The 261,123-nt window shown below is 39.7% G+C and overlaps 14 protein-coding genes and 2 non-coding genes across 20 annotated transcripts in view; 9 read left to right on the forward strand and 7 right to left on the reverse strand.

Annotated features, from left to right (window-relative positions):
- The first annotated feature begins 202 nt into the window (after window positions 1-202).
- LOC134800272 (phosphatidylinositol 4-kinase alpha) lies at window positions 203-69,034 on the forward strand. The gene is made up of 39 exons (XM_063772781.1): window positions 203-413; window positions 1,188-1,398; window positions 4,420-4,635; window positions 6,139-6,635; window positions 8,510-8,623; window positions 8,893-9,070; window positions 10,902-10,955; window positions 12,021-12,121; window positions 13,051-13,201; window positions 15,499-15,694; window positions 15,983-16,093; window positions 16,383-16,556; window positions 34,016-34,226; window positions 36,440-36,551; window positions 41,785-42,058; window positions 43,063-43,164; window positions 44,519-44,720; window positions 45,520-45,657; window positions 45,957-46,061; window positions 46,459-46,650; window positions 47,186-47,393; window positions 48,082-48,282; window positions 49,786-49,918; window positions 50,317-50,391; window positions 50,844-51,070; window positions 52,076-52,203; window positions 53,696-53,842; window positions 54,401-54,582; window positions 56,163-56,292; window positions 56,688-57,155; window positions 58,116-58,236; window positions 62,832-63,022; window positions 63,661-63,727; window positions 64,146-64,267; window positions 64,998-65,186; window positions 65,789-65,911; window positions 66,297-66,420; window positions 66,915-67,074; window positions 67,207-69,034. The coding sequence occupies exons 1-39, from the start codon at window positions 324-326 to the stop codon at window positions 67,430-67,432; spliced, it is 6,651 nt and encodes a 2,216-aa protein (XP_063628851.1). The 5' UTR covers window positions 203-323; the 3' UTR covers window positions 67,433-69,034.
- Window positions 28,148-33,434, reverse strand: LOC134800313 (trypsin 5G1-like). Its single transcript, XM_063772813.1, has 5 exons — window positions 33,371-33,434; window positions 32,483-32,687; window positions 30,617-30,875; window positions 29,233-29,370; window positions 28,148-28,303 (listed from the first exon to the last, which is right to left on the reverse strand). Exons 1-5 carry the CDS (start codon window positions 33,432-33,434, stop codon window positions 28,157-28,159), a joined length of 813 nt encoding a protein of 270 aa, XP_063628883.1. The 3' UTR covers window positions 28,148-28,156.
- Window positions 69,035-69,405: 371 nt separating the features above from the next.
- LOC134799948 (zinc finger HIT domain-containing protein 2) lies at window positions 69,406-71,745 on the reverse strand. The gene is made up of 4 exons (XM_063772377.1): window positions 71,607-71,745; window positions 70,892-71,414; window positions 70,341-70,544; window positions 69,406-69,843 (listed from the first exon to the last, which is right to left on the reverse strand). Exons 1-4 carry the CDS (start codon window positions 71,651-71,653, stop codon window positions 69,511-69,513), a joined length of 1,107 nt encoding a protein of 368 aa, XP_063628447.1. The 5' UTR covers window positions 71,654-71,745; the 3' UTR covers window positions 69,406-69,510.
- Window positions 71,746-77,660: 5,915 nt separating this feature from the next.
- Window positions 77,661-78,281, forward strand: LOC134800358 (uncharacterized). The gene has a single exon (XM_063772858.1). The coding sequence runs from the start codon at window positions 77,661-77,663 to the stop codon at window positions 78,279-78,281; it is 621 nt and encodes a 206-aa protein (XP_063628928.1).
- A 4,246-nt stretch (window positions 78,282-82,527) lies between these two features.
- On the forward strand, window positions 82,528-84,896 carry LOC134799759 (structure-specific endonuclease subunit SLX1 homolog). Its single transcript, XM_063772169.1, has 4 exons — window positions 82,528-82,782; window positions 82,904-82,955; window positions 83,306-83,497; window positions 84,441-84,896. Exons 1-4 carry the CDS (start codon window positions 82,604-82,606, stop codon window positions 84,861-84,863), a joined length of 846 nt encoding a protein of 281 aa, XP_063628239.1. The 5' UTR covers window positions 82,528-82,603; the 3' UTR covers window positions 84,864-84,896.
- A 1,895-nt stretch (window positions 84,897-86,791) lies between these two features.
- Window positions 86,792-90,969, reverse strand: LOC134799760 (phospholipase A2-like). Its single transcript, XM_063772170.1, has 4 exons — window positions 90,743-90,969; window positions 89,058-89,217; window positions 87,950-88,102; window positions 86,792-86,928 (listed from the first exon to the last, which is right to left on the reverse strand). The coding sequence occupies exons 1-4, from the start codon at window positions 90,915-90,917 to the stop codon at window positions 86,844-86,846; spliced, it is 573 nt and encodes a 190-aa protein (XP_063628240.1). The 5' UTR covers window positions 90,918-90,969; the 3' UTR covers window positions 86,792-86,843.
- An 8,511-nt stretch (window positions 90,970-99,480) lies between these two features.
- Window positions 99,481-114,065, forward strand: LOC134799949 (luciferin 4-monooxygenase-like). The gene is made up of 11 exons (XM_063772379.1): window positions 99,481-99,839; window positions 100,511-100,718; window positions 101,569-101,761; window positions 102,890-103,027; window positions 105,021-105,171; window positions 105,582-105,716; window positions 106,052-106,183; window positions 108,894-108,974; window positions 109,392-109,538; window positions 110,219-110,384; window positions 113,892-114,065. The coding sequence occupies exons 1-11, from the start codon at window positions 99,489-99,491 to the stop codon at window positions 114,062-114,064; spliced, it is 1,875 nt and encodes a 624-aa protein (XP_063628449.1). The 5' UTR covers window positions 99,481-99,488; the 3' UTR covers window position 114,065.
- LOC134800314 (retinol dehydrogenase 13-like) lies at window positions 103,416-104,366 on the reverse strand. Its single transcript, XM_063772814.1, has one exon. It carries the CDS (start codon window positions 104,364-104,366, stop codon window positions 103,419-103,421), a length of 948 nt encoding a protein of 315 aa, XP_063628884.1. The 3' UTR covers window positions 103,416-103,418.
- Window positions 114,066-115,494: 1,429 nt separating the features above from the next.
- LOC134799950 (lipase 3-like) lies at window positions 115,495-117,073 on the forward strand. Its single transcript, XM_063772380.1, has one exon. It carries the CDS (start codon window positions 115,577-115,579, stop codon window positions 117,005-117,007), a length of 1,431 nt encoding a protein of 476 aa, XP_063628450.1. The 5' UTR covers window positions 115,495-115,576; the 3' UTR covers window positions 117,008-117,073.
- A 13,190-nt stretch (window positions 117,074-130,263) lies between these two features.
- Window positions 130,264-155,991, forward strand: LOC134800189 (luciferin 4-monooxygenase-like). Its single transcript, XM_063772677.1, has 11 exons — window positions 130,264-130,401; window positions 138,998-139,205; window positions 143,291-143,486; window positions 145,232-145,372; window positions 145,877-146,027; window positions 149,006-149,140; window positions 150,762-150,893; window positions 151,551-151,631; window positions 151,755-151,901; window positions 153,078-153,243; window positions 155,657-155,991. The coding sequence occupies exons 1-11, from the start codon at window positions 130,291-130,293 to the stop codon at window positions 155,782-155,784; spliced, it is 1,596 nt and encodes a 531-aa protein (XP_063628747.1). The 5' UTR covers window positions 130,264-130,290; the 3' UTR covers window positions 155,785-155,991.
- Window positions 155,992-156,534: 543 nt separating this feature from the next.
- On the reverse strand, window positions 156,535-183,362 carry LOC134800316 (uncharacterized). The gene is made up of 10 exons (XM_063772815.1): window positions 182,175-183,362; window positions 176,255-176,462; window positions 175,722-175,915; window positions 171,957-172,124; window positions 171,267-171,401; window positions 170,794-170,925; window positions 169,794-169,874; window positions 158,073-158,219; window positions 157,374-157,539; window positions 156,535-156,947 (listed from the first exon to the last, which is right to left on the reverse strand). Exons 1-10 carry the CDS (start codon window positions 183,360-183,362, stop codon window positions 156,706-156,708), a joined length of 2,661 nt encoding a protein of 886 aa, XP_063628885.1. The 3' UTR covers window positions 156,535-156,705.
- Window positions 183,363-196,136: 12,774 nt separating this feature from the next.
- On the reverse strand, window positions 196,137-196,240 carry LOC134800408 (U6 spliceosomal RNA). The gene has a single exon (XR_010145530.1). It is a non-coding gene; the product is annotated as a U6 spliceosomal RNA (small nuclear RNA).
- Window positions 196,241-209,525: 13,285 nt separating this feature from the next.
- On the forward strand, window positions 209,526-222,676 carry LOC134800285 (serine/threonine-protein phosphatase Pgam5, mitochondrial). The gene is made up of 6 exons (XM_063772796.1): window positions 209,526-209,818; window positions 210,565-210,743; window positions 211,322-211,539; window positions 212,398-212,528; window positions 215,128-215,274; window positions 222,289-222,676. The coding sequence occupies exons 1-6, from the start codon at window positions 209,649-209,651 to the stop codon at window positions 222,332-222,334; spliced, it is 891 nt and encodes a 296-aa protein (XP_063628866.1). The 5' UTR covers window positions 209,526-209,648; the 3' UTR covers window positions 222,335-222,676.
- On the forward strand, window positions 215,744-215,815 carry Trnaa-ggc (transfer RNA alanine (anticodon GGC)). Its single transcript has one exon. It is a non-coding gene; the product is annotated as a tRNA-Ala (tRNA).
- Window positions 222,677-223,492: 816 nt separating the features above from the next.
- Window positions 223,493-244,626, reverse strand: LOC134799761 (neo-calmodulin). Of its 4 annotated transcripts, XM_063772172.1 has the most exons (8): window positions 244,548-244,626; window positions 242,691-242,806; window positions 239,356-239,456; window positions 228,327-228,466; window positions 227,255-227,398; window positions 226,684-226,890; window positions 226,041-226,097; window positions 223,493-225,691 (listed from the first exon to the last, which is right to left on the reverse strand). In XM_063772172.1, the coding sequence occupies exons 2-8, from the start codon at window positions 242,691-242,693 to the stop codon at window positions 225,585-225,587; spliced, it is 759 nt and encodes a 252-aa protein (XP_063628242.1). In that variant the 5' UTR covers window positions 242,694-242,806; window positions 244,548-244,626; the 3' UTR covers window positions 223,493-225,584. The 4 variants fall into 4 exon arrangements, with proteins under 4 accessions (XP_063628242.1, XP_063628241.1, XP_063628244.1 ...); XM_063772171.1 differs by lacking the exons at window positions 239,356-239,456; window positions 242,691-242,806; window positions 244,548-244,626 and adding exons at window positions 239,234-239,325; window positions 241,654-241,742; XM_063772174.1 differs by lacking the exons at window positions 242,691-242,806; window positions 244,548-244,626 and adding an exon at window positions 241,666-241,741.
- Window positions 244,627-255,883: 11,257 nt separating this feature from the next.
- The window catches only part of LOC134800258 (uncharacterized), a 10,278-nt gene continuing 5,038 nt past the window's right edge, over window positions 255,884-261,123 (forward strand). Inside the window, exons 1-3 of one of the 2 annotated variants that reach the window (XM_063772766.1) lie at window positions 255,884-256,015; window positions 257,872-258,027; window positions 259,699-259,860. In XM_063772766.1, coding sequence (XP_063628836.1) covers window positions 255,941-256,015; window positions 257,872-258,027; window positions 259,699-259,860 — 393 coding nt within the window. In that variant the 5' untranslated portion in view covers window positions 255,884-255,940. The remainder of the gene's footprint in view (window positions 256,016-257,871; window positions 258,028-259,698; window positions 259,861-261,123) is intronic. The other variant, XM_063772767.1, reaches the window with a different exon arrangement.

The raw sequence follows: 261,123 nt of genomic DNA on the forward strand, positions 1-261,123 counted from the left end.
GAATGCTCAAGCTTCATGATACTGCAATTAGCAGAAGAACTTAGCTGATTGCAGTATTATGCGCATGTTAAACTGTCGTTTACTTGCTCTATCGTAGATTAAGATCACCGGTTAAAGTCTAGTGAGTATTATATTCTTTGGGTTAAAGGGTTTGCGTATAGGGTTTGGTTCACGTCACTAATTTAAAAATCAATGACAGACTTATTCAGGCAACCCTGCCTCTTACTGTCAATGTCAGCCCAGCCTGTGTTGATGGGCGACATAAAAAAGTGACTAACTTATTATTTAAATAAAAAATGATTAGTACAATAACAACGTAAACAATGTCGATGGACGAAAACGAATTCTTCAAGCAGACCGTGCAACATCTGGCCCGCTGTCTGTCCAACATACAGCCGACACCATGGGAAAAAGTAAGTCTATTCATATCTTGAGTAATAGGATTTTGCGAAATCCCTTTTTAACAAGGACACACATATTGTAATACTGATTTCAATTAATAGCTGTTTAAACTTTGACCAATCCCTGATAGACAGAACTTATTTTAAGAATACTAGGAAAAAGTATGGGTCTGTTTAATATGTACTAATTAAGCACCACCGATGAATTTCCTATTTGTTTGTATTGATCTCATCCAAACCTCATCATTTCCGTTTTGATATGAACATGCAAGTAATTGTAGCCATTATTTTAGCCTCTACAATTCTTAAATCTATTTGTATAATTTATTTTGTAACAGATCAATTATGTTGAGGCCTTGACCTGCCACAGTTCAAACCCTTGACTCATAGGCTGGTTTTTGTACATTTTATGTATGATTAGCTGGGTCCACACAGATGGTGGTGGTGGTGGTGATGGTGGTGGGATTAGTTACATGCTTGATTTTTACACTTTCATTGTTCAGGCTAAAACATCTGGCAAACTGCAAAATTTTTGGAAATATATTGAAATTTCGGAGATTTTTATATTTTATTTATTTATTATTTATTGTATATTGTTTTACATACAATATTCGAGAGTCAATTGAAAACATCACAAAGTTGGCTAAGATTAGGCCCTTTTTCACTTATTTTGACCTTAAAAAAATCTATAGCATACATGCTATGTACAACATAGGACCAATTAGCACTTATATAATCAAAAGCTCATAATTCATTTTCATAATAAAACTTCTTGCCATCTTACAGGTAAATACCCTGTTCATGCTATGCCCGCAAGCCAGCTCAACACTCGTAGTAACGACCCGCAGCATGGAGGCCTGCATAGCCCTAGGGCTGTACTACTTGCAGAGTGGAATGCAGCACCAAGATAAGCTGCATCCGTACTTCCTGAAGGTGCTGAAGTGCCTCACTACCGCTCAGTTTGAGGAGCCGGTGTGCCGGATAAAGAGTGGTGACCGTAAGTAGATTTTTTAAATAAGAACCGTGTGAGGCTCGTGTTACTATACTCTGTATCTTTAGGTATTTAAATAAAAGTAAACAAAATCTACCCTCAAATGGCTCCTTAAGCCAGTTGAGAATAGACGAAAACATTACATGACCAAATAATGTAGGTTAAAGTCACATCGTTCAATGACTCATCCAGGCGATTTAATATTTGGTTGGTTAACCAAAAAATGTTACAACTACCCGAATGTTTACAATTTGTTTACTTTTATTTAAACACCTAAAGATACAGACTTATAGTTATGGTAAAAAGAATTTGAACAGTCTGTAGAGATGTTATGTTCCATATTTATATGGCAGCAACAATGGACCAAGCTGTCTCGGGCACTGTGCAGTGCATAAATATTAATATAGAATGTAATAACTGTATTAAAGGTTTACATTCCTGGCAGCTTTCTGGTGTGGTGGCAATTGTGGTTGGTAGAATATTAGTTTTTTTATTTGCCATAAATATGCAATTTTCCATTAATATGTATAAATAATGTTATGGAAATAAGATTGTTTACACATTATTAATGTTAATTAGTTTAATAAGGCAGCCCACATAGCCCTTGTTCGCGATAAATGGAGGGACATAGTTGTTGGTCACGATCCTCAGTCATGAGGGAACGACAAGAAGAAAGTTAATATAATGAAAGCATAGCACAACTAAACTCAACAATTGTTGAATTTATGTTTTAGGCTGATATGTTTATTGACAATAAAAATGCCATATAAATATATTGAATTATTTATTTCACATCACACATGGTATTTATATGGGACACACTGGCAACTCGACTGCAGATCGGAATGCATTGTGATAATGTGAGGCCGGGGCAGCATCTAAATAGAAAATGTTAAGGTCAGATAAGAAAATAAAAAGGAACACGAGAGGCAGGAATAAGTCTTGGGGGCAAAATAAACTATTGAAACATGACTGAAATATTTCTCTATTTTGTAGTTATTCCGTTCATACTCGTACTAATTACTAACTAATATTAACAAAAAATATGTATTTCTCATCTTACTCATCTTGACCTTATAAAACTATAATTATGCAGTGTTTTTAGGGGTTCCGTACCCAAAGAGTAAAAACGGGACCCTATTACTAAGACTCCGCTGTCCGTCTGTCTGTCACCAGGCTGTAACTCATGAACCGTGATAGCTACAAATACTAAAAACAAAATAAAATAAATATTTAAGTGGGGCTCCCATACAAGAAACGTGATTTTTTGCACTTTTTGTGTATTCCATGAGCTGTGATAAATCGGTCTGTACGACCTCATACTGTACGGCTTTATCAATAAACTGGTGCATAAATAATTAGGTAGGTACTTACTCAGAAAGGTTATTTGGGTACTCTGGAATAAAATAATATAATTAATATTTATAATGATATTGATTATCATTATCAGTTTATGTCGAGAGAGTTATAATTTTGTCATAACCATGGCACAATTGGTACATAGTACCAGAACAAGGTCGTTTTTTTTGTGATAAATGAGTTTTGGTTTTTCACCTTACGATTTATTGTACCTACTAACAGCAACCTATCATCTGTAACCCTTATGTTTTTGGAGTAAAGATTGCGAATGTCCATTTAATAGAGGATAATGGTATTAGCGATCGGATACCGGTATTTTTTGTATGAGTACGAAAACGGTATTATTTCGTTCTATGTTAATTATTTCATTTCTAATTGGGCAATCTAATAATACGAAGTCGTTACCTAAAAACGCAACTGAGTCCTACATTTGGAGTATAAAATAATTTGAAATAAGTATATGTTTATTTCGAAGATTTTGCGAAAAACCGGTTCCGATTCCTGAATGGTATTAATATTAAAAAAAAAATACTTACCATAATAAAGAGCACCAGCCAGATCATAATTGTGTACAACATTATGTTGTTAATTAACTCGAATAGTTAGTCATACCAACGTGTTTCACATCTTTTATACCCCCCGAATTTGAACAGGTGTTCTGTGTTATGACTGTTATGAGGTAACTGGGTTCAGACAACATCAATCTCGTGTTTGTAATTTTGTACTTTGTACCATTGTAATAAAGTCTAATATAGATATATGCATTTGACGTTGATGCTACTACTTCGTTTATGTATGTCCATGGTATGTCCTTTAGCAATAGTATTGTTGTTTTATATTTTATAATTAGCTTTATTAGCCCTCATTGGAATTTACTTTAAATAAATGCACAGATGTTTTAAATCTGCCCAATACCTCACCTAGACCTCACCTTTTACCCACAATCTGCTGCTGTTGCTGAAAAAATATTCTTAGTTTAGAGAAAAAATGTATCACAGACTAATATTTACGTTAATATGATACATTGTTTGTGTTCACTCATGTGTAAAAATATGGGGCTTAGTTCTTAATTCGCCGACATACCTACGAGCTATGGAACATATTTTTGCTCTAAACTGTACCACAGAAACTCATACTCAAAGCGTTCTAGAATAGGCTAGATAACAAATTTTCATTTATGATATCAATCAATTAGGTTTGTTTTTAGGATCAAATATCTATATGGTACCATGTGCATTAAAGCAATACAAAAGTCAGAAATGATAGTCAAAGTCCGACAGTCGTACTTCACTCGCGAAACGCCCCTAACAAAACGATAAGTGAACGTGACGTCAAGGTCACTGAGAGTCCATCTTGAAGTATAAACAAAACAAGAAAATTACTTTTTTGTCGGTGAAATATTGCGTTTATATATATAGTTGCTATACAATCTTTTTTGGATGAAATGTGAGGAATCGAATGGTATCCTTACTTATTTCGTTTTTGGAAGTTAAAAAAAAACTTAAATCTTGAAACTTTCAGGTGCTGTATTTTTGTATTATTTTCATATATTTTTTGAATATCCACAATATTGTGATAAATTGTTCATTTGCTATCTATTTTACTAGATTTTGTTATAAAATTCAACATGTGTCATCATCCCTATAATCTTGAATCTTTTTTTAACAGGTATCCCGATGTCAGAGAAGTTCAGCTTCTGCTTGAACACGCTCCTATCGGACGTAGCCACGAAACAGCCGTCGCTGCGCGAGGAGATCATCACGGCGCAGATCGAGCTGATGGCGAGCCTGACGCAGGTCATCCTGGACTGCCATCAGACCAGGGACTATAGCGGCTCGGTGTCCAAACTGCAGCTGTGCAAGGGGACCATACCTGTGCTTATAGGTTGGTTGTAGTTTAGAGCTTCTCGTGATGGACAGGGTATCATTATTCTAGAGGTTGCAGTAGGTCACAGCGCAGATCGAGCTGATGGCGAGCCTCACGCAGGTCATCCTGGACTGCCATCAGACGAGGGACTATAGCGGCAGTGTGTCCAAACTGCAGCTGTGCAAGGGGACTATACCTGTGCCTATAGGTTGGTTGTACTTTAGAGCTTCTCATGATGGACAGGGTATCATTATTCTAGAGGTCGCAGTAGGTCACGGCGCAGATCGAGCTGATGGCGAGCCTCACGCAGGCCGTCCTGGAGTGTCATCAGACGAGGGACTATAGCGGGTCGGTGTTCAAACTGCAGCTGTGCAAGGGGACTATACCTGTGCTTATAGGTTGGTTGTACTTTAGAGCTTCTCATGATGGACAGGGTATCATTATTCTAGAGGTTGCAGTAGGTCACGGCGCAGATCGAGCTGATGGCGAGCCTCACGCAGGCCGTCCTGGAGTGTCATCAGACGAGGGACTATAGCGGCAGTGTGTCCAAACTGCAGCTGTGCAAGGGGACTATACCTGTGCTTATAGGTTGGTTGTACTTTAGAGCTTCTCATGATGGACAGGGTATCATTATTCTAGGGGTTGCAGTAGGTCACGGCGCAGATCGAGCTGATGGCGAGCCTCACGCAGGTCGTCCTGGACTGCCATCAGACGAGGGACTATAGCGGCAGTGTGTCCAAACTGCAGCTGTGCAAGGGGACTATACCTGTGCTTATAGGTTGGTTGTACTTTAGAGCTTCTCATGATGGACAGGGTATCATTATTCTAGAGGTTGCAGTAGGTCACGGCGCAGATCGAGCTGATGGCGAGCCTCACGCAGGCCGTCCTGGAGTGTCATCAGACGAAGGACTATAGCGGCAGTGTGTCCAAACTGCAGCTGTGCAAGGGGACTATACCTGTGCTTATAGGTTGGTTGTACTTTAGAGCTTCTCATGATGGACAGGGTATCATTATTCTAGAGGTCGCAGTAGGTCACGGCGCAGATCGAGCTGATGGCGAGCCTCACGCAGGCCGTCCTGGAGTGTCATCAGGCGAGGGACTATAGCGGGTCGGTGTTCAAACTGCAGCTGTGCAAGGGGACTATACCAGTGCTTATAGGTTTGTGTGTTTAAAAATGAGTTGAAATGAGTTCACCGCACAGGCTTCCTAAGGATCGCTGTGAAAGTCCTTGTTATCGCGAGCAAGTACTGCAGCCCTCATCCAAACGTCGGTCCAACATGATAGAGGGCTATCCACGCTGGTAACCTTTATAATAGACGAATTGTTAGCTTATGTGCAGAACAAACTGTCTACATAGACGAAGACAGTTTGACGCGATTATGTGTTTGGGCTTTCAAGAGCGAAGAGATTAAACGATCAAAACAGCTGTTATTTGATTTGAATTGAATTGTCATTTCAAGCAATGAAATGAAATTTGAGGAAGCACTGCGAATGATTTTCCTAACAATTATATATTTCTAGGTCTCGCGAGGTCCATGGGCCGCTTTGCCACCATCGATCCCCCTCTCCTCTGCCGCCTGTTCCCCCAACCGCCCAGCCCAGTCAAAAACAAGGAGCCCGAACCCAACTTCGAATACTCTACCCTAGACAAAAAGAGGAGATTCAACCAATTCCGGCCGATCATACCCAGATCTCTATCAGGAAATTTAAATCCAGTAGAACATATCATGGAAAACGGGAACGATACTGTAGATGGCGCTTTAAAAAGGGGATCTCTTAACAGCTACCATTCTGTCCCCTACGACCCCACAACATACTTCTTCCACAAATTCGGGTCTAGTTTCAACCAGTTCCCGTACATGAGGTTCTCCGAGTCCCCAGAGAGGAGAATAAATGTGCAGTTCTATGTGAGATACCTGCAGAACATTCTGTCGTATGCGAAGAAGTTGTTGACCAAGGATTTGCTGGCGTTTTTGGATGAAGAGGCGGATGATATATACGCGGCTGGGCAAATACAGGTATTGCTTTATTTATTCACGCATGTTTCCATGTTTCAGTGTTCTTAATTATTTTATGATGTATCGTAAGCAAGTCTTAAAATGGATGGAATGCTTGTGGCAAGTGGGAAGGCTCGGAACCGGTTTTTACTTCATACAAAAAATACCGGTATCATTACGTTCTTTGGTTTATTATTTCATTTTTAATGGGAAAATCTAATAATACGAAGTTGTTACCTAAACACGTGATTCAATTATACGTAAAGAGCATAAAATAATTAAAAATATTGGGCTATTTCGGGGTTTTCAAAGAAACCGGTTCCGAGCCGTGGCTTGTGGTACAAATACTACTGTTTTATATTAGTATTTAGACAGCGAGTTAGTTTGATAAATTTGGTCTTATATTTGCCTGAAATTATCTTATATGGAATTGTCCATATTATGTACCTACTAGAATTATAAGGAATTGTACATATTATGTACTGCAGTAAAACAAATATAATTCACTGAACACGTATAATTTGAAAACTTTTTAATTAAAAAAATCAATTTCCGGTAACACTCTGTATAAAAAAATATTATTGACAAAATTCACTAAAAACACTATTTTGATAGTTTTAAACTAATTGTCTGCGTTCCGCATAGTTGGTAAACATGAAAGGTAAAAAAAAAGGAATACGGCTGTGAATTTAGCTGGAAAGGAAGAAAATGTATTAATGTGGCGAATATTATGGACGATGATGGTTGACAAGTTGGCGAGTGATACCTAAATATTGAACCGCTTGTTTATACCGCCCGTCCAACGAGGCTTTTTGAATTTTGACGATTTGTAAGAAGAAGAAGAAGAAGTATGCGGATCACAGATATTAACAAATGGCGAAACAAAAATATGGCACAAAAATACAAAACAAATAATTAGGTGGTTATAAAAATTAGAATTGGAAAACTAACGCTAAAATTTTCAAGTATTTCGGTCTTGAAGTAAAGGGGGAAAAAAGGTAAATGAGGCAAATGTGGAGGCACACGCAAGGGTGCCGGCAGCCGGTAGGAAATTTACTTGTACAGCACAGATGGCGCACAAGGTGGTGTCTTCAAGCAGGCCGACGAGGTAAGCCACTCGCTTCCTGGCGAGCGCGTATGGCAGCAGACCGGACGATAACGATGAGGCTTCTTCACTCCACCAGTGCTCAGCGCCGACCTACGCACGGCTTTGGTGGCCAGCAGTTTACGAGGAGCCACTCCTCCCCGGACGCCGACTCACGCACGGCTTAGGTGGCCAGCTGTCTACGAGGAGCCTTTCCTCTCGTCGATTAACGCGCACTTTCGACACTTCGTATTAATTATCAAACTGGTTAAACGTTAAACGTTGAAAATGTAGTTTAATAAAACAGCCCGGATCACCAACGACTTTTTGACACGAAATCCACAAACCATCTGCCAAAAAACAAATTCGAAGTTTTCTCTCTCGAACATTCTATCAAAATTTTGAATTCAAAATAATCGCAAATATGCATTTTATTTTCTTACAAGCGGCCAGTAGCGTTTCGCTACAGTACGTACTAGAATTAATGCCAAGCGGACCCATGAGCCGTGGCAAAAATGCCGGCAAAACGCGAGGCAGATGACGATGAGTAATTACCTGAGCAACAATGATTAATCAAGTATTTCCACAGCCACACTATAAGAGTGAATCTAAGTGTATAATTTTCAAATGTTTAAATGTTCACTTGTGTAACGTATAAAAATGTATCTACTGTACCATCTTCTCGTGAATAAACTTTAATTCATTTCTTCAGAGAAAGTTTACCAAAACTTTATGTTGAAATTTCTACCTTACTCTCTTGAAAGAAGATTATTATTTTACTGTATTTTTTATGTATCTAAATGTTAAACAGGTGTTCCCGTACAAATCGTTCTCCGAGACGCTGAACCTAGTGATGGTGACATTGCTGAGAGAGATACTTCAGCACCAGAAAGATCTACCCGGACCTTTCACCAAAGACGTGCAAGTAAGTGTAATACTGGTATTATGTTTTCGATGTTTTATATATCTTCGTCTAGTAACCACAACACAAGGCTTACGAAGCTTACTGTGGGGCTAGTTTCTAGGCTCGATTTGTCTAAGACTGTCCCATAATATTTATTTAAAATTTTCAATGTTGTAATTTTACTACTATGTACTTAAATAAATATCCTTGGATAAACTGCGTGCAAAGTTTCATGCTGTACGCCGTATATGGACCATATCCAAACTATGTAAAATTTATTATCTGTGCAGGAATTCGTAAAATGCCTGTTCCTAAGCGGGCAAACAGAGCTGCAGTCGCGCCACCACGACGCCTCCGAGAAGGAAGACAGAGAGAGCAACTTCGCCACCGTCAACAAGTTCAAGGTCAACGTCATGGCGAACTCCGCGTGCGTCGATCTACTGGTGTGGGCCATTGGAGATGAGACAGGTATATCATGTGACTCATGCGTTAGAGAGAGACAGCTGCAGTCGCATCACGACCCGTCAGAGAAAGAAGACAGAGAGAGCAACTTCGCCACCGTCAACAAGTTCAAGGTCAACGTCATGGCGAACTCTGCGTGTGTCGATCTACTGGTGTGGGCCATTGGAGATGAGACAGGTATATCCTGTGACTCATGCGTTAGAGAGAGAGAGATACGACGCCTCCGAGAAGGAAGACATAGAGAGCAACTTCACCACCGTCAACAAGTTCAAGGTCAACGTCATGGCGAACTCCGCGTGCGTCGATCTACTGGTGTGGGCCATTGGAGATGAGACAGGTATATCATGTGACTCATGCGTTAGAGAGAGACAGCTGCAGTCGCATCACGACCCGTCAGAGAAAGAAGACAGAGAGAGCAACTTCGCCACCGTCAACAAGTTCAAGGTCAACGTCATGGCGAACTCTGCGTGTGTCGATCTACTGGTGTGGGCCATTGGAGATGAGACAGGTATATCCTGTGACTCATGCGTTAGAGAGAGAGAGATACGACGCCTCCGAGAAGGAAGACATAGAGAGCAACTTCACCACCGTCAACAAGTTCAAGGTCAACGTCATGGCGAACTCCGCGTGCGTCGATCTACTGGTGTGGGCCATTGGAGATGAGACAGGTATATCATGTGACTCATGCGTTAGAGAGAGACAGTTGCAGTCGCATCACGACGCGTCAGAGAGAGCAACTTCGCCACCGTCAACAAGTTCAAGGTCAACGTCATGGCGAACTCCGCGTGCGTCGATCTACTGGTGTGGGCCATTGGAGATGAGACAGGTATATCATGTGACTCATGCGTTAGAGAGAGACAGTTGCAGTCGCATCACGACGCGTCAGAGAGAGCAACTTCGCCACCGTCAACAAGTTCAAGGTCAACGTCATGGCGAACTCCGCGTGCGTCGATCTACTGGTGTGGGCCATTGGAGATGAGACAGGTATATCATGTGACTCATGCGTTAGAGAGAGACAGTTGCAGTCGCATCACGACGCGTCAGAGAGAGCAACTTCGCCACCATCAACAAGTTCAAGGTCAACGTCATGGCGAAATCCGCGTGCGTCAATCTACTCGTGTTGAGACAGGATATTGTAGCGTTTTTTTGAAACGGGCTACTGACGTGACCTGGTCAAAATATCCGTCGTTGTTTTGAGTGAGAGTCCTTGAAATGGAAAACATGAAAATCGATAAATTCGACTAAAAACTACGTGAGAAAGATTACTCGTATTCCAGCTATGTACAACCATAGAGAAATATACTAAGAATAGAGTGCTCACTCCATTCATCAGTTTTGGTACCAAAACGACTACTATTTTCGCAGTCGACATCTAGCTAGCATCGAGTATCGAAATTATTAGTACCGCTACCGCTACTCGATACCAGCATTCTCTAGTGTCGCGACTCACGAAAATTGTATTGAACAACAATGTACAACTAATATTAAAAGCAGAAGTCGTTGAAAATAGAGTTCCGGTTAATCCGGTTATAATATTAGCTGAAAATTGTTGAGCATTAGACTTTTCGGTCGGTGCTACATCTATTGTCAAGTAGCAGTACCGATATTCCACTACTCGATGCTAGATGTCGACTACGAAAATAATAGTCTTTTTGGCACTAAAACGTGAAGTATGGAGTGAGCACTCTATGTATTTTTTTCTCTATGGTACAACAGTATATTTTAGCAAATGAATATAATATATCTTTATCTTTTATGTTATCAGAATCGAAGCTTCTCGAATTGCCTATATTTTGATCATATGTATATTTATGTATATGTCGTTATATATTTCCAGTGGATGAGGAGTGTGGGGTGCCGGCTCTTATAAACGCTCTAACCATATTAATAGGTACATTCGTGGGTTTTAGAGTGACCCCGAGCCCTGACGGACCTAACACCTGCATGAGGAACTTTAACTACTTAATACTACTTTTTTAGCATTAGAAAGAAAGAGTTATTGTACTGGGGCCTTACCATGATGTCCTTATTGCGATTCTGTTTAGGACCTAAACTGAATTGCTAAGAGACGGAGTTATGCGACTTATAGTTTAGGTCAGGCCCCAGATGTAGTGCATAATTATTTTCCATCGTATTTTCACGGAAACGTAAGCGTACATGCTATTTCAGTCGGTCTCGGTACGTTTCCGAGAAAATACGATGGAAAACAATTACGCACTACATCTGTATAGTGTTATGTCTAAGAAAAATTCGTTTGAAAAGATAGAATAGCAGAGCCCAACTGGGGAAGTACCTCCGCCTTACAGAAAACCGCAGCCAAATAACACTAGACCCCATTCATAGTGTTGTGTTCCTACCGGTGATTAAGGTTGCCAGAGCTCAACGAGGGTGCAGAGTGTTAGGGTAACGCGCATGTATAAAAAAATATATTATAACACCACTGGAGTTGCAGGCTTACGGAGACTGCTTACCATCAAGCCGGCCGTATGCTTGTCTGCCATCGCGGGAATATTAAAAATAAGGGTTCCTTTTGTACCTTTGTGGTACGGGACCCTAAAAAGATAAACGCTCTGGCACGGTTTTTTCTTAGACTACATCTTTTCTTAAATCATTAACTTTGGTTTACCGCTTAAAGCGCATAGTATAAAAACTTTACTGACTTCGTGGAATCTTTCTGATGCTAAAACAATGTAGCTGTATTGCTATAAAATGGAGAGACGGTTGAAAGTTTGAAAAATGTGGTAAAATTCGTTCGATTTCAATACCTACTAATAGTTTGTTCCAAAGTCCTATTGTTTATAAAATGCTTAATATTTAGTTGTATAATTTATAAGTGCAATTATTTTATAAAATGGATAAATATATTACTAACATTTGTACATTTTCCAGTTTTGTTCTGATCGATTATATCATAACAATAATAGGTACTCAATTTATCTTTATTTATTTATTTTAGGTGCCGATTCCTTGTGTGGCCGTCTCACTGAGAAGATCAACTCGAATCACAATCATAAATTGATACTGGCGCATATGCCTCTCCTCATGGTCTGTCTTGAAGTAAGTATATTTATTCAATATAAAACCTTTTTCAACTCTGCGCGTTGGTCGGAGGTTATTGATTTGATAACTACTTGTGTACCTGCTCTAGAATAAAATATTTATATATTTCCTATTGTGAATTGAAAAATGACCATTTTAGTTTTTATTAGTTTTTCCTTATATGTCACTTTAAACTGTGTGTTTGCTAGATAAAGAGAAGATATACATATCTGTCACAGGCATTTTAAGTCCTATATAAATTGTGACACGAACCCGCCGTCAAAAACCGCTTCCATACAATCGAACTAATCGAAGTGACGGTCTTATTCATTTTTAATTTACATGAAACTCGGCATGCACTTTTTCGTAACATATATCTAAAAATATGAGCAAAATTAGCTTGAAATATTTTTTTTTTATAACTGCATATGTCTGGTACTGGTACTACATAGTTTTTGTTGCTAAAATTTTTTATACAATGAAAATAAAATTTGCATGTAAAACTAACGATATAAGAATACTCACGTAGAGAATAAGATAATGAGCTATTATGTTCTTCTTCGTTACACTGTTGACAAAGTGGTCGTGGGTATTATGTAGACTTTTGAGCGACTCGTTTAACGACACGTCGCCATTCCTCCCGTAGAGCTGCTTTCCGTGAGAATTCGCTTACTGTGGCCGACACACTGGCTTTGATTTGGTCGGTCCATCTCATTGGCGATCTTCCTCTAGCCCTGTCATCTCCCACTCTTCCATGTACAACTAGACGTTCTATGGATATTCCGTCTCGCCGAGACACGTATCCAAAGAAGTTGAGGATCCGAGTTTTGACCGTATTCTGTTACTAACCATGTATTATGAATCTTCGTTATTTAAAATAAATTATTATTGAATTTAATTTAATTTAATTGAAAACTTCATGTCAGCCCGTGTATTTTTCTTAACAGGGACTTGGTAAACTCGCAACAAAATTCCCCACGATAGCGAACACCTCGATATACTGCCTGAGGGACTTCCTCGTCACCCCCTCGCCGATATTATTCAAACTGCACAAGTTAGAGCTAGAAAAGACGGGAAAGGAACATATGAAAGTTACATGTAAGATTTATTAGTAATTTTATGATGTATTTGTATATCATGCATATATATTTACGCCTGTAAATTTTATTTACGTAAATTGTAACGTAGCTAGTTTTGTTTTACTTTCATTCTATAAACAGTTGCGTCTATATGTATCTAAATGTTTACGTGAGTAAAACTTAAAAGTGTAAATCTGAGTACCTATTTCTTGAACGGTATAAGACTAATCTTATTTCAACGAGCAATTCTTGTATATTTATTTATTTATTTATATATATATTTCTGGGATCTCGGAAACGGCTCTAACGATTTCGATGAAATTTGCTATATGGGGGTTTTCGGGGGCGAAAAATCGATCTAGCTAGGTCTTATCTCTGATAAAAACGCGCATTTTTGAGTTTTTATATGTTTTCCAAGCAAAGCTCGGTCTCCCAGATATTAATTGTTATAGGAGTCATAACACAATGTATCTTCCATTTATTAAGATATAAGTATGTAAAGTCTAAGGGAAGAAAGTGCCTCCGAGTTGACAGCTGAATAAGATGGCGCTGTATGTTGCAACATCTTTTGACAGTTACACATCTGATAGAAATAATGAATCTCAGATTATTGTGAAAATCTTTACAAAATGATTATTGTAAAATTAATAATATTTTAGTCTAGTATCGTTCAAGAAAGGGGCTCTCGAGGACAGAAACCCGCGCGGCGAAGGGACCTTAAAAGGTCTTATTGTAAATCGACTATCCTAGTTTCTACAGTGATTCGCAAAAGTACCCTTAACTCATTAAATTTTACTGGGTGTTTTTCACACTTTACGCCGAAGTGGATTTCTTACCTTAAGTGAAATTCATCTCATTTCAAATATTATCTCGGCTACAGATATGTCGTCGGAAAGTTTCCAAAATGGGGAATATTAGGCAAAGCTCTGCGTAGGTGACACCACTAGCACATACAGTAAACAAACCTCATTGACATCATCAATGACACATCATGCGTCACTAGGTCAATCACATGGCCTACCGTGAAACACGACAGTCGAAAGTTCGGTTTCTGTCTCTCTATCACTCTTGCTTATTCGATCGATAGAAAGGCAGATAAAGAAATTTCGATTTTCGCGTTTCGTGGTAGGCCACCTGTATACAAACCGCCTTGGTGCATCAATGTCATAGTGAAAACTTGTCAAAAAACTGTTTAAGGCCTAGTATGTATAAGTTACTCTATGGTTTACTAAACAAATTGGTGCTGCATTCTGGCGGCAGAACATTGCCGTAATACTCCCTATTGAGAAATTTCGAAATTGGGGAACTTAATTGCCGTTTCTTAAATGGAATCTATCTTTTATTTCTTGTGGAATTTTCCTATAATTTTCGAGAATTCATACTTTTTGTTAATTTTCCCAACTTACAATCTCGGCTATTACTTGCTTGGTAGTCTAAACAGCACAGTACGCTTCTCACCTCATAACATTAAGCACAGTTTTCACAATGAACTGTAATTGTATTTTGTTTTCTTAATGAAACTCTTCTTTCTTATTAAAGCTAACTCTGTAGATTCGAGGCTAGCAGGTATTATTAGTTAATATTAATGTTTAATTTATGTGAAGATATGATCAAACTGATGCTAATCCAGATAACGTGTTTTAAAATCACACGCCAAATCTACTTCCATAATCCTTACAAAATTATTTCCGTAGAACTTACGGGAAATAGGTACTTTAATCAACTGAAAGCAATTCCTGGCATTATACAAAATATATTTAAAACCTAAAGGAACACAAACACCTGTTCCAAAAATATACAAACTAACATTTTTTTCTGCAAAGTTCCGACGCCGATAATTAACATGTTCGAAATTGTATTTAAAATACACAACCAAAATAAATGTCTTGTACACTCTTGTTATTCCACTTAATCCACCACAGAAAACTTATCAAAGGGTTATTGATTGTAATAGCGAAGTAAAGTCTAAGATAACAACGTTCCTAGTTCGACAGCTGGAACAGATTGCTCTGTACAAACAGTAACACTCTTAACTGTGAACCTTATGCCTTTTGTAATAAGGTTTACAAACTGTCAGTTAACGGTGTGGGCGATGGTACTGCGCCATTGTCTGGTCATTGGTCTGGACAACGAGAGTTACCGGATAATGTACAGAGCCGTACAACGGTAAACGCATCGGCTGTCAAATTCGAAGCAAGAATTTGTCTTAGAGTTTTCACGTCTATCAATAAACCTTTGCTATGCGACTGCTGTAACGGTCTACTCTGGATTAGCCTCAGTTTGACCAGTCCTTTTCCTAATCCAATCCAATTTCAGTACAAGGTAAAGAGCTGCAAGGCATGACGGAGAACGGGGTTCCGGTCAAATCTACGCCTTTCGAGAAGCTTCGGGACGCGGCCATAGAGAATCTTTGCGTGGCCTTAGAGGCGGCGCTCACTGTGGACCCCTTCTGTGTGCCTGCGCTTGTGGGTTCCGTTAGTAACAGGCTCTTCACTGCTGAAACTAGTGACAGGTGAGCGAGACACAATCTTCACCTCTCTCACACTAAAATTAGGTCAAATCTAAAAATCTCCATAGTTACGAGCAGTTATAACAGCATATTATGGTTATGTCGATTGCATAATTCGCTATGGAACTGTAACGTGGGGTAATGCATTTAAAGTAAGTGGGCCTAAGTTTACCAGCTTAAAAACGACCTTTTAAATTTAATTTTATGGTACAATTTTGATTCTCTTGGTTGACCTAATGTCGCGATTACATCGTTGGCATATAATTCATAATGTTTTTTTATTATTTACAGTGAATCATCATTGATAAGCACCAACATCGTGATAATGTTGGGCCACGTAGCAGTGGCCTTGAAAGACACGCCGAAGACTACGGACACGGTTCTTCAGTTCTTCCAACAGAGGTATAGAATCAATAATTTCATGTTGACCTTGTTCATACGATTTTGAGAATTGTTCGAGAGAGTCGTGTCATTTTTTTTAAGTTTAAGGGCCACTACTAGCCTCTTCCGAGGGTTGGCGTCTAGTCAACTCTATGCTCGACGCAACATTGGCGCAACTGCGCAGCGACGCCATTTTCCATAGCGCTGACTAGACGTCGTCAAAAGACGCTAGTGTGGGGTGACCCTAAGGCTTTAGGCTAAGGTTCAAATTCCTTGAATGCCAGTCTTTAATGAAATGCTATTTTCCCAGATTATGCCGCGCTCCGTCATCGCTAGACACGCTGATAGTGGACCAGCTGGGCTGCATGGCGCTGGCCAGCCCCGCGGGCCCGGCGCACGACGAGATCATGCGCATGTTCACCGTCATCACCGTGGAGGCTGCCTCCGCCGCCTACCACCACACCGACGACCGCAAGCAGTACAGGTACGAGTCAGGAGGGGGACAGATATAGTCTCCCCGTCTCTAGACACGCTGATAGCGGACCAGCTGGGCTGCATGGCGCTGGCCAGCCCCGCGGGCCCGGCGCACGACCAGATCATGCGCATGTTCACCGTCATCACCGTGGAGGCCGCCTCCGCCGCCTACCACCACACCGACGACCGCAAGCAGTACAGGTACGACTATACAGGAGGGACAGATATAGTCTCCCCGTCTCTAGACACGCTGATAGTGGACCAGCTGGGCTGCATGGCGCTGGCCAGCCCCGCGGGCCCGGCGCACGACGAGATCATGCGCATGTTCACCGTCATCACCGTGGAGGCTGCCTCCGCCGCCTACCACCACACGGACGACCGCAAGCAGTACAGGTACGACTATACAGGAGAGAGACAGATATAGTCTCCCCGTCTCTAGACACGCTGATAGTGGACCAGCAGGGCTGCATGGCGCTGGCCAGCCCCGCGGGCCTGGCGCACGACGACATCATGCGCATGTTCACCGTCATCACCGTGGAGGCCGCCTCCGCCGCCTACCACCACACCGACGACCGCAAGCAGTACAGGTACGACTATACAGGAGGGGGACAGATATAGTCTCCCCGTCTCTAGACACGCTGATAGCGGACCAGCTGGGCTGCATGGCGCTGGCCAGCCCCGCGGGCCCGGCGCACGACGACATCATGCGCATGTTCACCGTCATCACCGTGGAGGCCGCCTCCGCCGCCTACCACCACACCGACGACCGCAAGCAGTACAGGTACGACTATACAGGAGAGTGACAGATATAGTCTCCCCGTCTCTAGACACGCTGATAGTGGACCAGCTGGGCTGCATGGCGCTGGCCAGCCCCGCGGGCCCGGCGCACGACGACATCATGCGCATGTTCACCGTCATCACCGTGGAGGCCGCCTCCGCCGCCTACCACCACACAGACGACCGCAAGCAGTACAGGTACGACTATACAGGAGAGTGACAGATATAGTCTCCCCGTCTCTAGACACGCTGATAGCGGACCAGCTGGGCTGCATGGCGCTGGCCAGCCCCGCGGGCCCGGCGCACGACGACATCATGCGCATGTTCACCGTCATCACCGTGGAGGCCGCCTCCGCCGCCTACCACCACACCGACGACCGCAAGCAGTACAGGTACGACTATACAGGAGAGTGACAGATATAGTCTCCCCGTCTCTAGACACGCTGATAGCGGACCAGCTGGGCTGCATGGCGCTGGCCAGCCACACTGATGACCGCAAGCAGTACTGGTACGCAGGGACAGGAACCGGTTACCTTAACCGGGGTTTTTCATAGGGTTATTTTAGAGGTGTTTATAAAAACCCCTACCATAACGGTAACCGCTTAATAAGGTAACACTTTGATTCGGTAACCGTATCAGATCGAGTTAACCTCTGTTACCGGTAACCGAAATAAAAACCCAGTCTATTCAGTTACCTCATTATGAGGTTTTTGACCAGTTCAAACGATTGTAATCTTTACGCACACTTAAATTCAACTTATTATTGAATAACCGAGGTTGGCATGGGCGGTCTATGAAGCCTCCAGCACAAACAAGTTTTTTTGCCTTTCCTTTGTTTACCTTTATACCTACCTGTGTGGTGTGTTCTTATTATAAATATTATTAATTATTATATTATAACTAAAATAATTAAAATAAATAAATTAAATAAGTTTAATAAATTAAATAAATTAAATAAATTAAATAAATTAAATAAATTAAATAAATTAAATAAATTAAATAAATTAAATAAATTAAATAAATTAAATAAATTAAATAAATTAAATAAATTAAATAAATTAAATAAATTAAATAAATTAAATAAATTAAATAAATTAAATAAATTAAATAAATTAAATAAATTAAATAAATTAAATAAATTAAATAAATTAAATAAATTAAATAAATTAAATAAATTAAATAAATTAAATAAATTAAATAAATTAAATAAATTAAATAAATTAAATAAATTAAATAAATTAAATAAATTAAATAAATTAAATAAATTAAATAAATTAAATAAATTAAATAAATTAAATAAATTAAATAAATTAAATAAATTAAATAAATTAAATAAATTAAATAAATTAAATAAATTAAATAAATTAAATAAATTAAATAAATTAAATTTAATAATTTAATAATTACTCTAAGCTTCTCAAGCGCTGCATAAATCAAGCTCAAAAACTTGCGAACATTAATCATATACATCGATCCAAGAACAGGTGTAAGGCAACATGGGAGGTAATTAAGAACATAACCACTAACAACATAGGTGGGACAAACATCGAGAAACTGGTTGTCGAAGGTAGTCCTATATCAAGTCCTACTGACATTGCAAATACTTTTAATGACTTTTATATAAATTTGACTAACGTAAATAATAATCCTAAACCGAAGCCTGACATCTCACTAATCAATTGTAATAATGCTAATATGTTCTTATCGCCGACAGATGAAAATGAAATTCGTAAATTTATTGACACTCTAAATCCGACTAACTCAGCGGGCTATGACGAAGTCCAAACTAAAATATTAAAAGGGTGTAAACAAAGTATTGCTGCAGTCATAAGCTACCTAGTAAACTTGTCATTCACTTGTGGAGTCTTCCCGGAGCCCTTAAAACTCTCTCTTGTTAAGCCACTTCACAAAAAAGGTAGTAAAGAATGCGTAGAAAACTACCGACCAATTTCGCTGGTACCTATTATCTCGAAAATATTTGAGAAGGCGTTTCACGAACGCCTATTGTCATTTTTAAATAAGTTTAATGTATTGAAATCCGAACAATTTGGATTTCAAAAGGGTAAATCAACATCACTAGCTGCCTTTACGCTGACAAACAAGATTTTAGGTCACTTGAACCAGAGCTTACCAGTAACGACTATTTTCTTCGACATGACTCGAGCTTTCGATTTTGTGTGCCACGAGACACTCCTGGTTAAATGCGAGCTCTACGGTATCAGAGGTGTAGTTAATGAATGGCTCAGAGACTATTTACGCACTAGGAATCAATTTGTGGAAATATCTCAAATCGACTCGGCCAACACGATTGAGGTTTATAGATCTTCCACGAGAGTGAACAAGGTCGGCGTACCGCAGGGGAGTATCCTGGGTCCTCTGCTTTTTTTACTGTACATTAACGACCTACCGAATGCGATAAATTTTGACTGTATACTCTTCGCGGATGACCTATCGGTCGTCATACCATGTAGTGATGACAAAACGTATAATAGTGACATAAACAAAACAATCGCTGATGTAATAAACTGGTTGCATAGGAACAATCTTCAAGTAAATATATCAAAAACCACATTTGTCCAGTTTATAAATAGAAATGGCAAAAAGCAACAACTGACTGTAACTTTCGCAGATCAGGTAATAACGGAATCAAGTCAGACAATGTTTTTAGGCATTTGTTTAGATGACAGATGTTCTTGGGGTGAGCATATTAATAAATTGTGCAGTAAAATTAACACGTTTGCTTATGCGCTTTGGAAATTGGCTAAAATTAGCACCAAGCAGACCGCAATACAGGCCTATCACGGCTATGTTTGCTCACTCCTCAGATACGGCGTTCTCCTCTGGGGAAATTCAACCCATGCAAGACGCGCACTTTTAGCACAAAAACAGTGCATCAGGGCGATCTGTGACGTAGACGTCTTAACATCTTGTAGGCCGCTATTTATAGACCTGAATTTATTGACTGTGCCATGTATCTATATCTATGAAGTTTGTTTATTCGTTAAGGCCCACCCAGAGCTCTTCAAAACTTTCAAAGATATATGCAACTTTCCTACAAGGTACCCAAATCGTCTGGCTGGTCCTGGCCGTAAGACACAATTGTACAGCAATAACGCATACTGTAAGTCCATTGACATATTTAATTGCCTACATGATGACATTAAAGATTTGCCTATCAGTTTATTTAATCGTAAACTTAAGAACTGGCTCATTCAAGAATGTTTTTACTCTGTTGAAGAATATTTTGATTACTTTAGACATCAAACTTGACATTTTATGATATAAGAAATTAGTTATTGAATCTGTATTGTAGTTATGACATTAGTAATTTAATTGTAATTTTGACATTTTAATAATACGCTAGATATAAGTGCACTAGATTGTTAGATTTAAGTACTCTAAGTACGTACCGTTGCATGCTTCTTTTTATATTTAGGTATTTTCTAGAATAGTTTTGCATGCCAGCTTTTGGTGGAATGTGTGTGACCACGATATACTTTTATAACATCTTTTTGTACCACATTTTAAAGCGAAATAAAGATATTTGTATTTGTATTTGTATTTGAAAATAAATTAAATAAATTAAATAAATTAAATACATTAAATAAATTAAATAAATTAAATAAATTAAATAAATTAAATAAATTAAATAAATTAAATAAATTAAATAAATTAAATAAATTAAATAAATTAAATAAATTAAATAAATTAAATAAATTAAATAAATTAAATAAATTAAATAAATTAAATAAATTAAATAAATTAAATAAATTAAATAAATTAAATAAATTAAATAAATTAAATAAATTAAATAAATTAAATAAATTAAATAAATTAAATAAATTAAATAAATTAAATAAATTAAATAAATTAAATAAATTAAATAAATTAAATAAATTAAATAAATTAAATAAATTAAATAAATTAAATAAATTAAATACTTAAATTAAATAAATTTAATAAATAAAGTCAATAAAATCAACAAAATATAAATAAAGTAAATATGTAACCGGGGATGGTCAGAAGGGGTCCTGTGATTTACACAAAATAACTAGAGAAGAGATCACTCACTGAAAATTGTCGTAAGGTCGCGTGCGTTGCATCTCGATAGGCAAACGGAATCGGACTGCCAGCATGGCGCACGCGAGGTGATTGAGTGATTGGTTGAGTGAATGTGATGAATGGTGAGTGTATGAAGATTAGGGGGTTCACAGACGTGTGTATGAGGGTGTGTCTACACGTCTGTGTGGAAGCTAAGGGCTGTGCTACAGGCTCCCCCTTCGGGCCATGGGGACGTCCTCGCCCATGGGCCGACACACAGGTTGCTTCTTGCGTGGTCTTCCTCTTTTTTTCTCACCAGCTGCAGGTGGAGTAGGGGTAGCAGGTGTTCGCTTCGGCGGTCTACCTCTCTTCCTTTGTGGCATGATAGGTTCTGCAGGTTCATCACCACTCTTCTGATGGTATGTAGTCAAGTCTGACACGTGGTATTTACCAACAGTTTCACTATTGTTTGTTAACATATAAGTAGTCGGGCTGACTATCTTCGATATGATGTACGGTCCGTCACGTCGGGGCGCAAATTTGCTAGTTATGCCCTTTGTTTGGTTACTTAGGACGTGTGTTTTCAAAAGGACCTTATCCCCAATGTTATAATTTTCATGGGGTCTACGCTTCTGATCTGCATAGATCTTCCTGCGTTCCTGTTGTTGAAGGTTATGTTCTTGAGCTCGGGCGAGATTATCGCTGAGTCTCAACAGATAGGGTGTTATCTGAGGTATAAAGTTCTCTGCTTGGATAACTGCCCGCAGGTCGTGTCTATTCTCTACCGGTGATCGCATCTCTCTCCCGAAGGCGAGGTAAGCAGGCGATTTCGCGGTGCTTTGGGTGACAGCGCTATTCATGGCGAAGCGTATAGCAGGTAAGGCGCTCGGCCAGTTAGTATGGTTCCCTTCAACTATGATGGCGAGTTGGCTCTTGAGGTCTCTATTTTTCCTCTCTACTGGGTTTGCTTCTGGATGGTAAAGAGGCGTTAAGTTCTGCTCTACTCCTAGGGTGTGCATGACTTTCTGCATGACTTGGGACACAAACTGTACGCCATTGTCAGATATTACTCTCCTGGGAAATCCATATCTGAGAAAAACTTCTTCAACCAGGGTTTTGGCGCAAACTTCTGCTGTTGCTGTAACTAATGGGAAGAGCTCGACCCACTTAGTCGCAGTATCCTCTATAATAAAAATCCATCGTTCATCATTCTTTCCAGTAGGTAAAGGTCCGAATAGGTCTATTGCTAGTACCTCAAATCTCTGAGCTGGTACAGGCGTCTGCAGTAAGCCTGCAGGTTTCAAGTTAGATGGTTTGTAACGCTGGCACTCATTACAATCTCGTATATATTCTGTTATATATCTCTTCATACCAGGGAAATAATACCTTTGGCTCACTCGTTGGTATGTCCTTTCAACTCCGTTATGTCCAGCCGTAGGAGCATCATGTAGTTCCTTTAACATCTCCTTCCTCATGGACTGTGGTATGACAAGCTACGGATCGTCGCTCTCGACGTCAGGGTTAAAGTGGTATAGCACTCCCTGTGACATGTAATAACCGCGCTCAGTCCAGCGTGTAGCCGCTTCTATGTTGTTGTTTTCGAAGTCTTTGGCAATCTTCCAAATTTCTGGATCTTCTGCTTGAGCGTTCCGTAGGTCAGTAGGTGACACGTGTGGCATATCTACTATGACGGTGCACAGGTTACAGGAATCCTTAGTGGTATCATCACACACAGGTCTGCTCAAGGTGTCGGCAACAACATTCTTATTTCCGGGTTGATATTCAATTTTCAAATTGTAGGCCTGTATCTTCAGGGCCCATCGTGCGAGACGTCCTGTAGGTGTCTTTAGAGTCAGGATCCATCTCAGCGGTTGGTGATCAGTGACGAGGGTGACTTCAGAGCCTTCGATATACCCACGGAACTTGTCAAGGGCCCAAATGGCAGCAAGAGCTTCACGCTCTGTGGTCGTTTCTTCTTCTTCTTCTTCTTCATATTCTACGGGTCGCTCGTCATAGCCTTCGCCTTGAAGCAGTACGGCTCCTAAGGCGTATCCACTCGCATCAACTTTTAGAATAAAAGGCAAGGTATAGTCAACCTGCCGTAAAATTGGTGCAGATGTGAGGCGTTTCTTCAACTCTTTGAATGCCTTCACTTGATCTTCTCCCCAGATCCAGCTTTGGTTCTTTTTAAGTAACATTGTTAGTGGTCTTGCTATCTTGGCGAAGTCGGGTATGAATTTCCGGAACCAGGAGCAAGTCTGGGTGAAGGTCTTCAGATGTTTATCATTATGTGGTTCCTTCATCTCACTAATGGCCTTAGTCTTCTCGATGTCAGGTTGGATTCCATCGGCTGACAGGATGTGTCCGAGGTACTTCACTGATTCACAGGTAAAGGTGCTCTTTTCTCTGTTCACTCGCAGCTTGAAAAGTTTGAGTCTCTCAAATACAGCTTCCATGTCTTGGAGGTGCTTCTCAAAACTATCTGAGAGGATCAGTACGTCATCGAGGTAGGCCAGTATTGTTACATTGGGAAGGTTGGAACGAAATCTATCCATTAATCTTTGGAATGTGGATCCAGAGTTTCGCAGTCCCATAGGCATTCGCTTAAAGCGGTACATACCTAGTGGTGTTACAAATGAGGTTTTATCACGATCTTCCATTGCGACTGGTACTTGCCAATATCCAGAGCGAAGGTCTAAGGCAGATATGTATTTGAACTTGCCAGTTCCGTGTAGAATATCATCCACTCTTGGCAATGGGTATCGATCGGGCTTGGTCACTGCATTTAATTTTCTGTAGTCGATGCAAACTCTTATAGTGTTGTCTTTCTTCGGGACTAGTACCACAGGGGCAGACCATGGAGACTCGCACTCTTCGATGATGTCATCTTTCAGCATCTTCTCGAGTTCCACTCGCAGGGCTTCTTTCTTAGGCTCTGGTAATCTGTAAGGTGGCACGGAGATAGGTTGTATATTTTTATTGATCAACTCAATACGATGGACAGCATAAGTGGTTGGTTCTCCCCCTAGATTGAAAGTATCTCGGTGACGGTTAAGGAGTGAGGACAACTTGTCCCGTTGTTCGTTATTGAGTGTAACACCTTCATTATCGCGAAGTGTCTGAGGTATCTCAGTAGGTTTGCATGCGGCTATGGCTACAGGTTCATTTTCGTATTGCAGTTCATACTGAATGTCAGGTTGACCTCTGAAGCTCCAGGTATGGTTGTCAAAATCAGTCTTTAATCCTGATTTGGATATAAAATCCATGCCTAACAAGGTTTCATTATCGGTAGCTTCGGGGAAAATTAATAAATTCATAGGTATAGGTTTTCCTTTTAACGTGACAATAATGATTACAGAGAGTATATCTTCTACTTCAGAACGTCCTTTAGCATACTTAATATTCAAAGTGGAAGGGGTAAATGACTCACCGCAGTTCTTCATTAATTTGTACAGACTTTCACCTGCAACGCTCCTCTTCGCACCCGTGTCAACGACTGCACGACCTTCGCGTCCGCAGACGGTAATAGGAAGAATAGGTCGCGGCCTGTCGGGTTGCTGTCCCAGTAAAAGGTCGTAATCACTTGGTGTAAATGTAAGTGTATGAATGTGTGTGTTTGTCTCGCGTGCGCGCGTATTGACAGGACGTGTGGTAGACTCCGTCGTAGTAGTTGGGTCTTCCGTCGAGAGTGCGCAGAATGCAACACCACCGCTGCTTCCCGAAGTGCCGGCGTCTTGCTTACATCGCGGGCAGTTGGCGCGTACCACGCCTGGATTTCCACATCCGTAACACGAAAACTTTTCACTTTTCGCATTGTCACTGTTATCGGTAGAAGTAACCGTCGTATCAGAGCGTTTCGCGAGCAACCATTTGCAATTATCTTTATTATGTCCGAATAACTTGCAATAATTGCAAAAACGAGTTGATTTTGGTTTCGCGTTGGAATTCGCGTCGTTCGGCACTTTATTTTCACTTGTAGCATTTTGTCGCGTAAAGGTTTTCTGTTTTATTTGCCTATTATCAGAAGATGCGGTTTTGTTTTCAGAATTCCGGTCGTTATTTCCACTATTTCGGTTGACAGTTCGGCTATTGACAGCGTTGACGTTTGACGTATTCACGGAGGTCGTTCCGTTCTCGTTCACTTCGGCCAGTGAATCTTCGGCTGAACGAGTTTTTCGTAACAAATCGTTGAACGACTTCACGTCATCGCGGGGGACTCGCTTCCGTATCCGTCGGTTCAGTAAACCGTAGACAATGTCAATTTGAATATTTTCTTCGAACGAATATGGCAGCTGAGCTATCAATGCACGGATTTTACATATGAAAATCTCTGTCTTCTCGTCGCTTTGTTCTTCGCGGAATATTTCTCGAAATATGAGGAATGGAGCCTTTCGCTTGCCAAATGCATGTTGTAGGTCGGTAATGGCTTCGTTCCACGTTTTGACGGTTTTACGAACGCCATTCCACCATGTTGCCGCGAGTCCGGTGAATAAAAATGACAGTCCGCGTAATGCATTTTCATCGGATATTTTAGCACAATCTTTGTATGTTTGGATGCCATCGACAAAAACCTCTAAGGCGTCTTCGACCGAATCTTCAGCTCCGCTAAAGCTGAGTTTGCAACCGGCGAAGTGTCTGTCGCGTTGATACGTTGTGGCTTGGGTTGCCGTCACTAACTTCTCACACAATTCGTTGTGCGATTGTTGCATTTGTTGCAACAAAATGGTTAGGTACTCTTGTGGCATCGTTAAATTAAAAGATGGTTCCGATGTCGCCAATATCGGGGTCGAAGGTGTAGATTTTGCCTTCGCACCGTTTCCCGTGTTTGAATCGGCGGCGGCCATGTCTTTTTTCGGTGGCATTTTGAACGCGATTCCCGTCTAATTGCTATTTCGTAACACAATCCGAACGCTGGGCGCCACGTGTAACCGGGGATGGTCAGAAGGGGTCCTGTGATTTACACAAAATAACTAGAGAAGAGATCACTCACTGAAAATTGTCGTAAGGTCGCGTGCGTTGCATCTCGATAGGCAAACGGAATCGGACTGCCAGCATGGCGCACGCGAGGTGATTGAGTGATTGGTTGAGTGAATGTGATGAATGGTGAGTGTATGAAGATTAGGGGGTTCACAGACGTGTGTATGAGGGTGTGTCTACACGTCTGTGTGGAAGCTAAGGGCTGTGCTACAAATAAAATAAACAATTTTTTAGTATTTTTTTTAGTTCTGACGGCACTTTCTAAAACTACTTTAATGTAGCAAACCAGTAAGCAACCGATAATAAAGGTTACCATAACTGAATGAAAACCTGTTAAAAACCCTTAACAAAAACCCTATCGCGATGGGGTTTTGAGATTAACTCGGTTAAAGGTTAGGGTTACCGTTTCAATAAGGTTACCATTACAATCAGGTAACAGTATGATAGGGTTACCGAATGATAAGGTAACCGAATCGATTGGGTTACCGAATTGATAGGATTAAGCGTAAAGAGGGGTTTTCCGGTCCTTGCTGGTACGACTATTTAGGATGGAAATATTGTGTGATATTTTTCTAGAAGTTAAGAATGGGTAGTTATCATTAAAAGATACCTGCACCATCGTGAACTTTTTTGTAGACCAATGAAAGAGTCCTGAGAATGAAAGAGAGAACTCCACCATACGTTGTGTTTTTATATTTCAAACGCGTTAGGCAGCGTTTTTGATTAAAGCTCCTAGACAGTGTGATTTTTTCCGACATTATTTATTAGCAAACATCGTCTTATTTCTACCAATTTACACAAAACCTTAACAAGTATACACTTGAACCTTCCTCAAGAATCCCTTCCCAACGGGACGGGGGACTTTATTTTAGAAGATAGTGATTTGATGTTTTCAGCTAGATTTGCGGATGTTAGGTGGCGCACGTGACAGTCGTGCACGTAGCGAATATTTGTGACTAGGTATAATATGTGAAATAAAATTAATACAGCATTTTTATTTATGCCCGTTTAATACTAGAATACAGAATATTTTCATGTTTATTTCACGCCAAACAGTTATTAATTTTAGAAGAAGTTTAAAGTCTAAGAAAAATCGTGTCTCTAGTTTGATAGCTGAAGAAGAGGTCGCTTTACGCCTAGATATAAATTGCATTCATAATGTGTTTATATAATTTTGCAGCATGCTGTATTTTATGTGGTAATTTTGGTTGTCGGTTTTTGAAATAGGTGGTATTACTGCAATGTTCTGCCGCCAGAATGTAGCACGAAGCTAGCTAGTAAACCATAGAGTAACTTACACATACTGTGCCTTAAACTGTTCATTGACAAGTTTTATGCATCAAGGCGGTTTGTTAACAAGGGCCTACCGGGAAACGCGAAAATCGAAATTTAGTTATCTGCCTCTTTATCGCTCGAATATGCAAGAGTGATAGAGAGGTTAGATAACGAAATTTCGATTTTCTTGTTTCACGGTAGACCCCCAGATTGTGATGGATAGTGGTAGTGGCGCTCCCTCCGCAGAGTTTTGCGTAATAATCCCTATTCGGTTATTGCAAAACATGACGCCGTGAAGTGTCATCTATTTCAGCTGTCAAACTCGAAGGCACGATGTTATCTAACGGTACGTCCACAAGCAACTGTGAAGCAACAATGTGCAACAGTAAAGTTACTTAATGTTACCGTGTTGCTCCACAAAAGTTGACTGCGGTGTGGATGCATCTTTAGGGTCTTTAGGGCGCATTCGGTAAAAGATTTTGCCGATTCCGCGTCGAAATATGTGCGGTTAGACTTTAAAAAAATCAATAATTATTTGGTTCACAAGTTCTTCTCAATGGTTGTATTGATCCAGTCCAGGTACTCAGACACCCTGGTGTATACTCCAGGGTAGATGGCGCAAAGTTCGCCGAATGAAACCACGCCGACTTGCACGCCTTTATAGGTCAAAGGACCTCCGCTGTCACCCTATAAAGTTAAATAAAAATGTACGTTAAAGCCAAAAAGGATATTATATTATTGTCACTGATGTGCTGGTGGCATAGCGGTAAGAGCGTGCGACTTTCAATCCGGAGGTCGCGGGCTCAAACTCCGGCTCGTATCAATGAGTTTTTCGGAACTTATGTACGAAATATCATTTGATATTTACCAGTCGCTTTTCGGTGAAGGAAAACATCGTGAGGAAACCGGACTAATCCCAATAAGGCCTAGTCTACCCTCTGGGTTGGAAGGTCAGATGGCAGTCACTTTCGTAAAACTATTGACTAATGCCTTCGCCAATTGGGATTAGTTGCCAAGCGGACCCCAGGCTCCCATGAGCCGTGGCAAAATGCCGGGACAACGCGAGGGAGATGATGATGTCACTGATGTGCTGTGAGAATCCAGCGGAGCGGAGAAGACAACCAATGCTATTGGTCGATTCCCGCACGCCTCTCATCCTCCATCTCAATGAAAAGGCAGCCTAAAGGCACAGAATAAATAGTAGTACTACCCTACAGAAAGGAAACTTCCAACAAAACCGAAGTTTGACAGCGGTTCAGGGTCGAATTATGTTGGCCCTTTCTAATTTATGACACTCTTCCTTTCGGCTTTAGGGTTGTCAAAATTCAAGCCATTATCTTATCTGTGGTCGTGCACGCAAAGGGACGTCAAGTTGTGTCAACCCTAATAATTGTTCGGAGCAATGCTGAGCCAAATGGAGCCGAATTTTCCCGAAGGAAGGAGTTTCGCACCCCTGCTAAAGGCCACGCCACACTAGCGTCTCCAGAGTGTCGGTGGAAAATGGCGTCACAGCGCATTTGCGCCAACGTTGCGTCGAGCAGCAGCGATAGTTGACTAGTCGCCGACGCTTGGGAGACGCTAGTGTAGGGTATCTCTAAGTTGTTGTCTGACTTTACCTGGCAAGAATCGTGGCCTTTTGATCCAGCACACATATGCTTTTCAGTAAGCTCCTCATAGTCTTTCTGACAGCATTCGTTAGACACGATCGGTACTGTAGTCTGGCGCAGCTCATTCTCCATTTCCGTGCTATTATTCTGGTTTAAAAAACAACAGCAGTTTTTTTAGACACTCCAACGGTACGTTAAACAAAGCAAACAAGTAACATATGTCAATACCTACCTAGGTACCTAGTGACTTAAAGATAAAAAAAAGCAAAAATGTTCTCGATTTCTTTTTCGCTCCTAAGGGCTCATTTAGACGGCGCGCGAACTCGCATGCGATTTTATTTACATTGCGGACTGTTGGTTACGTCCAATTGAACCGACCGATCAAAAACCGCAATGTAATGAAACTCGCATGTGAGTTCTCGCTAAATGAACCCTAACTCTTATAATATGTAATTTAATAATCGGAAAAAGTCAAACGAAAGAGTAAAGCTATGATTAATGTAAATCAAACTGTGTAAAACTTTTCTCCAAAATGTCAATATCCAGTGTGGAAAATAGGGACTAGTTTGTATGGAGAAGTTTGTTAGTACAGTACACGTTAATTCAGCTCGCACGCATGTAGGTAATGAACGAAACTTTCATTGTATGAGTGACACCTGTATCGGTATACAGTATGAGTCACCATTTTATTGGTCAATGTGATACACACATACACCCACGGCCAAAAGTATGGAAACAACGTTGTTTTCTTTAATGTCTCATGTATCTATCTTTGTTGTATATTTGTATCCTAAAATTTGCATTGGGCAACCCTAACATATTAAAAATTCCCGATACATATCAAAATATCCTAAAATATTGTCGAAAAGATAAAAAAAAGTTAGGACAAAGTTAAATAATTGCCTTACAAAATGTTGAACTGGCAACTGAGGATAGTCTTTTCAAAAGGCCTTATTTCTCTATGGACACCATACAAAAATAAGGTATCGTCTTGGGTCGTCCCATTCGTTTTTAGACAAGTTCTTAAATTAGTCCTATTCTGCTTTCGTCACTCATTCTACATTCGTCACAATCGTCGGTGACTTTCAATGTAGAATGAGTGACGAAAGCAGAATAGGACTAATTTAAGAACTTGACGAAAAACGAATGGGACAACCCAAGACGATACCAAAAATAAGCCCTTTTGTAAAGACACTCCTCAACTATCATAGCCAGCATTTGAGTAATTTACTATTCAAATGTTCTATTATTAATTTTACCATTTTGTTTTGAAATTGTCAATGAATAATATAAAATCAAACTTTTCCATTCCCATACTTTTGGCCTTGCGTGTAGATATTTTCATTCATTTCATTCGTGCCAGCTCCTGTGAACCTGTAATTATTCAACTTACTCCGATATCACCCCATCCCGTAACGTTGACCAGCGTACCCTGTTCCAATGTGTAATCTTTATCGGGGAGCTTAGCTTTCGCTACCTTGCACCCAAACGGTACTGGTTCCTTGAGCTTCATGAGGCAGATGTCGTTCTCTATGGTGACGTTAAGAAAGCTGAAGTCCTGATGGATGAACTGCTCTTCCACATCAATGAAGACGCCACCGGTGTTTAGACGGTCTGAGCCGATGAGGACTCTTTTTGTAGCGTTTCCTTGCCTACGATTTATAAAAGGTTATTTTAGCCATTTATATATATTTAGATCCTACCGAAGATTCGGTTTCGGTTTCGGCCAGTTTCCGACAAAAAATCATGTTTCGGCCGTAGTTTCGGTTTCGGCCAAAAAATCGTACTATGAAACTAAACATGTGACAAAGATCAAAATTTGGACAACAATATTAATATACTGATTTATGTATATGTAAGTACATAAATTAATTGGTTTATAAGAAAACACAATTCCCCTAATCAAGGCGCCACTGGACGGTCGACACAGTCTTAATGTGTATAACAGGGGCCGGAAACCGGTATTTGGTCCATACAAAAATACCGGTATTATTACGTTCTTTTTCGTTCTTTGGTTTATAATTTCATTTTTAATGGGACAAACTGATAATACAAAGTTGTTACCTAATTATATGGTTCAGTCCTACGTAAAGAACATAAAATAATTCAAAATATTGGGCTAATTCGGGGTTTTTAAAAAATACCGGTTCTTAGCCCTGGGGCCTATTTCTCGTACGTTACAAGTTCACAACTCTACAAGCTTATATTTAAAATTTAATTGTACAAGTGTGTTTTAATTCTGTTTCTCGTAGGAATGATTACTACAAGTGCTACAAGGCGGCTGTCTAAAGTTAGAAAATAGGTTTGTTTACTATGCAAAAAGGAAATGCAATGGCCATTATAAATGTTATCTTAATGTCAATGTCACTGTTATGCATCATAATCGTAATAAGAGGAAAATAAAATGGCTGACTTGTGTTTTCGGAATATACAAGCGTATAATAATACAAGTAGTAATGAAAAGCGTTTCTCAAAATTATCAATTACAAGTGTAAAATCAAACTCAGTTTCGTTAGTCACTCTATGAATGTTTACAAGCTTCAGGGTGGGTCAGTTTTTTTTTTATAATACTGGTGAATTCGTTATAAAATTATTATGTTATTAGTCATTTACTGGTTCTTTCCCAATTATAATAATTTCATAGGAATGAGTTTACTGTTTTTTTTCGAGAATAAAAGCTAAATTTAAATAATATTACTGATTTTAACGAAGTGCATTCAAAACTTACACGTTTTAGATCTTAAAAATGCATTATCGTCATTTATTTATTAATCGATTTTTACCAAAAACGCATATTAGCAGTTTATAGAGACTCCTCATTATTTCGTGATAAGTCACAAGCTACAAGTATAAAGTACAGCTTTTGAGAAACGAAATTACTATTTTAGTATATAATATCTACTAGTGTTTGTCAACTTGTGAAACAACAACACTTGTGAAAACTCTTTTATCCCCGCTCTTGTAACAATTATACATTTACGTGAAACGGAAACTTGTAAAAAATATTGAAATACAAGCGTTACCATAGATACACACTTGTATTACAAGACTTGTAACGTACGAGAAATAGGCCCCTGGTGTATAAATAGTGGAGTGGCCAAGTTGAAGAATAGCAACTTTCGTAGGACTAAAAAGGTTTATACCGACAAGTGGTATTGTTGGAATCAGCATGGTCTACTGATTATCAAAATGCATGTTGTCGCTCCACAAAGCGGTGGAATGAGTTTTTATGAAATAAAATAAAATAAAAAATGCTTACGGTATCAAGTCGATAAAGTCAGGGCAATGAGCGGCAGTCAGCACGAAGCGCTCATGGATGATGGAACCACCGCAGAACGCCTCGTATTCTCCACCTTCAGGCTTGTAGTACAACGCCACCATGAACGGGACGTCTTCAACGGACACCTTGTGACCGCCAATGATCTCCAGGTTGTGGTTGGTGCAGTTCTCAACTTCATGGAGAGCTGGAAGTTTGGAATTTATAGCAAAAAACCGTTTTAGCAAAATCTTTCTCGCGCAAAGATTGGCCATAGCAATCCAGCGCGGGAACGCTGCCTGCGTGATGGGCACCAAGGGCGCAAAATTTTGATAGGTATTTTTAATTTTTTAGCTTAGTTATCTTAATTGTAGTTAATGTTAGTTTTATATTCATTTTATAACACTTATTATACAATAAATGAGTTCCTGTCGTTTTACAAAAAATAATGTGGGTTCAGATACTCAAAGTGAGTGAGTTATTATAAAATATAATGAAATTACCATAGGAGTGTCTACATAATATGTATAAGTAGATTTCACTAAAACGTGTTATCTTATTTTATGCCGCAGTAAAAAAAAATGTACAATACAATATAATACAAATACTCCTTTTGCACACCTCATTACAGAAAACAGTACAAATAATACAGGAAGAAGGGGTTGAACAACAGGCGGTCTTATCGCTAAAAAGCGATCTCTTCCAGACAAACTTTAGGTAGCGGAAATTAAATGTCAACGTATTTTTGGACTATCCTGTATGTACATAATGTACATATTCGATGTTCCCGGTAGGCCCTCTAGTTACAATGGGACTGTAAAATTCGACACCCTTTAAAACAAAGATAGTATTTTCCGAAAATCGGTCATGATCGCATATATTACTAGTTACCTGAGCCAGATACGACTTGAAGTAGCGCCGCAATAGCCAAAAAACACATTAGCTGTAGGCCCATGGTGAATGAGCGTACGAGTCGAAATTGTTTTTATTAATGTTAGAACATTTGAACTTAATTAGCACATTTATTAATTCAATTAACGATATCTAATCGTTATCAACGCAAAATAAAAACAGAAATAACGAGAATTGCAAATTAATTATACTAACACAAACTTATTTATTAATAACAAGCCTCTACCCGTGATTTCGTCTGGTTTGAAATCAGGACCATGTAGAATGAAGGGTTCTTAACAATATTTTTCTTCACCGAAAACTGATTGGTAAAAAGTAACATTTACAAACAAAATTCAGAAATTCTACTTCAGATAAAGCTAAGAAGTCGATATTTGGATGACAAACTAGCTCTCTTTGTTTAATGTTATTGGTACGGTCGAAAGTATTAATTTGTGACCCATTTCGTACCTTGTCACAGTGACAATCAATATGAAAATCTCTAGAGACCTCATACTATTGTCACTGTGACAAATTAAAACTTTCGACTGTACCAGCTGAGGTCGATTGGAACCGGCAAGCTAGGCTGCCAACACTTTTTAACTATACATATATGAGTAATTTTGAGTAACCATTTTTCCGCAGACACGTCTCCGGCGCCGTTCTCAACGCTCTAGCGAACATCGCGGCGAACGTTCGCGGCACGAGCGCCCGTCTCGAACTACTTACTCGTCTACTCGAACTGTTCGTGCAGCTGGGATTGGGCGGCGAGCGCGCTACGGACCGATCGCCTGCACCCGTGCTCAAGAGCTCAGGCAGCGCGGGGAACCTTGGTGTGCTCATACCCGTCATAGCGGTCAGTAATTTTAACCTTGTGTACAGTAGTTAGAATCCATATTTAAGTGGCACGGCCGAACTGCTCGTGCAGCTAGGATTGGGCGGCGAGCGCGCTACGGACCGATCGCCTGCACCCGTGCTTAAGAGCTCAGGCAGCGCGGGGAACCTTGGTGTGCGCATAGCTGTTATAGCTCAGGCAGCACGGGGAACCTTGGTGTGCGCATAGCTGTCATAGCGGTCAGTATGAATTTGAACCTTATGTACAGTAGTTACAACACATATTTAAGTGGCAGGGCCGAACGCGCTACGGACCGATCGCCTGCACCTTTGCTTAAGAGTTCTGGCAGCGCCGGGAATCTTTGGTGTTCATACCTGTCATAGCGGTCAGTGGCAATTTGAACCTTGTGTCTACAGCAGTTACATTCTATATCCAAGTGGAACAGATTTTTATGAATAAGTACTTACTGCCATAGACAGTAGACAAGATGGCGCCGGTCGCTGCTGCAAAGGCTGCGTTCAGCTTATGATTCTTCTTCTTCCTCGTTCCCTCAATGCTGAGGATCGCGACCACGTGCAACATGTCCCCACTGGTTGCGGTCATAAGCCAAGTGAACTGCACGGTGCAGCTTATGATAGGGCCGTGTCGTACGGCTGCGTTCGTGGTCCACAAATGGTCTCGCCGGAAGATCAGCGCTGACTTTTGGGTCAGTATTATGCTGAGGCGAGCCCATTTCGTGGTAAACTTTAACGCTTACCAATTTTATTACTATTTGGAGTTTTTAGTTATACTCTTGTACAGTCAGCAGCAGAAGTTGCTAAGCGGGCGAGGTGTTCAAAATTACCTTGACACGCACTTATTCTTTTAACAATAAAGTCACGTCAAGATCATTTTAAACACCTCTCCCGCTTAGCAACTTCTGCTGCTGACTGTATGTAATTTTAGTTTTAAGTTTATCACGAATAAAATACTTGATTCTGATTCTGATACTAGGTTTATCATGAAGCCTCATTGAAAGTCAGCTGCTGCTATCAACGGAGCGACAGCCTACGTGGACGGGTCCTCATAATATATCTATAACCAAAGACATATGTAACTTCGTATAAGACGAATAAAGTCTAAGGAAAAAACGTGCCTCGGAATTCAAGTAAAAGTCATTCTCGAATAGATGCCGCACACACCTTTAGCCTATCCTCGGCTAGATGGCATGACGACACCGTTTCATATTTAACAATTTTAACACATAGATATCAGTGAATGAACATCAAAATGATATAAAAATAATAAAATTATTTATCCATATATATACATTTTTTGATAACTTTATACGTTTTCATTTTGAGTTTTAGTCGTGTGTCGATAGATGGCAGTAAATTTACAGTGACTACAAAATTTACAATGACAGGACCCCTCTATACTATCTATTCTTTTTGGTATAACTAATTTACGAGTTACCGTCCGAGAATAATTGACTACTAATAGATAGATAAGGTGATTTGTACCTGGCTCGTAATGCACGCCCAGCAAAATACAAGACGTCTAAAAAAAGCAAAAGCTGAAGAATTAATCATGATACTTAAATCCGGAAGCCAAGTCAATACGCATCATCTCGCCACTGTGTAGCTGACCAAGAAAAACCTGCAACGATTTTGAGTGCACACGCAGTGCAAGTGTTATTTATACGTCATAATTAGAAGTTTGAAGTTTAAAATAACACTTGCACTGCGTGAACCGTGATAGCTAGGCATTTGAAATTTTCACAGATGATGTATTTCTGTTGCCGCTATAACAACAAATACTAAAAAGTACGGAACCCTCGGTGGGCGAGTCCGACTCGCACTTTTCCGGTTTTTAATATCCGACCGGATACCGGATAGCGACCTACTATCCGGCCAGATACCGGATAGTGACCTACTACCGGCCGGATACCGGATAGTAACTTTGCTTGATTTCGGAGTAAACAAATTGGATTTAAAAAACAGTCACGGTAATAATCGTACTCGTTTATTATTTTAAAACAATTTACATAAACATTCCACTTCCACGCGCACTCATTTCGAAGTTTTCGAACCTAGAAATTAGTCCACGCGAACGTTCACTACGAAAAAGGTCAAAACCTGCACAGTTCCCACGGCCGAATATTCGGCGGCCGGATACCGAATATTCGGCCAATGGCCATGCCGGTATCCGGTATCCGGCCAAACAACTATCCGTTGCATCTCTATTTTTCACAGGTATTAGTGAAGAGACTGCCCCCGATAAAGAACCCGAAGCCCCGGCTACACAAGCTCTTCCGCGACTACTGGCTCTACTGCGTAGTCATGGGGTTCACCGCGGCAGAATCACGTAAATATTGCCTTTGATTGTTAATACGATTCGCTAACTCTTTGACTATTCACTTTTGGTTGGCGGCGTTTCAAATTTTTGCCATGAAAATAACGTTTTCACCTCAGCAGCTCGAACAAGGGTACTTTGCTTCTTAAAAACAGTGAGCAAAATGCGATTTTGCTCACTGAGTCATTTTGTCTCACTCAGTGAGCAAAATGACATTCAAGTGACCTTTATAGTCAAATGTCATTTCAACATGCGGGGTCTAATACAAGTTCGATATACTTGGGTTCTATTATCTCTGTCCCTCTAGGTATGTTCTCACTGCTTAGGGTGAAAAATTTTGTGTACTACACGAGATCAAAGTTATTTACATCTCGTGCGCTTTTGAATCCCTTACTACGCTAAAGATTCTAAATTAGATTCACGAGCGTAGCGAGTGAATCTATTATAAAATCTTTCGCTTGCACGGGACTCAAAATAAGCACTCGAAGAAATATCAAACTTTGATCTCTTGTTGTACAAATAACTATTGCTTTGATTACCTTTGATTCTCATAAGGACAGTTATTCTTTTTGCGAATCATAAAATTTGATGTTCCGAACGTCTCGGCCACGACATTGAGCGACTTGCGACGGCGGCAGCGATAACCATAGGTTGGGATGGAGCGACACATAGCCAATCGAGTAATGTCGTGGCGGAGCCGTTACCGGCACAGAATTGGTAGGACAAACTTTATTTCAAGCCTGACAAGATTTTATTTCTTTTATAGATCAGTTGTTTTATGATTCCGCAGTAAGTCTTTAGGTACAACCGCCTTTGTAACCCCCGACCCAAAAAGAGGGGTGTGAAATGTATACATTTGACGCCAATTTCTGTCTGTGGCATTGTAGCTCTTAAACGGACCGATATCGATGCAGTTTTTTAACGTAAAAGCGAGTTTCCTTGCGGTGGTTCTTAGCTATGTTTATATATCTGGTACCTAATTATAATCTTGTAACATTCAGTTCTAATACACAGTATAAGTATATCATCCTAAAGTAAGGCATAGGCGAAGAATTTCGTACATTTACAGGCAATTTCCTATGTCTAAGTGTAAGGCCTGAGTGGATGCTCGGAGCGGAGCGTTCGGCGGGGCGTGCAGCGTGGCGTCGGGCTCACAAGTGATTTGAGCAGCGTGCACTAAGGCCGCTCCTATACGTTTGCATTTGTTTAACATGCACGCCGCACGCCCCGCCCCGCTGCACGCCCAACTCGAGCGTCCACTCAGGCCTTTCATTAGTGCGCGCGCATAATTATCTCACAATGGCATTGACCGCCACCATCATCGGCGGGATAGCAATATAGTTACCTATGCTCGTGCGATAGAGATATTAAATTGCAGTTCAATGTACGAAATTCTTCGTCGTCTTTACTGACTACCTGTGTGGCCTAGTGGGTAGTGACCCGGCCTGTGAAGCCGATGATCCTGGGTTCGAATCCCGGGAAGGGCATTTATTTGTGTGATGAACACTAAATATTCGTTCCTGAGTCATGGGTGTTTTCTATGTATATGAGTATGTATTTATCTATATAAGTATGTATATCGTCGCCTAGCAGCCATAGTGAATACAAGCTTTGCTTAGTTTGGGGCTAGGCTAGGTTGATCTGTGTAAGATGTCCCCTGATATTTATTTATTTGCTTTAGGAAACATACAATAACAATGGCAAAAACTTGAAACGTTGTCGATCTGTCTTATTCTTGAACTGTATCTGACCTTACTAGACATTAACGTGTTCTCTTCTTCTGGCGACGCTGTAGCCATGCGTAAGCGTGAGTACACCGGCTTGTAGACCGTTATGTGTGTTTGGTTTTGATGGTTTTGCGTACTGACTGATTGTGACGAAAACGGACTGTCTGCGACGGAACGAGGAACATTTGTCTTGTGTTGTGAGTTACGCGAAGGCCATAAAACACACTAGTCTGGTTAAGAGGAGGATGACGCAAAATTGAATCAGAATCATCGCATTTATTCGTGGTAAACTATAACATACACAAGTACATATAGAACAACAAAGAAATTGAAACTTGAAATAAATCTGGGGGCACGGCAGTGCCCCCGCCAAGTCGAGCGCGAAGCAAACACTGCCGTACCATCCTTTACTGGAACCATTTCGCCGCATTTTCAGGCCCCTATTTGAGAACCTCTGGATAAGACCAGAACGCAGAAACTTTGGTCATCCAGTAAGCTATAATCACATACTTAAAATCCAAAATTTCAAGTCTGTAGGTCATTTAGTTCCGAAGTTAAGCGAAAGCAAAGTTTCGCATTTATGACACTCACTCAGTCATGATCATCAGAATAGAACTAGTACTTCCCATAAACTCAAAGAGCTGAAATTTGGTACAGAGTTAGGGTTTAATGGCCACATAAAGGGAAAACCTAAAAATATTGCAATATCAGTCACGTTTTAAAGATCTAAGAACTGCATAAGTATGTTTGTAATCCCATATAAATATATGATATTACAAAGTTACTGTTGCAGTTCCTACAAATGGTAAAGTAAAGGTACACTACGATGTACGATGTGAGTATGAATGAAGATATGTTTAGTTATGATATGTGTATACATAGTATGGGTATGAGTACCCGAAAAGAAGGACTGCCTACAAAAAGAGATGAGATCCCATCAAAAACATTACATGTAAAAAGGTGCAAGTCTCGCAACGCTTTTACTACAAAAAAGTTTTGAGATGTAATGTGAAACCAAGTCGGTTATTTTAATCAGTGCCAGGGGGTGTTAAAACCGTATCAATAAGATATCTTTAATTTGTAATACATATAATGACTTGGCAATCGCACGTAATGCTTTACTCGTACCGTACTCGTAAATATGTGTAATGCTCAAACTGCAATTAGCGCTTGCGTTATGTTCAATTAGAATTATTTTTAATAGGTGACGATGATCCTTTTGTCATTATGCAGCCGTGCGATGGCCAAGTCATTATACGTATTACAAATTAAAGATATCTTATTGATACGGTTTTAACACCCCCTGGCAATGATTAAAATAACCGACTTAGTTTCACATTACATCTCAAAACTTTTTTGTAGTAAAAGCGTTGCGAGACTTGCACCTTTTTACATGTAATGTTTTTGATGGGATAAATAGTTTACCACGAAATGGTCCCGAAAGTCAGCGCTGATAGCGCTGTAGTTTTATATTCAATTTTTACAAGTTTGAATCAGAGGCAAATGCCATGAAAAAATGAACACGGAAACTAGATTATATTTGCAAGGGCAGAGTCTAGTCAAAACCTTACTACATTAAAGTTAGCAAGGATGTTGTTTCGAGTTTTTAAAACTTGGCGGAGGCTTAACTCACGACACTACATTGGTTGGTTTTTATACACATAAGCCATAAGCCGACGCTATTGAAAGTCTGTTTTGTAGCAATAAGTCTGCAGAAATATTGTTAATATGGTGTTATAGTTATTGATTTATATCTAGAAGGCTAGTTACATACTTATATGGCAGATCCAGTCCTTTTAGCACGTCTCACCGAGCAAATCGAGTGACAATGTGAAAAATACAAGATGTCTCTCGGCTTGCCACTTGACACGTTAACATTATAGCTGCACTGGCAAGGTCGCCATGTGAGATTTGTTTTAAGTTATACAGCATGTTCTAATAGCGTTATAATGTTATAAATGGCACGTATTTAACCGGTCAACTAATTAATCGAATTTGGGTAGTTTAAAAAAATAGAAATGGCTACTAAAATTAATAGTTTGGCAACTAAAACGGAGCCTTAAAATATATCAATATGAGTTGTATTTTAATGCCGTTACAGCTTTTGATTATTTTTAGGCAGGTACCAAGTATTTATTTGGCAACTGAATTAATATATTAGAGACCATTTATGAAGCACATTAAAAAAAAAAACGGCTAATTAAAAAATGAAGTTCTTTTAAAATATTTTGTTTGGTCATTACACGGTCAACCTAACACGCTCCTCCTCGCTTCGCTCGTCGTGGCACCTATCTGTTGACTCTAGCAGAACACGGTGGTAACTATTGAAATTAGTAATTAAAATTTTAAAGATCTAATGGTATAAAGGCCATTAGGCGTTTCATGATTAGAAATTTCGACTATAAGTATACTGACCATTGCGTATTGGTAAATTAATTTGAGGTGTTTTGTGTAAAAAGTGACCAATATTCATTAAATTTAACTGCTTTCGTGTTAAAATACTACCTAGCTGAAACGATATGCTCAGTTATAATTAGTTGATTACTTAGGTGTGAACAACTAGATGACAACTAAATTTTATGATTGCTTTACAATATTAGTTGCCAATTTATTATTTTAGACGCCAACTTTAAGTTCCCTATAATTTTTTTAGGTGGCTTGATTTTGCTGCCAGTTTTTTTAATAATATGATGCTTATATTTGAAGCTAAAATATTTTTTCTGGTGCTAAAATATTAATGCACAGCCAAATTATATTATTATATGCCCAATGAAAGTTCCTGTTAAATATTTTAGTTGCCCGGTTAATAATAAGCCGTTATAAATATGCGTTACCTTTACTGCACAATGTTGCATTTAAAATTATAACTATGGCATCACATTTCATAAAAGGTTGTATATTAACAATAAATAATGTTAACCGTTACAGCGATATTACGTAGTGTGCGTATTATTTCAGAGTGTGCTTTTTAGGTCGATCATAGTGCAATGTTAGACTTTTATTTCTAAAAATTCGTAGCTTGTACCCTTTTTTGCGGGTGATATAAAGTTATATCGCAGATGACGTCGTGATATAACCGAGTTATTTTCTTTTTCATGAATGTCCCATACCCATTTCATCCAAATTAATAATAGTCAAAATTTCAGTCACCATTACATAGTTTTGTAAAAATACTTGTAGAATGCTTATCGAGTGTTGAAGTTTTACTTTTTGAAGACCCCTTGAAATGAAATAATATCCTATAATTAAATCGTGGACTTTCCTTTCGACAATATCATTAAAGACTGATATACACATATACTTAACGAAAAAATTACAAGCATCCAATAGTGTTTATTCAATAGCTATTATTAGGCGTACGTATTTTTGGTATAGGTATAGTAAAAAGAATACTAAAATAATATAAAATAAACAACAATTTATACATAATGTGGATCGCACTTTTTCAGAAAACACAGCTGTGAATAATCACTGTCAAACTCTAAAAAAAAAACAATAAAACAATACAATTTTCTCAGGGTTGTGGCCGCAAGAATGGTACGCCGGCGTAAAAGAGATAGCAGTAAAATCTCCCTACTTGGTCTCGCAAACTTCACTCCGTTCCGACCTGCGCGAACTTCAGTACACTTCAGCTGTCAGAAACGATTCCGTGTCAGTGACGGAGCTTCAGGAGTTGAAGACGCAGATCTTGAACCTTTTGGATCATCCTCAAGATGTATCGGTGATAGTTGGGAAGCTTACTTTCGCGCCGTGCATGTATTTGCTCAGTGTGTACTGGCTTGAAACTTTGAGGTAAGTCAGGTGTAGAATCTACTGGTGAGTTGTATCGATGTGGTTCAGGGGTTTAAGGCGCAGATCGTCAACATTTTGGACCATCCGCAAGATGTATCGGTGATAGGCGAGAAACTGACATTCGCGCCGTGCATGTATCTGCTCCAGTACTCAGTGTGTACTGGTTTGAAACTTTGAGGCGAGTCAAGGGTAGTATCTACTGGTCATAAATAGTTTGTATATGTGAATTAGCTTCTAGAGTTGAAGACGCAGATATTGAACCTTTTGGAGAATCCGCAAGAATCGCAAGATGTATCGGTGATTGTTGGCAAACTTACGTTTGCGCCGTGCTTGTATCTGCTCAGTGTGTATTGGCTGGACACTTTGAGGTAAGTCAGGGGTAAAATCACTAATGTGGTCCAGGGGTTATAGACGCAGATACTTAACTTAAGGTTTTGACCATCCGTAAGATGTGTCTGTGATGGTTGACATGCTACGCGCCGTTACGTCCTGCTTAGGTTTTGTTGGTTGGAGTTAATGTAAGTTAGAAATAGCTTCTGCTACTAGTTACAAATGCCTTCATGACTTGTATCGATTATTGAACGCCAGGAGTTAAAGATACATTATTGTCAACTTTCTCGATTTCGGGTGTATTGTGTTGCATCAGTGTTTATTTTCTGAGACGTTGTAGTAACTGTCGATTGAAAGTAACGTAAAACCTCGTTAACTTAGGAAAATATAAAATGGAATCTGATTATTATTTTGAAACATATGTCATTGCATTATCTAAAAAGAGAATCAAACATTTTTGACCATTCCATCCATTGACAGTTTTAACCATATTATTTATATATAGTTATCCATGCCGTAATCGGCAACGGCGAGAGCGTGAGCTCTGATATGGCTGGCAAAGCCGAACTTACTTTTAAAAACTCTATCGCAGGTGGGGCAGTAAAGTTGACCAGAATTATTGTTAGTATAATTGTAAGTATAATTTAACCATATTATTAATGTATCACTTGTAGGGTCACCAACTCTCCGGAACCCAGTCTACAGCCGATCATAGAGTACCTGAGCGACACAGCCCTACAGAAGGACAAGAGTATGATGTGGCAATGCGTCGCCAGGTATGTTACCACAGCATCTAAATATATTCATGAGATTCGAACAATTTGGTCACACATTCTTTACATTGTCTTGTTTTTTATCCCCAAAAAATGTGACGGAGTGGAGCTTTTTAACAAGCTTTTATTAGGTCGACCTGTACGAGTATGTAATGGAATCTAAGGTAACTAATTTAACCATCTTCCAAGGATCGTAGCGTCATGAAAATTGGCAGCTGTATGTAGTTCTGATGACAATACGATAATATGGTACTGTCGAACTGATCTGATGATGGAGACAGGAGGTGGCCATGGGAACTCTGTGATGAAACAACGCAACCTAATTGTGTTAGGGGTTTTTTGAATTGTCTCGATGAGTATTAGTTGTCTGTCGTAAGAAAAGTACAGTTTAGATTTTAATTTTTCTCAAGATAATTATAATCTACAGCTAGGAAGACATGCAATAGCACTCAACGGTTTTTATTTATTTGATAAAAAAGAAAAATAGAAGCGTGACAGAGTCGTCAAGACAACATAAAGATAGTTTATTATTCAAGTAGGCATATTACAATGCCCTTATGAGTGTCAGATAAAGCTACACCGGATCCAATCCTACACCTCTGCCTCGAGAAGATTTAAATCCGCCCTCAATTGGAGGAGGGTATCCCAATATAGGACCGGCAACAAACTCGGCGGGACACATCTTTTCAAAACATTATACAGTCAGAAACAAGACAACGAAAATAATGTTGACCCAATTATTTCTTCTTCATTATTAATAATGCTTAACGCGACTGTCGAAGAGCGGGAAACGTCTTATTTCCAGCCTATCTACTCGTAATCATTAAATATGAGCAAATTACGGCGGGGGTCTTGTGTTCTAGCATGTTTAAGGAGATCCCAATGACTTTCGATCTCAATCCCTTAAAATTCTAATGCTTTTTTGTAGCTTATCATTAACAGCAACGGCTTTAAGCAATATAGTATCCCATATTTACTTCAAATTCCATTGTCTTCGAGATATTTGGCATCAAAGTTGATCAATTTTAGACCAAAAAAAGAAGTAAGCGATACACGGCCGTCGGCACGGCTGTTAGTGCTTGAGAAAGGAGACCTAGGCTCTCCGAAACATGTCGCGCGAGTGACTAAAACAAGTGAGTCTAAGACAAGTCTTTAGACAATGTTTAAAAAAAATCATAAATAAATAAGTCTTCATTTCTTTTAAAATCCGGTAAACAAAAATGGAGATAAAAGATTGAAGAACCGATAGCCGTTTGCATTATAATTCTATCTGTAGTGCAAAAGTAGGAGATACGACTTGTCAAAAATCGATGAAGACCTCGGGTAGCCCCTTAATCTATCAAATCATATTTCACAGTGTCGGCGACAAAGTATTCCTCAAATTCCTGGACGTGATGTCAGAGAAGGTGAAGGATGAGTCTCGAGAGCGCGAGCTCGAGAGTCACGCTCAGTTCCTATTGGTCAATTTCAACCACATACATAAGCAGATACGGCGAGTGGCCGACAAGTGGCTGGCTGGACTAGTGGATCGGTTTCCTCATCTGCTGTGGAACTGTAGGGTAAGCCAATCTGGCCACTACTTAATAGTTAAGTTTACGTTTCTTGCAGGTCTATGATAAGCACTGAGCGAGGAATTAAGTGTTTTAATCTCTTTTTATTTTAACTTTGACTTGTGTATGGACCAGTTGCGTTTTACACCTATATCTGAAGTTCCGAGATAATTACCTGTCATTTTGAAATAAATAAATAAATAAAGAAATATTATAGGACATTTTTACACTAATTGACTAAGCCCCACGGTAAGCTCAAGAAGGCTTGTGTTGTGGGTACTCAGACAACGATATATATAATATAAATATGAAATTCTTAGTTAATGGTGCTTTTGATTATCATTATCACTTTAAGAGGCCTCTCGGCAGATGTCGGTTTAAATCGCAATCGAAACAGAAACGTGAGCTACGAAAAGTTCCTATTGGTTAACTTCAACCACATAGATAATACGCCGATACGGCGAGTTGCCGACAAGTGGCTAGCTGGACTGTAGGGTACTATTAGGGTACGTTCAAAATGCTTCATTGAGAAGTAGATAAGCTAACATTTTAGCAGGTCCACGATAAGCAGTACATGTGGAATTCGTTTTTAGCATGTCTTTTCATTAGTTCCATCATAGCCCTATTACGTAATTTCGAGAAAAATGCCCGCCATTTTGTAATTCTTAGTGGTCAGATTGATTCGTATCAAAACTAAAATAAAATATTACGGCGTATTTTGAGAACGTGTAGTGGTTTTCCTTAGGAATATTCTCCAAGAGTCTCTTGCCCAAAATTGTGCAGCTGTTTATTTAAAATCTTTGTCCAGGTCCTCTGGTCCATGTTGGACATCCTGCAAGTCCTGAGCTACAGCTTGGAGTTAGACCCCAATGAGGAGACGCCTCTGCTCAAAGTGCCCGGCACTGACTTCACTCTTCAACTACAGGATACCTTGGAAGGTAGAGAGGTGAGTCCATATGACGTATTAGTATAACCTGTCTCTTGTGAGTTTCATGTTGGACATCCTGTATAATCCTGCATAGCTTCAGCTTGGAGCTACACCCCAACCAGGACAGACTTGTTGTTGTTGTTGTTGAAAAATGTGTCGTTAACCAGGTGAGTGTTTCGGCAATTAACATTTTTTTCTTGTTACCCAAAATCCCGTGCTTTCCTGATACAGGCAATCGAGCTTAAAAACAGTTGCTAAGTATACCCCTAATACCTGTCCGCTTGCAATTTTAAACTAAACAAATGCTTCATTTTCAGGGGATAGTGAAAGATTTCGCCGATCGCTGTCACGGGATAGTTCAGGAGGCCATGAAATGGGCGCCGCAGTCCACACGCTCGCATCTGCAGGAGTACCTGAATCAGGTTAATTGCCGGTTGATTCCGATATTATGGGTCTACCTATATTGAACGGTTTTGAGTACAATGTTTGATTGAAAACTGATTGATATTTCAGTAAACAACTACTACCTTTTACTAGGAAACTATCACGTCACTAACCACTTGAGTTACTTTCTATACTAATAAACTAAACTCTTAACTAACCTTAACGCTATTTCGGGCTGTTTAAAGTTAAAGTTACACATTTACGTCACTCGAAAAACCGGCCATGCCTCTAGTTTGTAAGCTTATCTAAGACGGCAGATTCTCAACTATTTATGTCGCAAAAAAATATAAATCCTACCCTAGTTCACGCTTAGCTGTTTATCAAATAATCTCTATACGAATTCCCGCTCACAATATTAATGTACTGTTATTCCAGGTCCCCAACTCAACGCTCTGGCACCACGTAGGGCTGGCGCTCGCGACTGGGGCACTTCTAGGCGCGGCGGGACTCAACCGCGCATCGGCCCCTCTATCCCGTGCCGCTCTAGAGAAGCGTCCCTCCTGTGTTACGCAGGATTCAGCGGCATTGCTAGCTGTAGTGTCACAGAGGAGTCGATACGCCGGTGAAGTAAGTACATCTTTACATGGCGACCCTGCTTTCATTGGCACCACGTAGTACTAGCCCTAGCGACCGGAGTGTTCATCTCGACCGCCCATCGGCCCCTCTATCCCATGCCGCTCTAGAGAACCGTCCCCCCTGTGTGACGTAAAATTCAACTGCATTTCTCGCTGTAGTGTCAAAAGAGGAGTCGATATGCCGGTGAAGTAAGTACATCTTTACATGGCGACCCTGCCAAGCTTTAGTATCAAGTACTTTCCCTAGCGACAGAAAGAAGAGGGGCTTATCGCGCATCGGTCCATCTATCCCATGCCGCTTTAGAAAAGAGACCTCCTTGCGTGACGCAAGACTCAGCTGCATTATTCGCTGTAGCATCACAAAGAAGTCAATATGCCGGTGAAGTACAATTCTTACATGGCGACCCTGCCTTGATACTTTAGTCGTACGTAGGATAGGGCTGAACCAGGCATCAGCCCTACTATCCCGTGCGTTAGAAAAGAGACCACCTTGCGTGACGCTCTCACACTAATGTTTTTATCACCAGGTGGCCGGCGCAGTGGCAGCGGAAGGCGGCGGCGAAGCTGCCTTATGGCGCGTGGGCGCTCGCCTCCATACCGCACTAAAAGACGCCTGTACCAGCGAGAGCGAGACGGCGCATCGTGCGGCATTGTGGCGTGCTACAGCGCTGCTAGTACATGCGCGACATCACGCCACGCAGGATGGGACGGCACGCGCGCTGTTACATTCAGTGGGTGAGTAAATTCTATAGTTTCTTAATAATAACTTTAGTAAGGCATCAGTAGCAAATGATAGGTTGCAGGCTGACATTCTTTGCGCAGCTCGCACGTGTTCGTAAACTCACGTGTTCGTAGGAATTAATTGACTTTTAGTTACCCAATTTATATGTCTGGTAGGACGTTAATTCTTAAGTTTATGGGCTCGAGCGTGACTTGTAAAAGCAAGTTTTGTTTCAAATCTCCAGCAACAAGACAAAGTAAAGCTTACAGATGTACCTAGTGCATAATTGTTTTCCATCGTATTTTCTCGGAAACGTTCGTATTTGTCATGTTACTTCAGTAAACCTCAGTGCTTTTTGTGTCGAGACTGACTGAAATAGCAAGATACATTGGTACGTTTCCTTGAAAATACGATGGAAAATAATTATGCACTACATCTGTAGGATGACTTCAGCCGATATTTTTCAAGCACCTTCACTGTTAATTGACAGCCTGACCGAAACTCTCCTTTTATAATCTCCTCGTAAAGTAATACGGCAATAAATGTGTATCAAAAATGTGGCTTTCCATCACAGAAGGATCCTTATGCTTCAAGTGCAATAAGGACGTTTCCATCTGAAATCCTTATTGCAGATGATGCTTAAAGACCCTTCTCTGATAGAAAGCCACAAATATTTGACAGACCATCATGTCTGTATTGCAGCATGGTCCCAAGTGGACATATTCACCGAAGACGCTGTGACCTCCGCCGTGGAGTGCTGGCAGTGGCTGACCACGGCGCGGCCGGAGCTGGAGCTGAGACTACTGCAGGAAATGTTCGCCGCGTGGCAGTGCACCGTCGACCGCCGAATGGGACTGTTCTCACCGCAAACTGAGGAGACCAGCCCGCTAGCCGCCTATGAGGGTATGTTGTATATTGTAGACTACTGACATTAACAGTGGAGTGGCAGTGGCTGACCAAGGCGCGGCCGGAGCTGGAGCTGAGACTACTGCAGCAAATGTTCGCCGCGTGGCAGTGCACCGTCGACCGCCGCATGGGGCTGTTCTCACCGCAAACTGAGGAGACGAGTTCGCTAGCCGCCTATGAGGGTATGTTCTATACTGTAGAGTGTAGACTACTGACATTAACAGTGGAGTGGCAGTGGGTGACCACGGCGCGGCCGGAGCTGGAGCTGTTCTCTCCGCAAACTGAGGGGACCAGCCAGCTAGCCGCCTATGAGGGTATGTTCTATGTTGTAGACTACTGACATTAACAGTGGAGTGGCAGTGGGTGACCACGGTGCGGCCGGAGCTGGAGTTGTTCTCTCCGCAAACTGAGGAGACCAGCCCGCTAGCCGACTATAAGGGTATGTTCTATTATAGACTACTGACATTCACCGAAGTTCTGTAGTGGAGTGGCACTGGCTGACCATGGCCATGGGGCTGTTCTCGCCACAAACTGAGGAGACCTCAGCCCACTAGCCGCTTATGAGGGTATGTTCTATTATAGAGTACTGACATTCATCGAAGTTCAGTAATGGAGTGGCAGTGGCTAACCTAATTACAGCCATGGGGCTATTCTCCCACCAGGAGACCAGCCCGCTAGCCGCCTGAGGGTATGTTCTATACTGTAGACTACTGACATTCACCGACGTTCTGTAGTGGAGTGGCAATGGCTAACCACAGCCATAGGGCTGTTCTCTCCACAAACTGAGGAGACCACAGCCCACTAGCCGCTTATGAGGGTATGTTCTATTATAGACTACTGACACTCACCGAAGTTCAGTAGTGGAGTGGCAATGGCTAACCACAGCCATGGGGCTGTTCTCCCACCAGGAGATCAGCTCGCTAGCCGCTTATCGGGGTATGTTCTTCGTCATATTAACGTCTACCCGCGATTGCCAAAGTGACAACTTTGGACGAAGCCTAAGGAAATTATAACGAAGGAATCTAACTTCGCGGGGCTACAATTCTGCAGACTGCTTGCGTGTAATTTCTGCCTTTTCCATTTGACGCAATAAGTACGAAGTCTTCGGTCTTGCCGTTAGTCAAATACTTTGTAAACATCTTTTAAAGCCTATTTGAGGTCATCCATCAATTACACCCTCCCCCCTTGAGGGGGAGGGGGATCTAAAAAATCTAAATTTTGTTGAGTCACACTTTTTAATAGGAAAGAGATAGGTATTTAATACCGTCCCGTCACACTTGGCATGACCACCCCTCTCCCTGTTGCTGTGACGTAATTTTTTTTGTTAGGAAAACTTACAGCTAGAGTAACAAGATATGAAGATATGTAGATGAACCCTTTACAGAATAATTACCTATTGTTTTTTTAGTTACGGCCTGGGACATCCAAAGCGGACGCCAATATCTTTCTTTGGAGCTTATTGTGCGAAATGTCATTTGGTATTTTTTTGGTGTTTTTCAGGGTCCAAACTAGAACCTCGACCACCGTTCGTGGCACCGCACGCAGTATGGGTGCGGTACTTCTGCGAGCTGGCTGAGACGGCCAAGTACAATAGTCACGAGAAGGTCGAGATGCTGGCCAGCATGCTCCATAGGTTAGTACGATTCAGCAGGAGCGTGGTTAGCCACTCAAGGACATAGGTCCTAAAATTAGCAACTTTAAGAGCCGTGTCATCTTACGCTCAAAAATGACATTTGGCTTTTTAATACCTCAGAATACAGATGTGCAACTTCCCAAAAAGATTCTCGGATATTTTGAAAACTTCCTTTAAGTATATCTTGTGAAGTTTTTCAAAATATCCCAAAACTTTTCTAAGATTTTGAAAACTTTCCGATTGAAAAATTTGCACATCTGTACATAAGAGAAATCCTTCTTTTGGTATCTCGAGATTTAACGTATGTACACGTACATACATAATAATTATTTAAGTAAAGATTTTTACTGTTTCTATTTTTTTTGTCTCTAAAAATAAAGTTATAATACTCTTTTCAGATCTTTACCATTGGCCGTTGGAGATGTTCGGGACAATATAAACAGGCACGTGGAAGCCGTTGGTGTCAGATTCAAGTAAGTTGCATTTTGAATCTTAACGCTCAGTTTTAGAGTCTTAATTTGAACTTCGTTATCTAATATCTTGTTCGATAGTGTCTCTGTCTTTTTGCGAAAAAAAAAGAAGGAGTAATCTTTACGTGACAGTTTCATCTGACCTCTAAGAATGAGTGTCAAAGGGATAGTAAAATAATTAAACTAGGAAGTAATTTGTAACCCCCTTATTCATAAAACTTTACGGGCCTGATTTAGTTAAATTATGTTTTATCCCTTTCTTACAAATACATAAGTCAAAATGACAGATAAGGACTAACGATTATTAGCTAATCGAGGTTTATAGCGCGTTTATGAATAAGGGGGTAAGCCTATTGCTTTACTTAAGTAGTCAATTTGTAAGAAGTCATTGTATATCTAAATTATCTAACTAAATGATTGAAAGAAAACTAACTCTAAACTTCTTTTATTTACAGACTATTATCCTGCGGCCTATCTCTCCTACAAGGCGACATTCTACCCCGTTCTCTCGCCCGTAACATTCTCAGAGAGCGCGTATACAGTGCTTGCTTAGATTACTTCTGTCGAGGCCTGCAGTGTCCCAGCAAAACGTCCTGTGCTTTAAGAGAGGACATCATATCGCTCATCAAGTTCTGGCAGTTGATGCATTCCGATAAGAAGTATTTGAAAAGCAGTGATATTGGTAAGTATTTCTCTCTTTATAGAGGACATTTAACCCCGATTTCTAGCTTGGAATATCCCCAGAGAGCGCGTATACCTGCAGTGCTTGCTTAGATTACTTCTGTCGCAAGTTCTGGCAGCTGATGCATTCCGATAAGAAGTATTTGAAAAGCAGTGATATTGGTCAGTATTTCTCACATTTTAACCTGACTTCTAGCTTGGAACATCCTCAGAGAGCGCGTATACAGTGCTTGCTTAGATTACTTCTGTCGCGGGCTGCAGTGTCCCAGCAAAACGTCCTGTGCCTTAAGAGAAGACATCACATCGCTCATCAAGTTCTGGCAGTTAATGCATTCCGATAAGAAGTATTTGAAAAGCAGTGATATTGGTAAGTAAATATTTTGTTAGGGGTAATTTTACCCCGATTTCTAGCTTGGAATATCCCCAGAGAGTGCGTATACAGCGCGTATTTAGATCACTTATGTCGAGAGCAGTTACAGATTCGAGAGTCATCTTGTAGCCTAAATTGGAAACTTCAACTTGGCTTCGCAACATCACAATTAACAAGTGCGCCCTCTTTTGTTTCTTGTATGTATAGTTCATGTAGTGCATAATTATTTTCCGTCGTATTTTCTCGGAAGCGTTCGTATTTGTCATGCTGCTTCAATCAACCTCAGTACATTTTGTACCGAGACTGACTGAAATAGCAAGACACGTTCGTTTCCGTGAAAATACGACGGAAAGTAATTATGCACATCTGTACGCGTGTAATTCCTTAACCTTTTGAACGCTAAACGGCGCATCCATTTGCCGTGCCAGTGACGCCACGGGGGTAAAATTTAGTTTTGTGAATAAATAATGCCAACCTAAAAATGGGGTGTTTTTCAGTAGATTTTCATCAAAAGACGATTGACGTCAAATGCCGTCTTTGACGTCGTTGTCACGATTTTGCGTTGACGTCAATTGCCGTCTGTGGCGTTCAAAAGGTTAATTAATAAATAATTATTCATACTTGACATCGTTTCAGGTGATTTCGACCAACTGGGCCCCAGCAGTCAACAGAGTATCTACACGTCGAACTCCCCTACTGACGCGCGCTCGTCGGTCAACAGTAGCGACATGGGCAACCGGCAGACCACCGGCTGGATCAACACGGTAAACTGATTCTTAATACCCCGTGTTAAGGTACATTATTACGTGGTTCGTGCAAAATTCTTATACGTCGAGTTCTCAAATTAAATGAAGGTAAAGTGAGTTGAACCTTACTGCACTGTGTTAAAAGTTTTTTTTTTATTATTTGTTACGCAATGTTGGTGGCCTAGCCAAGGTGACAATCGCTTGCGCATTGCCATCGAATCGCTTTGTGTCTCTATCACTCTTCCATATTTGTGTGACAGTGACAGTTGCGTTCCGTTCGCTACGTAGCGTTAGCGATTGGCATGTTGTATACGGGGCCTGTTTTTTGTTTATTGGGTTTCTAAAGTGCACGGATTTTTTTTTTGTGTCACGCACACTGTCAAAATTGCTAATAACATATTATTTTCACATCTTCAAATACACGACTAGCAACTTAACTAGAAAATTAGGTATTTAATATGAACTATTCGAGCAAACTTTGACTTATTTTTCAATAAGTTCGCAGTTAACCACTAAAGCTCGGTTTTCCTAGGATAGCGGTGCCGTCATATAGTGGCCGTCTCCATACAAAATAATACGGCTAAATATGGATGTCGTAGTATTTTGTATGGAGACGGCCGCTATATGACGGCACCGCTATTCTAGGTAACCAGAGCTTAAGCCAAATACTCTATTATAGTGTATGTTTTCATTTCTAAACTGTTTCTTTTTTATAACTGAATATAGAGTCAAACGACAGCCAGTATGAACTACTTGACGGTGAGTTATATTCGATTTGCGTATTGACCAGGCTTGAACAGATAACGCATATTCACTGATGCTTTATATGTATTTGAATATGTAGTATTTTCATATAAGCATTATGTATTTGTGCGCCAGATAAATCGAGTATGCGTGAATTATTTCCCTATTTTCTACATTAACTCGAACAAAATAAATATTCTTATTATGCCATATTATAATATAAGCTTTATAATGATTGCGGCAAAGTCAATACATCAGTCATTTTTAAGCTTAAGTTAAGCAAGATGAAAGTAAGCTGTGCTAAAATTAGAACTTATAATATGCTAATCCCATAAACATTTTGACAGAAATTACGCTTTAGAAACAGTTTTTTAATACCTGGTAAATGTCATTCGGTAATGGTGTTATAATTAAAATTGCTTCATACCAGCATTTTAACTCTTAAGAAACAATAGACAATATAAACATTTCACACATCTTGTAGCATTTTTCGCTTGTCACCAGGAGAAAGTTCCACTTTCTAGTCAAATGAAGATCACCTTAAGTTCTTGTTATTTTCACATATTTTGTTAGTAAATCAATTTACTATACAAATGCTAAATTCCAAGTTTTATCTAACTGAATAACATCATTTCTTTTCTAATTTATCTTAGCAATAACCAATTAACCATATCACTCAAAATATCCTTAAAATTAAACCTTCATAACTCTACACACCATTGCAAAATGGATCCAAACATCTATGAAACAAAGTCGAATATCCCAGGTACCGATGTCAACGACGACGCTCAGCAGCGGAGCCGGCAGTATCGCCGGCAAGCGGTCGAATAGAAGCGTGAAGCCACCGGCCAAGTCTCAGGACACATTCGTGAAGGATTACGTTAGGAAGAGGAACCTTATTCTGGAGCTTATGGTGAGTTGGGACGAAAGTGGCCTATGTACTTTTATTATGTCAAGCGGTCGAATAGAAGCGTGAAGCTACCGGCCAAGTCTCAGGATACATTCGTGAAGGATTACGTTAGGAAGAGGAACCTTATTCTGGAGCTTATGGTGAGTTGGGACGAAAGTGGCCTATGTACTTTTATTATGTCAAGCGCTCGAATAGAAGCGTGAAGCCACCGGCCAAGTCTCAGGACACATTCGTGAAGGATTACATTAGGAAGAGGAACCTTATTCTGGACCTTATGGTGAGTTGGGACGAAAGTTGCCTATGTACTTTTATTATGTCAAGCGGTCGAATACAAGCGTGAAGCCACCGGCCAAATCTCAGGATACATTCGTGAACGATTATGTTGTGAATGGGTAATTAATTAATACTGCATCGTGAAAAACGCAAGACCTTTTATTATGCAAAACATAAACTAAAACTGACACAGTGACTGGAGTTTCTCTATCTCTATGAATACGTTTACTTTATAACCTATCATCCTGAGTTAATGAATAACAATGCCATGTAATTTTGATTCAACAGGCCGTAGAGATAGAGTTCCTAGTGACGTGGCACAACCCGCACGGGCGGCCGGAGCAGGCCATCCCCGGCGAGGACAACATCGCCACGTGGCGCTCCAAGCCGAACACCGAGCGCACGTGGCGCGACTACGCCAAGCTGGCGTGGGACATCAGCCCCACGCTGGCCGTGTTCCTGCCGGAGAGGTAAGAGACACAGGCCATCCCCGGCGAGGACAACATCGCCACGTGGCGCTCCAAGCCGAACACCGAGCGCACGTGGCGCGACTACGCCAAGCTGGCGTGGGACATCAGCCCCACGCTGGCCGTGTTCCTGCCGGAGAGGTAAGAGACACAGGCCATCCCCGGCGAGGACAAAATCGCCACGTGGCGCTCCAAGCCGAACACCGAGCGCACGTGGCGCGACTACGCCAAGCTGGCGTGGGACATCAGCCCCACGCTGGCCGTGTTCCTGCCAGAGAGGTAAGAGACACAGGCCATCCCCGGCGAGGACAACATCGCCACGTGGCGCTCCAAGCCGAACACCGAGCGCACGTGGCGCGACTACGCCAAGCTGGCGTGGGACATCAGCCCCACGCTGGCCGTGTTCCTGCCGGAGAGGTAAGAGACACAGGCCATCCCCGACGAGGACAACATCGCCACGTGGCGCTCCAAGCCGAACACCGAGCGCACGTGGCGCGACTACGCCAAGCTGGCGTGGGACATCAGCCCCACGCTGGCCGTGTTCCTGCCGGAGAGGTAAGAGACACAGGCCATCCCCGGCGAGGACAACATCGCCACGTGGCGCTCCAAGCCGAACACCGAGCGCACGTGGCGCGACTACGCCAAGCTGGCGTGGGACATCAGCCCCACGCTGGCCGTGTTCCTGCCGGAGAGGTAAGAGACACAGGCCATCCCCGGCGAGGACAACATCGCCACGTGGCGCTCCAAGCCGAACACCGAGCGCACGTGGCGCGACTACGCCAAGCTGAATATTTATACAGAAATTTTGAGCTTAAATTTATACAGAAATTTTGAAATTCTATAAAACACAGGTAGGAATTAGGATCAAAATTTATAGTGACATTCAAATTAATTTAAATAATGTATAAAATAGCGGACGTGGAAGAGAACAATCTCACACCTGTGGATGCCGAAGACCGGGCAAAGTGGAGAAGATGGAGCAGGAAAGCGAACCCTGGCGCTAGGCCGGGAAAACGCTAGGCTGAAGAAGAAGAATGAATAAAATAATAATATTTAAGAAATAGGCTAAATAACTACAAGACCTAACTACAAAATTATTTACAATTCACAAAGATCTTGGAACACTTTTAGGCCATGAACCTATATTTGGCGAACCTAAGTTTCGTGTAAGGTGCAGGGGGACAATTTCAACTCCGGGGTAAAGATAAAGAGGTAAATATAGTTTATTATTCAAGTAGGCATATTACAATGCGCTTATGAACTTCAAATAAAGCTACACCGGCTCCAACCGTACACCTGTGCCTCGAGAAGATTTAAATCCCCCCTCAATTGGAGGACTCAAATTCTTACAAAAGCAAAAGAAAATAAAATAAATAAAATGAATGAAAATATATGCTTATTATATAAATCTGACTGATTGTTTTGAAATACATATATCAAATATTTGATGTGCTTTCTTACCTGGGCTGTGTCACCTATAAATTTACACATAATACAATGATTTTAATTGCTACTTAACCCGCAGTCGATATTGCCCCCCTGCACCTTACATATTTTTTTAAATTAATAATTATTAATTTTAGGTTCAATAACGAGGGTATTATCGCCGAAATGCGTCGCAAAGTGCAGGCCCAGCCGACCGCTGTGTGCCACATCCCCCAAGCCCTCAAATATCTGGTCACAACGGAGACTCTACTCAACGACGCGCATGAGGTATGTACCACCTTTTGAGAGGTTATCTATAGTGGGAATTGTCTTAGGATGTAGCCTATATTTACTATTTAGTAAGTTTGCCTGTAAATATTATTGGCCTGTATCTGTTTTTTTCCTAATAAAGAAAATAAAAAATAAATATAATTAACGCATTCACTGCCAGGGGCGTGGCCTAGGAACAAACTTGTATGACGGTGGACGCACATGTGCGTCGGGGGCAGTGAATGTGTTAACCGATTTCTTTACCCAGAAGGAGAAGGTTCTGTATTCGATTGTGGCTATTTTTTATGTATGTTCACCGATTACTCCGAGACCCGTGATTGAGTAATTATTTTTTTTATTACCAAGGCTCGGAAAAACGCTTCTAGCTAATTGCTACTTGTTATATTTGACAGTTAGTCCACATGGTGACATGGGCCCGCGTGACGCCGGTGGAAGCGCTGTCGTACTTCAGCCGGCAGTACCCGCCGCACCCGCTGTCCGCGCAGGCCGCCGTGTCCGCCCTCACGTCCTACCCGTCCTCCGCCGTGCTGCTGTACATCCCGCAGCTGGTGCAGGCGCTGCGCCACGACACGGTACGTGTCGAGACATGTCACAGCCGGCAGTACCCGCCGCACCCGCTGTCCGCGCAGGCCGCCGTGTCCGCCCTTACGTCCTACCCGTCCTCCGCCGTGCTGCTGTACATCCCGCAGCTGGTGCAGGCGCTGCGCCACGACACGGTACGTGTCGAGACATGTCACAGCCGGCAGTACCCGCCGCACCCGCTGTCCGCGCAGGCCGCCGTGTCCGCCCTTACGTCCTACCCGTCCTCCGCCGTGCTGCTGTACATCCCGCAGCTGGTGCAGGCGCTGCGCCACGACACGGTACGTGTCGAGACATGTCACAGCCGGCAGTACCCGCCGCACCCGCTGTCCGCGCAGGCCGCCGTGTCCGCCTTCACGTCCTACCCGTCCTCCGCCGTGCTGCTGTACATCCCGCAGCTGGTGCAGGCGCTGCGCCACGACACGGTACGTGTCGAGACATGTCACAGCCGGCAGTACCCGCCGCACCCGCTGTCCGCGCAGGCCGCCGTGTCCGCCTTCACGTCCTACCCGTCCTCCGCCGTGCTGCTGTACTTCCCGCAGCTGGTGCAGGCGCTGCGCCACGACACGGTACGTGTCGAGACATGTCACAGCCGCCCAGTACAGCTTCATCTTATGTCACGTGCTCAGGGCACTCAATGTCCGACCTATCACGTCCAGGACTAGTACCGGTGTCTTGTGAAAATAGCGAAATCAAAAGGTTAATCTTGTCAGCAGCAGTGGCGGAGCGTGAACCAATCTAGCCGTGGGCGAGAACCAAATCTGCGAGGCCCTTCTCAATGTGTTTTCCCAAGGTAATAAAAAGATTGGCTTTGGCCCCCTAAGTGCGAGGCCGTGGGCGAAGGGGGCCCCCTAAGGGCGATTCGCCCACGCCTAGCTACGCCACTGGTCAGCAGATCGCTCTGCTATTAAAATTTTACAAAAAAAAATCGCGACGGGTGAAGTTCAAACTAGTGGTTCAGTGTAATTAAGCCCACTGACATTACCGACTCACCGAAACTTCAAACTACTACTCATATGTTAACTGGAAGAGATCCCTCAAAGGGATAAGTTCGCCTTTGTACTTCTTACTAATTGTTTATCATTTTTAATATGTATTTTTGTACAATAAAGAGTTTACTACTACTAAGACTACTACTTACCCAGCGCCGCGAGAATCTCAGCGAAGACATTTTTACCATCTTTCCTTTTTTTCAAATATGTCAAAAGATAAAACCAAATAACATACATTGATAATTGCAGATGGGCTACGTGTCTGAGCTGATAAAGTCCCTCGCGCGCAAGTCGCAGGTGGTGGCCCATCAGCTCATATGGAACATGCATACCAACATGTACACCGATGAAGAAATGCATAACAAAGACCGTAAGTTAACCATCAACTTATACACGATGATTTTTAATCGGTGATCAGGAACCAATTATTCTAATTCAGTCATCGATGGCGATCACATTTAACTATGAAACCAACAGCGAAATCGCGAAAAAAAAATTAACTCTCTCATAGAAAATATCAACATCGGACCAGCCCTAATGTATGAAACAGGCAATTTTTTTTTGTGAATTCGAGGTTGGTCCTATAGTTAAATGTGATCGCCATCGATGACTGAATTAGAAAAATAGGTTCCTGATCACCGATTACATTTCTTGGTGTATATGTGTCGCTTAACTTCAAACTCGGGTAAATCCCTTCGACCCTCTCATCTTTCTTTCTTAATCAATTAAAATCAAAATCGCATAATCTGACAGATGGATTTTCCCGAGCTTGAAGTTAAGCGACTCATATTACTTCGTAATGGACCCACTGATTACCAGTGCGCCAGACGATATTGGCCTGTCAGTTAAAAGCAAAATTTGACAGCTCCGAACAACTGACAGGCTGATAAGTATCGTCCGGTGAACTGGTAATTTGTGGGCCCCTTAACGAGCACTACGAATGGGGCTAGTACATTGGTGTCATGCACAAATGCGAGCCAATCGCCAACTAGTTGCGTTAGACTGCACAACTCATCGACCAATCGCGTTGTGTCATTCGTGCGTACAACTAGATTTGACACCAAACGAGCATGTTCGTTCGGAATTATATGAACGGGCCTCACTTTACTCTTGGATTTTTTTAAGTTAACTTGACGTTTCCACTGTTCGAGTGGAAACATTAAGTCTTCTTCTTCTTTCCATCCTGTTACCCCCTGCTGGGGTGTAGGGCTCGAATCTTTTTCTTCCACTGACTCCGGTCCTGGGCAGCTTGGGTAGCCTCCTCCCACCCCATCCCCAATACACCCAGCTCTTGCTCCACAGAACGGCGCCAAGTAGATTTAGGGCGACCATGTTTCCGTTTGCCGGGCATCTTCCAGGTCAGGGCCACTTTGGATAGGTGGGTGTCAGGTTTCCTGAGGATATGCCCAACCCAATGCCATTTCCGCGTCTGGATCTCCTTGTGTACGGGTGCTTGTCCGGTTATTCTCCATAAGTGAGCGTTTGTGATCCAGTTAGGCCAAAAGATACGTAGGATTTGCCTTAAGCATTTGTTCACAAACACTTGGAGTTTTGTCATTAGGTCTTTGCGGACAAACCAGGTTTCGCACCCGTACAGTAGCACGGCCTTTACATTCGAGTTGAAGATCCTCACTTTAGTTCTTCTCGTTAGGATAGAGGAGTTCCACACAGGTTTAAGCTGGCTGAATGCAGCTCTGGCTTTGTTTATTCGAGTTTCAATGTCAGCTTCCGTTCCTCCACTCTGGTCGACAATACTGCCCAAATAGCAAAAGCTCGCCACTTGTTCGATCTGGTTTCCCTTAATCAGCAGCGGAGTTGAATCGGTGGTATTCTGGCGCATTTCCTTTGTTTTCTTGTAGTTAATGCGCAATCCTTCCTTTTCAGCCTCCTCTGCTAGATCTTCCGCCTTGTCTTGGAGTTGCTCACGCGTGGTTGCTATAAGACAGAGGTCATCTGCAAAGTCGATATCCTCGAGGTCTTTTTCAGATGTCCAAGGCAAGCCTCTTCGACCTTTGCTGGTAACCCTGCACATCACGTCGTCGAGCACCATCAAAAATAGCAGTGGGGAGAGCAAACAACCCTGTTTGACGCCTGCTGTGACATCTATACTCTCAGTGAGTTTACCCTTGTGGAGCACTCTACACGACGATCCATGGTAGAGTGCTTTGATAATGTTGATCAGCTTATCTGGCACACCGTTAAGCTTCAGAACCCTCCATATGCTTGCCCATTTTACCCTATCGAATGCTTTTTCAAAGTCCACGAATAGGGTAAAAACCTCACACTGCATCTCCTGACATTGTTCTAGGACCATTCGCAAGAGGTTGATCTGGTCCGCACATGAACGCCCCGGCCTAAATCCTGCCTGTTCTTCTCTGAGCTTGCTGTCAATCACTTTTGCCATCCTCGAGAGTAAGATCTTGCACAGCACTTTAGAGCAAATGGGTAGCAGATTTATACCCCTCCAGTTAGAGCATTGGGATAGGTCTCCTTTTTTGGGTAGTTTTATAATAATGCCTTCCTTCCATGATGTTGGTACCTGCTCTTGTTCCCAAATGCGCGTCAGTAGTGGCTCGAGAATTTCGCCGGTGAGATTTACATCCACTTTCAGAGCTTCCGCCGTGATCCCATCGTTACCGGGTGCCTTGCCAGATTTTAACGTAGTAACTGCTTTGATGATCTCGCTTATGCTCGGAGGGTCTTCATCAATATCGGGCAGAGTCTGGCTATGTACGACTGTAGTCTCCAAAGAAGTCGGGGCCCTAAACACCTCAGCGAAATGCTCTCGCCATGTACAAAGTTGCTGCTCCAGAGTTACCTGTAACTTTCCGGCTGCGTCCTTCAGTGGTTTGTCAGCGATAGGCTTATTGCAGAGAGTCCTTGCAGACTTATACAACTCCCCCATATTTCCTGAGTACGCAGCCAGCTCCGCCTTTTGTGCTATCGCTTCCGTCCAAGTACGTTTGTCTTTTTTGAGGTTGCGCTTGATTTTTGACTCGCATAAGTAGTATTCGTACGCTAGCTCTTCCTTAATTTCTATGGACTGCGCGGAGTTAATTCGTTGTTTCTTTTCGTGCCTTGTCTGGATCATATCCCAAGTGGTTCCTGAGATCCACTGCTTCTTTGGCTTTCGCTCGTATCCGAGCACAACCTCGCAACTTTTCCGAAAAGCGTCTCTAACGGAGTTCCAATGTTCTTCCAGGGCAACCTGAGTTTCACTTATATTCTCGCCACGCGCGCGGAGTTCGTTTTGAAAACGTAACCTTGTGGGGGATTTTTGGAGCTCCTCGATATTGAACCTGCGATTTGCTGACTTAAAGCTCTGCTGGATGCTTGCCACTTTAAGTTTGATTTTGGCGACAACTAGGTGGTGATCACTGTTTATGTCAGCCCCTCGTTTATTTCGGACATCTAGAAGAGATCTTCTCCACTTTCGGCTTATCATAACATGATCGATTTGGTTCTCCGTGCGACGATTAGGTGAGACCCATGTCACTTTGTGGCATTTCTTGTGTGGGAATATAGATCCTCCTACTATTAAGTCATTTTGGCAACAAAGATCTATGAGCCTATCAACGTTTTCAGTTCGGTGTCCCTCCGCGTGCTTGCCTATCCACGGTTCAATATTCGAGTTGCTCTTTCCCATTTGGGCATTGAAGTCTCCCATACATATAACAATATCTTGGCGCTTTGTTTTCTGTAGTGTGGCCTGAAGTTGGCTGTAGAACTTGTCCTTCGTTCTTGCGTCCGCTGCATTTGTTGGCGCGTAACACTGTATAACCGTGATGTTTCTTACTTTTGAGTGAAAACGAGCTGTTATAATGCGGTCCGAAACAGGATGCCATTCTAACAAGCTATTCTTTGCTTTGTCGGTCATTAGGAATCCTACGCCATATTCGTGTTTCTCAGTGACATCTTTGCCGGAATAGACAAATGTCATCCCATCCACCAGCTGCTCCCCAAACCCCTTCCATCTGGTCTCTGAAATGCCTAGAATCTCAAGCTTATAGTTACGCATGACTTTGGTAAGTTGGTGTAGGCGACTTTCTTCTTTCAAGGTTCTTACATTCCAGCAACCAATCATTGTCCATTGTTTCATGCCGAAGGTTGTTAGAGTTTTATCAGTCCGGTTTCTTTTGATTCGAGTTTCAGTAATAAAAATGGATTCGGGCATACAGGTTATTAGCCCATAGTGCCCTAGGCTGATGGCAGGGCTGCTGCCTCAAAGCGTACCGCCACGCTTGATTTGTACCAGAGTTTGCTCTCCTCTCATTCGTTTATTGGTTATTTAGACCAAAAGGCCGATGAATGCCTCCTCCAGTGAATTGGGTGTATGGTTATACCGCCACGGCTCGGTCGCCAGAGCCTCGTTTGTTATCCAGCAGGGAGCACCACGGAAGCAGATTTGCCTCCGCCGCCATCCGGCGCGTGCAGGTGAGGTTGACATTAGGGCAAGCTAGATGTTGATGCTGTTCTCCCCTTACTCCCCATTAAGTGAAAAAGTGAAAGGAAACATTAAGTGAGTAAGTTTTAAGGCGAAAACTTAAAATTACATATTATAATGTTTCTGTTATCTTTAAATACCTACAGTATGCGTCATGGCGCAAAGAACGGACGCATAACCTTTTATATTTGAGGAAACGGAATGTTTTTGGTACAAATTATATATACATTGAGCATTTTTAGTAATTTTAGTTGCTCATTTATTACATACCTTCTTCTTCTTCCTAGCCTTATCCCATTTACTTGGGGTGGGCTCTCCTTATATGGCGTCGCCAAGAGCGTCTGTCCTGGGTCGTCTCTGTTGGTATTCTTTTTTCTTTAAGGTTCTTTTTTACAAGACCTATCCATGTTGTCTTGGGCCTCCCGCGACCCCTAGGCTTCTTACTCATCTCTAGCACCTTTCTCGTCATGTGGTCTGTCTGTCATTTATTACATACCTAACCTCATTATTTCTCGGTACAGCTGTTCTTTACGACACACTGGAAGCGTTGACAAAGAACATAGTGGACACACTCTCGGGGCCAGCCAAAGCGTTCTACGAACGAGAATTCGACTTCTTCGGGCAGATCACGAACATCTCCGGAATCATCAGACCGTACCCGAAGGGGGCAGAGAGAAAGCGGGCGTGCCTTGAGGCCTTGAAGAATATTAAGGTATTTGTTAATTTTTTTTTCAACCCTATCCCTTTCGTACAAGATCTAAAGTTGGACAACATAGTCGACTCAACCTTGCCAACCTTGGGCGCCCAAAAGAGCGATAGTTCGACTTCTTTACACAATATTAATATTGCTACCGCTACTACTACTATCGCTCTTTTGGTATTTTCATTGTATATTAAACCCTATCTCGCTATGTATATCATCTAAATTATTTGATAGACTTAACTACAGTAAATATTAAAAACATAAGTAGATGGATTATTTGAGAGGTGATATGAAAAAGGAGGGAGTTAATGAAATGACGGGCGTTAGAGAGGTGAGGAGATAATTGAAAATGGTATAACGCAGGAGTCTCCCACCTTTTTGATCCGCCGGCCACGGTTAAGCCTATGCTTTCTTTTCGCGAACAGTAGTTTGCTGATCTCCTTTAGGGCAATCAAATTAATAAAATAAAGATGCCGCATTGGTTTTGTATATCGTCGGGTGACAAGTCACTCAGTACCACATCAAGTTCATAGCCATAGTGAACCATATTAGTACTAAAAGAAGGTCGATTTTTGTTTAATTTTTTTTAGTAATTAGTGTATTTTGCTTGTCACCTGACGATATATTGATGAATGTCTTTTGTGCAGGTCCAACCGGGATGTTACTTGCCGTCCAATCCAGACTCGATGGTACTAGACATCGACTATAAGAGCGGTAAGTTTGCTGATAAAGCTAAGATTATATAACTTTAAATTAAATTTAATATGATTTCCCTAATTTAAAGTTTTACACGAGAATAATATGTAAAATATTAAATAAGAAAGTTCCAGTCGTACCCCAAAAATCGATGCCATACGTTAACATAGCCTTTTTTTCTTGAGTTGCACGGGTATTTGTATTTTTGATGGTCACTGCATTCTTTCTATGAAATGTAGGTAGATACTAACATAGCTAACTAGATAAGTATACACTAATCATAAATATGAGTCTGACATAGTTACTTGAAATAAATGATATATATTTTAATTAAATTTCACGTTGGAATATAGGCTTATTAACTAGGTCTAAGCTGAAGAATTATTCGACATAACGAAATATCTATTTATATGGTTATCAATGTGAACGTTTTTAGGCACACCGATGCAGAGCGCTGCAAAGGCGCCATACCTCGCACGGTTCCGTGTCCGCAAGTACGGTATTGCCGAGATGGAGGCGGTCGCCATGGCCGTCGCGGCCGGCGAGGACCCACCTGCTGTAAGTTAATTTAGAACTAGCTTTTACAAGCTTTTAAAGCTTTTTAGCTTTTTTTTAGGTGTATGTGAAGTCCCCAATCCGCATTGGGCTAGCGTGGGGACTATAGCCCAAGCCCTCTCGCGCATGAGAGGAGGCCTGTGCCCAGCAGTGGGACGTAGATAGGCTGAAATTATTATTATTTTTATTTTTAGCTTTTACACATGACTACGTCAGCGTGGAATAATGATTTCCGTGATAAAATCTATCTTGTGTCCTTCCCTGGGACTTATACCAAATTTCATCTGAATCCATTAAGCGGTTGAAGCGTAAAGAGGTAACAGATAGATAGAGTTACTTTCTCATTAGTAGAGATAGACAACATTTTTATAAAGACCGTGTACAGTGGACGTTGTTCCGCTGAAGTGACATCAAGTGAAGAAAAACAAGAAGAAAAAGAAAATACGTCGCACTGCTGGGCACAGGCCTCCTCTAATGTATGAGAGGGCTTGGGCTATAGTTCCCGCGCTGAGCGAATGCGGGTTGGGGACTACACATATCTACACCGTTTATTTCAATAAATAATTAAATAAAAGGCCAGAGCCCCATGGAAAAGTTACCTTATCCCACTGATTTAATTCAATACTTATTAAAAGTTAAAAATCTCTGGGGTTTTGACATCTCAAAGGGTCTGTGACTCGATGGGTTAAGAAAAATATCTCTCACATTGATTACTTTTATATTTCTGATACAGGAGGATGGCAAAGACCGCTTCACCTCCATGGTGGCGGAAACGTGGCAGGCGGCCATCTTCAAAGTCGGTGATGACGTGAGACAGGACATGTTGGCGCTGCAAGTGATCTCGCTGTTCAAGAACGTGTTCCAACAAGTTGGGCTCGATCTGTATCTGTTCCCGTACAAGGTGGTGGCTACGGCGCCAGGGGTAAGTTACAGTTATTCATGTATGCCATTTTATGGTCGGTACACATATAGCTGGTCAAACCAATTTGTCAGTCAGTAAGAACCAGGAAAACTATACTCATCCTTTTATTTTGGGTGCTAGTACTAGTGTAAGACAAAGATAGGATGATTCTCTCTATCTATGATTGAAATGAAACAGTCATTTGACAAACTATACCTACAATAATATGTTACACAATGAGGGCCGCAAAAATATGTGACGCGCTCTTACTGCGGTACAAATAAGATCGTGTCAGATATTTTTGCTATTTGGGTTCATGTTTAAAGAGCTCCCTCGGTTTCTCTACGTTTCCATCATCAGATCATGACTGAAAGGGATCAACCTTGAAACAAAATAGTTATTTACGTTACAAGTGCGGAAAAGAGGAAATTCGAAACGAGTGGCGATAAATTAAAACACGACCGAAGGGAATTTCGAATTTCCTCTTTTCCACACTTGTATCGTAAATAACTAATTTTCTAATCAGTCCAGACGTCATCGATAAATTAGGGAACACACTTATTAAGATCACGACAAATCAAATATTGCTTAGATTAAAAATGATAAGGCCATCGTATTTTCAGTGTGGTGTGATAGAGTGCGTGCCCAACGCAAAGTCAAGAGATCAACTCGGCAGGCAGACGGACATCGGGATGTACGAGTACTTTATTAAGAAGTATGGCGACGAGACCACGAGAGAATTCCAGGTACCAACGCGATGCTATTCATTAAATTAAGCTGGTTACAATATGTTGTCTCTATCTAACAATGTTAGTGTGACAGATAAAGACAGACGAATTATGACTCAAATAGAATATTGTTGATGAGCGTTTGTAATTATCAATCAAGATTTTATTGGTTGTTGTTGCATAAAAAATATTATAATCAACCTTTTTCACAATATAGCCATACGATAAAAACATATTTACATATTGTGTACCACGAAATGGGCTCGCCTGGGATCTTCCGGCGAGTCCATTCGTGATTCTCGTTTCGTCATTAACTCTTATTCTCGTTTGAACATTCATGCCATTGAAATACAGTCCAAATTTAAAACTTACCTGACAATACCTTGTATCTGTTTGTGTTTAGGCGGCCAGGAGGTGTTTCGTGACGTCAATGGCGGCGTACAGCGTCATCGGCTTCCTGCTGCAGATCAAGGATCGTCACAACGGCAACATCATGCTGGATACAGACGGACATATCATACATATAGGTCAGTGCAGTACCCGGTGATAAACATTGCATTTTGGTCTGATTTTAATTACGTACTTAGTGGTCAACATAAAATAAAGTTTTATTACATTAAACAAAATGATATAAATAATGATGTTATGTTGACTGATGTTGATTATTATTTTATTATATCGGGTGGGCTCTAAATTCTATTCAGGAACAATGACTTAACACCCACACAGATCTTTTAGACTCTGAGAAATTGACACTTAAACAAGTAAACCAATATTAGATATACATCTTGGTGGTTGAATCACAACAGCCCACTAGAGAAACATCGACTAATACCGCCGTGATCCGGGTGGCCCAGTGGTTAAAGCGTCTGCCGCGCATGCATAAGACGCTGGTTCGATCCCAGCCCTGGGCACTGGACGCCTTGGTCTCGTCTTTCGTATATGATATGACATCTATTTCAGTATAAATGTTCACGGGTAATATGATGACGTCTTGATGACATAATGATTTTGTTGTCAGATTTCGGGTTCATGTTTGAGTCATCGCCGGGCGGCAACTTGGGCTTCGAGCCCGACATCAAGCTGACGGACGAGATGGTGATGGTGATGGGCGGCAAGATGGAGGCGCCGCCGTTCCGCTGGTTCTGCGAGCTGTGCGTGCAGGCCTTCCTCGCCGTGCGGTAAGAGTATACTTCGCTCAGGCTTGGAGCCCGACATCACGACGGACGAGATGGTGATAGTGATGGGGGTGAGAGCTATATGTATATGATAATGTGCATTTAATCTAAAGCAAAAATTTAACTCTTTCACAGACCATACCAAGAAGCCATAATATCCATGGTGTCCCTCATGCTGGACACCGGGCTGCCCTGCTTCCGCGGGCAGACCATCCGCCTCCTCCGCTCCCGCTTCGCGCCCAATTCTACGGAGAAGGAGGCGGCTGCCTTTATGCTGTCTGTAATAAGGAACTCCTTCCTCAACTTCAGGACTAGGACGTATGATATGATACAGTATTATCAGAACCAGATCCCGTATTAATATGTAGAGGTTAGGGAAAAATTGAGACCGAAGGCCAGAGGACACCGGATATGTGCGCTAAAATGAAGCCACAATATCCATGGTATTGTGACACTCATGTGTCACTGGCAAGACAGAGACAAGACGCATCCTTATCACGGAAATACATCCTGGTGAAGCAAAAAATATCCTGGTCACGGCACCAAATTGTAACACGTAAATGACAGGATTGCTTGTTGGACACCGGCCTGCCCTGCTTCGGCGGGCAGACTATCTTCCTCTTCCAGTCCCGCTTCGCCCAACTCAGAGAAGGAGGCACTCGGAGGCAGCTGCCTTCATGCTGTCTGTAATAAATAACTACTAATTCGGAATTTGATTACAGTTAGATATTCGCACTGTGTCGTTTCTTTAGTAAAACAATGTCGTGCTTGGACTTAACATATAACTTGACATTCAAAATTAAACCTTGGAGTTCTAGATATAAAGTGGCACTCAGGTCCGAGAAATTGCGGAACTAAAATCTTGATAGCATAATGTTGGAGCTAAAATCATTGAAATCAAGGTGATGGTGAATTAGAGGTTACTTCTACTTAAGAATGAAATTCTTATAATGATATTATTATGGTGATCAGTGTTACTACAACATTGCAGAAATACCGAATTCAAGACGAAGAAGAATTATATAAATATATAATTATGAAGATGTTTTGGTAGATATGATATTTTTAATTCCTCGTAGTTCCTTTCCAGTGTATGTATAATTGATTATTTTCAACTGCTTAACCATCCTTGTAAAGGAAGACAATTATTTAGAGGTGTGACTGTTCATTATCTGTCTCTCTATCGGAGCATCGAGAGGCAGACCCACTGTATCTAACCCCTTAAGTTGCCTTAAACGCCAGGCCGACGACTCACACCTGCCAGCATTGTATTCTGAGAGATTTCTAGATTAGCTAAATTATTTATTTTCTTATAAGATTTAACCATTTTGAACTATTGTTTCTGACGTGTCGGTGAATCAGATATTAGAGTAGGAAATTAGTATTGTTCTCCTATTACAGGTTATTTGCAATGGGAACTCTCAATATGACAAACCATTTTGATACCTTTGTCAAAGTCTACCTGTCGTACTATCTGCATGTACATTGTATACCGTTCTTATACCTTTTTTTCTATATCTGCTAAATGAATAATTTATTAAGTAGATATGTGTTTAGGCTGCGTTTCGACCCAGAGATGTGCGTGATGCGTAGTGAGGGATGTGTTTGTTGAGAACCAATAGAATCACTTCATTTGTTTTTTGCTCGCTCAGTGTGCAGTGATTCTATTGGTTCTTAAAAACACATCCCTCGCTACGCATCCTCACACGCTGCGTGGAAACGCATAGAAAGGGTAAAGTATTAAAATGTATTTTGCTATTTGTAACAGTACGATAATTGATTTATTTCTGTATTAATAAATATAAATGTATAATAGGGGCTGTGCTATTGTTTTGAAATGAAATATATAAGTAATTCTATGTGGTTTAATGTTACTCTATTAATAGTCTGTTATTAATGTAATATTTTGTGGACATTCCTGTAATCACAATTATCTTGTTGGAATAAAGTGTGGTAAAGGTGACATGCGTTTTTCTTTTATACCATGATGGCAAATATAGTTGGTCAAACCAATTTGTCAGTCAGTAAGAACCAGGAAAACTATACTCATCCTTTTCTTTTGGGTGCTAGTACTAGTGTAAGACAAAGATAGTATGATTCTCTCTGTCTATGATTGAAATGAGACAGTCCTTTGACAAACTATAGACTTATAATTTGCCTTGAGGTAAGCACATGAGTGTTGGTGTTCATTTACATGTACCCAATAATATTTGTTGCAATTGTTTATTTATTCTTATAAACGTAACATCCATTATTTACATTATGTACAACTCTTTAATCTTTAACCTTTTCGCCGCCATTGACTTGAAATAAAGTCAGTACATGGCGTGCCCCACACGTCACTAATGTACGGGTTGTCTACGTGCAATTTTTGACATGGCGTTGATCACATAATTACTTCATTGACTATTGACTTGGCGGCGAAAAGGTTAAAAGTTTTCATTCAAAGTCCATGCTATGACTTTCAAGGAAGGACAAGTAATATTCAACTTTCTTCATACATTTCTTCAATTTGTTACCATCCAAGGGAGGTAAGTGCTCTGTCCCGTGCTCTGGAAACTTCCTAGAAAATGTTTTATCTTTACTTTGTTTCTTCTCATTAGCAGGCTGCGCTTTTGATATAGATTTGGCTTTATGTAGCACCCTGTAGAGGTCTGAGAGAGCTGATTTGCAGTAGTAAAGTTTGTGGTCTATGCTGGGTCCTTGGAGGATTAAATAGGTGTCATGCTTCATGACATCCAGACTCGGTCCGTCTGTTTCTATGAGTTCACTCTGTAACAATTTAATAAAAATGTCTTAAAACATCTGTCTAGTGACACTTCATCTGATGGCAAAAGGTTTTGATTTAAGCACTCCAAGTGCCAGCAAAGCTTTTAGCTTTTAGGAAAGATTTTAATAGTGACACTAGGTTCACACGGCGGCGACTATACGTTTGGATATTTTCTCGCATACGGGTTTACCGTTTACGAGACGACCGTTCACATAGTGCGAGGTCCATTCGGTTTTTTCACGTATGTGACGTCACAACTGCCCGCCCGTGCGCGTATCTTATACGAGAAACCCGTGTGAACCAGGGATGTTGCGGATGCAGATTTTTTGATATCCGCGTATGCGGATATTTAAAGGCTCACATCCGCGGATGCGGATATTTAAAGGCTGACCAAAAACAACTCTATTTTCTATGTTATAGGTTCAAATTTCACTGGCAAATTTTAAATACTTGTACGGGTGAGCCTTAGGAGGATAATAATACAAAATTTAATATGTACCTGTAGGCATTTCTGCACAACTGTCTCAACGGCTATGGCAGGGTCATCAAAATTGGCATTTGAGTCCAAATTAGCACAAACATTGAGGAAATGTGTTGCCCATTCCAGGGGCTCCACGTCTCCATTGAAGTATCGCATTACAAATACGTAGGATGCTATGACATTTGTTATATTAAACTTTATTGCTGGGGAGGGTTGGACAGTCTGTAACAAAAATTAAAGTCAAGTTTTAATAATAAGGTTTTTAACTTAAACATCAGATGAGCGAACATTATATACTCAACAGATAACTGAGTAAAAGCACACATCAAGAAACCTGAAATAAAATAGCAATAGATTGCACGTGCACTTGAAGGACCAAACATCCACTAGGGTGTCCTTGTCCTACATAGTGGGGTTTAGTTGTGGGCGCTGACTCAACTGGTTTTGGCTGAAAGAGCTGGCAGAAGCTTGTCAAAGTTGTAAAAAGTGTAAAACTTTTCTGCAAGCCCTGTGCCCCTAACGAGGATAACAGACAATACCTATCAACCCAGATCTATTGTATTACTTACAGACAAAGAATCTAAAGCTGGAACCGTCTTTAACTCTGGACACTTTTTCAATGCTTCATTTTCCTCTTTAGTTATTTCCTCTACCTTCTTCTCTTTCTTTCTAAACATCCACCACGGCTCCCACTGCGGCATAATAGTCCCCACATCACCCTTATTTAACAGAGCCTCAAATTCATTCCTCTCATCCTCCGTCAACGCTCCCCACAGCTGATCAGCATCATTTAAATGTAATCCTTTAATTCTTTCATGAAGATCTTCAACTTCTTCATCGTCCGAGTCCATGTTTTCTAGCATCTCCTCGATATCCTCAGTGTCTATGTCATGCTCATGCATTCGCTTTAATATATCAATCATTTTGCGCTTAGATTCGTCATCAACGTGATTTGATGCAAGTTCCTCTGTCACACAGTTGCGGTAGAAGTTTTCGGAGCATTCTTGGTGTTTTTCAGATCTGTAGCAATCTAAGGAGCAGTATAAAACTTCGCAGCGGGGGCAGCAGTATTTACTAGGGTTTTCATTGCACCTAAAAGAAATTGAAAACGTAAGAGAAGTTGTGATTTATATTTTTTAAGCATCTGATTTAAAAAAACAAAATCAATACATATAAAAAACAAATATTTGTTTTAAAAGCGCGTTTAATTTTAGACATTGTATTACTTATATTAATAATAGAAGATTACAGGAACAAGAAGGAAGGAACGATGTTTATACTTACACCCCACAGATTTTGCCGCTCTGTGTATTGGATGATTCGTCAGACATTGTAGTATTACTTTATGACTAACTAGAAAATGTAACCTAATAGTTTTATAACTTATAACAGTTATAACACAATGTTTCTGCCGGTAAGTAAACACAAAGGGCAAGGATAAGAAAGGAAATAAGAGAAATGTCAGTTGTCAAGTAAAACGTCAAAGTTATCAGCTGTTCTTTCGTTATCTTCGGATTAAACAACTGTACCGATATTCGAAACCTAAGAATAATATTGAGAGTGGCAACACCGTTTGTAGGTAGCATTGTCCTTTTCTAGCATATACGTCTCTCTCTCTCTCACACACTCCCACCGATAGATATAATAATATACAGTAGGGCTACCGCCAATACCGAAAATCGTCAATTGCGGGCATTTTTCTCTGTCACTCTAATTACGCCTTCATTGGAGTAAAAGAGTAAGATCCCCGCAATTTGCGAATTTCGGTTTTCGCGGTAGCCCCTCAGAGATACCTTCCAAGCTGCGATCATATATAACCATGGATACCGCCTTTAGGAACATTACCGTTCAAATTCTCGGGCCAAATTAGCACACATACACAATTACGCCTACATTCAAATAAGACGACGCGTTTACAGAGCCTGTAATCAAAGCTCGTAAACAAAATAAGAGTCATCTTTATTACACTAATGGTACATAGCTAAGTGTAGATGAAATGCATATAATGTCAATAACTACCAATCAGCGACATTAATCCGCTAATAACCTTCTTGCTGTACGTACTGGCCGCTGAGAGTTCGCGGTTCATATTTGATTAGAATATGACTTGGACAGGGATAGGTTTATGCCATACAGTGAAGAACCAGTCAAATAATTCACGTATAATAATTTAATGCAGATTAAAAGATAACTAGTTAAAATGTTGTTATGACATGACAGACTAACTCAACATAAGTAAATATATCATTGTTGTATAAATGCATTCCGCTATAATAAGTATTTTGTATATTTTATTATCAATCTGCATGGCAGTGCGAAGTCACGTTCAGGTATAGTCTGTCCGTTTTTCTAAGATCAAGTACGCCATAGTAAATGTATGGCGAAATTGATCTTAGAAATCGGACTGGCTATACAGTCTGCAAAATTTACATGGGTACACGAATCGGGTCAAAAATATTTGAACAGGCGGAGTCACAATAAATCCCCACTTTCAGTTCAGAATATTTTATATGTATATAGCCGGTCAAGCAAGTTTGTCAGTAGAAAAAGGTGCAAAATTAAAATGTTGTATAAGACCACAGCCTTTCGCGCGCTTACATTTCTAAATTTGCCGCTCTTATAATATTTTAAACTTTCGCGTTTTGAACACATATTAACTCACACGACTTATACGAAACGAAACTGATTTACGTCGGTAAATCAAGGTAATTGAATATAATTCGCGTTAGACCAGTCTATAATGTGAGTTAATATGTTTGCCGCTCTTTTCTACTGACGGAAATGGCTTGAGAGAGAACCTACATATATGTGACAGTAGAGGTAAAATAATCCTTGTCCCTAAATATTTTTTAAGTCTGTTAATTATTTCTTTAAATTTATTTTGAATGATTCTATTTTCAAATGATATATTTTTTCAATTAAATTTGTTACGCCTCATTGCCTCTTAGAAAATTATTAAATGAATATGTCTTTATTCGTGTTACTTATCAAGATTCCAGCTTTCGTTTCGATAGTTTTATTTAACTACATAAAGTAACTAAGTTTGGGTCAAACAGATCACTGTGTTATGGCTTTCCTGTAGACATACACAAGAGTTAAGAGCTATAAAGGTTAATTTTCTTATTTAACCCTTATCCATGTGAAAAGGTCCTCCTTTATAGCCTTTTTATAAATAAAAAAAATAAATATAAAATTAACCTTTATAGCCCTTAACTCTTGTGTATGTCTACAGGAAAGACATAACACACTGATCTGTTTGACCCGTTTATGACAATTGTCATAAACTTAGCAAGAAAAATATCTGTTTTTTTCCGATATAATCCGAACAGGCGGAGTCACAATAAATCCCCACTTTCAGTTCAGAATATTTTATATGTATATAGCCGGTCAAGCAAGTTTGTCAGTAGAAAAAGGTGCAAAATTAAAATGTTGTATAAGACCACAGCCTTTCGCGCGCTTACATTTCTAAATTTGCCGCTCTTATAATATTTTAAACTTTCGCGTTTTGAACACATATTAACTCACACGACTTATACGAAACGAAACTGATTTACGTCGGTAAATCAAGGTAATTGAATATAATTCGCGTTAGACCAGTCTATAATGTGAGTTAATATGTTTGCCGCTCTTTTCTACTGACGGAAATGGCTTGAGAGAGAACCTACATATATGTGACAGTAGAGGGTGGATTCAAATGATCAACATTTTCAGATAATGTGTGTATTTGTTAAATTAATTCAGTGAAAGTGTAGCGGACTGGCCTTTTTGGCCACACGTCTACGGTTCAACGAGTTTTAAGCTGAAGCATGACATTCAGAAACAATCGCTGATTTTTCCGTGTCATTTGAATGTTGATGTATTTATTAATTAATTATAGGAGATTTATTTTAACTGAAGTTTAATTCGACTCCGCCGGTAGGTCTCCTATATTGGTGACCCCGATTGAAACAGTCTCGCATAATAAATTTACAAGCAATCAAAAAAAATGACGGATGAAATCAAGACCGCTACCGAAGCCCCTTGTATGGTATGTAAAGTCACTGTACGCACTCCGCCGTTTTGGCCAGAGGAACCCGCATTATGGTTTTCGCAAATGGAAGCCCAGTTCGCCATCGCCGGCATATCAAGTGACACGACCAAATTTAACCACGTTATTGGCCAGTTGGAGCATAAGTACGCCGTAGAGGTAAAAGATATTATTAGCAACCCACCAGCTGACAATAAATATGAAAAGATAAAATCGCAGCTCATATCGAGGATCTCCGTGTCTAAAGAACAAAAGTTTCTACAGTTGATGAAACACGAAGAGCTAGGTGACAGAAAGCCGTCACGATTCCTACGACACTTACGCGCGTTGGCAGGTGAAGGCATTCCGGAAGATTTCCTGAAAACCGTATGGATAAGCCGTTTACCCGGCAACCTGCAGGCGCTTATTACGTCCCAAGCCAAAGCTACGTTAGAAGAGTTAGCTGAATCGGCGGACAAGGTATATGACGTCGCTCCTCAGACTCTGCAGGTTCATGCATTAGGCACTACCACTCATGGCACGGAGATATCCGAAATTGCAAGACAAATGACTGAACTCACAAGGGAAGTTGCTGCCTTAAAGGCTGGAAATCCACCGCACACATCTAGATCCAGTTTCCGTGGCAGTCGAGCGCCGTTTAGGTCTAGCAACCGTCAAGATCGTTCCGCATCGAGACCAAGAGATCAATCCATATGCTTTTACCACAACCGATTCGGCGATAGAGCTACCCGCTGTACTAGGCCTTGCGGTTACCCAGGAGCGGAAAACTTCAGCGGCAGCCGAAATTAGCGCCCAACGTCTGCCATATAAACCCGGGCCGCCTTTTTGTATTGGACCATACCTCTAAAGCACCTTTCCTAGTAGATACAGGATCAGACTTGTGCGTATATCCGCGCACATTAATTAGAGGAGCTCGTGCAAAATCTAATTATGAACTTTTTGCTGCTAACAGTTCAATAATACACACATACGGCTCGATACAATTGCAACTGGACCTGGGGCTCCGTCGGATTTACAACTGGAATTTTGTGGTCGCCGACGTATCGAAGCCGATCATTGGCGTTGATTTTCTATCGTTCTACAGTATAGTAGTCGATTGCAGAAACCAGCGATTGATAGATAACTCAACAACATTGAGCATCACGGCCCCACCTCAGCCGTCAGCAAAATCCATCGCATCAGTGAAAGTAATGTCAGGGGAGTCGAACTACCATAACATTTTGTGTCAGTACCCTGACATTACACGCCCAGCCGGCATGCATAACACTCCCAAGCATAATACCATACATCATATTCGCACTACGCCTGGACCGCCGGTTACAAACAGGCCGCGACGCCTTCCACCAGATCGCCTAAAAATAGCTCAAAAAGAATTTGATGCCATGCTCGAAGTTGGCACAGCTTGCAGATCCGAGAGCTCTTGGTCGTCTCCGTTGCACCTCGTTCCTAAAAAGGATGCCGGCTGGCGCCCATGCGGTGACTATAGAGCCCTTAATGCACGTACCATCCCAGACAAGTACCCAATACGACACATTCAGGATTTTACACAGCAGCTGACAGGAAGCAAAATATTTTCAAAAGTTGACCTCGTCAAAGCGTACAACCAGATTCCTGTAAATCCTGATGATATTCCAAAGACAGCCATTATAACCCCCTTTGGGCTGTTCCATTTTCCGTACATGACGTTTGGCCTCCGAAATGCTGCACAAACGTTCCAGCGATTTATGGATGAAGTGCTCCGAGGCTTTGATTTTTGCTACGGGTATTTGGATGATATCTTAATCTTCTCCTCCAACACAGAAGAGCACGAACAACATCTCCACACGTTATTCCAGCGTCTGCAAGATTACGGTGTCCTCATTAATGTAGCAAAATGTGAATTTGGAAAGGCGGAAATTACTTTCCTTGGACATAAGGTTTCAGCCCAAGGGATAGAACCCCTTGACACCAAAGTACAAGTGATTTTGGATTATCCCGCACCTAAAAACGTCCGAGAACTCCGCAGATTTCTTGGCATGTTTAATTTTTATCGAAGATTCGTGCCAAGTGCTTCAGAACTGCAAGCACCCTTAAATATTGTGCTGACTGGCCCAAAGAAGAAACCTACGCAGGCCATCGAGATGACGCAGGAAATGATGAAAGCGTTCGAGGCATGCAAAAAAGGACTTTCTCGAGCTGCTACCCTAGCTCATCCTCGAACAGATGTTGAGTTGGCCATCCATACTGACGCCTCAGATACCGCTATTGGCGCTGTACTACAACAACGAGTAACACCTGGAGCTTGGGAACCTCTAGCATTCTTTTCTCGTCGTCTGAAACCCTCGCAAAAGAAATATAGTCCATATGATAGAGAACTGCTGGCCATATATGACGCTATCAGGCATTTCCGTCACATGGTTGAAGCCAGGCCATTCACTATTTACACGGACCACAAACCCCTTACTTATGCTTTTTCCTCAACAAGAGACAAATGCTCTCCTAGGCAATTCCGCTATTTGGATTTTATTTCCCAATTCAGCACAGACATACAATACGTGGCAGGGAAACTAAATGTAGTGGCAGACTGCCTGTCCAGAGTTGAAGAAATTGGTGGATATACGATTGATTACAAAGCGCTGGAAAATTCTCAAGACGGAGATAGAGAATTGAATCAACTATTACAACACGGCACAGGGCTGAACCTAAAGAAGTTGAGAATCCCTGACTCCGATATCGAAGTGTACTGTGATGTCTCAACAGCATACCCGAGACCATATATAACGGAAACTTTCCGGCGAAAAGTATTTGACGCAGTACACAGGCTGAGCCACCCAGGCGTTAAAGGAACCATCCGCCTGGTAACGCAAAGATTTGTTTGGCTTGGCATCAGGAAAGATTGCCGATTGTGGGCTAAAGAATGCGCAGATTGCCAAAAGAACAAAGTTTCACGTCACACTTTATCTCCCATCTCATCATTCTCCACTCCATCTCATCGTTTTTCACACGTCCACATGGACATAGTAGGGCCATTACCTTTTTCTTGTGGTTACAGGTACTGCCTCACGGTCATCGATCGCTTTACGCGTTGGCCTGAAGCATATCCATTGGCCGACATCACTGCAGAGACCTGTGCACTAGCCTTTATATCAGGCTGGGTCGCCCGCTTTGGCTGTCCTGCAAAAATCACCACGGACAGAGGCAGACAGTTTGAATGTGAGCTTTTCCGAAGTTTGGCGACAATCCTTGGTTCCGAGCATCGACCAACAACTTCTTATCATCCGGCTTGCAATGGTATGGTCGAACGCCTCCATCGACAGTTAAAAGCAGCCATAATGTGCCATACCAACACGCACTGGGTAGAAGCTTTGCCTTTGGTGCTCCTCGGAATCCGCAGTGCTTGGAAAGAAGACATCCAGTCTTCAGCGGCAGAGCTCGTATATGGCGAGCCATTGCGCCTACCTGGTGACTTCTTCAAGCCTTCAGAAACTACTGCAGTCGACTACTGCAATTTTGTGGCCAGGCTACGCAACCATATAGCTAAAATCATCCCAGTTCCTGGCACTCGTCACTCTCAGAGGCCGTTCTATATCCCGAAGGACCTCAGCTCTGCAGATTATGTTTTCCTACGACATGGACCTGTCAAAGGATCACTGGAATCCCCGTACACTGGCCCATATAAGGTTTTGCAGAGAGGAAGCAAAACATTTAAAATAGAGAGAGCTGGGAAAGCAGACACTGTCAGTATTGACAGGCTCAAGCCAGCGTATATGTCCAAAGACGATTGGGGAAATCTCAGCCACAGCAGCGCTACGCCTGACACGCCATTAGTTCCGCAAGTGCCTGGATCTGATCCCAATAATCTGCCGCTAGAGCAGGAACAAACTGCAGAAAAAAGAACTCGTAGCGGCCGAACCGTACACTTTCCGCCCCATCTTTTTGACTATCGACCGTAGCAACGGTCTCGGCGGGGGAGTAGTGTAGCGGACTGGCCTTTTTGGCCACACGTCTACGGTTCAACGAGTTTTAAGCTGAAGCATGACATTCAGAAACAATCGCTGATTTTTCCGTGTCATTTGAATGTTGATGTATTTATTAATTAATTATAGGAGATTTATTTTAACTGAAGTTTAATTCGACTCCGCCGGTAGGTCTCCTATAAAAGCATGATAGGAAAAATGTATCTACATATAGGAGACCGGGTATGATTATCTCACGGGTTATATCTCATGAATAGAACATATTCTAGATATCTTGCCAGGCATCCACTCAATTTCATGTCTCTCTAATTGGACAGCTTTTTTCCATAGTTCTCTGCAAATAGCATCTTGTGGGAATCTGAATGGAAAGTAATGTAAAATGACAATACCAAATTTGATTATTAATTTGAAATAACTAGGTAGTTTTTTTATAGCTCCATCTCATGAAATAAAAAAGGAAAATACAAATCTGTAAGAAGGAATTTATTACTACATTTATAATTATATAGAAAATACCTAAACCAAACACAATTTAATAAAATAGTCTACTTCATTTAGCATAACACCATCCCTATTATCCTCGCAATTTAAAAAGTCGTATGTTGTTATGAAAGTCGTATGCAGTTGTTACGTTTTAGCTTAGCACGGTAGTATTGAAAACAAATCGTCATGTTTTTTCCAAATTCTACTGAAGTTATCTGTTTACTACAAGTGAAAAGTGATTCCACTGTCCTTGGTATGAACTAAAATAACTTCTGCACCACTTCACGACACATGAATATATTTTTAATTACAAAAAAACGTTGTTTTTATAAATCAATTTAGCCATTTGTCACTGACTGTCATCTCGGTGGTACTGAGATTGCCAATCGAGCAGTTTGTAAGTACCGCCTATCGCGGGGTAGTTTGCGTTGGGTCATAATTGAGCGGACAGAATACTTCCATGTATAGCACTTCGCTGCTTCCAAGCGAGCTGTCAGTGGGACCACTTTTGTTTAGTGTACGATTAACAATGTGGCCCGCCTTGCTGTAGCCATGTCGATAAAGTCATATCGATAAACTATCGACATTTCTTGCAATTTTAATTTTACTTCAAAGGTTTAACGATACCTAAAATGAACAAAACCGCTTTTATTCTTTGTTGTGGTTATCAGATCACAATTTTATCGTCACGCCCCAGCAGGGAACCAAGGGAAAGTTCAGATATTTAATTAAAATTCATAAATACCTACTAAAATATGTGTTCCGCAATAATTGAATTATTTTATTATATTCTAATATATTCATTATCCATTAGCATTTCAATTATGTTTATGTTAAACGAAGATATTGAAGCTTCAATTAATCGCTTTTGCGTTCCGCTTTGTAGCGTTTATCCATATATAACATGATTAAAATCGACTTTTGACATCCCTAAAAGAGCACACATATACGTTTTTACGCACACATACATAATCTGGGTCTACCTAAAAAGGGGACACCTGGATTATAAGTCCATCTTGTCAACAGTATGGTTGTCCTTTTTTGACAAACGGCATTTTTAAAAGAGCAAGGAGAGAGAAATAAAATTAATGATACTAGTTGCTGCGCCGTGAAAGAGAACAGACAGCAGTGTTGCCAGATGGTCACAAAAGTCACATTTTTCGTGACTTTTCGCCTTCTCGTGTGACCTGTGCGTGACTTACGATCTTGAGGCAATTTTTGTGACTTTTTAAGCTAGACGAATTTTGGACCCATGGTTAAAATGCTAGGGGAACTAAAGTGGAAAACACAACTTTTTTTCTTTCAGATCGATTATTTCCGAAAATATTAAGTTGATCAAAAATAGTCCTTAAAGACCCTTATTCATTTTAAAAGACATATCCAAGACACCCACACTATAGGGTAAAAGCGAAAAAAAAAATCATCCCCACTTAATGTAGGGGAGTCACCCTAAAAAAATATTTTTTCTAGTTTATATTTTATGACTTTGTCAGTGTAGCAAATTTATATATTCATGCCAAATTTAATAATAGAAAGTAGAAAAAAATATTTTTTTATGGTGGCTGCCCTACATTAAAGTGGGGATGAATTTTTTTTTGCTTCCACCCTATAGTGTGGGATGTCGTTAGATAGGTCTTTTAAAACGAATACACTTCAAGAACCATTTTTTGATCAACTTAATATTTTCGGAAATAATCGATCTGAAAGAAAAAAAGTTGTGTTTTCCCCTTTAGTTCCCCTAACTTTTGAACCATGGGTCCAAAAAATATGAAAAAAATCATAAAAACATAGCTTAGTAAAGACTTTCAAGGAAAAATATAGCGAACCTAATCGGTATAGCTGTTTTTGAGTTTTTGCGAATAGTCTATTTTGACAGACGGGTAACTACGGAACCCTACACTGAACATGGCCCGACATGCTCTAAACCGGTTTTTTTTATATTTTATCAGCAGGCCCCAATTTCACCACGGTGACAGGTGCGACAATTGTAAAACATCACTGTTGCTGACGTCACATGCATCCATGGGCTACGGTTACCGCTTACCATCGGGCGGGCCGTATTTCTGTTTGCCACCATCATTGTATTATTTAAAAAAACTTTATTATATCGGAAAAACAGATATTTCTCTTGCTAAGTTTATGACAATTGTCACAAGAAACACTACAATTGTCACGAAATTCCGACATATAACTCATTTCCTGTCAAGATTCACCAACAATTCTACAAATATGTCGACTAGAAAAAATAATTCTTGTTTCACAACATAATTGTAAGACATACAATTGTAGCAAAATGCCTGTCATGTTTGTAAGTATTTCTATAGAAAATATTTTATAAAATTGTAATATGTCACCTGTCGCTTGACAATTGTCGCTCGACATATGTCACTGACAATTGTAGCCGTGGTGAAATTGGGGCCTGGTCACTTAACTTGCTTACTCCAAACTAAAATTTTTATTTATGATGAACATTTACGAAAAAAACCGGGCAAGTGCGAGTCGGACTCGCGCACGAAGGATTCCGTACCATAATGCAAAAAAAAAAACGAAAAAAAAAGCAAAAAAAAAACGGTCACCCATCCAAGTACTGACCACTTTGCTTAACTTTGGTCAAAAATCACGTTTGTTGTATGGGAGCCCCATTTAAATCTTTATTTTATTCTGTTTTTAGTATTTGTTGTTATAGCGGCAACAGAAATACATCATCTGTGAAAATTTCAACTGTCTAGCTATCACGGTTCGTGAGATACAGCCTGGTGACAGACGGACGGACGGACGGACGGACGGGCAGCGAAGTCTTAGTAATAGGGTTCCGTACCCAAAGGGTAAAACGGGACCCTATTACTTAAACCGTCTATTTTTTAACTCTAATTTAACTTTAACAACCTGAAGCTCCTAAAGTATTGATCGTAGAGTAAAATTAAACATAACCAAATTTGTAGGAAATTGTATGATAAAACTTTTGTCCGAAGTAATAGGCTACCTCGCACAACGTATCAGCATTGCGATACAGCGAGGAAATGCCGCCAGCATCCTTGGAACAATGCCTCAAGGGCCTATTTTAGATTTAAGCTAGTTATTAATTTAGTTTAGTAGTACCGAAGTAATTATAATGCTATTTGTACATATATTCGAGATATGAGCAAAAATAAGAAAAAAGGTACCTTTAACCCTCCCTGCACCCTCAGCACACCCCCTACCCTCGAGGACTTTTAGTATGATTATTTAGACACCACAAGGTATATACCAATTTTCAAAACTACTCGAATTATTTCCGCAGATTTTTCTAATTTGCTTGGGTTATTTCTTAATTTTTTAACTTTCTCATTGACCCCCCAAAAGTAGCCCCCATGCTTAAAATTCATTTGTTTACATGACTTACATGTCCGTCTTTGGGTCACTAATTCCACCAATTTGTACCAAATTTCAACTTAATTGGTCCAGTAGTTTCCGTGAAAATAGGCTGTGACAGACGGACAGACAGACAGACAGACGCACGAGTGATCCTATAAATAAGGGTTCCGTTTTTTCTTTTTGAGGAAAAATCATAAAAGGTTAGTAGATTTTTTGTGAAATATATTATTTTCTGAATTTCTTCTAACAAAATCGATTTACCTACCCATACAATACAATAATATAAAAATGTGACTTGAGCAGCAAAAACGTGACTTTTAGGGAAACGAAACGTAACTAATGACTCCAGAGCCCTGGCAACACTGACAGACAGCGTTGGGGCCTTGGTCGGACCGGAGTTGACCGGCCGCCAAAATTATTATAATGGGAATAGTTTGTGTGTAGTTCTTTTTAATAATGAAATGATGGAGCCTGAACTCGTTGAAGATTTCTTTGGAGTTTATTTACTGTACAACATTAACCCCAAATACAAGGGTCGTACATACATTGGCTACACCAGAGACCCAAATAGAAGAATAATGCAACATAACAGGGGAACGTGGGCTGGTGGTGCGCACAGGACCAGTAATAGAGGTCCATGGTAAAATATACCATTGTTTACTTTGTTCATTTGTTTACAACTTTACATAAATTAGCATGCATTACATGTATATAAAGGTGGTTTCTTATCAGTGACTCTGATTCTATTTTATTTGTTTAAGGAAAATGGTAATGATTGTACACGGTTTCCCAAACAACATATCTGCTTTGAGGGTAAGTAAATTTCGCTAAAGAGTACAAATTGGCTCTAGAATTTTTTATCCAATTTTAACCAGAGAGGTATAGCCTGTAGACATCTATTAAAGTGGACTGGATAGAGAACCTTCAAATTCAGTATTAATTTATTTCTTGCTTCCATGGTCCATTTTTAGGTAGTATTTACATATTTCTTATGGTAGGTATCACATGGACCCTGAATAGGCAAATACAAATAATTTAATTTAATTAAGTTACAATTACTTAACATAATATATTCCTTTGACTCTAGCAGAGCTCCAGCTCTTGTCTTACTGACTACACTGTAACTATGACATTTAGTCGTACAATAAATCTTCTCTTCATAGTTTGAATGGGCCTGGCAGAACCCAACGAAGACAACAAGACTGCAGCACTTGTCCCTAAAGAGAGTGCCCAGAAAGGAGACAGAGTTCCGCTTCCAGCTCCGAGTTGTCAGTGAAATGCTTAGGGTTGGGCCTTGGTGTCGACTGCCGCTCACCATCAGGTGGCTAGAGAAAGACTTTTATGAGGAATTTCCAGTAAGTATTAAAACTTGCCATAATAAATAATTAATATCATATTTGGGATTATTTAAAGTTGAAAGCTATACTTTTTTTGTATTTAAGATTTTGTATGTTATTTCTACTCAGAATAGCAAGCTCTTTCGATCCTTATCATCATCTTCCCATTAAAGTGAAGTCCCAGAATTAAAGTGTCCCAAAATTTCCATACAATTTTCGTTCTACAACATTTGTTCACAGCTGCTCGATCAGATGGTGGGACCAGCGCCACAACAGTGTATATACTAACATTGATCATAAGTTGGGCATACATCGGCATCTACAGGGCCGTGACAGCGGTACATACATACACTAATACATTTTTATATTGTGTGTGTTTTTTTAAACTGTCTTTCATAGATAAATTAAATAAATATTATACAGTAAGCTCAATAAGGCTTGTGTTGTAGGTACAAGACTACGCGACGATAAATTAAAATTGGATTAACCTTTTCGACGCCGTGTCAAATATAAAAGCTGTCATGCGGACGCCACGTTACCGAAGTGTCAAAACTGAAATTGAATTTTATGCATATGCACGTAGGTCTATGTTGCTCTGTGGTCTGTGACCGATTAGAGTAGACCAAGAATAGTCTGCAGCGGATTTGATAGCCCTCGCGGTACAAGTGTTATTTTAAATGTCAAACTTCTATGAAATTATGACGTATAAATGACACTTGCACTGCGTGAGCTATCAAATCCGCTGCAGACTTTTTATGAACCGACTCTCCGACCGAATCAGTCTTTGGCGTTGAACCTGCGGTGCGGATATATCGGTCATTGGCGTCCAAAAGGTTAAAAAGTATAACAACATTCCATTACTGCCTTAACAAGTTTAAAAAAATCAAGTAATTTTTAAATAAAAATGCCCATTTACTTTAAATACAGTACCTATTGTACTCAAATTTAATTATTTTTTTAGGCTGAAAGAGAACCTCCAACTCACATGAAAATATGCCATGGACCTGTCAAAAGTAAGAACCTCAAGAAACCCAAGGAGACCCATGCAACCCACACAGAATGCCTGATTTGCTCCGGCTACATTACCAGTCCGGACTCTAAACTATCCTGCTTAAACCCTCATTGTGACCTCATATCTCACATAACATGTCTCGCCCAGTTATTCTTAGAACCGTCTGAATTTGTCCCCGTACAAGGACAGTGTCCTTTCTGTGGTACAATGCTTAAATGGGGTGATTTAATAAGGAAAATGAGAGGTTGTGGTCAGGGTACGCTGAGCCAGGAAGATGATAATGGCAGCAATGATGATGATGATGTTTTGTCACAAGACAGAGCGTTTGTTGATAATAATTCCATTTGGTTACAAGACTGTGATGAGTTATGACGGAAAATATATATATGTGTAACATTGCGTTTTTTTTTTAATAATCGTTTCAAGTTTCAACCACTGGGAGCCTAGCCAAGCTGACAATCGTTTTCAGAGAAACGAAACGAAACGCTAATGTCTATCGTACTAATATGAAAGAGTGATAAGAGTGTCCTATATACATATTACACAACGAGACAATAGCGTTTCCTTTCGTTAACTGCAAACGATTGTTATTCGTGATTGTCATCTTGGCTAGGCCCCCTGTTTTCTACCTGTGATTCGAGATGGTAATTATTTCGGTTTTATTCTAGTTCTGTCACTAGATGGCGCGGAAGGGTCCATATTGGGTTGCATACAAGTTTAAGTCATACCTTTGATGCGCATAACAACTTTGTTCATAATCATCATTGCGCATACAAATGAAAAGTCATATTATATTGTGTCATACATTTCTAGCCATAATATTTGATGACATACTCAGCAGTTGTGATATATTTTTTGTGCATATAGGTTTTGATTATAATGAATCAAATGTCATACCAGCTAAAAGATATTTATCGATACTTATAATGTTTTCACGTATAACGTGTTGTAGCATAATAATTTTCAACCATAATGGTTTACATAAATAATTTAAGAAACTAATTTTAGCCTCTCAACAACTTGAAAATACCATTTCACTAATCTCCGTCCAAACACTTAATTCGACGGAGCCCCGCTCACGCGGGGCTCCTATTCCTGCGTAGTTTGCCCTTCGGGCATCTAAAGAAACCTAACGAACCTAACCTACCTACTATGATTAGTTTCTTTTATAAAACCGTTTCAGGAGAAACGGTCTTACTGGAGGGGGCTCCTCTTCTTCGATCTCCTCTTTTATACGGTCTTTGTGTGGTTATGAATATGACTAAAGTAATAGTTGCTTCATAGGTTGCTCACAACCATATACGGGGTGTGGCCTGTAATACGAGCAAAAAATTAAACTGTAGGCTGTACTCATACTGACCAACATTTGTTCAGCTCCTTTTAAAAATAACTTCTGGTTTGATTTTTAATACACTTTAAAGTTTATTCTAAGACGCAATGTATTGCGAATTTTGTTATGTTTAAGGCGTGACAAGCAACGTCAATCACAATTTAATGATATGGCGTGGCGATGGCGTCCATTGAAGATAATATTTATTTTGTATGAAAAATAGGGAGTGTAAATACTTCATAATTTTTAAAAGTTGTAGAACTAAAGTGCCACCGTTTGAGGAGTACAATCTATGTTTTAATTATTTGCTCGTGTTACAGGCCACACCCGGTATATTTATTATTCATGCTTTGTAACATTTATGAAAAAAACATATTATGACCACTAAATATATGACTTAATTTTTTATGTCTATATTAATACTATGCACTGCAATACTTCGAACGAAAAACAATTATGGATTTCAAGCAGATAACTTAAAATTTTATGCGAATTAAATTAATGACTATAAAAATTATGACATAACTCATTTATGACAAAACCCCAGTTATGCCGTGGAATAATTCTGACTAAAGATTTTTATGTCTTACAATTTTATGCATAGAGTGTTATGACAGTTGAAAATATGACAAAAGTTGTTATGCGACCAGGGGAGTCCCGGCGCGGAATTCAATAATTGTACAGATAGTAAATTTTTGTTAGGTACACATTTTTACTATTCTCTTTTTATATTTCAACAAACATAATGAATGAATGAGTAGGTTATTATGATACTACCAAATACTACCTATTTAAAAACATGACAATATTTTGAAAATGTGGCAAAACCTGTGGGCAAAACGTTGCAAAAACTTTTCTATGGAAACTAAGCATATAGTACTTAGGTATGAAATAAAACGTCTTTATTACTCTAACATTATTTACATCATGCAATAATATTTATTTCAGAATAATACTTACTTATGGAAACCTAGGTACTATACTTATCGACTAAAATAAATATTAATTATAATACGATTAGATTAATAATTTGGTACATCAAACCACTGGTACCGCTGCTTACCGTCCGTGTTATATTTGGGCTCCAGGCATTTGCTGTTCAACCATCTATCAAAAAAAAAGATTTTTATGAAATAAGAAAAGACATGTAAATAATGAAACAAAAGAAGTATAAAATATTCATTGAATTGATACATTCGGGGCCAGTTGCACCAACCACATTTGACAGACTGATCAACGTCAGCCGGCGCGCCCCGGCGCTTTACCACAGAATAACTAATAGTACTACCATACAGAAAATTCACTTCTTCACAAAAGTCAGATTTAGGTATAAAATTATACCTATACTCGCCGCCTGCAACAAAATTGAAACTTATAACCGCGCACGAACGGTGAATCTTATTTGCGCGAGCGCCACGTGACACGACTATCGTGCGGTCGAGCGGCAGCCCACTGCCATACACCTGCCGGCCCGAGCAGCGCGCCGGCCAAATCATGGTATAATAATATACTCCGCCTGGTACTCCATTCCCGTCTTTTCTAGGTCACCTAACTGACACAAGCCTACGTCATCATGCGACAGCGCTATATGATAATATGCGATAGCGCTATATATAGCGGCCATATTATTGTGACGTAGGCCTGTGTCACTCTGGGAATAGAAGACCATGTTTTATTAGACCATGGGCAAAATGTACCTAAACTCCGTAGTGACACCCCCCTGGCTTTACTATGAAACTTTCCATACATAAAAATTTAGCGAACTCTTTAACGATACGAACAGTTTGGTGCAACCGACCCATAGTCTGTCAAGCCATTTCCGTCAGTAGAAAATAGCGGCAAATTTAAAAAAGAAATAGGCGTGAAGGGTAATCGTCCCATACAAAAAGTGGTTTGACCGGCTATAATAAGGAATATTATCGTTTCTAAGGTTTCGAATAGGTGGTCAAACTGTCACCCTTCTATTTTTAAATTGACTACAGGCGTAAATCGTATGTGATTTTTGATACATTGCATGCGGTCTTAAAATGATTAATTGAATTCGTTAAACCTACTTAGCCAGCAATGTATCTACAATCGAATGCTAATTGTTGCAGAGTCTGCAGAGCCCTGTAACTGTGATACTGACCCTCCTTTCTTGTTGCACCCGACCACAGGGTAGTCCTCCCGGAAGCACTTGGTGTCTAGTGCGTTGAAGTAGACTGTCCCGATCTGTTTGGCGATTTTGCTCTTGGCGGCGCGCAGGCACAGGCGGAACTTCTCGTCGCATTCGCAGATCAATCTAATATTCAAAATTCGTTTATTTTTAACCAGTTTTTTTCCAAGGTGTCGAAACTTCCTTTTAAGTTTGACACTTGTGTTTGGAGGTAGGAGGAGAATATATATAGTCTCCGAGTATATAGTAGAAAACATAGTCTAATAAAACATGGTCTTCTCTTCCCAGAGTGACACAAGCCTACGTCACAATAACATTGCCACTTTATATAGCGCTATCGCATGTTATCATATAGCGCTGTCGCATGATGACGTAGGCTTGTGTCAGTCACGTGACCACTAAAAGACGGGAAGAGAGTACCAGGCGGAGTATATTATTATACCATGGTAGAAAATAAAGATGTGAGCTATAATTATAAGTTCTACGCGTTTGTAGCAATCGAATGTTTGAGGTAGGTACAGAAATGTACTCTACCCTTTCAAAATGATATCTGGCACCTAAAAAAGGGCTGCCATCGGGCATACATTTACATACCGCGTGTAGAAGGCATTGTTAGTGAGATTGTGCCTGGTCTGGCCGGCTGTTATGGTGTCGGGGCAATGGTCGTGGTCGCGGCAGGACGGCTACCGTGAAAATCGAAAATCGTCAATTGCGGGCATTTTTCTCTGTCACTCTAATTACGCCTTCATTGGAGTAAAAGAGAAAATTCCCCGCATTTTGCGAATTTCTGTTTTCGCGGTAGCCCCTCAGCACCATGTCGGTCTAGGGCCGTCGGGCATACATACCGCGTGTAGAAGGCATTGTTAGTGAGATTGTGCCTGGTCTGGCCCGCTGTTATGGTGTCGGGGCAGTGGTCGTGGTCGCGGCCGCACTTGTCGATCTAGGGCCGTCGGGCATACATACCGCGTGTAGAAGGCATTGTTAGTGAGATTGTGCCTGGTCTGGCCCGCTGTTATGGTGGCGGGGCAGTGGTCGTGGTCGCGGCAGCACATTGTCGGTCTAGGGCTTCGGGCATACATACCGCGTGTAGAAGGCATTGTTAGTGAGATTGTGCCTGGTCTGGCCCGCTGTTATGGTGTCGGGGCAGTGGTCGTGGTCGCGGCAGCACATGTCGGTCTCCCGGGCGGGGCCGAGATCATCGTAGCCGTCCGCTATGTCGCCGGCGCCGCACCATTTTGTACCTTAAATAGTAAAACGGAAGGGCTAATTAATAATATAAACCTAATGTTATTTTAAAACGTACCTACTCATCGTTTGCTTTTTTTAGTTTTTTTTGTTAAAAATAACTAAAACTGCTAACAATTCACAGAAAATGATATCCGCGATCCCGGGCACACACGGCCGTCCGCTCAGTGCTCATCGAGCTGCGTTCGAAGAAGGATCTGGTCTTAACTCGCTATATTTTCCAGCATATGAACTTGTATTATTTCCAATAGATTTGTAAAAATCTATGAAGGAACTGCGGCGTTGGTTCTTGGGCAGATTATCGTTGAAGGCAATGCGCTTTTTTCATCAGATCGACGTGAATGCACAATGGGGCCCTATTCCACTCAGCAAAGTGAATAAAGGTGACATAGCCCCGCCCCACGTGACTGCCGCCATACGTTCGGCGGAGACAGATGGGGAATGATTCGTAGGAATGCACCTCCCATCTTGTGCCCGGCGGGGACATGGTAATAGAGCAAATTTATAATAAAAGTAGTAGACTGCGCAGCAGTTCCTATCGCCGCAAAAGAGTGAGAATGGTTGGATATGGTAGCCATATCACCGACCGTCCGTTTCTCGAATCAAATCGGGCCCTTGATGACACTGTGACGCATCGTTAATTGTTTTAATTAGGTTAAGGTCTGATACCAGAAGTTGTCTATAAAATAGATTAGTTATGACTTCTGTGATCACGCGACACCAAGCGACACGCAATCGCAAGTCTGAATAAAAACCGACCAAGAGCAAGTCGGGCCATGCTCAGTGTAGGGTTCCGTAGTTACCCGTCCATCAAAATCGCGCACCGAGGAAAAGCAGTTGAGGAATTAATGAGCATTTTTTAAAAACTTATGTTATATTAAAAAAACTTAGTGTCGCGAAGATACGCCCTTTTGCTTGTATGGCTTTTTGTATCGTATTAAGGTGTTTTTTTCTTTTGGCGCAATATAAATATTTAAATAAATAATATAGCTGCGAAACTATCTCAAAAACTAGATTAATATTTAACATACTAACTTCTGCCCGCGACTTCATCTGCTTGTCATAACATAATGATGATTCATAAAAACTACCCTTTGTTCTTCCCCGGGCCTCAATCTCCATATCAAATTTCAACAAAATTGGTTCAACGCTTTAAGCGTAAAGAGGCAACAGACAGACACTCGTACCAATGACTTCTTCGGAGCTTATAAAAATAATATTAATAATTTAACAATTTTTTATCGATTAAGCACCATCAGGAAACTGGACTTATCCCAACAAGGCGTAGTTTCCCCTCAGGATTGGAAGGTCACATGACAGTCACTTTCGTATCAAAATGTGCCTATGCAGTTCTTGGAAAAAGTGGCCGAGCGGACGTTATCCCATCAGGTTCCCATATTGAGACAAGGCAAAAAGCCAAATAGATGAAGACAAAGAGAATATCTTTGATGGTTATAATATTGTCTTTGATGATGATGATGATAGTAAATAAAATGGGTTATTTCTCAAAAATTAACAAACCTGGATAAATCAGACTGAATCTGAGTTCAGACTCGTCCATTTTCATTTCGTTGCTGTCGTCAATCAGACCTCTTTCTCTTAAACTCTGTAAGTCCACATCATTTATAACCCAACTAGTACTCAATTCAAACATAATTACTACTACAAGACACGAAATCTTAGCCATTGCAAACATTTCAGCTAAGCCAACTGCTAACGTTCAGAGAAGTGAGAAGAATGAGCGGTAAGTGCAATTGTCTTTATTTATAGCAACTGAAAAGCCTGAAGTGAATTAAAATACAAGGAAGTCTTCGCAGCCTTAGTATCTGTAGCCTCCTGTGGGGCATTATCTACTCTCGACAAAACTGTTAGTAAAGCGAGCTCGACAAGTCCTTGTATAACATGACCTCAACTACAGCAACAATTAAACGTAATCGGAGATCTATTTGAAATTGGTTTGTGTGCGATTAACTCGCCCGCGAGTGGCAATAGAACACCTTATCGGCACGGGTAGGTAAATTCCGTCTGAAAACCTTAATGTTCGACATTGAGAACTTGGCCGAAACTTCCTTTACGAAACCATTTACATAAGGAGATTTACATAAAAATGTATTGTTATAGGTATTAACTAGGCCTAGGTTCCTCTTGAAAATGTTGATGGATTGGTGGCCGCTTTCGGATGAAAGAAGCGCCTGAAGTCCGTTGGCTTCGTTGGGTGGATGACGTTCCAAAAATCGCGGGGCACTTTTGGATGAGACTAGCCCAGGACCGGGATACGGGGCGTACAGGGCCGTCTTAAGCTATGCTGAGGCCCTTGGGCACATAAGAATTTGGGGCTCTTTTGGAAAGTAAATAAAGCGAATTAAACTAACATTTTTCTACTATGATCTTCTATTTTATTATGGATAATTACCGTTACTGTCTGTCCTTCGGGGCCCCCTAAGGATGGGGGCCCTGGGCACGGGCCCCGTGTGCCCTTATGGTAAAGACGGTACTGGTGGCGTACATGAAGAGAGGCCTATGCTCAGCAGTGAGCGACTGAAGGTTTGAATGATGATGATGATGAGGGTCCTCTTATTTAGTCCACATGACGGCCTCCTAGCCTAATAGTCGGTAGTCACCTCACCTTGCCTACGAAGGAGGAGGTCCCGGGTTCGAATCGTGGCACGGCATTTATTTGTGTTTATCACTATTACTTAGAGTAATTCGTCAATTACCTACTGGCCACTATTTAGTAACTGGCCTCTTTTTAGTAGGTAACTGGCCACCTTATACTAAAAATGAATTATATCCACCTATAAATATAATTCATTTTAGTATAAGGTGGCCCTTCAATAGGGGGGCCAGTTATTGACCTTAATACTAAAATGAATTCTGTATATATATAGGGAAATATCATTTATTTTTAGTTTAGGGTGGCCAGTAATTGACGATTCACCCTACTTGTTCCTGAGTTAAGGATGATTTCTATGTACATATATAGTATTTATATGAAAACTTCTGTAAGTTTCGTCACATCGCGGTAAGTAGTATATTTGACTTGAATTGTACCTAATCTTGCCCAAAAATAATCATAATACTTAATTCTAAAACATTTCTTTCAGAGAGAGCCCAGACAATTTTGTCAGTAAATCTTAAAAACTAAATTATTAATTTATGTTACTATCACCACAACTAAAAAATTTAAAATGCCGTATTGTGATTGTTTAAATTGTGTTAAGTATACACAAAGAAATACACTATATGTAAATAACATCTCTTTACGTGAAATCGTGCATGAAATCCATCACTAAAGGGCATTATTCTAGTACAGTGAAACCTGGTTAATTGGCACCTGGATAAATGGAAAACCTCAATAATTGCAACCAAAGGTCCGGTCCCGGTCCCTTGAGACCAAAAGCCCTCTATAATTGAAATTTTGGAACCTCTATAATTGCAATTTAGATTTTAGTGCTTTTCGTAATTTTGCCTCTGTAATTGACCACATCGCAACTAAGACCTCTATAATTGACACTGTGCTAAAAAAATCCGTTATTTTTGCTCTTCTTTTTACCTCTATTATTGAAACGAGTCTTACTTATTACCTCTGTAATTGAAATAATGTAGTTGTAGACAGCAGAAACAACATTTTAATAGCAATGATCATTTTATTTATATCTGCACCCAGAATTCAATTTATTTATTGGGTATCTATCACAGCCTGTAGTAGGTGAAATAGTTTTGATTGAATCAAAAACAAAGTATAATGCTTTTTACATTCTAATAAAACTTTCTTCTTTCTTCAAGGGAATTTTTTAAAACCCAAATGATAAGAAAATAAAGTAGTAATTATTAATTAATGTAGTGTAAAAGTGCAAGTATAGACAGAAGCAATATTTAGACCAGAAACCCAGAACGTAAGCGTGTAAATCTACTTTTAATGGTTATTTGCACCTCCATAAAAGAAATTTGTCAGAACGAAACCTCTATTAATGAAAACCTCTATAATTGACACAACGATTTTTTGAACCTCGTTAATTGACACGACCTGCTTAAATGAAAAACCTGGTTAATTGACAAAAAATGGCCGGTCCCTTGAGATTGCAATTATCCAGGTTCCACTGTATCTGCATAAGTACATCCACTGTCTCCAATCAATACCTACTAAGTATCATGTTATTGTTGTTATATCTAGTTCAAAGGTATGCAAACTAGTTTCCTATACCTAGTAGTCAAGTACCCGCCATCTATGTATTACCTATCCGAACTAGACAGCACGACCATGTTTTATTAAATTGGGAAAAAGGAAAAAAGGGATTACTATTAGGATCAACTGGAACGTTTTTGTCATTTTTGATAAACTCTCATTTTCATCTCATTTGTTTGGTAAGAAGTGTTAATGATTTATTTTATTTTATTTATTTATAGATATAGTACCTACATGTAATAAATAATAACAAAAAAATTATAAACTAAAATTAAAAACTACATAAAGCTACAACTAACTACAACATAAACTAAAATTACCTATAAATAAAAAATTAGATTAATGACTAGTATATTGTTATATAAACACATACTTACTTTTGAAATAGGTAAGTATAATACCTATATCATTTTTTAGTCAGTAATAAAAGACGAAATTCGAACATCAAATGCAATAAAATATTTGGCGGTTGTCGGGGCTAACCCGCATGCAACGTCGGAGAGTAAAATTTATTGCTAACCATCAGTTGATTTTATTTTGTACCTATATGTATACATCCCTATACTCGTGACCCTGCCTGTGAAGCCGATGGCCCTGGGTTCGAATCCCGGTAAAGGGCATTTATTTGTGTGATGAACACAAAATTTTGTGCCTGAGTACCTAATGGGTACGTGTTTCCTATGTATATAAGTAAGTATGTACCTAACTACCTATATCGTCGCCAGTAAATGAACACCCCTATTGACGTGGCACACACTAATATGTTAATGTAAGTGAAAGAGAGACAGAAAGAGTTTCGTTGTCGTAGGCGCAAACGATTGGCATCTTGGCTAGGCCCCCAGGAAATATACAGTTTAAATAGGACCTTTTTTCTAAGTTACTATATTTTTGAATTCTACTATATTTCTCCCCGGCAATTATGTAATACCTAGACTATACCAATGTCAATCTAGAAACAGCCGTATTGTAAAGTCGTAGGTTATTTTGTAAACATAACAATTAATATCTGGGAGACCGAGCAAACATATAAAAACTCAAAAATGCGCGTTTCCCAGAGAAAAGAGTGATAAGACCTAGCTACAGCTAGATCAATTTATCGCCCCCGAAAACCCCCATAAAGCAAATTTCATCGAAATCGTTAGAGCCGTTTCCGTATCCTATATATAAATAAACAAGAATTGCTCTTTTAAAGGTATTAGATAATGTTTAGATATGATTAGTCAACAGTGAAATCCGTCTAAATATGAAAGGTACCTACCTACCTTAAATACATATTTACACGGAAAACGGAAAGTAACTGATATAATATGCTTCCTAAAGTTGATAGAATCAACTGAATTCCTACATGCGTAAACAAGTAAACATGCCTGATAAATTTGTTTATAGATTAAAATGTTTCAGACTTTGTTTTGATGACTTGAGTGTATATTTCATTTGATAGCGTGACGCGTTTGCGAAGTCTCATTTTGTATGGGATTTTGAACAGCGCGCCAAGCGCATCATTAAGTAATGAAATACTTATAAATAGTGATAATAGGGTATTTTCCTACTAGTCAAATCAGTTACTTTTTAAGAACTGTCAAAACGATTTGCTAATATCGAATTTATATGAAACATTACATCGTGACGTCACGGTCAACTCACCTACTTTTTATATTTCTATCCGATTTATTAAATAGAACTTGTGTTTAAAAATAACTCCTATCTGTGTTTTTCTAATAATTATCTGGTGCTTTATTTCATGCATGGTGTAAAATAATTTATTTTTCTCAAACATGCAATGAAATATTGATGTTATGTTCCTTATAATAGGCTGCGAAGTATGACGTTTCAGAGGGCCTACTGCGAACCACGTTCGACGTGTTGCCTCCCTGTCGCACTTACGTACAAATTTACAAGTGCGACAGAGGGGCAACACGTCGAACGTGGTTCGCGGTAGGCCCTCAGGTGCGGCTAGGACAAAAGATCGTTAATGGAATTTCATACACATCTTGCAGGCCTAGGCCGGCAAAGTCCTCTTTTTTAATTTTCATTTCACAGATATTTGTGACACATCATCGTGGCATTCATCCATTAAAAAAAACTAGAGGCAGTATTTGCTTTATAGTTCGTAATGACACTCATATGACCAAAGAATATAATACTCACTACTCTGCCACTACGCCTATAAAAAAAAAAACAAAAAACAATGTTTGCTATAATTTGCAGTTTTATTTGTATAAAATCAACATGAACTTAATAAATAATACATTCTATAATTTTATAATTTTAAATTATTTTGGGATGTAACATGTGTTGATACGCTGGCCCCATCCCACGTCCTGGGCTCTGCCAGGAGGCCGGGGACGGCAGCAGACGACGCCCAAATTACCAAGTGTCGCAAATACGCATTCTTGAAACCGAATTATGTATTTGCGGCACTTGCAATTGAAACTCTCGGTCCCTGGTCGTCAGACACCAAAAAACTAGTAAAAGAAATTTCTACCAAACTAGTCTGGGTGTCTGGCGACCTACGAGCTGCCCCTTTTCTTGCTCAAAAACTCAGCCTCACTGTGCAGAGGGGGAACGCGGCCGGCGTCCTGGGAACAATGCCACAGGCTAATTTAGGGCTAGATCTATGATTTATATATTTTGTATCTGTTTCTTAATATAAAATGAAAATATAATTAATAAGAATTATAAATTTAACTACACAAATAAAAACATTTAAAATATTTCATCTAAACGTTAGCGGTAAAAAGGTCTACTCAAACACGCGTAGTTATATTTTTTAAATTGTTATGGAGGTAAAGTTGAAAAATATTCATTCTGTTTTATTGGATTTATGGTGCGTTGTAAATTTTTTGACTTTAATATTAGTTCCGACGAAATAATGAAATTAATATTAATTGTAATCGTAGGCGTTGGAATTGGCAGCGTATAAAGCAGAATTGATTTTAATAACTTGCTGCCTCTGCCGCCAAGTCAAAGACGAAGTAATATGTGTATATGGTTGCTTATGGCAATTTTATTATTTGAGAAACTAAGAAAAATGGCTTACAGTTTATTAGAAACAGTTTTGTGGCATATTTTAAATGAATGTAACTACAAATTCGTCAACACTGTGGAAATTATACTTATTTACTCCGTGCATAAAGTAACGATGTATGTGAAACATATATGATATCAACATGAAAGACTATGTAAACTTATGTGACGAAAACGACAGTCAGACGGATACAAGGCGAAAAAATCAAAGATACATGAAAATATACGGGTAGTAAAAATACACGACTCGTGTAAAACATACGCGTGATAATGATATAGGTACGTGTTGGTTATATTTTGGGTGTACTTTACTTTTAGTTTTTTCTATAAATAAAACTTGGGTTTCGTGGATTTTTTATTTTATTTATTTCATTGCATGTTTGAGAAAAGCACTATACATACCTCGGCGGGAAATGGGGTTGCCCGCGGTCAGACCTATCCGACCTCGCTTCGCTCGGCCGTCTATATGTCTTCGGGCGGCAACCCCTTTCGTCCCGGCCTCTGTAGTAATGTACTATTATATACAGTATAATACCCTATTATGCCTATTATTATTTTCGAGTCAGTCGAGTCTTGCCGGCGGCGGTGATTTTTCCCATTTTGTGGTATCGCTCGCAGACGTATCTGCTTGATAAATAGTTATTTACGATACAAGTGCAAAAAATAGGAAATTCGCAACGAGTGGCGAATCTTAAAACACGACTGAATGGAGTGTTTTAAATCGACACGAGATGCGAAATTTTTAATTATTTGACATAATTACGTATTGTTAAGGACAATACGTAACTATGTCAAAAAATCGCCCTAGGGCGGTAAAGTAGCACCATATGTACCTACTGTAAAATTAGTTTAGGTACTGGCTTACCTAAGAATTAATAATGCTAAAAACGAAGTAATTGTAAATGTAGAGTGAGCGTGACTCACCTATCTGGGATTCACCGGCATGGCTTTGCGAATTCGTTCGATAACCAATCCCTACTTCAACAGCTGCTGCGATTAGAGTGAGTGATTAGAGACTGGATAGGTTGTAGGTAGTCTTTCTTGATAACAAAACTCTCCACTTTCATCATCATGGCCGCTTCATAATTTTGACATAATATTATTGGATGGGCGGGCTAGTATAGCCACCAAAAGTGGATGCCGCAAAATAAGCGCGGGCTTGGCAGGCCCAGACGGAGATGGCAGGACGACTTAGACACCTTCATCTTCATCAGTAGGTACCTAACAGGCCGGAAAAACCATAACAACGGGAGAGGACATCAAGGGGAGGGGACTTCGCCCAGCAGTGGAACACTATAACGGGCTAAGAAAAAAAATGCTAAAGTCTACGATCGCAAAGACAGAAGATTCAGGGTCACCTGTACCTTAATATATTATGCAATGATCCCGAGATTATTAAGAACGTCTAAATGTACTTTAATATTCAATTATAAATTCAGTCTTTTTATTTGTAGTTTCCAAGTTTTACACCACAAGTGTTAAATTTCACATTGCTATTACGTATCCGCAGGCGCTACCATGCGACATCCTATCGATTTAAAAAAATGTTTAATGCTAAGTAAGGTACTTACAACTTTTTTTATTATGCCTTAAGCCAGTATTTAGTACCTACCTTAACTATCTTAAACGTTTAAATCTAGATAATTATATCTTTAAAAAGGCCAAGAGCCGTGTCAAAGGACCTTAAAAACCGGGAAAGTGCGACTTCGTTTAACTCGCTCACCGAGGGTTTCGTACACACTTAAAATAATCTCATGTAACTAAAAGTAATTTTACAATACCATGTTGACTAATTTTCACTTCAAGTCTATTTATAAATTTATCTAGGGCCTAATGAATCATGAATATGAGGACTAAGGGCCCGATTCGGATTTTGAAATAGACATCTATTAGATATATTTTAGACATCACCAAGATACGATAACGATATGTTTAAGATCTAACCTGTCAAATATGACATTTGCGCGATTCTGGAGACACTCTTGAACGATTTCCTCAGGATATGACTTAGAGATCCAATTCACATCTAATAGATATCTTACGCTATATAACGTAAAAGTGACATTGGTTGCCCGAATTGCGCTGCAAAAGAGAACTAGTTGATATCTAAGCTATAACGTATCTAGAATGGATCTAGTACGTGTCGTCTCTTGTGAATATCTTGAAGTTCGAATACGGCAGTAAATCATTTACATGTTGCGTGTCAATTATCTTTTCTAGATGTTATCTTTGAAGAGCATTGGTAAAGATTTCCTTTCCTTAACAAGGGATGACGTTTATCGATCAATTGAATGAAGTTTAGAAGGTCTATGGCATCAGCGGTGGCGTGGCGGTTAACGGCGCGGCCACAACTTTGCGCGACCGGCGACGGCAGCGGCGGCAACGATAGGTGAGAACGAGTCCGATCGCTGTGTCTCGCCCCATCCTATGGTTGCCGCCGCCGCCGTCGCCAGTCGCGTAATGTCGTGGCCGAGCCGCAAGAGTCCCCGTCAAGCGGTTACGCTCTCATTTTAAAACGACCAACGTTAGATTGCTCTGAAACTTTGTACTTACAATAGGATAAGGTATATCTAGGTCTGCAATTAGTTTATGTAGCTTGAGATACTATAGTTAAAAAAATACAGGCTATTTAAGTTTTTCATAAAAAAACTTGTTTTTGCTCTATTTCGTTTAGAAGGTCTATGGCATTAGCGGTGGCCGTTAAGGGTCGGTTGCACTAAACCGTCTGTCACCGTAAAAGCGTTCGCTAAATTTTATTTAATGGGAAGTTTCATAGAACTCTGCTGCGTGACGTTGAACAGTCTGTTAAAACTATGGTTAGTGCAACTGGCCCTAAGAGTCCCCGGCAAGCTCGGTTACGCTCTCATTTTAACTACAAACGTAGAAATATTATTTTAACTAAAATCGGTGCAACGTCAATAAACGGACTCTTACAACATAAGTAGCTTCAACTTTTAATTTGTACCACGCTGATTTTATGCACTCAATAAAAGCTATAATAGTCACCAATTTATCTATTTTCACCTAGTGTTTTCGTAACGTCTGGTGTGCAATATGCATTTCAAAGGGAACACGGTTAACGGCGACGGGAGCGATGGAGGCTATTATCTCAAAGGGAACACGGTTAACGGCGACGGGAGCGATGGTGGCTATCATCTCAGAGGGAACACGGTTAACGGCGACGGGAGCGATGGTGGCTATCATCTCAGAGGGAACACGGTTAACGGCGACGGGAGCGATGGTGGCTATCATCTCAGAGGGAACACGGTTAACGGCGACGGGAGCGATGGTGGCTATCATCTCAGAGGGAACACGGTTAACGGCGACGGGAGCGATGGTGGCTATCATCTTGGACACTTCTTTATGGACTACATGAACAAGTTTCCTGAAGATTGTGTGTGGCAGGTCAGTTCACTTCTTACCAATCGTCTCATTAAGGTAAACTGTTAGCCTAAAGGATGACTCTCGCTAGACCGGGCCGTTCGTCCGTCCGTCTGTCTGTATGTCACAATATTTATCTCGGGAACGCGTGGAGGTATCGAGTTGAAATTAAAATCATATGCTCAGATCTACAGTCCCTGAAATCTGTAAAAAAAATCAAACTTCTAAGTTGACGTAAAAAAAAATACTGTCGTTTATGCCGCCAAAAACGATTTCGATATATTTCGACACTTTCAAGGGAATCAAAATTTAGAGGGTACTTCCTGTTGACCTAGAATTATGAAATTTGGTAATATATCAATCGTCTTATACTACAAATACCTACAGGGAAAAATCTCAAAACTATAAATGTGTAAAATAAACAACGGGTTGCACTCCGGGAGTGCCGGCAGAAGTGAAAACTCAATGACATTGTAACAGTCTTTCGATCAGGTCACGTCTCCGTCTTAAGTCTTACGAATCTTACGGTCACGTGACCTGTCGTGAGTTTAACATTTTTTCCCTATCACAAAAAGTGCACAGTGCCGCTAAAGAAGTTTTCACTTCAAAAATTGTACGGAATCCCCGGTGAGCGAGTCTGACTCGCAATTGGCTGTTTTGTTTAAATTAAAACTTCTCTAATCTAAACACCTTAGATCGATGCAGCAACAGGGGAATCCGAGACGAAGTCGTCAGTAAAGTCCCGTTCCATACGGCTCGCTATAAGTCTCCGGAACGCGGGGCTGCGACCAGGCGACGTGGCCGTGGTCTCCGGCCGGAACCATCTGGACGTTCACATTCCTTTCTATGCTGCTTATATGAATGGGCTGCCCTTGGCTGGAATCGATCCCATTTATAAATATGGTAAGTACTTTCAGTGGCGGATTTGCAGTCTTTGCCGCCCTAGATCCCAGGCCCTGTAGCCGCCCCTATCTCAGCGCCCTTCATATTGACTACATTTTAAGTTATTTCTTGTTATCATCAACAATTTTTTTGTCACAATTTGCCGCCTCTAATATCTTGCCGCCCTACGCCCGGGCCTCTGGGTCTTAAGCCTCCTCCACACTCGTGCGCGAATCGCGGCGCGAAGCCGCGAACGCGAGTGTGGAGTCGATTTTCGCAGACAGCGAAATCGACTCCACACTCGCGTTTGCGGCTTCGCCCGCGATTCACGCACATAGTCTGGAGGGGGCTTTAGGGCAAATCCGCCACTGTACTTACCGTTTTACAAAATTCCCGACCTACATTGAAAATCGAAAAATCGTATTATCCAAACAGCTACAATACGATTTTTTAATACCTAATATCTCTCTCTATCTATCTCTCTGCTTTGCCTAAAGGTTGACTGGTAGAGAATGCCTCATGGCATTAAGTCCGCCTTTTGTACTGTAAGGTTCTCTTTTGTGCAATAAAGGTTAAATAAATTACGTTACGTTAATTAGGTATTACCTATATAAAATACAAATTTAGAAACAGTCATGTCAACACGAAATGTTTAGGTATAGGTAACGAAAATGTCAATGTTGAAAATTTTATAATTAGTACATTACGATACAAGTGCGAATTACCTTTTCGCACGTGTATTGTACAACGTTTTACAGTACATATGGCCCTTTAAATTTTCGACATAGGCACGCGTATTGTCCTAATTATCTCACTAGGGCTACTAAATGTTATTGCATGTTTAATTTCCAATTTCGTTTTTATTTTACAGATGAAATTAAATTTCATTTCGAGACGACCAAACCGAAAATTGTATTCTGTGAGGCGGATAACTTCGGCGATATGAAGAGAGCTGTGGCAGACCTCGGCCTGGATACGAAATTAGTGACATTTGGGGATGGAGAGCACTCGTTAGCAAAGTTCTTAAAAATGTATGATGATCACACGCCCGAACACGCGTTCAAGTAAGATACCTATATTATATTACAATATAAATCATTTATTTACATACAATATAGTCAATATATATACAGTGGTACTACTAAACGAAATTAATAACTAGCTTAAATCTAAAATAGGCCCCTGAGGCATTGTACCAACGATGCTCGCGGCATTTCCTTGCTGTATCGCAATGCTGATACGTTGTGCAAGGTAGCCGCCAGCTCTTCGGTCACCAGACTTACGTCAACCAGACGCTTCGCGATTTCTGCGAACAACTTATGCGCGCTGGGACCCCATGGACCTAGAGTTTCAACTCCAAATGGTACAAAATGGTACTCTCTACCGAGGCTCTCATATTTGTTACGTTTTAGAATTTCGGCGATTTCCGCCGCCCCGCCCGCTTTTACAGTAGTCCGTTGGAGGTGGGACGGTGCCAGTGTGTCTACGCAGGTAGCATCCCACACCAGCATCCGTCCCAAGCTCCAAGGAACTAAGGACACCCATCGGGCCTCTTGCCATCATCTCTCATTACAATATTAAAATACGTGTAAAGGTTAAATATCACTACATCTTATAAAACAAAGTCTCCCCCCGCATCTGTCTGTTTGTATGTTTGCAATAAATAAAGTCAAAAACGACTGAACCGATTTTTATGCAGCTTTCAGCAATCAATTGAGTGATTATCTTGAGGAAGGTTTAGGTGTATAATTTGTTAAAATTTTGTGTAACCCGTGCGAAGCCGGGGCGGGTCGCTAGTTTACCATAATAAGTAACTTATAATGCTGCCTTATATTCCTTGGTTGGTTTTAATACGTTTGAAACGATCACTTCCTTCTAACGGCCGGCCATTCGGCCTAATCGGCATCTAGCCTAATCGGCAGTGACCCTGCCTACGAAGCAGGAGGTCCCGGGTTCAAGTCCTAGTAATGGCATTTATTTGTCTGTTCATCACAGATAATAAGATTGTTCCTGAGTTATGGATGTTTTCTACGTAAGACAGTATTTATCTATGTACATCTATTATACGATAATTAATAATATTGTCGTCTAGTACCCACAACACAAACCTTATTTAGCTTAGTGTGGGGCTAGGTCGATGTGTGTAAGACTGTCCCATAATAAGTATTTTATAATATCTTTTTATGTTTTAGAGTGGCGACCTTCGATACAAACAAGGTGTTTGCGTGGCTCGTGAGCACGAGCGGCACCACGGGGCTGCCCAAGGTCGCAGCCTTTCACCACCCCACCATCATCAAGATACTTCAACTATACGTGCTACTCAAAGAAAAGTGAGTCACAAACCCCCTTATTCATAAAACTTTACGGGCCTGATTTAGTTAAATTATGTTTTATCCCTCTCTTACAAATACATAACTCAAAATGACAGATAAATACAAACGATTCATATTAGCCAATTCTGGCCAGTAACGCGTTTATGAATAAGTAACGCCATCGCCATAAGTGTATATCGATACGTATTAATTTGACGACCGGTCTGTCCTAGTTGGTATAGTGACTTTGCCAAGCTTTAAAGCCCTAAATAGTTTGATGGACTTCAACATTAGGTCGTGTAACTTAGTACCTATGGCTCTATTCTCTTTCTTTCTACTTACATAAACCAGGAAAACATCTTTATACCTTTGGCACCCTTTGGACAAAAAAAAAAACTTTATTATTGTCTCACGCGGCAGTGTCTTTGAATTGTACTAATCTCTCCGATTCTTCCCAAAGTCTTCGGGCCAAATTAACATCTTGCGCTTGTTTGCTGGGTGACACTTCTGCACAGTCTTTGAAATATCGTCCACTAGTAGTTACCAGCTCCGGCGCCACGGCAAGGTAGATCGTCGTCTGCGCTCCTTCCCACGGACTCTTCCAAAACGCCTTCAGGTAAAATAGGAAGTTTGATGCCAGCCAGTTATCACTTCCGAACCCCGTTGCGACAATTCCAGGATGTAGACTGTTAACTGTAACACCCGTTCCTTTTAACCACCGTTCTAATTCTACTGTCGTTAATATGTTGCACAGCTTTGAAATGCAGTAGACTTTCAGTTCATTGTAAGTCTCTACGGTTTCCTTTTCTCCATTGAGATTATCGAAGTCGATAACGCCTCCAACGTGTGCGAGAGAAGATACGTTTATAATGCGACTGGGAGCTGAAGTTTTTAATAGCGGAAGCAGTAAATTGGTCAGTAGAAAAGGTCCAAAGTGATTGTTCTGCATTTTAAGGAGCAATCCGTCTTCACTGTATTGGAAATCGGCTGCGTAGCAGCCCGCGTTGTTTACGAGAACGTCGAGGCGTTTTTCGGTTTTGATGATGGCGTCTGCGAAGTGTCTGACTGAGTTTAAGGAGGCGAGGTCGAGGTGTCGGTAGTGTATGTTTGGGTTGTCAGTAGCAGCGACAATCCGGTCCCTGGCGGCAACGCCACGCGCCTCGCTCCTGCACGCCAGAATCACCTTCGCGCCCCTCTCCGCCAAATCCTTTGCAGTCTCGTATCCGATGCCAGCATTTCCTCCAGTCACAATAATCGTTTTTCCAACCAAATGTCTGCTGTTCTTGCATATTCCGCAACTTAATCTACAGTACACCCATATAACAAATATGATAAGCACTATCGTTATTAAAAACATTGTATTGTGTTTGAAAACTGATTAGCAAGACATGTGTGGCGCAATGGAACCGGAATTAAATGGCTTGTTGTCATTTCCCCCTCCCAACCACTTTATATCTATTATTAATTACGAACTCGCCGACATAGGCTTTTAGTCTGATGAGAATACTAATTAAGTACAAGTACCTGTGTGGGACCTCCATTTTAACCGACTTGAAAGAGGAAGGCTTCAATTGATTGGTAATATCTTTTTATTTATGTACTTATCTATATAAGATAAGAGACAATAAAGAGTTTTTCTTTTGATTACATGATTATACTTCACAGTTGTTCCCATTTTGATAAGGTGAGGATCATGGATACTCGGAGAAAGCAAAGGAACTCTTATACCTACTGGATGAGATCCAATGTAGCGGATGAAACAACGCGCCAAAAGTATCTACTACCCTCGAATACTTTTCCAAATAGGTAGAGATACATCTCGACAGTTCGCGTTCAAAAGCATCTGCAACAGTTTAAATTGTACTACGAGTATATATAGATAATTAGATATACTTACTTTGTTAAGCTATCACTATCAGTGAATGGAAGATACTTTTGACGCAGTCTGATACGCTACTTCTGATGCTGACTGTACTAATGCCTTGTCTGAAAAGTTGTTTTTATCTTCTAGAGAAGTTCAACCAGCTCTGAACTTGTCGAGCGTGCAGTGGATATCCTCGTACCTGGCGTCGCTGGCCATGATCACCGCCAACCACATCAAGGTGCAGTCCTCGGCGCCCCACACCATCGAGCACGCTATTGAAATCATTAACAAATATCGGGTAAGACTTTTGTTAAAATGCGCGTCCACGTCGTTAATTAAAATAAAATAGGTACCAAAGTAAAAAAATACCAACTGCCATAATATGTGTTTGTGTCATTATGAATTGAAAATAAACTTATTGTCCGTAAGTTATTGAACAGCGTTTAGTAGAAACTACCTGATGTTAAGCTGCAAAAATAATCAAACCTCCAAATTACATACAATACATACATACATACATATTAGGTACATACCTACTTAGGTAATAAGTAGGTACCTACTTACTTATTTTAGCAGTATAATTATTATCGCGCGCAGCTTATAAACATGTTTAAACTTATTCCCATCTGTACCTGGTGGGGACAAATGGATATACAAGTTACAATTCTCCGTTTCGTATGTAAAAATACTAAGTTCCTATATTTTCAGCCAGCCAAAAGCACAGGGAGCCCGCTATTATTCACAGGCATCGCCCGGCACCCGAAACCCTGTGACATGACCTGCTTCAAGACCATTGTCCTCACTGGCTCCTCTATCAACACAGAGATATTGCAACTACTCAGAGTAAGTCATCTCTTGAAATTTCATACATCATATAAATAGAACAAGGGTGTCGCTAGCCGATGGACAAGTTCATATTGTCGAAGGTATCCCATAGAAAATGGACCAGCCAAAATGTATGAAACAGACAAATTTTTTTTCACGATTTCGGGGTGGGTCCCATAGTTTAAGTTGCTCAGTGTATAATCATTAATCCCACAACCTTCCTGGCAACGGGAATGCAGTTATTTTTTAGCCAACCTGTATATATGCGATATTTAATCTCCCTGCCGACCCTGCCTGAATTTTGCTTGTCAAATATTTGGTTTTGATTTGCAGTATTTTTCAAATATTTTCAGTCGAAAATGCGGCCCAAAGCGGAGATATGGAACCTGTTCGCACAAACGGAGTGTGTGGGACCTATTTTCCTGCCTTGCCCAAACGGTCCCGCTGGAAATGTGGGGAAAGAAATTGACCTAGTGCATGTTCAGGTATATTTTATTAAAATTTACAGGTAATTAGCTTAGGTACTTAATAATTTCAATAATTTATTGAACGATAAAAACTAAGTGTATTGTAGGATAATGTAAACATTTTCATATTTTATCATAATGATTATTATCAATGAAATGGTTGATAAAGTGTTTTAGAGTAGACCTATCTTAGAGTTTGCGATTATATTGCTGATATACCTATCTAGTGTGAAATTTTAAAACGTAATAAATATAAGAGCCTCGGCAGAGAGTACCATTTTGTACTTTTTGGAGTTGAAACTCTAGGTCCATGGGGTCCCAGCGCACACTAGGGGTTCGCAGAAATCGCGAAGCGTCTGGTTGACGCAACTGGTGACCGAAGAGCTGGCGGCTACCTCGCACAACGCATCAGCATTGCGATGCAGCGAGGAAATGCCGCCAGTATCCTTGGTACAATGCCTCAGGGGCCTATTTTAGATTTAAGCTAGTTATTAATTTCGTTTAGTAGTAGTACCACTGTATATATCTTGTATGTAAATAAATGATTTTTATATAAAATAAAACAAATAAATATTAATTAGGTATACACAATAGGTATCTCACACATACCGATCTAGTCCCACAGTAAGCTCAATAAGGTTTGTGTTGTAGGAACTAGACGACTATAGAATAAGTAATATGTAGATTTACATAAATACTTATAGGTACTATAAGTAGAAGACATCCACAACATAGGAACAAATATTTGTGATAAACACACAAATAAATGCCTACCAGCGGGCTCAGCACGGTTCCATTTTTATCGACTATCACTATGCGCGTCCCTTTCGCACTTACATACTTGTTAGAACGTGACAGGCATGGTGACAAGGGATAAAAACGCGACCGTGCTAAGCCGCCAGGATTCAAACCCAGCAGGGTCACCACATAATCATAATTACCTATTAACTATTGTAACCGGCTAGCTAGAGCGGTAAATGAAAACTAGGTTCTTTATAGTAAATAATATAATATGAAAATATGTACAATAAAATAAACTAATTTCTGTCAGTACTTGAATCTAAACCAATAAAATATCGTCACTGGCCTTAACGTTCTTGAATCCCATTCTTTGTCGAACCGTACGATCAACTTAGGCCGCGGGTGCGGGAATCAGCTTTGGCAACGCAGGCTCAGCGAGGTCCGTGGGTAAAGAAAAGCTTCAGCAGCAAACGTCCAAATAATAAGCAGCAACAGTAATAAGTAGCTCTTCAATTTAAAGGTAGAAGGAAGGGCTGGAACAATCGTACGTTCTTAGACTTGTAGTCGAAACCTAACCCAAGCCTTATTCCGTTACGAGAACCAGTGACGTACATTTCGTACAAATAAGACTTGGATTAGGTTTAATTTCAACATAAACCTAAACTTAGTGCTATATATACAATTATACAAACTTTACCTGCATTAGTGGCAGCCCTAATATTAAACTTTATCACTAATTATAACCATACAGTCGCATTAAAATAATAATTACAGAATTGTGCTATATCCGACAACATTTCCAAAGGAAAAATTTACGAAGAAAAAACAAAAGACGGCGAAACCCTTAGTTTTTTATTTCCAACCGGCCAGTGCGCGCGGTGGCTGTACATGTAAGTTTGCCATGTTACACTATGACTAGATTCTTATAACCTATCATGCAATATGCAAAAATAATACAGTCATGATCTTTAAATACTACATTATACTATAAAATATGTGGCATATAATCTAAAAATTCTTTCAGGGAGTAAAAAGCATTTTGTACCAAAAAGACCAACAAATATTTCTTAAATAAAGGCATTTCGGATTCTCTTATTAATTTAGGTAGCTTATTATACAATTTGGGTGCCATGCCATAAACACTTTTTGCACGCAAGGCTGTTTTTGATTGCTGATATGAAATTTTATGTCCTTGCCGCGCACTATTATTAGCAGGAAATTGATTAATATTTAATTTAACATACATAGCAATTTCAAAAATATACAAACATGGCACAGTTAATATTTTCAAATTTATAAAATATGGCTTGCATGAGTCAGGTATCTTTAGCCCACAAGCAGAACGCAGACACTTCTTTTGAGCCAGAAACACCAATTCTCGATCAGTTGAGTTACCCCAGAACATGATACCATAACGCAATGTAGCTGTTACATATGCGTGATAGGCAGTAAGTACCTCAGTCCGACTTACAACTTTATTTAAATTATACAATGCATATGAAAAACTATTTAACTTCTTACATATAATGTCAATCTGGGTTTTCCACGTCAGTTTGTTATCTAAATTTAATCCTAAAAATTTCGTATTATCAGTTTCCTCAATTATATAATTATTATATGTCACAGTTATATTATTAATCATGTTATTCGTTCTTTGGTAAAAACTCACACATGCACTTTTTGGTGGCACATGCACTGACTCACTACTGACTAGGCTAGGAGGTCGTTAAAGTGTAGAATTATTTATAAATCTTATAATATCCTCGCCCAACGGATCGGCATAGCCATCCAAAGGGGGAACGCAGCCAGCCTTATGGGAACCCTAACTTTGTCAACCCACAGGGATCGGACCTGAGTAAATCGGATCTAGCCTAATATCCCTTCAAGTGGCGCCAGCGAAAACGCGAAATATCTTTCGTATAGGTATACTTAGGTACTTCCTATTAAAACGTAATGATAAAACCGGAGTCAACATTTTCATTTGCAGTTGGTGGATACAAAAACTGGGGAAGTCATTGCGGAGCCTAACAAGATTGGGGAGCTTTGGTCTAAGGGCCCGAGGTTCGCTGTAAGTACTTACTTATTATCAACGAATAAAAATTGTACTTACATACAAACTTGTAATATAGGTAAACTGAAATAAAACAACAACTTTGGGATCTAATCAAATTATTTTATTAAATATTTTGATTTGTGTTTTTTGAGTATCCGGCCTTCACCACTGGAGGGCTTCGTCACTTTTTCTTTAATATATGACATCTACATATTTCAGTTTATGAAATAAAACTAATTAAAATATTTTCTGTAAATAATTTAATCTTATCTGTTCTAATACGTACTTCTTATCTAATAACTTGTAATATACTTACTTATTATTATTTGGTAAGTTACTAATTCCACTGCGCTCGGTTCAGTGCTCTGGCAAAGTTAAATTCGTTTTAAAGAGTATAAAGAAGACCATTTAATTTCAACTCGTGTCGTGTAGGAATACTACAATAACCCGGAAGCAACTGCACTGGCGATCACACCTGACGGCTGGTATAAGACCGGAGACCTACTATACAGAGATGAAGATGGCTACTACTTCTACGTGGATCGTATGTCTAGTGGCTTCAAAGTTAGACGTTACTTTGTAAGTAGGTATTATCGTCAACCTATTAACCAGCAACGTAATATCCGATATAGACGAATATACCCCTGACGGCTGGTACAAGACCGGAGACCTGCTGTACAGAGACGAATATGGTTACCACTTCTACGTCGATCGTATGTCTAGAGGCTTCAAAGTTAGACGTTACTTTGTAAGTATTATCGTCAACCTATTAACCAGCCCCCTACCCCTGACGGCTGGTACAAGACCGTAAGTATTATAAATTCCTCAACCTATTAATAGGCCAATCAAATTAGAATTCTGTCGAAGAATTAATTCCCAGCATGCTGGAAATCGTTTTATTACTTTTATTTGGTCCTATACTTATGCGTGTAATCCAAATTCACGCAATTTCAGGAGCATACCTACATCCCGCCTGATGGTAAATGATCACCGGTAACATTCCATTTCTGACCGCATTTCTGCACTACTAGTACGAACGAGTCGGTGTTATTGTCAATTTCCATACTAAAATGAATGGTAGTGCTGCTGTTGTTGGAAATTAACTGTCACCTATAGGCGGGTGCCTCTGCCTGCAATTCCAGGGGCGTTACGTGCGCGTTGCGGACCCTATAATAATGCCCGTACCTATTTACAAAAACATACACAACACCGAGTAGATAGTGAGGTAAGCATGCATCTCAAATTATCATATTCTTCAGGTGATGCCCATGGAGGTGGAAACAGTGATCAAAACGCACCCCGACGTGGTGGAGGCGTGCGTGGTCGGCGTCCCGCACCCCGAGGAAGGCAACCGCGCCGTCGCCGTCGTGCAGCGCCGACTCGGCGCCGCCGTCTCCGAGCAAAACATCAAGGACCTCGTTGCCAGTTAGTAACTAGTAGTACGCCCCGAACTGAGAACTCGCAGTTAACCAAAAATTATTATAGAGCGATTGACTTTGTTGCACCTACTTAGGTATCGTATAGTGCGACATAAAATAGTAGAAAATAAATGAGAGCACCACTTTCTACGTAACTGTCACATTTTGGACGTAAAATGCTTACACATGGTAACAATTTAGTATGGACATTTTTGAGTTCCCTTTTATTCAATTTCTACTATTTCATGTCGCACTATAGCCTGCAATGGATCAAAAATCGCCTGGATTTATTGCAAGGTCTGTGGAGCCCTTGACTGATAGATTTAATCAAAGAGTAGCAGTATGTATAATATATAGGACAAAGAGAGCCCTCTCGTGGAACTTTGCATCCATTTTGAAGTGCCATTCTGTAATTCTTAGCCAGAAATATCAACGTCAATATCAGGGGGGGGGGGGGGGGGAGAGGCGTAAATAGCGTCTAAGTATGTTGCGAACGTAAAAAACTTTGACTTTGAAGAAAGGCTTCAGGATATTTATTAATACACGAAAACAGATTAGATACTTTTAACTTGACTGTTGACGTAAATAAATTACCTATCATACACGGCTGGAATAACACACAATTGACCACGAAACACAATTACACGCAGCAGGTTGTGAATCTACCCGCCATAATTTTTCTAAATGTTTTGGTAATAAAGTTCTCAGCAACTGTGATGGCCTTAGAGCAGTGTTTTTCAAACTTTATGGTGTCACGGCCCTTTATGATCACTAAATTTTTTTCGCGACCCCCCAAACCCCGTTTCTACGTTTTTCTATCTATGTAAAATGAGTCTGCAGACTGCACATGTGCGGAAAGAGAAGAGTCGTGAAATGTATGGGATCCCATACATTCTACGGCTCTTCTCTTTCCGCACAGACTCTAACAAATTTGGAACCACAGACCAGTGTTTGAAACGCTCCTTTCTATCATACACTCAGTTAGGCCCTGGTCTCCTATAAACGCCATCGGCCGCTTACAGCGTCTGCGTCACGATGCTTACTATAGAGATGTACTGTTGTGGTCTGTTTTAGACGTCGACGTCAGCGTCTTTTTTGTTCAAAAACGTTGACGCTGACGCCAGACGCCGCGTACAGCATAAAATAGGAGACCAGGGCCTTACATATGCGTTTTAGGACGCACTCTACATAATATATTTATTTTTATAGGATGGTATTTTTTTTATCACGGGAGCAAAAATCCGTATATAAACGACAGACATATTATTAAGTAAATTAAGATAAAGTTCCTTCAGTTAAAGTTAAGTTAATTCCCAGCAAGCTGGAAATCTTTTTAATACCTACCTTCATTTGGTCCTAAATGTGAATAATCTGAGTTTGCTCCATCCCAGGACGTGTGGATAAATTTTAGAAGCCTTGGGAGATACATTTTACCTTGGATTGACAAAACCACTCAATGTAGAAGGAACCCACCGTCAAAATTAATGTCACTACCAGCAAGGTTGTTGTAGATCAGACACTGGTAAAAAAAATCGGATTATAACACGATTTTACCAAAAAAGAACAAATTCAAAGTGGCGGCCATTTTTTATAATGTTTGATTACTAATTCATATTAAGGTACTTTTCGGATCCTCAGATAACAATTTTTAGCATGATTAGAGCAAATTATCTGTCGGACGTACCGTTTTTGAACTACAAGCAAAAAACTGAAAAAGAGCAAACATTTTTCCACAATTCCTGGAATAGAGCAAACTCGAATTACAATAATTTAGAACCAAATGAAGGTATTAAGATGATTTTCAGCTTGCTGGGAATTAATCTCTGCAAAATAATCTAATTTGACTGGCCTAACAGATCATAACTTATTTAACTGTTTAATAAATACAGTTAACCTATCTAATAATGATTTGTTTTATTGATGTGTACCTACGTTAACGACCATAAAATTTTAAAGGTTTGGATTATTTGTAAGTTAAATAAAATGAAAACTGCTTTCCATAAGTTTCTTTCCGAGCTTCGCGACCCCCTTGGACAAGTGCCGCGACCCACAGTTTGAAAAACACTGCCTTAGAGGATATAACCAAACGGAGACGCCATGTCTGTGATATTCAGTACAAAAGTCTGCCGATTTTAGCGGGGGAGGGGCACGTCAAATGTATGCGTAACGTCAAAATAGCCATGTCAGATAAACGTCAGTCCATACAATGTGCTTGACCATTGGCCGCCTATTTTCGACAGAGGGGAACGCCCGTTAATGGCTACTCCGTTTGGTTATATCCTCTAAGCCTTAGAGGATATAACCAAACGGAGTAGCCATTACCTTAGAGTCTAAGGTGATGGCGTATGAAAACTTTGTTTCTTTTAACATTGTAAAACTGAAAGTATTTTTATTTATCTGAATTATGTCGTAGTACAGACAATAAATGGGGTGTTTTAATAACAAAACTTCCGTGAGTGACCCGTATTAATATATTTAATAAATGGGGTGTTATAATATTTTGAGTTTTATTTGACAAAGTTGTTTTTTGTGACAATCGCCTCCATGATGGCAACGATGTCCATAAATAATCTGTTCTAACAGATGTTTTTTTGTTTGATCCATGCCTTAGATACAAGACTTTTAAGACGTTCTGACGAATTAAGTTAAGCCATATTAAAAAAAAGTTTAGCGTTAAGTAATATAGATGTCGCTATTTTTTCGAATAAAGTGCTTTATATATTATACGACTGTCCCTCCCCTAGATTTAAGTCATCATAGAAATCATAGAGATTAAAACAAACTGTATCTGTGCTAAGCCGAAATATTTCCTGTCAAATGTCAAATACCTAAATTATGTTTATATTATTTTATTTTTATCTCGCTAATTATTTCAAAAAGGTAAATTTAAAAACGATATTATAAAAGTGCAAACCGAGCACTTTCATTTGATACTAAATTCGACCATGTTTTTTGCAAATAAAATGACCAGAATAGCTAGGGCTCTCACAAACAGCTTTTTGGCCTTCTAAGCTCTTCTACCTCAATAATCCCTTAATCGAGCCTGCTCATAATTTAATCACTAAAATATAATGCCCTCAACTACACGTTTACCCAATTTCATTTAAATTAGAACAAATTTACTTAAGTTCTTGAGTATCAAACTATCTTCTGACAGTTCAGCTTAAAAACATCGAAATGCCGGGACGTGCCGCTAGCCAGCCGCGTGATCCAAGTCGAATGTAAGAACTTCGCTTCGCTTCGCTTCGCTTCGCTCGCTCGTTCGATTAAGTTACTGATAAGCACACTTGCAAACATACCTTTAAACATCTCACTCTGTCCACATGATAATCGGAAAATTCCATGCAAATTAGACAAAATTATATGAAAATTCAAATTATACGCATTTCTTGAAAATATAGGAATACTTATATTAAAATTATACGCAATTCTGTAGCAACCACGCCAAGTGGACGGAAACAGGCACTGGACGGTAAACTGACGCATTGACCCTATCTTTATTTTTCTTTTCCAGCTAATCTCTCCGTCAACAAACATCTACACGGTGGAGTAATTTTCGTGGACAGCTTCCCTAGAACAGTCTCCGGCAAAATAATCCGACCAAAAGTTCGTGACATGGTCATACGAGTTCAAAGTGAATTTATCTGTGATGTTCCACGTGTCCCGAACCACCAAATGAAAAACTAAATATAAGAGCCTCGGTAGAGAGTACCATTTTGTACCATTTGGTGTTGAAACTCTAGGTCCATGGGGTCCCAGCGCGCATAAGTTGTTCGCAGAAATCGCGAAGCGTCTGGTTGACGTAACTGGTGACCGAAGAGCTGGCGGCTACCTCGCACAACGTATCAGCATTGCGACACAGCGAGGAAATGCCGCCAGCATCCTTGGTACAATGCCTCAAGGGCCTATTTTAGATTTAAGCTAGTTATTAATTTCGTTTAGTAGTACCACTGTATATATTTTGTATGTGAATAAATGTTTTAATTATTTAATAAAAGTTTTAAAATTATGGACTAATGGAAATAAAAATTACATCTTAATTTATATCTTAATGTTTGTAAGTAAATCTTTTTATAAACAAAAGGCATTTTAAAAGAAAATAAATCACAATATTTAAACGGAAAAGCTTATCGATTTAATATTATGTTATCGCTAGGCTAACGTAGGTGTAGTGTAGGTAGGTACGTATATCTTTTTTAAGTAGATGCTGAGCTTGATTAATGAATAGTGTTAGAGAATGTTTGAGAAGAATGAATGTGTTAATTAGTACATGCTAACTGTGTTTATGATGTTATGGTCACACTATAGTGTGAGCTGTTGTAAATGTAATTCAAATAAATAAATAAATGCCTGTTCAGCCGGCACTAATGTCATAAATTAAATGTCTTTTACTGGGACTGACTCTACCCCAAAGGCAAATATCGTGGTCTCCAAACCAATAGATCACCGCTTTTCCCTATTCTGCGCCTCTTCACCTACTTAAATAAAATCTCTTAGTTCGATAAAAATATCTTCCGACAGATCTCTAATATTGTTTCCCAATTCGTTAGTCATAATTAATCTGTTTGGTTCAGAAACACTTAACTTTTCAGAATTGCCATAAAACAAACCTAACCTAACCTATCTACAGGATAACCTTACGAAAATCCTGAAAAGATAACGGTTTCAGTTTTAGGACTAATGATAATATTATGACAAACAATATATTATGACTTACAACTTCATGTCAAACAAAGAGATTCCAGTCACAGTTGCATGCCAAAAAAAACCAACAATGAACATATTAAGCTCAACTCGTAGTGACGTCAGAGCGACCAATTTCTAACAAATAAACAAGTTAACCAACTAGTTTAACAGGCTCATACCATGACGTAAATCACATGAGGAGGAACGTGAGGAGTAAGCAAAGTAAGCATAAGGCACCTCGGCACATTGCAGGCCAATTATAGAAGGGCAATGGGATCACTAACTGCCGTATAAAGTATAATGTCAAACAGTCAACGAAGATAATGTAGAGTTATAATCAACGTTGAGGTTGATATTACGAGTAGTAGTTAGATGTCCTCTAAGTTAAAGTCAGCCGGCTTTTTAATATTATGCATTAAAATAGAATAATTTCGGTGTGTACAAACAAGCCCGACATTCGAGAGCCATCAGTCTATTATTGACCTTTGCCGCGAAGCGTTCGCTGTTCCCAGTATGGCCGCTATAATATTTTTATTTCTATTGATGTTCACGTTCAGCTCCAGTCAATCTGGCTATATACAGAGTTCGGAGCTAGTGCATCCGCGTGCGGCCCGCGCCGTTCCGAATGCAACTGCCGTTGCAAGTGCTCGCACATATACGGCTCCAAACCGAGCCACAGGCTTTGTCGATTTCGTGAATTTGTTCACCGATGTGCCGATTTCTATAGCGCGGTCCATCAGCAGCGGAGGTAGCGGTATCAACGGCCTCCCAGTCTCCTTCAATGACAACAATCTCGGAGCTTTGGGTGAAAATTTTGTCTCCGATTTCAAGTTCGGCTTGCGAAATAACGAAGATTGCGACCTCCGGTGTGATCAGCTCATTGCTAAATATGGATTTCCTGTGGAGACTCACGAAGTTGTAACTGAGGATGGGTATATCTTGAAGATGTTCAGAATACCTAGCGACGGCCCGCCTGTTTTAGTACAGCATGGCCTGAGTGGCAGCGCAGACGATTACGTAGTGGCTGGCTCGGAAAGCGGAATAGCGTATTTACTAGCAAGGGATGGATATGATGTGTGGTTAGCTAACTCACGTGGCTGCAAACATTCCCGCCGGCATATCACAATGAAACCTTCCCGTGGTAAATTTTGGGATTTCTCGTGGCATGAAGTAGGTTACTACGACCTTCCGGCTATGATCGACTACGCTCTGAATGTTACCGGTCGCGACAAGCTGAAATATATTGGGCACTCTCAAGGAACAACAGCTTTCTTCGTGTTGGGATCAGAGCGGCCAGAATACATGGATAAAATAGCCTTGGCAGTGGCGATGTCGCCAGCCGCTTTTAATTCTCACATGAGATCTCCGTTCATACGGCTGTTAGCGCCTACATCTGGATTGTTGTATGCGGCGTCAAGAGCTTTCGGTATTCACGAGTTGGGGCCGGATAACAACTTGGTGAGGCTCGCGCGGTGGCTGGCGTGCGGCACGGGGCCGCTGGCCGAGTTCTTCTGTTCCAACATTATTTTCCTCGTAGCGGGGTTCAACATCGAGCAGCTGAACGTCACGAACCTTCCTGTAATATTCAGTCACATGCCTTCGGGAGCTGCAGCGAAACAGTTAGTTCATTACGCGCAAGAAATCATTTCGAAAAAGTTTAGGCAGTTCGATTACGGGGCGGAAGAGAACATGAAGCGATATGGGAGCAGAGAACCTCCTGAGTACGACCTGGGGAAAGTGACGGCGCCAGTGTCGTTGGTGTACAGCGACGCCGACTGGCTGGTGGACCCGCGCGACGTGGCCAAGACGGAGAGGCTGTTGCCAAACGTCGTCGACTCGTACAAGGTGCCTAGTAAAAACTTTAATCATATGGATTTTATTATAGCGAAGGATGTGAAAAATTTAATTTATAAGAAGCTGAGTAAAATATTGTCTCGTTATTAAGATTCGGTAGGTAGCGGGTTCTTTTTCAAAATATGGTGGCTAGGTAGTTAAAATATTCGACTGTAAGTAGGTAAATTATTCAAGAACATTATAATTCCATTCAGGGATAAGTTCGCCTTTGTTGTATTTAATTGACTCTGTAACTGTGTTTCTCGTGTTTTTATTTCTATGTACAATTAAGTAAATACATACATACATAATTTGTTACAACAAAGTGCATTCGTGTTAATTAATTGCTTTTGAGTTTAATTATATTTTTAGACAATGTTACGTCGGTAAAACTTTAATTTAAATAAACCAGAATTGTATTTACTCAAAAGTCTAATTCATATATAAGAATGTCATAGACTGCATAATGATAATGATGATGATGATGGTACCTACTCCTGACCGATACTTACATGGTCGTATTTTAAAATCAGCATTAATACAAAGCTTTAACAATTGTATTACGTCTTAAAAAATAATAGTTTTAATAAAATTAAACAATTTTTAAAACGAATCAATGTGTAAGTATCTATTTTAATTTGATGTTTATGTTTCAACGTGTCCTGTTATAAATAGGTATTAACTCGATGACCATGAACAAGTCCGTGATGGCGAGATTATAAAAGTACCTCGGTATACAAAACCGGAAAATACAGTCAAACTCATTTATTAATTTATATAATAAGTGTTATAAAATGAATATAAAACTAAAATTAGCTACAATTAAGATAACAAAAAAATTCAAAATACCTATCAAGCTTTTGCGCCCTTGGTAGGGTGCCCATCACGCAGGCGGCGTTCCCGCGCTGGATTGCTATGGCCAATCTTTGCGCGAGAAAGCTGTCTGAGCGAGGGCCACCCACAGGGCACAGCCTGCCTTAGGCGTTTTCTGAGCGCCTTGTGGAGCCCCCGAGCCCTCCTACCCCACAGACCTTAGTGTCTCGACGAAAATACATGTTACTTCATAAAATATATGTAGGTATTGTATGTAAATAAAAATATTCTTGTTTTTTCTTTATTGCTTTATTGATACTTACAAACTTTTTTTTTTTTTTTTTTTTTAATTATATTTTCATTTTATATTAAGAAACAGATACAAAATATATAAATCATAGATCTAGCCCTAAATTAGCCTGTGGCATTGTTCCCAGGACGCCGGCCGCGTTCCCCCTCTGCACAGTGAGGCTGAGTTTTTGAGCAAGAAAAGGGGCAGCTCGTAGGTCGCCAGACACCCAGACTAGTTTGGTAGAAATTTCTTTTACTAGTTTTTTGGTGTCTGACGACCAGGGACCGAGAGTTTCAATTGCAAGTGCCGCAAATACATAATTCGGTTTCAAGAATGCGTATTTGCGACACTTGGTAATTTGGGCGTCGTCTGCTGCCGTCCCCGGCCTCCTGGCAGAGCCCAGGACGTGGGATGGGGCCAGCGTATCAACACATGTTACATCCCACGCCAGGGGCCGTCCCAGGAACCAGGGTACGAGCGAGCAGCCGTCGGGCCTTTTGCCATCCGCCGCAGATAAACCGACTGGCTCCAGGGTTGCTGGTATGGAGGCGGTACCGAGTGCTCTGCGGATTATGTCGTTTAGAGCCGTGTGTCTATAAAATCGGCCGGCGCTTGATTGGCAGTGGAGTCCGTGGTGCCCATAAGCGTCAACATGGTTTCCACAGCGGGAGCAAGCGTGTGGCTCGCAGGCTTTCAAACCTAGCCTGAGGCATACGGCTACGCGCAGTGACGCCGGGTCTAAAAGGGAACCAATGTTCCGCGAAGGCAGGGCGCGTAGCCAATGCCCTGACTCGGGTTCCGATACTGCCAGCAGTCTAGCACGGTCGCGGGGATTCGAGTTATTGTCCAAAAGGGATTTGTGGGTTGTTTTTATTTTTATCAGGTCCCAGGCTGCTTGGCTGGCTTTTTCGGTAGGTGGGCTCTCGCCGGGATTTCCAGCACTCCAAGTTGACTCTGCATCTGCCAAGCTCGCCACTACCACACCCGTGGGATTGGTGACATTAAGAATGCCACGGATGAGATGAGCGACGCTGTGGACAGACGAGAGAAAAGCGGGGAGAGCCAGATCGCCGGTAGAGCGGATACCCAGGCCACCATAATTAATAGGCAAAGTAGCCTGGGACCAGCTTTGAGGGCTGAAAGAGACATTTAGAATTTTACAAACCGAATTTTTTAATATATTGTCAATGGATGACGTGAGATTCGAGAATTTCCAAACGGGGCTGCAACGTAAAACGTATAAGAATTTTGGAGAAAATAAACACAGTCGTAAGATGTAAATAGCCATATGGGCGTTAATTTTGTATAATAAATCTGAACAGTTGTGAAAGTTATCTAATTTTGAATTTATTGCTAAAGGGATGGCGTCTTCGAAAATAGGGGCACCGAGTAATACGAGGGAATCTCGTGTAACAAAGGTGAAATTGGGGGCGACAGAGTTGAGACTTAGAGTCAAAGCAGCCCGGGCACTAGCTGAAAGCTTGTCTGAGATAAAAACCTCACACTTGTTGAAGTTAAGTGTGAGGCCAATCTCAGCGAACTGCCTTGAGATTATATTTAGGTCGTTTAATACAGAAGAAGCCGTCCCTGCAAGTGTCCCGTCATCCAAATACCATACATTTAGTTTTGATTTTAGCTGAGTGATGATTGGGTGAATTGCGAGGCTAAAGATGACGGGCCCGAGCGGATCTCCCTGCTGGCACCCGACACATGAGGCAATTTCTTTTTCCCCAAACATTAATTTAGACGGATTACCGTAGCATTGTTTTAGGTATTCAAAAATTTCCGGAATTTCCTTTTGAATTTCGTCTAAAAGAGTGCTTCGGTCGATAGAATTAAATGCGTTTCTAACATCAACTTTTACCATAATTTCGAAATTTGAGTTTTCCAGGAATGTTCGTGTGGCGTGCACTGCGGCCTCACAACCGCCTCTGACGCCAAAACCAAGTTGTTTGGGCTTGAATTTGTCTGTAAGGCGGTCGTGAAACTCGCGGCAACACAATTTGGAGGCTAGTCGCCGTAGTGTGCTTCCCACCGCTATCGGACGAATGCCACCGTCTTTTTTTTTTAAGGCTATCAGGTTAGCTCCGTATAAAATGGGAGTGATGTCGCTACAGATTTTACCTGAAAGCATTAAATTTAGTAACGCGGTCAGCTCTTTGAGGAGGGTTTCTCCGGCATCTCCCATTAGCGGGCTAGTCAGGTCCTTGAGGTGCTGCGGGGTTATGCCGTCAAGGCCACCGGCCGAACCATTGGGAAAAGAGCTGATCGCATGTAAAGTTGCACGTTCCGTAACTTGCAGTGGTTGCGGAGAGATTTGAGGCTGCACGGGAAGTTGTACTGGTGTAGTTGAAATCGGATGCTTTTCTTTAAGAGAGGAGAACACTTCGTCGGAACGTGCGGCCAAGGTGTCACTAGAAAATAGAAGTTTTGTGGCGCCTCTTATGTTACCGTCAGAAACCTTATTTTCTATTGTCTTAATTTTATAGTTTATGTGAGTATTGCAAATATTTAAGATTGAAGATTGTGCGGGATCTACGGGAAAGTCAGGGTGGAGTATATTTTCTTTGATAATAGCTGATAAAGTGCGATTGGATTGGTCTTTAGGGATATGAATATTTTTGTAAGTAAATGTAAGTAAGGCTTCCCATGCGGGTACATTATTATTAGACACAACCTTGGCCACGCATTCCGAGAGGCTCCGCGCTACAGCAACCCTAGCGCCTTTAGGTATACGTTTAGCTATTTTAGTTTGAGCTTTTAGTACTGCTAGCCGAGAACATAAATCTGCAGAGGGAGCCGCAGTGTTGGGAACAGTGGCCCCAGAACTGTCGACATGAGAGGAGTCGGTCGGGGGTAGGTCTATCCGAGGAACATGTTTCTTGGATAGATGGATCTTGAGTCCGTGGGCACCCTTGTAGGGTTTTTGGTCTTGACATATAGGGCATTCCGTGAGCTGGGTGGAGGCAGAATACATTACCACAAGACGATAAACATCACAAAATTATAAGCACGTAAGTAGAAAATATAAGTAAATGACATTTTGACACCGATATGTCGGCTGAATTAATATTATCCTTTGTTTATAGGTATCAGTCACTGAGATGTCACTTTTCAGGAATAATTTTCTGGCGAACCGATTTGGTGTTATTACTTGTAGCAGAAAGACACCAAAAACATGGCAAGACTTCTTTCACTCGCTGTTTTTCCGGTGCAGATGGTATTTACAACAGTACAATTCGTAATAAATTTGAATTCATAATATTATATTTTGCTTGTACCTACAGTTGACAGGACGTTTTTTTTTTTTTTTTTTTTTTTTTTTTTTTTTTTTTTTTTTTTTTTTTTTACTTACAAACTACTTAATAATGAAACGGTGGGTAATTAATGGGAATAACTTTTTTTAATATAGGAGGCTAACGATCAGACGAATCGCCTAATGGTAAGCAATCACCGTCGCCCATGGACACCCGCAGCACCAGATGGGTAGCAAGACTAGCAAGTGCGTTGCCGGCATTTAAGATAGAAGTATATACTTACGCTTTTGTTAAAACTATTACCGCATAATATGGCGAATATGATATTCAACTCGATTGACAGCTATTAAAGTTCAATTAAAACAAATATTTTTAGGGTTCCGTACCTCAAAAGGGAAAAAACGGAACCCTTATAGTGGCTTAATAGGATCACTCGTGCGTCTGTCTGTCTGTCCGTCTGTCACAGCCTATTTTCTTGGAAACTACTGGACCAATTAAGTTGAAATTTGGTACACATATGTAAATTAGTGACCCAAAGACGGACATGTAACGTAAACAAATTAATTTTAAAAATGGAGGTTTTGGGGGGTAAATGAGAAAGTTAAAAAATAAAGTTATTCAAACTATATCGTGTTATATAACAAATAAAAGAGCTCATCTTGGGAATTTCAAATATATTTTTTTTATAATTTTAAAATGCATCTTTAGAAGTTATTTAAGAAAATAGCCAAAAAATGACCATTCCCTCCCCCCCCCCCCCCCTTTATCTCCGAAACTACTAGGTCTAAAATTTTGAAAAAAATACACAAAATTGTTCTTTACCTATAGATGACAGGAAAACCTATTAGAAATGTGCAGTCAAGCGTGAGTCGGACTTAATGTACGGAACCCTTGGTACGCGAGTCCGACTCGCACTTGGCCGGTTTTTTTATTACATGCATTAAGGGGTTAAAACTCAGAAGATTTTGCTGTGTTGGAGAAGAAATCTATATATACATATAATAAAGCTGAAGACGGTCGAAAGTCTGTACATGGAAGATATTTGAAAAAAAGTTGGCTGGGGATACTTAGAATCGATAACAGAACACGTTCCAAAAGTTTTTAGATTTTTTGTCTGTTTGTCTGTTAATCTGTTTATCTGTTTGTCTGTTTATTTGAACGCGCATCACGTGAAAACGGCTGAACGGATTTTGATGAAAACTTTACTAATCTATCGAGAAAATCCCCGGCCAGGTTATAGGCTATAAAAATTCAACCCCTAAAAGGAGGGGTAGCCACAACACTCGATTGACTTAAGTTTGCTCCTGAATCTTATGGCGCTAATTAGGAAGGAGGGGCAAACTTTTTTCAAATATGTGCTACCACTATTGAGTACCCTGGTAAACTAACAGATGGCGCTGAATTTAATATGTTGTGACATGAATAAGCCACCGAGGAAAGATTTTGCCAAATTAACTCTAAGTTAAGAAGACACGGATATCAAAAAAATAATTGAATAATTATGTTGATTTAATAAATTAATAATACATATATCGAAAAATGTTCGCGCTCGCTTCGCTCGCGTTTTCAATAACTTTCTAAGATATGGCGACTGCAGCAGCATTACTCTGTTACAACGTTACTGCTGTAGCACTGTCAATTTTCATGACAAAATGATGTGACTGATTTCCATACTAAAAGTAAAAATGTACAACTCTGTCTATCAAATTGCGTTTTTATATCGAAAAATTTTCGCGCTCGCTTCGCTCGCGTTTTCAATAACTTTCTAAGATATGGCGACTGCAGCAGCATTACTCTGTTGCAACGTTACTGCTGCAGCACTGTCAATTTTTCTGACAAAATGATGTGACTGATTTCCATACTAAAAGTAAAAATGTACAACTCTGTCTATCAAATTGCGTTTTTATATCGAAAAATTTTCGCGCTCGCTTCGCTCGCGTTTTCAATAACTTTCTAAGATATGGCGACTGCAGCAGCATTACTCTGTTGCAACGTTACTGCTGCAGCACTGTCAATTTTCGTGTTAAAATGATGTGACTGATTTCCATATTAAAAGTAAAAATGTACAACTGTCTATCAAATTGCGTTTTTATATCGAAAAATTTTCGCGCTCGCTTCGCTCGCGTTTTCAATAACTTTCTAAGATATGGCGACTGCAGCAGCATTACTCTGTTGCAACGTTGCTGCTGCAGCACTGTCAATTTTCGTGATAAAATGATGTGACTGATTTCCATACTAAAAGTAAAAATGTACAACTGTCTATCAAATTGCCTATTTATATCGAAAAAATTTCGCGCTCGCTTCGCTCGCGTTTTCAATCTACTTCTAAGCTATGGCGACTGCAGCAGCATTACTCTGTTACAACGTTACTGCTGTAGCACTGTCAATTTTCATGACAAAATGATGTGACTGATTTCCATACTAAAAGTAAAAATGTACAACTCTGTCTATCAAATTGCGTTTTTATATCGAAAAATTTTCGCGCTCGTTTCGCTCGCGTTTTCAATAACTTTCTAATATATGGCGACTGCAGCAGCATTACTCTGTTGCAACGTTACCGCTGTAGCACTGTCAATTTTTGTGACAAAATGATGTGACTGATTTCCATACTAAAAGTAAAAATGTACAACTCTGTCTATCAAATTGCGTTTTTATATCGAAAAATTTTGGCGCTCGCTTCGCTCGCGTTTTCAATAACTTTCTAAGATATGGCGACTGCAGCAGCATTACTCTGTTGCAACGTTGCTGCTGCAGCACTGTCAATTTTCGTGATAAAATGATGTGACTGATTTCCATACTAAAAGTAAAAATGTACAACTGTTTATAAAATTGCGTTTTTATATCGAAAAATTTTCGCGCTCGCTTCGCTCGCGTTTTCAATTACATTCTAAGATATGATAAAGGTGGCATTCGGGTGGCGACTGCATCAGCATTAGGTACTCTGTTGCAACGTTACTGTCGCGGCACTGTCAATTGTCGTGATAAAATGATGTGATTAATTTCCATTCTCAGCTGTAATGCGGCAATGATCGTCACTCAATTAACCAAAAAAATTCAATGTAAATCTTGATGACCCTAGGGAGAGGGGGCACCATGGTCTAGAAATGCTTAGGGCATCAAAATATCTTAATCCAGCAGTGGTCGTTTGCGGAGTCAAACGATTTGGGACTCGCATTTTATACGCATTACCATGCATTCCCGAAAAACATCGAATCATTCCCGAAAGTCTCGCAACGCATTGAGGTTACAAGGGGCACGTGATCTTCCTCAGGAGTCTGAAAAAGACCACGGTGAGTGGCGGTCTAGCCAGGCAGGCCGCTTAGCTTTCGCTCGCGCGCGTATACCTTAAGGGGCCCAATGATTAACAGTCCGCCGGACGGTATCGGCCTGTCAGTTAGAACAAAATTTTGACAGTTCCGAACAACTGACAGGCTGATACCGTCCGGCGGACTGTTAATCAGTGGGCCCCTTTACGGCTTAGGTACTGTATCGTCCGATATACACCTACTACTCTGTCGTTTAAGTCATGTGTAAAATTTGAATAAAAAACTATTGACTTTGGAGTGTAGTTTTATTTAGTGGTACCTAATTGTAAAATATTTTATCTGGACTACAGTCCTCTAGCATATCCATCTGTCAACTTTACTTCAAGTTCCGCCTCCAGGGGAGAGGGAGAGAAATTAGGATTAGAAATTAGCCGCTTACTGACACAGACCGAATTCCACGCGGGCGGAGCCGCGGGCACAGCTAGTTTTGAATAAATGTACCTACTTATAGGTATTTTTCATATAGGTATTCATAATATTAATACTAGAAATAAACATAAGCTCGCAGTGACTCGGCTACATAAAATAAAAAAATCATTCATGGGTAATTGTGTAAGATTTTATAATAAACTTCCAAACCATATTACTGAATTATCTATAAATAAATTTAAGAATTATGTAAAGCGTAAACTCATTTCTAAACCTTATTATACCACACAAGACTACATGAATGATAATACAACGTGGGATTAATTGTTATTCGAAATGATTATTTATTTATTAGGTATATTTGATTATTGATGAGGAAATGGATATTCCGATGTATATATATAGGTACTTCTTTTGTTATGTTATTCTTGACATTTAGATTTTATTCTAGAAATTCTAGACTAGTATTTTTTATACATTTTTTTATGTTTGACGATCCTTTTGTGAAATTCTTAGTGTTAAATTTGATCTGTATATAATAATCCAATGTTATTATTTAATAATATTAACATCAATAAATTGCTCTGATAATTAGATTAAGATTAATTACGATTCATAAGATCTTGTTGCTAGGCCTACATGAATAAAGTATATTTTGAGATTTTTGAGTTGAGTTGAGTTTTGTCGAAAATGTTCGGCAAGGAACCTTGGCAGGTTTAAAGGTTACTTAGGGCTCTCAATTTTATCTTGAAATCTACATCAGTGAAGCTGCTAGGCCGAGTTTCCAAGATATAAATGAAAAACCGAAAAATGTGACCTTCTTATCCCCTCTCCCCCCGGCATAGGGGATCTGTTCATCTCCTAACTAGTCCAAACAAAGTTACGGGGTCAAAAATTGTGTTCCTAGCATTTCCCTCTATACCTATCCCTTTATACTTATTGGTTGGCCTATTATCTTTATACAGAGTTACATATATCTTTGATATAGGTACCTAATCCTAATCGTTCTAAGCTTATCAAGTTATCATTATCAACGCAACGCTGTTTACTGAGGTGAGGTATTTATTAGAACCACTTAGAACGTTGGACTTTGTCCCGTACATACATTAAAGTGTAATGACCCATTCTTCACTTCTAACGTATACTTATATCTATGACCGATTTTCATTGTTTTTGATTAGTTATAGGGCAAAATCGAAGCGGAAAGTACACGGCTCCGAAGAAAAGTTAAAATGATGTAGGTAACTAAACTTAATAGGTATGTAATAGGCCTACTTATACTCTGTATCTTTAGATATTTAAATAAAAGTAAATAAAATCTAATGGCTCCTTAAGCCAGTTGAGGGTAGATGCAAACATTACATGATTAAATCCGTACACGGCGGGAAGAAGTTGATAACTCGAGATATTTTATTGAAGAAATTTGAACTTGAACATAAAGTTCAAATTTCTTCAATATTTTCTCGCCATTTATCAACTTCTTCCCGCCGTGTACGGAAATAATGTAGGTTACAGTCAGGTCGTTCAGATCCAGGCGCTTTTGTATTTTGTTGGTTACCTAACCAATATGTTATATCGGGTAATTTTAACCAAATGTTATAATTTCCCGAAAATGTACAAATTGTTCGTTTACTTTTATTTAAATACCTTTAGATACAGACAGGTACAGTGTACAGTCGGCAGCAAATATATCGGAGCGGCCAAGGCTCTCACAAATATCTGAAGCAAGGCGTTATAAGTGCCTGTTCACACATTTTTGACAACCTTGGCCGCTCCGATATATCTGATGGCGACTGTTCTAGTCGCGGTAACTGTTAGGTACTAGGTAGTGTCCGTCTATGCTAACTTTGCACCAATTTCAATATAACAAAGTAGGGAAGTATAAACGTCATATTTTCATAGTAATTAGTAGAGATGCAACGGATAGTGGTTTGGCCGGATACCGGATAACGGATATTCGGCCTGTCCATCGGCCGAATATTCGGTATCCGGCCGCCGAATATTCTGCCAGCGGAACTATACCTACATTTCCGTTTTTCAGGTGCACATTGTGCAGGTTTGACCTGTTTTCTAGTGAACAGACAGACAGACACATTTCTAGGTTCGAAATGAGTGCGCGTGCAAGTCAGTGGAATGTTTAAATTGTTTTAAAATAATAAACAAGTACGATTATGACCGTGACTGTTTCTTAAATCCAATTTGTATACTCCAAAATCAAGCAATGTTACTATCCAGTATCCGGCCGGATAGTAGGTCTTTATCCGGTATCCGGCCGGATATTAAATTAATGGCCGGATAGGCTGGATACCGGATAGTAACCGAATATCCGGTGCGTCTCTAGTAATTAGACGTAAGAGATGACATTGCCACACTTTGTAATTATAAATGCCATGAAGATTAGCTTTGGTAAGCCTCTAAATACTTCATCAACACCAATCATCACTAAACTTCCGTTAAGGCACAGGGTGAACACGGGATTTCAAAATTCATTAAGATTTCCTTTTTCCTTTTTTTCCTCCAAGAGTTTTTGCAAGTAAATACCTCCCATTTACTTGCAAAAACGTGTATAATATCAAATACAACTTTTTAAAGAGCTTTCAAAAGGGCTTATCGACTTCACTGGTGACCGAAGAGCTGGCAGCTTACTCGCTCAACGTATTAGCTTCCCAATACAGCGGGGAAATGCTGCCAGCGTCCTCGGCACCATGCCAAACGGGCCCAATTTCTTGGACGTATTTTAATTTAATTTTATTTTATTTAGTAGTAGTTTTTAGTAGTGATGTACCGACTATTGATTTGGCCGACTAGCCGACTAATCGGCGCTCGAATGGCCGATTAGTCGGCCGACTAGTCGGCTAGTCGGCCAGATCATTAGTTTCGTATAATTTCAGGTGAAAAACAATAGTTTTGCTCCTTTGGTTGCGCTATTCATCATATTAGCTTGGCTAAAAGGTGTTCTCTACAGGTTCAAAGACCTATCACAAGAATCCTCGTGCAATTTCTGTCCTTCTTTTATTTTGCGATCCTGAGCAGACCGTGAGTACAACTTGTACTCACGGTCTGCTCAGGATTTTTCTGCTCACTTTTCCAATATTTCTAAGGCTCTATTTCCCGTACGTAGTCGCCAGTTAAGAACCTATCCCCTGTAGTCAGCGTCTTTACGAAGCAACGTGCCCTGTTTCTAAATCTCTAAATTTTGCAATAACATTAACAGTTACCAATGGCTCCACCATTAAAAAAAAAAAAAAAACTGAATAATAATAAAATCACTATAGAACTTAGTCATGAAATTACACGAGAATCAGTTGGGATCGACCTGTAGAGGAAAACACCAGCCCACCAACATACGGTAACGATCAAACGGTCATTATATGAACAAAAGTCTTCGTCTGCACCCTGAATAGCTATTTTGGTAAAATATACATAAAGCATATGGCAAATATTGACTGTTGATTTCTTTTTTTTCTGTTTTCTTTCACTAATAAAGTGCCGACTAATCGGCCATTTTTGCCGACTAGTCGCCGACTAATCACCGACTACAAATGTGGCCGGATAGTCGGCTTTCCCGACTAGTCGGCGACTAGTCGGTACATCCCTAGTTTTTAGTTTTAATTTAGTTTTATTTTATAGATAGGTTAGTAGTTTATTTTTCTTTTTAATGTGTGTATCTACCTTATAATTAAATAAAATTATATCAAATGAGATTCCTATATGTCCCAAGCAATCCATTTCTACAAGCCGGGGTTTAATCCACGACCACCAGCTTAGAAGCCGCCAGCTAAATAAAGATTGTCCAGTTTTAATTAGTGTCCGACCGAAGATTCGGATTCGGCTTGGGCCAGTTTCGTCCAAAAAATCATGAGTCAGCCAAGAATCGGCCAACCATTCGGCCTCGACGAAAAAGCTAGGTACTTCGTTCTATGAAACTATGAAACTACACTATGTGACAAAGACCAAAGTTGTGGACAACAATATTAATACCGTAAAATGGGGTGAGTAGCGATTACGAGGGCAGTTGGGTGAATGGGGTGAGGAGAGATGACAGAGGGGTGAGTTGGTTTTTACAGGCTACTGCTACGTAAATTATATATTATAATAACAAATCATCAAGCTATTATAATGTTCATAATCCCAAAGTGCCGATCCAACAATTTTCAAAAATCCCCTTAGTGGGAAACAGCTGGGATTTCCTACTATTTCGTGTTTATCTCTAAAGTTATGAAATGGAACTACACAAAATCATGTAAAAACTAAAATTCAAACGACTGGAACATTTATTATGTATAAAAATCAGTTTGCCACATATAAAAATAAAGTTTTATAGGGACTTGAATGTCAGTTTTGTCCCTACTCACCCCATTTTACGGTACTTATAGTGATTTTTGTATAAAGAAATTCATCGGTTTATTAGAAAATACCCCTAATTAGGGCGCCACTGAAGTCGACGCAGTCTTTATATGTGTATAAAAGCTATTTTATGATATTTTTTCAAAGATTTTAACAAGTCTACAAAAGTTTCAGTTATGGTTTGCTGGTAAGCTGAATTTTCGGTTTCGGTTTCGGCCAAAAAACATGTTTCGGTCGGACACTAGTTTTAATTTAAAAGATTATTAATGGAAACGCTCCACCCATTCACATATGTCGCAATCGCATAAGTATATACGTTGACTACCTCCCCTAGACTTCGCATTATAAAACGCCTCGCGGTCACTATAGGGTGCTATAGGCCAATCAAATTAGGTCCAAAAAAGCGTTTTAAGGAATTAGTTCCCAGCAAGCTGGAAATCGTTTTAATACCCTCATTTGGTCCTAAATTTATTTATTTAAACTTTATTGCACAGTAAAAAATAAACAGTGACAAAAGACGGACTTAATGCTACACGGCATTCCCTACCAGTCAACCTTTAGGCCAAACAGAGAAGCATAGTGGGCATAGTGGCGTAAAATTGTTGCTATACATGCGTGTAATCCGAGTTTGCACAATCCCAGGAGAGAGGAGATTGGGAGATATTTTTTCCTTGGATTGCCCACTCGGAGACCATTCGATGTAGAAGGAACCCACCATCAATGGATATAACTTTACCGGACACCAATTCTCATCATGATTAGAGCAAATTTTCTCTTCTGAAAAAGTAAGCAATTCTGACTTGCGCTGTATTTTTAAGCTAAGCTACGATTTGCTCCATCTACAAATACAAGGTGATCTAATTATCTAAGCGCGAGCATTAACCTATCAAAACAGAGCACACTCGTAATTCAGCGTACGATCTCGCGTCGACGTGACGTGTATGTAACGGTCACATCCGAGCATTCTATACGAGTGTATAATAAAAAATCATGAGTGAAACGTCGAAAAAAGTACCAGCGAACAGTCAGAATAACGAGAATTATCACTTGGGACATCTTTTTAGAGACTGCATGCTTAAGGATCCAGATGCTATCTGTCAGGTTAGTGAAAAAAAAACTCCCGCCACCGCTAACTAAAAATAGTACCGTAACTATTATTTAATAGTTTTTTTTTCCATTGTCTATCAATTCAATGAATACAAAACGAAACTAGTTTTTAAATATAAGAATTGCAAGAATCTCCAGTAGGAGAAGACGACTAACAATCCGCACTAGATTGTGAAAATGCCGTTATACGGCTCAAGTCGAACAATGCTTATAAGATGTCACATACATAATATACATTGATATTATACAGTGGAACCTCGCTAACTCGAACCTCGAAAAGACGAAATCATCGTTAACATGAAATAAAGATAAAGATAAAGATAAAAAATAGTTTATTCAAGTAGGCATATTACAATGCGCTTATGAACGTCAAATAAACCTTTACCGGCTCCAACCGTACACCTCTGCCCAGCCTCTGCCCCGAGAAGATTTAAATCCCCCCTCAATTGGAGGAGGGTATCCCAATATGGGACCGGCAACAAACTCGGCGGGACACATCTTTTCAAAACATTATTACATCTTATAATTAACATGCATTACGAGTAATTAAGAAAACTACAATTTAAATTACTATAATTATTATTATTTAAAATGCCATTCCCTTCCCTTCAAAGCCCAAAACCTCATAACTCGAAATATTTAACCTCATTAGGACGAAGTAATCAACGATATTCCTTTCACGGCTATCTTAGTACAAATTTAACATCCATAACTCGAAAACTGAAATTTGACCTACTTTATAACTCGAAAAATAGCCGTATTCATATATCACCTCTATATCTCGAAACCACTTGTCCAAACAAGGTCTGTCTTGGCAAACCTCTGGAAAAAGAAGACCCGGTCGTCCACGTACCACCTGGAGGCGCACAGTCAACAAAGAGGTGGCATCCGCTGGCCTCGACTGGAAGAAACTCGAAGAGACAGCGCAGGATCGACAACAGTGGAGAACCCTTCTGAGAGCCCTATGTCCCTGATGAGGGATAACAGGATACCATCATCATCATCATATCTCGAAATTATTTATCAAAAACCCTCTGTATGTAACTCGAAGAAAATAATAAGACCGCACTTTATGCGTAGGTATGTATATTTACCTCCCTAATACGAATTTTTCATTAATTTTACCTCTGTAACTCAAAACCTCTTTAAGATGAATAATAACCTATAAGAACCTCTCTAAGTCCATACCCTCTGTAAGACGAAAACTCGTTAACACGAACTTTTTGGCGTTTCCCTTCAGATTCGTGCTATCGAGGTTCCTCTGTAATAGGGTAATTCGTCAATTACTGGCCACTGTTTAGTATAAGATGGCCAGTTATTAACCGGTGGCCAGTAATTGACGATTTACCCTATCCTGTTTTCTTATTTGAGTCTCACAAGGACTGAAAAAATGTATCCCGCCTGTAAGGATGCAGCGTAAAAATTAGCTTTAACTTCCCTTAACTTTGCGATGTCTACAGGAAAGACATGGACGAGTTTTGAAGCATACTATTCTAATAGGGTAGATATTTCTTAAGAGGTCGAAATGGATTTATCCGAGTTTGAAGTCAAGCGACACAATTGGCTACTTTCCTACTAGTCAAATCAGCTTCTTTTTTAACCGACTTCAATTTCATAGAAGGAGGAGGTTCTGTATTCGGTTGTGGCTATTTTTTTTTTTTTTTTTTCTATGTACGTTCACCGATTACTCCGACATCCGTAGTCCGATTTGAGTAATTCTTTTTTTGTTTGAAAGGAGCTACCTCCGAGTTGGTCCCATTTTAATTTGGTTCTGTTCTGATGATGGGATCCATGAGGAATTGAGGGAACTCCTCAATTTTTAAAGGCACATGCATGGTGTTTTGGGCGTTTTCTTAAGCAATTCGAGCATTTTCTCCCGAAAACCACTAATTTGATGAAGTAGACCTGATGATGATGATTATTTTGATGATAATGATGATGATTTCTTTAAATGTAAGTATGTTCACCGATTACTCCGGCACCTGTGATCCGATTTGAGTAATTCTTTTTTTGTTTGGAAGAAGTTACCTCCAAGGTGTTTCCGTATTATTTTTGGTTCTGGTCTGATGATGGAATCCATGAGGAATTGAGGGAACTCCTCAATTTTTAAAGGCACGTGTTAAGTGATTTCGGGGTTTTCTAAAGTAACTCGAGCATTTGCTTCCGAAAACCACCAATTTGATGTACTGCAACTGTAGCCTTACCACGAGTTTGACATTGACATATTCGCTAACGTCTTATGCATCTAAATGTAACTTTTTATGCATCTCGCTCACACTAAGGTTAGTACGAGCGAGATGCATAGGAAGTAAGTTACACACATGCTAGCGAATATATCAATGTCAAACTCGTGGTAAGCTGGTAAGGCTACTGATCGGGGGTTAGGGTTAGGAGTTAAGGGGTCAGAGATTAACGGGTTGGGGAATGGTGGTTGAAGGGTTGCTGGTTCAGGATCGAGGGGTTCCTGGATCAGGGGTTGATGTGCTGTGAGGTTGAGTGATCGGGGGGCTGAGGGATTGGGTCAGTGGCGGGGCGGGCGGATGGATTTAGTTGACAGGAATTATAATTTCCCAGACGGACTCGAGAAAATTCCTGGTTCAGGGTCGAGGGGTTCCTGGATCAGGGGTTGATGCGCTGTGAGGTTGAGTGATCGGGGCGTTGAGGGATTGGGCCAGTGGCGGGGCGGAGGATGGATTTAGTGTAGTAGTGACAGGAATTATAATTTCCCAGACGGACTCGAGAAAATTCCTGATTACATACATATTTATTAAAGTAATAGGTACACGAATTTAGTGTTAAACATGATCTTGTTTTTCATTCATGCGTCGCGCTCTTAACAATGCGTTAAAACTAAAAATGGAAAAATAAAAACTTTTTACAAAAAAAAGCAAACCGACTTCAAAAAGGATGAAATAAAATATTATCCTTTTTGAAGTCTATGCGTTACCAACTGATATGTTTGAAGTCGGTGCCAAGCCAAGTAGTAACAATACCAGTCAAAATAATCAGCTTTATGGCTATAAATCCCATTAGAACTGCACTAATAACTATTACAAATGTGTAAGTAATTTTGTCTGCCTCTTTGTCGCCTTTTCAAGACTAAACAACTGAACCGCTCTAGGTGAAATTTGGCAAGAAGGTAAATTTCTTAAATTGTTTTATATTTTGAAATGTAGTCCTCTGGATAAGGGACGGGAAATTACTCAGTCCCAATGTCACACTTGCGTGCTATAGACTGTTCGAGCATTAGTAAGAAATGCTCTTTAAAAAATACGACGCATAAAAATGCATTGAATTTCCACTAATGTGCCGACAAACATGGTACAGACTGCGCCAAGAAGGTTTGATCGTGTGTTCTGAGGTGTGTTCTTAAGCCTCCTCCACACTCGTGCGCGAATCGCGGCGCAAAGCCGCGAACGCGAGTGTGGAGTCCTGAACGCAGACCTGCGAAATCGACTCCACACTCGCGTTCGCGGCTTCGCCCGCGATTCACGCGCATAGTCTGGAGGGGGCTTTAGATACAATCGACGTCAAAGATATATTTACACTTTTGCACCTTACTCCTTTGTAATAAGGCGAAAAGTGTAAACATATTTTTAACGTCGACTGTACCTACAGAAAGTACGTTCATTGTCGTCGTGTAAGGCAATCCAACGTAGGTACATCCTTATCGAATCGCACCAAAATCATGGTAGGTATGCTTCAAAATTTGGCTTGGCACCGACTTCAAACATATCAGTTGGTAACGCATAGACTTCAAAAAGGATAATATTTTATTTCATCCTTTTTGAAGTCGGTTTGCTTTTTTTTGTAAAAAGTTTTTATTAGAACTGTCAAAACGATTTGCTAATATGGAATTTATATGAAAACGTGTATAGTGACGTCACGGTCAACTCACCTACTTTTTATATTAAATTTCATATTATGTATATGCATATATATGCCTACGTAAATTCAGACGTTCTTAGTGTTTGTCATATTTTTTTTTGTGTAAAGCGTAGGTAGTTTTCCATTGTATGGAAATATTTAAATAAGGCTTTTAAAGAGTTAGTATTGGGTTGCATTTGACTTGTAATAGCACCCTGTCCCAGTATTGAACATAACATACAATAAAGCTATGTTACCGTGTGAATTGTTCTTCTGTACTATCTTTAATGCAGCTGGCACACGTACCGAGTAGAGTGGCGAGACAGTAACACGGAGTATGGAAATTTTACTCGACCGAGTAACAATTTCATACTTCGTTTTACTGTCTCGCCACTCTACTCGGTACGTGCGATCCTGGCATAAGTGTTTGACTCAGACGTTGTTCTCAACTTAAGAGCCCATCAACGTGCACACTAGCGCCACTGCTAAATAATCGTGATTATTTAAATTTAACGACAGGTATTTAAAAAAAAGGGGGCCGCTACATTACATCCGATAAGTATATTAAATGGAAATTGTGGTTAAAATCACTGCTATCTATGTTTATCTAATAATTATCTGGTGTTTTATTTCGTGCGAAATGTGAAATTATTTATTTTAAGTAGAGGAAAGTACCCAATTGGACTATAATATAAGATTATTCCTATTCAAACAGCAATTAATATAAAACTTCAATATAGAATCCGCGCGCTTTCTCAGAATTGTACGAATTGTATTTTGCATATATATAGTACAGCGTTAAAATTAGACTGTGGAAGTAACATTCGTAATATTGGTGCTATTATAGGTACCTATACCAAATAGTGAATAGAATCAGGCGTTACTTTGCGGAAATCCATACTAATTAAAACCAAAATATTATTTTGCTAATCCGCGAAAAGATAACGTGCTAGTCAATCAGTGCTAACCCGTTATACTTACTTGCGTATTTTTACATGCAATTAATATTTCCACCCTCCCACCGCAAAAATAAATACGCAAATAAATATAACAAACCACCACCAAAAGAATAAACCTCGACACGTGTTTCGCCTCTCTACGAGGCATCCTCAGGAGTTGTTGACGGTCTGACGCCCGGCAACGGAATGACCTGTCTTTTTTTTTTTTTTTTTTTTTTTAACATAGAAATCTGAGTCGGCCAGAAAAATCCGGCCCTATTTCTCATTACCCTAAAGTAAATGGAATGACCTGTCTAGAATGGTCGGCCATATTTATACCTTGACCACTCCCCCTACCGTGCAAGTGTGAGTGAGATGGAAAAATTCGTAATAACGGCGATGACGCAACATTCAATTGTTCGTTAAGAATCATGCCCCTATTGTTGTACCTAATTATTTCCAGTTGTTCCAGAACACCCAAACGCAATCCCTTTTCGCAAACATGTAAAATATCAAAAGAATGATTCTCAGATAAAGTGTGACCTGTATCTAATAAGTGCTTTGCAAAATTGGACTTCTCTGGATGGTTATGTCTATATGACGCAACATGCTCTTTATACCTAGTAGTGAAACTACGGCCCGTTTGCCCCACATACACTTTATTGCAATCGTCACAGGTAAGCTTATAAACTCCAGACTTTTTCCCATTCTCGATCTTATCTTTGCCATTGCAAAGCTTTGAGTGCAAAGTATTATTTGTCTTAAAGGCCACAGGAATGTCGTTAGACTTCAAAATTTTGTAAATTGCATCAGACAACTTGCCAACATAAGTTATGCTCGCTTTATATTTTTTAATCGGTTCAGAGGATCGTGCCGCATACAACATAGTGTTGACCATACTATTCCGCTTTTTCCTGATGATACCATCCACAACAGACTTATCGTAACCATTCGAAACTGCTAAGTGATAAATATTATTTAATTCAATCTGATAGTGTTCATCAGAAAGAGGCACAGTCAACATTCTATGCACATAACAATGAAAAGCAGATAACTTATGCTGCCACGGATGCGTGGAAGAAGCCGGGATAACTGTATCGGTGTGTGTAGGCTTACGGTAAATTTTGAACTGATGCCTGTTGTTTACTTTAGTGATTGTTAAATCTAGAAAATTCAATGAGTTGTCTTGCTCTAGTTCCTTTTTAAACTTAATTTTTGGATGCTTACCATTAATTTCAGCAATAAATGCATCCAGCAGGCCCATACTACCCGTCCAACAAATAATCAAATCATCCACGTATCTAAAATAGTATAATATATTATTGTTGCCCACAATATGCTGGTTCTCAAAATGGTCCATAAAAATATCAGCCATTAAAGGACTTAGTGGTGAACCCATAGCCAAACCATCACTTTGCAAATAATACTGTCCCCCAAATCTGAAATAATTTTGTTTCATACAAATCGCTGTTAGATCTATCAATTCATCTACTTCCCCTGGATGTAAACGTTGCCTTTCAAAAAGACCCTTAATAATCTCCAAAGTCTCTCCATATGGCACATTTGTAAACAAACTGTCTACATCCAATGAAAGAAGAACAGCATTATCTGGTATGTTAATGTCCTGGATCTTTTCTATTAACTGCAAGCTATTTTTCAAGCAATATTTCGGCTGGAACTGGGCTCCATTCGGCTTCCATTATAAGAGACAAGTCCTTTTGAAAGGCAACGTTTACATCCAGGGGAAGTAGATGAATTGATAGATCTAACAGCGATTTGTATGAAACAAAATTATTTCAGATTTGGGGGATGCATTTATTGCTGAAATTAATGGTAAGCATCCAAAAATTAAGTTTTAAAAGGAACTAGAGCAAGACAACTCATTGAATTTTCTAGATTTAACAATCACTAAAGTAAACAACAGGCATCAGTTCAAAATTTACCGTAAGCCTACACATACCGATACAGTTATCCCGGCTTCTTCCACGCATCCGTGGCAGCATAAGTTGGCTGCTTTTCATTGTTATGTGCATAGAATGTTGACTGTGCCTCTTTCTGATGAACACTATCAGATTGAATTAAATAATATTTATCACTTAGCATTTTCGAATGGTTACGATAAGTCTGTTGTGGATGGTATCATCAGAAAAAAGCGGAATAGTATGGTCAACACTATGTTGTATGCGGCACGATCCTCTGAACCGATTAAAAAATATAAAGCGAGCATAACTTATGTTGGCAAGTTGTCTGATGCAATTTACAAAATTTTGAAGTCTAACGACATTCCTGTGGCCTTTAAGACAAATAATACTTTGCACTCAAAGCTTTGCAATGGCAAAGATAAGATCGAGAATGGGAAAAAGTCTGGAGTTTATAAGCTTACCTGTGACGATTGCAATAAAGTGTATGTGGGGCAAACGGGCCGTAGTTTCACTACTAGGTATAAAGAGCATGTTGCGTCATATAGACATAACCATCCAGAGAAGTCCAATTTTGCAAAGCACTTATTAGATACAGGTCACACTTTATCTGAGAATCGTTCTTTTGATATTTTACATGTTTGCGAAAAGGGATTGCGTTTGGGTGTTCTGGAACAACTGGAAATAATTAGGTACAACAATAGGGGCATGATTCTTAACGAACAATTGAATGTTGCGTCATCGCCGTTATTACGAATTTTTCCATCTCACTCACACTTGCACGGTAGGGGGAGTGGTCAAGGTATAAATATGGCCGACCATTCTAGACAGGTCATTCCGTTGCCGGGCGTCAGACCGTCAACAACTCCTGAGGATGCCTTGTAGAGAGGCGAAACACGTGTCGAGGTTTATTCTTTTGGTGGTGGTTTGTTATATTTATTTGCGTATTTATTTTTGCGGTGGGAGGGTGGAAATATTAATTGCATGTAAAAATACGCAAGTAAGTATAACGGGTTAGCACTGATTGACTAGCACGTTATCTTTTCGCGGATTAGCAAAATAATATTTTGGTTTTAATTAAGTACCTATACCATCCTATACTTAAAATGTAGCCATGAGAATGATCAATGTAGTTACCTATGTCCATCAGTAGATGATTATCCGCATCCTGTGTGACTGGCGCTTTTATAAGTGCTGTGGATGTGACATGTGTCTAGACACATCCTTCTATTGAGCGACCAAAAACGGTCGGGGTTACACCATAAATCGTCTGTAATAAACGCGAAGGCCAATGATGATGATGATGATGATGATGATGATGATGATGATGATGGATGTGACAGGCGTGTATGTACATATATAGAGAGAGATAGAGTCCGTCTAAGCTAACTTTGCAACGATTTGAACAGAACAAAGTGTGAGAGTGTCATTATAAAGGTAGTTTGTTCATAGAAATTTTACATTAATGATTACATCGATTACATTCCAAATGACATGCAGAGTTAAATAGCTTGATCCGTATATCGTGGGTTAGGTTAGAACTGCGACCTTTACAAAAACCAACTGCTACACTAGAAAAGTGGGTTAGGTTAGAACTGCGACCTTTACAGAAACCAAATGCTACTAGAAAAGTGGGTTAGGTTAGGTTTAGGCATGAAAATTATTTAATACAAAATACAATATTTAGATGAATACAATAGGTAAGTATAATTAAAAGCGTCAACACACTGTCGAATCGAATGCCGACCCTGGTGCGGTTCGAAAAGAAATGAAAATCGGGCTTCACTGCGGTAAAAAGGGCAGTAATCCTACGCTTCACTCTAAGTGGTGTTAGATCGAAATGATAAAAACAATCCCAATTTACAGATAGACGCAGCAACAGGCGAAGAGGAAACCAGACGGTCGGTTCTCACTCGCGCCACGACCCTGGCCAAATGTCTGCGGACCCTGGGCCTGAAGCCGGGCGACGTGCTCGCGCTGGGCGGGGACAACCATCTGGACCTCCACATGCCGTTCTACTCCGCCCTTATGAACGGGTATCCTATCAGTGGTGTTGACCCCTTTTTCAAATTTGGTAAGACTGCGGAAGTGACTGGCATTGCTACTGCGTTGCGACTCTTCGGAGAAACACTTTTTCTCGTCCGCTCTTTTGCTGACTATTGCATAAAAAAAACATCAAATCTCTCTAAACTGCCTTTACGTAAGATCTATAGGTATCCCCCCGCACGCCTTAAAAAAACCGGACAAGTGCGAGTCGGACTCGCCCACCGAGGGTTCCGTACTTTTTGCGGCAACAGAAATACATCATCTGTAAAAAATTCAACTGTCTAGCTATCACGGTTCGTGAGATACAGCCTGGTGACAGACGGACGGACGGACGGACAGCGGAGTCTTAGTAATAGGGTCCCGTTTTACCCTTTGGGTACGGAACCCTAAAAACGGGCTCGAAAGACCCGTGAGTTTTAAAACGGAGATACAAATCATACGGTAGACTAGTCTGACTATTGCATACGCCAATAGGGTATTTGACTGTATTTAAAATAAATTATTTTGCTCCATGCATGAAATAAAGCACCAGAAGATTAATAGAGAAACGTAGACAGCAGTTATTTTTAGACACAATTTCTATTTTAAAACCCGTATAAAACTATAATGAGTAGGTAATTTGATCGTGACGTCACATGCTAGTGTTTCATATAAATTCCGTAGTAGCAAAATCGTTTAGACAGTTCGAAAAAAGAAACTGATTTGACTAGTAGTCAGAAAATACCCTATTCTGGGGATTAGTTGCCAAGCGGACCCCAGGCTCCCATGCGCCTTGGCAAAATGCCGGGATAACGCGAGGAAGATGATGAGACTAGTCTGACTATTGTAGGAATGCGACTTCGAATCTAGACACTGTAAATTATTTTACAGTAGGTCCTATTTTCCCGCGCTAGTGCGTAAAATAGCACTTTTCGTGCGATGTCAAAAGTTTAAAGGGCCATATGTATTGTAAAACGTACGATACACGTGCGAATAGGTAATTCGCAATTCGTGTCGATTTAAAACACTCGCTTCGGTCGTGTTTTAATTTATCGCCACTCGTTTCGAATTTCCTCTTTTCCGCACTTGTATCGTAAATAACTATTTTAATACAGTTGCTCAAAAAGTGCTACTTTACGTAGCTGTTTAGCGTGCGGAAAGTTGGTTTTCGCGAATTTGTGCTTTTCACTTTTCCATTTTTTTTTAATTTATACTTGTTCCAATTCATATTATTGATGAGTGTTAATATTAGTTTCCTTTAAACGTCGTAATCAACATAAAAACCTACTGTTAATGTAAGAATACGAAAACTATATATCTCGGTACTCGTGAAGTAATGACATACTTTCCGCACTAGCATCCAATCACTGTAATCAATTTTCATCTAAGATGCAATTAATACAATACAATGTTTATTATTTCGTGATAAGTATAAGCTATACTTTACAAGAGCGGACTTGCGATAATTGAGGCCCGTTATTTGATGTCGCTTTAGTAAATATAGGGTAGATAAACTAGATAATATAGTTATAAAGTAATTAAATACTAAGTCAGTTCAAAGACCTGTGTGTTAAGATGTATTTACTTACAGTTATACTAAATATGTAAATGCAACCAATCAAGAACTGTACGGTTACCATCAGTTTGTCAGTGACATAAACGCCGTCGAGAACGTAATTTACTTTCTATACGTCCCGTTTGCACTAATATGCGAGTGCGAACGAGATGTATAGAAAGTAAATTACGTTCTCGACGGCGTTTATGTCACTGACAAACTGATGGTAACCGTACAGTTCACTCTGCGTACCTAAGGACGGTACTAACCATAACCTAACAAATCGAATACTCGAATAGTATGGTAGTTTATGAAGTTTTCGTTGTATGTAGGTCGTTAGATATAATTTGATTACCTATATAAATATTTATTTTAGTAATGCAATCCTATAAAATCAATGATATTATTTTACTAGATACTTAATAAACATGCTGTTATTGACTTCTTTATCAGTGTTTAATTTAATCATGATTAATGTAACTTGTTTTTTGCGGTTATTATTGAATTTATATTATCATTTCCTATAGGAATTCTATATGTTATTATTATGTAAATAACCTACGCCTAGTTATTGCTAGTACCTAACCTACCAGTCTTGTTGTTTGTACAAAAGATACCTATATTTAGACAAAATCGTGGCCCCGAGTTTGATTGCCGGTTTGGCGACAATCGGCTCGATTCAGAAAATGAATTAGATTTCTACTAGACTTCAACAAGTTACGATACGGATAATTTAAAGATATTTGTAAGATAGATATGTCAAATTTGACGTTTCCGCGATTCTGGAGGTCCTCTTGAACGATTTCGACAAGTTATGACTTAGATATCCAAGTCACATCTAGTCGATATCTAATGTAGATCTAGTTGATCTCTAAATCGTCTCAAGATCTTGTGATTATCTCGAAATCCGAATAGGCTTGAATGACTGGTATAAAGGATTACCTACTCACGTTAGACCGGGCCGGAGTTTCCGGCGCTTACTTTTCTATGACATAACAGGCGATCACGGGATACTTTCCATAGAAAAACGATGCGCCGGAAGCTCCGGCCCGGACACGGCGCGGTCGCGGTCTCGTGAGTCATCCTTAATGCGGCGCCATATTACGCCATAACCATAGTCTAATAAAACATGGTCTTCCATTCCCAGAGTGACACGGGCCTACGTCACAACAACATGGCCGCTATATATAGCGCTATCGCATATTATCATATAGCGCTGTCGCATGATGACGTAGGCCCGTGTCAGTTAGGTGACCTAGAAAAGACGGGAATGGAGTACCAGGCGGAGTATATTATTATACCATGGCCATAACTGCATTGTGTTAACGTCAACTTTAATAGATAGATAGATAGATAGATAAATCATTTATTTGACAGCTGCAATGACACACAATATAAATGTACACACATCATAACAGAAAAAAAACAATAATTAGCGTAATGAAATTCTATTCTATGACGTGATTGTCAAATTCGCACGATTTTCTTTTCATATAGACATTACACCGTGCTCTGCTGCGACAAATAACTATTTATTAGCACTTATTTAACGGTCTTAAGGGGCCCACTGATTACCAGATCGCCGGACGATATTAGCCTGTCAGTTGTTCGGAACTGTTTGCGATTAACTGACAGGCTGATATCGTCCAGCGAACTGGTAATCTATGGGCCCCTTTAGTGCCAACATCTGACGGTCAAATGTTAAAGCTATACCTATAAAACATACCTTATAAGCAGAGATGTGACTTATTTGAAATACTTGTATTTAAAATGCAAATACAAAATGCAAAATACCTATTTTGTATTTTGTATTTAAATACCTTTTGAGGAAAACTATTTTGTATTTTATTTGAAATAGTTTTTGGGACCTATTTTCTATTTTCAAAATACAAAATACTTTATAGTAGGTAATGTAGGTAGGAGTTTACAATCTCTTCTGATCCTGGCAACTCTCTCATTCTTTTAACAGGGAACTGTTGAATCTGTTTTGTAACGTCGCACATGAATACAAGCGTAGCGAGTGGTTAAAAAAGTGGAATCTTGAGTGTTGCGAGGGTTTCAAGGCACGAGAGGAGAACAAACTTTTCTGCCCTGGTGAAACACAAACGAGACGTTTTCATCACACTAACGAGAGGCATTATACTAGCTGTAAAACATTACAAATCTAAATTAATGCTTTTAAAAATTGGCCGTTAAAAACATCATCCATCCATCCTACCGGGTAATATGAGCAAACAACTAGAAATTTACACTTTAGATAGAGGACTGATTGACACACTGTTTTCAAAGAATAAAGAGTATTTTCAACTCTGAAATTCCGAGAAATACTTTTTAATTCAGACTAGGTATTCGCTATTCAGAGTACATTTTATCGCAAATTATTTGTATTTAAAAAAAGTATTTTGAAAATACCTATTTCGTATTTTGTATTTTAAATACAAATTCAAAAACTATTTTGTATTTTGCATTTGAAATAGTATATCATGGAAGTATTTGTATTTTGTATTTAAATACTTTTTATAAAGTATTTTTCACATCTCTGCTTATAAGTTATACCTAATCTTCACAACGCTTTCCAGACGAAATCAAACAGCTGTTCAAGCAAATTGAGCCAAAGAGCGCCTTTTGCCAGCAGTCTTCATACCAGGACTACAGAAGAGCTGTGGAGGAGCTGGGCTTGGACACGAGGATAGTCACGTTTGATGGCAGCGGGAACACGATGACCAAATTGATACAACAGTATCATGACAGCGACCAATCTATAGATGATTTTCAGTAAGTGCAATTGTTTAAAGATAGACAGGCGGCCTAGCCAAGGTGACAATAGCTTGCCCTTCGCCATCGAATCGCTTTGTGGCTCTCTATAACTCTTCCATAAAGGCAAAGATCGCCTTTTGCCAGCAGTCTTCATACCAGGACTACAGAAGAGCAGTGGAAGAGTTGGGCTTGACCACGAGGATAGTCACGTTTGATGGCAGCGGGAACACGATGACCGAATTGATAGAACAGTATCATGCCAGCGACCAATCTATAGACGATTTTCAGTAAGTGCCATTGTATAAAAATAGAGGTCGCGGGTTCAAAGACTTGCATTTCATTTTTGGTCACACTTTTGAAGATTGACAGTTGTTCTAGTCTATATTAATTCTATGGGTAGGGTGCAAAGGGTGACAGGATACCTGTATATAATTTGTAACCTCTAAACGCCAAATCTCGCAAAATTGTATTGAGTTGACACTTGTCAGCGTACCCATCGAGTTGGAAAAATACTAAAGGGGCCCACTGATTAACAGTCCACCGAACGGTATCGGCCCGTCAGTTGTTCGGAACTGTCAAAATTTTGTTCTAACTGACAGGCCGATACCGTCCGGCGGACTGTTAATCAGTGGGCCCCTTTAGAGCTATAAAACTTCTCCTCGCTCTAAAGGTTCCGTCACACAGCCACGTTTTCCGGGCGGGGCGTAAGCGCGGCGTGAGCGTTTTATATGAAAAAGCGGCGCGCCCCGCTCACGCGCCGCCCGCAAAACGCGCCTGTGTGACGGAGCCTTAATAGGTATTTAGCAACGAAAGCTGCCAGAAACTACTTACTTGAATGTTTACTTATCCCAAGTTCCATATCATTTTAAAATGAGAGGCAAACTTCGCTTGTACATAGCGACGACCAGCGACGACTATTATTATAGGTTCGTGTGACGCTTAACTAATAATTCATAAACCTTTATTCATCATAATAATTCATAAACCTTGATTCATAATAATAATGATAAGCATTATGATAGCAACGACGTAAAGGCCTAAAATGGTCAAAAGGTTGCTGTTACTACCTACGTCTTGACAAAAAACAAATTAACACATTTCAGACTGTTCACAGTTCACCTTCTAAAATGATAAGCATAATGCTTATCATTATTATGATAGCAACGACGTAAAGGCCTAAAATGGTCAGAAGGTTGCTGGTACTACCTACGTCTTGACAAATAACAAATTAACGTAATTTCAGACTGTTCACAGTTCACCTTCTAAAATGATAAGCATAATGCTTATCATTATTACGATAACAACAACGTAAAGGCTTAAAATGGTCAGAAGGTTGCTGTTACTACCTACGTCTTGACAAATAACAAATTAACAATTTCAGACTGTTCACAGTTCACCTTCTAAAACAGAACTTGGATTTAAATGAAAAACATGCAACTGAGCATGACTCGACACTTATCGTACCTATCATTTGTGATTGCGTCACTATCCCAAACATACCGTGTATGCTAATGAACTATTATAAATAAAGTTTATGTAACAAATTTCAATTTAATTGGTCCGATCTCCAATAGTTTCGAGGCAAATAGGCTATGACATACGGACAGACGGACAGATAGACGCATAAGTGATCCGTTAAGGGTTCCGTTTTTTTTCTTTTTGAGGTATGGATCCCTAAAAATGTCGTTAATGGTGGCGATGCTACACTTTGTCGCTGCCAAGTCGCTGCAGGCTAAACTATACCGAACTCATGTTATTTTTAGGGTAGCCGACTTCGACACGGATAAAGTGTTTGCGTTTGTAGTGGCCACTAGTGGGTCCACTGGGTACCCGAAAGTTGCAGCCATAAAGCATCACCCCATCATCAAGGTCATCAAAATGTATGAAGCGGTGCACACTTCAAAGTAAGATCCCAAACAAATTGTGTGCAGACTTATAGCATAGAGAATTTAGTATATCTAGACAATTTTGTAGTCACAGTAAATTTACTGCCATCTTTCGACACATGATTAAAACTTTTAGAACGCCATTTGACTTTGATCCTTCTTCTTTCACTGATATGTGTTAAATTTGTTAAATACCTATCAAAAAGTGTCGCCATCTACTCGAGTGTAGGCCAAAGGTATGGCGCCATCGCTCGAAAAGATGAGAAGAGGAAGATGAGAGAATCAAAGAGATTCGCTGTGACTACAAAATTTACTTTGACAATAGAGATCTCTATTTAAATTCTCTTCGCTTATATAGTTCGTGAAATGACTGTCTCATTTCAATCATAGACAGAGAGCATCATACTATCTTTGTCTTACACTAGTACTAGCACCCAAAAGAAAAGGATGAGTATAGACTTTTTGTTCTTATTTACTGACAAATTTGGTTAGACCCACTATAGTGATGATGTTGATTTTCAGAACTTTAAAGCCTGCTCTGAATTTGTCAGCCATTCAGTGGGTGTCAGCCTACTTCAATGCGATTTGCATGCCCGCACAGAACCAGATCAAGGTCCAGACCTCGGCGCCTGCTACTGCAGAACATGTTATTGACATTATCAATAAATATAGGGTAAGTCATGGGGAAGGCCGGTAAAAAGTAGACTCTCTAGTAAGTACTTACAACTTCTCTAGTGGGATTATGCGATGTTTATGCCATTATTGTTTCCACCTAGTCGCGATTCTACACAATATGAATTCCACGCAGCTGAAGTTTATCACGAGCGTTATTCTTCACAGTCATTATTTCAGCACAATCTTGACTCTACCTAGTAGCGATTCTACACAATATTTATTCCACACATCTGCAGTTTATCACATGCGTTATTCTTCACAGTCATTATTTCAACACAATCTTGACTCTACCTAGTAGCGATTCTACACAATATTTATTCCACACATCTGAAGTTTATCACATGCGTTATTCTTCACACAAATATATTACTATACAATCGTCGCAACTCTTATTAATGTTCGACATCGGTCACATTTCTGGTAAAAAGGCACCTTATATGAGTATTTTTTTTTAATAATAAGGTATTAATACTAACTACTAAGAAACAGTTTTCATATCAGAAATAAACTTCACTGGCCGCAGTGGCCTCTTGTCAAAGCCATTGTCTTGTTTGACGTTATCGCAATTGTTCACGGATCAAAATAAATTAATTTCTACTGCTTAAAGTTACTAAAACCGGAAAAATGGAGGAAAATGAAATAGTGTTCATAAAAAGCGAAAAAGGAAAGGATCTTTGCATCATTTTATATGGTAATGTTTTTGATGGGATTTAGTTTACTCCATGCTACTCCATCTAACATTAATACGGTGGTGCCACCCTTCCAGAAAGTTAGTCGTTTTATTTAATTGGTTATGACAACTAAACATCTCGGGTCTTATTATGTTCATCCACTCTCGGTTGTAGTATTTTATGAAGTCAGTAAACACGTCAGTATTAGGCATGCGGTCAGTAATCACACGCAAACCATCAGGAATTTCCGCTGGCGGAAATAACGCTAATTTACATAGCTGCCTTGTAATGCCTTCACCAATTGGATGGTTAGTGACTGCAAGCTCTTCAGATTTTTTCCAAATACTCTGCTGGTAATGAAAATAACATCCAGTTATGGCCACATTTTTAAAAACTTGTTTTAAGGCATTTATGGCCGCCAGCTCAAAATCACTTTTAAATTGTACGATAGGTACTTAGTGACAGTTTTTCCTTGAGTGTTGAAAATAACAGCTCGTATGTATTCTGCTATTTGTTGGGTAACAATGCATAAACTACGGGTACTATTGTGGTATCCTCATCTGCATATTTTTTTAAGTCCGCGTGCAGCGTATATAGTTGGAAGAACGGCGAAGGTGTGACCTTGAAAGTCCCATCGCCTAAAAAACTCGTAGTCTTTTGTGTGGTCTCTCTAGCTAGAGGTGTAGCAAATATATAGATATTGTATTTGTCGCTTATCAGCAAATCCTCACAAATAATTGGGGGTAACGTGATGTCATCGATATTTCCGAAACAACTTTTTTCGACCATCAATGCCTCATATCGCCGCTTGTACAATGCGTCTTTTAGAGTTTTGAATTCGGGAATCTTTTTAGATTCGCTGAGAGAGGCTTCGTCTTTTAAAGCCTCAAACTCCTTTTCAAATATGCGTTGAATAGATTTCATGGTCTTCACAACTTTTTCCCTACAGTTATGTAGGCAAATATCTACTTTATTTTGGAATTGATTGGGTTTACACATATGTGCACTATTTCTCAGAACACCTTTCTTCTCCTTATCAATGGTTATTGAAGCACTGCACGATAACGAATTTACACACCGCCAGTTAGTACCATTCTTACGGTTACCCCTAAAATAATATTTGTAATCACTTTTTAATAGAACGTCCTTTCCTTTTTCACTTTTTATGAACACTATTTCATTTTCCTCCATTTTTCCGGTTTTAGTAACTTTAAGCAGTAGAAATTAATTTATTTTGATCCGTGAACAATTGCGATAACGTGAAACAAGACAATGGCTTTGACAAGAGGCCACTGCGGCCAGTGAAGTTTATTTCTGATATGAAAACTGTTTCTTAGTAGTTAGTATTAATACCTTATTATTAAAAAAAAATACTCATATAAGGTGCCTTTTTACCAGAAATGTGACCGATGTCGAACATTAATAAGAGTTGCGACGATTGTATAGTAATATATTTGTGTGAAGAATAACGCATGTGATAAACTTCAGATGTGTGGAATAAATATTGTGTAGAATTGCTACTAGGTAGAGTCAAGATTGTGTTGAAATAATGACTGTGAAGAATAACGCATGTGATAAACTGCAGATGTGTGGAATAAATATTGTGTAGAATCGCTACTAGGTAGAGTCAAGATTGTGCTGAAATAATGACGGTGAAGAATAACGCTCGTGATAAACTTCAGCTGCGTGGAATTCATATTGTGTAGAATCGCGACTAGGTGGAAACAATAATGGCATAAACATCGCATAATCCCTCTAGTGTTGCAAACATGTTGCAAATGTCCATGGGCGACGGTGATAGCTTACCATCAGGCGATTTGTCTGCTCGTTTGCCTCTTATATCATAAAAAAGAGAAACAATATATATTTTTTTGTCCCTCTTAGCACAAAGTACCTACCGTAAACTCAGATTAACTATTATAGTCCTATTTAAAGATACAATTCCTTATGGTCCAGGTTTTAACCTTGGTTATTAAACGAGCCTTTTTGATTTAGTACTCGTTACATTTATTTTGGAGCTTAGATATTGTACTAATGCTTTTTCTACATTTGATACTCAACATAATTTGAAAAATATTAATACATATTACTGGAACTTGAATTTGGATAATAGTTTGTAAGTTGTGGACTAAAGTTACCTAAGTTTACGGCAGGGATGTTGCGAGTATTCGCATCCGCATCTGCAACCGCGGATGTGAGCCTTTAAATATTCGCATCCGCTTCCGCGGATGTCAAAAAATCTGCATCCGCAACATCCCTGGGTTACGGTAACGGATGTTTATCGTAATTTTTTTCGTGGTTCCAGCCAATAGTGTTGATGAGCACGCCCTCGATCCTGCACCGCATCCTGCAGTACGAGAAACCCTGTGACCTGACCTGCTTTGACACCATCGTCCTCGGTGGAGCTTGTGTTCAGAAAGACCTCCTCGTCGATCTAAAGGTATTTAGGTTTTTACCTCTATTGGTCAATACAATGCAACTATTTACTTATACTTATTATAACGTGCTAGTCAGTAAATAGTAATCCATTAAGAATGACTCACGTTAGAACGGCCCGGGTCCGGGTCGAGGCTTCCGATTCCGAAGCCTCGTTTTCTATGATGGGTGATCGGTGATCACTTGATGCTTTCTATTTTATATGAAAACTGAAGTGTCCGACGCCACGGCCCAGACCCGGACTGTACTACCTACATGCGTATTTTCCGTATACACAGTTAATGTTCCCACCCTCTCGCCTCGAAAATTAATAATAACAAACCACCATCAAATGTACAAAACTTGACACGTGGTTTGAAAGCTGAAATTAATATAGGCCGGTAGCTTGAACATGTCATGCTCGCTTAAAAATCTTTGCTTACGGTGGCGTCGTTGATCGGGTCGCCACTTTCCCGAATGAAGGTTAAGGGGCGATGGCTGAGATACGCGCCATACTCGTGAACGGGTGCTGTTTGTGGAAACTGTACGTCTACCATCAGTTTTGACATTGATATATACGCTCACGTCTACGTAACTTACTTTCTATGCATCTCGCTCGTACTCGCATATTAGTGCAAACGAGATGTACAGAAAGTAAATTACGTAGACGGGAGCGTTATGTCAATGTCAAAACTGGTGGTAGACGTACTGGTCTGTTTAAGCTAACACGAGCTATTATACTTAGTAACTTTAATTTTGAGTTAAATTACAGTGAGACGCCACATTCTGCTCTCGTACGAGTATGTTTCTTTTCTCTTAATGAATGTGTTAATTATACAGGATTTTGACTCTTGGAGACCCTATACATCTCTAAGGATAATTTGATAAACTATATAATCTTATAGTTCTGACACCTAGAGACATTTACACCTCTAAATATTATAGATTTTACTTGTGTTTTTGTATCTGTATTATTTTTAGGGTTCCGTACCCAAAGGGTAAAACGGGACCCTATTACTAAGACTTCGCTGTCCGTCCGTCCGTCCGTCCGTCCGTCCGTCCGTCCGTCCGTCTGTCACCAGGCTGTATCTCACGAACCGTGATAGCTAGACAGTTGAAATTTTCACAGATGATGTATTTCTGTTGCCGCTATAACAACAAATACTAAAAACAGAATAAAATAAAGATTTAAATGGGGCTCCCATACAACAAACGTGATTTTTGACCAAAGTTAAGCAACGTCGGGAGTGGTCAGTACTTGGATGGGTGACCGTTTTTTTTGCTTTTTTTTTTTGTTTTTTTTTTGCATTATGGTACGGAACCCTTCGTGCGCGAGTCCGACTCGCACTTGCCCGGTTTTTTTAAATTATTATTATAGTTTTTGTTTATGTAATTCGACGTTAAGAGACCATATACATCTCTATGTAATTGTAATACGTTAGTTTGAATTGGTAGTTGCAGTTACTTGTATTTTATAAAATTGTTGATGTATTGTTATTAGTTTTCCTTGTATGTAAATTCAATGTTGACGTGTAAAAGTGCCCTTGTGGCCTATTTGCTGAATAAATGTTGAAGTTGAAGTTGAAGTTGAAAATGTTGATGGTCTGGCGCCTAGGGGGTAGCTAATAGCAGCTACTGATTTGCAGGCAGCACTTCGACCAGATGCGGTAGTGACAGAGGCATACGGGCAGACAGAGTGCACGGGCCCCGTGCTGCGGCCGGCGCCCGAGGGTCCGCTTGGGAACTGCGGCGTCGAAACACCCCATAATAAAGTCAAGGTAATACAATAACTATAGAGGATATTGTTGTCTCACGCATTTGTTGTCACAGCGGCTTGAAAAAACTAGGTACTTACTTAATAAACAACAAAATGAACGACGTGAGTGAAGCTTATGCTTAAAGATACCTACCTGTTACATTTTAGAATATATTAGGTGGTTACATTTTAGAATATATGCTACCTATTATACTTACCTTCTCTTTGGAATATACTGATCACCAGTGGCGTAGCTAGGCGTGGGTGAAGTGGGCCGTCGCCCACGGCCTCGCGCCCCAAGGGGGGCCTCGCGCGAGGCCCCTTCGGGTACAGTGACAGAAAAGGGCCTAGCAGATGCGACTTCGTCCACAGCTAGATTAGTTCACGCTACGCCACTGCTGGTCACAAAAACAAATAATTTACGCAAGCGCACATTAAGTCTGAATTAAATACTTCCAATGACATCCTTCCGAATTTCGTCACCTAAGTAAAAAAACCGTTCACATTCCAACAGACAATCTTGTAAAATAGGTACCCTCTAGACCTGTGGCGTGACCTCAACTCTGGTGCCGATACCTATAGGTATAGGTAATAAAATAACAATAAGTCTAATAATTAAATCACCACGGTAATGGCACCCGTGAATGGCAATTTTAATTTTCTTCATGTTTATTCCCAGCTAGTAGATCCGGTTACGGGAGAAACAATAACGGAACCCAACGTTCCCGGAGAGCTCTGGACCAAAGGACCCCGGTTCACTGTACGTAGAAACATTTATGAGATAATTTTCTTTAATTTGCTTCCATCATTTTTACCACATGCTTGTACTCGTACCTATGTTTATCATAAAGGCGATGTTCTCTAATTTTTTGTGATTCTCCAGGAGTATTATAAGAACCCGGAAGAGACAGCAAAGGCGATAACGCCCGACGGCTGGTACAAGACGGGCGACCTACTGCGGAGAGACGAGAACGGATTCTTCTTCTTCGTGGAGAGATTGAAGATGCTCGTCAAGTTCCGCTCTTACCATGTAAGATTCAAAGTTAAGGTGATCTTATTACTAGTGAAGTGACCGACCGACGTTTCGATACAGCAGGTTTCGGCATCAAAATCATGTTTCTGCAGATGGTTCTAAAAATTGCCGCGCCGAAACTTACAACATCGTATTTAACGGTGAGAATTTATACCACCTGCATGAGTTATAGGTTTAACCCTTTACCAGGCGAAGAGATATATTCCTCCCACATATTATATCGGTTACCGTAGTCAGGTTTTAACTCCAAATCTACTACGAAACATTATATCAATCACTGAATCCCTTCGCCTGATCAAGAATATAATAAGACAAAATCGAGTATGACAGTTAATTACTTAGACAGGCGATGGGATAACCGTAACCGACATTTTTATTTCTGGTTTAAAGGAACATCTCCGACTTTCGTAAATACATTTTTTACAAGGCGCTCAATACGGTTGTAACAATATATACAGTACGTATAGACAGGCGATGGGATAACTGTAACCGACATTTTTATTTCTGGTTTAAAGGAACATCTCCGACTTTCGTAAATACATTTTTTACAAGGCGCTCAATACGGTTGTAACAATATATACAGTACACGCTAGTTCTTAGGGGCCTGGTAAAGGGTTAACATTTTTCGTATGTCTAGAAAGCTCACTGACATTGTATTCAACGATTTTAAACCATCTATAAAAGTCTCGGTTTGGCCCGAAACTAAGGTAAAACCGAACCTTCGGTATCGGCATTAAAACCGGTCCATTGTCACCCCGAAAGATAACCTTCCTGGCTTTCCGACTTACTGATTTGGCTACTCTTGTTAGTTGGAAATACCTACATAATTATTTAGCTGTAAAAGCCATGCATGCAGCCAAAGATAATTTAGACTAGAGGAAAATTGTCAAAAAAAATACTTGTCGCTCGAAAAAATGGCACCATTCATTTGGCTTATCCTCGAGTAGATGGCGATACTTTTTGACATTTAACAAACTTAACACATATCAGTGAAAAAAATAAGGATCAAAGTCAAATGGCGTTCTAAAAGTTTTAATCATGTGTGTCGAAAGATGGCAGTTAATGTACTGACTACCTACATTATTCCTCTATTTCAAATTCTCTTTGATGCAGCTATTACTCATGCAAGTCATGCAATGTTTTTTCTCCGAAACCAAAAAAAAATTGACACAGGTCGTCCCTATGGAATTAGAAGAGGTGATACAGAAACATGATGGCGTCCTGGAGGCGTGTGTGACCAGCTTGGAACACCCCGTGGACGGGGAGTGGCCGGTGGCGGTGGTCGTGAGGAAACCCGGGGCTACAGTCACTGCTCAGGAGATTCAGGACCTGGTAGCAAGTGAGTATATCCACGGACACAGAGCAGGGGCGTATTTTAAAATTTGGCGCCCGGGCCAATACGTTTCGCCGCCCCAGAAGTCAAGAAAGAAAAATAAAATGCAAAGTTTGTGCCCCGGGCCATGGCTCGGATGGCCCTGTAAATACGCCCCTGATTCAGAGGCCCTAGCCAAAATGACAATCGTTGAGAGAGAACGCGAATAGAAACTAGAGCTAGAGATGAATTTATGTGCCGTTGAATATAAAGATAGTTTATTATTCAAGTAGGCATATCACAATGCGCTTATGAACATCAAATAAAGCTACACCAGCTCTAACTAACCCTACACCTCTGCCTCGAGAGATCTAAGTTCTCGAGGAGAACTTTTTTAAACTATTGATTATGGTGCTGAGGTTTATGTACCTACAGTGCATAATTATTTTCCATCGATGGAAAATAATAATTATGCACTGTAGGTACATCGTATTTTCACGGAAACGTAATATGAACGTGTCATGCTATTTTAGTCAGTCGGTACAAAAAGTACTGAGGTTGACTGAAGTAGCATGACAAATATACGAACGTTTCCGAGAAAATACGATGGAAAACAAATATGCACTAAAAGTGTCATGTCATTCTATGGAACTTGCTAACTATATATGTAAACAAACCGCCATATTGAAATGAGGAGGCACTAGCGGAAGGTGCTGGGGGTAGGATACGGCGTTGCGTGAAGAAGAGATTTCCTTTGGCAGGATGGATTTAAGAAGTAGAGCCACCGAGATTTTTGATGTCAATTTTTAGGGGGGGGAGGGGCTCTCAACTTGATCTTGATATCTGTCATTTAAGCTACTAGGGCAAGTTTGGTATCGTTTTCGTATAAATCGGAGATGCCGAATTCATTTATGATATCATAATGCCACCATTCCGAAGTAAAAACACATAAAATATGAAAAAAATACTTTTTTTTTAATTCCTCTTCATGCCTAAACCGCTTACCCAATTTTGTTAAAATTTGGTACAGTGATAGTTTCAGTCCCAGGGAATAACATAGCATACTTTTAATCTCAAAATCATCCCTTAAGGGTGTGAAAAGGGAGGTGGAAATTTGTATGGGGATCCAATAACCGCTGAACCGATTTAAATAAAATTTGGTATAGAGATATTTTGAGTCCCGGGGAAGAACATAGGATACTTTTTATTCAAAAAAATATCTCTCAAAAGTGAAAAGGAAGGTGTAAGATTGTATGGGAAATCAATAACGGCTGAACCGATTTAGATGAAATCTATGTCTACATCTTTGATTTCGTTGAAAATGATACTAAACTTGACATAAAACCTATACTTAAAAAAATATTAACCTCAGACGTCACCGATCCTTAAAACCCCCCCCACCCGCCACCTGCATCAAAAATCTGGGTGGCTCCACTTCTTAAATACATTTTACAGGAACACAAAAATTGATTCTACCAAAGGAAATCTCTTATTCAGTGAACGCCGTATTTGACCTTTTTATGGCTTGAGCACACTCCACTACACACTGAAAGGTTAGGACAGATGTCGCCCCACATTCGCCCCAGCAATCCGTCATTGTTTACGATTTGTGACAAGTGTAGGTATAGTTGCGAATTTTTTACTAATACTTGCGATTTATCAAGAAAAATGTATTCATTTATAACTGTACGGGAACTGCAAACCGAGCTTCGAAGGAGAATTGCTACAATTGGTAGAAAAAAGGCTGATTTGATACTACAAAGATAATCACTTAATATATTTGAGGTTATCTTGTGTATTTTACCGTTTATTCAAATTTTCGAAGGCTCACGTGCAGTTTTTCCTTTTATATTACAAGTGTTCGATCGAAAACTAAGCTTTGGTGTATACTTGGATCACCTGGATGTACAAGAAGGCGTTTCATATACGCCCGCCCTACGACACATCAGATAGGTACACATAGTCGTGATGCATCTGGAGTACATCATGTGTGACCAAGCCATGCCCTAAATGATGTAGGTACTATTCATTAAAACTTAGCTTATCTGTGTATTTACTCATTCCAAAATATTTACTTCCCTAAAATGATGCCTATAAAATCGGTCTTTGGCATTTGCCTTAGTTTTTGATACCTAAAGCTTTTTCTCACCGATTTATGCATATCGGGTCCTTGGGAAAAAAGAAAGATCCTATATTTCCACAATTTGTCGCAAAATATTGGAGTATTTTGGAGAAAAAGAAGAATGTTTACAATTTATTTGAAAAAATGTATGTAATTTGACAGTGACAGTGGACTTATAATGAAGGTGCCGCCTGGCGGGATAAAATGTCAGTTTTCCTCCTCATTGTCTCTGAATGGTGAATTTACTAGTGACTTTTGTTTACATAGTTAGCAAGTTCCATAGAATGACACTTTACATCTATACTTTCTCTGTAACAGGTAAACTGTCGGAGCACAAGCAACTGCGCGGCGGCGTGGTATTCGTGGACGAGCTGCCGATGACGTCCAACGGTAAGGTCGCCAAGGCCAAAGTGAAACAACTGGCCAGGGAGGCCCAACAGATATGAATTTACTTAAAAGACGGTCTTCACATTGGACGCGGTTTCGCACGCCGCTGCGGTGGGCAAGCTGGACATCTCTATATTCTCTTAATACAAATAACCAGCTACCCTGGTATTAGGGCATTTCTATTTAAAGTTGTACCCCCAACTTGCATTTTAGATTTTGGAATTTTTATGTTATTTCCACTCAGAATCCCTCCAGCTCTTTCGATTCTAATACAAGAAAAAAAATTTTTTTGTCCGTTTTGTTACGGTAGAAGGTGGTATTGAAAACCGTAACCAAACGCACCAAATTTTAAGGGACACGTTTTTTTTCAGTAAAAATGGAAAAAGCTCGTGATTCTGAGTAGAAATAATATAAAAATTCCCAATTCTAACACAAAACATTTTGGTACATCTTTAAATAAAAATGCCCATTTAATAAACTCCGGGGTAGCGACCACAATTATCTCCTTTTGATTTTGACGCGATCCCAAAATCAAAAGGAGATAATTGTGATCACTACCCCGGAGTTTAGGGTCGCTGGTTATCTGGGTTGGATCAACAAGAAGGTCGAAGAAACTTTGTAATCGCGCTATGTACCTATTACCTGAAAATGTTACATTTACCATTTTCAATATCACAACAATCTTAAGTGAGAAATAAATAATGCATAAATGTTTCCAGTATCTACTTGATTTTACTTGATTTTCCTTTCCTTTTCCTAAAATATTCCACGCAAAGTATGTTTACTATTACTCCCTTTAATGGTAGGATGCAAACGAGCAGACGGATTGCCTGCCGGTAAGCGATTACTGCCGCCCATGGACACTCGCAACACCAGAGGGGTTGTAAGTGCGTTGCCGGCCTTTAAGATAGGAGTACGCTCTTTACTTGAACATTTGAGGGTCGTATCGGTCCGGAATTTCGCAGGCGACAGTTCGTGCATTATCCCTGTAGACCGCTAATGTTTCTTCCCGATAAAACGTATTGCGAGCTGATTTGTTGTTGAAAGGTACTTATCAATTTCTTTGTGTTGCCGACGCTGGGTAACTCTAAATCAGGCATGCTTTGCCCATTTAAGACCATATCGAGAATTCTATTTCTCTTCAATTTGCCGGTGACTGTTCTCGGGAAATTGTCGACGAAAATGACTCCACCGTGCAGATGCTTGCTGTCTGAGAGTTTACCTGGTAATAACAATGACTATATTAGTTTCTGTTTACTCGTGTAGCTTAAGCAGGCCACTGACGAGCCTTCCAAATGGATGCCGTTACAATGGATTCATCCAAATGGACGGCATCCTGATATTAAACATTGTACGTTTTTGACATTCACGGACCGATTTTGGATTGCAGCCACGCTATTTGAACTGTTGGAAGGCTCGTCAGTGGCCACCTTTACAGTTCTCTGTTCGTAGACGATTTTCGCTACATACGGTTTTCCCATGTCGTTGGCTAAGGCCGTAAGCTAACTCAACGAATTTAACGAACAGCAATTGTTTAGGTTAGGTTTAGGTTGACAATAAAATAGAGTTCTCAATGGGACAAACTTGATCCAACATTTTTTGGAACCGATTCAATAAAAAATCTCAACAAAATGGTTTTAACACTAACTGGCAACGAGGTCCTTGATGTTTTGCTCGGTGACGGCGGCGCCGATGCGGCGCTGCACGACGGCGACGGCGCGTTTGCCGTCGTCGGGGTGCGGGACGCCGACCACGCACGCTTCCACCACGTCGGGGTGCGTTTTGATCACTGTTTCCACCTCCATGGGCATTACCTGAATAATTCATTTTAATTAAGGATTGTTGACGTTGGGGTCAAAGCCGCCAGGTTAAAGTAGGACTGGGCAGGCCATGTACGACGTGTGCACCCACAGAGGTGGGCTAACCTAGCCACGGAGTGGGTGCCACAACGTAAACGCCGAAATGGTTGGCCTAAGAGGAGATTACGGGAAGACCTGGACGCATTTCTCAGCAACTAGACGGATGCTGCAGTTAATTGGGAAGACTGGAAGTCTAGGGAGGAGGCCATTGCTCAGCAGTGGGACACTTGATACGCTTCGTTAAAAAAAAATGGGAACTTAACGTTAATTCCTATAAGGTTCGTACATATCCGGACATAGGGTAGTTTGCATCCCGGAAATCATCCTTTAAGAGGATCTCTTCTCTTTTTCTCTCTATCTCTCTCTCTCAGCGTTTATCCGGTTGGAGCCCAGGGTCCGCTTTCGTTGTCCCGCTTTTCACCTCCACCTCGCATGGTCTTTGGTCTTTAGTAAGATCAAAATAGAAAACTAAATACGCATTTACTTACAAAGTAACCTCTAACTTTGAAGGCGCTAGACATACGATCCACGTAGAAGTAGTAACCATCTTCATCTCTGTACAGCAGGTCTCCGGTCTTGTACCAGCCGTCAGCTGTAAACGCCTCACAAGTTGACTCAGGGTTATTGTAGTACTCCTACAAAAATCATGAAAAGATGAGTTCCATAGACATCACTAATAATTGCATGCAATTTTCGATACATTGCCGGCAAGGAGGGCCTAGCTAAGATTAGGGTTACCAGATGTCAGGAATTTTCGTGACTTGTCAGGAATTTTGGCCGTTTGTCAGGAATTAGGGAATGCAATAACCGGCCAAACTTCATAACCGGTTTTGGTTACGGTTATGCCCGAAAACTAACCGAATATCGGTTATAATCGGTAACGGTTACTTTCGACAAAAAATGATAAATTTACAATGCATATAAAATTTACAATAAAATAAAGGTACAGTATTAGGGAATGTGAGTATGTCTTCGTTTTTTAATAAAACACACAAAATTCAGTAAAGTAAAATATGACCTTGGACGTGATACAATTGTCAATAAAAATATTTCATAAAGAAGGGAAGTAAATTTCGTATATTTTCATTATTAAACTACACGAATGACAAAACTTAGAGTCACAGGCGTCACAGCCACAAAAAAGGCAGGATTTCGTTGTCATTAGATGATAAAAACATAGAATCTAAGTCATAAATAAATAACCGAAAATAACCGTAACCGGTTATTCCAGTTTCCAATATTCGGTTATGAAATTTTGTCAAAATATTCGGTTATAACCGAATATTTCGGTTACGGTTATAACCGATTTGCATTCCCTATCAGGAATGCGGCCGGAATATGAAAATGTCAGGAATTTAAGTGAATTAACAGACTTTTCTATTATGTACCTAAAAAGGTACCACATATATCTACATCTGACCCTAGAGCCCCCCCATCCCCCTGTAATGATAAAGAAAACATACCACCAATAATAGCCAGTGAAATCAAAAAAGCATTGTATCAGATGAAAGCGGATAAATCTCCTGGCGAGGATGGCATTACATCAGATCTTCTTCGCGCAGGTGGTGACCCTGTTATCAGTATCCTAGTAAAACTGTTTAATCAGGTTTTACGAGGTTCTCGCACCCCAGAATCCTGGAAAACCGCTATAGTCACCATCTTACATAAAAAAGGAGACATTTCAAAGTTAAGTAATTATCGCCCCATAAGCCTCCTTTCCCACACGTACAAGCTATTTGCAAAAGTGCTGTGCAATCGTCTAACTCGTATACTCGACGAATACCAACCTCCCGAGCAGGCTGGTTTCCGGAGTGGATTTTCTACTACTGACCATATCCATGCAGTCAAGCAGCTGATGGAGAAAATTTCCGAATACAACCGGCCCCTGTGCATGGCCTTCGTAGATTACGAAAAGGCCTTCGACAGTGACGAACATTGGGCCGTGTTTGACTCTCTCCATCGCTGCTCGGTTGACACTCGCTATGTGGATGTGCTCCGGGAGCTATATAGCTCGGCAACAATGCAAGTTCGGCTTCACAAACTCAGTAACCCAATATCCATCCAAAGGGGAGTGCGTCAAGGGGATACCATTTCACCCAAGCTTTTTACGGCGGTACTGGAAGACGTCATAAAAACGCTTGCATGGGACAAAACTGGTGTCAATATCCATGGTGTCTTCTTGTCGCACCTGAGATTTGCCGACGACATTGTTTTGTTTGCCGAGACCCTGGAAGATCTCCAAAGCATGATTGAAAGCCTATACCATGCTTCTTTGAAAATAGGTCTTAAGATGAATATGTCCAAGACTAAGGTTATGACGAACATCTCTAGTAAATCGATTCCAACCATTATGGTAGGGAACGAAAGACTGGAGGTGGTCGAGCAATACTTGTATCTTGGACATATTCTATCATTTGACAAAACACACCAGCAGAAGGAGAATCCAGCTCGGTTGGGCGGCATTCAATAAATTAGCGGACATCCTGAAACCTGCTTGTTAGGCATTGTGGGATGTTTCCCACAATGCCTGAAGACTCGCCTCTTTAACCAATGTGTCCTGCCCACCATGACCTACTCGTATGGTGCCGAGACATGGACGCTCACTAAGGGGGCTGTGCATAAAATCCGCGTAGCACAGAGAGCCATGGAACGTGCCATGCTCGGTATCAAGCTTCAAGATCGAGTAAGGAATGTCGTGATCCGTCGCCGCACCAAGGTGCACGACGTGGGTTTCGTCATTACCAAACTAAAATGGAATTGGGCGGGACATGTTGCTAGGCAGAGTGATGGCAGGTGGACTAAAATGTTAACAGAATGGTGGCCGCTTTCAAATGAAAGAAGCGCCTGGCGTCCGTTGGCTCGTTGGGTGGACGACATCCGGAAAATTGCGGGTCACTTCTGGATGAGATTAGCTCAGGACCGGGACAAGTGGCGTACTAGAAGAGAGGCCTATGCTCAGCAGTGGGCGATAAAGGGCTGATATGATGATGATGATGACGAAAAAGGTACATTATTCAAATTTACTTACATAAATCCAAAACAAATCAAATTTAAACAATGTATCAAGCATACGACAGGAAATTACAAATTTGGATCTGGTAACCCTAGCTAAGATGCCAATCGTTTGCGCCGTAGCGAATGAAACGGGTAATCTCTATTCTCTATCACTCTTCCATATTAATGCGACAGAGACATAAGCGTTCCGTTCGCTACGGCGTAAACGATTGTCTTCTTGGTTAGCCTAGGCCCCCTGAGGCACAGATTATATCGTCGGGTGACAAGCAAAAGTCACTAAGTACTATCAAAAAATTAAAGTAACAATGCACTTTATTACACTTGTAACACGGTTTATTGTCCAATCATTTCAATGGTGTTAGTTAGTGACTTTTGCTTGTCACACCCGACGGTATTACCTAAAGGGGCCCACTGATTACCAGTTCGCCAGACGAAATCAGCCTGTCAGTTAAACGCACAATTTGACAGCTCCGAACAACTGACAGGCTGATATCGTCCGGCGAACTGGTAATCTGTGGGCCCCTTATAGTCCTGTAGCGCTGGCTATATTTTGAGCCCTAACTTAAAGTAATATTAAAGTCAATTATTTTTTCGCTTACGAATACTGTTTTAAGATGTTAATCTTACATTTTGTTTTGTGTCACAGATATTATTTGCTTCTTAAGTAATTTAATAATTTGTGGTAATTATTTTTAATTTGAATTATTTTGGAGAAAAGAATATTCGAGAGAAAACATGTAATTGTGTCGCATTTAGGATAGTTTTTTTAATGTGAAAACATAGTTTGTGTCAATTACGTCCATTGCAATCGGATACTATGTCATACTATTCAAAATGACTCAAAAAATAATTAAAGTTAAAAAAAATTGCTGACGTGGCATTTAATCGTGTCAATATGTACATTACATGTTTTTGTGTCTTATGAAGGCATAGCTTCATAAGATTTGTGATAATTTTGTTCTAACACGCTATTACCATAACAAAAGAATATTAAAGTTACTAGAGTTCACATCTTATTAATATAAAAGGCGGGATTTATAAGAAATATGAATTTGTGTCAGTTTCATCCATTGCATAAACAGATAATATAAAAATAATGTTTGCGTTCATACGACGCTAGCGGGCGGCTATTAACGGGCAACGCGGGCCGTGCAGGGGGGGCGGGCGCGGCGGGCACGACGCGACCTTGGCGTGGCGGCGGCGGGTAAGGGCCTCTCTCTAAAAACTACACGTTGCGTACGCAACGCATGTTTACTTCGCCTGCGCGCCAAATTAACGCAACTTATGCAAAGTTATACTACTACAAAGATAACTTATAGATATTGTACAATGTCACCATTTACCAAAAGAACTGTAAGTAAGTACATCTTATTGCGAGAATTAAGGTCTGTTTATATCTATACACATTGAGAATGTGAAATTCCTCTTTGACGTTCGTTACGTAATGTTGATTAACAAATATGCGACAGATCCATCCTGAGGGCCTACCGCGAACATCGCAATTCGCAAATTGCGGACATCTTTCTTTGTCACTTTTATTACGTTTAATTGGAGTAAAAGAGAAAGAGTCCGCAATTTGCAAACTTCAGTGTTCACGGTCACGCATCATATATTTGTGACAGTGACAGGGAAAAGGTACCACTTTAGTAAAATTTGGTTATTAATACCGTGACTTGACTAATAAATTTTAATATAAAGATAAAATTTTTTTTTTCATTATAAATAGCATAAACCAGTCTTTCCATACTTAACATAAATTATGCACATAATTTTTTTAATGTTTTTTTTTGCTCTTATAATTTTTTTTATAATAGGTATTATTAATTGTGTAATTAATAATACCTATTTTAAAAAAATTCTACGAACAAAAAAAATTGAGGTTATTTAATGCCTGTTTATTCTGATGTTTTGAATATATTTACCTTAAATCATAATTACCAACACTTTTGATAGTTCAAGCTTCTTGGATTGAGTTCAATTGGCGTAAAGGACATTTTGGCGAAAATGAGTTATATCCACTACCGTAGGCTCAAAGGGCTTAACTGACAAAACGCGATTTTTCAGGAGAGCCAAAAAACAGTTTTGTTTTGAGAAAAAAAAATCAGACCTTTTTTGTTTGTTGGAATTAACTGATGCCTGTATGTGGCTTATTCCTAACTTTTTGAGGTCTTTTAAACTGATTTCTTGAACTTATAATACAATACTTATTTACGAAAACAGCATGTCCGTTACGCCAAAAAACACGACTGTTTTAAGAAGGGCGTCCCTTACGCCTCTTCTTTATTGTTTATCTTATTAGAAAAAGGGCGTAATGTTCTAAAAATTAAACTGTTTTAGTACCATTTGGCGTAAATCCAACAATTTCGTTGCAATATTGGCAACTTGCATTTAGGGAACACTATACTTCTAAGGGCACAAACTCCCCCCTTAAAACTAGGATCACATAGTCTGGAAAGAGTTAGTAAATACAAATACCTCGGCTGCTGGCTTAATGAAACGTGGGATCCTGAGTAGGAAGTTAAAACTAGAATTGGTATTGCCAAGAGCGCCTTTCAAAATATGAAGAAACTGTTGACCAATAGGAAGATTAATTTAAACTTAAGGTGGCGAATGGTGAAATGCTATATTCTTCCAATCCTCATGTATGGCTCCGAAAGCTGGACGCTAAGGAAAAATTTGATCAGTAAATTACAGGCTTTTGAAATGTGGATCTATCGTAGAATGCTTAAGATAAAATGGACCGACAAAGTTAGTAACGAAAGAGTCATGTTATTAATGAAGAAAAAGGTGGAAGTCGTAACAACTATTAAAGAAAGGAAAGCTACATATTTCGGACATATATATAGAAACTCAAAATATGATTTATTAAAACTAATTATTGAAGGGAAGATTGAAGGCAAACGAGGACGTGGGAGAAGGAGAATATCATGGGCACGGAACATAAGAGACTGGTTGGACGTGGGCAGTACAGAGAAACTAATTAGCATGACTTCAGATAGAATGGCATATAGACATAAGGTCGCCAACCTCCGGGATGGAGAAGGCACTTAAAGAAGAAGAAGAAGATACTTCTAAGTACTATAATTTACATTTTTTTTCCGAAAAATTATAGAAATGTATTCACTGTTAAGTTTTTCCCCATTTTTGTTATTTTGGATACTTAAACGTGGAACAGGTCGTTTTCTTAGCCACAAAAACAATGTTTTTTTTTATTTGTTTATATTACTTCAACAGAATCACTGCTGTCCTACCATTTATGTATATTGATATACAACAATTTGTAACAAATTAATTTTACTATAGAAAGTATTATGCAAAATCTGTTTGTAATGTTAATTGGATTATAAATTTTACTTTTACATACTAAAATATTAGGTCATTACCTATGAAATTGGCGTTTTGTTCGGAGAATTTCAACGAAACACGAATTTCCATACAATTAATTTTGCGGATATTTTTTTGATGGCTAATTCAAACCAAACAAAATTTTTCCAGTAATTTTTGACACCTTTAAGGTATGTTTTCAATATCTCCATTTCTTGAAAATTGGTACCATTAGAAAAATATAAGTAATTTTAATACTCGAACCGACAGCACATGAAAAGACCTATTTTCAAGGCTTAATTCTGAACACTTAACAATAAAAAATAACAATTAATTGTATGTAAAATCGTTGTTTATTGAGTGCACTGTAGTTTTATTGTAATTGTGTATGTACTTTTGTAAAAAAAAAAAACTAGGATCAGACTTATATCTATGAACAAAAACGCCAATTTCATAGGTAAGGACCTAATACTATTAGGTATAATAGTAGTTTTGAAATTTCGTATGTCTATTCAGTAAATCTTAATGAATATCGACTACCGTAGGCTCAAAGGGCTTAACAGACAAAACGCGATTTTTCAGGAGAGCCAAAAAACAGTTTTGCTTTGAGAAAAAAAATTATAACTTTTTTGTTTGTTTGAATACACTGATGCCTGTATGTGGCTTATTCTTAACTTTTTGAGCTCTTTTAATCTGATTGCTTGAAAATATAATACACTGCTTATTTACGAAAATAGCAAGTCCGTTACGCCAAAAAACACGACTGTTTTTAAGAAGGGCGTCCCTTACGCCTCTTTTTTATGGTTTATCTTATTAGAAAAAGGGCGTAATGTACAAAACATTAACTGTTTTAGTACCATTTGCCGTAAATCCAACAATTTCGTTGCAATATTGGCAACTTGCATTTAAGGAACAGTAGTACTTCTAAGTACTATAATTTACAATAATTTTTTCAATAACTTATAGAGATGTATTCACTGTTAAGTTTTTCCCACATTTTATGTTATTTTGGATACTTAAACTTGGAAAAGGTCGTTTTTTTAAGCCACCAAAACCAATGTTTCTTTTTTTATTTGTTTATATTTCTTGAACAGAATCACTGCTGTCCTATCATCTATATCTATTTATGTACTTATATCAAAACAATTTATAACGATTACTTTTACTACAGAAAGTATGTATGCGTTATATCTGTTTGTCATATCTTAATTTGATAGTAAAATTTAAGTTTACACACTATAATACTAATAGGTACAATAGTAGTTTTGATATTTTGTATGCCTGTTCAGTAAAACTTAATGAATATGCGATTATTTATAACATAACATCAGAGTAGGGAGCAAAAAAGGCATATGGCTAGGCCAACTTCGTACTTCTATGGATTTAAATCCAAACGTTATAGACAATAACTTTCATGTTCCTATAAATTAGGGTTTAATTTAAACGAAAATGTATTAATATTACGTATAATCATAATTGGAAATGGGCCAGTCACATACAAAACCGCAAGTTATCAGTCTAACCTTAATTCATTGCCATAATTATCACTTGAATATAATCATGTATTATTATTTTCTTAAAACTGATGAAAAAGGTACCAACTAGTTCAGTATAAATTGTCAAGTTTTAGTAACCCTATATAATAAAGCATTAATGAGCACATGAGCAGGTAATGCAAGTACCTACTTAATAAAAAAATTGACAAAGAAAGTACTAGGTCATCCCAATTAAACACAAAAAAGCAACAATTATAAACTCGAAATTGTACATAGTATGTTGGCGTATCTCTTACATTGTATTCTCTAACATTCGTATAAATATCCACTAGTTGTGGGCGTAACATACATTAAGCACTCAAAAATCTACTGCAAATAGGCGTAACTGACAAAAAATCAGCACATATTTAATAAAATATCCGATACAAAAGGGCGTATCGTACAAAAAGTTGGGAGTTACGCCCAAATGTCTCACATAATTTTTTTTAATTGGCAGATATGGCAAAATGCGTTGGAAAATTGTGTTCAAGCATTGATTTTGCAAAGGGCTTAACGGACATTTTTTTCAAGTTATCGAGACGTTAAATATACCATTCGATAGAGAAAAAAAAACTGAGCATAACTGCATTCATAACTCATTTTCGCCATTTTGTCCCTTACGCCCTTTGAGCCTACGGTAGTCGAATGATCGCATATTTATGACATTATATTAGAGTAGAAAAAGGCATATGGCCAGGCTTACGTACATCTATGGATTGAAATGCAAACGTTATACCTAGACAGTAACTTTCATAAGGTTAATCCTGTAAATTAGGGTTTAAACAAAAAAGTATTAATATTACGTCTTAATCAATATTACCAATGACCCAGTCACAAACAAAACTAATAGTTATCAGTCTAACCTTAATTAAACGCCATAATTATCATTTGAATATAGTCATGTTTTATTATTTTCATAAAACTGATGAAAAAGTACCCACTAGTTCAGTTTAAATTGTCAAAATTTAGTAACCCTATAAATTAAGCAATGAGCACATGAGCAGGTAATGCAAGTACCTACTTAATAAAAAAATTGACAAGGAAAGTATAACTAGGTCATCCCACTTCAACACAAAAAAGCAAGAATTATAAACCCGAAACTATACATAGTACGGGGGCGTATTTCTTACATTGAATTATCTAACACTCGTATAAATATCCATTAGTTGTGGGCGTAACGTACATTTAGCACTCAAAAAGCTACTGCAAAGAGGCGTAACGGACAAAAAATTACAACATATTTAATAAAATTTCCAATGCAAAAGGGCGTATCGTACACAAAGTTGGGAGTTACGCCAAAATGTCTCACAACATATTTTTGAATTGGCAGATACGGCCAAATGCGTTGGAAAATTGTGTTTAAGCATTGATTTTTCATAGGGCGTAACGGACATTTGTTCAAGTTATCGAGACGTTAAATATACTATTCGATAGAGAAAAAAATACTGAGTATAACTGCATTTTCGCAATTTTGTCCCTTACGCCCTTTGAGCCTACGGTAGTCGTTATACAGGTTGATTCAGGAGACGTGAGCAGGACTTACACTGCGCATTTCGTAAATTATAAGCAACTGTTTCGTATCAGTATTAGTGAGGTTAACGTTAAATTTGTTGTGCGTGTTGAAAAAAAAAGTTATTAATTTATTTACGACATGCATGGTCACCTTACAATTAGAATACTAAACTACCGATATTCTGTGTCAAATTGAATGTCATCAATGTCATCACGGTCTGTTTACTTTTGAAAACTCGTATCTCACTCAAGTTTGACAGTTTACTTTCTTCGTAATCAAAATGCTGTCATTACGGTTCAAAGAGGTTTTATGTTTATTAATTAGGTATTGTAGTGACCATGATAGTAGAGAAATAAATTTGCCCTCACCAAAAAGTTAAAAAATAGGAAAAAGTGTGGTTGTTTCACCTAAATACGACGGTGTTCGATCAATTATCAGATACTGAGTGTGCAGGATTAGTCCTGCTCACGTCTCATGAATTCTGTATAGTGAACATTTCGATACATTATTGGCTACAATAGTTCTGTCAGTGATGATAGATCGATCCCAATAGAGCGTGGCACGACCATTTTCGAGAACTGGCGCAGCTGAGAACTTCGCGGTCCACAACGCCGTATGGCCAAGGCAAGCTGCTGGTGAATAATTCTGGCTACGAGATTATGTCCGTGCAAGTACTCGCCGTTAGCAAGATGAAAACAACCGGAGATAATATGCCTGTGTTTTCTTTATTATTATACTATATTATCAGAAAAATATTAATTATAACTCTAATCGGGATATACCTGGCATAATCAACTACCGTTTGATACATTTTTAAGCTTCGTAACAGTAAATTATGCTGAGAAAAGTTAACATGTGTACCGTGACTGGTAACTAATACACCCCGAATTTGGTATAAAATAGTCTGATAACGTCACTTACGACCCCCTAATAAACAAGATTCACTAAATTATCAATAATTTCATGGCCGTAAAGGACATTCATAGTGTTTTTGACCAATTTTAAAGGACATTAACTTCTTTCGTATTTAATTTATTTATAATAATATCTATAGCAACCGCTAATTCAGGTTAAAGAGACTAACATTTTGAGTACTTTTCCAATACACATCAAAAACATACCTCGATAAACACCAAAAATATATTATAAACATTAAAAAAATGCAGTTTTTCGCGTCTCCTGAAACGCAGCATTTTGTCCTTTGCCGCCAATTGAACCAAAAGGTATCGTAATAATATATATCACTAAAATTAATAAAATCAGTCTTTATATTGTGTATCAACTAGGTACATATTATAGTTGCACATGCAAGTGCAAATATTTTCATTGCATTCAATTCATGCCATGTTGTGGGGGGCGTGGCTAACGACAATCGCAAGCCAAAATTTTTTCTCATAATTATACCAACCCGGTGGAGCCCGTAATATCACCAAAATAATTAAAACAATTATATTCTGCTCCTCAAACGAGCATATTTTTTTTTTCAATAACTTTTAAAATTTATGAAGTCTTGTATTCAATGTAATTGACGTTGCTTGCCACGCTTTATACATCACAAAATGAGCAATACATGGCGTCTTAAAATAATCTTAAAAAGTATACTAAATATCGAATAAATGTTATTTTTAAAAGTCGCTAATGTGACATTCTCATTCAAAAGGTAGGGACCACTTTGTCGTTTACCATAAAGACCAAATTTTATTGTATCTTTATACAAATAACCTGTCAGAGAGTCCTTATGGCAAGGATAAAGTGGTACCTTTTGATTGCGAACGTCACGAATGTTGGTCAGTATGAGGAGCCTACATTTTATTTTTAAATATACTTACAACATACCTACTCCCACACTATGAAAAGACTTAATGTAATTATGCCTCCGAATGAAATAAATACACTGTAATGGCTCCTCTACACGATGGGCCAACGTCGGCCACTCCAAGGGACGCATTTATGCGTTAGAGGGAGCAAGTGATATTGCTATCTCATTGAGTGGCCGGCGTTGGCCCATCGTGTAGAGGAGCCATAATGTTCATGTAACAAGCACCCTACCCGCGTAGGTAGCCTTTCCCGCGTACGCCGTTCATGCAAAGTTTTATTTTGCCAAATAGTAAAAAACCGTTGTTGAAAATGACCCAAATTATGAATGTTGTCTCGATGTGGCATTATAATAATGTAGACGTAAACTTAATAACATGATTTTTTTTTGTGGCAGATACATGATGTTTATAAGAAAAAAAAATATTAAAAATAAAAGCGGTGGATGAATTTGACACACATTTGTTTGAATAACATATTATAATATCCTGTGAAGTACAACACTTCACTTACCGACTATAATTTTATTTTAGGCATTTTAGGTTCACTATTAGGTATTTATTAAATGTCATTATACCCGTGGATGAAAATGACACAAAATGCGTGTGTACGTCGGAAGCCACTTTGCTTTTACAGGGAAACAAAGAATTTCATCTAGAATATTTTTTTTACCGAATGCTGTTTGAAAAAAGAAATACCTAAATTTCTACCTAAGCAAGTACCTAGGATGACACAAATTATTATTATTAGATTTAGTGTGTGGTCTGGAAACTATATGTAAAAAATAAGCAACATTAATAATCTTATAACTTCAAAAGTTATTGCTACCGGACTATTAATACTGCCGTGCTAAAAACATATGCAGTAATCGCAGTTGAAAAGTCATGCAATTGTTTATCTTGTTCTCTTTGAATAAGTTCTTTATTTTAAACGATGATTTTCATGCAAGTACTGCACATACAATAAGCAGAGGGCAGAATAGTTGTTAATAAAACGTAGGTACTTACTGCAAATCTTGGCCCCTTAGACCAGAGCTCTCCCGTCTTGTTGGGGTTCGTGATTACTTCGCCAGTTGTAGTGTCGACCAACTGCACAAACACTAAGAATTAACCCTTTACCAGGCTAAGAGATATATATTTCCCACATACGGCACTTCAAACATGTGTTCTATTTTAGATGAGTAAGACTGACATTCGATTGTCATTTTTGAAATGTCAGCCTGGTAAAGGGTTAACAAAAAAACAGGTAGCAATATGACTCATATTAATTTGACAAGCCCAAGTAACTACAAAAATCCCCTCTCTCCCCTACCATAAATGGAAACCCGCGGCAAGGCAGACGAATGGACATGACAAACTTTAAGGGTTTTTAATTTTCTTCGGAATCCTAAAACCGGACAAGTGCGAGTTGGACTCGCCCACCGAGGGTTCCGTACTTTTTAGTATTTGTTGTTATAGCGGCAACAGAAATACATCATCTGCGAAAACTTCAACTGTCTAGCTATCACGGTTCGTGAGATACAGCCTGGTGACAGACGAACGGACGAACGTACAGACGGACGGACGGACGGATGGACAGCGGAGTCTTAGTAATAGGGTCCCGTTTTACCCTTTGGGTACGGAACCCTAAAAATGGTGACTAGGATTGGAGTAAAAATTAAACATTAGAGTCTCGATTCTTAAGTATAGACCACCAAAATCAAAGTCAAAATACCGTCAAGTGGGGTAAGGGGCGAGCTTGGGTAACTTTTGACAGTTTTTTTTATGAATAGCTATTTGAAAAATTTAGGTAAAAATATTACAGCGGTTTGAAATTTACAGTTTTATATCGATGACTAGAAATAATTTTAGTTTTACAGGTATTCATTTTATAACACTTATTATATAATAAATGAGTTTTTGGTATATATGAAACCCAGTCCCTAATATTAAGCAAGCTTATGAAAACCAAGAATAAGTAATTGTAAAGTTAAAAGCCAATTGTTTATACTAGAAATAAATAAAATACCTGTACTTTTACTTGTGGGATTTCTTTCCCCACATTCCCTGCGGGGCCGTGTGGGCAAGGGAGGAATATAGGTCCTACACACTCTGTTTGAGCATACAGATTCCACACCACAGCTTTAGGATGCAGTTTTGACTGAAAAATAAAACATAACAATAAATCATAACCCCTTATAGTTACACGTGTGAGCGAGAGAACGAAGAACTATTAGATTCTTAGATATATAAGGGACTACACATCGGTAACTCGTGGCATTTAGGTAGCACTTAAAAGATTAGTGATGAGCACACATCGGTAACTCGTGAGTCGTGGCATTTAGGTAGCAGGCACAGACTAGTGATGTGACAATGTTCTTCCTATACGAGTGGAGAAAAAGAAACCACTAAAAAAAGGAATTAATTAAACTAATCTTTTAAGTGCTACCTAAATGCCACGAGTTACCGATGTGTAATAAGGACCTTCGCCACTATACTTACTTTGAGTAGTTGGAGAATCTCTGGATCCGTGGAAGAACCAGTAAGGACGATGCAGTTGAAGCAAGTCAGGTCACAAGACTTTGGATGTCTGACGATGCCAGAAAACAGATGTGGACTCCCGGTGCTTACAACAGGCTGAAAAGTCACAATATTATTGTTACTTTCTTGCTCCTAGTCAGAAAATAGGAATAGCAATGTGCCAAAGCGAAATTTTCAAAAATTGCAAAGTACAAGTCAAGGTATTTTTTCTGCAAGTATATTGCCAAACTTTCTTACAGTTTGGATTTCTATGACACTTGAAATGGTTAGACACACTAATGATCAACATAAATATCAAATTAATTTTCCCTAATCTGAGTAATCTGAACGGGAACTTTATAAGTGGAAACTTGCATGAGAATTTCTCATGAAAGATCCTAAAAATTTAAGAAATTTTGAAAATGTTTTGCAAGGTGGCAAAGAGCACAGGGTCTACTTTCTGTCTCCCACTCCGTACGGTTTCAGCGTTTTCTTTTAGAAGAGAATTGAGACTACGAGACGAGATATTTTGTTAGTAGGTACCTATTAGCAAAGAGGATTTGTAATAGAGGTATATACCTATATTGTCAAAGTAAAGTCAAAAAGTATCGCCATCTAGTCGAGAGTAGGCCAAAGGTATGGCGCCTTCTCTTTGCTATTAGATAACTTTACCTTGTGTTTGTTGATGATGTCAATGGCGTGTTCGACGGTGATGGGGGACGAAGATTGCACCTTGATGTGGTTGGCGGTGATCATGGCCAGCGACGCCAGGTACGAGGATATCCACTGCACGCTCGACAAGTTCAGAGCTGGTTGAATGTCTCTAGAGGACATAAAATACTAATGTAGGTACTTACAAGATATATACAGTGGTACTACTTAACGAAATAAATAACTAGCTTAAATCTAAAATAGGCCCTTGAGGCATTGTACCAAGGCTCTACCAAGGATGCTGGCGGCATTTCGTCACTGTATCGCAATTCGCAATGCTGATACGTCGTGCGAGGTAGCCGCCAGCTCTTCGGTCACCAGTTACGTCAACCAGACGCTTCGCGATTTCTGCGAACAACTTGTGCGCATACTAATTTAATTAGAAAATGTTACGAAGGTATATTCTTCAAGCAAACTTTTATAGAACTGTTGTCCTTTGGCTCGTGCCAAAAAACCGACAGTATAAATTAAGTAGGGAGCGGTGGCCATGACGAGGAGCATAACCCGGGGTCAAATTCGACATGTACCTACAACTGTCAGATTTCGCATCCACGACAAATCAACAGTTGATTTTATTGCATTTTGATTCTTATCAAGTGTTGATTCGATCCACTGTGGATAATATCATTTGGTACAACAAAACTCAACTCTAAACTCGGCGTGGTTCGGTTTGGTTTGGTTGTCACCTAACTGTGGATTGCTAATGTCATATTTTGACATTGTACGTATTCGAGAACTTATTATTATTCCCACATCAATGGGAGATCAACACGATACGTCAAACGTCGCTTGTATAGGGGTTCTACATACGTGCGGCATGACGAGTATTAACGTTCCCACATTACGTTTCTGCCTACTTCCCTCGCTACTTCCCGTATACCACTCGACGAGTGTGTTGTGTGGCAGGGGTATAAATATAGTGCGTAGTAAATTGTCTGGTACTATCTCTCCTTACCGTAAAATGGGGTGAGTTGGGACAAATCCGAAGTTCAAACCTCAAAAAAGTTTATTTTTATATGTGGCTCGTTCATTTTACGGTACCTATTACTTTAGATTATATTGATTAACCCAACGTAATGTATAATATAAACTCACTTTTCTTTGAGCACCTCGTACAGTCGAAGTACCTTGAGGATGGTGGGATGCTTGAAGGCCGCGACCTTGGGCCGTCCCGAGGTCCCACTCGTACTAATCAGCCAAGCAAACACCTTGTCCGTATTGAAGTTCGCCACTCTGAAAAATTATTATCAATGATTCAAATATTTATTTGTTCAACTTCAACATAGGTAGGTAAAGTTACAAGATGTTAAATATATATTTCAGTATCACTATGTCGTGCCTATTGGCATACAAATTCAATAAAAAATACACACTATAATCATAATATCACATACACATATAAACAATAATCGTCAAAACAGGGTTATCTCATGCACTAAATCTTAATAGAAAAAGAATCTTTATGTGATAATCCTCCTCTGATAAGGATCCTCCATTGTCAATACATTTTAATTTACAAATCAGTTAAAAATTCTGTTATATAGATAGAGTAGTATGCTTTTTCGGTAAGAAAAGCTTTTAGGTTTCTTTTAAAACATTATCCTTGTCCTTACATGCTATTATATTCGCCGGTAACTTGTTATATATTTTGTGAGCAATTCCAAGTATGTTTTTTTTTTGTAAAAATGGCGTTTTAGTTGGTACTTTTTGCAAAGATTAATTAGTTTGTTTTGCAGGCGAACACTTTTAAACTTACTAAATACTTACCCCCCTTATTCATAAACGTCTACTAAAGTTGACAAGCCGATAATAATCGTTTGTCCCTTTCCGACGTATTGGTATGATGGAAAGGGACAAACGATTATTAGCGGCTTGTTAACTTTATGAATAAGGGGTTATTCTTTATTGTTGAAGTTTCCCCAAAAAAGGATACCATATCTAAAATTTGATGTGACATAAGCATGATAGGCGGTTAAAAGTGTCGATTCGTTTGCGATTTGTTTCAAATTGTATAAGGCGTATGAATTTACTTAATTTATTACATATTTTGTCAGTTTGTGTTTTCCAAGTCAACTTATTATCAAACATCGGATTCTAGGGGGCAAATTGTATGACGGATAGGGATCCCGTCATACAATTTGCACCCTAGAATCCGATGTATGCTTATTATCTATACTTAATCCTAGAAATTTTGTTATGTCCGTTTCATTCACGTTATGTCCCCTATAAACTATGTTGAAACTAGTGGATTAGGTGCTTTTCTTAAATGTCATAATATTGATCTTGTTCAGGTTTATTCTAAGATTATTGTTATCAAGCTGTCTGCTGTTCTATAATAGTTTCTAAGGTATTATTTAAGTATGTCAGTTTAATACGATTCTACATTTTGTCCAGAAACAATAATGGTGCTATAATCTACAAAGAGAACCATCGGTGTACCGTGGCTTTAGGCATATCACTAATGTTAATTAAAAACAATAGTGGGTCCAACACACTTCCCTGGGGTACCCCATAACAAATGTTCCTAAAAGTTAGATGAGTAGGTTTCCTCTTTTTTCGTACTGGGAGATATTCTTTTAATTTGTGTAATTTGTTTCCGGTCTTTCAAGTAGGAACGGATTAGACTGAAAACATATATTACCGCGAATTCCATAAGCATGTATATAGTTTGTCTAAGAGAATATTATGGTCAACAAAGTCAAACGCTTTTGACATGTCCATACATAAAGCGCATGTAGGGATTTATTTGTCTATGTTATTGATTACCTTTTGTTCTAAATCGAAAATTGCCAAATTAATCGATTTTTCCGTTCGAAACCCTTTATCTTAATCTTGTTTTTCGCATCATTCTTGTTCATCGTCACATGTTTTTCGTGCGTTCCTTGTTATCGTTTATCTGCTGCCGGTTACCCTCATTTCCAAAGCAATATCTAGATTGCGGTGGTAGCCGAGTGGATATGACGTCCGATTTTCAATCCGGAGGTCGCGGGTTCAAATCCTAGCTCGTACCAATGAGTTTTTCGGAACTTATGTACGAAATATCATTTGATATTTACCATTAGCTTTCGGTGAAGGAAAACATCGTGAGGAAACCTGCATACATCTGCGAAGAAATTCAAAGGTGTATGTGAAGTCCCCAATCCGCATTGGGCTAGCGTGGGGACTATAGCCCAAGCCCTCTCGCGCATGAGAGGAGGCCTGTGCCCAGCAGTGGGACGTATATAGGCTGAAATGATGAATGATGATGATGATCTAGATTGCGTATTGCGGCGCCTGTATAGTCAGCTGCATAGATATTTATATATATAGACGGTAAATACATAAGTGATCCAGCCATCCAGAATAAAAAATACTGCTCATGACCTATCTGGAATTTTAAAGCTCGACTAAGGTAATTCTAAAGTCGAGGTTTATTCTAATTATTGTTATTTAAGGTCTGTCTGTACGAAGGATGGTATTCTACCTGTCCAATTTATTTGTCCAATGTCATTGCACCTCATTCTCTCATTAAAGCAAAATGTGAGACGCAATACACATTGGACAAAGAAATTGGATAGGTGGAATACCACTCTTACTATAGACCGATCGTTTAAATGAGTCCTCGCCTGCGCGGTACGGGAGCGACGGGGTAGGACGACTAAGGGTGGCGGGGAAGGTGCGGGCGCCGTACCGCGCAGGCGAGGACTAATTTAAGCGGTCGGTCTATACTATATAGTATGTATCTTACTTGAATGTGTGCTCCGGCTCGTGCTCATCGTACATCTTCAAGAACTTTGCTAACGAGTGGTCACCGTCACCAAATGTCACTATCCTCGTACCAAGTCCGAGATCATCCACGACCGTCTTCATGTCACCAAAATTTTCAACTTCACAGAAGACTATACTTGGTTTGGTCGTCTTAAAATGAAACTTGATTTCTTCTACAAATAAAATCATATTAAAGTCTAATTGGGCCAGTACTATATTTATCTACAAGATCGCATCCGTCTCATCTCCCTAAATAGCAATCGCAACTCTAAGATTCCTGGTCCCTACCTGGGGGCGTAGCCAAGCGACAATCGTTGATAGAAAATGCCAGTCGAAAGTGAAATCGTATGAATATGATCCACGTGACTTTTCGTTTCTTTTTTTTTCATTGGCGTTTGTATTTATTTGTACCTACGCTTGTCATATTGGCTCCGCTCCCTGCTAATATTGTTGACGTAATGTAAGGAAAAAGAGCTTTATTTAGGTATAACACTATCAATTTAATAGCTCACCATATCTGTAAATAGGATCGATTCCAGCCAACGGTAGCCCGTTCATAAACGCAGCATAGAAGGGGATGTGGACGTCCAGATGGTTCCGGCCGGACACGACGGCCACGTCGCCAGGCCGAAGCCCCGCGACACGGAGACATCTGGCCAGTCGTATCGAACGGCTCTTCACAGACAACTTTGATTCTGTCGCGCCTGTACCAGCGTCGATCTACAAAAATAAACAGTAAATTATTAGCTCATGATGCTTAGTCATGATGGGCTGCAGGTAAGTGACGTCATGCAAAGTCCACGAAGACATCTCGGCTGCCCTAAGCAGAAAACAAGTAACTCGAAAATTTTCAAAAACGGTTTTTTTTGATTTTCGGAATCTACAATTTCAGGCGCATCTTTCACCAAAAAAATACTTGTAAAACAATGTGTAGTTTTCAAAATATTCATGTTTTTAAAATCCGATTATCTTTTTTTGACCCTGTATTCTACGCTAAATTCAAGTATATGTCCCATTTCTACGCTAAAGACAAGTAACTAAACAGAGATACTTGTAATTCATATAGATGACCGAGATACTTGAGTTTAGCGTAGATGTTCGCAACTGCGAATTAGTTTATTACAATGGTAAAACAAGTATCTCCCAACACAATCTGCGATTTAGGTTAAAAATTAGTTACATAGTTATACAAAAGGTACCTTGTTTAAACTTTAAAGACACACATAGAAAACAAATTTGCTTAGAAATATTCCTGTCAAAGGTGAAAAGTCTGTGAAATTTAAGTTTAAAGAAAAAGTGTTGTTAAAACAATTAAAATGATCTGTATTGTCTACACTGTAGACTCTACAGTAATGAAAACAGAACACTAGAATATGCCAAAGAAAGAGGAAATCATAATTATGCCGTATCCGTGCCAAAGGTTTTGGAAAAAATTAGAAACAAACAACAACTGACTGTATTCAAATGACCAAAAGGGAAATATTTAATCCAGGAATAATGCCAAAATTTGAATTTTTATAAAGACACTTATTATGTGGTAAAGTGAATCATCTGAGGCCAATCTCGAGAACTCTATTAGTAGAGTTCGACCTAGAAAAGTCTGCAGAGATGTTGAGAGTACACCAGTGCTAGTGTTATTTATATGTCATAATTTCATAGAAGTTTGACGTTTAAAATAACACCTGCACTGGTGTGCTCTCAACATCTATGCAGACTTTTCTTGGTCTAACTCTACTAATAGACTTCTCGAGATTGACCTTGTGCTGTCAAAATCTCTGCAGACTTTTCTTGGTTTAACTCTAGCCACTAAAGAGATCCACCAATTACTTACCATATCAATAGGTGTATGTATATCAACAAAATTTCAGATCGATATGGTTTTATAAGAAATAGGTAAAACTGACTTGAAGGATTTAATTAGATTGTTACTTTGTTACAAGTAAAGTTAAATAGTAAATAAAGTAACTATGTACCTAAGTATGTATTTATCTATACACGTATGTATATATCGTCTCCTAGTACTCATAGTACAAACTTTGCTTAATTTGGGGCTAAGTCAACCAGTGTAAGATTGTCCCCAAATATTGATTTTTATGAACTCACCAGCTCTCACCATTCCATGCACCTGCCTCATTCCTATCAAACACGTCTGTCAAATAGGACTATAAAAAAATACAAGTCGGACTCGCCCACCGAGCGTTCCTTACAAATTTAGTTATAGATTTTTTTATTTTTTACAAATTTATAGTTTTCAGATTATTCCCTGTAGCTACTTATAATGTAATACAATATTACTTGCCAAATTTCATAGTTCTAGGGCAACGGGACTTCTCGTTGACCTAGCTACCTACTACCCACCTACTTAGGTACCCTTTAAATGTTGAATCCCTTGAGAATGTATTTTGGCATAAACCACCGTATCTTTTTTTACGTTAATGTAGATGTTTGATTTTTTTCTACATCTTTAAGGGAATGTAGTCCTGAGTATATGGTTCTAATTTCAACTCGATACCTCCACGCGTTTCCGAGATAAAGGATCTTGACAGACAAATGGACGGAGGACGGACGGACAACAAAGTGATCCTATAAGGGTTCCGTTTTTTCCTTATGAGGTATGGAACCCTAAAAAAGAATAGTTCGGAAGCAGGATCCTGTAGGTACCACCCATCCACGAAGACAGAGGGTTTGTTGAAGGAATGGGTCATCGTATCACAAAATAATCTCTGAAAATAATATCGATGAAATAGGTACCAATAACCGATGTGACAGAAGGTACGAGGATGGCAACATCAATCACTAATTTAAAAAAAACATATTTTCCAATAGAAAAGAACTTTAAAATATATAAAAAAAAATTTTTTTTTTCAAGCGTTTTATTATCTAACAGGGATTTTGAAGTCGATAAACCTGAAAGAAATAAAAATCAGTTTTCGGTACCTTATATTATTAGCTTTCATTTGGTACCATTTCCTTCAGAATTGCATGAAAATTGGAAAAGTTATTGAGCGGAGAGCCAAATATGTTTAGTATTTAAGATGCTAAAGTGCTTGCTATTTCCAAGCTAAACACGAGATACTTGAATTTGTGTAGAATGGTTCTGAGATTTTCGGGCAGTAAACTACACAGAAAACATTTTATGCCTATACAAAGTTTAATATACAAGAATAACAAAAAATAAAGTCTGTATAAGCTTAATTTTATCGCCTTTAACATAATGGTATAAACAGATGTTACATTTTAGACCAAATACCTAACAAAACTGACAAATTACGTTTTTTTGCTCTCCTCAAAAATTTGTCAAAACTGGGTTACTTGTTTTCTGCTTAGGGCAGCCGATCTGTCCAATCGTATCGAACGGCTCTTCGCGGACAACTTCGATTCCGTCTTATATAAACAGCTGTAATTCTAGCTCATGATGGGCCGCAGATACCATGTACATGACGTCATGGAAGGTCTACTTGGGAAAGGAAAACAGGCGCGACCTTACGCATGCTGAGATGAGATCAGTAAAATAGCAGACTGAAACTGGTTTCAAACAGCTCATACATGGGAAAATTGGCTAACTTTGGAGGAGGACTTTAATTAGTTTACTTAAAGGCAATATCAGTGGTAATTTCTCCATACAAACGTACGTTTCCTCCGTGGATTTTGGCCATAAAGCAATGATCTTTTCAACATAGATTAATGTTATCATCATTATTTGTGTCGGACTGCTTTGCTTTTTTTGATATTTTTCTATTTGTACTTTCATTTTAAAAAGTATAGAAAACCTATATGGATTCACAAACTATCATGCATTTTTGAAAAAACTATGTAAAAAAAATATAAAGGGCTTTTTTTATAATTCACTAAGTCGTCGATAGTGGGTCCGCCGGGTGTATTGGAAATTTCCGTAACCTTTTACTATACTCAGATTAACTTTGATTTGAAGTCTATTGGAACGGGATTGGGCGTGCAAATGTGGTTTAAAAATCAATGCCTGGAAGTCGCAGGCGATTTTCCTTGGTCATTCTTACTATGTAGGCACGCTCTCGGACATGGTACCCTGAGGTACCATCAGGTATTAACCTGACATTTTGTCAGGTACTCTACCTACTGTCTGAAATTCAGGCATCACCATGGATCAGATGCTTTCTTGGTCTTCTTTCCTTGCTGAGGTGAGTAAAAACATTTTTGGATTCCTCCACTCTCTTCGACGGCTGCAGAATGTTCTTCCTCTTCATTCTAAACTGACTCTTGCCCGTTCTCTCTTGCTCCCACCTCTAGACTATGGTGCGCGGAAACGTGTGACGGATTTTACCTATAATGGCACCCGAGTGCGTGCGCCGCTCTGTGCACCCGCGGCAGCTATGAAATTTATGAAGTGACAAAGAAAAAATACAGTACCGAATTGTGTCACAAAAAGAATGTTGTGAACAGTGAAAATGAAGTGGTATTTTGTGAAATATCTCGTTGAAATAAAAACAAAAATTAAGTGCTAAACGGATGGACGATGGATGATGAAGAAGCGGACTTGCGTGAACAGATATTCCATAATAATGTCAGGGAACAGATAGTGAGTTCATGTTTCCTACTTCATAACAAAGCTTTCACACGTAATTCCGAAAAAGAAAACTAAAAACGCGTCATTTTGTTGTAGATATTCCTGCTACTGTTTATTATCCTGTTTTACCTCTTCTCGTTTATGCTGATCGAGAAGTACCGTAATCGAGACCATGAGGACTTCTTGTCCGCCGACGAGGATGAGGTTTTTAAAGTGTACCGCATTAGTCTATGCTGTGCACGTTCGCACTGGCTGTATCCCTGGGGTCGCTGCTTCTGCTGCCTGTGTCAATAGCGGTCGCCCTGAGGGTCGCCCTAACAATGATGATTTTATGATAAGTACCTACCTGCCAAACACAGTCTTGAGGGAACTTGTTCATATAGTCCATAAAAAAATGCCCAAGATTGTAATTACTGTCCATTAAGTAACCATTCGTGGTATTTTCCGGAGTTTCCATGGTTTGGAGCACAAGACGTTTTAATTACTTAGTTGATGTCTATTGTATAATAATAGACGCGTATGCTGTTTATATGTGATATAATCATAGCGCAGTGCGGTGCAAAAACAAAAGCTGAAGCGATTTTGATTTGAGAGTAACAGCAATAAAATATTAATAAATATACTTAAGTGTTATACCGGGTGTGGCCTGTAACACGAGCAAATAATTAAAACAGATTGTACTCCTCAAACGGTGACACTTTTGTTCAACAACTTTTAAAAATTATGAAGTATTTAGACTCCCTATTTTTCATACAAAATAAATATTATCTTCAATGGACGCCATCGCCACGCCATATCATTTGGTCAGTATGAGGAGTACAGCCTACGAGTTTAATTTTTTGCTCATATTACAGGCCACACCCGGTATAATATACAGAGATGTTGTCCAAGCGAGCTGTCAGTGGGACCACTTTTGTTTAGTGTACGATTAACAATGTGGCCCACCTTGCTGTAGCCATGTCGATAAAGTCATATCGATAAACTATCGACATTTCTTGCAATTTTAATTTTACTTCAAAGGTTTAACGATACCTAAAATGAACAAAACCGCTTTTATTCTTTGTTGTGGTTATCAGATCACAATTTTATCGTCACGCCCCAGCAGGGAACCAAGGGAAAGTTCAGATATTTAATTAAAATACATAAATATTCATTATCCATTAGCATTTCAATTATGTTTATGTTTAACGAAGATATTGAAGCTTCAATTAATCGCTATTTCGTTCCGCTGTATAGCGTTTATCGATATATAACATGATTAAAATCGACTTTTCACATCCCTAAAACAGCACACATATACGCTTTTACGCACACATGCACAACCTGGGTCTACCTAAAAAGGGGACACCTTGATTTGAAGTCCATCTTTTCAACAGTATGGTTGTCCTTTTTTGACAAACGGAATTTTTAAAAGAGCAAGGAGAGAGAAATTATATCAGTTGCTGCGCCGTCAAAGAGAACAGACAGCGTTGGGGCCTTGACGGAAGCGTGATAGAAGGACACAAAGCGATTCGATGGCGAAGCGCCAGCGACTGTCACCTTCTTCTTCTTCTTCTTCTTTATTAGGGGCTATATAAGGCTCCAAAGCCTATGTATCACTGCGACCATTCCTGATCTATTGTGATCGCCACCTATTACAACTCTCGATCCAACCCTGCAACTTCGAATAGCTGCAGGATCCTTTTGGTCTCGAGAGACTTTACCTCCTCCGGGCGTAATATGTGTCCGCCCAAGATTAGGTCACGAGTACGCATTAGGCAAGGGCACTCTGTGAGGATGTGCAAGGGCGTCTCCTCCGCCTCCATGCAGAGTCTGCACCGCCCTATGTCACGTTTCCCCATGGTGTGCATGTGCTTATTTAGGCCGCAATGCCCGGTAAGCACCCTTACCAAGTTGCGCAGTTGGTTCCTAGACAGCGCTAAGGCGTTCGAGGACGCCTTTTTGCTGAAGGCCTTGATAAGCGCTTTGGAATGGTTCAAACCTGTTGTTTCTCTCCAGAGTTGAATGGTTTTGTAGTAACAGTAGGTCTTTAGGGTGAGCCGCGTTAGGCTTTTGGGGATACCACAAAAGGGCTCAGGACTGTAGTTCTTCCCCTTAGCCCCTGCTCGCGCGAGTTCGTCGGCCTTCTCGTTTCCTACGATACCCGCATGCCCCGGGACCCAACGTAGAACAACCTTGTTCCTGGCTCCAAGGTTGTTCAATAGTTGCCTGCAGTTCTCAACCAGCCTCGATGTGGTGACATCGGAGGTTAGAGCTAAGAGTGCCGCCTGGCTATCCGAATGGATATAGATAGTATGGTTGCCGTAGTTGCTTTGCAGATTGATTGACGCACATTCTAGAATGGCGTATACCTCTGCCTGGAATATAGAGCAAAAACGTCCTAGGTTTAAGCTGATGCTTTTCCTAGGCGCTTCACCGTATACTCCGCAACCTACTTCAGATCCGGATTTGGAGCCATCAGTGTACCACCTCAGGCTTCCTTCTTTCCACTTAATTTGACTGTTTGACCAGTCCTCCCGTTTGGGGATTTCCACTGAGTAAAGTTTGAGTGGACAAAATTTGGGTGACATAGTGTCGGTTGGCATCCCAAGAACAGGAATATCGTACACTGATTCATTAAACAGTCTCAGAGTTTGCGATAACCAATTACCTCTCCTCGCGCCCGCTATTCTAAGCATACTAGATCTCGCCTCCAATTCTAGGTGCAAGTGGAGGGGTGGTAGATTTAGTATGGCTTCTAGGGCTGCCGTCGGGGAGGATGACATGGCCCCAGTGACGATGACACAGGCAGTTCTTTGAAGGCTGCCAAGCTTCATCACTGTTACCTTCTGCGTCGTTTTCCTGTACCATGCTACAGAGGCGTAAGACACTATCGGCCTCACTATGGATGTGTACAGCCATAAGGCAATTTTGGGTTTTAGACCCCATCTGTTGCCTGCCAAGCGACAGCATATTGCCAAGGCTGATTTAGCCTTTTGTATGGTTCCGTCCACATGCTTGTTCCAGGTCAGTTTCTGGTCCAGTGTTACCCCCAGATATTTGACCTCTGTTGAGAACGGAATAGTTTTACCATTCATGACAAGTGGTTTAAGAGCGCTATTACATTTCGGCGTTGAGCGAGTTTAGGTATTTTACGCGCTGCGGCAGGCCGTGCGAGCTCAGTATGCCGATCCCTTCTACCACACTCGCACTACAATGATGGATTAAACATTCTTGATCCTTCGCGAAGCATATTGAAATCAACCATAACAACACTAACTGTACTTAACTTTTAAAGTTCTAAAACTGTTATTTGGTAAGTACGAAAATACTAAATGCAGTGCAAATGTACATAGGGGCTGTTCATAAATCACGTCATCTGTTTTTGACGATTTTTGACCCCCCCCACCCCTCAAATCATCCAAAAATCAAGCTTCGGATGAATCTGTTTCCTCCTACGTCATGTTACCATCATCCGATGTCCAGACCCCCCCCCCCCCCCCCACTCTTCCCATTTGAAACGACGTAATTTATGAATAGCCCCATACTCGTACTTATGAAGGTATATTACTCGAAAGAAATTATAGGTACCTACTCGCTTATTTACATGTTTCGTCATTGCATTTGGTACCTATAGGTTGTAAAGTTTGTATCAACGAGGGTTTAAAAACGAACTGGTACTGAGGATCTGATGATGATTAAGGTGGTCACGGATACCAATCAACCATGTAGTAACATGATTAGGCTCGTTTGATTCGTCTCAACAAGATCTTTGACACTGAAGATACACAGGGTCTGATGATGGAGCTGGAAGGTGGCCACGGGTACCAGTCTATCATGTAACTAAACAACTTCGTGTTTGGGCTCGTTTGATTCGTCTCTACAAGATCTTTGACACAAGACAGTACTCAGGGTCTGATGATGGAGCTGGAAGGTACCATTACCAATCAACCATGCAACTAAACCACATCGTGTTTAGGATCGTTTGATTCGTCTCAACAAGATCTTTGACACTAGGTGATACTCAGAGTCTGATGATGGAGCTGGAAGGTGGTCACCGGTACCAATCAACCATGCAACTAAACCACTTCGTGTTTAGGCTCGTTTTATTCGTTTCAACAAGATCTTTGACACAAGATAGTACTCAGGGTCTGATGTTGGAGCCGGAAGGTGGTCACCGGTACCAATCAACCATGCAACTAAACCACTTCGTGTTTAGGCACGTTTTATTCATCTCAACAAGATCTTTGACACAAGGTAGTACTCAGGGTCTGATGATGGAGCGCGAAGGTGGCGACGGGTACCTGTCTATCATCATCAGCTCCATCATCAGACCCTGAGTAGTATCTTGTGTCAAACATCTTATTGCGACGAATCAAACGAGCCCAAACACGAAGTGGTTCAGTTACATGGTAGACTGGTACCCGTGGCCACAGTCCAGCTCCATCATCAGACCCTGAGTACTAACTTGTGTCAAAGATCTTGTTGCGACGAATCGAACGAAGCCAAACACGAAGTGGTTTAGTTGCATGGTTGATTGGTACCGGTGACCACCTTCCGGATCCATCATCAGACCCTCAGTACTACCTTGTGTCAAAGATCTTGTTGCGACAAATCAATCGAGCCCAAACACGAAGTGGTTCAGTTACATGGTAGACTGGTACCCGTGGCCACAGTCCAGCTCCATCATCAGACCCTGAGTACTAACTTGTGTCAAAGATCTTGTTGCGACGAATCGAACGAAGCCAAACACGAAGTGGTTTAGTTGCATGGTTGATTGGTACCGGTGACCACCTTCCAGCTCCATCATCAGACTCTGAGTATCACCTAGTGTCAAAGATCTTGTTGAGACGAATCAAACGATCCTAAACACGATGTGGTTTAGTTGCATGGTTGATTGGTAATGGTACCTTCCAGCTCCATCATCAGACCCTGAGTACTGTCTTGTGTCAAAGATCTTGTTGAGACGAATCAAACGAGCCCAAACACGAAGTTGTTTAGTTACATGGTAGACTGGTACCCGTGGCCACCTTCCAGCTCCATCATCAGATCCTGAGTACTATCTTGTGTCCAAGGTCTTGTTGAGACGAATCAAACGAGCCTAAACACGAAGTGGTTTAGTTGCATGGTTGATTGGTACCGGTGACCACCTTCCGGCTCCATCATCAGACCCTGAGTACTATCTTAAGTCAAAGATCTTGTTGAGACGAATAAAACGAGCCTAAACACGAAGTGGTTTAGTTGCATTGTTGATTGGTACTGGTGACCACCTTCCGGCTCCATCATCAGACCCTGAGTACTATCTTAAGTCAAAGATCTTGTTGAGCCGAATCAAACGAGCCCAAACACGAAGTGGTTTAGTTGCATGGTTGATTTTGGTACCGGTGACCACCTTCCGGCTCCATCATCAGACCCTGAGTACTATCTTGTGTCAAAGATCTTGTTGAGATGAATAAAACGAGCCTAAACACGAAGTGGTTTAGTTGCATGGTTGATTGGTACCGGTGACCACCTTCCGGCTCCATCATCAGACCCTGAGTACTATCTTGAGTCAAATAAATACATATAGAATGTCAGGTCGTTTCAAATATTTTTAATCCTGTCCGGTAGTTTATTAAACTGTACCATTATAAATTATAATACTATAAAAACAGTGCTACGATCAAAGTCTCTCGTTGCGGTTTACACGCACACAGTATAGCGTTTTACACGGCGCCCGCCGCACACAATGATAAAAAACCTCGTCGTCGCCGTTGAAAATGTGCGGAGCCGACCGACACATGTCCTGCCTCTACAAGCTCTGCCGCGGCACTAAGCTGGCGCAGCGCGCGTCATCGGTAATATAGAGTAGTTTTCAAAAAATTGCCAAAAAATTATAGTAGAATTTCATAAACACTAATGTATACCAACAGTATAAGCAAACGTTGCAGATTGCTTGAGTATGAAAATGACTTCGATATAAAGTAGATTTTCGTAGGAATTGACACTTGTTTCGGAGAGAAAATCGAGTTCATTTTACTTTGATTTTCTCTTTCTCAAAGGTATGTAGGAAAAATATAGTTTGATATGCCTAAAGTACAGGGTATTAGTAATACAAAATAGCCAGGTTTAGCAGAGTAAAATTCTCAACATTTCCAAATAAGAGCTCGCCATTCAGTGCTTCACGGGGTTTTTCGGAAACGACCATCAGAAAAAAAATCATTACTAATTTAATAAGTCCTTTTTCTAATATTTACAACGATATTTATAAAGATAAGAAGACGCTTTTACTGGAACAAGTACTCATTGTTTCTAATAATGAGCGCAAAGTCCTGAATTTCGTCGACTAGTATCATCAATTTTGAATTATTTCGACTTTTCTTGTAAGAGCGCTCTTAAGTTTGTCCAGTTTCCTCTTGTTCGTGAATGGTACTATAATTGTCTTATCTGCATTGATAGACAATTCATTTTCTCCGCACCATCTATTTATGGTGTTGAGAGCCCTCTGCATAAGGTCTGATAAAGTACTTTGGCAGTTGCCCCTCACCGTCACAACAAGGTCGTCTGCGTACCCCTGAGTGTCACCTTAATTTAGATAGTAGCGAACAGGGATGTTGCGAATATTCGCATGGTCCGCATCCGCAACCGCGGAACTTCCGCGTTATCATAAAATCGATGCGGAGCTTATGCGGATGCGGATGTCGAACAAGTCGGTAAGTTAAGTAGGTACAGGAACGTCTTAGCGGCGGCGTAAATGCTAGGTAATTTCGTCATTACATATAACGAAATAGTCTAGAATTCTAGATCCAGAAAAGTCGGCAAAAGTAGTTACTTTAAACAGTACCTATACAGTGCAACTTTAAACAGTAGTTTATTTAAATAAAACGCACCTCTATTCTTGCTCAAATACTAAACAAATCTTTTTTTTTAAAGAAAAATCAATAAAATACAAAATAGTCTAAACTACTTTGAATTATAACATTTTTGAACAATTATTTATCACAATAGCACTCAGAAAAATCAAAATTTTCAAAAATTCAAAATTCAAAAAAAAGATTTTAGCAAAAATTTCATTTTTGGTACAAGCTTTTATCGATAGCTGCACTTTTCTTAAGACAAACAACTATATACTCATCGAGACAATTCTAAAAACCAAGTAGGTTGCGTTGTTTCATCACAGAGTTCCTATGGCCACCTCCTCTCTCCATCATCAGATCAGAATTTAGTTTTAAGTACTTACACTCTTATTTTGCTTGACATTTTACATATTATTTTCGCTTGACATTATATTATAATTAGTGCATGCTCCATCTCTTCTGATTTTATATTTGTATGCCAAATGGCAAAACATAGTGAAACATAAATTATTGTATAAGATCTTTATTTAACCTATGTTTACAAATAAATATACTTTGTTTTTTTTTTTTAAATGAATAAATTCGACAGTACCATATTATTTATTATTTTCATCAGAACTACATACAGCTGCCAATTTTCATGATGCTACGATCCTTGGAAGATGGTTAAATTAGTTACCTTAGATTCCATTACATAGTTAGTTACATACAGGGGGCCGATTTTTGAAATTCGACCACTCGATTTCGTGTATTTCGTTAAATGATATCTCCACTACTAGGCGTTTAAATTCTACTAATAGAATTGAAATCGAGTGGTCAATACCACTAGATTCCAAATTTCGATCGCTTGTATTTCAAAAATTAGCATTTTGCCGTTTTCCACCGAATTTCGAGTGACGAAACAGAGCGATCGAAATTCAAAAATCGGCCCCCAGGTCGAGAGTTCCTATGGCCTCCTCCTGTCTCCATCATCAGATCAGTTCGACAGTACCATATTATTGTATTGTCATCAAAACTACATACAGCTGCCAATTTTCATGACGCTACAATCCTTGGAAGATGATTAAATTAGTTACCTTAGATTCCATTACATAGTTACATACAGGTCGACCTAATAAAAGCTTGTTAATAAAAGTAGGTTTCAGTTTTTCACCGAGGATTAGGAAAACTAGTTTTAACTAGTAAGAACGCATTTTCAATGAGGCAATTCAGTATGGTAGAACTAGTTTAAATAGGAAAAACGCGCTTTTACTAAAGACGCTTTTTACGGTAGCATTTATAATTATATTCTGTATTTCAATATAAATATTAATATTATATTGCCCGCCTACGCCTTTGGCATCAATTTCTAAATAAACTTTATCCTATCAAATATCAATAGACGGAAGTAGGTAATCTTTATCGTCGATCTATAGAAATAAATATTTACTATTATAAGCTGATAAGAGACTGCGATTTAAAAAAAAATATGTCTATATAGACAACTAGCTTTTGCCCGCGACTTCATCTGCGTGGAATTAGTGACAGCAGCTAAAGTAGGTATAGCACCTAGATAATGCTAATAGCAATCATTCAATTTGCGCATTGCTTACTTCGATTATTAGGCAATTCATTAACTCTTTCAATTCCACCGCCGTTGCACTCTCTTCAGGGATGATTTCCGACATAAAAACCATCCTATGTTACATGCATAATGCATACGCACCGACACAACGCTATAGGGTTGCTGACGCTTAGAAATGATAAATAAATACCTACTTAAACAGCGGAGTGAAATAAAAGGAAAGCTAAATCTTAAATTATACCTAATATTCCAATTATGCGTTAGTGTTTGCGAAATAGTCATTTTAAAAGGTCATATGTCCCTGCAGTAACCGCAGTGTTTACGCCGTTTTATAAACCGCGCAATGATCCCAGCAAGAATTGGTTTTAAAACTTCGTGTAATTTAAAACCAGATAGAGATTAATGTTACACAATAAAGAAAAATAATAGAAACCCCATGAATACAGATAATTAATTATAAGTTAACCAGAGCAAAAATGAGTAGGCATATTCCGGTGTAGAGTTAAAACTTACTGTCGTTAAAATAAACATTTACCAAAATAAATTAAAATTTGCTACCTATTTCAAATAAATAGATATCTAAAACTATACATTTGTCATACATAATAAACATTACATGTTTAATTAAAGAAATTCAATAGTAGGTAGGTACCTACTACGTAGCTTGTAACTATGGTAAAAATTTACAATGCGGCGCGCGGTGACGTGCGTGCGTGAGCGCGTGTGGCAACCTGGCTTGCTTTTCTACCGTAAACGGGAGCAGATTCGTAGGTATAAATCCGAGCTCGCGCGGAGAGTTCCATAGGCCTGCCGGAAGTCAGAGCACCTACATATGGCCCTTTAAACTTTTTACATATCTACGCACGGAACGTGCTCTTTCCGTGCGTAGATATGGAAAACTAGGCGGGCCCGCAGCTCCGCTCGCGTAAATGAAATAAAGAGTTTGTCTTATGTTTAGTTAAATACCGATATTATTATGTATTGAACCATGCCAGGGTTTATAACAACTGTGATAGGGACTTCTTATTTGTAACCGATATTTGGATAACTTAATTCGCAAATTTCTCAATAAATGATGTGATTTGATAAAAGGCAAGATTGTATTTTTTCATCTACGTAGGTATTTATTTAAAACTTGTTTCAACATAAAATTATGGGGTTGCATTTGAATTACGCATTATAGGGAGGGGGGAGGGAGTAGGAACCCCCCCGAACCCATCCCCAAAGTTAGGAAATCAATAGATACCACGAAAATATTTTTTTAATTTTTGAGGTTGTGTTCAATAAAACAACCAAAGCGTACGAAAGGGTAACCAATTTGGACTTAGAAAATTTCGTTTACATATTTTTGAGCACTTTGTCCGTATACATGTTTTTGACCACTGTATTTCTTTTTTGACAGCGAGTCGGGTGTGTTGTGAACGCAAGATACCTAACACTCCTCCTCGCTTCGCTCGTCGTCGTACCTAACGGTGACTCTGGCACTGTATTTCGTTCCGTCACTTCCGTCACACGTAATTTCAAACACTTATAAAAAAAACTACGCGTCTCCTAGACACAAATCGGGGGTCGTTCGAAAGGGGTGACCAACCCCTATAAAATGCCACCCTTCCCCCCGCCCCTCCCTATAATGCGTGATTCAAATGCTAACCCAAAATTATTATTTATTTTTATAAGCCCAATTGCAAAAACGTTCATTAGATTAATTTCCGCCTTAAGACGAATATGTACGACCACCGCCCATAAATCGCATTTTCATACAAACGTAAATAGTCCCCATTTCCCTGTCTGGATATTGACATTATTTACGACGGCTACGGTGACGCTACGACCGAAAATGAGTCCTGGCTTCCGACACCAGATCACGCCATGTTTCCCGGTCTTGCGATAGCTCTCGCCAGTCGCCATGGCCGAGGTTGAGCAGATCTTGAGCAACCCTTGAGCTCCAAAATATCTGAGCATGCACTTTAACTACATTATAATTTACATTGTTCAGATATTTGTGAATACCTCGGCCGTTCCGATATATCTGATGGGGACTGTTCAGCAAGAAGAAAAAATCCTACCTGGTATCGTATTACGCAAGAAAACAGTTCCCAAATTGGTTATATCTGTAAAGTCATTAAAGTATAATTATCACACACACACATTATCACGGGCACCATCCCTTGAACTGGGTTTCATATTAACTTGGTATCAACTTTGTATTTTTGGCCCATCTCGGCAGCCCGTTCCCTGGACGAATGGCAATGTTTGCCGAAGCCGTGAAAGTCAATCTGAATAATATAACTCAAAAAGAAATTTAAAACAATAAAATACAAATTATTAACACGATAACCATACGATAATACTAATTTGATTGATAAGTCATTTATGGCATTAAGTCACTCGTATGGTTATAGACTAAGGTTGAGCTGGTTGAGGTTAACAGCACTTGTTATTTTACTTCGTGTAATAAAACGCCGCAATAACTGTATACCAACATGACAAACATAAACATTGGGTATGTCTGTAGCATCACATCAAATAATTTTGTCTGTACCTCCACCGAAACGAAACTAACCGAGAGTTGCCGAAAATGGTCGATCATCGTAAAATGAAGATTGTTATGAAATTTTCTTTTGCTTATTGTAAATTAAATACGCATCGAAAGCGATAGTTTTTATGCTCTAGTTCTATTCTCATATTTAGATAATAGATTTAAACAGTTTTTTCTTATCATACGTGCGTCGTATTCGAGATACGTGTCAAAAACTTTTTTAGAAATTTGTAAGGCGCCATCTCGCTTCTTCGCTCGTTTTTTATCCCGTTCTGGTTTTTCGATTTTATATATAATAATGATGATGATAGGACCTGACGTACTGTAAATAATATAACTGGGTCAAGCAAATCTTGTCAGTAGCAAACAAAGAATATAATACTCACTAGGAGGTAGCAAACGGCTACAAATTTGAAAAATCGCGGGTTAGCAACACTGTGTTCGAATAATGACAGCGTTTTACACAAAAATAAAACGCTAATTAAATAACTTACCATATTCGAAACCTAAGAATAATATTGAGAATGGCAACATTGTGTTGTCGGTCGTATTGTCCTTTTCTAGCATATACGTCCCTCTCTCTCTCACATTCCCACCACAGAGCAGTTGGTTTTGACAGGTGTTTGACAGTTACCGCCAAAACAAATTTCCAAGTCATTGTCTCAAATTTATACATATTTACACCAGGCAGGATTAAAACTTTAGGTTTCGAATATGGTAAGTTATTTAATTAGCGTTTTATTTTTGTGTAAAACGCTGTCATTAAACAACTGTACCGATATTCGAAACCTAAGAATAATATTGAGACGTGTTTGTTATCGCCTGGTGGTGGGAAGATGCCAAGCCAATGTGATTATACATGTACTTATTATGTATATGTAATATATTTTATATTACGAGTGTTTAATTAATTATGTAGTACACCCTTTATTTTAACACCTGTGAGGAGAAAGGTATTATGTAAAGCATACAATTTGATATACCATTATATTATGTTACTAACTTTACATTTCATATACGTACTTAATGTACTTATAAATGTTCAAAGAGAAAAAATGAGTCACCACAATGGTGCTATACTTAATTATATGTATGTGAAAACTAGGCAAAAAAAGATGAGATAAGTCAGTCTACTCTTCAAGGAGCATACAACATCTGTGATAAGGAGTGATGTAATTCAAGTATGAAAATAATAAAATCATAAAGTACTCGAGTAGTTTTTATTTATAACTCCCAATTATTAACAAATTTGATAATAATTATCTAGTAAAGTAAGCAGTTGCAGGAATATAACAAGGACAAGACCTTTCTTATTTCCAGAATCCCTCGGGATTAAGTAGACGAATATTTTAAATATTCGTTATAATTCACTATCACTACCCACAAAGTTAATATTGGGTACCTATACCTACTTACTAAAATGTCATAGGGAATTACTGAATTCCTTTAATGACTGTGAGTCAGTGTGAGCTATATACTTGGTTATAGCTATAAAATGCATTTAATCCTTTGTACGCTTTACTAACGCGAACGCGAGCTAATGTACCTAAACAAACCTTACTTAAAATTGTGAAGGTTACTTTGAGAGCTTAAACCGTAACATAACACTCATGTGGGCACGCCTAGTTATGACGCTTTTTGGTGCTCTTGGCGTTCAAATGGTTAATATATAAGTGCCACAGAACCTTATCAATTATATTTGTAAAGGTGCAGGCTCATTCTGCTTATATTCATGTTTAGCTATCATCAAGTGACCTTAATTGTACTCATTAATTTCTATATATGCAGTAAGAGTAGTTTACCTTATCTGGTGCCTACTAGTAGGCATAAGCTTGATTGGTTCTGAACGCTAAAGTGGTTTAATTTATGTAAACCATTCATAGCATTGCTTAATTCTGAATATTCAGTTTCCTCTTTCCAGTGTGTAAATTATTAAGAATAAGGTACTTAATTCGAAACCTTAGCTCATCGCATATGTGTTTTTAACCAAAATGCAAAATTGTGTGTTTATTTAGTGATCATACATTATTTGCAATAACTGTGCGGACCATGGGGTCCCCGACCTTTTGCCGGGCACCCGTGGGCCCAAAGCCAACAGCGCAGAGGCCCTTTAAGAGGGACCTATTTCATCCAATGCTAGAGTCAACACTTTGTCGAATCTATTTGATATTTATGTATACTTATCCTCCTTATGAACTAAGGATAATTGTAACTTTTTGATATCAAATATACGCCGAATTGTCAATTATTTTATATTTTGAAATACATATAATATTACTGGATTTGGACCAGTGTGCTTTTGAATACTATATCTCTGGCCTACCATATAGGCTAGTCTATTAGCATCCCGCCTCCTGGAAGGCAGTCTACAGACTTTTTAGATATATATTCACAGTAGCGCTAAGTGTGTGGACCTAGTTTTCCGACACTTGACTGCATGAGATTATAGTGAACATTTTTTCAGGTCTCGGGCAAGAAGGGTACCTAGATAGGTTGAGGTCCTTAACTTGTGGATTTGGTAAGAGCAAGACACAGGCGGGGTGTAAATTAATTAATCCACCATGTTTCAAGAGATTCATGTGCATTGATGCCTTCAGGTTACGCTGTACAGACAGACTAACACTTTGGCAGAGTTTTACCAACATATAATAAATGACTGCATTTGTTTGGGTGTACATGTTCCACACCAAAGACATATTTACATATTTCAATCCATTTTTGAAAGTTTGGCGTTTCAAAATAGCTTCGCCTTTTCGGAAGGCGTGCTCCTGTTTCTCTATTTTATTGTGCAAGCGAACAGTATCACAATGCTATAATTTTGTATAAATTGAGAACTAGAGGGTCATGCCCTAGGCGTGACCGCCCAGAAGTTGTGCTAGAACCTTTCGTGCAAACCATTCAGTCACTGTTTTTAAAAACCTTTTGTAGTGGGTACATTCCACGTTCTTAAATTTGTTAAACGTGTAGTATCAAACTATGACAAGTCATGATAAGTGAATTAAGTGGTAACAGTATCTGGTCCGTGCATAGAAGCACTTGCCCTTGAGGTTAGGGCATGGGTAGTTTATAATAAACTTAATCCGTGCATGGGAGCACTTACGATACAGGTGGTTTAAAACTTCCAGGGTCACAATACAGACATAAGGGTGTAAAATACATAATTCATAAACGCCCGTTAGGCCAGTTTTGTATATTTTATTTCAAACATGCTTGTGCAGCACCGCCAGCACATAATAATTTCCCATACCATGGCAGTCAGGGATATAATAATTAAATAGGTAGGTAACCTTGGTCATATCGTGTACATAGGTAGGTACTCGTAAACATGTTAACTGAAAGACTAGTGCTCTCGAGGCAAATATAATTTATGCAACTGTGAGCTGCTCTTACGTTGGGATCATATGTATTTATTTCTAGTCTGCCTTAGCAGGCCTAGACTTCAAAGGTTTTTAGATATTCATAGGGCCGTTAAACGGACCTTTTGTACACCTTGAGCAGGCTGTTTGTTTCACACTATGAGTAATATATATTGTAAACATAGCTTATTTCAGAATGGAATCGTAAGCTCTGTCGTGTCGTGAGCTTACCGAGCCTGATTTAATTAGAGTCCACAGATTATCTGGACCTTGGAGGATTGAGCACTCCTTATTCTAATTATCAATATTCTGCCTGGGCTTATAGTCGAAATTCAGCGACTAAATTTCTTATTATTATCTATGCCGCCCAAGTTATGAGGCTTAGCGTCTCCAGACCACAATTTTATTTATATATTAGGTTGCAAAGATTTTATCATCTTTAAAATAAAAATGAGTCGAGATAGGCCTGGAATCTTAGGTTATTTTTTTTACCTTTTATGATTTTAGAAATGTTATTGTAAACAGTAAGTAGTTTTCACTTTTACCACAGTTAATTAGCCCAATTTTGGGTTTAGCCAACAGGGTGTTCGGGACCCTTAGAATAGATTGGTAAACAGAAATGAAAACTCTAATAACGAAGCCTTGCCTATTTCGACTGATTTTTACCCAAAACATTATTTTAAACCCTTTTTACTTTCTCTAAGAGGAGATATTTACAAATTCATCTTTGTAATATTTTTCTGATTGTGGCCTACTCGCTCGCTTGTGTTATAACCATATCATTTATATTTCTGTGAATATGTCTGACATGCCTTGCGCAGGCTTACATAGGTTATAATATCATCATCAATAACTTGACGTCAGTTTGTGAACGAATCAAAGATTCTTTGGCACACCTTACGCAGGTGGAAACATGGCAGCCTTGCGCAGGCTTAGATAGGTACATAATATATTGGTTATATCACAAATAACATGACGTTAGTTTGTGAACGAATAAAAGATTCTCTTAGGCACACCTCACGCAGGTGGAACCATAACAGACGTAGGTTTAAGAATATCATTCAAATCAAATACCCTGTGGGTAATATTCCCTTAGTTGCGGGTTCCTTGCTCGACAAGGTGAAAGGCTTTAAGCAGGCTTTAATAGGCACTTTTAGAGAGTGTCATTCACGGTGACGCGCAGATTTGCCAAAACTAAACTTTAACTCTACAGTTAACTAATATAATTTGACAATATGAACCAAACCATGCGTCTTCGTCAATGAATCAATCTAAAGATTCCCGTATCGTTAATGCCCTTCCAAATCACAGGCTTCCGATTTTATTTGAAACGTTTACAAGTGTACTATTTATGTAGGTAGGTAGGTAGGCTTAAGAATTGACCCTCTTGTATGTAGTTACGTATAGAATTAATAATCAAATTATTCAAATCCAAAATAACACAAGCACATATAGCAACTACATGCAAGAGTTCTTTCCTTAACCTTTTTAGGCTGTAAGTACCTGCTAAGTTATTTATTTAAGTAGGTACCTATTTTTAAATCAAAGATCTAGTTGGAGAGATATAAGTTGGTAGATAAAGAGTGAAATACTTCACGATTTCGCATGTCATTCTTGCGCAGAGCCATGCTAATCTCTCTCTATGTCTAGTCAGATTTAAGTTTATGTACTGCCGAAGTACTCACTTTCCACAAAAATAAATGCAATGTTTGCGATGTAGGTTTGTTCGTTACCTTGTGTCCCTCAGAGCGGAAATAGAAGCCCCGCGAAGCGGGGCTTCGTCGACTCCTAAGCGGGTACACATTATTTATCAGCAAGTTTATTACCAAAAAATAAATTTTGCAATAAATAGTATATTAACCCGGAACGGGATAAAAAGACAAATTGCTGATAGATACTTGGACAGATAAAACCTACACGTCTATAAGCTTCTACCTTCATACGTAGGTTCTGCGTAACACGTATTAACTATCCGATCCTTTCGTATTCGAAAACACAAATCACTTGAAAACTGAAGGGTATGCCTCCACAGATCACCATTTAAGTATTATAATTTCAACCGTTATTATACACACACACAAAGATTTAAACTAACAAGACTCTGAAGAGACTTAATGTAGGTATAAAATTAAATTATAATGGTGACACGTGCACGCTTTACCAGCTCGATGTGTTTTCTAACATGTGTTTTAGTATTTTCATTGGCATAGCCACGGTGCGCGCAGGCAGCCTTTGAAAACACTTGCACATCACTATTCCGGATCGTTTTTATTTGCTAGATAGTTTATCGGACAACTAAATTTAAATATTTATTTCGAACGGCAAAAGCCGTTAGAAACTGTTTTTCAATATAGTCAGCTAAACTGGGGTACAAATTCAAAAACTCACCAGCAGTTTAGCTTCACGACCTTCCAGATGGAAAAACAGCAAGCCAATGACTTGGAAATTTGTTTTGGCGGTAACTGTCAAACACCTGTCAAAACCAACTGCTCTGTGGTGGGAATGTGAGAGAGAGAGGGACGTATATGCTAGAAAAGGACAATACGACCGACAACACAATGTTGCCATTCTCAATATTATTCTTAGGTTTCGAATATCGGTACAGTTGTTTAATTCGAAAATCGCGTGTCATCTGTGTTTTATCTGTGGAATGTGAATCGCGAATGACAGCCATCATCTTTGTTTACATTCTGAATCGATTCTATTTCAAGAGATATTTCTGATGTGTCACCATTAAATACCAATATATTAAATAAGATTGTGCTTAATCAAAGCTAAGATGCCTACAATGCCTACAGTGCCAACTGAGAAATCTAATAAAATATTAAAATCCAGTAGTAGGACTACCTGCTGAAGCAATGATTTTATTCATACATTCTTGTTTAACGGCATAGTCCACTTCTAAGTTTATTTTGAGATCTTCAAATTAGTTAATCATGTTTATCAACTTCACACACCGCTTTTAAATTGTCCGTCCATACCTATTAATAACAATTTCAAACATTTTCAATAGAGAATCCGCGAGTGACAATTTGAATTGACGGGCGCGCTCAGCGGAAAAAAAAAAGTTTTGGTTCGATGTACATTGTACATTGCTGCTTTTCTTAGCGCAATACTACTCTTTGAGTGTTGCCCTACTTTAGTTTGCTTTACATTGTGACATATAATCTCCTTTTGTCTTCTAGATATTGTTTATGATATTGACATACGTGTTTTAGAAACCTAATGTCTATCCTATATGTCTAATTTATCTTATGCATACTTCTAGTTAATTAAAGCCAATTTCTTTTGGTATTTCGTTTCTATGTATCAATTTAATTAACTAGAAAAATAATGACGGATCCGAAGAAAGAATCAGATGATACGTCATCGCATTTGTTATCCTGATATCTTCGACCGGAACGGTTTGACGTTGAACCTACGGCCCCCGCGGCTGGAGATAAGTGGTTGCATTGGCTGTACACCTTCACTAGCTTTCTCACAGAACATACTTCCACCGATGCCACGGATGATACTATAAAATTAAAACTGCTAGCGAACCATTTGTCATCTAATATTTTCATCATCATCAAAGACTGTCAAACCTATGAATCTGCTATTGCTCTCTTAGACAAAGCTTTCGTGAAACCCCAAAATGAAATATTGGCTCGCCACGTCCTCGGGACAAGAAAACAAAAGCAAGACGAAAGTATTTCTGAATATTGCCGCGCTTTGCATCTCCTGGCACAAAAGTGCAATTTCAAGTCCGTTTCAGCTGAAGAACATAAAGAACAAGCTGTACGATGCGCCTTTATTTCTGGTATTCTGTCGCCTAAAATACGGGAACGTTTGTTAGAAAAATCATCTCTGTCAATGGACGAAGCTTATAATCAGGCAGTAAGCCTCGAAACAGCCGAAAAGGACTCCGAAATCATTGGTGTTAACATCCCAAGTACATTGAATGCCTTGCCAGTATTGCCTTCACAAGAACCTACAAATCCTCACAATGCTGCTGTTCCTGCTGTCCCAGTACCTCAACCACAAATACGACGTTGTTTCTTTTGCGGTGGTAAGGTACATCAAAGAATAAAGTGTCCCGCTTTCCACGCTCACTGCCAACTATGTACCAAGAAGGGACACTTTGCATCAGTTTGCCGGTCTCGTGACTCTCCTTCCACGAGCAATGCCATCCCGAGCTTACCATCTCAAGATTCCTACGAAAACGAATATTCTGCTGCAAGCCCGTCGAGCCTGCGAAAAACTACGGTCGCCATAACTATCAACGACATTCGCGCCGACGCTCTGATTGACACCGGGAGCTCCAAGAGCTACATTGATAGAAATATAGCACAATTAATGAAATTACAACAATATCCGCACAAAGAAACGATTAATCTAGCATCTCTAAGCAACACGTCACAAGTAGAAAGCATTTGTTTTGCTACGCTCCAAATAAATACTTAATCACACATATATGCAACGCCTTCTACGCATAGTAACCAACCTATGCGCGGACGTCATCGTCGGCCATGATATACTCAAAACTCACTCCAAAGTCGAGCTCGATTTCGGAGGGACCAGAGAACCCTTACATATTTGCGTAATGGAAGCATCAGTACCGCCAGCATCTGTCTTTACACACTTATCTGCTGATATTACGCCCATCGCTATTAAATCCAGACGTCACAACAAAGACGATGAAGAATTTATTCAAGCCGAGATATCTAAACTTTTAAAAGATGGGATTATCGAGCCGAGCGTCTCTCCTTGGCGCGCTCAGGTACTAGTTTCTGGAGGTGGATCTCATCGAAAAAGAATGGTAGTCGACTACTCCAGAACTATCAATAAGTTCACATTTCTAGATGCGTATCCTCTGCCTCACATTGAGTCGATAGTTTCGAAAGTAGCGAAATTCAACCACTTTAGCCAGATTGATTTGAAGAGTGCATACCATCAAGTCCCTATTCTTGAAAGAGAGAAAATATATACCGCATTTGAAGCTTGTGGTAAACTATGGCAATTTAAACGTATTCCATTTGGCGTCACTAACGGAGTTGCCGCTTTTCAACGCACTCTCGAACACATAATTGAAAAAGAACATTTACAAGGCACCTTTACTTATCTTGATGACGTCACAGTCTGCGGTAAAAACAAAGAAGAGCACGACAAAAACATACAACAATTCATGGCCGCTGCTAAGAAATACAATCTCACACTAAACGAACAAAAATGTAATTTCAGCAAAAGTTCCATCAGCCTCCTTGGATACACTGTCAGGGACAACGTTATTGAACTATAAACTTATCACTGATCAGAAATCCCTAAGCTACATTTTCGACCAAAATCATACTAGCAAAATCAAAAACGACAAGATTGAAAGATGAAGAGTATGAAGACTCGGAACTGTCATGCTATAAGTATGATATTATTTACAGACCTGGGGCTCAGAATACTGCTGCTGACGCTCTTTCAAGAGTTTGCGCATTTATGAACAATAATAAGCTGTACGAATTGCACGATGCGCTTTCTCACCCTGGGATTACTAGAATGTATCACTGGATCAAGCTAAAGAACCTACCATACAACTTAGAAGATGTCAAAAAGATGACAGCTTCATGTCGCGTATGCGCAGAAATCAAACCACGCTTTGCCAAAGCAAATGGCACTTTGATTAAGAGCGCTATTACATTTCGGCGTTGAGCGAGTTTAGGTATTTTACGCGCTGCGGCAGGCCGTGCGAGCTCAGTATGCCGATCCCTTCTACCACACTCGCACTACAATGATGGATTAAACATTCTTGATCCTTCGCGAAGCATATTGAAATCAACCATAACAACACTAACTGTACTTAACTTTTAAAGTTCTAAAACTGTTATTTGGTAAGTACGAAAATACTAAATGCAGTGCAAATGTACATAGGGGCTGTTCATAAATCACGTCATCTATTTTTGACGATTTTTGACCCCCCCCACCCCTCAAATCATCCAAAAATCAAGCTTCGGATGAATCTGTTTCCTCCTACGTCATGTTACCATCATCCGATGTCCAGACCCCCCCCCCCCCCCCCACTCTTCCCATTTGAAACGACGTAATTTATGAATAGCCCCATACTCGTACTTATGAAGGTATATTACTCGAAAGAAATTATAGGTACCTACTCGCTTATTTACATGTTTCGTCATTGCATTTGGTACCTATAGGTTGTAAAGTTTGTATCAACGAGGGTTTAAAAACGAACTGGTACTGAGGATCTGATGATGATTAAGGTGGTCACGGATACCAATCAACCATGTAGTAACATGATTAGGCTCGTTTGATTCGTCTCAACAAGATCTTTGACACTGAAGATACACAGGGTCTGATGATGGAGCTGGAAGGTGGCCACGGGTACCAGTCTATCATGTAACTAAACAACTTCGTGTTTGGGCTCGTTTGATTCGTCTCTACAAGATCTTTGACACAAGACAGTACTCAGGGTCTGATGATGGAGCTGGAAGGTACCATTACCAATCAACCATGCAACTAAACCACATCGTGTTTAGGATCGTTTGATTCGTCTCAACAAGATCTTTGACACTAGGTGATACTCAGAGTCTGATGATGGAGCTGGAAGGTGGTCACCGGTACCAATCAACCATGCAACTAAACCACTTCGTGTTTAGGCTCGTTTTATTCGTTTCAACAAGATCTTTGACACAAGATAGTACTCAGGGTCTGATGTTGGAGCCGGAAGGTGGTCACCGGTACCAATCAACCATGCAACTAAACCACTTCGTGTTTAGGCACGTTTTATTCATCTCAACAAGATCTTTGACACAAGGTAGTACTCAGGGTCTGATGATGGAGCGCGAAGGTGGCGACGGGTACCTGTCTATCATCATCAGCTCCATCATCAGACCCTGAGTAGTATCTTGTGTCAAACATCTTATTGCGACGAATCAAACGAGCCCAAACACGAAGTGGTTCAGTTACATGGTAGACTGGTACCCGTGGCCACAGTCCAGCTCCATCATCAGACCCTGAGTACTAACTTGTGTCAAAGATCTTGTTGCGACGAATCGAACGAAGCCAAACACGAAGTGGTTTAGTTGCATGGTTGATTGGTACCGGTGACCACCTTCCGGATCCATCATCAGACCCTCAGTACTACCTTGTGTCAAAGATCTTGTTGCGACAAATCAATCGAGCCCAAACACGAAGTGGTTCAGTTACATGGTAGACTGGTACCCGTGGCCACAGTCCAGCTCCATCATCAGACCCTGAGTACTAACTTGTGTCAAAGATCTTGTTGCGACGAATCGAACGAAGCCAAACACGAAGTGGTTTAGTTGCATGGTTGATTGGTACCGGTGACCACCTTCCAGCTCCATCATCAGACTCTGAGTATCACCTAGTGTCAAAGATCTTGTTGAGACGAATCAAACGATCCTAAACACGATGTGGTTTAGTTGCATGGTTGATTGGTAATGGTACCTTCCAGCTCCATCATCAGACCCTGAGTACTGTCTTGTGTCAAAGATCTTGTTGAGACGAATCAAACGAGCCCAAACACGAAGTTGTTTAGTTACATGGTAGACTGGTACCCGTGGCCACCTTCCAGCTCCATCATCAGATCCTGAGTACTATCTTGTGTCCAAGGTCTTGTTGAGACGAATCAAACGAGCCTAAACACGAAGTGGTTTAGTTGCATGGTTGATTGGTACCGGTGACCACCTTCCGGCTCCATCATCAGACCCTGAGTACTATCTTAAGTCAAAGATCTTGTTGAGACGAATAAAACGAGCCTAAACACGAAGTGGTTTAGTTGCATTGTTGATTGGTACTGGTGACCACCTTCCGGCTCCATCATCAGACCCTGAGTACTATCTTAAGTCAAAGATCTTGTTGAGCCGAATCAAACGAGCCCAAACACGAAGTGGTTTAGTTGCATGGTTGATTTTGGTACCGGTGACCACCTTCCGGCTCCATCATCAGACCCTGAGTACTATCTTGTGTCAAAGATCTTGTTGAGATGAATAAAACGAGCCTAAACACGAAGTGGTTTAGTTGCATGGTTGATTGGTACCGGTGACCACCTTCCGGCTCCATCATCAGACCCTGAGTACTATCTTGAGTCAAATAAATACATATAGAATGTCAGGTCGTTTCAAATATTTTTAATCCTGTCCGGTAGTTTATTAAACTGTACCATTATAAATTATAATACTATAAAAACAGTGCTACGATCAAAGTCTCTCGTTGCGGTTTACACGCACACAGTATAGCGTTTTACACGGCGCCCGCCGCACACAATGATAAAAAACCTCGTCGTCGCCGTTGAAAATGTGCGGAGCCGACCGACACATGTCCTGCCTCTACAAGCTCTGCCGCGGCACTAAGCTGGCGCAGCGCGCGTCATCGGTAATATAGAGTAGTTTTCAAAAAATTGCCAAAAAATTATAGTAGAATTTCATAAACACTAATGTATACCAACAGTATAAGCAAACGTTGCAGATTGCTTGAGTATGAAAATGACTTCGATATAAAGTAGATTTTCGTAGGAATTGACACTTGTTTCGGAGAGAAAATCGAGTTCATTTTACTTTGATTTTCTCTTTCTCAAAGGTATGTAGGAAAAATATAGTTTGATATGCCTAAAGTACAGGGTATTAGTAATACAAAATAGCCAGGTTTAGCAGAGTAAAATTCTCAACATTTCCAAATAAGAGCTCGCCATTCAGTGCTTCACGGGGTTTTTCGGAAACGACCATCAGAAAAAAAATCATTACTAATTTAATAAGTCCTTTTTCTAATATTTACAACGATATTTATAAAGATAAGAAGACGCTTTTACTGGAACAAGTACTCATTGTTTCTAATAATGAGCGCAAAGTCCTGAATTTCGTCGACTAGTATCATCAATTTTGAATTATTTCGACTTTTCTTGTAAGAGCGCTCTTAAAGCTTTATCGCCCTTCGAACGATTGAATGTAGATTTTAAAGGACCTTTGCCTTCGAACACGAACAACAAATATATTCTTACAATAATTGATGAATTCTCACGCTATCCTTTCGCATACCCATGTCCTGACACATCTTCGGCGACTGTCATCAAGTGCTTCAAAGAACTTTTCTTCGAATATGGCCAGCCCTTATATATACATAGTGACAGGGGATCCTGCTTCATGTCGGAAGAAATACAAAGCTTCCTCAAGAAATGTAACATTGCCACTTCTCGCACTACTCCCTACAACCCTCAGGGTAACGGGCAAGTGGAAAAGCTTAACGGCACCCCCTGGCGAACTATACAGCTGTCCTTAAAATCGAAGAACCTGCCCATCGAAAACTGGGAACAAGTCTTGAAACTTTCTCTCCACTGCGTACGGTCGCTCCTATGCACTTCGATAAATGCCACTCCACACGAGAAGCTATTCAATTTCCCTCGGAGAACACCGGTCGGCGAGTCGCTTCCGTCATGGCTCGTTCCGGGACCTGTCTTACTTAAGAAATTTGTTCGATCGAAAACAGACCCCTACGTCGAAGAAGTCGAGTTACTACACAGTAATCCGAACTACTCATATGTACGACGACGTAATGGCCAGGAGTCTACCGTATCTAACAGACACTTAGCGCCTCTTCCCTTATCGGATGATGAAGGCTCTATACCCGACGGAACGGCTCCTGATGGAGGATCGGATATTCCCACATTGGACGAAGAACAAGAAAATCCTGCTGATGTAGGTACACTTAATAATAATCAAGAGATCTACAGTACTCCACCACAAGAAGCTCCGCCTTCACGGATCTTCCGTATATCTACGAAGTCTAAGAAAATGCCTCAACATCTTAACGACCACATCCTGGACCCAAACGAAGAAATCATAGAGGGGGAGAATGACATATAATCTCCTTTTGTCTTCTAGATATTGTTTATGATATTGATGACATACGTGTTTTAGAAACCTAATGTCTATCCTATATGTCTAATTTATCTTATGCATGCTTCTAGTTAATTAAAGCCAATTTCTTTTGGTATTTCGTTTCTATGTATCACATTGCTACTGACAAGATTTGCTTGACGCACTATACCTTTGCGCTGGGAGTTGCGTATAGTTTTATATTTCTTGTTTAATTTTAGATATATTTAGGGTTATTAGTTTTAATTTTGTTTTATTCATAAGTTACCTATTTATTTGTCTTTTTATTGTCATATTCGTACGTAATAAATTTAATGACTACATGATGTCGATGATGATGCATAATATATGACTCACTTTTTTTCATACCCTAAAATAGATCAAATAAATGCGTACCTATCTAACTGCCTACGTAATCCAAACAAATCCTTTTATCAAAATATCTATGAGACTGACACAGATTATGGCCTGATTGATTTGTTGATGTAATAATTTGAAATGGGCATTTTCCGCGAGTTTTTCAGAGCATGATCAGGGCAAACGTTTCGCGAACGCAAAAAGCCACGTTGCATTCGCTTCTAATGGCTCCTCTTCGCGATGGGCCAGCGCCGGCCACTCCGAGGGCCGCATTTATGCGTTAGAGGGAGCATGTGATATTGCTATCTCATTCTACCGCATGGCTGCGTCCCTTGGAGTGGCCGGCGCTGGCCCATCGTGTAGAGGAGCCATAAAACAATCGCCCGATCTTATATCAACGATTTGTTTCTTCCGCGCTGCACCCGCGCCGTTTCGCGTTCGCAAAACGATTGCCCACTTAGGACACTTCTACCCTCCGGCCGTTTTGGCAACCAAGTTTCGCAACTAGTTGTTGAAAAAGAATTAATAATCTTGTTACGCAACTAGTTGCCCAAGAAGAAAATATATTCCTGAACCAAAGCTAGCGTAGATGACAGTGGAGTTTCGCAACCAGTTGACGAAAAGGAAATAATTGTCTTTGTTTACAACTATAGTTACCAAATAAGACTCTCATTTCGATGGCAAATCTAAGGGCATTTGTCCTACGTTTAGCTGACCTTAGCTGAAAGAGTCTAACGTACGAAACTTTCTTTTCAAAAAACATTTCCTTTACAACTTAACTAGACGGAGCCCCGCTTCGCGGGGCTCCTATTTCTGGGCGGTTTGCCCTTCGGGCATCTGAAGCTACCTAACGAACCTAACCTACCTACCTACCTACCTAGGCTTTTTCCCCCAAAGTGTACTATTTTCACGGACGTCACACTAAACTAAATCAATAGGTAGGTAGGTTAGGTTCGTTAGGTAGCTTCAGATGCCCGAAGGGCAAACCGCCCAGAAATAGGAGCCCCGCATAGCGGGGCTCCGTCAACTCTGGGTAAGTAGGAAATGTTCTCGGAAATATTGATTTAAAATATTTCTACGTTCTAAGTGTCAGAGACCTATTCTTCATTGGCAACTGGATGTAAAACAGGAATATATTTTCTTCTTGGGCAACTAGTTGCGTAACAAGATTATTAATTCTTTTTCAACAACTGGTTGCGAAACTTGGTTACCAAAACGGCCGGAGGGCACTTCTATATATATATTTTTTAACAATTATGGCCTGGAGACACTTCTATAAATATCAAAGGTTTTTTCGGCCTAATTCGAACTTTAAGATACGTCAATTAATAGATCTAGAAACGATATGGATTAGATATGTCAGTGTCAAATGTGACGTTTCTTCAAACAAAAACGACACACTGACACATCTAATCCATATCGTTTCTAGATCTATTCATTGACGTATCTTAAAGTTCGAATCGGGCAGTTTCTCTCGCGCCTAGGGTTACCAGATCCAAATTTGAAATTTCCTGACAAAATTCCTGATTTGTGAATATTTTTCCTGACGCTCATATTGGCGAGGGTTCTAGCCGCGCGTACGCGATGTCTTATGTATGCTTGATACATTGTTTAACTTAGATTTGTTTTGGATTTATGTAAGTAAATGTGAACCTTTTAATAAGGTACCTACATAATAGAAAAGTCCGTTGATTCACTAAAATTCCTGACATTTTCGTATTCCGGCCGCATTCCTGACATCTGGTAACCCTACCCGCGCCGCACCGCGCCGATTCGCGTTCGCGTCTCGTTCGCCTACGTAGAGCCCCCTCCACACTCGTGGGCGAATCTCGGCGTTCGCGGCGAGTGTGGAGCGGGTCTAGGATATCGCATAAGCCTAGTGGGGCATAGCGAAAACGCAAGATGGGTCATAGAATAGATTTTTCGGTTTTTTACCTCCATATCATTTACAGGGGGCACGATAAAAAAAGTTTTATTAATCGGATATAATTCATGCATCATACATACCTGTATCATATCATATCATATCATATCATATTATATTTACGCACGGCTCTTATCAGGCCTTGATAATCTGAATATTATAATCTGTAATTGATTAAGCTGTCGCACTAAAAGTGTTCCGGATATTACTGCTATCCTTGATTGGGAAAATACCTTTTATATTTCTTTTTAGTGTTCCGTACAAAACTTTGTTCACGGAACACTTATGGGATCACTTCGGTCTTGCAAATCGGTTATTTTATCCTATTTCTAAAACTTCCTGTTCTATTAAGGTAATTTGGAAGAGATCGCTTACAGAGATAAAACCGTATGTATGAATTTATTTTCTTTTGTGGTAATTTATCATGATTTAACAGATATGTACCTATGCTTATGTTAAATTATGTCTGGTACTAGTGGTAGAGTTTGTTCGGGAAGAGAAGAGTCGTGGAATGTATGGGGCCCAATACATTCCACGACTCTTCTCTTTCCGCACAGACTCTAGTAGTGGTAGGTACTAGTTTTTGTTGCTAAAAATTATATCAGAAGGAAATTAGAGCGAGTAGAAGTATCACATGAACCTCTAGTTGCTTTATTTTCTTTGAATACTCGTACCTAGGTAACATTTTTTAACAACGAAAACTACCAGACATAGATAAAACCTATAAGTAGGTATAAAATAAATAGGTTTGTGTGTAACACATTATTTTTTATATGGGTTTGATAACAATTATGATTAGGTAGCTGGACTTTCGGTTCCAGCGCCATCTTGATAGTCACGCGTCGTGATTAATTCCTTTGTTTTTTGCTCATTTGTTATCATTGATTACAAATATTCTTCCCACAATCTCTTTATTTTTATATAGGATTTTTGCTTTGCAGATTCCGATAGGTTCCATTATTTGTTTGTTGTATGCACGCAGTTTTATACGTGTATTTTCTAGTTTCACGTTTTTTTTTAAATTTCGAAGTATTCTTTAGAGCATGTAATAACTGCAGCTCCCGTATCCATTTCAATAGTGTGCATTTTTCCATTTATCTGAAGTGTAATGTTGAATTTGTCTGTATTTGAATTATTATGTATTTTCTTTATTTCGTATATTTCTTCTTCACTTTCGTAGAATGATACGTCATTATCCATATCTAGTTGGTTTTGATCTTTGAAACAGACTGAATGTACATGTCCCTTGGTGTAGCATTTCTTGCAGTATAATTGATTTTTCAGCTTACATTGATTAATTAGCCTTGTGGTTATCTTTTCCGCATCGAAAGCAAGTGATGTTTTCCTTCGTATTATTTCCGTTGTATGTATTTTTATTTTCATAATGTGTTTAGCATCTCTATTATATGTATTTCTTTTTTCATTGTATGTACTTGTATTACCATTGAATGTACTGTTTCTGTATCTATTCTTTATTGATATTTTGTTTATGTTAGGCTCTATTTCTTGTCCCATTTCTTTCGTTTCAGATTAAGTCACCAAGGCAATCTTGATTATATCATCAAACTTTGTATCTGGAGATTCTTGTAGCAGTTTTTCTTTCATTTCAGAACTCCGAAGTCCGCGTATGAATTGGACACGTAGGTGTGTGTCAAATGTGGTTTTGTTGCAATTATGGCATATGAAATTGCATTTACCACCTATTTCTTTGAGTCCAGCTACATAATTGGCAATACTTTTGCCTTCATGCTGTAATCTCAGGCAAAACTTGTGCTGTTGTGCTACTTCACCGGGTTCGGGTGCAATCTGATTTTTCAATATTTTTACTAAGTCGTCGTAAGACTTTGATTCAGGTGTATTCGGTGCTGTTATATTTTTCAACACCTTTCGGCCCGATGCAGTTTAAGAAAATTTGTAACTTTATATTTGCATCAGTAACGCCTTGAAGAGTAATGTAATTTTGTAGCCGTTGTAAATAACTATCGAATGTTTCGTGTAATTCATCGTAAGGTTGGAGTGTAATTCCGCTTACTGGTTTTGTATTTGCGCTTTGATTAAGTAATGCGCGGGTTGGATCTTAAAATAAGTCGCCTTATTTGAGGATAACTGACGCTGTGAGGGGTTGTTTTGGGTTGTGTTAAATTGATTTAAAGCAATTTTAGCTGCCGCAAATAAGTTTGTTTTTTTGGGAGATCATTGAATAGACGGTATAGAATGCAAAATGGCTAGTGTAATATTTTGCCTATATCCCTTGTAGTCTACATCGCGAACGGTCTAGAACGCAAAATTACCACTTTTTTATATCACTAGGGTAGGTTAGGTTCGTTAGTTATCTTCAAATGGCCGAAGGCTAAACAGCACAGAATAGGAGCCCCGCGACAGCGGGGCTCCGTCGACATCGCTAACATAAAGATAAAACGACGAAAATGATGTAGGTAGGCATTTTGCGTTCTGGAATCGCGATGTAGACTAAAAGTGATATAGGCAAAATATTACACTAGTCCTTTTGCGTTCTAGACCGTTTGCGAATAACCCAATCTTTGGCACTGTCATAACCTCAAATTATAACTATGAAATTATGAATAATTCAGAAACCAAGCATTTCCGCGGTGGGAAATTTGGAGGGGGGGTTTACCCACAGATTACCACAGATTCAAGCGCTTTTTTAATACGCGTTGTAAAAGCGCTCGTGCTTATGGGGCCTAAGACTGAAGTAGCCGGATCGGTTTGACATTAACATGGCTGTACATTATTAGGTTCCGTCAACGTCAACCGTCAGTATATCTTATCTGTGACAACTTTCAAATGTGAGGTTATGTTACCTACTTACATAGGTCAGGTCACCTAAATTTTAATTTAATGAAAAGTATCCTACTTTAGTGTAATTTCTACATAAGTAAATCTGTAGCTAATAAGATACACGTTCTTTCGTAATGCCTTCTTTTTCAAGGTTTCAAAAAATAGCTATTATCAGCTTGGGCGCCGTTGGAGGCGGCCTAGCGTATTATCAGTTAAATAGTAAACAGGAGAGGAAATACGGCGTGCATAATTCTTGGACTACAAATTATTCTCCTAGTGTGAAATGGGATTCTAACTGGGATCAGTAAGTTTTAACGAACTATATTGATTAGTACTTATTAATAAAACTTAGTGTTTCAAAGTTCACTCACCTTTGTAAATTTAGTTGCAGATGTATAACTTCAGAATGATGTTGTTTTTAAAAACGGGACCCTATTCCCTGTCTGTCTGTCACCAGTCTGTATCTCATGAACCTTGATAGACAGTTGATTTTTTCACAGATGATGTATTTCCTTTGCCGCTATAACAACAAATACTAAAAAGTACGGAACCCTCGGTGGGCGAGTCCGACTCGCACTTGCCCTGTTTTTTTTTAAATTATTAGTAAAGGAGTTGATTAGTGTGATTTTGCAGAGCGAAAACACTTGCCTTTAAAATTAAAGTTTAAAATAATTATAAAGACCTGGTTTATGAAATCAATCAGCAGATTTTTTTCTTCTGTCCTTGTTAAACCACATAGAAAGCTCTATTCATGTGACAAATTTGAAAAAACAGGGTTTTTACTATTTATATTTTTATTATTGGGTTTGCAATATTTTGCTGTTGCAAATGCGTTCTTCATAGAATTGTCATAATGTGAATGTTAACTTAGCTTGAATTTGTATATTTAATTGTTATTAAACATAGTCATATTCTCCAGCCACCCAGACATCAAAACTTGCCAAGAAAAATGCAATTTTGATTTGTCAAAACAAAGATTCAAATTAGAATGGAACAGATCTTTTTATAGGCCCCTGGGCGGCTAGAGGATAAATGTATCACTAATTTTAGCCGGGACCCAAAAGCTATTGTCAAGCCTGCAAAGGCAGGCAAACCAGAAGACGACAACAGATATAATGAGGAACTGGAGAAGGCTAAGAGCAAAGCGGTGCGGCACATATTTATGATCAGGCATGGTCAGTACTTTGTTGACGGAGCTACTGATAAAGAGAGAGTGCTGACAGAATTAGGTAAGACTGTTGTCTTAACATAGATGTTTTAATTAGGTAAGAATATGCAATAAAAATAAAATTAATTGAGTACACTCTTAAGATTTTGAGCTTACAACACTTAAACATATACATCATTAAAAAGCTATGATTATATGAGGTAAAAAAATAATTATTCTTTATTCATTCTTTATTGTATTATACAACCTAGATACTTATTTATATTACATATTTGCTGAGGTTTATCATAATAAATGTCATTAACGGGTCTAATGTGATTAAATTTCATCATATTACCTCTCTCAGATTTTTCAACCGCGTTTCGTTTTAATCGCGTTAGACCCGTTAATGACATTAATTATGTATACAAAACGCGAGAGTTTAGTGTTATATTGCTGAGTTTTGTATGCTAGATGCCAAGGCCGAGTTTGGGACTTGTTTCTTGTTCTTTTCATTTAGTAGTTTGTTGTAAACTATTTTGATGATCATGTAACAGTGAAGGAGTTTTTCTTATAAATCTAATTTATAACCATTTAAGTATTTTAAGTAAATGAATCCTTACACTTTAGTTACTTAAATATTACAAATTACTTCTACAGGCAGGAAACAAGCAGACTTAACTGGGCAACGGTTAGCATGCCTAGACATAAAATGGGACCTTCTAGTCCGTTCTACAATGACACGGGCTCAAGAGACAGCCACACTCATTCAGAAACATCTTCCCGCTGACTTGGAGGTGATCAATTGCTCCTTGATCGAAGAGGGGGCACCGATACCTCCTGAACCCCCAGTTGGCCATTGGAGGCCTGAGCCAAAAGTAAGTTTTCAGGATAGGAAATGTTCTAGAGAATAATAAATGTACCTAGGTCAATATGGGGAAGACAGGATATAAAATTTTCGGTTGGGAAGGCCATCCAAGGGGATGAACTCTCGTATTTGTCCTGACTCGCTCACTTCGCTCTCCTACACCTTATACACACACACAAACACACACACACAAACACACACACACAAACACACACACATACATACACTCGGAAGCACAACTTTCACACCTTATCACCCACTCACACATAATTTGAAGTTACCTGTCTAGATTTGATTTATCCAACTCCAACTGTTACATACTCTTTTTGTTAAGCCCCAAGACACAGACTCAGCAGTTTGGGGCTGACCAGACACCTCCTGTGCATGTACTGTGTTCCCAATTATTATCAATAAATTATTCTTATTCTTATATTTCGCTCAGACAGCGTCAGAAAGGAAGAGCTTCGCTCTTTTTGCTCTATCGAACTTCTGTAAGTGGAGTATGTGTACCAACGCAAGAGTTAGAAATGACGAAAGAACTTGTAGACCGTCTTACCTGATTGACGGTCTTCTCCACGTTGACCGTATATAAAGATTCTTCGAGCAACGCCGGCGTCCGACATGTCGGAAGGGAGGAGCCTAAGCGATATCTTACCCTACAAATCATTCTGCCTTTTTTTGCGGGGGGAAACGTGCACTCAGTCACACCACTTAGGTACTTTTATTAATTGGCCTGTCGTTAACAATTTAGTTTCAGTTTTAAAATTATAAGTCAAAAAGAGTTCCGTTTGTGCGACAAATTTCCAACTTTCATGAAACTAAAGTAATCCTATGAATAAATAATAACAGAAGGTTGCACGTATAGCAGTTCTTCCAGGACGGTGCCCGGATAGAGGCGGGCTTCCGCCGCTACTTCCACCGCGCTACGCCCGACCAGGTGCGGGACTCGTACACTCTGCTCGTGTGCCACGCCAACGTCATACGATACTTCGTGTGCAAGTGAGTTCAGTTATTATAAGTAATAGTAGTTTGCCCGTATAGTAGGATAGAGGCGGGCTTCCGCCGCTACTTCCACCGCGCGCCGCCCGACCAGGTGCGGGACTCGTACACTCTGCTCGTGTGCCACGCCAACGTCATACGATACTTCGTGTGCAAGTGAGTTCAGTTATTATAAGTAATAGTAGTTTCCCCGTATAGTAGGATAGAGGTAGGCTTCCGCCGCTACTTCCACCGCGCGCCGCCCGACCAGGTGCGGGACTCGTACACTCTGCTCGTGTGCCACGCCAACGTCATACGATACTTCGTGTGCAAGTGAGTTCAGTTATTATAAGTAATAGTAGTTTGCCCGTATAGTAGGATAGAGGCGGGCTTCCGCCGCTACTTCCACCGCGCGCCGCCCGACCAGGTGCGGGACTCGTACACTCTGCTCGTGTGCCACGCCAACGTCATACGATACTTCGTGTGCAAGTGAGTTCAGTTATTATAAGTAATAGTAGTTTCCCCGTATAGTAGGATAGAGGTAGGCTTCCGCCGCTACTTCCACCGCGCGCCGCCCGACCAGGTGCGGGACTCGTACACTCTGCTCGTGTGCCACGCCAACGTCATACGATACTTCGTGTGCAAGTGAGTTCAGTTATTATAAGTAATAGTAGTTTGCCCGTATAGTAGGATAGAGGCGGGCTTCCGCCGCTACTTCCACCGCGCGCCGCCCGACCAGGTGCGGGACTCGTACACTCTGCTCGTGTGCCACGCCAACGTCATACGATACTTCGTGTGCAAGTGAGTTCAGTTATTATAAGTAATAGTAGTTTCCCCGTATAGTAGGATAGAGGTAGGCTTCCGCCGCTACTTCCACCGCGCGCCGCCCGACCAGGAGCGGGACTCGTACACTCTGCTCGTGTGCCACGCCAACGTCATACGATACTTCGTGTGCAAGTGAGTTCAGTTATTATAAGTAATAGTAGTTTGCCCGTATAGTAGGATAGAGGTAGGCTTCCGCCGCTACTTCCACCGCGCGCCGCCCGACCAGGTGCGGGACTCGTACACTCTGCTCGTGTGCCACGCCAACGTCATACGATACTTCGTGTGCAAGTGAGTTCAGTTATTATAAGTAATAGTAGTTTGCCCGTATAGTAGGATAGAGGTAGGCTTCCGCCGCTACTTCCACCGCGCGCCGCCCGACCAGGTGCGGGACTCGTACACTCTGCTCGTGTGCCACGCCAACGTCATACGATACTTCGTGTGCAAGTGAGTTCAGTTATTATAAGTAATAGTAGTTTGCCCGTATAGTAGGATAGAGGCGGGCTTCCGCCGCTACTTCCACCGCGCGCCGCCCGAACAGGTGCGGGACTCGTACACTCTGCTCGTGTGCCACGCCAACGTCATACGATACTTCGTGTGCAAGTGAGTTCAGTTATTATAAGTAATAGTAGTTTGCCCGTATAGTAGGATAGAGGCGGGCTTCCGCCGCTACTTCCACCGCGCGCCGCCCGACCAGGTGCGGGACTCGTACACTCTGCTCGTGTGCCACGCCAACGTCATACGATACTTCGTGTGCAAGTGAGTTCAGTTATTATAAGTAATAGTAGTTTGCCCGTATAGTAGGATAGAGGCGGGCTTCCGCCGCTACTTCCACCGCGCGCCGCCCGTCCAGGTGCGGGACTCGTACACTCTGCTCGTGTGCCACGCCAACGTCATACGATACTTCGTGTGCAAGTAAGTACTCTCTTCTTCGTAGTTTCCTCATAACTAAGGATCGCAACCATGTGGCGAGGTCGAGCACCAAGCTGGCTTTGCTTGAAGCCACAAAGCCATTATTATTATTATTTTATTTGATACACTAGCAGCTCTTAGAGCTGATGCGTGTATATCGAAGCACTTGTATTTTATTTTGCACTTTTTAAAGTTCTAAAATGTGTATCCAGTCTATTTTTAAAAGTGTTGACCGACGGTGCACTAACAACAGTTTCTGGTAGAGAGTTCCACACATTTACCACACGATTCGGCAAGAAGTGTTTTCTAGGGTTACTAGCACACGGAGGTTTGACAAGTTTTTTAGAGTGTCCTCTCAACCTTACATTCTGACTCGATGTGTATAGGTCTTTAATATTTGGAACATTGTAGTGACCGGACCGGTATTATATCGGGCTTTTGGTGCGCTCACCCTCTACTAGACCTAATATGCTGGTTCTTTCGAGCCGGTAGTGATCAATACGCATAATTAGTGAGTGCAGCACACCAGTTTTATAGGACGATACGTTATTATTAGTAGTAACAGTGGCTTAGGATGGTATCTGTCCAATATCTTGGTCCAATGTGCATTGCGTCTCACTCTCGCATTAAGCAAAATGTGAGACACGAAGACAGGTGGAATACCACCCTTACACGTATATTGTTATCGCCACCTAATACAATTCAGGCTCTGTCTCTTCAAACTTTAACATATGAAGGATTGTTCGATCTCGTGAGATACTTCCCCGCTGCCCGATCAAGTGTCTTACACATGTGTGCCAATCCCAAGCCAACATCATACAAAACGTCTAAGTCCGCGACTCACAACTATTATACAGAGATATTGAATGACTTTCTATTTTTCCAGAGCGCTCCAATTCCCACCGGAAGCGTGGCTCCGGATATCACTGAACCACGGCTCCATCACGTGGGTGTCCATCATGCCCAACGGAAATGTGGTGCTGCGCTCGCTCAGCGACACGGGCTTCATGGAGCCTAGGCATGTTACTAGCCGGTAAAATAATGTTAATATATTTTTCCTTTTTTATATGTTAATTGTTTGGTCGGGGGGTAAGTCATGCGCCAACGCATGTCCTCAAAGCTGGTCAAAGGTTGTAAACCTTAGAATGCAGATGCAGGGCTTGGAACCGGTATTGAAATACCTGTTAATATCGTTCCGGTTAAACTCGTTGTCATACGTGAAAGAGATAGCAATACTTACTCGTTCTATCTCGCTTCGATATTTTCAATTTAACCGGTTAATTTCGTTCCACAAAAACGGAAAGCGAACGAATTAGACATAAATCAGTATCTTAATAGAACAGTTCTTTAACCGGTAACCGCAAACGGAAACGAAATCCTTTTCGTTCCCGGGTGAATGAACGAAACCGGTTTAAAAAATAAAACGGTTTCCGAGCCCTTTGCAGATGTCGCCAGTGATGTTGTCACAGTTGCAATTACTAAATTCGCGTTTATTGACGGATGGTCAGCTGGCGGAATTGGTAACGCATTGGACCGGCAATCCAAGGATGTGGGTTCGAGTCCCACGTTGGCCTGAGTCCTTTTTTTATTGTGAGACGCACCACATTACAATCTATAAACTGTATGTACGGATGTCAATCATAATGAAAAAATCAACGATGATCAACTCTGGTCAACGTGGGACTCGAACCCACATCTTTGGATTGCCGTTCCAATGCGTTACCAATTCCACTATCATCTTTGATTTTTTCATTGTGATTGACATCTGTATATACAATTTATTACTTACTTGGCTGGCGCGATGACCCAACATTTATTTTTAAATACGTAAACAATATACGTAAACTGTATGCCGAATGGATCTGCCTTTCATGCCTTTACGTCAAACGATAAACAAAATGGTGGACTATATCTGTAATTTTACCGTTCACTTATTTCGTTAACCTTCTGAACGCCACAGACGGCAATTGACGTCAACGCAAAATCGTGACAACGACGCCAAAGACTGCATTTGACGTCGATCGTATTTTGATGAAAATCTACTGAAAAACACCCTACTTTTAGGTTGGCATTATTTATTCACAAAACTAAATTTTACCCCCGTGGCGTCAGAGGCACGGCAAATGGATGCGCCGTTTGGCGTTCAAAAGGTTAAAACTTTTTTTTCGCAAATGTAATGAAATAACTTTGTGTGTACTTATCACAGACAGTGGGGGATTACAAGCTTGTTCTCGCATAATTTCAGGAATTTAAGATAATAAATTGCATGTGAATGTTTTGGAGGTGATGGGATATCTTTTATAAGTTGTAAAAACTGCCAAACTAATTTAAACTTATATAGTTGTAGTATATTATCATTTTTTACCGTTTGACATATTATGATATGGTTATTGATAATTTGTAATACATATTTATAAGAAATTTATCTCCGTTAAACCCTATTTTTAATTGATGTATTAAATTTAAGTAGAGACAAGATTGAAGTAGAGACAATTGGGTAACAAAGACTGTTAATCACCATACAAAGTATTAATATTTGATATACAATACAATATCACTAATCCGGCACCAATGCTGACACGAGAGCCGGATTACTGGAAAATTCGGTTTACTGAAAGTTAAAGCAAATCTGGATATTATTGATGTGTTTATTAGTATGTCGTAGAAATACATTTTACTAAAATACTAAATTTAAAGAAAATTCTACTCTTATCTGGAACTTAGCCATTTATAAAGAGATTGAAGGAAAAGGAAGGCGAAAATGTAAGCGCCTAAAATTAGGACATAGAATTATAATTTCTATCCCAATTTTAGTGCCGGAGTGTATACCCCCGACAATTAAAGTGCCGGATTATTGAGATTTCACTGTATATGATGTGTATAAAACGAACACATTCTCTACAAGAAGTCTCACCTGTATGAATTAAAGTGTAAAACGACTAAGAATGTTTTTAAACATGTCGTGGTTTTTATTTTTATCCCTGATAGTGAGGAACTGTATGGAAAAACAATATCTGTTTATTTATTTGTCTCTATTTACGATAGCATGATTTGAAAGTATTTTTCGAGTACCGACCTATAATTAAGAGTCCCCAGCAAGCTCTGGTCTCCATACAAACAAAGATACGCTCCCATTTTGAAACGACTATAGCTAGATTGCTCTGAAACTTTGCACTCGCAATAGGATAAGGTATATACCTTATCCTATTTTTTTTAAATTTATTTATATATTAAAATTTACAACTTACGTAAGTACTAAACATTTATATTCTCGCCAAACTGTTACATTTGATGGCGAGATGCGCTCAGTTTTTATACATTTAACCTATTTAACTAATTATATATTTAACGTAGGCCACACATGTATGTATATAATATACAAAATACAAAATATTGCTTCATAGAAATGGCAAATAATGTAAACAAATATGTCAGTATTTGTCAGCATTTGACATATAACCTAAAATTTGGAGTGCTAGACTAGATATCTAGTCCTATAATTAGTTTATCTTCAGATACCAAGATACCATAGTCAAAAAATACAGCAAAATTACATTTTTATTACAGAACTTGTTGATGCTCTATTTAGTTTAAACTAGAGCTAAATAAACTAATTACAGGTATAGATATACCTCATGAAATTGTATGTGCAAAGTTTCATTACAATCCAACACGTAAGTAGTTTTAAAATGAGAACGAAACTCCGTTTGTGTGGGAAGGTGAAATTCGGCCGAGCTTGCTGCGGACTCTTAAGTATTTTATTTATTTTATTGTATTTACAATTGTATAATATATGTAACCTCAGGTTTAGTAATGTAAAGCAGTGCCTATAGTGGCCGAAAATATCTAGCGGGCTTCCTCTTATAATCCTTATAGTATATTACAAGTTATAATATAATACTATAATTTATAACATATTTTACATATGCTATCAATTTTTAAATACTTGATTCAATAACATGCCTTATAAATACCATCGAGTAGATAAAGGAATGAAAAAATGTGCAATATGTGTGTAGTTACAGTTTTGACTGCTGAACCAAATGGCGTTGCATGTTGTCAGTAGGGCTATAAGGTGGTCGGTTTTTTATCATCTGTCATCATGCTTGTCACGTTCTAACAAGTATGTGAGTGCGAAAGTGACGCATGACATGACAAGTGATAAAAATGCCGCCGCATACGTTAAGGTTTGACACTTATCACAAAACCTTGGTCGCCATCTAGTTTATCTGTCAAAATGAATATCCCTTCTTTTAATTTTACTATCCCTTTGTTTTGCAAATAAATAAGTGCTGATAAAATCTATATTTTTGGGCAAAAATTACAAGTTTGTTGCTTGACAATAAGGACGATTTCTGATTAAAATAATCGTATCAACATTGACATTCTATAATAAAGCGATACATTTTGCCTCCCTACACTGATTTTGAATGATGAATTTTACATTGAAATCTTTACTGCCCATTCTTTCAATAAGTACCTACTAGGGATCATAAACAGATAAAATATTATCTTTTGTTTTGTTACCTATATACCTAGTGGTATTTTTAGTATCTATATATTTTATAATTTACTGTCTTAAGTGCCAAGGATAAATGCCATGTTACTTTGTGTTCTGTAACATTATACAAATACTAGCTGTGCCCGCGGCTCCGCCCGCGTGGAATTCGGTCTGTGTCAGTAAGTGGCTAATTTCTAATCCTAATTTCTTTCCCTCTCCCCTGGAGGCGGAACTTGAAGTAAAGTTGACAGATGGATATGCTAGAGGACTGTAGTCCAGGTAAAATATTTTACAGTTAGGTACCACTAAATAAAACTACACTCCAAAATCTTATTAAAATTTTACACGTGATTTTAACGACAGAGTAGTAGGTGTATACTGTATATCGGACGATACAGTAAGGTATACGCGCGCGAGCGAAAGCGAAGCGCCCTGCCTGGCTAGAGCGCCACTCACCGTGGTCTTCTTCAGACTCCTGAGGAAGACCGCGTGCCGTTTGTAACCTCAAAGCGTTGCGAGACTTTCGCGAATGATTCGATTTTTTTCGGGAAGGCATGGAAATGCGTATAAAATGCGAGTCCCAAATCGTTTGACTCCGCACCGCAAACGACCAGTGCCGGATTAAGTTATTTTGATGCCCTAAGCATTTCTAGACCATGGTGCCCCCTCTCCCTAGGGTCATCAAGATTACATTGATTTTTCTTGGTAAATTGAGTGACGTTCATTGCCGCATTACAGCTGAGAATGGAAATCAGTCACATCATTTTATCACGAAAATTGACAGTGCCGCAGCAGTAACGTTGCAACAGAGTACCTACCTAATGCTGCTGCAGTCGCCATACCTTAGAATGTTAGTGAAAACGCGAGCGAAGCGAGCGCGAATATTTTTCGATATAAAAACGGAATTTGATAGACAGTTGTACATTTTTACTTTTAGTATGGAAATCAGGCACATAATTTTATCACGAAAATTGACAATGCTGCAGCAGTAACGTAGCAACTGAGTAATGCTGCTGCAGTCGCCACCCAAATATCACCTTTGACATATCGTAGAAAGTAATTGAAAACGCGAGCGAAGCGAGCGCGAAAATTTTTCGATATAAAAAACGCAATTTGATAGACAGTTGTACATTTTTACTTTTAGTATGGAAATGAGTCACATAATTTTATCACGAAAATTGACAGTGCTGCATGCAGTAACGTAGCAACAGAGTAATGTTGCTGCAGTCGCCACCCGAATGTCACCTTTGTCATATCTTAGAAAGTAATCGAAAACGCGAGCGAAGCGAGCGCGAAAATTTATCGATATAAAAAACGCAATTTGATAAACAGTTGTAAATTTTGACTTTTAGTATGGAAATCAGACAGATCATTTTATCACGAAAATTGACAGTGCTGCAGCAGTAACGTTGCAACAGAATAATGCTGCTGCAGTCGCCACCCGAATGTTACCTTTATCATATCTTAGAAAGTTATTGAAAACGCGAGCGAAGCGAGCGCGAAAATTTTTCGATATAAAAAACGCAATTTGATAGACAGTTGTAAATTTTTACTTTTAGTAAGTATGGAAATCAGTTACATGATTTTATCACGAAAATTGACAGTGCTGCAGCAGTAACGTTGCAACAGAGTAATGCTGCTGCAGTCGGCACCCGAATGTCACCTTTATGAAATCTTAGAAAGTTATTAAAACGCGAGCGAAGCGAGCGCGAAAATTTGCGATATAAAAAACACAATTTGATAGACAGTTGTACATTTTTACTTTTAGTCCCAACCAGGCGCGAATCCAGGATTTTATACAGGGACAGTTTTTTATCAGCCTAGCTTCGCATAGGGCTCGATATTTAAGGGTCTCAGCAAGGTTGTTTGATGCAAGAGAGGTGAAAAGATGCAAGAAAGCAGAGCTTGGATTTGGATCCACGCCCAAGTGTAATTAAGGCAGAAGATCAACTTTGCCGTAAGGCAGAAGGCCTCGCATAAGACCTAACGCAGAACTGCAAAAGAGTGTCTTGACATCGAATCTATGCATGTGATCACGTCTCTTCTACTGCTCGCTCTTTGGCTTCACTCGAAAGCGCTACTTGATAGGATGTTTTTAGTTTTCGGCTTTCATGGGGCCCCTTATAACACTTTGACAGTTAGGTCTCAGGATCGCGGCTAAGGATCAACTCGGCTTGGCCGACAAATCTGGCGTGCAAGAGAGCAAAATTCGCTATAAAATCGGTAACCTATGTCGAAAAAATCGGCTGGCCGCAAGCCCGAAAGCAAGATTTTTTTCCATGACTTTAAGGGCCTCCGCGTAAGGTCAAATCGAAAGCCTACGTTGGAGATGTTCTTACGTACCCTCACTCTCTTACTTGATCCCTACGACCCTTCGTTATTAGATGGGTACTTGTACACGTATAAAAGTTTCATGTAGGTACCTACTCCACGACGACTGCAATGATGATGCAGCCTGCGCGTTTTTTTGCTTACGGGTTTGGTGCCCCCTAGACGTGGTGCCCTAAGCAAGTGCTTATTTTGCTTAAAAGGGTTAATCCGGCACTGCAAATGACAGAGGTCAATGTTTTTTTTTTCAAAGTACCCACCTTCGTGGCCATTATTAAGTGCTGTATATGTATGAATATGGATTTGATATGGATGCGATATAATTACGATTAGGTATAATTCATGACGGAGAAAATTTATAATTTTAAATAATTATGCAATAATACGCGTGTTGATATGTATGTTTATTTTACCACTACGGAACTATGTAAACTCATTTTTAGTTTTCTTGATTACTTAATGTCTACTCAGTTCCCCAAAAGCAATAAGGGGCAATTAATTTACTGTCGTTTAATTTTGTTGTATTATTAAATCAACATAATTATTCAATTAAATTTGTTGATATCCTTACCTTCTCTTCTAAACTTAGAGTTAATTTGGCAAAATCCTTCCTCGGTGGCTTATTCATGTCACAACGTATCAAATTCAGCGCCATCTGTTAGTTTAGCACGGTACTCTATAGTGCTAGAACATATTTGGAAAAAGTTTGCCCCTCTTTCCTAAGTAGCGCCAGAAGATTCAGGGGCAAACTTAAGTCAAGCGCGTGTTGTGGCTACCCCCCCTTTTAGGGGTTGATTTTTTATAGCCTATAACCTGGCCGGGGATGTTCTCGACAGCTTAGTAAAGTTTCCATCAAAATCCGTTCAGCCGTTTTCACGTGATGCGCGTTCAAATAAACAGACAAACAGATAAACAGATAAACAGACAAACAGACAAAAATTCTAAAAACTGTTGGAACGTGTTCTGTTGTCGATTCTAAGTATCCCCAGCCAACTTTTTTTCGAATATCTTCCATGTACAGACTTTCGACCCTCTTCAGCTTTATTATATGTATATAGATAGGGAAAAAATATACAAATTCAGTTTTCCTGTTTAAATTGTAACGTAATTTCTATATTATTTCTATACATATATTAGTTGTCAAGAGTTTTTTTACATGTTATTATGTTTTTGTATTTTTAAATCATAAAGTAATTTGTAATAATTGGACATCAACAGAAATTCATTCTTGCGAGACGCGAAGAAGAATATCTTAGAAGACTAAGTTAAAAATCAACCCAAAATACGTCTGAACATAGCCTCGAATGATGGCCTAATGCGTTTGGGTCTTGTACGTGCAGGAAAACAAAAGTTGCCTCTTCTGTTCCCGAAATTTGAGGCTCATGAAAATTAAACAATGAAAAAGCTAACCACTAATGTTATTAATGTTTAAAGTTCATTGAAGCGCGTTGTTTTTCATTCAAAATCATGATAAGCGAACAAATCCCAAGTTGTAATTTAGCCGAAATACCTCAATGCAAAGTGTAGGTTAGCTGTAAGTACCTATTGTATGTATGAATCGTTGTAGTGTAAATGTTTTGATAAATTAATAAAAAATAATGAAATACAATGTCTTTCCATTAATAATATTATTATAGTTTCATCCACGAAGTCACACATGGTCACACTCACCTTCCGACTTCATAGATCCAAAAAAACGCTACAAATGCTATTAAATGGGAAAGTAGATACTTACCTAATAACGATCCTAATTTCTTTGTATATTCAGTATATTATTAACAAGTGATAGCCACATAGTTAACTCATTCGGTGCAAATCATTTCGCCTACCCTCCTGGCCCAAGGTCCTATAGCACTTATTCAGTTCGATGAAATTTAAATCATATTCAATTGGAACAGAGTTGCATTTGTTTTGTTTCGTTCAATTTTAAAAACAAAACCAAAATCAACTCTATTCCCTGCGCTAAAGGTTCAAATTTCAGTAACAAATTCTGGATTTTTCATTTGTATGGCTGGGCCATAGACTAGGAATCCTCTAGACCGAGTTTAGAGCAATTGTTTCATGCAACCGATGATGCCAAAAATGCGGGGGTGCGCGGGACGAGGTGAGCGAAGACCCGTGCCGTGATTGGTCCGTTCAAAGACACGGACGTCACACAAAGACACTTTCGACTCGAACATGGAGTAAAATTACCGTATGTGTGGCAGAGGGGGTAGCGCGACTATGCTCAGTCTGGGGCTGGGCCTTAGGAGGCTACAGCGCAATTCGCTACACACCTACCTACCGGGAAACCATGACCTACGATCGTCTAGCTTGGCAAAAAATGAGCTTTTTATTTTTACGAAAATATGTACAACCTACATGAATCCAGCCATATTATATAATAGCGTAGGTACAAAAATTGGAACTGGAATGATACAAATTGTTTAGTTGTTATATTTTTATTGGTCAATATTTACCGTAAGTCACAACATCGATATTAAAATTGAATATTTTCAATCGTTTTACAAATCGTAATAGTACAGTCAGCAGCAGAAGTTGCTAAGCGGATCAGGTGTTCAAAATAATCTTGACGCCACTTCATTGTTAAGAGAATAAGCAACTTCTTTCTACTGCTGACTGAATCTAGTATATTTGTATTGTATATTTTGATTTATACTTTTACAACCTGGTTATGAAAATAACTGGATTTATGATTTACCTATATCTCAAGGTATCTTTAGGTATAGCGAGCACTGTGCCTGTGCGTTTTATGACAGGCAGGGGCAATTTAAAATCACCCCTTATACACTTATACACCCCTTATACTCACGTATCACCCCTTTACCTGAAATCAACTCTCACGGATCGTATCAGACCGGTGTAAAGAGCTAAGTTGTACCTAATCAATAGTTTGGGTATTAGACATCTGTAGCCGTAGCGAACGAAACGTTAATATCTCTGGTGCGCTTCTAGGAAGAGTGATAGAGAGATATTACAGTTTCGTTCGCTACGGCGCAAACGATTGACATCTTGGGTAGGCCCTCTCGGCTGTTGGTGTCTAAGATATAATTCATAAATCGAGTTCTTTAAAAATACGAGTTATTTTGAAAGTAGATTAATCCCTGTTAAGATATGTATTATTAGTAGGTATTAAGGAAACCCGAATTGTTCAAAAAATTTCGAGGACAAGCGAATTGCAAATGTATGTACCTACTGTACGTATAATTATCTTATATTTCAGGCCACTTCTCCTCGAAGATATATACTCGTACATACGATTACCTATATAAGATATGTTAGTAATACTACAATGTTCATATCCATGCTTGTTACAAGCTATCTCACTCTTGATTACATTATTTAATACAGGATGGAGAATGTAATATATATCACGAATTTAAGCTATTCACACGCGCGATATTTAAAACCGTAAATTTGATGTATTTATTGTAAATAGGCAAAGATTATAAATTTATTATTAATACCCAAGGATATTTTTATCAGAAAATTCGAGCGTGATGGGACAAAACTTTGCACGAAAGCGGCACTAGCTAGCCGCGAGTTAGCGCGCAGGTAGGTACCTATTGTTGGTAGGTAGCTGTCGTAGTAATACCAGGCGCGGCTCACTCCGCGATTTCGTCGCTTTGCAACAGGTAGCTACAAGTACATCCGTCCCACACCAATTTTGGTGGCTAGCCATAAGCCGCGCGTGGCGCTGTCGCCACCTAGCGGTCATATCTGTCCTAATAGTAACAGACGCGTTTTGTTAGAGAGTGAATCTTCTGTACCTAGTACTATTGTTTATTCTGTGGTAATACCTAAATGGAATTTAACTAAACACCAGTTAAAAACTCTTAGTTTGCATAAATTAAAGAGCTCATTTATGTAAACTAAGGAAACAGGAAACATATAATGTACACAGAGCTGCAAAATTGCATGGCCACTAATATTAACGAATTTCATTCTTAATATGTCTATGCACTTTTGCAGCTCTTCGTCTACCCTGCACACTCGAAAATCACTAGTGTGAAAGAGATCATTATTTTTTTTGTTGAATTATGTAAATTGTACGTGAAAGTTCCGAAAGTTAAGGTAATTTTAGCGATCAACTTTCCATCCGATTATTAAATTTCTTGTCTGCAACGTTCCCGCGAATATTGTGGCAACTTAGTTTCTGCCCTGCCCTGTCAGAACAGAACACGGACTATTAGACAATATACATCTTGAGTCCGATACGACTATCCGATCCGTCCGATAAGATATCAAATCTTCTTTAAACCAATAAGTGCGTCCAGTCCGCGACCTCATCATCATCATTGGCCACAGTATCTTTGCAGATGATAGTTGCTGCGACTAAAGATGGTATTTTGAGGAGGTAGTCTACAGCCTACATCGACTGCGATGACTGTATAATAGACCAATGGCCAATCTGTCCGCTACCTAACATCTTGATAAGACCTTTGTTCAGATATTTGTGAGCACCCTGGCGGCTCCGATGGTGACTGTCCAGTAAGTTGGTTTAGTTGATCGATTTAATTGGCAGCGACAGGCCTCGGCAGCGCGATCTCGGTGTCAATGACGTCATCTTCGTCCTCTTCGTCACATGCGTCCTCTGGCTCGCCAAGCGCTCGGACGAATTCTGAAACACAATGTGTAACCTGTCCAATGTGTATTTTGTCTCACATTTTGCTTAATGAGAGAATGAGACGCAATGACATTGGACAGATGGGTACCACCCAAAGGTCGGCAAACTTTTAAGGAATAGACCGGTACAACTACAGTAATTTAAATATTAACTACTTAAATTCGTTTCAGAAATTTAAAAGAGAAATCTCAAATTCATTAATTATTGTTTAGATACGTGAAATAAATGCCGTAAACGACGACACCTGTTGGTGACGACCATCGGTTGAGTTCGTTTTGCGTGGGCTATGTAGGTATAGGTATTAGGTAAACCGTATTCTATATCTTAAAATCATAAGCCTTACCTAGAAAATCGATGCGGCCATCTCCGTCTGAATCCACTTCTTTTATCATGTCTTCAACTGAAATTAAGTGAAACATAAGTAGGTATTATTCAAAAGCATTCGCAACAACTGCACAACAGCTTCACAAGGAAATTAATAATTAGTATAGCAGCTATTTAATTACACGAACGGGTCTACTGCGATATGATTTCATCGTTTTTACCTCAAATTCCGACGTTTCAGCTGAGTTGCACCAGCTGTGGTAACGGAAAGACTGGCGTCCCAGCAAAATGTCAATGGAGGTACAAAACGCGGGAGTTTAAAGTGTTATAGTACTTATAGTTTAGCAGCTATCTAAACTAATAAATTGTCAAAATGCGTATTGATGACAACAGTTCTTGACATAATATCGAGTTACAAAGACTGTCTGACATTATTCCCTCGGATAAGTCCTTGACTTGGTTACTTTCGTTGTTCGTATAACCGTCGATAGGAGTGAAGAGTCAAGGATAATAAGTAGGAGGAGTATACTTACTTCTCCTCAGCACAGCCCGCAGATCCGAAGCCCAGGATGTACCCGCGATTATGCTTGTCGAACACACGGAAAGCGTCGCGCAGCTATATGGACCAGTGCTAACAAGTGCTAAGATTAGACTTCACTTACTCTCCTCCTCAGAAAGGTCTTCCCCAAGACACTGCAGCACCGCTCGCAGATCAGACGCGCAGATGTACCCTCGATTATGCTTGTCGAACACACGGAAGGCGTCGCGAAGCTCGCGCTCCTCCTGCTCGGCGGAGCTGGCGCCGCTGCCCACGGACATGGACTTGGAGAGGATGCTGACGAACTCCTCAAAGCTTACGTTGCCGTCACCTGGAAATGTAATGAGTGTTAGTTGATTGAAACAGCGATTGACTCATTTGTCCTTATATTACGCACCAATATTTCTATCGCTGATTGATCATTGTGTATCATAAAATAGACTAGATATCTGACGTTCCACGAAGCGCGCAAACTTTTTCAAGTAGCACCCGGCCGAGCAAGCGAAATAAATAAGTTAGCTGGGAATCCCACAAGAGGTATAAAAGCGAGAACTGGTATGAATGAAAAACTAGCTAGGCAAAGTCACCGATCATGTTGGAGGAGCACTGAAAAAAAAACCCCGGTCGTGCTCCTCCTTGGTAATGGTGCCGCCGCAGTCCTTGGCTAGTTTGCAATATTAAATGGACTAGCTCACCATCGCTATCCACTTCTTGCAACATATCCTGAAGCTCTTCGACACGCGCGAACTGTCCCAGGCTGCGCATGACCCGGCCCAGCTCCTCCTTGGTGATGGTGCCGTCGCCATCTTTGTCGAACAGACGGAACGCCTCGCGGAATTCTAGAAAATTTACAATTGTATATTTACTGACGATGCTACGGTGCTGGGACTCATGCACTGAATGACACAAAAACCGACGTAGCTTTCCTGAAAAGTTCTTCCCAGAACTCAAAAACTATATGCTCTTTTTTTTTAAAGGTTCGGAAGAAAAGGAGAGACTCGTTTAGAATGAAATTATTGTCACAAAAACGATATCGGATTAGTAATGATGCTTTTGAAAGATTTGGTATAAGGTCATGTGGGATAAGAGAAGAGAGATATTTTGCTCGGGGCAAGAGAAACAGTATTCTGAGGTTTCCCTACAAGTGTTTGTCTTGCCGCAGTGCATTCTTACCGGCGGTGGCTTACTTTAAGCGGCTGTAGGTCCTTAGTTAAATACTCGTGGGTCCTTGTTGTCTTGTTTCCCAAGTGCTATCTACGATTTACTATGCTCGCTCTTTTCCACAAATCGCTCTCGCGCATCGTCGGGGTATAGAATAAAATAGAATATAATAGAATCATTTATTGCATATCACAAACACAACAATTATTGGGTTAGTTTAAGTGACGCCCTGTAAGGACACAGCAACATATACCTAGAATACAGTTACCTAACTTAATACTTAAAACTAGCATAACAATTTTAAACATTTTCAATTATCGTTACATATTATGAGATCATTTTAATCATATTTTTCGCTAAAGTATTCTTTCACACTATAAAAGCACTTATTAATAAGGAAGATTTTTAACTTGTTATGGAATAATTTGTGATTTTCTACGTTTTTCAGAGAATTCGGAAGGTGATTATAAATTTTGATACACATAAAATGCGGGCTAGATGTGACAAGGTTTAGTGAGGAAAAAGGCAAGTCTAGTTTGTGTAAATTTCGGTTGTTTCTTCTCATTATAGTGAGCTCCCAATTTAACACATGACCGTCTCACGTACCTTTCATCTGGGTCCTTGTAATGCCACTGGTCTCATCCACGATAGACGCCTTCCTGTCGAGATTGGTATCGGCGGCAGGTTTGAGGAACGTCACCTGCCGTTGGACGCGTACAGGCGATACTGATCGCTGAGACAGCTGGCTGCAACAATAACAGAGGTTATAAACGTACGGATGATTGAAGTGATGAAAGAGAACGTTGAAATGAGAGAGAGATGGGTTAAAAGAACTAAGAAGTGAAGGGGGTTATCCGGGTCATTTTTATCTTCTAACCTTTTAGGGCATCCGCTATTGAGCACGCTGACGACGCATATTATCTAAATCACTACCCATGACTAAACCATGAATAGGCCAAGGCCTATACGCTGACGCCATTTATTTCATTTTAATTTTTATCTTCTAAGACTAACCTTTTAGGGCGTCCGCTAGCTGGCGCGGATGCACGGAGCGGGCGCATGCACGCGGGTAAAGTCGCATCTTAGGTAGAATCCATTGCACACGCGTCCGCGTCAATTGGCGTTACTCTTACTATTTTTCGTTGACCCGCAAACCCACTTCGTGCCACCGCGCCAGCTAGCGGACGCCCTAAAAGGTTAGTCTTAGATAAAAATGAAAATGTAATAAATGGCGTAGGCCTTGGCCTAATCATGGTTTAGTCATAAGTAGTGGGTTAGATAATATGCGTCTTCCTTACCTAAACAGGCTTTAGGGAATTCACGCGTAGTTAAAACCCAAACTATTTGGGCCAAAGTTAGACGCTAGAAATGCTTTGACGGGGAAGAATTTTAGTGAGAAGCTAAACATCTACAAACTATATCTTTACCGTGCTAAACATCGCCTAGGTAATGTTGAGGCAATTTGCGGTTGATACCTACTTAAGTACGAAAAAAAATGTCTTTGGTTCCCTACCTGGTGGACGCTGGTGATTACTAGTAGTAAACTCTAAAAGATATTCAGACTATTTGGATTAAGTCATTTAACCCTTTATAAGCTTACAATAAGATGTTTTTAAGGAAAAAAATACCACCCTAAACACGTCATCTTATTCCGCAAAATTATTAGGACTAGGTGGCAATGAGGCTTTAATTGATTTCTTATAATTTGGTCCGTTAAAGTAGCTCAATAAAATCTTTTGCAATATTTTCCCGTCAACATAATCCAAAACTAAGGGTGCCCGAGGGAGGGCCCGAATCTTGACAGAAATGAAATCCTTCGCATGTGTGTGTAAATGTTTGAAATTCGTTCGTAACACAATAAGGAAGGGTAACCTTTTGACCGTGTTATTCCCAGACCTTACACGGAACCAGTGTAAATTACTATTTATAAAAAAGTGAACCATGTAACTTTATTGAGAAATAATTCGATAACATGCACTCTAAGATTCCCACGTTACAGGCACACCGAGCCTAGTGTGGGGATCACTGTGCTTCTCTGTGCACTGAATGCTAATTTCTTGAAATAAATATACATATTCTGATTTTTTTTAATTCGAAAAACTAACATCTTGGGTACTTACGTAATTATTTCTGCTCATTATCATTTTGACAATACTCAGACAATATTTTGTAAAGTTTGTAAAGCATTTTCACATACATTAGGTATGAACGGTCACAAAACTGCCCTATAAATGTTATATGGAAAACTGTGCACACTTTTTTCTAATCCGTGATTAATTGATTATGGATCGAAATAACCCAAAAGAAGATTATTTAAAAAAAATTGTATACTCTTTTCTGAAAACCCCCAAATATATGACCCTTAGATCCATTGCAGCTGTTATTTTGTATCCGCACTGACGTATAATATGGGATGTATGAAAATACGCATCACCTAACACGCTTGGTAAGCGTTGGGAATAGCACCTCTTTTGTTTATCCAGAGGCCCTTTTCAGCATGAACGAATGAGACCCAACTCCCGAATTATTTAGAATTAAATACAACTGTTTTTTATTCGTTGCTTTTGCACTGCGTTAAGCAATTTAAGCACACAGGTTTAAAAGCTGTTTTATTGTAGGTACCTACTTGCTTGCTTGTATATTAAATAAGTATGTGTAGGTATGTTTTTGTCATATCATCATATGCGATAAGTGCGACCATAATAAGCCATCTGCACGGCTCAAGATGGCAGTCCATTTCCAACGACAGCTGCACTACTGTTACGACGTTACTGTCAATCATTGTCTTGTCATTCATTTTACTATGGAAATTGACAATAACATCGACGTGTCGGAGCAGTAGTGCAGCTGCGGTCAGAAATGGAATGTTACCTTAAGATGGACGCAATTGTCACGCGACGTTAAAAAGTGACGTTTATTTTATCACGTGAATATTTTATGTTATGACATGACTCACGCTAGACCGAGCCGGGCCCTGCCGAGGCGTCCAACATGTCATTTTCTGTGACGGCTAATCGGTGATCACGTGGTACTTTCCATAGAAAACGAAACGCCGGAAGCTCCGGCCCGGCCCCAGCCCGGTCTAGCGTGAGTCATTCTCAATGCCAATCATCCTCCCGTCATCGACATAATCACATCATCATCTAATTATCGACAGCGACTTTTTATTGTTAATTGGTACCGAAACCGATGTCATATTGGAGTAATGTGAAAGAGCGTAGAAAACTGAAAAGTCCGCTTAAGCCGCCTCCGTTAAAGCCGTAGGCTTTATAACAGAAGTTATACAGCTGAGAGATGAATGTACCTCGCTAACAGCCAAGGTACCGCAATATTTAATTATTTAACATTCACTACCTACACTTTAATACCTTACGGGCACATTTAGACGGTGCGACAACTCGCATCATCACATAGGTCATACTTTCAGGCAACTAAGATCTATAGAAACTATATTAAACTTACAAACTATCACATACACATTACACAATAAAAATCTTATAATCTAAAAAAATACTGTATTTGATCACTTGATCAGTCAGCTAAATTGGATCTAACTTGTAACCTCAATAGTCCAATGTAACTAAAATCGCATGCGAGTTCGCATCTAAATGAGCTTTAACATTTACTGATCACACTGAAAACATGGTATCCATTATTTAAAACGAGTAAATTTCAACTATTCATTTGTTTAAAAAAAAGGGCAAGTCAAGCCAAGTGGTCTGATATGAACATTATGGCATGAACATGATGGTTACCTAAATTCATAAAAAGCAAACAATTCAGTCAATTCTGAAAAAATATGTATTAAAATAGTATTAATGTAAGAAGGTAGGTAGGTACTAAAACAACGAACGGGAGTGAGAGGCCATCGGGATCAGCTAATGTCGATAACTCCTCAACAAAATTTAGCATAAGTAGGTACATTTATATCCCAGAGAAAAAGGTCAGAAAGTGAGCCGATATTTTAGCTCTTGTGAATAATTTAGCGGGGTCTCGTGAAAAGGGCGAGAAAACGGCCGTGGAAAAAAGTTCTTGTTTTGCCAGTGTGTGGGAGTGAGTCGAGGTCACGGGCAAACTAAAAACATTCTAACTCTGCAAATTGACCTAATTTTGACACAGTTGCAATCCCATTGATGACAAACTGACTCGATTGGTGGATTAATTTGCTATAATTAATTATTCAAAGCAAAACAAAAATGTATGGCTCTGTGTTGTAGCGAGCGCTGCATGTTGAAGATAGTATTATATAAAGGGTTTTACGGAGGCAAATCCAAACTTAAATTTTGATGTCTACATTTTGCTTTTTGTGTGTGCCAACTGCCAACCCCACTACACTAACCATAATCGAAATTATAGCAAAATGACATAATTTTCGTGTATTCGAATGTACCTTTTGGTATGATGCAAAATACGAAAAGGCTTCGTAGCGTAACTAACACGGTAAACACCCGTGATTAATTGTAAAAGTCAAGAAGTCGATCGCTAGGTCTACCTACTCAACTTACTACTGTAAAGATGCTGTAAAGTGAGCTTTATGGGCTCTGACAAAGAGGCGTAACTCCATTGAATTTCACGCCATTTACGTCGTTTATTGCTGTATGTACTCTAGAGGGATTTGTATCGATTTGCGCGGGCCATCGAGAATTTATAGGGAATTTTATTACAAATCTCTGCTAAGGACGCTATTAATGTTTATTGTTTACTCGTCTTTTTATAGAGCTTGTGTATTTTATTGGATAAGTGATTTGTGATGGATTTTTATGTTGATACTTGAAGTTCTTTTTTATAAAAATGGGTTACCTACATCAAAATGATGACTTCGCCAATGTCATAAGTGCTATGCTCGTATGTTTTTTTATATAATGTTTTTTATAATCGCTAATTAATTAATAATTGTTTTTTAAGTGTTTTTAGGGTTCCGTAACTCAAAAGGAAAAAAACGGAACCCTTATAGGGATCACTCGTGTGTCTGTCTGTCCGTCTGTCACAGCCTATTTGCTCCAAAACTACTGGACCAATTAAGTTGAAATTTGATACATATATGGAAGTCTATGACCCAAAGACGGACATGTAATAAAAACAAATGAATTTTAAGCATAGGGGGCTCTTTTAGGGGGAATATGAGAAAATTAAAAAACAAAGTTTTGATAACCATACCGTGTTACATATTAAATGAAAGGGCTTATTTTGAGGATCTCAAATATATATTTTTTATAATTTTATATGAAATAGTTTAGAAGTTATTTAAGAAAAAAGGCAAAAAATTACAATCGCCCGAAATTTGCGAAAGCCAAAGGCCGAGCTACGCGTAGGGCCGAAGGCACGAAGCATCCCCCAGTAGCTTTTTGAAACGCACGGCCGAAGGCCGAGTTCCGGGAGGTTAGTGTTCAAACACAGAACAATTATAGTACAAATGTCTGAATGCGAAAGTCGAAGGCCCGGAGCCTCCGACATGTACATGCTCCCTGCAAAGGAGATCGTCGATTTTGTTCCATCTTTTGTTAAGCGATTGGGCCCGATACCTATAGATTACTGGAAAAACGTATAAGAAGTCTGCAATTTTATTTCGATACAGTTTAGTCAACTATAATGAAATGGACCAATCACAGCTCGCCGCGATCAAGAGGACGAAACAAATTAATTATTTATTTAAGGTTGTATAGTATAAACAATTGGTTCATATGTCAGAAGTGCGCATGTGACACCCTTAATATAGCAACATCCATAGACTACGAAAACCACTTAGTGTTGCTTGTTAGTCTCCATATTAGGCTACGGCGGCCAAAATCGAGAAACCAACTGTCTAAAAATTTAATTTAGCGCGGAGCAAGTACCAGGGCCTCATGAGTTACGAGAAGGTGTCGTTGACCAACGCGGCCGCCGGGGCGCGTACTAGTATGAAGGTATCGCGGCTGCTCGCGTATCTTAGCTGTATACTTTTGGTTTGGTTTGTTTGTATGATTCTACTAGTTTAAAGTATTATTTTTGTTGACTCGTAGAAAAAGTATTGTATACAATAGTGATATAATCAAACTTTTCAATCTCGTACCTTACTTAGGCAACTCCGCAAGCTTCGTTGCCTAAACTCGGTACTCGACTGAAAAACTCTCTATTATATATATCACGATTGTATAAAAAACTATTTTAGCCTCGAAACAAGTGAAAGTAATCATTTGATGAATTAAGGAAGTAATTGTTTGCTTTCCTAAATAGTTTAAATAATCACGCGATAAACTGCGTACAATAAATCATTCTCGTTTTTGACGCGGTTCTCGCTACAGGGCGCTTGATTCACACGACCCCTTTTGGGATTTCGTTGAAACTGGAACACAAACGGGTATTTTAATTTAATTCCCGGATTTGGAAAAATAACTCTTAATTTTCGGTATAAGTATCTAATAATTTAACAGTATGTTTAGGTTTTAGATTTTAGTATTTTAGAATATAATAGAACGTAACAAATATAAGAGCCGCGGTAGAGAGTACCATTTTGTACCATTTGGAGTTGAAACTCTAGGTCCATGGGGTCCCAGCGCGCATAAGTTGTTCGCAGAAATCACGAAGCGTCTGGTCAGCATTGCGATACAGCGAGGAAATGCCGCCAGCATCCTTGGTACAATGCCCCAAGGGCCTATTTAAACTAGTTTTTAATTTCTTTTAGTAATACCAAGTAATACCAATGTATATATCTTGTTTGTAAATAAATTATTTTTGAAAGAGAAATACCTAGGAAAAAAAATAATAGAATTATAATAAGGTAAGCAACGATCCTATTAAACTTTGTAATATTTGCATTAGGCTCAAAATAGTTAGAAAAGGTGAAACAACATTTTACACTAACACATGTAATATTTACCTTTTTTTTTGTAAACAAATAATTGTTTATTTGTTTTTTATGAGTCTTATGACACAAGAACATAAAGAGGGAATTGAGAAATGTCTACATGTTTTTTTGACATTTTCAAAGACTATCGGTGTACCTATGTATCAGGACTAGAGATGGGTAGGGGTGAGTAAATACTGAGTATTTACTCGGTATTTACTCAAAGCACCCGATAAATACCCGTATTTACTCATTCAGGTGGGTAAAAACGATTGCTTATAAAATATTCAAAAAAACTTTTTACAAAAAAAAGCAAACCGACTTGATGAATGACGAATGCGTTACCAACTGATATGTTTGAAGTCGGTGCCAAGCCAAATTTTGAAGCATACCATGATTTTGGTGCGATTCGATAAGGATGTACTTGTACCTACGTTGGATTGCCTTACACGACGACAATGAACGTACTTTCTGTAGGTACAGTCGACGTTAAAAATATTTTTACACTTTTCGCCTTATTACAAAGGAGTAAGGTGCAAAAGTGTAAACATATCTTTGACGTCGATTGTATCTAAGAACACACCTCAGAACACACGATCAAATCTTCTTGGCGCAGTCTGTACCATGTTTGTCGGCACATTAGTGGAAATCCAATGCATTTTTTTTCCGTCGTATTTTTTAAAGAGCATTTCTTACTAATGCTCGAACCGTCTAAAGCACGCAAGTGTGAGATTGGGATTGAGTAATTTCCCGTCCCTTATCCAGAGGACGATTCAAGAAATTTACCTTCTTGCCAAATTTCACCTAAAGCGGTTCAGTTGTTTAGCTATGAAAAGGCGACAAAGAGGCAGACAGAATTACTTACACATTTGTAATAGTTATTAGTACAGTTCTAATGGGATTTATAGCCATAACGCTGATTATTTTTGACTGGTATTGTTACTACTTGGCTTGGCACCGACTTCAAACATATCAGTTGGTAACACATAGACTTCAAAAAGGATAATATTTTATTTCATCCTTTTTGAAGTCGGTTTGCTTTTTTTTGTAAAATGTTTTTATTTTTCCATTTTTAGTTTTAACGCATTTTTAAGAGCGCGACGCATGAATGAAAAACAAGATCATGTTTAACACTAAATTCGTGTACCTATTACTTTAATAAATATGTAATCAGGAATTTTCTCGAGCCCGTCTGGGAAATTATAATTCCTGTCACTACTACACTAAATCCATCCTCCGCCCCGCCACTGACCCAATCCCTCAACGCCCCGATCACTCAACCTCACAGCGCATCAACCCCTGATCCAGGAACCCCTCGACCCTGAACCAGGAATTTTCTCGAGTCCGTCTGGGAAATTATAATTCCTGTCAACTAAACCCATCCGCCCGCCCCGCCACTGACCCAATCCCTCAGCCCCCCGATCACTCAACCTCACAGCACATCAACCCCTGATCCAGGAACCCCTCGATCCTGAACCAGCAACCCTGCAACCGCCATTCCCCGACCCCTTAATCCCTGACCCCTTAACTCCTAACCCTAACCCCCGATCAGTAGCCTTACCAGCTTACCACAAGTTTGACATTGATATATTCGCTAGCATGTGTGCATGTAACTTACTTCCTATGCATCTCGCTCGTACTAACCTTAGTGTGAGCGAGATGCATAAAAAGTTACATTTAGATGCATAAGACGTTTAGCGAATATGTCAATGTCAAACTCGTGGTAAGGCTACAGTTGCAGTACATCAAATTGGTGGTTTTCGGAAGCAAATGCTCGAGTTACTTTAGAAAACCGAGTTACTTTATTGTATTGTATGTATGTATGCTAGTATGTATTTTATGTATTTTTATTCTATAATATTATTTATGTATTTTATGAGTTGACAATAAGTTAGTTTACTTTTTCTAAATATTACTGTACATCCCGTAAGTTTGTCTATCTGACCTGACTGGAGTTTTCCTCTCATCTAATCGAAGGTTAGCTGGAAGAGATCCCTTATAGGGATAAGTTCGCCTTTGTACTTCCATTACTGTAATTTATTTTTGTAAACCTGTGTTGTGTACAATAAAGTGATTACTACTACTACTACTACTAAAACCCCGAAATCACTTAACACGTGCCTTTAAAAATTGAGGAGTTCCCTCAATTCCTCATGGATTCCATCATCAGACCAGAACCAAAAATAATACGGAAACACCTTGGAGGTAACTTCTTCCAAACAAAAAAAGAATTACTCAAATCGGATCACAGTAGGTACCGGAGTAATCGCTGAACATACTTACATTTAAAGAAATCATCATCATTATCATCAAAATAATCATCATCATCAGGTCTACTTCATCAAATTGGTGGTTTTGGGGAGAAAATGCTCGAGTTGCTTAAGAAAACGCCCAAAACACATGCATGTGCCTTTAAAAATTGAGGAGTTCCCTCAATTCCTCATGGATCCCATCATCAGAACAGAACCAAATTAAAATGGGACCAACTCGGAGGTAGCTCCTTTCAAACAAAAAAAGAGTTACTCAAATCGGACTACGGATGTCGGAGTAATCGGTGAACGTACATAGAAAAAAAAAATAAAAAAAAATATAGCCACAACCGAATACAGATCCTCCTCCTTCTATGAAATTGAAGTCGGTTAAAAAGTGAGATTTAAGAACAAAATTGTCTATTATTGAAGAGTGCTAACGTGTATCAACAATATCTATAAAATAAAATAAAAAGCACATAGGACGCTTAATTTAGGAAAAAAAGGTAATTATTAGTGAGAGGCAAATTGTGATAATGCATAGTTAACAATTTTGTTTTAAATAAGAAGGTATTTACTTTAAAAATATGGTACTTCAATTCTATCGATGTTCTATATAACTGCAAGTCGCGCGTTTACGCGGCACTTACGACCTTTTATTAAGGGTTTTTTAAAGAAAACTCAAAAATGACTCAACCGATGATGTTCAAAGTATTGTTTTTTGTACTCTGTGTACGGCTAATCTTCCGATATGTATTCATATTTTTTCCGATATGTATACATACGGCGAAACCGTGGCTACTCGCTACGAGCGTAACCCGTAGCACTTAGTGGCAATGAATGTGTTAACAATGTTGTAGTTCATTGATAATAAGGGTTTGGAAAAATACGTACCCTAAGTTTGTCTTTATTACAATGATATTAAATGTAACGTTCCACGAAAAAAGGTACCTTATGGCGGCTGGCGCTTACGTCGCATAGCACCGCAATAGTATTGGAGCGGCGTTAATAATAGCGTAAGCGCCAACCGCCATAAGGTACCTTTACCAGTGGGACGTCACATATAATATCATTGTAATAAAGACAAACTTAGGGACGTATTTTTGCCAACCCTATATTATCAATGAACTACAACATTGTTAAACCATTCATTGCCACCAAGTGCTACGGGTTACGCTCGTAGCGCGTAGCCACGGTTTCGCCGTATGTAGCGCGTAGTCGCTACGAACAGTGTACCCGACAGTCGGGTTCTTGGCCCTGAATGTGTTAACGGGGTCATAGGTATCAAAACCTCAATAGATTTATTATCAGAATTTTGCTTACTCAACTCAATCGCTGGCAGCATTCAGTGAATTGCTTATCGGGTTATCGATCCTTTTGAATTGAATCGTTAAAAAAATGAGAGGGTTCTTGAATCTATTTAGATTCATTTTGCGTGCAATATTGCGTGCGTATTTTTACATATGGATAAATACAGGAATTCAGCAAATACCGCAAGCGTCGTAGCTCGTAGCAAGAACGGGAAAATTCCAATCACTCAGCGAGCGTCGGACGAGTCACTAAAACCAGTGTACCTACAGTCGTCCGTACAGTCTATTTATTATATTTATACCATTCGACTCCACTGTCAGGCGCCGTATTCTGATTTTTATAACTGTATGAATTAGATTTGCATTAGTTATGGGTATGATCTGTCAGTCTTAAGTGACATTTCTTCAACTAGAAACGTCACTTTTGTCATTGACACAACAACAACGACATACATAACAAATCCAATTCGTAATCTGTTATTAAAATGAGAATACGCCTCTATGTTTAGCAAGCAAATGAGAATACAGCCTGCTACGCCGTAGCACCGTAGATAGCTACGGTTCGCACGTAGCCTTCACGTGAATGCGCTATGGGATTATTGTCGACGTTTTGTGTTCCCATACTTGCTACGCGTAGTAGGTACGTTCCATTATTGAGCGTTTCTTTTATTTTTTCCCATTTTATATATATTGTGACCTTTTTTGCCACTTTTGTGTTATTTCTAGTCAGGATCGCGAGCCCTTTTCATCCTTATAGGAGAAAAAAAGTGTCCTAAAATTTCCATACATTTTTCAAACTTTCCTTTTTGTTACCGCCATACAAATTGTATGGGGAAATGGTAACACAATAGAAAAAAAACTCTGAGATATTTTTTTTCCCATTAGGATCGAAAGAGCTCGTGATTCTAAGTAGAAATAACACAAAAGTGGCAAAAAAGGTCACAATATATAAAATGGCAAAAAATAAAAGAAACGCTCTATTCAGGCAGTGTTTGTGAGTTGTAGGTAAAGTATGACCTTGGTAGTCACTCCACTCAGACCGATGGAATCAATGCTACGGAATGCTATCTGGGCGAGAGGGCTCAACCAGTCAAACTACTTGTTTATTCCCAGGTTTAACGTATACCATACCTCTCAGAGTGGCTCAGGGCTACGGACGGAGGGCCCCGGCTGGCGGGGCGAGAAGGCTCGTCCGGTGGTGCCGGCACACCGCCGCCACTGCTCTGAAAGTACCTCCTTAACTTACACCTTACCTCTCAGAGTGGCTCAGAGCTACGGAAGGAGGGCCCCGACTGGCGGGGCGAGAGGCGTCGTCCGGTGGTCCCGGCTCGCCGCCACTGCTCGTCTGTCTCGTCTAAAAAACAAGGCTTGTTAAGTTTTTCCTCTCATTTGGATCCTTTGTTATTTTTACCATAAAATGTGACTACTTTGCTCCAGAAACTGCTCCACATATACGAAATTTAAAAATTATTATTTTTAGTATGCTGATATGGCTGATTGTAATTTGTGTTATTTTAAACGTCAAACTTATATGAAATTATGACGTAATGCATAAGTACTTATAAATAACAGTTGCACTGCGTGTGCTATCAAAATCGTTGCAGACTTTTCATGGTCCAACTCTAATATATTATGCTGATTTACAGTAGACTAACACTAACAGACCGTACTTACTCTATAACTATTTTATGCACACAAAGAGACAACTGGACTAGACTGACCGGTCAGTAAGCAATGTGGAGAGCAGACCACACAGAAATGTAGGTCATTCGCTATCCCGATCTTGTTTTCTTAACAGAGTACATTACAAAAGAGTAGCCCATCTTCAAACAGTGTTACTCACGGTAAAGTGAGATCAAGTGATTTGACTGCCTAACATCAGCACATGTCTGGAACATTGTCTAAGAATGGGCTTGATACAGAAAAGTATATTGTATGAGACCACCTACATTTTATTTTACTAAATAACCCAAAGCGAATTCTAAAGTAATTTGACACAAATTCTAATAGGTGACATTAAAAACACGTGCCACGCGCAGAAGACGACGTGAACACAATTAATTTGATAGAGAATTGTTAACGAACGAGCTAACAACAGAACTATGATTCTAGAAGGAACTGTCTTCAAAATCTTGAAGAATGAGAGAAGCATGCAAGTTCTTGGACCATCTATGATGAGGCTTGAACATCGAACATGTATTCCTAATTTTTTAAAGATAGCTTTATACTATAAATTTAAAAGTGGTTAAAATGACTGTCTTGGCTGAGACTTGAACTCGCGGCCTCTGGATCGATACTCCAGCGCTCTTCCATCTATCATGAATTTATTCTAAGCTTAATGGCATCGTTCGCAGACGTTTCTGCTTGTTAAAAATTAAAAGATAGCTTACTGTCATTGTGCCCTCACTGTGTTGCTACCGATCCAATTGACCCAGCCATGGACTGCGAACGAAGCCAATTATTTGCTCGATGGAATTCGATATTCGATCAAATCGTGTGGCATGTTTTCCTGTTATTAGTTCACAGGTCAAGGGTAGTTTTAACGGTGATTCATAATCAGTTATGTATATCTATTATCTAGTCGAGAAAAGAAATAATGTTGTTTAGAAACTGGGAAATTTGTAACTGGGTGACAATGGAATTCAAAATTTCTTTCAAACATTTGGGATACCGGTATAACCTACCACTATAGAACACTTTAAACTCTCGCGTTTTGTACACATATTTAATTACACAAACGGGTCTACCGCGATATAATTTCATTGTTTTTACCTTTCATTCCGACGTTTCAGCTGAGATGCACCAGCTGTGGTCACGGAAAGACAATGAAATTATATTGCGGTAGACCCGTTTGTGTAATTAAATATGTCTACCACTATAGGTACAGTCGCCATCAGATATATCGAAGCGGCCAAGGCGCTCACAAATATCTGAACTCGCCTCTATTGTCAAGACGTTAGAGTGCGTGTTCAGATATTTTTGAGCACCTCGGCCGCTGCAATATATCTGGTGGCGGCTGTATTAGGCTATGTTTGCTTGAAGCAGGAGCCATATGTTTGCTCGGCTCGTCGGAGCAGGAGCCACGCTCGCACTCTGTGCACAACTACAGGGACTCACCATGGAACTACAGGGACTCACCATAATGCCCTTGAGCTGATTCACCAGCGGCGAATCAGCGAAGAAGTTGTTGACCGCGGAGAATATGTTTGCTCGGCTCGTCGGAGCAGGAGCCACGCTCGCACGTTGTGCACAACTACAGGGACTCACCATGGAACTACAGGGACTCACCATGATGCCCTTGAGCTGATTCATCAGCGGCGAATCAGCGAAGAAGTTGTTGACTGCGGAGAATAATTGTTTGCTTGGAGTAGGAGCCACGCACTCTGTGCACAACTACAGGGACTCACCATGGAACTATTCTCTGGTATGCCAGATTTGTCAGTTGAAAAAAGCGGAAAATTTTAAAAATATAGCTGCAAAGGATCAACCACTCATAAAAAAATGAATTTTGGTCTTTTTTGTACTGACAACGTTGGCTTGAGTATAACTACATAGGGTCTCACCATGATGCCCTTGAGCTGATTCACCAGCGGCGAATCAGCGAAGAAGTTGTTGACCGCGGAGAATATGTTTGCTCGGGTCGTCGGAGCAGGAGCCACGCTCGCACGCTGTGAACAACTACAGGGACTCACCATGGAACTACAGGGACTCACCATGATGCCCTTGAGCTCATTCACCAGCGGCGAATCAGCGAAGAAGTTGTTGACCGCGGAGAACATGTTTGCTCGGCTCGTCGGAGCAGGAGCCACGCTCGCACGCTGTGCACAACTACAGGGACTCACCATGGAACTACAGGGACTCACCATGATGCCCTTGAGCTGATTCACCAGCGGCGAATCAGCGAAGAAGTTGTTGACCGCGGAGAATATGTTTGCTCGGCTCGTCGGAGCAGGAGCCACGCTCGCACGCTGTGCACAACTACAGGGACTCACCATGGAACTACAGGGACTCACCATGATGCCCTTGAGCTGATTCATCAGCGGCGAATCAGCGAAGAAGTTGTTGACTGCGGAGAATAATTGTTTGCTTGGAGTAGGAGCCACGCACTCTGTGCACAACTACAGGGACTTACCATGGAACTATTCTCTGGTATGCCAGATTTGTCAGTTGAAAAAAGCGGAAAATTTTAAAAATATAGCCGCAAAGGATCAACCTCTCATAAAAAAATGAATTTTGCTCTTTTTTGTACTGACAACGTTGGCTTGAGTATAACTACATAGGGTCTCACCATGATGCCCTTGAGCTGATTCACCAGCGGCGAATCAGCGAAGAAGTTGTTGACCGCGGAGAATATGTTTGCTCGGGTCGTCGGAGCAGGAGCCACGCTCGCACGCTGTGAACAACTACAGGGACTCACCATGGAACTACAGGGACTCACCATGATGCCCTTGAGCTGATTCACCAGCGGCGAATCAGCGAAGAAGTTGTTGACCGCGGAGAACATGTTTGCTCGGCTCGTCGGAGCAGGAGCCACGCTCGCACGCTGTGCACAACTACAGGGACTCACCATGGAACTACAGGGACTCACCATGATGCCCTTGAGCTGATTCACCAGCGGCGAATCAGCGAAGAAGTTGTTGACCGCGGAGAATATGTTTGCTCGGCTCGTCGCGCCGGAGCAGGCGTGTCACGCCCGCTCGCACTCTACACAAATAGTAGATTGTGTCACTAGGGAGCAAAATTACATATTTACTGCGAGAACGCATATTGAATGAAGCGAAGGATTGTATAATAAAATCCAGAGATTAGCGAGTGATTCTAAACTAAAATCCTGAGCGTAGTGTGGGATTCAAGTGTTAACGCCCAAGGTGGAAATTATTTTGCTACCATGTGACACATACTGCTTTTCAAATCACCTATGAGAAAACTATTACTTCAAAATATTATTATTAAATAAGCTAAATACTTATGCAAAAAAATATTTTACTAGAACAGAAAAGTGCCACTTTGATCCCTCCTAGCTGATAAGAAAAGTTCCACTTTGAACCCTTCTATCAGGGAAGAAAAAGTCCTTTTCCGAATAGGCGATGTGAAAAATAAATTACAGACTATATAAAAGTTTAAGACTAGTATCAGAATGAAACCAATTCATACTAACACAATGCTGGATAATAAACTATTAACAGTTTACAGCGGTTACACAGTAGATTATTCGACAAAGTTTTTATTTGTAAAAGTTTTAACTAATGCAATATCCTTTATTAACTAACTTTCAGGCAACGACAATGTCCCTGTGCCCGATTCTGATTTACCCACTTGTTACAGTTTTGATCTTGTTTTGATACGAACTCGAAGATCGCTCAAAAGCTAATAGGTGGATGAAAAATGAAGTGAAAGACATGGGCAGGCGTGGCTCACTCCGCGATTTCTTCGCTTTGCAACAGGTAGCTACAAGTACATCCGTCCCACACCAATTTTGGTGGCTAGCCATAAGCCACCGGTCATATCTGTCTTCTGTACCTAGTATAATTATTTATCTGTGACGTGGGTGAGATTCGAGCAAATCCCAAGACGGACATTGAGGTCGTATCAAAACCAGTCCTAAACCATAACAAAATCTGAATCGGCCCAGTCGGCTTGGCATGTTTATTACATCGTTAGCCAAGTTTTTAGCAATGCATAAAAACAAGATTTTCAAATGTTATGGTTGTTACAATAACACCAAATAAATAAAATAATAACGGTGGATTTTTTAATTGTTAAAACTTTGTAAATTAAAACAAATGGTAACTAACCGTTAAAAAACATTTTAGTTTTATTGTTACAATACATTTATTTTCCCTATTTTGAAAGTGTTTGTTCTGAGGATTGCAGTCTGATTTCCACAGTTTTAAATATTCTCATGAACTTATTGTAAAACATTGTAAATAAAATGTTTCCAAATTAATGACTATAAATATTTATCATTCAAAATCAGAGCTTAACTTAAACTCCTATAGTGTGAGTACCTGCTAACGAAAAGATACGACTTAAAATTTGCATACCTAAGGTAGAGTATAAAATGCAACTTTGCTCCCTGTTTTCAAGGGATTCTGCTCTCTTAGCCTTTCCTAGAGGGTGGTGAAAAAACTATTTGATACAACCACTCAAATAGGAAAATAAATTAAAATTTTAGACCTTATACGTAATGAACGTGTGTGTGTCTTTATATTGATCAGATTTATTTAAGATTACACTTGTTAAATCCTTGCTCCTGAGATTTTCTACAGCAGCCGGTTCGGTACACTTCATTAAAGACATAATGACTGAATAGCCCCGCACTTATGCAAAAAATAGCTTAAGCAATTAATCCACATTAAATCCCATCCTTTCCCATTCAAGATTAAATTATACGTATACAAGTACGGTGTTTTTTTTTTAATGATAAGGTAAGGTTACTACATACCTCGGATATGAAATGAAGATGAAGTTTTGTTACTGGTACGGAAAGCCACGGCACAGGCTTGCGGGGAGGTTTCCGGTGGACTGACAAAAGATGCTGGGGGCGCTGTGTTCCGATTGGTGGAGAGCGCGTGCGTCAGATCTGGTAACCAGCGTAGCACGGCCTTCAGATCCTTAGCTCGCTTTTTGTCACTGTGAGGATCTCAGGCGTGGGCTTGGACTGGATAATGGGCTGGTTTACAGTAGTTTCTAACCTGGCTCATAGTTTCCGCTCTTGCGACTTCATGCTGACCGGCCAGTCAAGGCAAGCACAGAGGCGAGGGCCAGATGAGTACCAGCTGTCGGAGTCATTGCGGACTTTTCTTGGTTTAACTCTATAAGAGTTGTGGGCCGCCCGTACTGGAAGCGAGGACTCACCACTTAAAAAAATAGACAACAAAAAAAAGGCCCTCTAGAATTAAATAGGGGTCCGCGTTGTCGCCCCGCTTTTCTTTCTTAGAGCTACGTTAGTTTTCTCATTTCGCATTTTATATACAAACTCAACATTCATTATGTGTCTATTGGATACCCAGCTTCTGGATTCGCTTGTGTTCTGTATGCTATTAAAACGACATCGCTGGTGTCAAAGTCTTCGCGCATGCGCCCTCCGCTACCCAGCCAGCCAGCACTGATATTAGTCACATTCACCCCACTCTGGCTTCAAACTGACCAGTATAACAGATTTTTAGCTCACGCTACACCGATGTTGTAACCACAGGTCGTATTACATTGGACAGTCTCAGGCGATTCGCGGTAAGATGTGGGAATAACCGTACAGAAAAGGTCTATAATCGATAGAAAAACTAACTCACTTACACCCTTTGAAAATAAGCTGTCTGGGAGGTAAAAGCTAAGGATGGTATTCCACGAATTTCTTGATCCAATGTGCACTGCGTCTCACTCTCTCACTAAGCAAAATGTGAGATGCAAATACACATAGGACAAAGAAACTGGACAAGTGGAATACCATTACGAACGTATCTTTTAACAGCTTTTAATTTATTCACTTTAAGTATGGTTTTATCTTTCTTCTTTGAGATTAGTGTTTAATTTTGATGAAATGTTTATGGAACTACGACTGTGGTGCTAACTTGACTTTTTGACAAACCGCCAGGTGCGCGAGACTGCCTCTTCTGTCTCTATAATGTACCTACATATAGGTGTTAAGGTTACCGTCATTATAGCCAACTTTACCTCCAGGGGAAACTTTGCCCAAAACGACAATTTTAAACAAATTCGTTAATGTAGAAAAATTTAAAATACCTACTTATGGCCACCCTGCTATTTTTAGTAGAAAATAGATTATATTTGTGACAAAACTATATACTAAACATGTGCACAACTTGACTTGGGAATTTTCAGCGAGTTGTCAAATATAGGGTATATTTCGGCGGGCAAAAAATTGTTGAAAAATGAATGCAAGTAGAAAAAAACCGGGCAAGTGCGAGTCGGACTCGCGCACGAAGGGTTCCGTACCGTTGTATGTACTCCTAACTTTACCAAAAAGGGCGTTCTTTATCAATGAAGGAAATAAACAACCAGTCACAAATAAAGCCAATATATTAAAAATAATGTTCACATCTTATATATAAACTCGATAAGAATGTCGTTAGCTAGTTGTGTGTTAGGGTCAGCGACATCTAGCGTGAGATTTGGTAAACCTTTTTGTATGAAACCTATTCTATAGAAGTACGGACGCGAACATGCCGCTCACCAAGAACTACAGTTCTTAACCCAATTAGAACTATGTACATAAAACAGAATAAACTTAACACATCATATTTAACAGAAATCTCAACTTTAACATGAGCTACTTACATGAATATCTAACAAAAACATTTAATCAGCCAATGGCAAAACACAAATTCTTGAAGTGGGTCTTTTTATAAGACTATTCTTACATCTAAGAGTAACTACCCGCGTTACCCTGTCCAAACCTGGATGCGTTTCAACCACTTGGCCAAGAAGCCATCTAGCCGGTGGCAAATCAGGCTCTTTTACCAGAACTACATCGCCTACCTTGGGTTCTGGAGTTTGCTGAGTCCACTTGTGTTTTTGTAGGAACTGGTTTAAATACTCTTGAGACCAGCGCCGCCAGAAATCCTGCATCATACGTTGACATAACTGCCATCTACGTAATGACGAGACCGGCACAAGATCATAACGCTGATCTGGTGCCACTACAAGAGGTTCTCCTATCAGGAAATGACCCGGTGTTAATGGTAGCGATTCCCCGTTGTCATCAATGCGCCACAGTGGCCTCGAATTTAAGCACGCCTCAATCTGCGATAGGATCGTACTTATCTCTTCAAAAGTGAGTGTAGCATTCCCAATAACGCGTTTGAGATGGAATTTACAGGATTTTATTCCTGCCTCCCAAAGTCCTCCAAAGTTGGGGGCGTAAGGAGGTATAAAATGCCATTGAGTTCCGTTAGAGGCCATCCAGTCAGCTAGCTCAGGAACTAAACTTGACTTTTCCGCATTAAACAGATACTGGAGTTCCTTAGCTGCACCCACGAAATTAGACCCGTTATCACTGTAGAGGTCGCTACAGTAACCTCGCCTCGCTACAAACCTCTTGAAGGCAGCAAGGAAGCCAGCTGTTGACAGTTCACTAACTGCCTCTATGTGCACGGCTTTGGTAGCCATGCATACAAATAGGCAAATATACCCTTTATATGATTTGTTTCCCCTACCTTTTGAAACACGTATATTGATGGGCCCGGCGTAATCTACTCCACTACGAACAAACGGCCTTGCCATATTAACCCTAGGCGAGGGTAGCTGCCCCATCAATTGGTTCCGAATGTTGGCTGCGTTCCGAACACATGGAATACATTTCCTGACATGTTTTTTAGCTAAGTTCTTAAGGCCTGGTATACAAAACTTGGACCTAATGTAGTTGACCATCAGCGGTGCTCCTCCATGCAACGTTTTAAAATGCGCATCTTGAAGAATTAGCTGAGTCAACCAAGCTGATTTCGGCAACAACATTGGATGTTTCTGATCATATGCTATGTCTGCACTCTGGAGCCGCCCACCAACGCGAATTATTCCAAAAGCATCGACTTGTGGAGTAAACGAGGTAAGTTGGCTTTTCTTCTTTAGTTTACCTTTTTTCATTTCTTCTATTTCTTCAGCATAAGCTTGTTCCTGACTCTTTTTTACCATAATTGCTAAAGCTTCATCTAATTCACTTTTCAGCAGGTAGGTATGATTTTTTCTTTTATTTTTCAGGAATCTTCGGCAGTACGCAACAACTCTCAACAACTTGTTGAGTGAAGAATACTTCGACCACATAGGATCTTCACCGTCCGATTCAGATACCACAGTTTCCAGGTGAGTATGTACTTTTCTTTCTTCTAGCTGTGTATTCATTGTTTTTGATACTCCGTAGTTAATCACTTCTTGTTTCAGCCAAGCAGGCCCAGATAACCAGAGTTCAAAGTTACTCAATTCAGATGCTGAGATCCCTCTTGAAGCACAATCAGCCGGATTGTGTTCTGATTTTACGTGTGACCATTGACTTCGACTGGTGGTCGTCAAGATCTCTGAACATCTGTTCCCTATAAAAGTCTTCCATCTGCTTGGGTGACTGCTCAACCACGCCAATACCACTTCAGAGTCTGTCCACGCATGAATATTAGATTTTTCCAAATCTAACACATTTGAAACTTCAACCAATAATTTGGCTAATAATACCGCTCCACATAATTCCAGTCGAGGAGTTGAAACCTGCTTTATTGGCGAAACCTTTGTTTTGCATGTCACCAGACTGACGTGTATTGACCCTTCTGCGTCAATAACGCGTAAATACACCACCGCGGCATATGCAGCATTTGACGCGTCACTAAAACCATGCAGTTCAACCAACCTGACATTAGATTGGTGATTTGTCCAGCGAGGAAGTCTGAATCTGGTGAGCTGTGACAATTCTTCCCTATAGCACAACCATTCTTCAAGCAACGGAGACGGTAGCTCTTGATCCCACTCGATGCCTGCCAACCAAAGCTTTTGAATGAACATTTTTGCTTTAACTATGCTTGGAGCTATCCATCCAAGAGGATCATATAGTTTCGCAATGTCTGATGTAACCTTTCTTTTAGTTACAGGTGCTGTTGGTGGAGGTAGCTGAACTGTATAAGCAAATTCGTCCCGATTTCGATCCCAGGTAAGTCCTAATATTTTATTTACCGCTTCTTGATTCATCTCTATTTTCTTATGCTCTTCTTTCCCTGCTGTGCTTTCTCGAATTTCTTTTAACATAGCTTTACTATTGCTTGACCATTTTTGAAGTTCAAAGCCTCCTTTGTTTAATAGCGTCTTCATCTGGTGGTAGATCTCTATTGCCTCTTGCTCGCTTTGACAACCTGACATCAGGTCGTCCATATAGAAATCCTCACGTACCCGACTAGCTGCAAGAGGGAAATCTGCACCTTCATCCAAGGCGACTTGAATCAGACTTTTGACAGCAAGGTAAGGTGCTGATGAGACCCCAAAAGTAACTCTGTTTAACTTGTATTCTTTGACTTTTTGGGTATTATTCTCCCTCCACAGGATGCGTTGGTACTTTGTGTCTCTTTCATCGACTAGTATTTGCCGGTACATCTTGACGATGTCGGCAATGAAGACAACTGGATGCATTCGCCAACGCATGATTATGTGCCTCAACTCTGACTGCAAGGTAGGACCCACCATAAGGTCACTGTTTAAGGACACCCCATTCGTGCCCTTGCAAGAAGCGTCAAAAACTATACGAACCTTAGTAGTTTCCCGTTCCTCACGCACAACAGCATGGAAAGGTAAGTACAGTCCCTTTTCCTTAGATTCTTGCTCTGATAAAGGTTCCATGTGATTTAAATCCCGATATTCATGGAACACTTTTGTGTATTCTGTTTGCAGGCGCTCATCGGTGTGAAGCTTCCTTTCCAGAGAATGAAATCTTCGCAACGCTATCTCTCTGGACCCACCATCTACACAGACTGGTTGCTCATCCCTGAACGGTAATCTAACAACGTATCGGCCGTTCTCATCCCGTGTAGTAGTTGCCTCATATATCTCCTCACATCTTTGTTCTTCAGGTGTTAAAATCCGTTCTTTGTTGCTAGGTTCTGATTCAAGTTCCCAAAAGGACCTCAGCAACTGTTCCACCTGAATGTGCATGCTAACCAGCTTGCAGGAGATGTTGGCCTGTAAACCTGCTTCACCACTTAAAATCCATCCCAGAGACGTCTTTTGTGCCACCGTAGTCTCCTGGGGAGATTTGAATAAACCTGGTTGAATGATCCGAGCATAGACCTTTGCTCCCAACAACATATCTATTTTATTTGGAGTGTGATAGTCAGGATCTGCGAGCTCGACACTTTGTAACTCAGGCCATGAGGTAATAGACACTTTCGCAGATGGTTGGTTCGAAGTAACTTTGTCAACTACGTATGCTGTGACCTCAATAGCGTTGCTAGTGTTAGAGCGTGATGCGATTGTAACTTGAACTGTAGACTTCAGCTCTGTAATCAGCTCTCCTCTTAATCCTGACACTGAAACCTTAGCTGGAGTTTGTTTTAACCCGAGTAACTGAACTGCAGCTGAGGTGATAAATGAGACTTCTGAGCCCGGATCTATTAGTGCTCTTAATAGATGATATTCTTCTTGTTCCCATGTTTTTGCTTTTACCACCGCGGTAGCCAGTAACCCTTGCTGTGAGACTTCATTCACGAAGTGATTTGAAACACTGGTTCCCGGTGTAGGTTCTCCCATTGGCTTTGTGACTTGTTGTGTATGAACTTGTGCCACAGCTTGACCAGCTGATGGCTCCTTACCTTCATTAGCTTTCGTATCTCCCTTTTGATGTAACAGCGAGTGATGTCGCCTGTTACAAATTTGACAGTTAGTTGTCAGTTTGCAGTATCTGGCAGAGTGATTATTACCCAAACAGTTGAAACACATCCCGTTGGTTTGAACAAAATTACGCTTAACATCGACATCTAAAGCATTGAAATCTTTGCAATGTATTATACGGTGGTCACCTTTACAATAATTACATGAGACATTGTTAGTGACAAGCAAATTATTAACCTTTTGCACTTGATTGCCCTTGACCTGACTGAAACCCTTGTAATTGTTATTCACATATTTAGGTTTTGGGGCAAATCCCGGTTTTGGGGCAAATCCCGATTTTGGCTCCAAAAATTCCAAAGAATGGTATCGCGTTTGCAAAAAGTCCTTAAATTGTTCCAGTGTCGGTAACTGTTCAGACAGAGATACAGATTCGCTTACTTTACATTCCCAGTTTTTCCGACTTTCTGGATCCAATTTATGACTGACAATGTAAATGATAATAATATCCCAAGTGCTTGTATCAATTTTGAGACTAGACAATGCGTTCAACGTTTCTATGGTACAATCTAACATATGCTTAATGTCAGTGGCAGACTCAGTCAGAAGAGTCTTTTGTCCAAAAAACCTCTTTAAAATGCAATTCGCTAAATATTGCTTGTTATTATAGCGACTCTCTAACTGGGTCCAACACTGGTCATAACTTTCACTAGTAATGGGTATGTGTCTAAGAAGCTGCTCCGCTTCGCCTGTCAAATGCGCCTTGAGGTAGTGAAGTTTCTGGATGTCATCGATGTCCTGATTTTTGTGGATGAGTGAAATGAACAAATCCCGGAATCCCATCCACTCCTCATACTTTCCCGAAAAAGTAGGAATCGTGATCTTAGGGAGCTTCACATGACTCGATTTTGACGTTGATGCAGTAGTTGACAACATGGGACTAGTATTGCTGGGTGTTGCCGTTAACTTGCTCATAGCGTTCTTAAGTCCGCATTTGTAATCCATGTATAACTCGTTGGTCGCATCATACACATCGTCCTTCATGTATGCAGTGTCTTGTAGCACATCTTGCTCTGGCAACATCAGTATCTGCATATGCATACGTGAAAACTGTTCCCATAGTTGCTCTAAGTTTTCGAGTCTAGTTTCTACGTATGAGATGGTAATCCGCTCCTTCGGTGACTTTTTGTAGTTATTGAATGCCTTATTAATGCGAACACTTTGATCCAGTTGTAAGTTAATACTGGCTTCCAACTTATTACTCATCTTGAAAAATTACAAGTCCCAACAAAACTAATCATGAATTTTCAAAGTCCCAATTTAGTTGCTCGTAAATCTGCTAAGTCCCCAGTATAGCAAATCTTGAAAAAATCACAAGTGTTTTTTGCTCTCAAATTTTCTAAGTGTTTGGCTGATGTACCTCGATATGAAATCGGGCATAGGTTCCCCGTAGGTTCACTTTTCCTTAAATTATTCTAAGTCCTAAACACTTTGAAAATTTCTACTTCAGTCTTATGATTTTTACTAAGTCCAAATTTGACACTTGACAGTTCTACTTTCCAAATAATGACACTTTGCACAGATATAACATAAATGTACTCACAGTTTAAAATCTTCTTACACATTTACGTCACTAGTACTTGAACCTCAGTTGAATCTTCCCGCCAAGTTGATCACCGTGACGTCACTCAGGGTCACGGCGCTGCTGACTCCGTCGACTGCTCCAATCCGCTGCCGCCCTCGGAGACTGCACTAGAGCTGAGCGTTTTTTTCCGTAAGTGTTTTTAGAAACACTTTCTTGTGCTGTAACGAAATAACAGTTTGTGGCAGGAACGACAAACTGTTTTTATAAAAACGATGACAAAGAGGCGGCGACATACGATAACATAGTCGCGCATAACGGACGCAACTATCGCAAAGCAAAACGCAGCTCTAAAACTGTTTTATTCGTTTTCCGATGAGCAGGGACAGATATAGGTTATTGGCTAACGAAAGAGCGAGATAGAGATAAAAACGAAACGAAACGGATTGAGCTTTGTTCAGGTAGACGCTAAGCACGCTTTTTACCAGGCCATTATATTCAAAAACTTTAATGTTCGTTAGACAAATAAGTGCTTTATTTTCTAAGCATTAGGGTTTAAATTAAGGAATCTTTTAATGCGTAAATTTAAAGCAAGTAGCGAAAGTAGCGTCAATTGAACAACATTAAAAATTATTCACGCTTAACGAACACTCGTTAGCATCATGAATTGAGAGGCCATTTTATGTGTGACCTATCGATTTATCTTTATAAAGTACTGAAGTTAGGGGTCAAGTTATATTAGACGTTAGTGAGACGATGCAAATTAGGTTTTTTTGAAATGTGAATTGCGTATTTTACGTTTTATTACTTCAATATGCGATTTCGTTTCGTTTCGTTCGACACACACAGGGAATCCAGTTATTTTAGAAACTGTTTTTGTAAACAGTTACGTGGTTAAAAAAAACTGTTACGTTTCGTTTCACGGAAAACTCGAAACGACCCAGCTCTAGACTGCACCCTCGACAACAATCCGTTGCCACTTGGTGCAGGAAGCACTACTAAAGCCCACAGTACATCCCGGTTCGCTAAGGACCAATGTATGTACTCCTAACTTTACCAAAAAGGGCGTTCTTTATCAATGAAGGAAATAAACAACCAGTCACAAATAAAGCCAATATATTAAAAATAATGTTCACATCTTATATATAAACTCGATAAGAATGTCGTTAGCTAGTTGTGTGTTAGGGTCAGCGACATCTAGCGTGAGATTTGGTAAACCTTTTTGTATGAAACCTATTCTATAGAAGTACGGACGCGAACAACCATAATGCAAAAAACGGCAAAAAAAAAAACGGTCACCCATCCAAGTACTGACCCCGCCCGACGTTGCTTAACTTCGGTCAAAAATCACGTTTGTTGTATGGGAGCCCCACTTCAATCTTTATTTTATTCTGTTTTTAGTATTTGTTGTTATAGCGGCAACAGAAATACATCATCTGTGAAAATTTTAACTGTCTAGCTATCACGGTTCGTGAGATACAGCCTGGTGACAGACAGACGGATGGACGGACGGACGGACGGACAGCGGAGTCTGAGTAATAGGGTCCCGTTTTACCCTTTGGGTACGGAACCCTAACAATTAAGAACCCTTTGAGAAATATTTTCGGGTTTCGGTTATAATACATGAAGCATAGATTTATGTCTATTGAGGTTTAATCTAAAAAGGCCTAAAGACACAAAAGTTTTGGCGGTGGGCAAGGTAATCCGGTAATTTACAGACCTATGGATGCCAACATTGCCCACCACCAAAAACGGCTTAGGGTTGTCACTTTTGACTAATTTACCCAACTTCGCAAGTAAAAGAAGGTTATGTTTGTACACTAAAGCAAGTTTATAAATCTATACTGTTTTTAATTGGTCTTATTATCCTTTATTTAGATGTTTAATCCCTTTAACGCTTGAAAAATACAGCTAAACTAATATTTTTGGCCATTAAACGATTGTAACAGATTTTCTCTAAAGTGATAACCCTAGCCTTTGTCAAATGCTTAGGTGAGTCTTGTATGGAAATGGCTAAAAACGGGTAGGCAACATTGCCCGCCAAATATTTAAAAGTTTTTACACTTATCGCTAAGTTATTAACAGTGAATGGTAGGATTGCCCAAAACCTTTAAGTGATCCTTAGACATCATCATCATACGAGCTGTATTTGAACACCAAATTGACGTGGGCAATGTTGGCGCAAACCCCGGATATCTTTGCCCGCCCTCTAAAACGCCAAAAAAGTGGGTAAAAACACGATTTAAAAAAAAATCTTCAATGAAACAGATGCGTTTGATCACTATGGACGTGGTGGACGAGCAAAAAAAGTCATATTACATCATATTTTTTGAGAAATTCGTGTTTTTTTTTTTAATGCGGGCAAAGTTGGCTATAATGACGGTGCTAGTTTTTAGATATATTTGAGCACCTTGGACGCTAAAATATATCTGATGGCGACTGTATACGGTCAAGGAATTTAATTTCAGTAATTACCTTTTTGTACCTTGTCACAGTGACCATAGTATGAGGTCCCTAGTGACTTTCATATTGATAGTTACTGTGACAAGATACCATCGTTCAGTGACTGATCCAGGCGGTTTTGTATTTGGTTGGTTAACCAATAAATGTTATAACTACCCGAAAATGTACAAATTGTTTGTTTACTTTTATTAAATTACCTAAAGATACAGAGTATAGACAGTTTACATTGAAAGTTATATACAACAGTTTAATTGTTCTAGTTCTATGTAGGTATATAGAGATTGTTAAGCTATCACTGCAATCAGAGAATGGTACATAGACACTTTTACATAGATACGCTAGTTTTAATACTCACTGGACAATGTGACCAGAACAATCTCCTCCTTTCTCCGTGCCACTTCCCATTTCATTTGGGGTCGGCCCTCTGAATATGCTTCCGCCATTTGGCTCTGTCATAGTAGGTTGCTGGTATTTTTAGCGACTGTTTCTCCAGGTTTCTCCACCAGGTGGCTTTTGGGCGGCCCGGTGGTTGTTTGCCTATGTCAATTTCAAGTGCAATTTTTACCGGGTGATCTTTTTCTCGACGCATTACATGTCCATACCATCGGAGTTGGCTTTCGTGGAGTTTGTCTGGTATTGGAGTGACTTTAAAACTGCCTCTAACATGTTCATTCCTAATCCTATCTAGCCTGGTGACTCCGCCTGCCCATCTGAGCATTTTCATCTCAGTGGCATGGATATTGGCCTCGTGCGCACAAGTCGTTGTCCAACACTCTGCGCCATAGAGTAATACAGGTCTGACACAGGTTTTGTACACTTTTCCCTTGGTTCTAATGGGCATTCTACGGTCGCAGAGGACACCTGACAACGATCGCCATTTCATCCAACCGGCATTTACTCTGTGCAGCACATCGGCGTCGCATTTGGCAGTTTCGTGCAGAATGGAACCAAGATATTTAAATTTTGTCACTTCAGCCACAGGACTATCCCCGATATGGAGTGAGGAAACACAGGTTCGTCCGAACATAAATTTCATGAACTCCGACTTCGCCCTACTAATCTTTAGGCCATTGCTCTCCAATGCGTGGCACCATTTATTTAAGGTCTCTTGTAAGTTTTCCGGTGATTCAGCTACTAAAACGATATCATCGGCATACAGGAGACACCAAGGAACCGCGTCCTGGATATACTTTGTTAGGTAATCCATTACGGTGATAAAAATAAGAGGGCTGAGAGCTGAGCCTTGCTGGACGCCTACTTTTACGGGGACCGGTTTGCTGGTTCCTGCGGGGCTGCGGACTGAGGTATTAACATCGGTATACATGTCCTGTACGAGAACAATATGACATGGTTTACAAGATAGATATCTAAATATAGATAAAACTAACACCCATACAACACGGCACGACAACAATTACTGCAATATGACTGCAATGTTATAAATAAGTACCCGTCATGTATCAACTTCAGTTTACAAAATGTTTTATTTCGTAACGAGTCTCATAATATCATGTGGTTTCCTATTTCTAGATTCTGCGGGCCAGAATATGTTGGTAAGTGATTGTCTTTTGTAACAAATGTTTGAAATCTTACAAACAAATTGTGTACCTATCCAGAGAGAAAAGTCAGGTCGTTCAGTGAGTTCAGTTCGGTTTTGTATTTGGTTGGTTAATCAAAAAATGTTATAACTACCCGAAAATGTACAGTCAGCAGCAATAGTTGCTAAGCGGGCGAGGTGTTTAAAATGATCTTGACGGGACTTTATTGTTAAGAGAATAAGAGCGCATCAAGGTAATTTTGAACACCTCGCCTGCTTAGCAACTTCTGCTGCTGACTGTACAAATTTTTATTTTATTTTATTTATTATAATGTCACTTACAGTATAAATCAAAGTCAAAGTCAAAGTGTTTATTTGTAAAACATAGGTAAAACTGTTACAGTGTCAAAAATTATTTTGGTATCACTATGTTTTGCCTATTGGCGTACAAAAACATGTCCTTAGGATAATTTATATAATAAAATAACTTAGCTAACAAATACAAACAAATAGTAAAAATAACAACATTAGAAATTACAATTAAAAATTAATTAATTAATAATATTGCCAATCTTAAATAATAACAATACATTAAAAATATTAAAATTAAATTATACATGTCAAGGTATTCATTTTGAATTACCTAAGATAATGTTTCGCATGTTAAGAAATCTGAGATTGAATAAAAACATTTGTCAATAAGTAATTTTTTTAGCTGTTTCTTAAATTGTTACACTAACCCATCTGATACCTTGCTAACATAATCTCGTCTGCCAAGGTGTTTCGGCAGGAAAAGCCTTGGTAGACTTATATATTCCTGAAATGAGAGTTCATACCTACCGACTGGAATTGGTTTCATGGTGGTATCAGATGGGTTAATTTAGGGGTCCCGATGGTCACCTTTGAGAACGTCTGCCAAGCACTTCCGGCAAAAAAAATACTGGCAGACTTCGCTTTTCTGTGTCTACATGTAAATTTCTTAGTGCTGCCATAACTATTATTTCGGTATCAGATGGGTTAAATCAGCCCCCTTTTTTCGCACCGGAAGTGGCCTTCTTTTTCGTACTTTCGGCAAGTTCCGCCGTGGCAGACTATCGAATTCGGACTGAGCATCACTTTTATGGGAAACCATTGTGCATTTCATCGTGGTATCCAGTCGGTTAGAAATTTTGCAGCCGGCTCTTCTACTACTGGTAAGTTGTTATTGACGCGGTCGACAATCATCATTTTGGTTTTTGTGCGATTTATTTTCAATCCAAATTCACGGCTTGTAGCTTCCATCTTATGCAGCAGATCTTCCATATGATGAGCACTAGTTGCGAATAAAGTCGTGTCATCCGCATAACGTAAGTTGGAGATCCTTCTACCGTCAATTACGACCCCGTCTGGCCAATCTTCCAAGGTAATTCTCATTATCATCTCTGTATAAATGTTGAATAATAGAGGCGAAATTATACATCCTTGGCGTACTCCTGCATCAGGGTGGAAATCACTCGACAGCGTTTCATCCGTTCTAACTGATGCTGTTCCGCTCTCGTATAGATGCCTGAGTAAGTGTACAAGGTGTTTTGGTGTGCCCATATCCAGCAAAGATTTCCATAAGACTAGCCACTTCACCGAGTCGAACGCTTTCGAGAAATCAACAAAGCAATGTACGTAGGCTTGTTGAACTCTCGCGCTTTATCGATGATCTGGCGTACAGTAAAAATTTGCTCTCGGGTGCCTTTTCCCTTTACAAAACCTGCCTGTTCAGGGGCAATTTCTTTCGAGAGGAAGGTCTATATCTATGGTCTATGTAGGAAGGTCTAAATATTACTTTATGTTACTGAATAAACTTTTTATTTTTACTTAGTTGTTGCTATATGTTGGCAGGGGGCCGGCACGTGGTCGGTGTTGTCCACGCAGCCCTGCGAGAACGACGCGGAGATGCCGTGGCGGGTGCGCGTGCGCAGACACAAGCTGAACCGCACACACGACGCTTTTGACGGGGAAGTGACCGCGCTAGCCGATATAGACGACTCTTTTAGTGTGAGTATGTGAGACGCGGAGATGCCATGCCGCACACACGACGCTTTTGACGGGGAAGTGACCGCGCTAGCCGATATAGACGACTCTTTTAGTGTGAGTATGTGAGACGCGGAGATGCCATGCCGCACACACGACGCTTTTGACGGGGAAGTGACCGCGCTAGCCGATATAGACGACTCTTTTAGTGTGAGTATGTGAGACGCGGAGATGCCATGCCGCACACACGACGCTTTTGACGGGGAAGTGACCGCGCTAGCCGATATAGACGACTGTTTTAGTGTGAGTATGTGAGACGCGGAGATGCCGTGCCGCACACACGACGCTTTTGACGGGGAAGTGACCGCGCTAGCCGATATAGACGACTCTTTTAGTGTGAGTATGTGAGACGCGGAGATGCCGTGCCGCACACACGACGCTTTTGACGGGGAAGTGACCGCGCTAGCCGATATAGACGACTCATTTAGTGTGAGTATGTGAGACCTGAGGGCCTACCGCGAACCACGTTCGTCGTGTTGCCTCCCTGTCACACTTACGTACCTACCTACGAATTTACAAGTGCGACAGAGAGGCAACACGTCGATGTGGTTCGCGGTACGCCCTCTGGAGATGCCGTGGCGGGTCCGCCCGCGCATACACAAGAGCAATCGCACACAGGACACCCTCGACGGGGACGTGTCCGACTGTCCGTGCTATAGACCGACCGCTTTTAAATGAGTCCTCGAGAGAGCGTACGGCGCTCGCACCTTCCCCGCCGCACGCTCGTCGTCCTACCCCGTCGCCCCCGTACCGCGCAGGCGAGGACTCATTTAAGCCGTCGGTCTATAGCCAAACTTGATGACTGGTGTCAGTATGGCTGTTTTCACTTAACTGTGTACCATTGGAGGCCGGTTAGCAATCGTAACTAACATAACTGACGGTCAAAAATATCATAAATTTTATCAGGAAAGTGACAGTTCGACAAACATAACAAGTCTCGCTTTAAAGTACAAGATGAAATGAAAATAGCCGTAGGTATATGCGGTGGAACCTTGCTAATTCTAGGCGCTAGGTGCGGGTGTACTGCCCTATAGGGCTAAAGAAAACAAATTTCTTCCTCGACTAAGATCGAGTGCCTTCAAAATGAAGTGCGAAAACCGGGCTCAACCGACATCCGATATCGAATTGGCAGTTCCGATAATTTAAGGCATGTCGGATCCCCCGTCACCTGTGGGAAGTGTTGGACCGATATTTTTTTTGTTTTGAGTTGAATATTGTGTATACTTGTGTAGGCGTAATGTTTGTTGTAGTGCGTGACCGCTAAAAGCCGGTGCGCCCGCGGCCCAACTACGCGGATGAAGGATCGTACAATCGAAATATGAATCGACAAAATGAAAACGCTCTTAGACGAAGCAAACCTAAAGTCGTAGGTACAAACGAGGAGTCTTTTCAAAAGGGCTTATAATTCTATAGAGAAAGGACACCTTTTGAAAAGACACTCCTCAAACCGTACAAACAAAGAAAACGGATCCACCTGACATAATTTCAAAAATACTGCTATTATTTTAAAAAGTAATACTCTGTCTAAGCTAACTTTGCAATCAATCAATCAGTCAATCAATCAAACAATCAATCAATCTTTCAATCAATCAATCAATCAATTTGGTCCGATTGTACAGTTTATTCTGTTTCTAGGTTCGCGTAGACGTATGCAAGGTGGTGGAAGGTGGATGTAAACCCTTTATAAAAGAGAGTCGCGAGTGTTTACCCTGCATAGTAAGAGAGCACGCCTGGGAAAACACTAAAAAAGTGTTGGTGGCCCTTGGAATAGACCCACCAGCCTTCCCAATACCTAAAGTAAGTACTTATTTATGGAAAAGTAGGGGAAAAGGGAACACTTAACTTTAAACGCTCTAATAAGATGTAAAAAATGTCACAACCCGATTAATATTAATTAGTGTCCGACCGAAGGTTCGGTTTCGGTTTCGGTTTCGGCCAGTTTCGGCCAAAAAATCATGTTTCGGCTGTAGTTTCGGTTTCGGCCAAAAAACGGCCGAACCTTTCGGCCGGGCCGAAACTTACGAAATGGCACTTCGGACAAAGACCAAAAGGTGGGGAATAAGTAGGATAACAGTAAACACAATAGTAATAACCTACATTTACTGATTCATGTATAGGTATATTATAAAACACAATTCCACCAATGAGGGCGCCACTGGACGGTCGACGCAGTCTTATGAGGCTGTCAATACCTTAACGCGCACACTGTCTATCGCACACATTATATCGGAGTGAATGAGATAGCACTATCGCACGTAGCCGTTGGCCGAGTATCAGCTCGGCCCCAGTCGAACGATGTCTTTTTCGCTCTTATTCAGTCACTTTCCTATCTACCTCTAATGGCAAATTTTAAGCGAGGCTAAAGGCTACACTCAAGTAGTGCTGCAAAGTTGATTTTCTGACTATTGATTAAAACGAAGATAAAACCCTTAAAAGTGTCCCCAGTACAGTTTTTCATACGAATGCTCGACCTTAGCTTCACTTTTTACCTCAATTTACCATTTGGTTTGTGTTCCACATGTCCTCTACTTCAACTTAGCCGTTCGCCTCGCTGCGCCATGCTCGGCCTGCGCGTCTCGCTTTTTAATACAATGGACATTGGTTGGAGTCTGTGCTCAACTACTTATCCTGAAGCCTGAAGCACGGCTTTTACTTCGCATGAAAGTTCGCCTCACTGGGGCACTTCGGACTTTTAGGCCAAGGTGAAAATCGGTACCCGGCCTTGCGATTATCATCATTCACTTGCCCTTATCCCATTTCTTTGGGGTCGGCGCAGCATGTCTTTTTCTTCCATACCTCTCTCTCGCCCGTCATCTCATCATTCACTTGCGTTCGTTTCATATCATCTCTCACACAGTCCATCCACCTTTTTCTCGGTTTTCCACTCCCGTTACTTCCCTTGCGATATTGTTAACAAAAAATTTCGCGCTCGCTGCGCTCGCGTTTTTGGTTGACCCTGTATCTGATCTACATGTTAGCTTGACTGGTGAATGAATAGAGTTAGACCAAGAAAATTCTGCAATGATTTTGATAGCATACGCAGTGCTACTAGTGCAAATG

This window comes from Cydia splendana, chromosome 19 (genome assembly GCF_910591565.1).
Source record: "Cydia splendana chromosome 19, ilCydSple1.2, whole genome shotgun sequence".
NCBI lineage: Eukaryota > Metazoa > Arthropoda > Insecta > Lepidoptera > Tortricidae > Cydia > Cydia splendana.

Excerpts from the sequence above, each read along its gene's own strand:
- LOC134800272 (XM_063772781.1), top strand. The coding sequence starts at position 324 with ATGTCGATGGACGAAAACGAATTCTTCAAGCAGACCGTGCAACATCTG. Across the intron at positions 48,283-49,785 it reads CCCGCTAGCCGCCTATGAGG|GGTCCAAACTAGAACCTCGA; the intron begins GTATGTTGTATA and ends GGTGTTTTTCAG. Across the intron at positions 57,156-58,115 it reads AGGCGCTGCGCCACGACACG|ATGGGCTACGTGTCTGAGCT; the intron begins GTACGTGTCGAG and ends TGATAATTGCAG.
- LOC134800313 (XM_063772813.1), bottom strand. The coding sequence starts at position 33,434 with ATGGGCCTACAGCTAATGTGTTTTTTGGCTATTGCGGCGCTACTTCAA. Across the intron at positions 29,371-30,616 it reads CGGGATGGGGTGATATCGGA|AATAATAGCACGGAAATGGA; the intron begins GTAAGTTGAATA and ends TTTTTAAACCAG. Across the intron at positions 28,304-29,232 it reads AAGGCCACGATTCTTGCCAG|GGTGACAGCGGAGGTCCTTT; the intron begins GTAAAGTCAGAC and ends TTAACTTTATAG.
- LOC134799948 (XM_063772377.1), bottom strand. The coding sequence starts at position 71,653 with ATGTCTGACGAATCATCCAATACACAGAGCGGCAAAATCTGTGGGGT. Across the intron at positions 71,415-71,606 it reads AGCGGCAAAATCTGTGGGGT|GTGCAATGAAAACCCTAGTA; the intron begins GTAAGTATAAAC and ends AATTTCTTTTAG. Across the intron at positions 70,545-70,891 it reads CAGCTTTAGATTCTTTGTCT|ACTGTCCAACCCTCCCCAGC; the intron begins GTAAGTAATACA and ends TTTTTGTTACAG.
- LOC134800358 (XM_063772858.1), top strand. The coding sequence starts at position 77,661 with ATGTGCCATACCAACACGCACTGGGTAGAAGCTTTGCCTTTGGTGCTC.
- LOC134799759 (XM_063772169.1), top strand. The coding sequence starts at position 82,604 with ATGATGGAGCCTGAACTCGTTGAAGATTTCTTTGGAGTTTATTTACTG. Across the intron at positions 82,956-83,305 it reads ACAACATATCTGCTTTGAGG|TTTGAATGGGCCTGGCAGAA; the intron begins GTAAGTAAATTT and ends TTCTCTTCATAG. Across the intron at positions 83,498-84,440 it reads ACTTTTATGAGGAATTTCCA|GCTGAAAGAGAACCTCCAAC; the intron begins GTAAGTATTAAA and ends TTATTTTTTTAG.
- LOC134799760 (XM_063772170.1), bottom strand. The coding sequence starts at position 90,917 with ATGTTTGCAATGGCTAAGATTTCGTGTCTTGTAGTAGTAATTATGTTT. Across the intron at positions 89,218-90,742 it reads ATTCAGTCTGATTTATCCAG|GTACAAAATGGTGCGGCGCC; the intron begins GTTTGTTAATTT and ends TTACTATTTAAG. Across the intron at positions 88,103-89,057 it reads AACAATGCCTTCTACACGCG|ATTGATCTGCGAATGCGACG; the intron begins GTATGTATGCCC and ends TTTGAATATTAG.
- LOC134799949 (XM_063772379.1), top strand. The coding sequence starts at position 99,489 with ATGCATTTCAAAGGGAACACGGTTAACGGCGACGGGAGCGATGGAGGC. Across the intron at positions 101,762-102,889 it reads ACGCCCGAACACGCGTTCAA|AGTGGCGACCTTCGATACAA; the intron begins GTAAGATACCTA and ends TTTATGTTTTAG. Across the intron at positions 106,184-108,893 it reads TTGACCTAGTGCATGTTCAG|TTGGTGGATACAAAAACTGG; the intron begins GTATATTTTATT and ends TTTCATTTGCAG.
- LOC134800314 (XM_063772814.1), bottom strand. The coding sequence starts at position 104,366 with ATGTTTTTAATAACGATAGTGCTTATCATATTTGTTATATGGGTGTAC.
- LOC134799950 (XM_063772380.1), top strand. The coding sequence starts at position 115,577 with ATGGCCGCTATAATATTTTTATTTCTATTGATGTTCACGTTCAGCTCC.
- LOC134800189 (XM_063772677.1), top strand. The coding sequence starts at position 130,291 with ATGAGTGAAACGTCGAAAAAAGTACCAGCGAACAGTCAGAATAACGAG. Across the intron at positions 145,373-145,876 it reads GAAGCGGTGCACACTTCAAA|AACTTTAAAGCCTGCTCTGA; the intron begins GTAAGATCCCAA and ends GTTGATTTTCAG. Across the intron at positions 146,028-149,005 it reads ACATTATCAATAAATATAGG|CCAATAGTGTTGATGAGCAC; the intron begins GTAAGTCATGGG and ends TCGTGGTTCCAG.
- LOC134800316 (XM_063772815.1), bottom strand. The coding sequence starts at position 183,362 with ATGAATGGTAAAACTATTCCGTTCTCAACAGAGGTCAAATATCTGGGG. Across the intron at positions 169,875-170,793 it reads TCCCACAAGTAAAAGTACAG|TTGGTCGACACTACAACTGG; the intron begins GTATTTTATTTA and ends GTGTTTGTGCAG. Across the intron at positions 158,220-169,793 it reads CTAAGGGGCCAAGATTTGCA|GAGTACTACAATAACCCTGA; the intron begins GTAAGTACCTAC and ends TGATTTTTGTAG.
- LOC134800285 (XM_063772796.1), top strand. The coding sequence starts at position 209,649 with ATGCCTTCTTTTTCAAGGTTTCAAAAAATAGCTATTATCAGCTTGGGC. Across the intron at positions 210,744-211,321 it reads GAGAGTGCTGACAGAATTAG|GCAGGAAACAAGCAGACTTA; the intron begins GTAAGACTGTTG and ends TTACTTCTACAG. Across the intron at positions 211,540-212,397 it reads ATTGGAGGCCTGAGCCAAAA|TTCTTCCAGGACGGTGCCCG; the intron begins GTAAGTTTTCAG and ends CACGTATAGCAG.
- LOC134799761 (XM_063772171.1), bottom strand. Across the intron at positions 227,399-228,326 it reads TACAAGGACCCAGATGAAAG|AATTCCGCGAGGCGTTCCGT; the intron begins GTACGTGAGACG and ends TAAATTTTCTAG. Across the intron at positions 226,891-227,254 it reads GCAAGAAGTGGATAGCGATG|GTGACGGCAACGTAAGCTTT; the intron begins GTGAGCTAGTCC and ends TTACATTTCCAG.